This window comes from Nipponia nippon, unplaced genomic scaffold (genome assembly GCF_047370975.1).
Source record: "Nipponia nippon isolate SJK-2023a ecotype South Korea unplaced genomic scaffold, ASM4737097v1 scaffold_10, whole genome shotgun sequence".
Classification (NCBI taxonomy): domain Eukaryota; kingdom Metazoa; phylum Chordata; class Aves; order Pelecaniformes; family Threskiornithidae; genus Nipponia; species Nipponia nippon.
In genome coordinates, this window is record NW_028262291.1 from 17,041,270 (window position 1) to 17,325,204 (window position 283,935).

Here is a 283,935-nt window from a genome sequence, read left to right on the forward strand (position 1 = left end):
GCCTGTTCGTTTCTGCTTTAAGCCTCCAGATGGCACATGATACCACTGTTCTCTGCAGGGAAAGCTTTTCCTGCTAGGCTGCTGGCTTTTTCATTCCTTCCCAGATTCCCATAACCTCCCTCCACCCCACGTGCCCTTTCCCCTTCCTTCTCCCCACGCTGTAGGTGCAAAGCCTGACGCCTCCAGCCCTGCCTAATGTCCCCTCCAGCCCTGGCCCATGTCAGTGGTTAAGCCCAGGCCACCGTGCCTTTGTAAGGCTGCCTGCCGGCTCCACAGAGGCTAGGTACCTCGCGCTCGTCTACAGGGTGTTGTACACCTGATCAGATGTCTTTTTTCAGAAACTCTTGAGTTCAGCAGTAGCCTGACAATGCCAAATAATCCTTTGCTTCCTTGGGAAGTGCTCTTACACTTGAGTCCTGCTGACACCTAGGCATTTTGTGATGGTGCGCATAAAGCAAGGTGTAAGGGCTGTGGCTGGGACCAGCCTGGAGCTGGTTATTCAGCGTTGTTGGCTGTGTGCTCATTTCCCAGCTTATCAGTCTGCTCTGCAGCTGTTCCCAGCAATAACGGATTTATAGGACTGCTGAACACAGTGCAGATACATCAATAAAGATGGCAAACAACGATGTGCTTGCTCATACTGCTCCATATGAATAACAGTTAAAAGGCTATTTCAGTTAATGGATCTGTTTATGTGTGTGTGTGTGTAAGGCTAACCATGATTCTTCCGTACCTTTTTTTACATAGGTCCTTAGGGAGGTTTTAAATGTGCCTTTTAAAGCATCCGGCAACATCTGCTGAGTTACTTTGGCTTCTTCTATCTCTAGCCTGAAATACTGCGAGATTTCAATGCAAAGCTCTAGTGATAGATATATAATTTTTTTACAAGCACAGCTATAATGGAGATGGGTGTGCGAGGGAGCTTCAGCAAATGCTCTAAATCTACTGGAAGACGTATCCAAAACTACCCAGCTGCTCACAAACCCGTCTGCCTTTGAACGAGGAATAAATCAAACCTAGAAATAACGCTTCACATCCAAGCTTCCCACGCTCATATATCACCATTGGTGCCGTGGAAGACGTGCTCCGAGCAGGGTCTGGCCGGGCTGAAAGGCTCCCGGCTGCTGCCCCCCGGCCTGAGGGACACTGCCAGCGCTGACGGTGACAGGACAGGTTGGCAGATGCTGGAGGAAAGCTGAGCTCTGGAGGCCATTTATAGGCCAGTTACCAAAATACTGAGAAAAATAAGGATCAATCAAACCTTTAAAACCATTGTAACTTAATAATATGATATGTCTAAAGCTATTGAACGGTTTTTCTTCTGCATGATGATCTCCTAAAACGTGACTGAGATGCCAGCAAAATAGATTTCATAGTGTTAGTCACAGTGAGACCATCAATATTTTCATTTGTCAAGCTCATTGCCAGCACATTAGTACCAGTCGTGTTATTTCTGCTAAGGCACTTGATGCTGCCACTTGGTATTTTGAAAATGAGCTTTTTAGGCTTTTAGAAAGCATTTCTTTTAAAAAATGCCACCAAAGATTTGAACAGTTCCACAGTACCTGAAAAAAAATCTTTCTTGGGAATTTCTTTCCATTTTACTTTTTCACCATTTGGACATTTTTTTAAAGCAATTTAAAGTAAAGATCACATCGACTGTTTCAATCAGGATTTACGAGTATATTCCATTTTTGTTTCTCTAAAATGTGTTTTGTAGTTAAGGGGACTGAAATACTGAGAAATCCAAAGAAAGCACCCATTTCAGTCACATGTGGAACAGGACCTTATCCCTGCTCCCCTACCCTCGCAAGTCAGACGAGAGGGAACAGAGGCATACCCACAGCAAAGAGCTTGCACAGGGCCTTAGCAAACCAAGCTTACTTTTTTTTTTTTTTTTTTTTTTTTGAGCAAAACTAAGCACCAAGTTAGAAAATGGTGGGACAGAGACTAGGGAATCTGAGGATGTCAATCAGTAATATCCCTTTAAACTCTCTGCAGATGGTAACCTGAGCTATCTAGAACGGAAGACAAATTACTGTAACACCGATAGCTCTCCTACACATAGATTTTGGTATTGAAATAGGTCAATACATATATATTTTTTCCACAGTATTTTCTTATCTGATTTATTGGTTTGAGTTAGGGCCTTTTTCTAAGCAGCTGTGGAAAGTATACGCTTTTTCCTGAAGAGCATTGCTCTGAGCCATCCACCATGTGTATTTAGGTACTCCACTTTCCACTTCACAGACAGAAATTAGAGGGTTCTTTAAAATTTTTTGCATCTAGCCGAGTTAGTCCAATGTGATGTAAGTGTGCATGGCTGGGTAGGCTGAAATTTTACAAGTCAGTCTGAGGAAGGCAAAATGTTACTACCAAACCAGAGCCTCAAGGCTCTCTCAAAGTCACTGGCTTTAAATGATATTAGAAGTACATGGAAGTATTATTCTATAGAATATGGCCAATTGGTTCCAGATGAAATATGACTGTAGTCGCAATTTATTAAAGTGATCAATATGTTGTAAGTGCTTTTACTAGGTAGAGCCAGAATCTATGTGAAAGCACAACCACCAGCACCACTGTCTGCAGAGGCTGCTCTCTCTGCACTCAGAGAAAACACGACACCGCAATTTTTCCCAGGATTGGTCAGCGAACATTTCAACTTTCGAGGACTTTGCTATTTAGTTTGTTTTGGAAAAGGCAGGATGGCTCTGGGGGAGTCAAACTGGCTGCTTTCTGGGCTGGGGACAGAGCTGCTGAGGAGGGAAGGACCATCTGATGAGAGTTCGCAATCAATGATATGACCAGAGGCAGGAGATAAATATAACTAGTGGCTGAGTGAGGCACAAGACAGCGGTGTGATGACCACGGTCACCCTAATAAGCAGCATTTGCAATTGTCCACCATTTTCTGGACTTCTCAGATAGATACAAAATTTTTCGGAGACATTTGAAGGCAGTTTTGCAAAATGTGCACAAGTAGTTCCTTTCAGGAAAACGAATGGAGTGGGAATAAAATCAGAGGGGTTTGTAGGCGATTCAAAGCCTGGACAATGAATGTTGGTATCATTAACAAAGACACACAATCACCTATGAAATACCACAAAAAGGACTGGCAAAATGAATTGACATCTTTGCCAGCAGCTGTGTTGTGGGGCTGAATTGCTTTCCCACACACTGGAGGAAGCAGAATACGTTCTTGCTGTGCCGGAGCTGAGGGGCTGCGGTGGGGAAAACCTGCGTGTTTCACTACAGGGGTACACTGCAAATGTTTGCAGAAGTGAGGCTGTGGTGCCTCTTCTTGTTTCATGCAACAGAGAAGGGGAAAAAATAAAGCATTTCCACATAGTTAAATAATTCCGTTGCAGCCAATATAACATCTTAATAACCTGGGACTGTACCAGAAACCAGCAGGCAAACAGCAGGGTGAGATTAGTGTGGAGTCTCTCATCAGCCTCCACAGGGAAGGCATCATGCTCCAAGCTGACAGTGGCCTTTTAACTTTGCTGGTCTGTAAGGAAAATTCTTACATGCTAATAGTCAAATTATGATTTCCCATGATTGAAAGGCAGGAGCTGCTAAGCATAACAAAGTGAGCTTCCCCTGCTCGCTAGGACATCTGCCAGCGCTGTGATCAAATCACGGCTTTCCTTGGCCCACAGTCAGGAGCAAACTGCATATTCTTGATCAAAAGCGTAGTCTGCTTGGGCGGAAATGGTTTAATTATTGGTGACAAATCTGACAAAAGTCCTCTGAAGTGACAGTCTTGGGATGGCTCAGTATTTGCATATGGGGGAATCAATTGACTAATTACAGCAAAATAACCTCACCAATGAAACTTAAACATAAGGCGGGGGTTGGAGCTGTGCAAAGTCATAGGCAGCAGGCGTGAGGGTGGCCAGGCTAGGGGGACTTGCCAGTGCTAAAGACTGTGGGTGGGGGAAGAGACATTTGGGGTAAATCAGTCATCTGAGGATGTGCCTGGTTTGGTTGATGTGGTTCTTGCTATGCAAAAGCAGCTGAGGGGCCAGCCCAAGAAGTCACAGTGGACAGAGCAGCGTTTCACTGGGGTGCCTTGCCAGCCTTTCAAAGAAGCTGGCAGGTCTCTGCCTCCCTGGCATGGGCTGGTCCCCAAGCAGAGCCACAGCACAGGCAACCAGGAGACACAATAGGGCCGCAACGGATGGGAAAACCCAGAATAACTCATACAGTTAACTGAAATGCCAGCTGCTCCTTGTAACTTCACATGAAAGGCAGAAAGCAAACAGAAAACATGGTGGTGATCAGGGTCTTGCTACACCTGGGCAAGTCCCTCTGCCCTGGAAGCTGACTGGTTTAGTTGCAAGGAGGGGTTTGTGAGCAGCCTGTGTACGCCTGCTGTCTCCAGTCCTCCCTGCTCTGCTGGTAAACCAAAACCGGGCAGGCATTCTGAATGCAGCTGCAGGACTGCTGCCTGCTAACGGGTGTGGGGAGGACTCATTTCAGAGGAGGAAGTCACGGCACCCAGATGGATTCCCCTTTGGCAGCAGATGAAAGCTGTGCGGTTTCAGAACAAAGAGCTTGATTTTTGCATGTAGGAAATTAAGAGATCAGCTGTGTAATATTATGCAAGTTGGAGGGGAAGCCTTAAAAGTTAAAAAAAGCACATTATACTTGATGCATTCACCAGTGATGCTGACTGAGGCATTCTACGCTAACTGAAGTTGCAATACTGTGCAGGTGAGGGCGCTGGGCCAGCAGAACAGCGGTGACAACAGATTTATACCTCTTCTCCACTGCTGCACATCACTGTTACTAAATGGAAGAGAAAGTTGGTTTTTTTTTAACAGGAATCTATTTGTGGCTGTTAGGAAATGGGGGCTGGAATAAAATGCAAGCAATGGTATCTGGTACTTAAATTACAGAAGTCAGTAATAATTTCCTACTTTTCCTCAGTTTAGCTGTGCCTATGGACTTGCATGCTGGGGAGCTGACTCAGAAGGAGTCAAAGGTTTTCTTCTAAGGAAGGCTTCATGGCTCCCATGCACGATCCTGTTGAGCACATATGTGAGTTAAAGCAAGACTCCTGTGGCACTGGCAGTTGAGAACAGCTTTTAAGAAACTGGCTCACAGAAAAAGCTACTGTGCTGTACGTAGTACCTTATTCCATGGGTTTATACATAAGAGCACCCCGAAAACAGCGGACTAAACACAGAGGTGGTACTACTGTGGGAGCAAAGATGTACTTGCCACCCTGAGGGAACGTACCTTGAGGCACAGAGATGTGGAGAAACCCGAGTGCACTGGAGAGAGCGAAACACACAGGAAAATTGTCCATGTTGCCCACAGAAACACGTGCAGCAAACCTAAAGAAGTATAAATAGTGGAGAGACAATCACAAAGCTAACAGGAGAGAAAAGAACAAGTGCAAGGCTTGTAGTTTGATAAATAATAATATGCAGTGGGTTGACCTTGGCCAGCTGGAGACCCCTACCCAGCTGCTCTCTCACTGCCCCCCCCAACAGGACTGGGGAGAAAATAAGATAAAAAAGCTCATGGGCCAAAATAAAGATGGGGAGACTGCCTGTCAATTACCATCATGGGCAAAATGGACTCGGCTTGGGGAAAATCAATGTATTGTGTATTAAAACAGGTTTGGATAGCAAGAAACAAAGACAAAACACACACATACACACACCCTTTTCCTCAGGCTCATCTTTGTTCCTTCATTCCCAGCTCCTCTGCCTGGGGCGGCGCAGGGTGATGGTGAGTGGGGCTGCCACCAGCCATCACGGTCCCTCTCTGCCCTCTTCCCCTCCTCACACCTCCCCGAGCGGTGGGAAGGGGGGTCCTTTCTCTGGCAGCCGAGCTCCCCCCGCCCCTCCTCCCCCTCGGCCTGGCTGCCGGCAGGGCCGTTCCTCACACGTTGTCCCTCGCTCCTCCCTGCCCGTGAGGCGTTCTGCCCTTTCTGGAGAACGTTTTTCCAGCGGTGCCCTCGGCCTGGCTGTCGGGCTCGGTGGTGCCCTGTGGTGCGGCTGTTGAGGAACCGGCTGGAACCGGCTGTGGCCAGCGCAGGGCAGCCCCCGGCCGCCTCTCCTCACAGCGGTCATCCCGCAGCCCTGCTGCTGCCAAAACCCGGGCACCGACACCCGGCATGGACCACCTCCTTGCCACCATGCCGCCATTAGGCCTGGGCTCCTCATCCAACCTGGCCACCATGTCCAATCTGCCCTGCTCCCTCCATTGCTCGGGACAGGACAGGCACGGCCCTGCACCTGCCACCCAGCCCTGAGGCGGCACCCAGCCCTTGTGTCTCCTGGCCGGTAGGTCTACCTTCTTCAGACATTTCCCTCCAAACAGCAATGAAGTGAAAATGTTGCTGAGAGTCCCATCCCAGACAAGAGTGCCCTCAGGGCCTGCTGGGGCTGGCGTCTCCCAGGGGTGGGCGGGAGGGGACGCTGAGGCGGCTCCTCGGGGCCCGCACCACTTTGGGGGCTGAGGGGAGGGTCTTTCGGAACTCACATTGGGATTTCTGGGGCACGCGTTGGTGGCTGCACCACACTTTTTGGGGTACACCAGTCTCTCCCCAACCCACAGCACCTGCTCGGGGGGTAGGAGGGTTGTTAGGGAGCCCACAGGGGAAGCTGAGACTTCCATGTGTAAGCCTCCTGGTCTAACACCGTGCTCTTAAGCCTTCCCAAGGTCTGAACCAAACCAGTCAGTAAGCATGCAGGATTTTGGTTCCTCTGGCAGAAGCTGGCAATGCCCAGAGCTGGTCCAGGCCACAGGCTCACACCTTTGAGAGTGATGAAAGGCTTGAGTTGATGAATTGTGCTGATTGATCCTCGTGCAAGTGGAAGGGGAAAGGGGGCGAGGGTGGAGGGATTAATGAATAATTAAACACTGAGACAGAGCAACATACATAATGCATGATAAATTAGTCCAAGCAGAACAGAGGAAGCATGGGTAAAGTATGTTGTTTCAACAAGCATAAAATGGGATGTGACAAGGTATTTATGCCAGAACAGCTGTTTGCTACAATTTTTCATTTATACGGATTTCCTCCCCCTTGCAGTTAGGGGTTCTGCCTAGGGTGGGACAGAAATCAGCAACTGAGCTGGAAAATAGATTTGCTTCCTGCTGTGTCCCAGTCCAGCACGCTCCCTGCCTGGGACATCTCCCTGCTTGCTTAGTACTAGACTTTCCTATTTGATAATCTGATGCAATATTTCCTGTGCTGAGAGTCGATCCGGTTGTTTGGGCTGCAGTTTGATTGCGGTTAAGACAGGTAGGGTAATGCTCATAACTCCATGGAAACCAAGAGGCCCGTGTTGACTCACTCTAGCCTTTTCTGATCCCAGTTTCCCCAAATGTCTTCTTCCTTCCAAACTGTATTTGCTGTTACAACATAAATTATTTATGTTTTAAGATGTTACATTCATTACAGATGGTAATGAGGCTGCCAACCAGAGGGCATCAACTCTATACTGCTGTGTCAAACTGATTTAAGGGTGTTGTGTGCGTAAATAAAAAGCCAGTCCCTTCCTTTGTTTAAACCTGGCAGGTCTGTTCAAATTCAGTTTTCCTGTAAATAACACTAAAGGCCAAAAGCTGCATTATTAGACTTGCAAAGTTCTGAGCAACATGACTTTTTTTCACCATGAATCACTTAAGGTCTCCTTTCCTGTGTTAATGGATAAGCTAGGTATTTGTCATGATATATCACAGAACAGCATACACAGAAGGTGTTTATTACTGACAGCTGGTACAGCTACTCTGACACACAAAAACCACAGCTTTGACAGAGCTGGCTTCATCCCTTTTGCTCATCATGGGCTGCACCTGGAGTAGGATTGTGTGAAGCCACCAGGAGCTGAGCACTGAGCCTTTCCTACCCCTCCTGCACCCTTCACACGAGGGCTTACTGAAACAGCAGTCCTTCGATCTTGTCTCTCCTTCCAAGCTCTGCCCACTCCAAAGCAGCCTACCCACTTAAAGCAAGGGCCACTGGATGTCATGCCTGCTGACCTGCCTGCTCCAAGAGAGGGTATCCTACTTCTCACAGGTGTAAACAATACACAGGGAAATAATTTTCTGTTACTCTCTGCAGGCTGCATTTTTCTGCTCTTGGACTGATGCATGCTTTCTGGTATGTATTGCAGTTCTTTGCCTAGGATTGCACTTGGATTTCTCCATGTTTCTGGAGGTGACAGAACAGTACCCTCCAGCAGGGACTGCTTAGACATGAGGTGGGGAAAAAATAGCCTGAATTCTTCTGATATTGTTTTACTATTTTTTCCTATACATGCTCTTTCATCATTCCTTGCTAGAAAGGGTAAAACTATGGAAAGTGATGCTCTCCTGCTGTCACTTTGTGTGCAAAGTAGGTGTGAAGGGTTGAGTATAAGACAGCTGTCCCCCCAAAATCAGTATATTCTCTTTAAACATTGAGGTCCTCTATATAATTAAAAATATTATATATTAAAAACCATGCAAACACTGAGCCTATAAAATATGCAAAAACAGGAGGTTGCTGTTAGAAGGCTAAGAGTGCACAACCCCTTCACCGAGGACCCACCGATACGGCTGCATATTCAGGTACTGGAAGAGATGGGGAAGAGGGAAGCAGCTTTTGATCTTGCGTTACGGAGAAGCTTAATGCATTTTTAACAGCCTTAGCTGTAACTACAAAGATATGCCTTCAGTTTCTTGAAGTGTCGTAGGCTTCCTGCACACTGCTGGGTTCTCCCAGTAGTAAGAAATAGTGTAACTTTCCCAGAAGTAACGCCCTACTTCACAAAGCCATCCTAAGGATAAATGCACTAAAGAGTATAAAAATGTGCTGTGGCCAGGCAAAGCACAGCATGCTATGGAAACTCCTCAGTGAGCAGGTGAGCAGAATTCTGCTTTTTTTCTTTTCTTTTTTTTTTTTTTTTCTGTAGGGTTTTTCCCCTTCAGCTGTTGCAGTGACTCACTGATTTGCATGGCCACTCATGTTATGGTTTCTGAAAAGCTTTGAGCACACGATTGTGATGATGAAATGCTCTGTCAGCCATCTCTAATTCAGTTAGATATTTTTCTTTCTCTCCTTTCTCTTCCTAGTGCCTTGATCGAGATGGGCGTTACCACTTTAAAAGTAAAGTGGGACACAGGGATCTGAGAGAGAAAAGGAAAATTTCTGAACTCCCTGCCCTGTTCCAAATTAATTAGAGCCAAACCCACCTCAAATACATGTAGAAAGCAGCTTAGAAAATTCTCTCCATTACTGCATTTAAACACTGAAACTGAAGTTTACCATGAATGATAAACCAAATCCTGTGTTAGCAGCTCTCTGTGCAGTTTGACCACACTCCAAGCACACAGTAGGAAAAAATACAGGTATTTACCGTGTTTCTAGTGCAATGTGCGCAACTTGCAGAATAAATCAACCCAATGCTTGCCAGTGGGACGGGATACCAGCACAGCTGCCTGGCCGACCGATTTTTCTTTTATCAGCTATATGAAAATGACGAGGTTCCTGCAGGCAAGCTGCTGTGGTAACCTGCTTGGCACCCTCTGCTTTCGTATGTCACCGGTATGGGCCCTGGCCTGCTGCTGGCTTTCTGCTTTCCTACTCTGAAAGGTATGGGGGCTCCTCACTTGCTTGTCATGTTTCCCTTAGTTTTCTTAAGACGGCTGCTTCCAATAAGTATATGTCCTTCTCCTCTTTGCCCCCAAGACACTGTTTTCCTAAGCTACTACTTGACAAGCCTCTTTGCACAGCATCAAGACCCCCTTTGAGGGAGCACCCAGCATGTAATTGCCTTCACGGTGGCCTGTGCTCCCTGCCCAGCACTGCCATTGAATGGGCAACATGGCAGTGTACAGTGGCTTCAAATGAAACCCCACATTTTCTAAAGATAGCAGAAGATTCCCAGCTGGAAGAAAAGCCTGTGTGAATTGGCGTGGGTCTATGCCAGTTTACATCAAAGGAAAATCCAGATCATAAATGCTTGCACATGTAGCTTTCCAAGATCAGAGTACGAAGTCCAGGCTGTTGAATTCGGTTAGGCTATGCCTCTATGCTGCCTGATTTTAGCATACTGTGGTTCTTTAGGAGCCTCTTTTCCAGCTCACAGCCTTCAGAGCTCTGGAGGCAGCATCTTTGGTGTGTGGTCCCCCAAAGGGCTGTAGTATCAGCGTGTAAAGAGAGAAGAGGTAGCACTGTCTTGCAGAAATAAGTAAAAATACATCCATATCAAAACAGGAGATTAAAGGCAATGGCACATGAAAGGGGAAAGTGGTTATTGTTAATGACAGTCGTCTGAGCCGATGCTAATATAACCCTTTTTTCCTTACCACTTGCTTTTTTGTTAAGAAACCTCTCCCATTTCAAGATGCTGTGTAGCTTTTACAAAGTCTTAACTTTCCAAGGGTTGTCTGCACTACAGACAGCTTTGTCCTCTAATCCATGTAGGTGGGGATATGTAATGTTACTGGTGAAGACTGGATAGCATTTGCTTTTCACTTGTGTCAGGAGACTGAAATAAATGTTGCTGGAAGCGTGGGCCTTGGCCTGGACTGCCCTCAGATCGGGTGGCAAGTCAGCTTTCCAGATGAAGCACCTTGGTGCAAAACTTCTGTGGAAACAAGTCCAAATAGTTTTTACCTCAGAGAAGTTAGGAGAGGTAAAAGCCAGCAAGGGAGCAAAACAGTGCACAGACACCACCTGTGCTTTTTCTCTATTAGGATTTCATGGCAAAATGGGTCATCTACTGTCAAAATACACATTTTCAGATTGGTGACATACAGGCCTGGTCTTCCTCCTAGTGTTAATTTAGAAGTAAAGATCTCCTAAGGCCTTTCCTGACCTGCTAACATGCATAACTGCAACAAATGCCTTGTCATCTTTAGGATTTACTGTAGGTTAGCAAACACACACTAAGAATGACTTTTTTTTGTTTTTCCTAGTGAAGGCAAGACCTAAGGTTCCCCAGATGTCAGCCAGCTCCAACTGCCACCTCTGTGAAGTTTTCTTGCACGCTGGGATATTTTGCTGCTGCCGTCGGACTGGCAGGGTGAAATCAAGGGCTCTTCTGAATGGCAATGAAGTCCGGGACGAACATGTGTGTCTGAGGACAGGACGGCTTCAGGCAGCCGCTGCAGCAGGTCCAGCTCTGGAAGATAAAATAGAGGTAAGATTTCAGTGGTCTCCACACTGCCCACCACAAACAACAAGTCTGTCCTCAAGTGAATGCTAAGTTGTTTGAGCAGTAATTCCCACCGCCCCCTACAAAGCTAAGTCTGATGTGGTACCCCTGCTAGCAGCGTGAATTCACGGCTCCGGATGTCGCTATATTGCTTCCCAGCACGAGGCACCTGCTTGACTGATTTCTTTACCCTTGTCAGTGTTCAGAATAGCTGTGTATCTATTTTAGCCAAGCAAGTCAAGTGCAAGTTGTTTTTCATGCAGGATGGCTGTGTACAGCAGCACAAGCAGGGGGAAGCTGGATTTTTGGAGAGCAGACCCTTAGTATGGGGCAAAATGCTCGCCCGCACTCTGATGCTGATTTTCTTCTTTATTGGCTGCTCCTGAGTCTGCAGCCGGAGGAACGGTCTCCTGTGGAACCGCAGCTTTAGACAATTTTATTGGCTGATGAATCTGATCTTGCCTGGCCACCTTCCAGAAACACTGACTTGCCCGAGATGAGAGTGAGAGGAAGGTTGCTCTGCCTGAGGCTGTAAAGCAATTGTTTTGAGACCAACGTAACACCCATGCCTTGCTGCACAGTAAGTATATAAAGATAGGTCCGTATACACACATATATATGCGTAAAGTGCTTTATAATAGAATTGCTGACACAATTAAATGTGCAGCTCCTGTGGACTGTGTCTCGTTTGCTGCTTAATTATGTGAAAATGTACTTGGTAAATGGCTTGCTGTCACAAAATGCTCAATTAACTGTTGCAATGATCTAAGTTGAAACACTGCATTTGTCTCCTCCTCTGATTATTTCCTGTGCTGCAAGACATTGATTTAAGCTTTTTGCCACGAGAGAACAAAATACAGCTGCAAGATGTTGATCTTAAAATGTTTTCTTCGGCTTTATTCTTTTGCTAGTGGAAACTCAAAATACCAGAGCTGCTTGCCTATATTTGCTCAAGTCTTCTAAGAATTGCTGATTAATCTTGCCCTTTCTTTTTTAAGGGTAACTTCTGTGAAGTTTGATGCTATGGATTGTTTTCCAAGTTGTGCTTTGCAACAGAGCAAAAATAGGGCAGAGCTAAGGAAGAGAACGTTTTTAATGTAGCCCCCAAAGTGTGTGGTGCTCAAAGTGGCAGGATACTGCATTGCACCTACATCAGTTGCAAACAGCTCTCCAGATGAACATTTCTGGAAGAGCCTCCAAAACTATTGCTACCTCAGGAATTAATGGTTGACTCGCAGCACTAGAACAGATTGAAAAAATGCAGCTTTTTAGACTGCAGCAGCTCTATAATATTTAAAGATGCAGCTAATCCTGAGAGCACAGCATACCTGCTGCTTCAGAAGTGATACGAAATATTTTAAGTTTCACTCTAACCTGCAGTGCCCCTAATAGCCAGAGTGGAGTTGAAAACTGTGACTTTTTGACAGCTTAGGGAAGCAACCTTTTATGACTGCACTTGTTCAAAGTACCTCTTTCTCATATTCCATCGTTCTTTGTTAGGAGAAGTGGGGGAGGAAGTGGGGTGGCAGTGTTTTCTGCAAACAGATCCCCACTGAGCATAGTGCAGGGACAATGTAGCATCCTCAGGGCTAAGGCAAAGTATTGAATTAAATATGAGTAAAGCTATATACAGTCCCCAAACACTTCCTGAGCTAGAACTTTCCGTACACTTGGGCTGTGCTTTGATGGCAATGATGCTTTTCTTCATTCTTCTTCCTGAGGGCAATGGGGGAACCTGAGCAACTTCATGATTTGCCTTGGCTGGAATAGCTTTGCAGTACCATACTGGCCTGGGATGCAATGGGTTCCTTAAGGAGCCAGAAACAGTTGTACTGGCTATAGCCTCTTAAAATCACCTGCACCACAGCTGCCTTTCCAAGCTGTGTTGTTGTTATGTTTTGAGAACTATGGGAAGAGGACAGAGTAGGAGGGCCAGGTTTTGCAGGTGGAGGAGACACGTGCGCATTGATTTGCAGCTGTAGTTGTAAGGAAGAGTTTCCCCATTATGTCCAAGTGGGAAGGAGGGGAGGCCTCACTTGGTGCAATTCCTAGCTGTATTTCAGCTGCAGGAGGAAATAACCTTGTTGAACTGGCTCCCATGACAAATGGAATGGCAGTATAGGAAGTCATGTAGCTCTGTTATCAGCTGCGGTTACGAGAGTGAAATAGGACCTTATCTTAATGAGAAATGATGTGGCAAATGTGTTTTAGTATGACTTTGGTGCAATTGTGCCAGGTTGCATTGACAAACTTTGGTGCTGTGTCTTCTAAACATTCATTTTGTTAGCCCTGTAAATAGTCTAAACTACTTTTTTGCTTGCTCCTGTGTTGCTGCACTACTCCTGCTCCTGTTCTTGCTGGCTAAGGCTTCTAAGGGAGCCATGGGAAGCTGTCATTCATTCTCATTGGACTTCAAACATCCCTTCTAGAAATCGCAGGCACTACCATTATATGGAAGGGGAGGCAGGATCTGCAGAACAGAATTATCTAGTTTTATAGATGTTTGTGATTTCCTGGGATTTTGTTGTGGAATTTCAATTAGGGCTTCTTTCAGGTTAAGATTTAAGTTTAATACATGTGGAAAACGTAGTTATTGACATACCAGCTCGGTACCTGTTCACCCTCCTGGAAAAGTTTTTTGTATTGATGTCAGGCATGCATCTGTGAAGTTGCAAACTGTGGCTGTTGTAGTTGTAATACTTAAAAGGAAGGAAAAGGGGAGGAAACTGTGTATGAAGTTGTGAATTCTGCTAGTCTTAGGTTTAAATGAGAAGCATTTGAAAGCAACCCATGGTAGAAATGGAGCTTTACCCTGTTACTGGTATGCTGCTGGTGTGTTTCTGGAAGACAGCAATTGTGCAAAAGCTAAATACAGGCTGCTGATTTAGTTTTGGAGCATTTGCAATCACTCTAGGTGCCACAATAGTTAAAATGCTGGTGACTTCTGTCACTGTCAGGCCAAAGGTAGAGGTGGCCTCACTTTGGGAACCCGTGGAAGGGATACCCAAGGAGCATTCCTTGTGCCTGCACTGTGCAGGTGGCCTCTGTGAGCAGTCCCCAGGAAGCGAGGGTGGCTTGGGGCCCTGTGGTAGGGCAGGGGAGGAGGACAGGTCACATCGGATGCATCGCCCTTTCCTGGCCTGCCCCACAGCTCATGGGAGTGCGAAGGCCACGACTGCAGCCAGCCTCAAAACAGCATGGCGTATTTTTGTTGTTCCGCTGTCAGTCATTTGGTGCGGTGCTCTGCACCCCAATCGCCTCCCTCAGCCTTGTAAATGTGCCAGGATCCTGATCTCTCATCTGGCTTTTTTAGTAGATAAAAGATAAGGGCATTTCTAGCCCTTTTGCCTTGAGGGGAGAAATGGAGAAAAGTGGAAAAATCTCAGAAGAGGAGGCAACTAAAAATATCGTAAATCTTGTGATCTTTGTTAATGGTTATATTTGATAATTCTGTATAAACCGATCTGAGAGAAAACGGTGGTTCTCAGGCTTTTAAAAAAGCATTTCTTTGGAAATGTTTTGTTTTTAAATTAAGATGTGAGTGAAGAAAGTGGAAATATATAGATTTGTATTTTGACAGCTTAAAATAGCTTTTGTGCAATGCTTTTACAATATGTAAGTTTAGAATGTGGACTTGCAAATTACAGTAGTATTTTAAAGTACTTAAAATTCAGAATGACATGTAAACTGACTGCAGTGATTTTATTTTTATCTTGGTTGGTTTTGTGTTAGTTTGGATGTGAATTTGTATTTCTGTATATGTATATAAACATAATCCTATTAACATGTATGTAAGTAGGAAGCTGGTAGGCAATGTGTTTACATATATATCAGCATATTATTGAGCCATAATATGAAATATTTACTACCAATATCCATTTGTAAACCTGATGTGCTGTGAACTCATGGTAGGAGTAATAAGGCAAGAAACTGTTTATACTCTGTGATACAAATAGCCAGATCAACAATGGGAATGAAAACCGGAATATTGTTTTTCAGTTTTAATTACAGTCTGACAAATGGTGCATTCATTTTTCATTGTTAATAAATGGCCCATATGGCATCCTTTGATCACATGCTCTGCAGCTTCTGCAACAGTAAGGCACTTATTTTCAGGGAATACAGAACATAACATTTAATCTGGGCTTTTTGAGCAGAAGATTGTCTTGAGTAAGAAAATGGACACTACCAGGAGAAGGTACCTTAGGTAGCTTAGAGTTTTCCAGTCTGAAGGCTTCGTGCATGTGGCACACAACTCAGCAGCAGAGTCAGCAACTTCCTCACGTTCCAAATCAAACTGGGTAAAAGCAGGAAGGGTTTTTCCTCTGCAGCAAATTTCATTCTTTCACAGAATGTGTGAGGATGGTTTTTCCATGGTGCACAATCTGGATTCCAGGATGCCTGGCATGCAGGGACAGCTAAAAACTAACCAGAGAAGGGGGCTTCATTTAGAAAGCAAAGCAAAATTAGAATTTCTTTGTGTGTGAGAAATATGCATCACAAAAAACAACCCCAACTCAACCCTCCCTCCCGCCCCTCACCCCGCACACCTCGGAATAAAGACAACCTATTTGCTTTTAATCGCAGTATTTATCATACCTTTTAGAAACAAAACTGAAATCCATAGCCAGGACACCAGCTGGAGACATTCAAGAATATCTCCATGCAAATACCATCTTGGAAAGCAAAGCTTGCTGAAATTTGCTCGTTATTATCTTCAGAGCATTGCTGTCGGGGAGAAAACAGGAGCGAGGCGACAACTAGTGTCCCTGTTTTCTACACCCACTGTCACAGCAGATGGATGTGTGATAGGATCTCTCCAAAGCAGCTCGCGTCCTCCTTTACAGTGTAGCTCTTGTAGCCGCTTTGATCTGAGTGGGCAGCCAGTGTTTGGGACATTCCTGGGATGTTTCTACCAGAAAATGATACTGATCATGCACGACTCATATCTTTAATGTAATCTTATGTGTTTACAAAGCATGTGTCTATGTATGCTTCTGTTTCCCCGAACACAAGAGGTTTCCTCCCTCACAGTTTTCATGTGACCCTTCCAGGGGCAAGGAGATGCAGGGAGGAGAGGAGGGATAGCCTATTGGTCTCGCTTTGGGAAAGCTTCATCAGTAAAATAGCAACCTATGACCACTCATAACCTGCTGCAATACTGTCAGCCCCCCCGGAGTAGTTTGAATTTCTGGTCTGACGGTAGCAAATGACCAAACTGCACAGTCTCACCCATTGCTCCATATAAGCAATCATAGAAACAACATGATAGCTTAAAACCCAAGGCAGATGGTGCGTTTCCGTACCATGCATCATTTCATATGTGTGATGAAACGTGGCTGGCTAAGTGTGTCCAGATGGGCATTGCTCCTTTGATGAAGAAATCATTAAAATGTGGCAATTTGTGGGAATCTAGGCTAAAATAAGCTCTCACATGGAGCATTAGTACAAGGCACAAAGTTGAAAAAATCATTCTCCACATATGTAACTAAATTGGCAGGAAAAAAAATCTTTAAAAGATAGTGTAATCATTTAAGTTACTGCTTCATGGAACTCAAATATAAGGCACTTAAAACACTGTGAAAACAAGGAGTGTTGTGAGCTTTCAGCCAATGCTCTAGTGCTAATATATAAAATGCTTCCCCAACATACCTGATTTCTCCTTTCAGCTGACTTTTTAGGAAGGATTTTTGAGGAAAATGTTCTATCTGATGTTACATGACTATAATTTTCAGGCTAGACTACAGAGGGATTATATACTTGTTATTTCGGTTTCCTTTTAGAGAGTTCTGCAATGTTTCATAAATCCAGATGACCGGTACAGGTTTTAGGGAATACATAATTTGCCACGTGGAATATATACTGGTCACTACCTCTGCTCTTAGAGGAGATGGCAGCTAACAAAAATGATGCCTGACAGGCTGTTTTGAACTGTGTGGAGTGATGTGTCATCTCCTCAGGCTCCTGTAAATTGATGTAGCTCAAGATCGGGGTAAAATGTTTAAAGTTGTCAAAAGTAGCTTTAAAGCCACTGACTTTCTAACTTTTAAAAGTGGTTTAGACAGTAACTTACGCTGTTGAATCCTGTAATCACCTTTGAAATGTTTTTCTAGTCCATCTTCCTTGAATGAATAGAAAGTTCTTTATTTATCAGAAGTAAAAAGTGCCTAACTTTGGCCACACAGCATTGCTGATCATGAACTTGTTGAAATGTTACCTGTGAGGAGTAAAATTTGGAAGTGACTTGCTGAACTGATGAGATTGTCAGGGACAGTAATGTGTAAATGCCGCAACTTTTGTAATATAAATGATTAGGTTTGAAACTAAGCATGGAGGGAAAATGCGCTTGTCTCACGAAAGGAACAGTGAGCACTTGAATGGTTTTTCCTTCTTCCAGAATCCATGCCAGAAACAGAAATTTCCTCAAGCAGTTCTATCACAGCAGATTAGGTTTTTATATTAAATGTTCTTGCCTGAGCTGCAAACCAAACCTCGTTCCTCTTGCTCTTATTTAATATGGTGGACATGAAAGTTTAATATAAAAATATAAAAAAGGAAACGTTTAGTCAACCTCTTACCCCCCTTTTGTGGTACAAGGCTCTGTGTGGGTGGACGGACAAACATCCACCTGATTTGTTTTCAAGTTTATGTCATATATCAGCTCCGATATATAGGCATCACACTTTTCATCAGAGTGTCACAGAAATGTCATGAAGACCCTATATGGGTGGTGATTTCTGCCTGAGAGCGAAGGTAACAAACTTGTCCCAGTCAAGTTTGTGATATATATAGACACCCACTGCAGCAGCTTGCACCAGCACAAGCCCTGAGTGGCAGGTAGGCCACGCGGCTATGTCTCGGCAGTGAGTCCCTACTTCATACGGCAGTTAAGCTGCACTGGCTTCAGGACGTTATTGCATCTGCATCAGGCATTTGCATTGGTGCAGTGGCTGCGTTTCAGGCTTTCCCTGAATGCTGCAGAAATGCACCAGCTGGTCCCAGGAAAAGTCTCATCTGTGCGAAGTTTTGAAAAAAGATGTTTCGATTTCTGAAAAATAAAATGAAAAGGGAAGTAACACTGAGTAATCTGGGAGATGTCTTTCTATCCGGGCTTTATTAACAATCATTTCCTGCTGTGGCTATTTGTGTACATTTACTGAGCCCAGCAGAGCTATTTTCCTTGCTCTCGTTTTGTCTCATAAAATTCCAAAGTATAGAGCTGTCATCACTCGTGCTTGCCAGGGATGAAATGCTGGTGTGATGTAATTTAACTATAGGCAAGGTGGCTTAATTAACACTTATGGTTTGTCTTTAATAGGCGGGTTTAGGATATGCATTTTTGTTTTTTAGTAACTTTCAATTTTTCTTTTACATCTTTCCTTTTCCACTGTAGCAGTGGAAAAAGCTCATGTGCTCTTTAGCTGTCATATGACCATGCAGCTCCACAGAGGGACAGAGAAGGCTCTGTTCAAGAAAAGTCAATGTATTTGGGGCAGGACTTAGCAAATTAACTGGGAGCCTGTTTTGCTAAAGGCTGATTTATGCCAACAGAGAGATCCTCATACAGTGTGAAGCAGCACTGCATGGATCTCAACAGAGCTACTCTGTTTGGTGGGGGTTAAAAATCTGGTCCCAAGTGTGTGTGATTCTCTCCTTATGCTGATGAAATTATCACCACTGCACCTGGGGAAGATTTTGCCTCTGTCTCCTCCTCTCTTTATGGCCTACCAACCCTACAATGCACTGTCTATCCCCTTGTTTTTTTGAAGGTTATCCATGCTCACGTGGCGAGCTGTGCGGCTGGGTGTTGCTGCCGGTGTGAGCTTTGATGCCACAGGCTTGGTGGCAGCGAAAGCACAGCAGCACTGGCTTTGCTGCAGCCTTACTGCCTGCAACGGGGCCCCAGGGCCTGGTTTGTCCAGCTCAGCCCATGCTGCCATCTCACTTACTGCTCACTTGGTTTGCCTCCACATACCAAGAGTGTGCTTTCCTCCCTGCAGCATGGCATATTGAGGAGGCAGGAGTTATTCTGAGATGTATTTCCCTGCCAGCAGTGGCTCATCGTGCTACGTTGAACTCATTTGCTTCTTACATGTGGCAGCAGGAAAAGCCTGTCCCCATACTGCTGCTCCTGCTCAGTTTATCATTTTAAAAGACATGGTCCATTTGACTAGCACTCCTTCTGTGCTTGTAGGTTAGACAGAACTCCCTGTGGGTCAGCTTTACGTCTTCAGCTGTAAATGTAGGTCAGCTGGCTGTCGTGCAGTATGTTCCTTATCCTTAAAAGCACAGGTCCTCACACGCAACTTCACAGTACATTGCACTTGCTTGTTGTGTAAGAAAGCTCATTTTACTAGCGTAGTGAGTGGTTCAGCTGCTCTCGTGACATTAGCGGTCCTGCCAGCGTGGTAGCAAAATGTTTTTCAGTCTAGGTGTTGCAGGCGCATAACGAGAGCATTTTCTGCTGTTTCACTTCAGGGTTTTCCTGACACTATTTTGGTAAGGAGACACTGATCTCAGCCCTGTTAATGAAATTAATTATTATAGGGTGTGACAGTTGGTGCCTATAAATCAAAGCGCGTCCTTCAACTTTTCTGCTGTGCTTAGGCTCTGTTTTTTCTAATGCTAAACATAAGATTTGTTCATTCCTGCATCCTAGGGAGCCCATCAGAAGTTTGAAGTCTCGATGTGAAAGAGGTTCTCACGAGCTTGCGAGGAGCCAGTTGGGTTCAGTTACACTGCTGAAGGACCTGCTGTTTCCTTTATAGCACACATTTGGTTTACATATCCCTGCCTGCAGACTCTAATCTTAGATATGACACTTAATATGCTTTGAATTTTTTTTTAGCCCAGTTTCCTAAGAAGTTGAGGCTTATGCAATCCTTATGCAAAAGGAAAAGCCCCAAAAGCTTCCCAAAAAAGACAGCACAAACCAGCCAATGGGTTCATGAATTGGAAAATGTATTTGGAATTAAGTTTCACACAGAAGAAGGTGGGTGGTGTGGAGCTCCCTTTGTCCATGGCTGCAGGGACCTTCCAGCTGCTCCTGGGACCATGGCAGGGTACAGACTGGGGCTCTGGATGACCTCCAGAGGTCCCTTCCAACCTCAACCATTCTGTGATTCTGTTGTCCGTGCAGTATTAACTTTTCAGCAAAGTTCAGCTCTCAAAGGCAAACAAGTTATATGACAAGTGTCTGCGCTGAGGAGAAGGCTGTAGCATGGATGGGGCAGTTGGATGTCTTGATTAGCACAACTGTGCTTGGACTCACCAAGTGTTCATGATCCCATAGAGCCACTGATGGTTGGTGGATATAGAAAGGAGTAAGGGAATACACTGGAGGGGAGATACATGGAAATACAAGACCTATTAGGGGTCTGTGGGGAGATAAGGAGGTGGTGCATCAATGCACAGGATATTTCTGGACTTCATTACTTCTGCTGGCAGGACAACTTGTCTGCAGTGTTCAGAGAGAAGGAGATGCAGATGTGGCTATGGTAGCTAACCAGGAAAGTAGTGTGGTTCCTTTTGTGTATCTTACATTTGTCTTCAACAAAGCAAATTTGCGGAGACATCATTGGTGTGGCCAGCAAAACAAACATAGTCTATTTGTAATATAGTAAACCCTCTATTCAAATATAAGATAGGGCAGAATTGTCTTTTTAACAAATGGAAATGTCTTAAAAAAAAGAAATTATTTTTTCTCCCAAACTGGAATTTCTTAATAACTGAGACTTGAAATATTACTGTTCTATTGAAATGAATTTATTTGGCTACCAGAAAGAGTAAAACAAATTCAGGAAAAACTAAGAAAAGTTTTTTTTTTTAAAAAATGATTGCATTTTTTTAAGAAAATATCCCTGTATAGTAGATTATTGAGATTATATGAGATGAAGTCAAATCCCATTAAAAATTGCTTGGCTCCCTTGCTTCAAAAGCAGGATACTACTTTATCCTGCTCGTGAATTTTCAATTTACTGCCTTTTTTTTTTTTTTTTAACCTCTGTCTCCTCCTCCTTGAGCACAAAACAGAATGCAATACCCCACATGGGAAACTGAAATCCCAAAATTTTACTGAAAAAAAATCTGCTAAAGTGATGCCAATTTAATAAGTCATTTGCAGGGCCTCTTCTCTTAAAAGAAACTCCTAAGGACATCCTTAAGATCAGACTGACCTGTTACCTCTGAGATGATAGGCTGTCCTTCCTGGAAGACACTCAAAATAAGACAATAGCTAAACCTTTGAAAAAAGCAATCTCAGACTTTGGGGCAGAATTTTGCCTGGCACCATTCGGTGGGGCACTGCCAAAGCCAGACGAGTTCATCACCCAGCAGGTAACCAGCCCCATCGGCAGATAACAGTGGCATTCGTTGATCACTTACAAAGACAACTGCCATTCAAGCTTCATTCAACTGTAAGTAAATACATGGTGCTTGCAGAGAAGTTACCATTTTCCTGCAGCAGAAAATCAGTCAATTTGGAACTTTAACCAATTTTTTTTCACAAAATTACAGGAGAATAAAATAATAGAGCTTCATAATGGAAATGATGTAGCATTAAATATGAATTGTCTGTTGCCTCCCTGTAAGAAACAAAAGACATTTTGTATCTGTCAATATATGTAAAAACCCTGTATTTTTTTCCTCATTTCCCTAACCATAAATGGCAAATCTTCAAGAGTAACTCTATGTATCTTAGCAGCCATTTCCAGCTGGGAAAGCAAGCATTGCTGGTCAGATGTTAGAGCACTGCCCCAAGAAAATGAGGGGGAAAGTCTGATCAAGGGCCAACTGCTGAGAATATATTACCAGTCTGGAGGTGTGACAGGCTGCCCAGCCTGTAGTGGAAAGCAAAGGCAAGCCTGTCCAACTTGGCTCTGGGTCCCCCATCAAAAAACCACTGGCAGGGTATGTTGCAGCTTTCTGCTTTCATGCTCTTTGCTCTGCCAGCCAGGGATTTGCTCTTCCCTCTGCCCCTCATGGTGCAGCAGGATGCAGTTTGCCAAGTTCATCAGCTTCCTCTGGAAAAGGCATTTCTGGCCTGGCCATGGCTGGATGCAGAATAAGGTTTATCTGACTGTTGCCAGAGCGGAAATGACTGGAGACAGGTTTTTATGTCTTCAGGGAGAGTCCCATATACTGACCTTGGCCCAGCCTGCATCAGCTGGATCACATCCCCAAAATCTCTGGGGTGGAGAGGGAAACGGCACCCCTCTGGAGAGAGGCTGACTGGTTTTGCATGCAGAAGCATCAGCCAGGAGCAACACAAAAGAGTTGTGTAGTGGCTGTTCAGATCCTCATGAGCAATGAGATGTCAGGGGGTTCTTCCCTTGAAAGGCTCCGCAGAGAAATATTCCTCTAGAAATGCTTGGCTGGAAAGACACCTGCTATTATCATCTACTAAATAGATGTGAACTAGACTTCATTAGGAGTTTTGATGGGTCTAAGCCAATTCAGGGCAGCAATCAGACTGTGACCTAACCAAATCTGTCTCTGCTTTTCCTCCTCCGGTAACTAGCTGAAGTTCATTTGCTTTCACTATAGGAGTCTGTTTGGGCAGCAGTGAGGATGGGCAGGGAGCAGACATTCAGTGAGCAGCAGAAATGGAGAAGAAAAAGCTTTTTCCAGTGGCTGCTCTAACATCTTGAATGGTGATGGGGAAGATACATGGGCTTTTATTGTTACCGCAAACACCTGCATGTGGCAGGAATTGGGAGGGGGAAGGATCTGCCCGCTTTGCTGTCAGCTGTGGGTCAGGCTGCCAGCAGCAGATGTTAACAGTGGCTGTTTTAAATCAGACTGTATCAAGGTTTTGGAGGTGGAGGGAGTGTGCTGTTAGAGCCAGGGCAGTGGCTGTCTGGCTTGGCTGGAGGTTGGCAGAGGAAGCAAACTCTATGTGTTTCTATGTGGCCACGTCTCTGTGCTATGAATGTTAAGAGGAGGGGGAGGATGGAGTCTCCTCGGGCATTCGAACCAGGCGAGCTGAAGCACAAGGAGGGAAGTCAGGTGCAGCTGGTTTTTGGAGTCTTCTCACCAAAGACTGCAGTTTGGGAAGGACGGTGGTGGGTGGCTTGTGAGCTCTCCATCTTACCTCCTGCCAATGTGCCAGGAGAAGCAACTTTCCCATGCCACCTGACTGCAGCCCATGGATATCAGCAGCATGAGAGGACGCCATGTAGGGACACCCGAACTGCTTCCCTGTGGCTTTTTCTGGGTACCAGAAGCAGCATAACTGCCTTAGCTCAGCCCAAAACCTGGGCTAATTCAGCCTGCCTTGCAACAAGATTAATTCAGTTAGGTGGGGAGCGGTATCTGGAGGCTGTGCTGTTGTTTGCACTTGACTGACTTACCCCGGCTGTCTGCCCAGCACTGCACCCTGCTGTGGGGACCTCTTATCAGAGACGACAGCACATCAGAGGCTCTGCTGTCTGGCAGTCAGCACTGGGAGTGGAGGATGAGCAGATAAACATAATCTTTACATGAAAGAGGTTAATCAATCACTGGAACAGCTTACCAGTGCTTGTTGTGGACTCTTACACCACTTACAACTGCTAAATCAAGATGATGTATGGTTTTTAAAATATAAAATACATATGTATGAGGGAGTTCAGTGACATCTTCTGCCTTGTTCCAAACAAGAAGCCAGACTATGATCACAGTGATCTTTTCTGGCCTTATAAAAATGACTGCATACATAATTTATAGAGTTACAATGAGTATTAGAAGTATATTATTAATTTTCTCTTGAAACGTGTCTACTCTTATGTCTGGATCCTTCTTCTGACACACAAGTACATTTAATAACAAGTTAGTTCTTCATAGCTAGTTAATATGACCTTCATTTATTCTGGCACAAAATAACTAACATTTTTCCAAGTATTTCATAATCTCCTTGTAGAATTATGTATGGGAAGCTGAAGTGAAGTCTCAGAGTCCAGAAATGCTGAAGAACTGAGGACCCAATGTGAAAAAAATTGTCTCCTTAATATTAGCAGAGTTGAGCATGAGAAAGCATGAATTTTAGTAAGATCAGTATTTATGTAAATTAGGAGACTTTGAATATGGAGCCAAAATCCACTGAACAGACTGGACAAGCTTCCCTGGAAAAGGTTTCACCATGTTTCAGGCCCATTAGGTCTCTTGCTTCTTTTCCATACACCTGTTCATTGCTCCCAGCTGTGGCAATCAGCAGAAACAGTTATTTTTAAAGATGATAGGCTGTATTTTGCTAGGATGTATCTATGTGTAGGTTACTAGTGATTTCAAGGAGGTAGCTCGCCGGCGCTGCTCAGAGTAGAGTTGGATCTGGGGTTTCTGGCCCTCTGGTGTGCCCAGCTGCTGCTTTCTCAAATGCCTCAGCAGATGTGGGATTGGGACCAGGCTCCACTTCGCAGGGGACGGACACTGGAAGCAGGGCTGCCTGCGGTACCAGTGCACCCTGAAAAAGGAGCAGGAGGGCCAAAGGCATCAAACTTTGGGACCAGGCAAGGTGCTGCAAGTCGGGAGCACACTTCTGCATGGCCTTGGCTCTGCTGTATTTATAGTCAAGGAAGTTTATAAACACCTTGTTCGTGGTTAAGTGTTGTACTGGTTTCGGCTGGGATAGAGTTAATTTTCTTCCTAGTAGCTGCTATAGTGGTGTGTTTTGGATTTAGCATGAGAATAATGTTGATAGCACACTGATGTTTTAGTTGTTGCTAGGTGGTGTTTACACTAAGTCAATGACTTTTCAGCTTCCCATGCTCTGCCCAGTGCACAAGAAGCTGGGAGGGAGCACAGCCAGGACAGCTGACCCAAACTGGCCAAAGGGCTATTCCATACCATACGATGTCATGCTCAGTATATAAACTGGGGGGAGTTGGCTGGGGGGCAGTGATTACTGCTCAGGGACTGGCTGAGCATCGGTCAGCAGGTGGTGAGCAATTGCATTGTGCATCACTTGTTTTGTATATTCTTTTATCATTATTATTATTATTTTCTCTTCCTTTGCTGTCCTATTAAACTGTCTTTATTTCAACCTGTAGGTTTTACTTCCCCCCCCCCCCCCCCCCCAATTCTCTCCCCCATCCCACCAGGGGCAGGGAGGGAGGGTGAGCGAGCGGCTGTGTGGTGCTTGGTTGCTGACTGGGGTTATACCATGACAGCCCTTTTCGGCACCCAACGTGGGGCACGAAGGGCTGAGATAATGACAGATCTGACCACAGCGTTGTAAGACTAATTTGTTATAAGCATGCATTATATTAGTTTAGTATTTGCTGATCACAATGTTGATTTATTTGCTCTCAAAGTTGTTGTATTTGTTCTCAGAGTTATTATGTAAGACCTTACTTGCCGTATATACTGTTTATTAGTATTTATGTGCTGTTTATCACCTCTGGGGGGTGGATTAAGGTTTTCACTTTGCTGTACTGTGTAACACTGGCTAATGGTATGATAAAATTATTGGTCATGAGATCAATCTGGTATTTGTACTCAGCATTGCTGTCACCTCTGTACTTTGGGAGCCATCTGTTGGAAATTATTAATAATTACATTTTTGACTTTTTCTCCTCGGAGAGCCAGCTTATGGGGGAGACCCCTTCCTCCATCTTCCCCTTCTCCTCTAGGCTAATTACAATAGCTCTTGAGAATTTTGAATGTCCTTGCTATGTTCAAGCCAGCATGTTCCTTCCCCCCAAGGGAAAACTCTGTGGGAGTGTTCCTCCTCTTCCTTGGAGGGAGAGGAAGAATTCTCATAAACCATCGCAACCGTGATCAAAACCATCTCACAAACGAGACGGTAACCACTCAATCTCTATCCCTGAGTGAGCTGTGAGATATGCAAAAGGTTTCAGCCGTCATCCAGGTGAGCACATCGTCACCTGGCTGCTTTGATGCTGGGATAACGAGGCCAGTAGCCTGGAATTAGAGGGTAGGGAAGCCAAACAGCTGGGACCCCTTTCTAGGGAAGGGGACATTGACAAAGTGATTGGAAAAGGGGCACAAGCCCTCAGCCTCTGGAGGTGACTCCTGTCAGGTGTGAAGGAAAGGTATCCCTTCAGGAAAGATGTTATATGTCACCCAGGCAAGTGGACCACCATGGAGAGAGGTATCCAGTACCTGAGGGAGTTAGCCATGCTGGAGGTGATTTATGATGACCCGGACAACAAGCAGTTATCCAAAGATCCAGGTGAAGTCAGGTGCCCACGACCCATGTGGCAGAAGTTTCTATCGAGCGCACCATCATCGTATGCCAACTCATTGGCAGTAATGACCTGGAAAGACGGAGAGGGACGAACGGTGGATGAATTGGCTGGCCAACTCTGGCAATACGAAGAAAGTCTCTCTTCCTCCCAATGGGCCTGCATCTTGGCCGTGGAGAAACTGCCGGACGTGCTAGCCAAGAAACTGTCCTGGGAGCTGCAATGATTCAAAGAGGCTATGTCCTGCTCCTCACCTGTACGAATCAGTATCTCCACTATCAGGAGTAAGTGTTCCTCTGCTCAAGAGAGAGGATACAATGGTATACACCACGGGCCACCCTGTGGTTTTACCTAAGTGACCATGGAGAGGACATGAGGAAGTGGGACGGAAAATCTACCTCAACCCTAGAGGCACAGGTACGTGAGCTGCAAGGAAAAACAATCACACAAGGGGATTCTTCCAGGAAAATTGCTGCTCCAGTTTCCAGTGGGCAGTTCCCCAGACAGAGTAGAAGGGCTGATCTTACTTCTGATCTTAATGAAGGGACTCCTGACTCATATCTACAAGAAGTGAGTAACAAATACTATGACCAGAGGGGCCATGCCTCCAGCCAGGTGAAGGAAAGGAACAACTGGGTTTACTGGACTGTATGGATTTGATGGCCTAGCACATCAGACCCACAGGAGTATAAGGTTCTAGTGGACACGAGTGCACAGTGTACCCTAATGCCATCAAGCTATGAAGGGGCAGAACCCATCTGTATTTCTGGAGTGACAGGGGGATCCCAACAGCTGACTGTATTGGAGGCCGCAGTGAGTCTAACTGGCAATGAGTGGCAAAAGGACCCCATTGTGCCTGGCCCAGAGGCTTTGTGGATCCTTGGCATAGACTGCCTCAGGAGAGGGTATTTCAAAAAGGATACCGGTGGGCTTTTGGTATAGCTGCCTTGGGGAAGGAGGAAATTAAACAACTGTTCACCTTGTCTGGTCTCTCGGAGGATCCTTCTGTTGTGGGATTGCTGAGGGTCAAAGAACAACAAGTGCCAATCGCCACCACAATGGTGCACCTGCAGCAATATCGCACCAACCGAGACTCCCTGATTCCCATCCATAAGCTGTTGTGGTTTAACCCCAGTCAGCAACTAAGCACCACACAGCTGCTCGCTCACCCTCCCTCCCTGCCCCCCGGTGGGATGGGGGAGAGAATTGGAAAACAAAATTAAAACCTGTGGGTTGAGATAAAGACAGTTTAACAGGACAGCAGAGGAAGAGAAAATAATAATAATGATAAAAGAATATACAAAGCAAGTGATGCACAATGCAATTGCTCACCACCTGCTGACCGATGCTCAGCCAGTCCCTGAGCAGTAATCACTGCCCCCCAGCCAACTCCCCCCAGTTTATATACTGAGCATGACATCGTATGGTATGGAATAGCCCTTTGGCCAGTCTGGGTCAGCTGTCCTGGCTGTGCTCCCTCCCAGCTTCTTGTGCACTGGGCAGAGCATGGGAAGCTGAAAAGTCATTGACTTAGTTGTTGCTAAGTAGTGTTTACACTAAAACATCAGTGTGTTATCAACATTATTCTCATGCTAAATCCAAAACACAGCGCTATAGCAGCTACTAAGAAAATTACCTCTATCCCAGCCGAAACCAGGACAAGCGTGTTGTCTTTTTAGTGACTGCCTCATGGAAGAGCGGCCAGTTGTATCCCAAAGTAAAATACCTTTATCAGGAGCTCTGCAAATTAAATTACTACTTTACATTAGACTTTTTTCCAGTGGCTGTCAATTCCATGGAGATGTTTTGCTTTATTAACAAGAGGAGTGTGTGCTCTGCCAGAAGCTTAGAAGAAATAGGTTACCGATTTCCGGAGGATAGGATTACAAAAGCCTTTGCAGCTGCTAAGGTACAGTTTAAATCTTTTCTGCATGGGCTTTGCAGGTGCTGTGCTTGCCAGGTTGGCTCCTGGCCTAAGAATGTCAAACATCAGCTCTCACACACTAATTTTTTCCTTGCGGTTTCCTGGTGCGTCCATAGAGGGAACACACTGCTCTGTTGTGCTCTGATATTGGTCCCAGTAAAGGTCCAAATATGCAAATTCAGGTCTACTGTAACCCTTTTGCAAAAACTCTTATAAACTCACTGAACTGAATTGTCAAGTGCTATGAACGTGAATTATTCTACTGAACTGATTTCCAGTGACTTCAAGATTTATGCCAGACATAGATAAAGCCAGCAACGTAGTGAAGTAAATTCAGAGAAATGGAGTGCAGTTGTTTTTAATTTGGGCAACAGTGCCCTTCTCTTCTATCAAACAAAAGACAATCCACTCTTTAGTTGTTTCTGTACATGTCCAGGAGCACTAATATTTTTGCAGCTTGATTTTTAGGTTTTTTTTCATCTCATATATCCTCTACTTTGAAGAACAATGTACCCTTAGCCTTGACTTTTAAACTTGCAATGCTCTTCTCTGGCCTCACACTAGAATTATTTTTAGTAGATTGTATTTGGCAGTGTCATAGTTTTCAAACTTCATTTTGGTAGACTATGGTCTCAGCCCGAGCGTGACAGCATGTGCTCCATGGCCCTGTGCAGAGTCTATGGAGGGAACGCAAGGACAGCCGGTCCCAATTCATAGCAATCTTGAGATTGCAACTGAGATATTGGCTACTCACAAAAGAGAGGACTCTGCCAAGGAGGTTTTATTGCTGATTGTTCTCGGTGCCTTCCCTTGGTCAGGACTGAAGAGCTGGCTGCGGGGGAAGGTCCTTGAGCAGGTAGGATGGGGAAGAGGGAAAAACTCTACCACGACAACCTTCAGGAATACCTGAGCAGTCCTCATCTCTTCTCAGTTTACTGTTTTAGAGACTGAATTTTGCTGTATATGTGGATCAGCACTGGGGTAAGAATTAATTCCTTTATCTTTTTTTCAGTGTGTTATGGGAAAAGCCAGCTTTATCTCCCTTCTGTGATTGTTTTTAGGATGATGAAGAAGCCTTTGGCATAAGAAAGATGATTTTCCAATGAAATACAAAAGTCAGGTCATATACCTAGCTCCTTCTCAGCTGGCTGTCAGTCTGTGCACCAAGGTGCCAGGCAGTGTTGTCTAGCATCTTAATAGTAAAAAAAAGGCAATCACACTAGTTTCTGAGTGCTCCCCTTTTGAGGAGCTGCTTTAAACCCCTTCAGTTAACCAGGATTTTCTTGTGAAGATGTAAAATCTGATTAACCTCTGCATAAAAGCCTTAATATCCAGGATATAACAGTATCTTTAGTGTGGTTTGTTGCAGACCCAAGTAAATCACTGGAGGAAGCCCAGCTGTCTTTCTGATAGCACTCCCTTAAAGATCATTGATTTTACACTTGAATATAATGAGCATAACATTCTCAACATTTTTGGCATCGATGTGAGTGTTCTCCCACTGAAGCAAACAATGAAATGATCTTCATTCCAATGAAAACAAATCTAGAATGCCATGTCAGAAAAGCCTTCCAGGCAAATTTTAACTCTACAGAAGTTATTTTACCTTGTCAGACTAGCTGAGAGACTTTTTTATCTATCTGGCTTCAGTTAGACTCCTGTTTAGTAGGAATCTCCCAATAGTCAGTGGAGAGTGAGCATTTCCAGAGGGCAAATCATTGTACACATCAGCGATGACCTTTTTAAAACAGGATTAACTACACTGTGAAGGTCTGGGTCACTGTGCACTGACTGGGGCGATTACACCATCGACTAGATGGCTACAGTTGCCTGTAGTTCACTGTAAACATTTATTCTTTAGCATATATATTTAGGTGCTTATAAAAAGGGTCCAACTTAATCAGTCTTTCCCTGTCAAAATGTATGTATATATAGTTGCAGTTCATACTAGCAGTGAATTTAATTTAAAAGAACTCAGATTATCCATTCTTTAAAAGCCTTCACCTTGATCACCTTGATTGTGGCCAATTTTCTAGGCAATGAATGCAAATAATACTGTTATTTCTGTTTACCTTTCCCTTACACATTGCCTTCGTTACTCAGATATTCTCCTCCTCATTTTTGTTTGTTTGCTTTCTCATCTATACTCCCAGAAGTCTGTAAGCTCTTGCAAGGCAGTGCTGGTTTAAAGCTTAGTGAAATCACGTCTCAGACATATTCATCTCAAAGACCTGTACTGCAGCGTTGTGACTTTCCCTGGTGCTAGTGGGAGTTATGCACCTCAAGTCTTGCATGCCGTTTTGAAAATATTGGAGCAGATTTAGTCTTTTAAGGCATATTGTACTTCCTTCATTTCTTGGATGATTTCCATTTCTGAACAATGTGCTAATTTCTGTGCATTTAAACCACTTGCTATGGAGAGGAGCAGAAAGAAGCAATTTCCTGTAGTTCTTCTGTCATTTCCATTCTACTCAGGGCTAGAAGTGGGTGAATCTTGCTCAGCAAAAAATGCAAATTGTAAATCAGCAAAATGCTTTGCAAATTTGTGTTGATTTTGCAGATAATTCAGGGAAGAGAAAAAAAAAATTATCTCAATACACCTCAGATCTTCTTGAATCTTCTACCCTTTCTTATCAGGCCTTAAGTTACCTGTAGACCCGAGTAATTTTCTCTAGTCAGGGACATGTTGTTTTTCAGTCGTCTTGTTTTTTTGTTCATCTTCTATGCATGACCCATTATGACTTTGGTGAAAGCTAAGGCTCTGTCTGCATGATACAGCATTGTGCTCTATAAAGACAGCAAGCCTGTTCTGCACAGGGTACCCTGAGTGCCTGAGAAGTCATATAGCCATGGTGAATGATGCCCGTGTATTCTGTTTTTCAGCTGGGTTGGCAGAAAAGCTGAGCTGCCGGTATATATTGTACTGCAAGACAAATTTGCTGTCTTCTGGCTGAAACGCAGCTCCCTGCCTCAGTATTCCTGTAGCCCTCGTAAAATGGCCCAGATGACTCAGAAAGGCTCCAGCTTCATCCTGGAGTGACTTCCATGAACAGGAAGGCAACCCTCAAGGACACACGCTGGTGTGCACACACCCATAGCTAATTTGGGCACAGTAAATATCGTCCTGACACATCTATTGGCTTTCTCTGCCACTCTTTCTGAAGGATAAGAAGACTGAAGCATAGGTTTAATGGACAGTGTTTCTAACAGGCAAATCAAATGCTTCAACCCTGCAGAAAAACTAATCACATCCACTTCTCAGTACTAAAATTTCTATATAATCCTGACTGAAAACAAAGCTCCATGAAGGTATAGCTCTGGAAATATATCTAGATGTAGGCTGCAAGGGGAAGATTCTTTAAGGTTATTTTTATTCTTATAATCAGATAGCTGAGGAAGGAGGAAAATCTCTCTGCAGGAGTATAAAGTGCTTACCAGCTAATGACATGGAATCAATATCAGGAATGTTAAGTGACTACATTATGTTCTCCATTAATTCGCTTTGTGCTCATTTATCTTGAAGCCTCTTAAAAGAGCTAGTGATTGAAAAGACGTGTCTTTTGAAAGCATGAGGATTTATTCTTGAAAAGTGTCTATTGTTGACAGTCCCATGTGACAACCATCTAATTGTATTGCTGTTAGCACTGGGGTCTCATTTATTTTTTTTTAGTAATTCCAAGGTTTAGTTACATTAGCTTCTATTTGTACTAGTCAGTCTCTTTGGGGCTGGCATAATATTCCCTCTCTAAAAAGCTCTTTCAGGGAGAAAAGGGCCATAGGGAAAATGAGAGCGCGCTGCATTCTGGGGAGACATTTATCTCAGTCCTAAGGCTGGCACAAAGCTTATAAATCTCCTAAACCCTCCCTTTAAGCCTTTCCAACAGGGCCCTGACTCTGAACGCTTCTAGGTGTGGGTTCCCTGTGCAGGGCTGTGTTTCACTGCGTAGGGCTTTTCTAGAAGATGTGCCTATAAGAAAAGTCAGAAGCATTAATGTGCAAAAGTAGCACTTTCCCTGTTTGTTTGCTTGTTTTTTTTAATCTAACCCCCAAAATTTTCTGCAAGTGTCAGGTGTGATATCTTTAAACATGAGACAGCCAAACTCACTATGAAGAAGCTGTCTTAAAGTGAGCTGTGATGGTGACCATGGCAAGCCTGATGCCCAAGGGAAGTGTCTAGTAAAGATAAGAAAGGCACCCAATTTCCCAGGTAGAAGGCAGCATCTTAAACAGAAAGCATTGTTCTCTTTTATTTCCAGCACCTGAGCAGACCCCACACTGGGTGCATATTGGGCCCAGCCCTCAGCTGGCAGCGAATGGATGGGCTTTTTCTTCCACTTTGCTAGGTGAGCACTGAGCTCAGCATGAGCGATAGCCCCCAGAGTGCCTTCTTAGTAAAGATGTCCTCTGGTGCATTGCAGGCTTTGCAGAGCAAAGCTTTGTCCAGACTTTGTGCTAGGCATTTCTGGAGTGTTTCTGATGGCTTGTCTCCTGATTTTTTTAATTCTGTTTCTCTACAGAGCTTTGTACTAGGCTACACAGGATCCAGAAAATGTTAAGCACAGCATTTTTTTCCACTCTTGGGATGGGGAGACAGGCCAGCAGCCTGCAGGCAGCTTTCCTTTACATTTATTGAAACCTTTCAGCTTCAACAGCTCCACATGTGCCTTTGCTGAACCAGAACTGCCAAACTAATTTTTTACAGGTGGATAAATGAGGTGCCTGAGTGTTTGCACATGTGCCCAATTTATCACAACCTGCACTGGAACATATTAGCTTGAGCCATAGATCCTGGTCCCATACAAGAAAGTGAGGTAGAATAAATGAGTGCAAAGCACTGATGTTCCTGAGATAGATGGATTTATTCTCGCTAGCTGGAGATCAAGTAGTGCTGAAGCAGACTTTATGCTGCAGGGCAGTACAAGCCTGTCCAAGACCCTGAATATGTAGGTACTGAGTGATTATTTCAAAGATTTTTCTATGTGAAAGGTTACAGCTCTGGGGAAGAGGCAGGCTTTCCATCTGCTGTCTTAAAGTCCCAGTGCAATGTCATACCTACCATGATTTTTATTCCCTAGAATGAAGGGTGTGACAAAACTAAGGGATATTTTCCCATGTCAGTGGTGTTTTGGAGTGGTTTAGTGCATAAACACATTAGTGGTGACTCCCATTAACCAAGATGGGAGTCTTGAGGTGGGAGTAACCAACACATGCTGAGTTCCATCAAGGCTTAATGACAAATACCATGAGCTAATCACTATCTTGTTTCTGTTCATTGTTAACATTATATTTTCCACTATTACCTGCTTGTGCACACCACCCAGACTCACTAAGGTGTGTGCATTCTCCTCACCCACCCAAGGCTAGCTTCTCCCACCCAAGGCTAGCTTCCCCCACCCACATCTCCCTTTCACTTCTCTTCATCTCACGTGGCCATTTTCCTCCTGTTCTCCAGCTCCTGTGCTTTGGTCCTAGGCCTTCCCATGAACGCCTGCTGTGGATGCATGCAACAGTGGGGAATAGCAGCTTGCTGCTCTGGGTGGTCTTGCCTGTGCATTTGTGCTGGGGTAATTAATATCAAGCAGCTCCATGGTGTTTAGCCTAGTAAAAACAGAGAACAAAAAGGAGCTCCTTCCCAGAGTGTGGGTTTGACAGACAGGGAGATGTGGAAGTGCATGCAAGGAGGTTTGAAGAGACTGTGGTCAACATGGGCCTTCAGCCAGCCTGGCATCAGCTGGATGTGTGAAGCTAGCATCACTTTTAAAATAGGTTAGGCCTGAGGTGCTTATATTAGCCTTCCTTCCTCCCTGAATGGTGCCAAGGGAAGGGAGGCTTTTATTTGGCTTTTAAAAAAGGGGCAGATCCTGGATATGGGAAAAGTTTTGTTGTGTGGTTTGTTTTTTTTTTCCCCCTGTAGAAAATTCAAAGAGGATTTTCTCTTTTGGAAAATCGGAAGTTGACTCTCTTGACTGAAGAATGACAAAGGGAAAACAAGGTGAAAATACGTAACACTGGGTTGCCAAGAAACTTTCTGGCATGCTGATTCTGTAAGCATCCCATTAGAAACTAGCTCTGAAACAAGTTGTGGATCTTTTTATGTTCTTGACTTACAGGGCAATTTAAACATCGAATGATTTATCTATTCTGCTATCCATGATGTTGGTATGAATTAGTGTCCTATTTTTTGTAGCAGATAAAAGCACTGAAATTGTCTTTGTCTTTTTTTTTTTTTTTAATGTGGATTTCTTAGATGTTGCTCCACTTCTTGTAAGTTCCAGAAGTTGGTGTGCTATTCTTCACTGAAATGAGCAATGTTAAGGCATAACCTGCCTCATAAAGGGGTGTTGTCTAATCTCAGCTCCATTTCAATGAGAGTGAAACATATGTTGAAGTATTTTTGTGAATTGCAGTATTTATGATTTAGACATGCAACATCCGTTTTGATGTTTTACAGTAACAAGAGTCTAAGAATATCCGGTCAGTCTGAATAACTCTTAGCAATTACCAGCTGCTGTATTCATCTGTGGAATCAGTTCATGTCATTCATTAAGTATCTTTTAATGTTATGCACAAAGTTTGCTGCATTTTAGCTTTTGTCCCAACAATTTGGGCTGTATTTTGGCCTCTGACTCCTGCAGAGTCATTGTCAGCTGATGGGAACTAGCGTAGGAAATGGCTGAAAAGACAAATTCTCTTTGTCATAACATAGGACAGTGTAATTTCTTAGTAAAAGATAACACTATTTGTTCTAACAGCTCATCGGCAGTAGCAATTTACCTTCCACCCTGGAGTATCAGATTCCTTCATACCAGTGTAGTTTTAAGAGCCTTAGTAGACTTTTGATTTAGGCACAAATGCAGCAATGTGATTAAACACACATTGATTTCAATCAGGATGAAGCCTGTACTTAAAGCTAATTATGTACTTAAATATGCTGCTGAAGATGACTTTTCCACTGATTTATGCAAGGGGAAAATTGAGCCCAAAAATACATATGAAATAAGACTGGTATCTATTTCTTTTGAGATACCATTTCCTATCTCCTCCTCTTTTCCCCATTTCTCTGTACTAAAAGACTATCTGTTTTTGGATTTCCAAAGACTCGATGATGGCATTTTCTGCAGCTATGCTGATGTCCCCAGATTTATGCCAATAAATGTGATCCATATGCTTTCTATCTTTCCTTAGCAGTCTCACTAGACCTACAGTAGCTGTTAAAGCAGTTTTGCTGCTAAAACTGCTATTTAGCTTTTCTTTTTTTGTTGTATCTTTTGGAAAGATTGTTGTCTGCAGAGACTTTTAAGGTTTAAATCTTTGAGTTTCTTCAGCCTCATAATTAGTGATGACAGGGCACTTACTGCTGTCACAGACCTCTGCAGGATATACCAAGCCTGCCTGAGCTCAGCAAACTCTCTGCTTACCCCTTTGCGAGTGCAGCCACCTCCTCTGCTCTGAAGACGTGGAGTAACCAGGGGAGGCCAAAGCCTATGGGCTTTCACAGCACACTCTAGTATTGGAGCACTTTACCTGTTTTCCACTGCTCTGATGTTTTCCAAAGCACGGGGCCTGACCCAGTGTGAGCAGACTGGGAGATCTGCTTAGCCATGGCTAACTGGTGTAAAATTAGATGGTCCTTCTAGCCTGTTCCTGCCTGACAGTGTTTCTAGGATCGCTGTTCTGCAGTCACTGTTGCTGTTAGTGGGAAGAGGCCCTCTTGCTGGCAGTTGCAGTAGAGCACCTGAACAAAGTCCAGGAAACAATTTTTCTGTTCATTTCCGAGTGAAGTGCTTTGCTGAGGATTTATCTGACTTTGTGGCTACTCCAGGCTAGTAAACAATGCCTTACTGTAAGATATGGGAAGTCTTTCCCCCTACCAGGTGAGCTTACAGTCCCTCACAATCTACAATTGTGGAGAAGACAAAGATAACCTTTGCCCAGAAGTCAGCGGCCTGCTGCGATCAGGACAACTCATCCACCCCTTATCTTGAAGTTTATTAAAAGCACACTGCCTTTCGTGTTGACAAGTGATAATCAATGGCAAATATTAACCCAACAGGTATAAATCCATAACGGGCCCTCTGGCACGCTGCTTGATATGTCATGCTGAGTGCGGTTGTAATTCTACCGCAAGCCTTGGTGCTTTGCTGCCATGCCCTTGAGCTACTCGTTAATATCTGTGTAAAGAGTGCCTAAAAGAGGAGCGGACCAGAATATGCGTTGATAGCCAAATGATGTGCGCCAGTAGCACACGCTTCACTGAGCCCAGAGTGAGTGTAGGCAGCTCAGTCTGCTTTGTCTGCTCACACTTTTTGTCTTCCCAAGGCCAATGCATCCCTGCAAGTGGGGCAGAGAGGCACATCGCACCCCAGGCAGCCTCCACAACGTGCACGGGACGGAGGCTGCAACCCCTTTAGTACATTTAGACTTGGGGACAGAGCGTGCTTACTTCCTGCACAGGTATACCAGACAGCAGAAAGGGGAGCCCTTCTAAGCCATTTGCAAAAAGAAGGCATAACCTGGTTTTGAGGGTGGACATACCAAAGTACACGGCAAGGGGCTCTGAGGTTGGAGCGTGGTGGGCTGGGAAGGTGCTCCCCAGCCCTTTCTCTGGACCCATAGCTCTGCAACTTCTGGTGAACCAGTGCTTCCAGGAGGAAGAGGCAGGATGCAGCCTATGGCAAAAGTTGCTAGTAAAAGAGGTCTAAAAAGAAAACGTGCAAAGCTCTTGAGGACAGCTGAGAGCAATTTTTAAAGAGGTCAAATGTGAATCTTAATGTTTTGCCTTAGAAACTTTCTGCTCTCATGAGCTGCTTTCATTCTGTGTCTATATAGAAATAACCCAGCATGTTGGGGCCCCAGTTTGGGTCCAGCTGCCTCAATATCAAGAGTGAAGAATGATCAGAAGATCCTGTCTCTGTAAAGTAGAAAAGCCAGAAAATATTCTTGCTGAGCATTCTTGTTATCACAGAGGTTTACAATTTATGTGGTATTTGTCTTTTAACCCTGGAAAAATGGGTGACAGCAAACTGTTCAGATGTGCAGGTAAGCTCTGATATACTGAAAGAACCCAATACTCAGGAAAAGCTCTCTGTGACTTCCAATATATAATCTTGCCTAAGAAAAAAAATCAGGCTTGTGCCCAGAATATGTATTTGGGGATTTATAGGAGGGAGATAATACTCTGTTTTGAAAAGGAAGCATGGAAGTTTTGAGGGGCAATATTTTCTTCAGTGTCCAAACCAAGAGCCACAACAAGAGGACAACTCCCAGACCTGGCCCCATCTATTTAGCAAGAACTCACCTACTTAGGACCCAAGCACTAATTGACGCTGGTTGTAAATAATCTACTTATGCAGTGATGAACTCACACATCCCTTTGGGACTAGGCACTCAGATCTTCAGGTGGCCAGGAAAGAAGCACATGGAGATCTGTACTCCTCCACTCCCAAGCCACAGGGTGAGCACATACACGCAGGGAGTTGTCTCCTTTATTTTCAACTTTGTGGCAGTGTACTTAGCAGCTCTTAACATCTAGGCAAAGAGCTCAACCTTTGGCCGCTGCGGAGAAGAAATGAATGGAACCAATAGCGCAGTTATTCTTTGGTCCTCTTTTCTTTTTAAGCTATGCATGATTCATGGGTTACACTAGCATCCCTCCAACAGAAGCACATGGATCATTAATGTACCAGTCCAGAGGAGACTTGAGTGACAGCTTTCTGCTTTGATTACAAATCACATTGTTTATGTTGCATACTGCCAAGCTTGTCTGTGGCTCTCGTCAGTGCAGCACTCCCCATTTACAACAAGTAAATTCTCCAGGCTCCAGTATGTCATGCTAGATACACCTCCTTTACAAGGAATCTCTACTGCATCAGTAGACCATACAGAAAGAGTTACGCAGAGTACCTTTACTGGTCGAAACGCTAGAGCAGGGCACACTAATGTAATTGCTAGTGCTGACCCTCTGCCTTTGGGCATGGAGTACCCTATCTGTGTCAGCGTTGCAGTACTGCCAGCTGCCCTGGGTGGCGAGGATGCCCTTCTCCTGGCTCACCTGTTGTTCAGGTCAGATGAAAGCATGCTGTGTGTCAAACTTGAAGAGCATCACAGATTTTAAATCATTTTTTCACCCACTGTGTGTTCTCTTTGCAAAACGGTAGCTGCACAAGAAATGAAGAACTGTTGCCCAGGGTGCCTGTTTTGACATTAAAAAGTTATAGAGTAATAAATGAGTAAACAGGCAAGGGACAGGCAGGCTGAAAATGCCAAAAAGTACCAGATAGATCATTGGTGGAGCACAATGTGATCAAAGGTAAATTTATTTGAGATGGAGTATGTACGTAGGAAATTCAGATGTTTCTACTGTTCTGAGTGGCTATAAATTTGCACAGTATCACCAAAGTCTGGGGTTGTACATGCATGAGTGCTCAAGATCAGACCTCTTTGCTATATGTGCTCTCTTTCTCAGCTAAGCTCCAGCATATTCAGTGAGTTAATACTCTACCTAGCACAGCCTCCTTGTCTTCCCAGCAGGTTCCCCTGAGAGAGAATAAAGAGGTGTCTTTCCCCTTGTGGTTGGGGGAACCTCCCTGTGTGCCCCTGTGCTCTGTGACTGGGGTTGCATGGGAGTGGGCAACTGCAGTCCAGCCCTTTACAGGTCTTCTGCCACAGTGAAATGCAAGTGTTGTGCCCTGGGGTCGCACCACAGCTGCATCTAAAACTTGCCCTCGAGCAAAGATGAGATCGCTCTCACTAAGAATAAAATATTTTAATATAAACTTCCACCTTCATCTTTACTGCTCTTACAGGGAGGATCTAGCTCTTTAAGTGTGACTTTTTCCCCCCAAGTTAGCAATTTCATGAAATCAAAATAAGTGTGGGGAGAAGTGAAAGCTTACAGATTCGTGGCCATCTGGGACTCATCTCCTGCCCAGTCTCCAGAGAGATCACACTTTTCAGGGTGCTGCGTACAGGCAGCTGCAGTGTACTTGGGTAACATTTCTTGTGTGCTCACGATTTCTTGGGAACTAGCTTCCAAATATCTCACTTGACTCCTACACGTAGGTACAAACAGCTGCAGAAAGCCTAAGACTGGCTTGGTCTATTTTTGTCCCAGAAGGTGTCACTGAAGAGCCAGGAACGGTGCAGGTTTAGTAATAGTCTTAGCTGGGGTCTTAACTGCAGCCTCATGAAGTGGAGCCTGGAGAAAGTTAGAAAGAATTTGGAGCCAGAGATCCCTGCGGCTACCTGGGGACTGCAGATCTGGAGATTTTTGCATCAGAGAATGAATACCCTGAAATTTGCAATGCTGTGTTATTCCCCAGCTAAGTCATGGTCTGTAACAAAACTAAATTATTCTTGGGAGGTGGTGGGAAGAGGTTCATGAGTTTGGAAGTGCTTTTTTATAACGTACCTTTAAAGGAATACATTTACCTTCTTGCTCTTCACTTCATACCTGTTGTGTCCACATTACGTTATGAAGCACAACCATCATGCTTTTTTGCAGTCTTTTTTTGCAAAGTCTAGGTCTTTAGGCCTGTTCTTAATGAGGGGAGGAAGAGCTGGGACTTTCTGTCTGATTGCTTTGCTGTGATTTATCATGCATTATCGATACACACAGAACTAGCACAGATTTAGCAATGATGTAAGAGGCCTCAAGGAGCTTGCAATGTGAATTCAACCGAGAACAACAATTTACACGCAGCAAGCCGGGCGTCCCTCCATTTGGAAAAAAGTAGTTTGAGTTACTATTTTAATAGTCTTTTCTTCAATTTTAAGTGTATTATGAGACTTGATCTGATGCATAAAGCAAAGACATTTAGGGTACCTGCCTCCATGATGGGTATTGGAAAGAAATTCATCAGTAATGTAACCAGAGTAGAAAACCCTCACAAAAGGATACTAAATACCTTGCTTTAAGCCAGTCTCTTAACTACTGAAGACCAGGCTGTGATCTTATGTGGGGGTAAGATTATCCTACACCAGCCTACTGCAGGTTGTTATTTCCTTCCCCAGAAACATCTGCTACTGTCTGAGGCAGGATAATGGACTATATTACTGCATCCATGTTGCTGGTCCTGTGCTTTAAAGAGAGTAATTGGAGGGTCTTAAAAAAACCAAAGAGGTTTAGTTGATAACGTCGAGCTATATAGCTGGTACATACCTAGCCAGTTCTCTGCTCTTCAGGGTATTGATGCTGCAGATCTCGTCCTTTTCTCTCAATTTCCAATAGCGTGCCCTCAGCTGAGTCGGTTTATCTTGCCTATAGTTTAACACACTACAGCTTTTTGCTATGTTGTTAGCTCTCTGAGGTAAAGAACAAAGGAAGGAGACTCTCTAAGTTTTTCCCTGACTGACAGAGCTATGCCAGGTTCATTGCTCCAAAGGACTTCCAAGGTCTGAAGGAAGGAATATAAAAAATAGTCCCACATTCTCTAAAAAGTGTGTCGTCTTATTTGATAAAAGCCATTCAAAATTTCATTTAACTGAAAACTGAAATACTTTTCCTAACCTCCTCGGCACCAGTTGAATCATACGGTGGCTACAAGTACATTTAATGGCAGAAATAGCATAAACTCATAGGAATGTATAAGGAAAGCTGTTATTGTTGTTTCAATAAAAAGAAAATAAACTGGAAAAAAAAATGTTAACAACATAATAGAGTCTACACAGTGACATTCTGCTAAAAAGATATGTGGTCACACTGAGGCAGTCCAGCAGAGGAGAGCTGCAGGTCTCAGTGCTGGAATTTTGCCATTTAATCTTTCCTCTGGCAGATTAGCACAGAGATTACGTAGCCTCTGTGCATTGTTATCCACAGAAATAAAACCTATAAGAGTTTGTTCACCCGTACTCCCCACTTTATTTATCCATTTTTCATTTCAGCCACTAATCTGCTAAGGATTTCAGCCTTCAGCTCGGGGTTATCAGAATGGCATTGTGAGTGGATAACATCTGTTTCAGCTTTCATCCATCTAGAACACAAGCATTAATCACTAGAAATGGAGTGTGAAATGGAAAGAAGAGTTAAATGCACATTTGATTCTGAACGCTCTCAGAGAAAATGTCTTTCGGGATCTGACGAGAGGGAGAGCTTTGCTGCGCTATAGCTGGGGTTGCCAGTGCAGCTTGCATGAAAAGCCACTCATTATCTGACAGAAATTCTGCTCCTTTCAGCTTGTTTTAAGGACACAAGAAAACCTTGTCCTGTCTATTTTAAAAGAAATATTAAAAACAACTAACCCCAAAACAGTGCATCTGTTTAGTTCAATTTGGTTGTGGTTATCAGAGTGTGGAGAAAAATAAAGCTTCTTCTTCCAGGCTTTCTGTGCCCTGGTCACTATCTCCAGCCCTGAGCCCTTGCAGCCTCGTGCTGTGGCCAGGCTCTCCTGGGGGGGCAAAGAAAATATAGCAAGGACTAGGAACAATCTTGGACCAAGACACAATGGGCTGACTTAATAGGCCTTTTCCATCCAGAGTTTCTAGATTTTCACAGATCTTGGCAAGATGTAGTGAGGAACTGTGTTGATTTTTTTTTTACTGCTCTGGCATGCCTCATGGTAGCTGGACTCTTAATTTTTAAGTCACTTTAAGAGCAATCACCAGCCCTGCCTTCATGGGAGCAATTAGGCATGAGATACCATGAGACTGCTTAATTTTCTCTCCAAATTCACTTGCTGTTGTACGTTTAAATCTTTTTCAGTGAACTTCATCTGTCTCTACTTTGCCCTTCCAGCGCCCTTTCTCCTTTTGTCTGGTAAAGATTTACCTTCCAAAAAAGCAGCACTGTTGGAAGGAATGTATAGTCAATAAATCAGTGTTTAAGTGATGTCAAACAGCTACTGCAGAGAGACCTCCTGTTTCTTGAAGGAGGTTTGTTAAGGGCCATATGATTTACACTCCTGTAAGCAAATTTTTGCAGAGTTAAGACCCACACTTTGAGTGCTTAGTTGGGCTCATGGCCGACTGTGTGTACTTCTCTGACAGTTGTATGGGGAATTTTTACAGCACCATGGGCTGAATTTGCTCCATTTTGTGAGGATTTATGTGTACCAGGTACCCTCTCTGCACTGGAGAACCTGTTGTGTGTTGTGGTGGCTCTGGAAAGCTGGAGGTGGAAGACAGCTATATTCAGACCTGGTGGTATATGTTTTGCCCTTTTGCAGAAGTGATTTCCAGCTTTGCTTCTTACATCATGAGATGCTCAGAAAACTTGCAGTAGTTATTCTCTGAAACTCTCAGGGAAGGCTTCTCGCAGAATTCCTCCAAAACCACAGAATATAATTCATCCAGAGCAGTCAATACTACCTACTTCTGTCAATTTAAAAACTCTTTTTTCATCAGCAGACACTTAACTGAGTTTGTCAAGGCATAATTTCTGTGCAGTGCAATGAATTCAGCAGACTACCTGTCCCTGTTTCCTTTATCACTCGTCCTTGTCATACTTTGAGATAAACTGTTCTCAGCATCTTAAGCTCTAGAAGTCCCTGGAGAAAGCCATTGCAGCTCATTAAAAACACCCCAACAACCCTTGCCCACCCATCAGGTCAGTGCTGCACCTCGGGGGGGGGCACTGGGAGTGCCCTGGCTGCAAAGCCTACGAGGGGTGTCTCCCTGGGACAAGAGAGAACCGTGTTAACAAGAATATTATTTCTCTAGAATTTGAAAGCTGAGCCCACCTCTAACCTCTTCTAGAAAAATGACTTCATTTGGTGCCCTTCCCCCAACTTCCTTGCAGTTTCACTGTAGGTAGACAAATATATTCGTCTTACGCACACCAGCAGCCAAGCTCTGTATTCTTCAGGATCTATATTCTGGGAAGTGTTTCTGCTGGCCCATGTGCTTTGGTCCTTTGATTTCCTTGTGTGCTTTGTTGAGAAGGGAAATGGTTAATGTTTACTGGCATTACAGCTACAATACTTGTCAGCTAAGTTGGCATCCGTTCAAGTGAAGGCAAATATCATGCAGCAGAGCAATCAGTTCAGTTTCTCTTCAAACTTGGCTTATCAACATGGGATAGTTATAATAGAAAGGGAAAGGGAGAGAGTTTCAACCTCTGTAATTAAACCAGCAGTAGTTCCCAGGAGGACGCTTTGTGTCTAAAATCAAGGCCTGCCCTTTTTACTTTATATTGTCGCATGAATTCTTTAAGCTATCCTGACAAAATCCGGTCTTCACCTAAATCAGAATGTCCACCCTGGTCTAACACAAACCATTTAATTAGACCAGTATAACCAGGGGAAAAAAATGTGCATAGACAAGCTCACAGGTATCTATTTATATTCACTGTGTGTTTTGAAAGGTCCCTTCCCATTTTAACAGAACGGCATTTCCTTTTACAAGTGAGCTGAGAGTCTGCCAAACAACTGCCAGACATCGAATCCTTTGTGGTTTTTGGAGCTGACACCATTTACCTGTGCTTTGGGTAAGAATTGAGAGTCTGCTCCCTCCCCAGACAGCGCTCTCCTACCCTTCCACCCCCAGCCTCCCTCTACCAAGCATACTGCTCCCATACCAAGCAAGCTTTTCTCTCTGTTAAAAAAAGAGAGGAGAGGGGAAGAGAAGTTCTTGCCAGTTCATGGCCTTACGCTTTTAGGGTTATAATGCCTTACGTTATTTAGGGTATATCTTACTGGCTCTCTTATAAAAAAAAAAAGGTGTAGAAAGACCTTTATTAGGGTTTGGTTTGTTTTTTTTTCTAGGCAGGCAACAGCATAAACACAGAAATAGAGACACCTTCTCTGACTGATTTGTCTCTTCTCTAAAGGTAACTTTTCTTCTTTGCGGGTCCTTTTAGTTTTGGAAAATAATATCTTTGATTCTAAAAACTCATTGGTACTTTTAAAAACTCCTTGGGGTTTTTAAAGAAAAATCTAATGAACCCATAGGAAAGCAATAGAGAAGAACAAGTCAGTGACTGTGTTTGCCTCTACAAGGGATAAAGTGCAATACTGAACTGAAATAAAATATTGTTATGTATATCAGAATAGGAGTAATTGCAGTTCTAGACATGGTAGGTAAGACACCTGCTGACATCAAGAATGTAAAACGTAAGTAAAGAAAGTCTGTGGGAAAGGCTGCATCCTGCAGATGAAGAACTGTGAGTGGGTAAAAGGTTTGCACAGAGATATTCAGTAGCAGAGGCTAGGGACCTAGTCTGATGAGGACATTATTTTCCTCACCGGACCCTCCTTTCTTTCCTTTGGGCTCTATGCTTTGTACCAGCTCACAGAATAGGCTTTTTGAAACTACTTAGTATTCATCACAGATGATAAGCTGTAATTTTGTGAAAACTAACATCTGTTCATGGAGAAACTGTGTGTACATGTATAAGCAGGTTTCTAAGACACATATTTGATAGAAGAAGAGAAAACAGTTTTGCTCAAATATCCCTAAAATTTACCAGCCTGTTTGACATAATCCAGTAACCCAACCTCAGAGCAATCTCAGGTAAAGAAAAATAATACATAATGATCTCCAAACCCCCAGCTCACATCAAATGACATTGCTCTGTTACAGATCTAGTCTGTTATGTATATATTTAGTCCGCTGCCTGATAAAAAGAATTTCCCACCACTGGCAAGTGCAATTTTTCAAACCCAATCTATATGCTGGACTTCACTGTGGCTTTGACCAGCAGAGCCTTGTATCCGTGCCGCTGCTGATAGAGGCCTCCTATGAGCTTTCTGACTGAGTCCAGAACTGCTGAATTTCATCTGTTTTCACTGGAAAGTTTGACAGAGTGGCACAGAGTTTTGCTGCAGAACCACAAGTTCGCTGAGATGCTTGGCACAGCTCTGATGAAAATAGGCTGAATTTTAAGGTTTTAATATGACCCCACACCCAGGAAGCTTCATTTGGATTCTGCTCTGCTTAAAAACAACTCTTTTGCCAAGAGTTACTTAAGGTACTTTTGCAGAGTACTACAAAGTTAGCTCTCCATATTCAAATGCAATTATTTGTCTCCCCCTGAGATCAGCTAAAGAGAATATTTTATTTTACTCTTTATTCTGCTCTCTTCTTTGTACCCAAGGTTCTAATGGGAAGCAGGACAAGGATTAATTGCATGTCAAGGAGTCCCAGCGGGTCTCTTGTGCTGGGTAGCAAGAGATCATTGATGGTCTTGAACTCTGATTTCGTTCAAATATGCCTGATCAACATAACTCCTCTAGTCCTGTAGTCATGCAAATATAAATACAAGTAATAACACTTTAAACTAACATGTTTCATGTATTTGTATATTTATTACAGTTTCTCGGTCTATGTAACCACAAATAGCATTTGTTGTTCAAAACTACGGTATGTTTTTCACTGACTGCCTTTTTAAAAAGGCATCTGTTCTTAGAATTTGGTCTTACTTTTAATCCGTGTATCTTTACCATGAGAGTTCAAAGTGGATGGCTGCTACATTTAACATGGTTCATCTTCAAAACAGTAGCGTAAACTCACCATATGACAGCGGCTGACTGAAGAAAGCAGCCTTTGGCCCCACGGTGAGGCTTGCACTCAGTGGAGGCCTGGGTGGAATATGGGGCTGCAGTGCTCCAGCTGCGGGTTCTGCTTCCAGCAGTCCCCGTGTGGGCTAGCTGCCCCACTTGCCACACAGCTGTCTCTCTAGAGGTGAAGTTGGGATGAGTAGCCTGACCCTTGCTGCCAGGTAGTAATCGAGGGAGCGTATGATAGAAAGGCTAAGAAATGTGCTCCAGGGCTTGAACAAATCTAAGGAGCTATTAACAGTCAGTAGATAAGGTGACATGTTATCCTAAAATCTGTCTCTTTGCATTCAGCAGTATTTTTTTCCACCAGTATCTCTTTCTTCAGTCAGCAGCCTGCTCATATCTCAGATGTGTCACTGGGTTTTTTCAGACAGATCAGCAATGTGGTTTTGAGGTAAATCTCCAGATTGTCTTTATTTACTGCTCTTTGATTCATAGCCAGAGCAGTTTCAGAGTACATGCACCTGGATTCCCTTTCAGTGAAACAGCATGGGAAGATGTACTCTAGGAGCATACCTAATTCACTGTAGCTGCTGACGGATGCTGACTTGATGGGACCAGACTAAAGCTAGTCCAAAGCCAGCTCTCTGAAAGGCAAATAATGTGGATGTTGCATCCTCACTACCAGTTTCTTCAACCCACAGATCTGCTGCTGCTTGCTAATGTAGCAATAGCATGAGAAAGCTACACACCACAGCAAGCCTGATTTCTCTGTATGAGGAGATCAGGAGATATAATAAATGGCAGTGAAACAAAACAGCTGGGACATTAATATTTTATTTGCAAAATGGTGGAACAAATATCTACAGTTCTCTGTGGTCACCATCATACTTCCCAAGCCATTATTCCACTATTTCAAGACTCAAATAGGAGCTAAATACAGCCATCCTCTGTGAGACTGCCTTTGTGTTTGGACTTCAATAGTACAGGTCTAATCAGTGACTCTGGGACCAAAACAGGTCCTCTATGGCATAAAAGAGATGGATGTTTTGCTCTGGAACAAACCTTTGTGTGTTGCCCTTTTGGACTGTAAGTCAGAGCATGGTCTTTGATAGTGTTAGATCTGTTCTGGGGAAACAGATTTTTTCTTCCAGGCTTCGCTCTTTTGTGTTTTACTTCCCCAGTTGTAATTTGTGACAGGAACAGGTCTCCCTGTTTGAAGCAAAAGGAGGACAAAAATACTGGCATCCGTCTGTGCAGACAAACCAATAAGCCAGCTGCCCTTCAGCAGTAGCAGAAAATATTGTACTTTCTCCTCCTGATCTCCTTCAAGCCCCTGTGGCAAGTGCAGGTATCCTGTTCCCGGGAGGCACCAGCAATAACAAAGAATCCTTAAAATTAATTGCAACAGTCAAGGAAACTTTTTTGCTTGATCACGGATGGAGACAGAAGATGGATTTCAGAGAGCAGAGCAAGAAAGAAGCTGTGAGACGTTCCATAATTTATCAGAGATGAGCTGGCTGCAAGAGTGAGTCAAGAGTCAGGCAAAATAAACGGGGTCAAGTATGAGAACAAACACATCCTGTAATGTTTGGAAGCAGCTGCAAGCTTGGGAATATGATATAGTGTTAGTACAAAGCTACTAAGAGATCAGATTTGTGACACTGTGGCCTGATTTCCAGATCAATAGCATATGTTGGGTGTCAGGAACTAGATTCAGTCATCTGTAAGTGAAAATGCCCCTCTCTGGAGAGGATGAAGTAATGAACAAAGCAGAACTAAGCTGTGACCCTCTGTCTGCCTAGATCCAGATCTATCTACGGACAGAGTATCAATCAGTCAATAAATAAATAAAGGTGTAGAGAGATTGGTATTGGTCTATACAAAGATCTGTGTGTCTATATCTGTGAGCCTGATAATCAAATCTTTTATGGAGACATGTGTTTATGTTTCTTCTTACTGTTAATGTTTCCTGTTTGACAACAGCACTCAGTCCAGACAGATTAAACTCGTTGGCATGTATTCCAAAGTTTATTTGGGGCAGGAAGAAAAAGAAACTAAAAAAACCTGGCTGTTTATGAAGTTTGACTTTTTATGGACATTTCCCATTAGCTCTTGAGGAAATCTGTGATCATTCAGAAATGTCAGCTATCCATACTGATATGGATGTTCCAACTTTATCTAGCCATGCAAAAAGTTCATTTACATATATATTCGTATGCATGTATGCATATATTTACATATATGTGTATGTTTTAGTTTTATCCTTCAAGGCTTTGTAACAGCTAGCTTGCTTTGCAATTAGCTTGAAATATGACCAAGAACAAGGGCTACTGGAATGTTTTTGAATAGCAAATTGGTTTCATGTCATGTCTTATCAATGGTTTTGAAATCTAGCCCAGATTTCACTGGAAAATTTGTCAGATCCTGGATATCTCGGCTGCTTTCCAGCCTGCTGCTAGCTGCAGAAGGAACCTCGCTCACCAGATCAGTTCAGCATGTTGGGCTGCCCTCTGAGAGGAGACTTGCAGTTCATTACTAACCAAGCCTGCAGGAGCGAATCAGGCTTGCAGTTGGTTGGTTGCAGTTTGGCAACCAAACTCTTTGATCTGTTTGTCACACCAAAGCCATAATGGTAGCATTCAGCTTAATTTGCTATTTTAGACACTTAGAGGAAAATAAAATAGGTTTATGGTGCTTGATGTGAACAGCCTTCAGATGAGCAATAAGAAATGAGGACCTTGGGTAGTCATAACTAAACCTCATTTGACTCCAGCTGTAGCAGGACCAACGTGTGTGGAAGAACAGTTATCTCCCAGCACAGACCTTAATCTCGGACTCCTGAGGGTGAGCCCCCTTGAGATGGAAGTTTATGTTAGTGAGGGTGCAGGGTAGAGAAAGTGAGCTCTGCCCAAGAAGTCTTGTTTAATATAAGATACCTAAGCTCACAAAAGACCTCTCTGGGATGAAGTCTGGACAGAAGTAGATAAGAACATCTGTCATCTTTTATCTTGTTACTCGCAGGTCTTTAAAACCGCCTCCAAAGCCTCTGCTGCAACATATTGCTGGAGACTCTTTCCTGAAAGCTCAAACCCTCTTTTACAGGACCATCAGAGCTGTGAGTGGCACGTGAGCCCTTTGGAGGCTTAGCCCACTGGGTGAAATTCCTAGCCAGACAACCTCTTTGCTGTCACCCAAAGCCCAAATGTCGACATTTGAAAATCTTCTGACCATAGCGTGTGAATAAAGACAGACCCTCAGATTGTTCACTTACTCCATCTTCTCTTGTACTGCTTCAGGCAGGGAGCATGGTGCTAACATGGCCAACATCCATCATTCACACAAAAAGTCTCCTAAGCTGAACTCAAGGCAGTCCACAGTGACTATTGCAGGTAGAAAAGAACACAGCAGAAAAGGAGATGAAATACAGAGCAGCAGGATCTAAACAAGATCTTAGAATTGTGTTATCTACGCATCTCAGCAGCAGACTGACGAGAAGGATGGAAGCTGGCCTGTGTTACTGTACGGTGAATATGTTAGCCAGGAGAAAAGTTCTCGCTAATGAAACAGGAAAAATTACCTCTACTAACGGAGAAAAAAAAACCAGCCAGAAACATCTTCTCAGCAGGGAACACGCACTAATAGACAGGAGCTGCTAAAGTAAACAGAAGCGCAGTCTGCAGTATCAAAACGCAGTGGCATTCTACTCCTTTTGATACTTGCCCACTGCCAGCTGTGAAGTCTTCACGCTGCTGCTTTTATGCTCTGCAATGTGACATGAAACCCTGCAAAGCTGATACTCCCTGTTATCTATTACTCACCGTGCAGCCTCCTGTGTAGAGCCCCAACCTTCAGCAGCCACCAATTGCTGAAAATTTTCCTCTACCTTTTGCCACAAGAGGACTCCAATCTCCAGTGTCTCCCAGGGAGATGTTTGTGGTTTTTTCTAACTTCCCCAGAGACCCGTTCCAGCAAACTCACAATTAGGAACCTGGTTTAGCAGAAGCTCTGTTTTTCAAAATGTAAAACAAGCAAATGTGTTCAGCTGTGGACTTACTTTTTCAGAGCTCTAAACAGAGTACTATTTGTTAACAAGAAGCTCTTACTCTATCCAGCTATGGCATTAAATATTTTTGCTAAGGAGCTTTGCACTGGAAAATGCATGCGGGTAAAAAGTGATCTTTTTCTTATCATTAATTGTATACAGCTGTGTTGAAGCTTATGGCTAATGATAAAGACCCGTGTTTAATAACTTCTTTTTTAACTCATTTGTTTCAAATCTTCCTGCTTCTTGTCTCACTACGTGTTGTCATGAGCTTAAGGGCAATGCTAACAACCATTCACATGATGTCTGATTAATGTGGTTATGGCTGTAGAGACATTGTACTAATTATAATGATAGGAATATGATTGTTCCTCTGAATTTGCATTTTAATAGAGAACAACAAATATATCTGATGGCTTTTATGGTATTTAATAACCTTTCTAGTCATAAATGGGAGCTTGTAGAGATATTGTAGGTATGTTGTGAGATACAGGAAAGCAGAAAATGCAAGCCTTGTGGACATTGCAAAATGAGTATGCATTTGTATTTCACATAGGTGGGGTCTGATCTCTGTTGGGGGGAAGAGGAGATCAGCAGTTAGCAAACGGTGAAGGATTCAAAGAGGAAGATGCAAGGGAAAGTGTTGCAACCATTTCCTAAACGGCAGGCTGCTGACCTGAAAGAACTGAGTGGTCTGTCTGTTGCTGCAGCTCACCTCCCTGTCTCCTTGTATCACAACTTTTAAACAGCACTGATACTGCATTTTGCACATCTCCTAGGGTTGTCGTAAAAAGACATTAGATATTGTTTTCAAGTGCCCTGACTATTAAACTCTCTGAGTTGCATTATTGGATTGTAAGGACTGGAGTAACACAACTGAATCACTCTGATTTCACTCTTGCAGCACTACAATTACAGCTTATTGTGCTTTGCTGTTTGTTACCCTTGCTTATGATAGAGTTCACACCAGTTTACAAGCCCTCTTAGGACAGAGTTATATTGCTGTGGTGAGAAAGGTAAGTGTTGCAAATGCTGGCAAATGCATATCACAGCTGCAGACCCCTAGAAGGAAGGCTGGTTTCTTGCAAAGGAGAATTGAAGCCAGAAGGGACCTCAGCCCTAGCTGCCAGGTACATCCATCAGAGAGCTTTTGTCAAAGGGATATGTCATATCTGGGGGACACTGATGAATTAGCTTTAAGCTAGGGAGCTCAGGTGGTGTTAACACAGAAGCTGATGCACACAGCAAACCTCACCCCACATGCAGGGCTGGGTCAGGAGCTCTGTGCTCCACAGCTACCCCGTTCGGGTTTTACGGGCAGCTCAGGTATATGTGCATGAACTGCAGGCAGCGCGGGCAAGGTAATCATAACCAGCAGATGTGTTGTCTTCTAAATGGCTGTTAACAGAACAGACACTAGAGGGCTGTGGAAAATAGTCTTTAAAAATATTACTGTTTGCATGGTTCAGTTTCCCCAGTTTTCTGTAGGGGATTTGTAAGGGGGAGAATGGGTCCAAGTCCTTTCTTTCACAGACAGGCAGGGAAGTGACAGATTTCGCTCTTCTTGTCTAACCCAGAATCAGAGGACCCATCTGGTGCAAGGTCTGAAGACACAGCAAATCCAATTTCAGGGCTCCCTGGACCACATCAGAAATGCCATGGCTACATGATGCAAAGCATCAGCCTGATGTAAATTTTCTGTGGCAGTCCAGTTGTACTTACAAAATATTGACAGTTTAACTGGCAAGCCTTTTGCTCCGTGTACCCACATCACTAATGTCACGTGCGCTGTCCTAGAACACATAGGAAAACATAAAGTATATTCGTTATGAGGATCTCAAATTGTTTTGACAGGAATGTTTTTGGATGCTTGTTTTTTTATCAAATGAGCTGTGTGTGATGATGTGCCAATGAACAGACAAAATAGTAATAATCATGAAATGATTGCCTGAGAAGCAAATCCTTTACTGGAAAGCTTTAGCCAAAACACTTTTAAGAGCATTTTAATAACTTTTAAAATTTTGAAACAGAAGTCCTTGGGAAGCAGGCTCTGCATTCCACTGTGATTTGCGTAGGGATGCTATAAACCCTAGATCTCCATATCAAAGTAGCTGAGGAGGCACTTCTGTTGCCATGGCTGGACAAAGCCAGTCTGGATGCAGATAGCAGGATCAATGTCAAGCCCACGGTTTCGTGAAAAAGCCATTTGGACCAGGCAAGGTGCTGGCAAACTACGTGGCTGCATTTGAGTGAGCCAACCCTAAAAGCAGAAGGGCGAAGGGAGTGGGAGGCACAGAGAGGAGCCTGGTGTGGCCTGGAGCAGACAGGGCAGGAGGCCGCGAGGAGAGGAGAGAAGAGGCCGTATGAGCTGGGGTAAGCTGCTTCTGCCTCCAGCACGGCAGCTCTGCCTGGCAGTGCCCTGAGCCAGCGTGACGAGAGGCCTTGGCTCATGCTCGTTCTGGCATCTCCGTGCAGTGCCCTGCCCCATTGCACAGTACAGGCTTGCCCTCAGGGTAAAGTTTTGGTGAGTCAAAATCCCAACCGACTTGAAGACAGCTGGAATCATGGTAATTCTCCACACCTTGCAGATGATGGCAGAAATCACTACAAATACAGGTGAATATAATAATTACCTGCCTATGCAAGTGATTTGGAGCTTATTTAATGGGTAGAGAAGAGCTATGGTGACTCTTGAATAGCAGGGATGGCTTAGGCTGTGTGATCTGTTCATAGTCTAGTTTATGATCTATTTATATTCCTGCTTTGTATTAGAACCTCTAGGAAAAAGCAAAAAGAGATGGTGAATTTTCTTGGTAGTACCATGCTGTACTCCTAGCTAGCTATCGGGTGTATTGCTCTATGTCCCACCAAGCTCACTAGGAGAAAATCAGCTGCTGCTACTGGCTAATGTTAGGTACGTGGGTGTAAGTGATGCAGGGTGACACCTTGCAGTCTGTGGATGGGCTGTAGCTGGTGGTAGTAAGTGAGAGAAATTGTGTCCTGGTCTGTATTGAGCTTGCAGCTTTGGATGAATTCAGGATTCTTCTCTTAGATCTGAGAGACCTTTTCAATTAATGAGTTGTTGCTCTTTAGAGTTGGAAGCTGGCTTCCTGAGTAGCATGAGGAACGTCAGAGCTGGTGGGTCTTTGTCTTGGTTTAGAGGCTGCACACACTAAAGAGAAAAAGGATCTAGCTTTTCCTGTGATGGGTGGGGAAGCAGAGCACTTCAGGCATCTGGTTTAACACTTCTGGTTTCAGAAGCGTGAGTCTGAGCTCCACGATGTGTTTGCACCGAGGGCTCAGCTGTACGTGGGTGACTCAGACTCGGTGATGAAAGTCAGACACGCATGTTGGTCACATTATCCCCTCATGTGATTTTGGTTTCAGAAAGTTTGGGTGCCTTTTAATTCTGTTGCTACTCCGAGTCTGGGTGGACTTTGGGCATTACCTTTTCGAATACCGAGGAAGGAGGCGTGAAGTCCCACTTGGCTTCCAGTTCTTGGTCCAGCCTTGAACTGTGGGACCCGCAGAGTGGAGGGGAGAGGAAGCAGCAGTTAAATACGTGTGGCTGGGTCGCTTTCTGCTCGTGGTGTTTTACCAGACATTTACTGCCTGTAAAGTCATGCCTCCCCCGAGGGGCAGGCAGGCTGCGGCCAGGGGAGTGATGATTGGACTGTCCTCCTCGTCTGGAGGAGCTTAGGGGTCTGTGCTTGCCATGGGATTGATTTTTCGCTCTGGATGCACAGGCGAAGCTGGGAGCGTGCCGGGCTGCGTGTCAGGGTTGCATATTGCACGGGCGCCTTTGAGTCACGGCATCGGAGGAGGCATATGGCTGGATGCTGAGACAAAGTGCTCCTGCAGCTGGAGGGCTTCAGCGTGGCGATTTCCCCAGGTTGACTTTTCTCCATTACCTCGTACACGGCGTCAGTGAGCCCCAAGGATGGCTTGTCGCGGGGGGGGGGGGTTTCTGCATGATTTTTGTTTAGGGGTTTGGTTTTTTGTGGTTTTTTTTTGCTTTATTTATTCTGCCTTGGCTTCAGCCTCTCCCTGTGTCGGGGAGAAGAAAGAAACAAACTCCGGGGCGGGGGGAATAACAAACGAAACCGAGCCGAGCCCCAGCCGGGCCGGCGGGGAGAGGCCGGGGCGGCCCCGGGGGTGCTCCCGCGGGCCCCGGCGGCGGCGCGGGCAGCCGAGCACCGCGCCCGCTCCGCGCCGCGCCGATCCCGCCCGGATTTTGCACGTTTCCTTTCTTTTTTTTCCTCCTCCTTTTTTTTTCTCCCCCTTCTATTTTTTCCTCTATTCCCCCCTCTCTTCCCTCCCTCCCTAGCGTGGTTGGATCAGTCTTTTGGTATTTCCTGCCGCCGCCGCCTCCCCCGAGCAGCTGTCCGGCCGCGGCCCGCCGCTCCGCGCTTTCCGTGCCGCGGGGGGGAGAGGCTCCGCGGGGCCCACGCGTGTCCCCTCCACCCCACCCCATCCCATCCCATCCCACGCGTGTCCTGGCGGCGGCGATGCGGGCGGGGCGGCGGCGGCGGCGGGGCGCGGCGTGCTGAAGGCGGCGCCCCGCGGGGGGCTCGGCCGCCCCGAGCAGGTAAGGCGCGCCCGGCTCCCCCCTGCTCCGGCCTCGGGTCGGCTGTCTCCGAGCCCTTTACCCCAAAAGCCACCCTCCCCAAAATACCCTCTAAAATCAAATACCTCCCCCCCAATTACCCCAGTAAATCCTTTCCGCCCCCAAAGCCAGCCCTTCTCCCTGTCCCGCCACGCAGCCAGGCTGCCTATTTTTAAGCATAACGTGGTATCCCGGAGTCGTCTTATGAGCAGGGTGATTTCAGTTAGAGGCTGAGCGTTGGCAGCTCCGGGAAGGTAACCCTGCCGCCTCTGCCCGTGCTGTGAGCCCAGGTTGTGTCCAGCAAGGGTGTTTTGCCATTTCTGTGTGTGCCTGTTGCGGTTTGGGGTTTGGAGGTGGGAGCTGTCGGGTGCCCCCACCCACCCACTGGCATCTCTGCGTGGCAGGGCTGGACGGCCGGTGTGTGGCCAGCATGTCATGAGGGATTGCAGACTCTCAAGGTGACGTCGTTTCTTTAGACGTGTGGGCGTATCTGGTCGGTGGAACCCATTTTTAATGTACCTCTTCTAGGATGGTGAGGAAGATAGGAGACTGTCTGCACTGATACTAATTGGCTACACGTAAGTAAGGATAGTAATTACTTTTCCTATAGGCATTTGTATGGATACCATACTGGAGACCATTTGCATTGCTATCTAAAAACCAGGTAGACCTGAGTTTGGAAATGCTTTTAGCTTGCGCTAAGTGAAGCAAGGCAGCATTCCCAGAGAAATAAATATATAAGCAGATACAACTGTCTGCTGGATCAGAAACCATGTTTTTCGACTGCTACACAAACCTAAAGTGCTGTAGTGTGAAACAATTGTTTAACATAAGTGAGGAGGAAACTTCTTTAAGCTGTGTAGTCAGCTCCTCACTTCATCCAGCTGCAGCAGTATCTTTGTTGTCAAAATATTCCTTCCCTCTCTTTGCACTGATGCACAAGATAATAGTAGCAACGTCTGTACAGCAGAGAGCAGCCGCTGCATTGGATGTGTCCCCAGCTGCCACCTTTCCTCCTTGGCAGCAAATTTCCGAAGAGGTGTGAGTGGGGAGGGTGGGAGATAAGCTTCAAGTCAGGCTCTGCGGCAGCTTCCCCTCTGCGCGTGGTAAGTTTTCTTGCTGAAAGTGAAGAATGGGGGTTCTCTGCAGGGCAGCTCGTGGTGGGGTGATAGGTGACCCTGAGAGTACGCTCACCCCAGCCTGGCGAGGAGGATGATGGCTGAGCTGGGCCAAAAAGGCGTGGGGACCGCAAACGAGTCCGGTTCAGCACCAGGGTTTACTTTGTGCCACAATTGATCAAGGTAGGGATGGCAATTCTCTGATTCAATGGTAAAAATGCAGGCTTTAGTTCTTCCTGCAACCTGTTTTGGTCTAAAGTGGACAATGTGAACCTAGGGAATGGTTTAATCATGGTGTTACATGAATGTAACCGAAAGGCAGATTTACTGCTGTAATCTTTTCATGGTACTTAATTTCCATGTGCTTTATGGCAGCACTGATTCATCAGGTGAGTGGGAGGGAGGCTTGTACAGTACAGGTGGTTCAGTTTCCATTGCTGGGTTAGGTATTTAGCAAGGTGCTTTCTTGGCTACAGTGGGGGAAAATGGCTCTGTGTCCAGGATGGTGCTGTGATTTGGAATCTGGGATATCTCTACGGAAAGGCTGTTCCTGTCATCTGTAAGATTTTGTTTGAAGTCAGTGTGCTGCATTCTGAGCAAAACTCAGACTCGACTAATTCATATTATGTTCATAGATCATAAAAAATTTTAGTTAAGCTGATCTGAATTGGGTTAGACTTGCTTCATGTCCAAGGGACCTTTTATCTGCTGGTGGCAATCGTGAGATGGTCAGTGCTGCCAGTGGCGAAGGTCTCTTAGGGCTAGATTGGGGCTTACAAGGCAAAAATGAGTGCCCTGAAGTGTGTTAGCAGGGTCCTGCTGCTTCTGAGCCATGGAGCACCCTCTGCACAGCACAGATTTGTGCTATTTGATCTCCTGTTTTATTTGGGGAAAAAGCGGCATTTAGTGTTTCTTCTCCTGACCTCCCTGCCTTTGGAGCATTAATAGCACAGTGTTTTCTCAGCCAGAAATGCTGTTCCTCACGCCTCCACTCTTCAACATGAGATGTCTCTGGCAGCACATTGTAGGTGTTTGTGCATGCCTGCTGTGGTTACTAAGGTAAAGGGAACACAAGAAGCAGCTCAGGGAATGCGACCAGACACTCCAAATGCCAAATACATGTGGGTTTGGGCAAGAATGCCAGTGATCGGCTATGCCAGCCCGTCTCAGTGTGGAGCTGGGCTTCCTTACTCCTCGTGCAGGCTCCTGGCTGTCATTGCTGGCATTTGTGCTGTGCTTTCCAGAGCACCAAGCTTCTGAGTCTGAGCAAACTCCTCCCAGGAGCTGCTGTGTGTGGAGCTCACAGCCCTCCTTATGGAGCAGTGTGTTTGTGGTGCATTTAATTGTACAGGGCTGTGTCTTAAACACAGGTTCTGCCATCATCCCAGCCCCTCCCCACCACTGTGGCTCTTTCTGGCCATGGAGTGAAGGAGGAAGGAGACAACCATCCTGAAAAACACCCTTTATAAGATAAGCAAAGGGTGAACCTCTGTGGAGGGCTAAGGAGCAGTGTACATCCTGCCCAGACCTTCCCGCCTGCTGCTTTATTGCTCCAAAGGATGAGCTGCTGAGGACTTCATCCCACATCCCAAGTGGTACTCCTCACACCTGGCTACACGCTGCCATCATTTTGCAATCTCATCTTCCCTTTGTGCCTGCCTGCCTTCATGTCCGTCCCCCGCCCTGCCCCGCCATGGTGATGGGTTACTCTTCAGGAGCGGTTTTCCTGCATGCAAAATTTACTACCCACGTGCTTTTGCTGTGATACTAGTTGGACACAGCACATTTTAGCAGCCTTCAAATAGTAGCAGCTCTGAGACTCCTTGTCGAAACGCTTCTGTCCATTGCTACTCTGGAAGTGGTGGAAGCGAAATTAATTCATGGATGTTCTCTCCCAAGCTTGGAATGTGAAATCAGGTGATCCAGGAAATAGCAAAAACTTCCCAAAATAATGCCTGCTGACCAGGAATATTTTATCACTGAGGGACTCAAAAGCCAAGACTGCTTCAATTTCCACATTTCTGAATTATTGGAATACTGTTTCAAGGTGTAGGGATGTCGTGCATGCATCAGGCTCTAGGTACTGTATATGCATCTGTGTAAAAAAAGATCAAGGGATTAAAGGAGAATATTCTGCAAAATTGGAAGCAGCTGAGAGCAGGCTGGTAAGAGTTACCCTTAAATGGTTTCTGCCCATCACAAAAGGAGTGTGATGTGAAAAGTGGATTTTTTTTTTTTTAGGTTAGAATAGTCCAGCTGCTTGTGTGTTGTTTGGTTGGTTTTGGTTTTCTTTTTGTTTTTTTTTTTCTTGCAACCTGGATAACAAATGTGGGAATACCCCTTGCTCTCTAGTCTCAGATAGTTTTGTTTTGTGTTGTGTTTGTAAAGGTACAGTTGAAGTTGTGCCATTATTTCCCTTGTGCTCCTTTTGGATTGAAGGATTTATAGATGTGTAAATCAAACTCTAGACTGAAAAGGCTCTTTTCTCCTCCTTGTTTAATAAACAGCTAGGTGTACACGTAGGCTTCCTTTTTGAAATGTGTCACCGAGGTCTGTGCTATGGGCCAATATCAATGACCTTGTTATGCTGGCAGCCTTCTTTATAATAGTTTTTGTATGTGTTTTGTTAAACTCCAAGCCAAGGTTTGACTTCTTGGGAATCAGCTGTAGGGCTGTGTGAATTTGGGTGTTCTGGCAACACAGTTACCATTTGTATGATTATGTTATCGGTGTAAAAGTAACCAACTAAAGGCAAGAGGGAAATACACACATCCTTAGTAAACTGGAACATGTGCAGCTGTCCTTGTGGAGGGGGAAAAAAAAAACCACCACCAAGTCTGCCTGCTTCATCCTATCTAATCTGTCAGTGAATCAATCAATGTGAAATTGTACCCCGAAGGAATAATGTAATAGCTATTTTGTGTATATTCCCAAAATGGGATGCTACTGTAGTAGAGTCCAGAAGGGTATGCTGTCTAAATTGATCAGCAGAGGCTAAGATAAAGCAGACTTGCTGCTTATCTTTATAAGATGCGGAAGAGAGGCATTGAGTGATGAAATGTCTAGTTCTGTGTTGAGTGGAAAGCTTGAATGTGCACTTGGTCCTTCTGCATCCCAGCCCAGCACTTTGAGGACAAAAGCAGTGTCCTGCTAGCTCTCCTCAGTTTTCTCACTGCAAAAACATGAGCTTGCTCTAAAAGGTACTTTAATTTCCATGCTAATGCAGTTTGTTCCAGATAACTGTTTGCGTGTTGTCGCTCCTTCCCACCTTCAGTGCTGCAGAGACACTTTGGCTTTTGTTACCTGTGTTCTTTGATGACACGTGAGAGTGCAAAGCCTATGCTAGCATTCAGTTGTTTTGCTCTTTTCTCAGATTATAATGACAGGGAATTCTCTCCTCACAGCGAACAATTGCCATGTCCCAGTGAGGAGGGGAAGGGAGGTCTGCTGCATTGTGTGGTGCAGGTAACTATTATGCACCATAGGTAATCTTGGCAGAATGAAAAGAACAATTTAATTTCCCTTTTTTTTTTTAATCTTTTTGCCTTTTTTCTTTTTGGTATGACTTCCAGCATCAGGAGACAATCACTTTTATGCAGTAGTGGGAGGTGACTGAGGATTTTGACACTTTATCAAACATTGCTCAGTTCACTCAGGGAGCTGCTGCTGGCTCATCTATAAAATCCCTGGAAGGTGAATGTGAAATTGCCACTGGAATTAATGCTGGGCCGGGAAGGTTATTCTGGTAAGCTCCTGGCGTGGATGCAAATAGATGAGATTTCCATTTTATAAGATGAATCTTTCTGCCTTTTCTTGCTGTGTTGCTTTGAAAAGAACCTTGCGCAATGCTGCAAGCCTGACTGTTCCTGATACAGTGAATAATTTTCTTCCCCTTACCTTACTAAGGAAAGAAATATGGATTTGCAGATCTTTTCATGACCTTTTCTTTCATATGTGGGTCAAAGACAGTTCAGGTCTGAGCAATATTTTTTTTTTTTCCCATAAAGTTGTAAATCCTTACTTGGATTATGAAGGCTTTCTGTGAACACTGAACGCACCATGCAAATTACAGCACTAGTGGGCGAGGCAGTAATTTAAGCTGCCTTCCATGGAGTTCTCTTATTGTCAATCTAGAGCAGGACACAGGTGCGTTAGGCATGAAATACACAGTCTTTGTATTTTTGAGTTTGGTTTAAAATAGATTTTCTTCTTTCCATTTTAACATCTGTTAATTTGGCCCAGCCTCCTTGTCTTGCTCTGCCTTTGTAACATTCCTCACTGAAGAGGAGATGTAATTTGATAAGAATGGATATAAATGGATTTTTTTTTTTGTTTTAATTCAGGTTCAGTCGATGCAAACCACGCCCCATATGTTTTTGACTGATGATCCACCCAGGCTTTGGTGCCTGTAATCACTCTGCTGTTACCACCTGAATTTCTCTCTGGACTCCAGGTCATGGGAGGCACATTAGCATACCTGCACTCACTTTTTCATACATCTATGCATTGCAGTAGAGTCAGGGAGCTCTAGTTGTGGACAGGACTGGAGGCTGTGTAAACCAAGCCCAGACTGTCAGGCATCTAACCTAATTTTTTCCAAGCTGGTATTCAAGTTCTGGCTTGTGGAAACTGTCAGCGTAGGTGCTGAAAACTTTCCTTTCCAAGAGGGTGAGGTGTGGTGAGAAGCTAGGAGGATCCCCTAGCCATGAGCGTATCTGAGAAGTGTGGTCTAGGGTCTCCTATTCCTGAGCGCCCCAAGAAGGTACGTGGTGTGCTAATATCAGCTTCCCGTGCCTTTTTCATCTTCTCTTATGTCTGCTTGGATTACATGTTCTTTGGTGTCAAGGTCTATCTTTTATCGTAAGTTCACACAATGTCTAGTGCAATGTGTCCTTGGCTTCTGCTGGCCTGTTTGCTAATATAAATAATAATAATCCCATTGTGTAAGCAAGATACTGAATAACTCTTCTAAATTAGTTAAGAGAGTGGGTGCAACAGTGCCAGTTTTATTCTCTTCTCCAAACAGGTGCATCCTCATGAGGAAATAAAAGGTAGGTAGGGACCAAGTGAGAAACATTGAGCAACAACTGACTGTGACTCAGAAGCAATTTAACCACAATAATCCCCACAGTGCTAAAGACTCCTTTTCCCAGAAATGCACGCTATGCTGTTCTCTGCTATAAAGCTGTCGTCAACTGACATCATTGTGTTAATATAAGCCTCACTGTTATCCACAAGATGCACAGTTAGCAGAGAGTAGTTCTAGTGCTGGCTGCTAATTATTGCTAATGTGCTCCCAATTGTTGAACAACAATATAATAAAGATATTTCCTGCTTAATATTTTATTCCTGATGGCTGGTGTGCTTACCTTGTGTTATAAATAGTGCTTCTAGTATCAGTTCAAGTATTACCAAGCCAGTGTTTGATTTAATATAGAATGACCATTTACCAAGAGCCTCTCTTGAATACCTCTTGTAGATGCTTTGTGGGTTTTTTTTGCTGAGTAGCAGTGTAGAAATTAATTGCTTTTAAACAGACTGACCTTCTAGGAAAGACCCGTGCTTGGGATTTTCACATCCTTCCATGGTACAGATGTGAACAGGCATGAAATCCATGTCTGCACTTTTTCTCTAAATTGCTCTAAATAGGGACTTGTTTGTGTGAGTTAATGTTTGCAGAACTGGATCTTCCAAGCTTTTACCCCTTAGCGCCATGTATTTATTAGCATATAAATGCACATGGTTTCTTACCTGATTTCCTTCTGGCCTCTGTAGTTTGATCTCCTGTGTTGTTTGACATCCTGAGCCTCTTGAAGCCTGTGTGCTTTCCTGTTGACTTCATGGCAGCCAAGCACTTTTTATCCTGTGTGTCTCGGAGAAATCACATTAACAATACATCGCTAGTCGGAGAGAACTTTTGCTAAAAGCACACAAAGGCAATCATTTGCCTTGTTATTTTGTAAAATGCAAATTTTTTCCTCCTTAAAAAAAAGGAAACTTCATCGAGGTGAATGAAAGTAAACAGAAATTTGGTGTTCCAGTACTGTCTATGCAATGCAAAAGGGACATTGTGCTATCATTAATGAGATTCTCCTGTTTTCCCTTGGAGATGTGGTATTGAATTTGGAAACAGAATTTGAACAATTTTCAGCTGAACATCTCACTTTTCTGCTCACTGAATAGATACAAACCCTTATTGTTTAATACCTCGATTCACTTTTAACTGATAGAGGTAAGATAATAACTCTGAAAAAGTAAGACTTCTTTCTAGACACTATTCAATTTGCCATAATTATATTAAGTGCTAAATTGAAAGGGGCTTTTCTAGTTAAGATGAGGATAATGAATAGTTGTGCATTATTACCATAGCCACGACGGGGGAAGAAAGAAGAGATTTAAGTTTTGCTCCAGACGGAAAGAAAATTTGCATCAATGTGGTCCTTAATAATTTAGTTTCCCCTCTCTATTGCTGACTCCCGGGTTTTGCTAGAAGAGCTTTCTGCCCTTTGTACCTCAGGGACAGAGCAGTTTTTAAAAGGAAGCCGCAGGCACTCCAAGTGAAAATGGCTGTAGAAGTAGGGTGAAGAAGCAGATTGCACCTTGAAGCCAAGCCTGGAGCTACGTAAGCAGGGGCGCTGCATGGAAAATGCTATTGCAGGAGTGAGCTCTGAAGACACTGGATTGTAGCATGGCTCCCTGGAGGCTCTGCTCCCTCCGTGCTTCACCCACGCTGCAGAGCAAGGTGTAGTTTGCTGCTGTTTTCTGCTTGTAGCAAGTTGCAACAGCTCAGGTCCGCAGGCTGGCTGGGCTGGTTGAGTGGGTGCACACCAGCTTGCCGTGCCATCCGCCGGCACCTGCCTCTGCTGCTCTTCCCTGGCTGGAGCTGCGGGCAGCTTGTGCGGATAGTCGCTTCTTTCTGGCTCCCTTGCTTGAGCGCCTGAGCAAACCACAAGGTGTGCAGAGCTGTGTACCCTATGTAAAAACTCACCAGCTCTTTGTTTTGGCATGCTTGGTGCAAATGAGAATGGCATCTTTATGTGTTTAATGTGGAACCGCTGTAAGCACACCCTGCCCATCCATGCGGATGGAAGCAATTTATTTGGGACAGGGTTTCACCAGGTCTTCAGAAGTTGAAACTGTCAAGGGGAAACCAAAGCATGTTCCCTCGTTTATTCACCTCTGTACCTTGGGGTCCAAGACACCACTTCTCTGCAGTATTCCCTCCACTGGCTTCTCTTGCTAGGACTGCTGCCAAGCTGATCCACAGGGACTTGTCCCATCTGAGCATTTGTCTTCTGGGAATTATACTTGGGCTCTTCTCTTATCTCTCAAAGTCTATCAAGAGTGTGTGTGATTGTACTTGACACTTGTGATCTGGGCTGGACGAGAACCCCTGGGGAAAGGTAGTGCGTGAATTATTTAATCTCTTGAGCATTACAGTCCCCTGTCTAAAAAGCATCGAGCAATATGGTTTTTTGCTTAATTTAATAGAGGGTTTGTGTCAGCCTCACCTGAACTTCAGAAAGCCAAATATTTTGAGCACTAAAAGTTCATATCCTTGTTCCAAATTCCTTGGACTGCAATATGGGAGACTTACACCAATGTAAGTAGTATCTGCTTCTAGGTGGGTCAGAAATATTCCCAATAAATGTTCTGTTTTCTTCCCTTCCCTCCCTCCTTCCCTCCCCCAGTAATTTGGTACTTCTGGATTCAGACAGGTTGAGGCAATGAAAGTAGGATAATTTTGTGGTTAAGGCCTTTGGCTTTGGATTCAGGAGATCAGTGTTAGTTCCTGCTTTTACCACAGGCCTTGTGTAGCTGTGGGGAGATTGCTTGCACCCCTGCGCCTCTGTCTGCACTGGAGAAGTAATGAACAGAAAGTAAGTTTGGGGTTGGGTTTTTATTTATTTTCCTGTGCTGCTGGCCTACAAGGCTCTGTTATGAGGGTAGGGAGAGGGTCTGGTGTCTTCTCTGGGTTATTTGGCCTTGTCTGCCTGCCCTGTCCCAGCCAGACTATGCCCGTTTACCCTCTGGATAAAGCTAGTGGGAAATCTTCAGGCCCTTTTTTTTTTTTTTTTTTTCACTGCCACTTTTTCGTCATGCTCTTTTCTTCTATTTAATGTCAAAATTAAAGGGTAAGTTAAATAGTGTAGCTCTTAATAATGTTTGAAAATGAGCTGAGCTGCACACATAGACGGTGCCCGCAGGAAGCCTTGAATTATACCATATTATTTTTAATGGGCAATCCTACTGCGTTCTAAGCTGTTGGCTCAGTGAGTCTATCTTAGATGAGCTACAGAAGAGACTCTCAGTACTGTAAATACCTGTACCGTTTAGTTTTGAGTACCAGAAAATGAAACAGCATATGAAATAATAAAAAGGTTTATTTTACTGAAGTCAGTAAAGCAATATTTTCTTCAGGCTGATTTGGAAATGGACCTTAGAAGAATTAAGTGGAGAATAAACGCAGTGTTTAGGGGCTACAAATGTTTAACAAGCAACACAAGCTGCCTGTCGCAGGCTCCCCTGCTGCTTGCTTGTAGCACAGCGAGGTATGGCACTTGGTCAGCCTGGAGAAAGACTCCATAGCACTTGGCATGGCGATCTTGTAAGGTGCTTATCTGGTGAGTAAGTGGGCTCAGGTAGGAAGTCTGGTGTTTGCTTTTTGGCCAATTCAGCTTTTTTTGCATACTGGATTTTAAAGGCAGAAGTTTCAGTCCCATTGATCTCATTTGACTTTGCACGTGCAAGCCACAGCCTTTTAGCCTGGGATTCTTACCTCACATGTAGTAACTTCTGGTTGAATTACAGTGTGTGTCTTAGGCATGCAGTGCATTTTAATTTTTGTTGGTATTCTTTTGTGCTCTTCAGCAATGTGTGCAAAGGGTAATTATCTTTACAATAAAAGATGTGTACTTTCTCTCTAATCTGGCTTTTTTTCTAGCTTTACTTTTCCAGCTTTCTGACATCCTTTTCCTCTAAGTAATTGCAGACTATGATCAGGTGACGCTTTAAGTGTCTTTGACTAGTTAAGTAGGTTGAACACCTTAAATCTCTCATTGCAGTTGATTTAAGACCTGGAGACAGCCTTGTGGTTTTTTGCTGGGCCCTTTCCAATTTTTCATGATGCTGTATTTCAGGTGAAGATAAAGATTGCGTGTGTTATGCCAGCAGTGATCTTGCAGCTGCCACATACAGAAGTAAGGCTGCATTCTGGCTCTTGCTTTTTTTTTGTTCCTTCCCCCCCTTGTTTATGTTTCCAGGAATTGAGCAAGCCCTGTTCACCCATGGTATTGCACTTGGCATTCAGGCTCTGTTGGTTATCTATAATTCTTTATAAATCAGAGCCATTTTGGAAAACTAAGGTACTTCTCTGGACAGAGAGGAGGGGGTGTTTTGGTCTGGTATGTGGCAACACAAGGTTATTTATTATAGATTGTGCTCTCTGCACTTTAATAATATGCTGACATTTTGCCAGTAATAAAAAGGTCAAGGAAAAAAGTTACTTCCTACAAATCATGGCATTTGATTGTTCTTATTATTAAACAGAGCGTGGCTTCCTTGCAACAAAATTTCAGCCATCCACGGCTGTGTAAAAGATGAATTACCAGCTGGTACAAATGTATAAAAATAAAAGTTAGACCAGCTTTCCCAAGCATCCTTTGTATGCCATTGGCCCCTGTTCCAGTGATTCGTCCTTTCCTGAAGCAGGGTATAGGGAAAATGCAAGGAAAAAGTGTGCCTTGAACACTGAATACAGTAGCGAAAAGAAATGATCAGAAGTTGATACTTGGAAAATGAGACATTAAGTTGATTTAAAAGGCTGCTAGAATCATCTGCCTGCTCTCAGGTTCACAAGATCTTATATATTCCTAATTTTTAGCAATGGTTTTCCATGTTACCTATTAAGAATCCTCTGTTATGTCCAAGGTACAGTAATTCAGTGAAATACAACATTGCATCCTTTTTTTTTCTCTTTCCCTCCAAACTTATCTATTGATTTGTGTCTCTGAGATGCCTCAGTTTGAAGCTGCAGTGCTGTTTTTCTTGTAACCTCAAATGGCCCTTACTGATACAGAAATCATACTGTCGGAGGCAAGGCTGTGGCTTAAATATGACGGTAGTGGTTGGGCAGCGGATGAGCGTCGGCAGTCAAGTTGGAAGTGCTATAACACCGGCCATGATCGGGGGCTTGGGTGGGCGCATGGGAGCTCGAAGGGAAAGGTGTTGGCTCCTTGCCGGGTTACTGTTTGTGGGGGCAGCAGGCGCTTGTGGCAGGTTGATGAGTATTAGTGCTGTGAATTTGGGTAGTTTGTTATTTCGCACAAAGAGGCAGCACAGCTGGTGTATTTTGTTAAAGGAAATGAACAAAAGTGTCTTGCAGGGGAGTGCTGGCTTGTTTCTCTTGTAATGGGGCATTTGCTGCTACCCCTCCTTAAAGCATCTCTGTAGATATCTAAGAACGCATGCCTAGAAAGCTGAATTGTAACAATTATAGGGCTACAGGGGACAGAGGAATTGTGTGCTGCAGTTCTTACTGCCAAACCACCCTCAAAATGAATTTGAATGTAAATACTTTCAAAAAAGGGAGTGTTGAATGCTCTGTATTGGGGGAAACGGCATGTGTAGTCTCTGGCTAAGTGAGTCAGGTTGTTTTAGCGTTTTACAGTGTCATTACGTGAAAGTCCAGTGGGCAGAAGCTGCATATTTAGCTGCCCAAGAATTCAGTATTACTATTAATTGGTGTTGGAAAAAAGCCAGATCGCTTGAAATGGATTTATTTTTAAAAGTGCTGTTTTGCCATTTGAATTACTTCAGCCAAAGCACTCTTGGGCGACTCAGTAGGTTTTACTTTTCTACAGACCATTGTATGTGTTGGGACTCTGCACATCTTGGTCCTGGCAGTGGCTGCTGCATTATAAAATGCTGAAATGTGCTGGAGTGAGCTGCTGGCTGTGCGAGGGCTGAAGCAGCATTCCCAGCTTCCTGCAATCCCAAGGGATAAGGGGTGTCGCATTCATGCTTGCTTCTCTAGCCTTTTATATTTAAATGTTTTAAAAGCTTGTGCTTGTGCAGAATAACATGGTGTGTTTCTGTACTTGCTTTCTACCAAACAATCATGTTGTTCTTCACCCAGCAAATGTGTGCAGGGTACCTAAACAGACTTATTGGGAAACCCCTAAGGGTTTACATTTAGCACATGAAGTACAAAAATCTTGAGCTTTACCTTTAAAATATCTTTTTCTTAGGATGACTTACATCTGAAGGTCATTCTTTCCTCTAAGATCCTCTCTACTCTAAGAAAGGATGCAGAAGGTTTCCCTTGTGAAAGCATCCGGCGTTGCTCTGTTTGGGCTTGTGTGCTGGTCCTCCTGCTCTCTGGAGTATGTCTCTCACAAAATACAGTCATTTCCGCTCCTAAGTTCTTTGTTTAGCCAGTCCTGTCTTTAGGCAGGCTGGGAGATAAAGGTGGAAACTTTGCATGAGACTGGAGAAACGGTCCTCATTTCAGGAAGGTCGGAGCTGAACAGGAAGGGAGCAGGTGGGCAGGATGCTCTGGGGCAAACACGTTGTGTAATGCCGGCGCCTGTGTACACATGACAGTGGTATCTTTCTTACAAGCCTGTCTGACTGATGTTACGTTTCTTGTTAATCACATGTCAGTGTTATCTCATCCTGGGAATTTCTGTGGCTTGTCTCCACCCCAGCTTAAAATTGGACTTAATGAGCAGCTTCTGGAAAGTGTGGGGGGGAAAGTATGTCATGGCTCACCACTCTGTTTTCATTCACAGCTGATATACTGGGCCTTTTCTTGATATTTTTCACTAGTTCTTTGTAGACTTTGGATGGATTGTTAACAAAAAAACCCATTTATCAGGCTGTGTTTTTTTATCAATGTAATTCAAGGAAATATCTTCCACTTCTTCTGTTTAAAAAGAAATAATAAATCAGTCAGTTATGCAAATATCGGAGGCTATCTCAGTGGTCACAGAAAAGAAAGATGGAGCCAAGGAAAGGAAGGCAGGGTAATACCACATCATTTGAAATGCTTTTTTGTTTTCATTCAGATATTTTTAGCTAATGGTGATTTTTCCTTTATGTGAGTTGATGTGTTGTGTCAGTGCTAGAAACTGCCAGTGTAGATGTCTGTCCCAGGGGAAAAAATACCAGTTGACATTGAATACATTCCAGGGACTGCTGGATAAAATGATGTTAAGGAAACATAAGGAATGCTTCAGCAGCTCTCCTTATTAGTAGTAATAAAATCCAGATTAAAAATCGCAGCCCCAGTTAAATCAAGGTTTAATTAGACTTGCAGTAGGCCAGAGCCTTTGCTTTATTTCCACAGCTATCTTCCTGCTGTTTCAGACAGTCCACTCAGGTAGACAGATGTGTTACTTCCCTTCATTTGGTACAGTCCTTCCCAGGAGAGGTGGTCTAAATACTTTCAAAGAAAGTGATAAATTTTTTTCAATCTCTCCTTAGGTTGAAATGGATTTTTTGGTTCTAAATATCCACTTAGGCTCTGATCTAAATCCCACTGAAATCACTGGGGGGAGGGAGGACACAAAACAAATGATGGGAACAAGAAGTAAATCAAGCCCATGGGTTGTACTCGTGGCTTGAATATGTAAAGGCATTATCTTCGTACACATTTGGGCTTTCATTGTGGTCTTGTTTTCTCTGAGCCGTGCACGTTTTGTGGACTGACAATGTGATGCAATGGACCTGTAGAACGTCGGGGACCTGCCATGTTTGCAGGTGCAAGCAGGGCATGCCCTTTACTACGCATTTATGAGTTTTCCGATATGCACGACAGCAGCTGCTCTAGAAGTGTAAAATGATGCAAAATGTGTGTAAAAATCAGGGCAGAGAACCTTCCCCTGTCTCCCCCAGGGTGTGCAGAGCTCAGGTACCTTGTGCTGAAAAGGTTTGCTTCCATGAAGTTTTATTTTCCCACTGGGGAACCCTGACTGGTTATGTATTCAGCACTGTCCCTTCTCAGGGCAAGGAAAGCTGGGAGCAGTGATACGTCTTTTTTTCAAAAAGAAATAGCACTAGGCATGCACAAAAATCCCGTTCCTTGCAGGATAAATGAAGGCAGCCCTAAGTGCTATAATTTATACGCTTTCCTTTTTCGCTGCTGTCGCTGGGGAAAATAACAGCATGCCTGCTTGCCGTCCAGAGATCTGCTGTGCCAAAGCAAATAATTGCAGCACGTGGCAAGCAGAGAAGGCACCAACGTGTTTGATGGATGAGCGTTCCTCCCCAAGCAGAGAGGAATATTTGTGAGAAGCTAGTAATATACTGTGGTTGACACGGCCCATTCACTATATAGAATTCCTAATCAAGTTGCCCAGCAGAAACTTGAACAGCTGGTGTAGAAACAGAAATCACTATAGATAAATCAGGCTGGCACCTAAATGATTGAGGGCCCTGATCAGGCCATGTTACCATTTTGTCTTCAGTGGACAAAATCGGGGAGGATTTGATTGTGTGATGGCTAAAATTGTCCCCAGCTCCTTCCCTTCCTCTTACAGCTGCATCAGTTCACCTGAAAGAAGATGCTTGGCACATTATGTTACTGTTGAGATTTGATATTGCAGTAGTGTCCCAAAGTCCTTATCCTTGATCCGGGCAAGATGCTACTCAAACAGGTCCCAGAGAGCTGGTGGTAGAGGACAGTAATAAGCTGGATGGAGAGCTGGTGCATCGATGTGGATGAGCATGGCTGCTGGAGAGCTCTCCAGAAGTGAGAGCAGTTACAGCTAGCTGTGAGGGCAGAGACGGGCTCCTGTGCTGTAGTTACAAAGGCTGGTGTTTTAATTGCTGCTACTTGCTTCAGAGGTGTGCTCGAAATTAAGAAGGTGCTTTACTATAGCAGCATTTAACTTTTGTCATCTGCTTTCTTTTGAATCAGTCTGGGTTGCAATTTATCAAGGAAGGCTTCCTGAGCGCTGTGTAAATCCCTTGAAAGGGTGTGGGCACTGGGTTCCTAACTCTCCTGGAGGTGATTTGATGTTCCCCCTAAGCCAGAGTGATCGGGCTTCTCCACATACCTGCTTGTGCAAGCCCACTGTGTCCCATGTATAAATCCTATGACTACTTGAGCTGATCTGAGGGAAAGCTGGCCCACCTCCTTTCTGCTGCATAAACCAAGGGACATGCCCGGAGGCCACGTGGTTGCTGGATGCAAGGCTGGAGGGAGAGGGGAAAGCCTGTGTTTGTGCAGTTAGGTGAGGCGTTGAACGGCAGCCCTTTGAAAATTGCTGGTGGGAGAGTGGGCAAAACTGTCCTCTTTCAGAACTTCTACCTATTCTTCCAGCTTTTTTCCAGATTTAAATGAGACAGAGACCAATTCAGGGCTGGAGAGACAGATTGCGTATGACTAGATGTGCAAAATTAAAGCTCTAGTGTGCAGGTATAGTCAAAATAGCTGGGACAGTGCTTCTCAAAAAGTACTTGGCTCATCCATTTGTTAGGGATAATATTAAGTATCCAGGACAATGTTGTCAGTCTCGGAGATCCTGAAGTTGTAAGAAATTGTGAAGCTCAGTTTAGGAATAGAAACTTTAGGAAGGAGGGGGGTTAAGGAGCCCTCTTTACTGTTAAATTTTAAAAATTCTAGCTTTCCATGCACACTTCCAAGCCTTTCTCTCCAACCAGAAAAGAGGTGAGGTTTTTTCAGGTTTTACTAACAAACAAACATTTTTTCAAAGCAGTCCCCTGAGGTTTAAAAGGGAAAAAAAAAATACTGTGAAATTGACTATAAAATGGCAAATCATAGCAGCCCTAGTTAAAACACAAATAGAGCCAACATCTCTTTAGTGTCTTCTTTTACACTCCCGAAACCTTTCAAGTTTATGAATAGTAGCTTTAGTGCCAAGGAAGCCATTTGCTCAGTAGGAAAACAAAATATATTGGACTTAACTTCAAGATAATACTATGGATGGGCCAGAGGCCTCTCTGTTGGCATGTAAACTGTGTGGATACATGCAGATAAGCGCGTGAATCTAGGTTTGTCTATAGGAAGTGGTCAGTACCGGCGCACTTACTTGTAGTCTGGAAGTGAGGTAGCCGTGTGTGCCAGGCGGTCCTCCTGGGCTGCCACATCTCCTCTCTCAGGAGGCAGGCAGAGTACGGAGCAATGTGCGCAACTGAGTCTGGTACTTGGAGCAGCGCACTTGCAGGTGTCTTTTATACAGTGCTGTGCCGTGCTTTCGTTCACTTAATATAATGGGCAGTCTTTATTCAGGATAACACTCTTGCCAATTGATGTGGTGGTAATTAAAGTCACTGTTATACGTTATGTTCTCACTATTGTACATTATGCACTCATTGGAGGAAGAAGGAAAAATAGGTGAGGAAATGCTAGCTTTGAAGAAGAGGAGTGGTTGTGCCAATTATCTTGGATGAGTTGTTCAGTGACAGTTAATCTGTGTGAGTGAAAACAAGTCCTCTGTGATGCTGTGCCAAGGTCAGGAATTTGAGCTCTGTTTGGAGAGTGAAAGTTACAGTCTTGCAGATTAAAGCTCCTTAGAAGAAAACATCTCTATTGCATAAATTGAAGCAGAGCTTTTCCAGTTCTGTCATCCATATAATCTTCTCTCCTTGATACCAAGAAAAGGACCATGGCAGAGTAGAGGTAAGACTCACTCATATGAAGTGTTCAGCAGCTCAGGGGTGTAACACAGTGTGTTTGTGAAACTTGTCCTAGTGTGGGTATGCCCATGTGCATGTGTATGCATGCAGGCTGCCGGAGGAGATCAAGCAACGTGTGTATTTGATTTTGTGGGAGAGCAACTACTACAAAAATACATTATCCTTTGCCATCCATGGTGGCAACAGAGCTGTACTGATTTATACCACCTCCTGCTCGGTATGCTGCTACATTTTTACCAGGTGGAAAATGGTCAAGTTCAGAAAGGTGACTGACTTTATTTTGTCCATGTTTTCTCATTTTGCAAATAGGGTTGAGTCAGCACTTGATATGTTGGAGGGTGAGCTACATTTGCAATATAGTTCTCCTAGCAGCCAGTAATTTGGGGTATCTGGTTCATCCATATGAATCACTCTATTGTGCAGAACAAGGTCATTTTCCTTTTTGTCTCTGCCTTCTATCTAACCAGACACCATCTCGTAGACATTTTGTTCAATATCTGTGGAAATAATTTTCAGTTCACTTCATATTTGGGTTATATGTGTCTGTCCATGTCTCCTTGCCTGCCCACTGTTATTGGCAGGTACATTATACAGGCTATCCAGAAATCGTCATTTCGTTTTAGTCTCTGAAAAATAATGCTATAAATTCCATGATAGACTGCAATTTGTAGGATGTGGTCTGTGATGCCAACCATGGAGAGATGCCCCTTTATCTCATTATGTTGGCCTTGCAGATATGTAATCACACACATTTTAGTATGTACTAGTACTGCGTATTTTAATATCCATAGCAGAGTATAAATACAGTACTTTCTGTATATAGCTTTTTTCTTTGATATAGTCATTTTGTATAAATAGTGCTGTTTTCATGCAGAGATTGCTATGTGTTCACTTCCCTATGCAGATGAGCATGTAAGGTCCTGGATGTGGAATCTCATTGACTTCATTATCCACTTACATTGCTGTGCTTGAAGGAATAAGACCTCGGTATATAAAATTCCATCATAGAATTTACACTTGCCTCTCCTGCAAAGAGTGTGTATAGCAGGGAATTGATGGCCTTAAAGATAGTTACCTCTGAGTATTAAGGGCTTTTAATTGCAAAGAACAAGTTGGATAGATTGGTCTTTCAAATATGAAGTGTTGTTGGAGCTCAGCACCATCAGTACTTCTAGTGCAGTGTGAAAGCAAACATTGAGGCCCTGAATTCCTTTGCAAAACAGGATTGCTGTGTTCCAGGCAGCCCCGCCGGCGGGTGCCTCCACCAGCCCCAGGGTCACCCGCCCTTTGCAGCGTGGGTGCTCTGGCTGCCAGCCTCTCCTCTCCTCCGCTCTTCCCTGTGCTCTCCTGTGCAGCCTGATAAATTGTCCTTCCAAGTTAATTTGTTGTGGGGAAATGGCTCCCAGCAGCTTCTTTCCTTATTGCTGATACATCCAGGGAAAGTCACCACCACTTGACTCCATTCTAACGTATCTGTAAGTAATTTTTGTTGTCTCTCAGTCTGGGGGCTTTTTTTCCTTGTATGTTTGGGATGATACCCCCTTCTGTCACTGAGGCACTGTAAGCTTAATTAATATGTACCAAATGCACTGGAAAACTTGAAAGGCTGTATTTGGTAAGGGGCAAAATAGTGCTGTCAAACAGGAGGATTTTTCAAGTGGAAATACCCCACTGCTCACATATAATTGAAACCAGGCTCTTCCAGAGCGTCTCACTTGCGTGGGAATCTGCCAGTGCTGGAGAGCTGCGAGTACAGACACACCCTGTAATTGCATAAATGCAGAATGAATCTAAGGGGGACAACGTCTATTAAAGTTATATTTTGGACGGTAGGATTGTTGTTAGGGTTTTGAGGTTTGGGGCTTTTTTAACTGTTTGTGAACAGAAAAGCTGCTATTGCTCTAAGAAGGCTGTGTGAGCATCCCTGGCAGTGGATGAGCCTGGGCAGTTTTGGGGATGAGGCTCGGGGCTCCCTTTGCTGCTACTGAACATGAGCACTCACACCGCAAGAAGCACCAGTGCCAGGTGGCATGCACCAAAGCCAACTGGGCAGAAGGGTAATGCAAATCAGATAAAGCAAGTTCTTGAACAGATTGAGCTTTATGCTTTACTAAATCAGACCATAAATGTCAAATTCCTTATAAATACCAGGCAGTGTGCAGCTGCATTGAGCTGGCATAGCTGCTCTGGTCTGCTGGGTGGGAGAGCAGGGTCGAGCTGTTCCCCCATGAGAAATATGGTGGTTGTGTTTTCTTGAAAGCAATTATCCACACTTCCCCCCAGCCTGAGTTGATGGGTCACCCCCTTCTTAGTATGGTGAAGAATGTGTCCAGTCAGCGCTGGGGGAAATCCTGGAATAGTCCAGAAGTGCCAAGCATGCAAACACAATACTGGCATTGGCAAATTGGCACGAATAGCTTCAGAGCGCTGTAATGTGGGCTGCAAATTGCAAGGCTGACTCCTTAGAAAGACCACAGATCCATCACTTTGAAATGTCAGGCCTTTGTCACCCAAAATAGGCTTTTGTCTTTTTTTCCATGCGTGATCCATGAAATTTTTTCTTTTTTTCTTTTTTGCTTTGTGTCATACAGTATAATTGGAAAAGAGTCTGGGCAGTTCACACTGAGAAGTTTGGCTAGGAAAAAAAGCTCTTTCCTAGTTGCTCACTGACCAAAGATGCGCAGGCGTAGTTGAGTTGTGGACAAGGCAGGTTACCAAGAGGCAGCTCTAGGGACTCCTGGTAGAGTGTTAGGATGCTCTCCCTTCTTTGCCCACTGCAATGCTGTGTATGTAGGGTCTAGGAGAGCCACTACTGAGCAGTTATGTCTGAAGCCCAAAACCTAAATTCCCCTTTTTGTTGGCTTGACTTGTGGCCCAGGCTGTCACATTTGCATTTTCAATGACTGGATTGGGAGGGTGGGCTCTCTCCCTCCAGCTTACCTGCACGAATCAGGCACATATGGATCCTGTGTGAAAACGTGTTATTAGCAAGAGGGAGCCGTGATCACCCTCAAGATCTCGGCTCTGGTGATTTTCTGACTCTTGATTAGATGAGGTGTGGTCCATGTGTGAGTTACAAGCCTCAGAAAGGAAAGAAAAAACAAGTATCTGTTTTTACACACATGCTTGTACCACCAGGATTATAGCACATACCAAAGTGTAATACATACTTAAGGTCTCATCTGGTTTTGAGCTTGAGAGCTGTGCTGTGCATGCTGCAGTGGGAGGGGATTCGGGGTGTTGCCAGTAGTATTTTTGTTCAGATAAGGATTGTGCTTTGCAGATACAATCTCTGCTTGTGGAGTAGTCTCCACTTCCTGGGCTCTATTTCATGTTGGGGAGCATGGAGTATGCAAACTGGACTACCTTCAGATGAAAGTAAATTGTGGCCCAACTGCTTATGATAACCAGAAGAGACAGTCCGGAGTAAAACCTGTCCTGTAACTTGATTCCCTAATCTGGATTCATCTGCAGTCTCTGTAATTACAGTTCATGAGTTTGGATCTTTGTGTTTGCGAAAGACATCAGCCCATCAGCAGGCTTGGAGAAATCAGGCTGGTGTTAAAGTCATTGGCACATGTGCTGTGTGGGAGCCTGGAGGAGACAGGTTGTCTGAGGGCCTTTCACAAGCGTGCTGGAAGATGAATAGGGTTGAAGTATTGTGGGTTATCACGTTGCTCCTAATTTTGGCCCCAGCAGAGTGGGACACATTTAATGTGGTCACTGATGTTGTTGAGTTCTGACCAACAAATGTCAGACCTTGGTTTCGTTCTCATGGGTATTCTGTGCTGCAGGGCAAACTGGAGGGCTTTTAGCCTTCTGAAAACTAGAGTACAATATTTGTACTTTTTTCCTGTAGCTAACACCTAAACTTGTAGGAGACAGTACTCTTGTGCTGTTTCAGTGTAATTATTACTAGCAAATATCACAGAGGAAACACAGGATACTGAAAATTATCTTGGCAGCAAAGTACATGAAGAACAGACTTTCATTTGTAAATTAATCTCTAAATATTTTCCTTGTTTTTCCTTTTAAATTTGGAATCTTTCCTATATCAATTAATTTCAGGTAAGAAAGGGTGGGTTGACAAGGGTTTAGTTTTTTGGTTTTGTTCTTATCTCACCATTCTTCTACTCTCCTGGGTTAGCTTCCTGTGTACGAGTTGCTTCTGTGGAAGGAGGCGTACAAACCCAACCACCTCTACCCTCTCTACTTTTTTTTTTTTTTTTTTAGGTATGAACATACATGCTTCTTGCCCCTTTACTGGGAGGCAGGGCATGAGCACTGTGTAACTCTCCAAGTGAGTGGCAGAGGGAAGTGGATGTGTCACTGTTAATGGCAGGCTATCCAGTGCTGAAGGGCACACAAGTAGCTTTTTCGGAGTGAGTTTGCAGTGCCCTTCTCAGAAATGTCATGTGAGTCCCCTTTTCGCATGCCAGCATCCCTTTCCAGCAAGTTGAAGAAAACCCAGCAGCTCTTGTTTCCAGGATGAGACGTGAAAGAAAGAGTGTATTTCTGGGAAGATAAGTAAAAGTCTCACATCCAAGCATAACTTTAGGCGAAGAAAAGAGGATTTTTCTCCTCCCTGCCATGTTAATATAGGTTGTAGTTGATTGGTTGTCATGTGTAAAGCTTGAAAAATCTGCTGAGAGTCTCATTAGCTTGATCAGAGTTGAATTTGACCAAGCTATTCATACCATGCTCTTTCCTTATGCACCCTAACTAACATAGTGTCAGAGCCCGTGCCAGTGAAATTAGGCCCTCATTTTCTGGGACATACAAAAACCCAGAGCTCTACCCCTAAGAATTCACATTTGAGGGCCCAGTCTGATATTTCCTCCCCCCACCCCAACACTGTCACTTCACTGGTGCCTTTGCAAAGCCCTGCATAATTCAGCTGTAGGGCTGGAAAGTCTGCTGCCATGTGTCAGACTGTAGGAGAAGGTCAAGGCGTTCTAAGGTATGAGCGAAAATCCCCTGCCAGCCCAAAAGAGAAAATAGTAACCAGAGTGTTAGACTTCTCTTTTGGGGGAAGAGGACCAGCAGCAAGTGTGCAATCACTGCTTCACTGTTGATGCTAATGCCTTAGCATTTTTATCATGTTTTCTGCTTGGCCTTGGGCAGGGAACTGTTTGCCATGTGAAGCATTTGCTCATACCTTTCGAAAGCCAGGAAGTTTTAAAAATCTCACCATGCCAGAGTTTGAGTCGGCTCCGAGCAAGACTCTTAAAACCCTTACTGGACTCTGAAAGAGGGCAAGAGCTCAGTGGCCCATCATCCCATCCCAGGGCTTTCTCTTTCAGGGACACCCTCTGCAAGTGCTTTTCCATCTGCTGAGGCTATTGCCCTCTCTGGTTACACAGAAACTGCACAGTCAGGTCTCTAAGACATGGGGAAGGATGTTAGTGTCCTGTATCTCATAGGAGCTGTGGGATAAGGTTGTGTTGGTTGCAGTGAGGTACAGAAGTGTTAGTGGAACAACTCCAGCTGGCCTCAATCCCAATATCATCTTTTTGTGCTGCAGCTCTCTGCTGATAAAGTCCTTATTGGCATAAAATGTCATATGGACCAGAAGCAGCTCGCAGCTGTTGTCTGAAAAGGTTATGTTTTACCAGCAGCATGAGTTTCCTTATTTTCATAATGTTGGGTGAACCTTTTTTAAATTTCACTGGGACAACCAGGAACACTGATAACCTCAGAGCATCCTGTAGCTGAATCTGCGTGAGCAGATATACAATTAATGAAGTGGCAAGGCTTGTCACCAAACTCCTTAGACGTAATGATGGAGCACCTCTTCATCGCTCTATGTACTGTGCAAACAATATTGCAAGTACTAGGTTGCTGTGAGGAAACACTGTGATCCTTTTTTCTTTAATATGCTCCTTTTTTTTTTTTCTTTTAAATAGTTTTAGTTTGGTGGATTTTTTGTTTTGTTTTTTTAATTTTAGCAGTTAGCAAGTAGAAAGTTGTTCCTGCTGGGCTGGAACAGGCTGGTATAGTCTAAGTTGTTGCTTGTTGACTTATCCTTACACAACTCCCAGGAAAATGTACTGCAGGCTTTGCTCACTCTTGCTAAATGCTCCATCCTCTATGAGGCACAAATTGAATTAAGGAACAAAGCTATTTTCTACAGTGTGGCTGTGCCTACCCAGTCAGACACTGTTAGAAAAAATTTTAAACATGGATCCCAAAGCTGATTTCATGTCAAGTACAAATAGGTGCTGGAAAGTGATACCTTTGCAGCTAAAGGTCGAAAGTGGTGTTGATTTTTCCCATCTTTGGTGCCAGCTTTGGACTATCAACACGGCCTGTGTCCCAGGAAGACTTGCTTGGTAATAAACACTTCCACGTATTATTCAGGTGCCCGAATTGGCAGCAGGATTCTTGGAGACCTTGTCTTACTCTCGAGAATTAAAATGTAGAAAATCATAGTCTGAATTTTGCCAGCATATCTACAAACACTTCCAAGGTAAGTGTGGGATGGGGCTCCTTTAGCTTTGTGAATTCACTCCTTTGTTCTGTATCTCTGGGACTTGCTGGAAAGTAAATCTACTTTTCCTCAATCTGCATTATAAAAGGAAGCTCTTTTGTTATGTGTCTGCATTTCTGTTTTCTCTGGACCCCTCCACACACACAATCTCCAAACTGTAACTACTGTGGAACAAAGGCTCCTCTTCACTTTTGTGTTTTTGACAGCACCAGGTTTTAAGCCCCCTCAGGGTGATATGAGTGTCAGGGTGATATGAGTGTCGCTGAGCAGAGAGACGACGATGCAACTCTGATCTGGTGTCTGGGCTCCTATCTGGGCACTGGCAATAAAGACAGCCTCTCCTAAGCTGTGGGGATGGAAGAGCTTGGGAAACAAAGTGCTCTTTTAGCAGATGTATGAGCTTAAACAAAATAAAGTGAAGCTGTCGGCCCTTTCCCTAGACACACTGGTGACTTGGGGTCGATACTCAGTCTGGACACTACCTCTGGGAGCTCAGGCGTCCAGAGGTATGTCTCAGCTGACCCATTCTGCTTCTCAAGGCTGAGATGAATCTGTTGCAGGTTTATCGGTTAGCTGCCAAGGTGTATACTGTTGTGTCAATGGGGAAAGGTCCTGCATGAAGATGTATGACAAAAATTGAATTCCCTTTCCCCTAAGGTCATGAATTATGAATCTGTCTACCATGCAGCTCTGGGGAAATGATTAATGGGGACCTCGGAAATCTGAAAGCTGCACTGCTGAGCCTGTCGGCTGTACAAGCTGAAAGATCTGACATCCCTACAGTTGCAAGCTAGTAGGAAGAGTGAGATAGCATTGCTGCCTTGGCCTCTCCCCTGTCATCTCCCCCCTCCTTTGCAGCTCAATGCAAACTCAAGATGGATCCAAAATATAGATACAAGCTGGCAAATTTCTGAGTGAACAGTGTTCTTCCCTGCATCCCTCTGTCATATCTGCACCAGCTCTGTTAAATGAGATGTGTTTTGAGGAGCAGAAATGTTTAAATGCATTTAGTAGTGACTTAGCTTCTTTATTTCTTTTCCTCCTCTGTTCTCCTCAGAAATAGGCAGTGAGTGGTTGGATCATGGTGTTGCTATGGTGAGTTTTAAGATACACCTTTGATTGTAGTTGATAGGTGTCAGCCAGCATATTAATTCCAAGCCGTCCATATGGTTCCAGACCAAAATACCTCTCTCTTGCTACTCTTCATTTTGTTGAACGCTTAGCCTGGTAGCTCACAGACTACTGTGTCTTATTGTGCTGCTCTAAGGAAGCCGATCAGGTTTGATATTTCCTTTTCTCATTGGAGCAGCAGCTGGCAGAATTCAAGCTGAGTTTCTTTACATTTGCGAGTAGTGGTCAGGTCACTGTCTTCCTCAGAGCTGACTTTGGCAGCTCTTTAAGACTGGGGGTAAAAAGTCCATTAGGAGATGGGAAGAGAAAGGCTCTATGTGGAAAAACATGAGGTACCACAAGTGTAGGCTTAGTGATTTAAATTGCTTATACCCTTGTCTCTTGCTTTTTCAGTCTTCCTGTTGCACCATTTGCTCATACTGAAGTGCATGTATTTGCAGAAGTGATTTGCCTGAAATCAGGGGGCCCTTTTATGTGAACAAGTGTTTGCTGATGTGAGTAAGCTGCACAGTCAAGCCCTGGTGTTGGTGTTGATCTATTCTGTAGTGGTGGGGAAGCGTTGCACTGCTCAGTACCGATTCCTCTAGCCAGTTCAGCAGCAGAATTAATTGGAAGGAAGAATCCTGTTTGATTTTTCCTTTGGTAGCAGCTGCAAGAAAAGGCCCTACTGATAGACATTGCAGTGCATGCAGATTCATGTCACACTGTGGTGTAACGTTGATGTTGAAGTGTAAGGAGAGAAAGTGAAGGCTTTGGAGGGGTGATAGGAGGAATCAGTGTTCCTTATTAGACTGTGGGAATATGAGTGTTTGCACCCTGAGACCCAGGTGGGACTGGTTTCCAGGAAACAGTGTGTCCAGATAAGCAAGCACTTCATGTATGGTACTTAAAAAAAGCAGCTGGTGACTCTTCAGCAGAAGTGAAGCAGCAGGTAAGTGAGGTCGCCTGGCTTAAGATCAGCCTCTTTTTGGGTGAAGCATCTTAATAAGGGAGTAACTTTAGCTTGATACTGTATCAGTGTTGTCCTTAATGAACATGGAAGGAACCCTTTCTGCTCATGGGCTTCAGGATTGTTACCAGAGGGTTTTGCTGAGGTAGCTGGCTTCAGCCAATCTCCTGTAGGTTTACCTATTTAATGTGAACTTCTGGGTACGTGAAATGAGACACTGAGATTCCTTCCCTGAAAATCAGTAGCAGAACTCCTACTACAGACGAAGGAGACAAGGTCAGATGGTTTTGTCCCAGCAAGCACAATTAAGTCTACAAAATTATTCAGCTCGAAATATGTCGGGAGTGGCAGCTCATCCCATCTGCCTTGTTTATGTTGGCCAAAGAGGAGTCCATAGCTCCAAAGCCTTACTAAACCACTCAGATCTTCTCACTGAATTGAAAGCAAAAGTCCTGCTGAAGTCAGGGGGGTTTGGGCATCACCCAGTTTTAGGCAAATATCTGAAAGTTATTAATGCATTTTATAACTTGCCTGTATTACTTGGAGATGACGTAGGAATGACTGGATTCATGCATAAATGTGGGAGCAAGTGCTGTAATTCGGAAACACTGTCAAAAATATCAGCATTTTCCTTGTTGCTGTTTGGGGGAAGTCTGGCTTGCTGATTTAGCAATGCTGCTCTGCAGCAAGGTTGGCTTGGGTGGTGGTTTTCTGGCCTTCGACTTCACTTGTTCTGTGGTGGTTAAATGCCTCCTACCTATGAAAATATTTTGCTGTCCTGTGTGATTTTATACAAATATAGCTGAAAAGCCAAGTGACAGGGAATGTGGTGCTCAGTTATTTTCTGATGTATGCTCTGGTTTATCCGGCGAGGCAGCCTACGTACCCGAGAGAACAGTCTGAGTATCAGTGTGAGCAGGGATCAGATAGTGGTCTGCCATGGCTTGTTGGGCTGGAGGGCTTAATCAGCTATTAGAAGGAGATAATAGCAAATATGATTTACAAAGAGACTCTGTTCAGAGAGTTTTGAGTCTTCTGTCAGTTCTAATAGAATATTCAAGAGGAAGTTTGCAATTTCAGTTTAATCCTTTTGCTTTTATTTTTCACTTTTGTGTGCTTGTTTTTCTGCCAAGCAATTGCCTGCTGCAACTATTTGCTAGGACTTGCTTATCTAGGCTTCTGTTGTTATCCAGGTTGAATATTGTTATTTACTTGTATGGTAGTACCTAGAGCTTCTGATCTGGGATCAAAGCTCCATTGTGCTAGATATTACACAGTTTATTAAAGATGAGTATTCACTGTCCTAGGAATGTATGGGCTTACCTTGTTCTGGCCCTTCATGATATCATAAGGTAACAGGAAAACATTCACATGCAATACAATAAACAACAGTAAACGCACACCAGCTGCCTTGTTTTGAAATGGCAAAGGTTTGTGCCTGCAAAAAAAAAAAAATTATAATGGTTAGAAAATGTTGTTTTCCCCAGCAAAACAGCAATTATCAAAGTGCTTTCATTTTTGTGGCCTCTGCGAAATATTTGCAGTGCTTTTTCAGTGCAGAATGGTTTTTGGTACTATTTGCAGGACCACAGCCAACCTCACCAATCAGTGAGCACAAGAAGTTTCTTTAAACAGAAATTAGGAAATCCCAGGTGAGAAGTTTGCATGACAAACTTTAGTCAAATGTGTGCTCCTTTGAATTAAAAACTAGCCTGGGCCTCTACTAAGTCGTTGCCTTGGTCCAGATCCTGCAAACTTCTGCATCTTCTGACCACTTCAGCAAAGCAGTTGGCATGGCTCATACTACTCCTACTTGGCATGTCTGCTACAGTTGTGTTACAAGAGGCAGCATCACCAACCTTAAAGGGGTTAAATGGGTATCGTTTTTGGATAAATCTGAGTATTGGTCATACACTGAACTGGATGGTAGCATTAGGTGGGCTGGGAACCAGCTGGTTGATGTGCAGCCCTACCAAGAAGGACCATAGGGTCACTGCAGACACAATGTTAAAGATGAGCTGACATTGTGAACAAGGCAAGCTACATGCTGGGCTGCACTATGAGGAAAATTGCCAGCAGATTGAAGGAGATTAATATTTTCTTCCATCCTTTGGTGCCCTCCCACTTCAAGGGGGTTGTGAAGAAGCTGAGGGGGCCCAAACCTGCTGACCACACTTGGTGTGCGAGAAAAGCAGTAGCAGTGAGTTTGAGACATTTTCAATGTATGACAGAGTGAAAGCTGAATGTGTCCTAGCAAGCACAAAGTCTGGGAATTTCCTCTCCTGTGGGAATGGAGGCTTTAAACGTTATCTGCCTCATCTTAAATGCCTTCTCAGCAAGGCTGCCTGTACCAGTGGGATTTGTCCACCCAAGTCTGGTGGTGTCCTTGGAAAAAAACAGCTTTTGCATAATTAGCCTCAATAGGAGGGTGCCTAAAGCTTGCGGGGTCAGGTTTGTTTTGTTTGTTGTCTTGTTTTGGGATTTATTTTCCTTTTTTTTGGAACAACGGTGTATTTCTTCTGCCAGCAAGGAGGCAAACATCTATTCCACCTTGGAACTGTGCAGCCTGTGCTTCTGGTTTTTTTTTTTTTCTGCTGGCTCCCACACTTGGCTTTCTGTTGTTGCTGCTGCTGGTGAGCTTAATTTCAGAGATGTGCCAGGCTTAGCAGACAGATCCAAATTTAGGTCGCTGCACCTTTAAACAGAACAGAAGGTCTACAGAAGATGTTTTTTTAGGGTAGCTATTCAGAATAGCTAATAACCAAGGCTTATTGGCTGCACATGAGACCGCACAGCATCCCTGGACCAGCCATACTGCATGCTTGGCTTTTTTTTTTTTGCTTTTGTACCTTCATTACTTGCCATGGTGATGGCCCTAGGTGACAGCGGTCCCAGGGAAAAGTTGGGAGCAGAAGCCTCCAGCCAGGCTTGATGTGAGACTAGAGTTACTTTACTTCTCAAGGCTCTGGGCTGCCCAGGCCTGTCTCCTTGCTTAACTTAGGTATTGGTCTCCTGATGCATCTCCTCTCTTCTTCGTATTCCTAGTGAAATGCTGGTGCAGTGAGTTTTATTCCAGCCTCGCAGAGAAAGATGTTTCCTGAGCAGAAGATGGCATAAAAGGGTGGAGCAGAGATAATTTCCCTAATGAGAACTGGATTAGCGTATACCTTTGTAAGGACTGTAGCCAGGAGGGCTGTATTATATAGCTCTTAGACTGCTTTGAATTGCAGAATGACTGGAGATTGGAGCTGGGGCATTTTAAGAATTGGAGAGCTATTTCTGGCTTGTTTGGATGGAGTTGAAAAGCAAGAGGGAAGGGGCTGAAAATGAACAGGCTGGTGAGAAACTTAATGTGGCATGTAACTAATTGCAAGACAAATGCCATCTTGCATGCATGTTAATTATTTTGTTTTAAAATTGGCTGGCACTTAACTACTTATTACTTGAAGTCCTTTGTGTCTTCAGGTTTAACATCTAAACTGTAAGGGAATTCATAGCTCTCCACAGTTGACCAGAAGCACGTTTTAAAAGGTAGCCTGCAAGCTTGCAGTTACTTAACTTTGCCTATGTTCTTTGGTAGTACAGCAATGGTAAATGCATAACTCCAGGAATCTACTTGTAGGTGTGTCTGGTTATTGTATTTCTTTCTTCTTAGATTTTTAAGTAGCTAATATTTGAGTAAGCAAAAGCTGAGCAAAGGTATTGTGTTATCCTTGGTTGCTTTATTTAATACTCAAGCCTCCTTCACTTTTTTCATTAAAGGGATTGGAGCCTGACAGCCTGCTGGGCTGCGTAAGGGCTGTGCCAGATGAGTAGCACCCTGTGCCACAGCTGCCAACTGAATGCCGCACCCACCTTCTCCTTCCAGAATACTCATCTGGCTCTGGAAATGTCTGCATTTGGACCTGGTCTGGGTCTTGTGACAGTTCTTTGCGTGGCCTCTTGAATGCACATGTTCAGCCAGAAAATAATGAAATAAGCTTTGAATCTTGCCTCACATGCTGCGGATCTGTGGGAGGAAGACGGTAGTAGCTACTTGAATGATTTCCAACATTGCATATAAGTCTTGGGTGGAATTAAACTGCTATAAAATGAGTTGCTGTCATGGGAACAATGTAGCAATGATTTCAGGGTGCTCAAGAATGCTTAGTCAGGATTTGGAAGAATAGCCACCCGGACCATTACCTCCTGTGCCTTCGTTTCTTGCTTTTGTATCATGATGTTCCTGCTCATGGCCTTAACGTCAGTGAGTGGGACATGGGAAGGAGCTAAGGATGCTTTTAGGACTCTGAAGCATTTCAGTGTGATGATAAATGGCAGAAATGACTCCTGAACTGCCCTTTGTGAAGAATCTCACCCTTCTGTTTGATACCAGTTTCTCTGTGCTGCTTCTTTCTGTGCTGAAATGATTGCTGTTGAGGATCCTGTTGTGAAAAGGAGCTGGGAGTGTGACTGGCTTGTCTTTATCAGCAACTGCTGTGCTTGAAGGGGGATTGGGGGTAGGTCAGATAAAGGAACAGAGGCCCAGAGTCCTCCCCCTAAACTTCAGGCCCTTCAGTGAGGTGTGAAGGGTATGAGGCTGTTGCTGGTCTCCAGGCATCTCTTGAGGGTAGTCCTTTGCAGCAGTACCTGGAATAAGATTGCATAAATCTGGACCTAAATGTGTCATCTTTAGGCCATTAGCTCTATCCCAAGCCTAATTCAGCAGGGACCAGAGAACCATCTTTTTTCTATTTTAGAGTCAAATAGCTACTTTGCTGGTGTTTCTGTCCTCAGTTCATTAGAGTGAAAACTATTCTGTAAGACCTCAGCCATTCATTACGCTAACAAACCAGTCCTGATTTTAATTTCTGTGGCTGGAATTTAATTTTGCACAAGCCCTGGTGCACAGGAAGCTTATAGACACTTCTGTGATTGCCTTTCAGCGGGCTTGCTGGTACTTATGCCACGCTACTGTTATTACTAGCAGGGGCACAGTAATGCCTTCCTGCTTAAACCTGTCTAGGAATCTATTAATGGGGTGGCCTACTTCCAAATTGCAAAGAGGAGCAAAAGCTCATCAGACAGCGTAAATGGTGATAATTTCAGCAAATGGTTTCTGTGTAAGGAGATTGATGTTTTAAGTGTCTCAGCAAATTGGTAATAATGATCAGCAATTTTCTACCATTCTTCATGGAGGAACAGGTCTTTGATGAAAGAAGCAATTAAGTGTGGCCACCTTCTGGACTGAGCTAATACAGACCTTTCCCGTTGTACTGTAAGTTAACTCTTAGACCTACGAGTCATGTTTAATGAGCTTTCTGCTTCCAGATCAGCAAGGAGTCTGCAATGAAGCTGGGGAAATGTGACCAGCATTTATGGCAAGTGCCTGCTGCATCTTTCAAATTACACTGGACAAAGCTGTGATTTCCTCGTAGTGGAAATAGGATAAACCAGGAGATGAGCAATAATTCTGCAACAGCTGCTGTTCCTGTTGTGCTCTTTGTTCATCTTACAGGTAGCAACTCCAGAATGAACATCAGTTGGTTCCCTAATGCAACATATGGAAAGACTTCAGGTTGGATGTTTGTGTACATCCTGACTCTGTATTCATAGATGTGAGGAAGAGATCTAAGTTGAAGGTAAAAATAAATACAGTCTTATGTAGAAGCTTCAGTGTAGGGCTCCTTTTACTTTGCTATGGGAGACATTATTAGCATGGTCTACGTGTTGCAGTAGCCCCTGAACAGCTTCACCTGCCCAGCTGCAAGATGATCAAGTTTAAAGACCTGATTGAGTAGGGAAACCCAGGAGCAGTTTCCAGATCCAGTGTTCTTTTTAACAGCAAAACTCAGTTTCCCAATTCAGTCTCCTCGTGAGCCTATGTAAACTTCTTGCACCCACAGTGTCCTTTCTCAGGGTGATCCTACTTGTGTGAAGAACAGGGATGCTGTTAGCTTCACTTAGTAGAGTCGAGGTCATGCCTTGGAAAAGACAGCAAGCAATCAGTTGTTATCCACACTGATGCCAGTCATCCTTTTACAGACCTCTGTTTTGTCCCCCTAAGTCAGGTGTTTTCCAGACTAATGAGTCCTAGACTATTCAGTCATTCCTTATACAGAGCAGTACCTTTGATCATTCTTGCTGTCTTTCCATGAGCGTATTCCAGCTTTAATTTATCTTGTCTGAGGTGAGAGGACCAGAACTTCATGTAGTATTCAATGTGTTAATTAGCTATGGATTTATAATGTTGTCTTCCCTACTCCAGTGTCGGCTCCTAATGAAACTTCACTGATGACCTACTTTCACTGAGAACTGAATGCTTACTCCTATCCTATGTTTCCTAACTTCTAAACAATTGTTTTTCTATGCAAGGACTTCCCTTCTTATACTGCAGCTTTCAGGAGCTTTAGATGAAGGTCTTTGTCACAACTCTTCTTGAAATCCAGATTATGCGAGATAAATCGCTTTTATCCACACGGTTGCTGACATATTGCAGGAACTCTAAGAGGCTGGAAAGGCAGGGCTCCCCCTTACAGCAGCTGTGTTGACTCTGCAACAAGCTTGTATTTGTGTGGGTATCTGTTGTTCTTTATTATAGGCTTCACAAAGTTGCTAGATACAAACATTGGTCATGTAGGCCGGTAGTTCCCTAGATCTTTTCTAAAGAAATCTTTTCTAAAGGCTTCACGTTTTCATTTTCCAGTAATCCAGCTGTCTCAACTATGAGTGTTCTTAAAATTCTCAAGTGAACACCATCTAGTCCTAATTTGTTCCTTTTTCCTACTTGTACCAGAAGTCCTCCTGGTGATCATTGAAATTTCAGATAGATCCTGAAAAGCTCCACTGTGAGAACCTCCCCAGTTTCTGTTTCTCTTGCAATTAGATCTACGTAGGTTTTAATGGGTATGGGTCTTGTTAGTTACTTGAAACAGCTTTTAGATTAATTCCTGCTGTAAGGAATATCAAGAGACTAGCTACGTTTCTTTCCCCTATATGTCACACTTTATTTTAACATAGTTTCAGTTCTCTTTAAGAGGAGAAAAAAACCCAGACAAACATCTCACACTTCGGATGTTTTTTCTTGTTCTGGCAAGACAAAGGGATCTTCAAATTTGGAAAATTACATTTATGTCTCTTTACGCTGACAGACAGTGGAAAGCAGTTGCTGCTGTAAATGAGAATTACACCCCATAGTTGTATTCTAGCAAGACAAAGAATACTTTAATACAGATATGTAGTACTTAAAATGTTCATAAAAGTTACTCCATTGCTCTAAATCTAAGTGGTCACCTTTAAAGAAAAATTAAGTGCCGCTGTTTCCACATTCAAGTCAGCTCATCTAGGTGTGATTTATTTCTCTTTTGTGTTTACCCAGTTCCATCTGATAAGACCATCCATCTTTTGATTATGATGGGATTGAACTTTGTGCAGGCAGGCTCACAGCTCACATTGGCACTGTGAGGACAGCTTATGGCTTTTCACATTGATTTCTCTGTGCCATTATAATCTTATCAGCTTGTTTTCATCCCCTGGAGGTATGCAGAAATGCAAATGCTAACCTAACTCTCTAAATTTCTAGAAGTAGCTGAAGCCAATGAGGTTTTTTTTGTTTTTTTTTTTTATGGAACTAAATTTCTTTCCATCTCACCTATTGTAACATGAAGTCTTCAAAACGGTACCCGAATCAGGCAATTAGCAGACAGGTAAATGGCATTTCAGCACACAGGTCAATTTTTTTGCCTCTATTCTGATTTCAAGTTGCAACATTTTGGTTGCGATTTTGCAAGTCCAAGCAGAATAGTAAATACTGAATTGCCGGCTTTAGTAAAAAAGTGTGCTCTAGGCTTCCTCAGCACCTGAGCTGTTTTAACAATCAACTCTTAGTTTGTTGTTGGGGTCTCTTATAAATGTCTTCACTTTTCATGTTTTTGTTATCATGAGAGCTAGAAGCCTATATTTTTTTAAATAAAAGCTGATATTTTTTGTGTCCACATGTCCCCAAGAACACAGACTTGAGGAGATATACTGAATCCCTTTAAATTGGAAATGAAATGGCAAGTTTTCACAACAAAGTAAACAGTACAATACCAACACCTTATTATTATTTTATAACCCCAGTCTCAACTTTTCAATGGGAAAAAAGAAATTTAGGATGTTCAGAGCTGGGTGCCTTGGAGCAGAGATGTCCTTTAGGCACTTATATAAAAGCTGTTTGCTTTCAGAAATGCTGACTCTTGCAATAGCTGCTAGAGTTGGTAAAATCTGTGGCTGCTCAGACCTTTGGAAACCAGGCTGGTTTTGTTCAGGTGAGCAGACGTGGAGTTAGATGCGGACATCTGAGCATCACATTCTGGAATTAGGACTGCAGTATCATCTTTACTCCCCAGGCTGCTTCTCCACCTTGTTTGTGTTCACCTGTAGCTTGGTCCCACATCTGCTGAAGCCACTGACAAAAATCCCCTTTTTTTTCAGTATCGTGTGATTGGGCTTATACTGTTACATCCTTCAGTCTAAGATCCAGTAAGGTAAATAGGAAGACTCTCACTGGAAAGTTTTAGGCCAGATCCTCGCATGATTCTATTTTATAACCTGGGGAAAGTTATATGAAAAAACAATTCCTGGTAACTTTTCTGAAGTCCCCTTTGCTTTTAGAGATCATTCCATTATTGTAATCAGGCCAACACCAAGATAAGTATGATATTGGCTGACAGGTTACTAGCTTTGATGTTTATTAGTGCAGCAGAGGTTACTAGAGTTCTTTTTGGTTATATACCCTGCTGATGCTTTGTGTGTTTAGGTACTCGTGTTTTGCTGAATCAGAATATTTAAGCATGCATTTGAATAGTTTGCTGAACTGCTGCCCTAGGAAGGTGGTATAAGTTGAGTTTATGTAATTTCTAAAACACTGCAATGAATACTTAAGAGAAAGATGCTTCTCTAGATCCTTTTATGCTAGCACTTATGTGGTAGGGTTTTTGGTGCTTTGTTTCTCAAAGTTAGACATTTTGTCACATTATTCTTGTACTGTGTTAATTCTTTTAGTTTTTAATTCAGAGATGTTTTTGGAAACGGTATTCTTCTGTTAAGCGAAATAAAACTTCAATCTATCCTTAGACATCTCAATGACATCTATTTATTTTCAGGTGAGGATGTTTTGTTTTGAACTGTTGGTCTCAAAATTCATTTTCCCATTTCCCTGTCTCCTTTTTGTCAGGTCTAAATGCAGAGTCATGATTGTTCTTCTCAGACACAAGCCTTCAGTGTCCTCTCTTCTTGGTTTCAGTTTGATTACAGCTACATCACGAACACTTCTCTTGAAATCCAGACTTCAAATGTGTGGCTTGCTTTCACAGAGTGAAGTATATTCTCCTGGGAAATCCAATGTGCAAATTGATTTCTGGGCACGAGCTGAAAAGGATTCACAGATGTGAACTGGTCAAGATTTTTCAAATGTCAGTCCTGACTTCAGGCTATGTTAAATCTTTGATACGCCACTAGAAGTGCTGGAGAAGATCCTGGCTTGGAAAATGTGGCTGCTGAGCTCTTTGAAATTAGGGTCTCTTACATTCTCTCCACTTGGATGTCCAAGTTGCTAAGTGCTTTTCACCACTGATATAACAAAAATGGCCTATTCTTTTTTCCTCGAACTGAGGAATATGACTGACACTCTTAAATAACTAGACAGACTTAGCTATATTCAGAGAAGTGTGAGGTCTGTTCCTCTTTCAAATTTGCAGTTTATTTAGAACTAATTATCGAAAGCCCTGAACACTTGTATGTGTCTGTAAGCTGAGGTGTCTGTGGGATCTGTCTTCTCCATATCTAAAGGAGGGGACATTGGTGTATTGCACTGATGGGCGAGAGGCAGACAGAGTTGTTACTCATAGGCAAAGAAATAAAACTGTCTATTATACGTCCATCCCATCTGTGGTGGAGAGATGCCAAATAGTACCAATACTTGAGGTGTAGACTCATACCACGCTCAGCTGATGTGAGGGCCAGCTGCCCCTCCGTTGACCTCCCTTTGCATTACCATTTGCTCTTGTCTCTTTTTTCTGAACTGGTACCCAGGCACATAAAAACAGGTCCTACAAAAACATCTCTTTATTTTGGGATGGTTAAACTACCTGAATCAGCTCACTGTGCCTCTCAATGAAGATGGAAGATCTTGGAGCTGCCTTCCCTGCCAGTGAGGAGCAGACATTACTCCTCTTGGGAGCAGCTTACTGTCGAAGCCGTGCTGTTGTGTGATGAAGCCTTCCTCCCAGGGGCAAAGCCTGTGTCCTGGGTTTGCAGTCCCACCTTGGGGTGCTTTGGGTGGGAGCTCCAGTGGATGGCCAAAAGCCGGGGAGGGTGCACCAGGCTCAGTCTTACTATGTCTGCAGTCAGTTGGGTAGAAGGGAGGATTGCTGCTATGGGGCAGTTCAGAGCAGGGACCGGCAGGCTTTCTGAGCTATCATCTGCAGGAGGTGATTGCTGATTCATGAACAAGGGACCAAGGTGAGTATATTCCCAGACTAAAGCCAGCTTTCATAAGCATGCTCCTAAATCTCAATGTCTGAAACCTTCCACCACAAGCATCTACTCACCAGCCTTCCAGATCATCCTAGCTGTTTTGACATATGATATTTAGAGGCAAACATCCAGCCCAGCCTCTCTTTCACAAAAGTTCAGTAATTGCTGCAAATCATTGTGCATATAGTTTGGAATTGCAGTTTAGATGGTTCTGAAATGAGCCCTTGAAAATGCTATTAAGTAAGTATATGGGCAAGAATGAATCACTTCTGACCCTTTGAACTCCTCTGGGCTGGTTAAAATAGTGGTTGGTGTCTTCTCTTACACAGTCCAGTTATCTTCCTGAGCATTTCACAGAGCTGCATCTTCTGGGTGTTGATGGATGAGCTCTGGACAATCTTGCTACTGCAGTTTTAAAAGGTACTGCTCCCTGCTTCTGTTTCTTTCCTGGGGGTACCGGACCTGTAACGGAAACAGCAGAAGAAAACATACATTAGTAGCTGCAGTAAAAAAATCCAGCATATCAGCCTAAAAACACTTCTTAAGCTGCCCCAAGGAAATTCTTCAAAGCCAGGGTGCAGTTAGTGCCCCTGTTTAAGACAGGGCACAGCTCCTGTGTAAATGTTACGTTCTCAGATATACCATTGTAAAGCTTGATCGATTTTTTCTTAAGCTAGCTTTTTTTTTTGTCTCCTTGTTTTGACAAGGACTGGAGAAAAGCCAAAATGGTACCTGCCCGGGCTTTTGCTCCCTTGGGTGTTTGGGGGCACGGGGTGTGGAGCCTTCTCTTACAATCCACAGTACGATTCCAGCTGATATAAACAGACCAAGAACCAGCCTCACGCTCTTGTCTTGGATGGGTGTCTTGTGAAGTTGTTGCTTTCCTTTTCCTGTCATGTTAGACCTGGGGTAGCTGATATTTTCTTTTGGGCCCTGATTATGGGAACTAGGGGGTTGCCCAGAAATGCAGCCAGTGCTGAAACATCTTCAATATCTTGCATCTCCTACTTTAAAAACAGGAAGGAAATAAAAGAACAGAAAAATTATTATATTTTAAAATCTCACGTGGTTTTTTGTTTGGTGGGGTTTGTTTTGTTTTGTTTTTTTGTTTTTTGTGTTTTGGGTTTTTTTTAGTTAGCCTCGTGAGTTTTATGGTTTGACTCATGAGTATATAGTGCTGTGTCTTGGCAGCAGGAGTCTTTTGGCAACCACGGGGAGTCATGCTGAAGGACAAACACAGCCGCGTAATTATTCTAGTCTTTCTGTACAAGGAAAATGCCTTAGTGTCTGGAACTGCATAGTTTCTAAGCTTCTGTGATGCTCCCCCTCTTGTCTTGTGACATCTCCAGCAGGAACACAGAAAATGGTGTTAGCCAGCCAGCTACATAGCCTGGGCAGATTGCTCTTGCTTAGTGCTGTGCTACTGTGTACCAGGATGTTGTTTTTTTTCTCATGTTGCTACCTGGTCTGCTTGCAGAAGATGATGGCATCTGTTTCCAAAGCACTGTTTACACACGTATCCTTTGTCTTCAGCATGTTGTTGCACTTCAAGGTAGGAGAAACTTCTTTCTAGGAAGAACTTCTACTGGAAACAGGAGCTGCATTTTAGCATAGAAGCTCCAAACAGTCTTGGTCATCTGGAATAGGACGCTTAGGGGTTTTTGACATTTTAAAGAGAGGCTCCATCCTGCAAGCTCTTGTTGCTTCACAAGCAGAGTCATAGCCAAGGATCTCAACGAAGAGCTGTCAAACCTGAGCTTGCTGTGAAGTGATATGGAGTTTCCTGACACAGAGCAGCTTTCCTGCAAAATTTCCACACGCCCTGCACCCCAGGGTGTGAGGCTCCATTTCTTGGCTTGGTTTTGACAAACATTCTCTGTTCTGTGGGTCTTAGCCAGAGCCTATCCCTCTGAAGGCGAAGTCAGTAAAGTCAGTAGCAACACCTATAATCTGTGCTGCTTATTGATTCTGGGATGGAGAGTGGTTTCAGGACTCCATATTAAGAATCCGTTGCAGTATAATGAACCAGGCATCATCTCACCTCTTAAATCAGAGCCCAGGAAAAATTGTCTCACTGCTGGCTCTTCAGGACAATGTTGGCAGATGAGCTGGACACTCTGTGGCCTCTGGAGACTATGACAGCAGCACAAATCATGACCTAGAGGACAGTAATTGCAGCCAAATTATTCCCTTATTGCTTCTATCAGCAGCATTTTTCATGTCACAGACATGGCTTTTGTCCAACACCCGTGCTTACCTTCTATGCTGCTGATAATCCTCCAGTCGCATCTTTTCTTTATACATCTCCTGTGGTATTATTTTTCTGGCTGGAAGCCCCTTTCACATGCCAGCAAGGAGTTTTGCTCTCAGAATATGTATGTAAAAAATAAACTCCATGCAAAGACCAACTTTGCTTTTATAACAGTGTCTATCTGTTAATCCAGACACGAAACAGGTAATGACTTAGGATCTTGCCAGTAAGCCCCGTTCCTTTGCCATGAATAATATGATAATGTGTTGCAAATTAACTCTTTGTCTTACACTGGCAGATCGCAGGAGGAGACTCTCCAAATGTGTTTGTCGAGTTTGTAAAACATGTTAGTGTAGGTCTCTTTCCCTCTCTTTGCAGAGACGCCCATGTTGAGTTGTGGGCTTAGGTTTTATTTCTGAATTAAAATCAGTAACTATGAATAGGAGAGGAGAAGAATTGAGAGCTGGGAGAAGATTTTTCTGGCTGTGATTTGAGAGGGGATAATGGAGCAGATACTTTGGGCCAGATACAACAGACTATTTAGGTTCTTAATTCTTAGTGCAATAAATGGGAAAGCCAATAACATAAAGACCCATTCTAATGAAATGGTAAAATAAGTAATGTAAATAGCTTGTTGAATATGGTCCCTACTGTGGCTTATGAGGAAAACATATGACAAAGTTCTTGCATCAAAACATGTCCTTATTGAAGTAACAAAAATGAAGATTTGAAATGAACCGAGCATATCGGAAGCAAAAAATTCGTTTCTCTTCTCTTTTGAACAAAAGCAAGCAGGATAAAAAGTGTCTTTGGTACTGGAAGTCTCCATGCTAAGTTTCAGCCAGGGAAGAATGCTATTTGCACCAGGTAAAAACATGTTCCATGTTCCAGAAAATGAGTCCTTAGCGTGGAAATGCTGATCCAGTCCTACGTACAGTTTTATAAATAATACATTAATAAAAAGAACAAAACCAAATCTCTTTAAACCAGTCCCAGTGGTCTGCATTAAATGAACTACAACTGGCAGAAGCAGAGATATTAAAGATTTAATCACTTTCACAAAGAGGGGGAGACCTCCAAAGATGTGCAGCTCTCTGAGATTCTGAGCTGCTTTTAGGAAATATTTATTTCAATTTGACTACCAAAGCATTTTTGTTCTTTCTAAATAGTTGTAACCAGGAGAATACTAAAAAGTCTGCTTTTTGTGTAAATAGCTTGTCTCAAAATTTATGCTGATGTGATCTTAGCTGCGACAAACATCTTTCCATATACTTCGAAATACGGTGTGAGCTATGGGAGAGAAGATGAATTTCAGCCAAAGATAAATATAAATAGTGCATTTCAAGCTTTAGCAGAAGATATTTCTGGTCGCAGCCTAATAGGCAGCTGTTTCTTGGTCATTGCAGTATTGCTTTGGCTTCTGACGAATGGGCAAAGATGACGCGCTTTAAATTTTTTTTGCCAATTTTAGAGTCCTCCTACTTTGAGCATCTCTGCATTTACTGAGCAATGCACAGGTATATTCCTGCTCCTTTTGAGGGACCTCTTCATGCAGGTGTTCTGCATTGAGACTATCCATCAGTCTTCGCAGAATGAGTGCATAAATAATTTACAAATTACGAGACTGAGACACTACACAGCGGTACAGATGTGGTATTATATAAAGTTCTGTTAATTGATGTGGCCATTGCAAAAGCATCTACTCAAATGCATTTACTTTGCTCACTGTTCCTGCATTTAATGGACAAAACCTGTCATAGAATAAGTGCAAGTAGTCAGCAAATCAGGTTTTTCATTGTGAGTTCTGCTCATCTGGAATGTAAGCCACCTCTTGGAATGTGGGTAGATAGATCAGGTCCTTGGATGATTGAATTCAGCCTAACTTGTCTGAAATGAGAAATTCAGTGGGAGACATAAGAACCAGACTAAACCGCAGTTGAAAATTATTTGATGTGTCTCTCTGTAAGCTTCTATAAAGTGCTTAAAACTGCTCAACCGGTGTCATTGGCGGGCAGTTCTGTAGGAGCCAGGCATTTTGAGTCAGTACAGATGATGTGAGCTTAAGGTCTAGCTTATTAAAACCCATAGTCACAGGTCCTGAGCATGTGTACTCATAGCTACCTTGAAAACAAACAGATGCTGTGGGACAAAATACCTTTTTAAGCATTAATATGTGATAGTATCTCTCTTCATGTCCTGTTCTATATATATGTGTGTGTATATACATATGTATATGTGTTTATATGTAAGAAAAGGGAAGAGACACAATATACTTCAATTAGCTTATTTCATATTTGCATGTCTTTGAAAGAGTTGTGTGTCAGAGGGGGCAGGAGGAAAGGTTAGAGTTGGGAGCACTGCCTTGGAGCTAGGAGAATTCACAGTTGGTTATTAGATGCAAACAATTTCAGGCTAGTGAAAATTGTCAAATATAATTTTAATACCTCTGGGAAGATCACTGATTTGACTGTCCTCTTATTATGTGCCTTGGGAACAGACTCCGTGAGATGGTGTGTTCTCTTATTAGTTTGCCTTTCTATTGTAGCAAAGCTGAAGGGCTTACAGTATTAGACTTTTTTTTGCAGGGGATGCTGAATGAACATGTAGAAAACAGCAGTCCCAGAATACTGCCAGTTCATTGCTGTTAGCAAGTGGAGAGTTGGTCCCAATGCAGGACCAAAATGAAGTTGCCTTCGGTTCAGCATGAGTCATGTGAAACAAATATTCTGCTATTCAGAGTGAATGACTCCTTCCTTCTGCACTTCATCCAAACCAAATCAAAAAGCTACATCATCAACTGGAAAGAAAATGCTTGCAGTCACAAAGCAAGCAGGGTGCCAAAAGGGGTCTATTGAACCATTTTCATGTGTTGCTAATGGGAAAATACAGAAAGCAAGTCATCTGCAGTAGCAGGCGTTTTTAAGACTTCCACAAGCCGTGTTTTTTTAACGCTTATGTGAATATGACTGCACAGTAATTGGTGTCATAACTTTTACTGGTGACTGTCCTGCAGAGAAATTACAGTCTGTACCTGAAAGATGCAGTCAGAGCTCTTGCCACAGGGAGTTTCATGTCATAGACCAGACCCAATATAACATAGGCAGCAGAAGGTTAACAGGACAGAAAGCAGAAAATGTAATCAGGAGACTTGGGGGGTGACAGTAGGGAGGGAACAATCACATCTTGCAGCTAAATACATCTGAAGAGTCATGCCAGACTGCTGAAGATAACTGGTTCATAAAATCTGTGAGTCACCTGGAGAGCTCCATAGCCAGAGACTATCCTTATAACAGCGGTTGTGATGGAAATGTAAAAATCCTGGACTGAAACTTATATTTGAAGTATAGTGGGAGTTTTGAACATACTACAACTATTTTAGAATGTAACATGTACCACATAGTGCTGCTGACTTCTGGTGTTGCAGATTTGTCTTATCTTGTCTTGTCTTTTTCAGTTCACAGACTAGTTTTCCCAGCTGTGTGGCAGCAAAACCACTCCTAGTCACCAGGTCAGTTGATACTGGGTTTTTGTTAGCAAATAACATTGCTTGCACTCATCCCAGCAGAGATTTTCTTGGTCATTTGAAACACAAAGGCAATCTAATGTTTTGCTCTGTTTGGTAAATCCCCTTAGGCCTGACGCAAGGTACCAAAGGGCACAAGACCTGGGATCTCATTTATCTTACAAAGTACCTATGCAGTACCTACTTCTGAAATTAGTCTGCGTGGTCAGCCGACTTGTGTTCTGGACTGAGCTTCTTGGTTAGGTGTCACTGTGTGCTGCTGCCCTAGAAAAGTGGTTTAGAAAGTCAGAGAAGTCCAATGAAGCTTTTCTTGGCTGGTCCTGCTCAAACTGGCATTTCTATGTGTTAGTCACAGCCCGTGGATATATATCGCCATTTAATTTTGGGGAATGCCTGCTAGTTTGGAGTATTTTTGAATAAATACCTACCTAACAGCTGTTTATGAAAAATGCCTACTTTGCATAATTTTTGCTTTTTTTTTGTCTCACTTGTTTTAAAGGCCAGCTTTCATTATCTGCGTTAAAGGTACAGTTCACATTTGCCAAAGTCCATTAAAGTCTCAGAAAATAGCCTCGTGCTTCACTGTAAGAGGCGTTTCCCTCTGGTCAGTCATGGTGTCTTCTGAAACTGGAGAAGTTCCCCTCATGAAGAAGTGGTGGATTCTGATTTGCTTGTCTTAAAAATAGCGTAATGCAGAGTGTGGTTTTGGTTTTGCAGCTTCCTCTCTGTGTAGTTCCAAGCTGACAAGATGCTTGTTTATGAAACGGAGAGCTTGAATATCTGGCTGTTATCAAAATGCCAGTGCTATAATTGGGAGCATATGCTAAAACAGTTGAAAAATGTAAGAAGGCTTTTTACATGATTAAGTCCATTTCCTTACAAAGATATGACAGATTCCAATAAAGGTTTTTCTCCAGTATTAAAGTGACACTTTCAGCTTTTCAGCTCCTCTTTCAGTTTTTCACATGCTTGCTCACACAATAATTTTTGAATTAGAGAAAACATGATAAAATAAGTGTTTGATCATTTGGGGGTTTTCGAAGTGACCAAATGATGCTTTTCCCCATTTTTGTGTTTAGAAATTTGAGTAATACAGAAAACTTGTCTGTAAAAGTTGACATGGCCTTCAGTAAGGACAGGCACCTGGAACTGTCTGTAGAAAGTTGTTCTAAAGAGGTGAGTTTTAAATGAGAGCTGCATTCCCAGTAGTGCAGCAACAGTCTTGCTCTTCACACATTGGCAATGCTGTTCCAGGTGGCAGAGGTTTGAATCCTGCAGGGTCTGAACGAGAACATGCACGTAGCAGAGTCCAAACACAGCTGTGATTATTTCAGCCCTCACACATTCAAATGCCCCTGGATGTGCTGTTATGTGTATGTGAGAGCTGTCAAACAGACTCACTCATTGGCTTATGCTTTGTAATCAGATGTGTGTGGGAAGCTTACAGTGGCAGGCCCCTCTTTGCAAACGTTTGCACACTTGAGTAATTTCACTGGTGTGAATAGGTCTGTTAGGCAGGAAAGCACTTGAGGCTTTTCATTTTTTTAACTTTGGGGAGTTTTAGTTTGAAAGACTGAGGGGACTCCCTCCTTTGTCTCGGACACAGTCTGAATAAGATTCTTTTCTGTCATTTAATATTATTTCTGTAGGAGCAAAGTGAAAAGAGAGAACTTAATATATGCAGAGACCTGTATACATAAATAATGTGTTAGTTCTATCTACACCTATATCTGAATCTAAGAGGAATGATCATAGAAATGAAGTTACTCATCAGTGTAAAACCAGGAATGAAGAAAAGATTCAGACATTAGTCCAAGTTTAATAAAATCATTGCTGTATGCCCTCTTGAAATGCTGTATCTTTGCTGGACCGCCCCCTAAGGTGCAAACTGTCACACATCACTTCATATAGGCAAGAGAGATGATGGTATCTCCAGGTACTGGGTTTCTGTAGGGGTTCTGCCCTTGCTTATCTTTCTCTCTTTACTTGTATGTTGTTATATTATGGTTAATTACACCATAAGAGATCACAGGGTTTTTTTTTCCAAATCTTATCTATCCCCAAAGCTGCTGCTAGGCCATTTAAGGTTTTATTTGTTTCCCTTTCACTGAGTGACTGCAAATTGAGAACTTCTTCCTAAGTGGTCCCTTTGAAAAATGCTGATGTGATTCATACCCCTTCCCATGCTCCAGCTGTGTAAAGTTCGCTGCTTGCATGGATGGAAAGATTTGGGAAAAGGTAATTAGAGTGGGATTTAACGTGATATATCAGGCATCTGTGAGATTGAGTTTACAGCTGCAGATTGGAGTGTATTATGCCTTCAGCTTGATTGATCTATTAATTTTTACAAACTTTATATCCACAAAGAGAGATACATGACTGCACTCAGGACTGCTGTACTCCATTTATTTGCAGACAGATTACCATGCTCAAAGCAAGGACATATGCTTTTTCACTGCCTTGCCTTGCCAGTGTACCTTATCTTTGAGCTGGAGGGATCACAGGAGAGGTGGAAGAGCAGATTGTGAGTAAAGTACTAGGAACCAGCTTCTACTCCACTGAGATTATTAGGGTGTTTGCCACCGAGCTCAGAGTGAATACCATCAGGTCCTAGACGGTGTTCTTGGAGACTTAGTTCTGGTTGCGTCTTCCCCTGTATCTTGCTCTGTTATCAGTTCTCAGTATACCTCTGGCCTTCAGTGTGCCAAGGCCAGGCTCCTGGTTGATAGCTGGAAAGGCTCAGCATGGAAGATGTGTCCCTTATGTGTTTCTGAGCTGTTTGCGGCTTGTTTTGGATCTGCTGCCGTATGAACTAGGTTCAGGTGCCATTGATTTTTACCATCCTTCACTTGTGAAGTGGCTGCCCCAGCAGTTAACTCCTGAGCCTCTTCAGCGGTGGGATGGAAGGCTGGAATGAAAACACACAGCTTGGCCAAATTTCGGTACTTTTCCATAGAGGCAGTTCTAGGCTGTATTTGTAAGTTACTGCTTCCAAATGGTGGGGGTCAGGGGGGGTTTCAGTACTAAAGTTTTCAAAGGAAAGGTCTCTGGCTAGCATGCAAAATACACCGTATCTCTACTCATTCATAGAAATCACTGAATATCTCTGGTTGAAATATCCTTTAAACCAGCCCTAAGGCAGGTGACTGAGATGCTGAATTTCAACACAAATAGTTGCAATTCAGTTGAGTAGAAGTCCTCTACTGGGACGTCTTGGGTAACTGTAATTATAAGCCATTGTAGTGATGTTAATAAGTTTGTCTACCACTGCCCATGGTACTCTCATTCCCAGTGTAAATAAATGAGTCAGATGAAGCATTAGGAAAAACCATGTAACTGTAGAGATGATGAATTGTTGGAAGAGCCTGTGGAGCCAAAGCTGTGCAGTTTTACTCACTGGAGGTCTTTAAGAGCATCCTGGAGAAATACCTACCTGCGTACACTCAGTCTTGCTTTGGGCAGAGGCATGGGGAAGAAATGCATTACAGGACTGCTTGAGATCTCTTTCAGCCTGGGATGGAAGGATAACCCATCCATGAGTTAATAACTATTTCACATAATTTTCTTATGTGCCTCTCACTTCTACATAATAAATGTTGCCTTAAGTGGTAATTTGCTTTCTCTTGCAGCTCCTTATCAAAAAGGCACCATAACTATAGTTAATTGGCCCTCCCTGCCAGGTGTAGTAGATTAAGGACAACAGTGAGCGATACAGCTTCAGAAAACCCCAAAAATGGGCTGTGCTCTGCTGAGTGTCCTTGTAGCTTTGTGTGGGTATTGGCAGCTGTTGTGGAACAGAGCAGAGATCACCCTGTTTGAAGAAGCGTTTGGGTGGAAAGCGTATCAGCTGGTGTTTGTTGCTGTGTACCTACCAAATGGAAGTCTTCTGGGGCAGCTGCATCTGCATGATGATCTGCTGGTGTTTGGGGTTGGTTTTGGTTGTACTTCTGATGCTAAAGGCAGCAAGCACAGCCAAGTGCTATACAGCCGCAGAGAGACGCGGTGGTAACGCTCTTGGATTGCGTCTTGCATTTATGCTGCACGGCACGTGTCAACAGTCACTGCGGTGGCATTTCTCAAATGTTACAGTCTTGCCTGCTGCTCCAAATTCTGCTCCAGGTCATGAGTTGCAAATCTTGAAAATCTCCAAACGTGGAATTCTCCCCTTCCCCCCGAGTACTTCTATTTGTGCATGAGGCTTCCACATGCAGCTGCAGCCAGTCTTGGGGGAGAGAGTAATGTCGCCTTGACCGAGGTGCATCCCTACAAAGGTACTTCAGTGGTAGAAAGGTACAAGGGTACTTTAAATAGCTGTTTAGGAGCCAAAATTGTGTAGCCAAAAGTAGTGCTCCCTTCCCAAAAGATGATATATGTGAGGGGAATGGCAAGGAGCTTCAGTGCATGTTTTCACTTGCTACCTTTAGGTGTCTGACTCAAATGTCTGCCCTAAGAGTGTAGGGATATGAGTGTCCTGCTAAGAGAGACTGCTGCTTTGAGTCACTCTTGGCAGCAACCTCTCTCCTTCCACTAAAAACAGACTAATTTCCTAATTTAGGAGCCATAATTGGTTACCAGAAGCTGGGCAATGTAAATACCAGCAAGAAGGATCCTCCTGAAAGAGGAGAGCACTGCTACAATACTACTAGATGTAAAGTTCTCCGGAGTTTGCTGCATATGGGGCATGATTTACCGCAACCAGAAAGCTGCTGTAACTACAGTGGGGTTGAATTTGCTATTAGCTATTATCAAAATTAGGCTTCTGTGTTCTGGTGTGTAACTGAGTTTATTCTCAGTGTGTGTGTGTTAGTACTGCATATCTTCCCAGGTCCTAGTCTGCTCCTAGCACATGTCTGCTTTGAAAGCCTGGGTATTGTTTTTGTTGATACTGTGGTCTCCCTGCAGGCTGGAGCAATAGCCTTTTTGTGCTTTATTTCCCCTGCTGCTGGAGTTGCATGTCAGGGATTTGCAGAGCAGAGAGCCAGAGAAGAAAAGCAGGACAGGATTTGGGCTGCTGCTTGTTTTCCATCGGTGGTCTTGTTAATGCTCTTCCTCCAGGTATAAGATGCATTCCGAGTCCACTCTATTCCACTTGCTAGTAGTTTCAACTCTTTCCAGTTTAAGGGTTTTTCTTTTTGCAGTCTGAGATTTATACTTTTATTTGTGAACAGAGCAGCCCAAGAGCTGGGGATGTGTTTTGCTGCCAAGGAGTAGGGTGAGTGTAAAGAAAGGGCTTGTTGGTAATGCCTTATGTTCTGTGGCATGTGACAGTTCCAGGTAGGAGGAAGAAAGCTGGAAAATAAAGAGCTGAGCTGCTGGCACACCTTAGCTTGTATTTGCTTGGAAAGCCCACCACATTTGGAGAAGAATTGCAAGGAATCACTACCTGGCTGGTCGTTTAAGTAGTGAACATATCTTCAAAAAAGATGTTCTTCCAAATTAAAGGCATCTGCACAGGGTTGTCATTTTTGGAAGAACACCCCTTGTGAACAAGTCTGACAGTACATCAAGACTTCTCATGAGGTCAGAAACCCAATGTGTTCACGCATTGCCCAACAGGAAGAGTGAAAGTCCCCACCCTACATATTTGTACAGTTAAACATGGACTAGAAAACAGAAATGCAGAAGGCGTGGGGTTTGGGTTTTTATTTTTAACTTCCAATCCCGTGCTACATCCACAAGACCATCAGATCTGTATGACAAGGTGTTGCATGTGTATGATCACCTGGATATTCAGCATCAGTGCTGAGTGCAACAGCTGACCCTTCCCAAGTGTGGTTACACTTAAAATGTCCTGGAGCAAACAAAGCTGAAGTGCTCAGAATGAAGCTGAGAGAAGCAGAAGTGGGAGAGTTTTTTTCCTTGTATTAGAAAGTTAAAGCAAAGCGTTTGGTTTCATTTTTGACTTCACATTATTTCTGGAAGCATCAGTACTATCATGCCGATAAGAATCTGGGGAGTGTTGCAGGAGTTCATTCAAATCCTTACTTTTGTACTGGATAGTAATAGGTTAGTAATAGATACATTTAGGACAATATGTGCAAAAATGTTACTTTTCTGCAAAGTGATAGTGTTAATCACTTCAGTGCCCTGGAGAAGCCATTGTGGACATTTACGCAGGATACTTGGTCTGCTCTCACACCACTTTAGGGCACTGTGTAGGGGAACGGGTAAGAAGCTGCTTAGGGCAGGACCCCGGCTGTTGTTTGGTGGGAGAACAGCGGGAAGTATCAGCTCCAGGAGGGGTTACTACCATGCCCAATGCCTGTTTTAGGTGTTTGAAACTTCCCGACTCAGTATGTTCATCAGCACACACTTGTGGCAGGCTGTCACACGTTCGATCTACCTGTATGTGTATATCTGTCATTTAATTGTGTAAAGCAGAGGACACAGGAATTGCATTCCCTGCTTACCTAAAGACACTGAATCCATTATAAAAGGTAAAAATCCACTTTTTCCTTTTTTTTGGTGTAACAGTCTTTCTAAAGACAAGACATGCCTAAAACATGAGTCAGTTCCCTACATGCCGTTAGTCTCATATAGGCAATAGTAGAAGCCATCTCTTTGTGATAACCAGAAGGAAACAGATTTTTTTGTCACCTTTGCTCGCTGTGAGTAGTACCTTACTCACCACAACCACCCATTCAGATCAGTCAGGCTATTTGTGGAGTACAGCATTATTCACTGTGTGGGAGATTATCAGAGATTGGTCCCTGTTAAAAAAGATTTCTCTTGCACTAGAATGTTTCCAATGGGATCTCCTCATTTATTCAGGGAACATTTGTAAAAAGGACTCCCTGCTGTAAATGAATTGTGATTTCAATAGAGCAGAATCCAGTTATGGCAGCTTAGGAACCACTGCCCTGCTCTTAGGTGCATGGGCTCGGGCTGTCCTGGAAAAGAAACCTGGGTGGATTTTATAGTGCAATGTGGTTCCAGCTTTCACCAGGGCAGGATCTGAACCCTGGTGCTTTGTGAAAATACTGGTATATTCATCCTGTCATGTTTTTCTGCTTTTGCTGAAATGCTGTACCTACCTTGCATTTGATGAAGGATTAAATAAATGGCACCTGTCAGTGTGGCTCTCTGATACCTGATGTGTCACTCTTTGGAAGAAGGTCCATTTATAATTATTGTTTTATTTGCTTTGATGAAGATGCCTGGGTTTGTTAGCTCCTGCAGTGTTTGATTGAGCTGAGTGGTCTGATCAAGGAAAGTTGCTGTGAAATTTTCTTCTGCTTTGGTAGAAGTCAGCTCAGTGCACGGAGTTGGTGAGATGCCAAGAAGATGTGTTTTTCTGAAGCCGGAGCTCTGTTTTCTGTGAAATTCATGTAAGGACTGTGAGGTGAGTTGAGGGAAGAAGAGGGAAGCCCTTTTCTCATCATGAAAATCCTAGCAGTGAATTCATTTAAGACCAGATACTGCTTTTCAATGCCTTGCCATAGCTCGCTGGTGACTCAGGATCAAAGAGGAGCTTTTGCCAGCTGAGTGACTGGAAGGTTATTGTGCAGTGCTCCCAGACGGAGACCGCAGTATTAACAGCAACCTGCTGTTTGACCCAGCAGAAATTTAGCTATTGTTCTCTTTAGGGAGAATGAACACCTAGTGCTTTTCACACTTCTGATATATTTAGTCTTTCTAATATAATTCCTATGAAATGAATGCAAAAATACTTCGTCTGTAGCCTGTGCAGTGCGATACGGAGCAGTCAGAGTTTGGGGTCAAATCCTCAGTCGTGCTGAGTAGCTTTGTTGGAGTCCTCCTCTGGAAAGGCGCAGGAGACTGCGTGTTCACTTTTGCTTTGCTTCATTTGCGGTGTGCGTGACTGGGTCTGGATGCAGAGCCTCTTACGGGCCACCAGAAGGTGTCTGCAGTTCCTTCATGTCTCAGTAGTGCTTGTCCATCTAGGGGGGTCCATGGTAGGGGAACTTCCTATTTTAGTTTCCTGGAAGAACCTACCAATTGACATTAAACTCTTGTGAAGGATAAATCTTTGCACTCAGGATTGATTTTTCTGATTTGATTCTATCACTTCAGTGTTACTTTTAATGCATGTTCATAAGCTTAACTATGCCTCTCCACACACTGTAAGCTAATCTGTACTATTACCTTGCTGATGAAATTGCAGTGATCTTTTTTGTTTATAAGCAGAAAACTTTGATACGCAAGAGTTGAGAGGCAGTAACTGGAATTTTCTGATGCTTTTTATGCATAGAACTATAGCACTAAACTTTCTTGAGCTTTTTCTTTTGTTATAGGTAATGTATCTACATAGATAATATTTTTTTTTCCTGTGAATGATTTTTTTTAATATAAATTTTCCATTCATTGTCCATTAATACCATTTGGCACAAAGACAGACTAATTGCATGGGCAGGCACAGTGATAGGGATATAAGTCTTTTCCAGTGACAGTGTCTTGAAATAGCAATCAGTTAAGATATCATGCAGCATAATATTGTGGGTAGATTTTGCTGCCTTTCTGTGAGGATGAGTATTGTGTGGAATCCATACATATGTGTATATATACATGTGTGTATTGTGTGTGCAGTTGTGGAGAGCTTGTATTTAATTATACTGGATCATTCTGTCACTGAACCATTAGGGTATGGTGGATGTTATCCCATAGAGATCTAAGCAAAAAACAGTCTCTGCCTACTTTTTTGTCCAACTTCATCCACGTTGTAACACCCCTGTTGTGCTGTCAGTGTCAGCTGTTACCCAGAGTGCTCAGGAGGGAGATGAAGGCCGCAACTGCGAGGAGTGTGATGGTGTGAGCCCAACTGGTCCTACCTGCAGATGTGGGCGGCTTGGGCACAGACGGCACTGAATGCGTTTCAGCCACGTTTGCTGGTGCTTTTTGCAGGTTTGGCTTTCCCCAGGAACCGCCTCAATGACATGGTCCTGCAAAGCAGCGATTGTCATGCTCTGGTCCTAAGCTTGTAATGTGGATGTGGCCCTCCTGGGCCACGTTTAGCTATCCCAGGCCCATTTAACATCCCTGGAAATCCTGAGCTGTCGTTCACCAGCTGTGAACTCAAGATTTGAAGCCAGATTTCAAAGGATTACATGTACACTTGGCTTGTTTTATTTCTTGATTGATTTCCACCAGCAGGCCCTCGGTTAGCCACCTTCTTGCCTGTCCCCACAGGGAAGCACTTTGCTTGCACCGTTTCTCTTGTTGTCAGACCCTAAACTGAATAATGGCAGTCCATGAACTCAGTCCACTTGGAAAAGCTGTAAAATGCCAGACCAGGACCAGGAGGCGTGAGGACTACACAGGTCTTGTCTTCCGCTTGTTGTGGTCACCTGCTGATCAATGCAGGGAGCTGCAGAGAAAGAGCGTTTGTGTTGCCCTTTCTCCACCGCTATGTTCCAGCTACGGGATCACAGCTCACAATCTGTTTTTGTATTCACTGACGTATTCATTCTGTTTAATACAAGAAAAATACTCCAGAAGCCAACCTGGCTCAGATGTAAGTGTCAGTCCTGGTTCCCTGCCCTCTTGAGCTGATCTACCCTTCTTGCCCATGCTGCCACTGGGCCACTGATGGGACAAGTCTGGGGTCTCGGCACCAGGGAATCTCTGAGTCACTGATGGCACAGCTGCAGAAATGGATGTTCTTGGCAGAAAAGATTATAACAGGCGTGGTTTCAGAGAAAAAAATCCTTTGGCAAACACATTATGTTGCCATTTTAAAAATGGCATGTTCTGTCAGCAGCACTTCTTTCAAGCACTCTTGCTTGCTTTAGATTTAGAAATGTGCCCTTTGATGTGGAGAGCAGACTTGGGGTCAGAGGTCCTTCCTTTGGGCGTCCACCCTTTCGAGGGAAAGGCTATTTTCTAAATCACAGGGTTCAATCCCGACTGTCTTCACCGTCAGAGTTAGCTGCCACGTGTTGTACTCCTGAGCCTCCAGCACGTACAGTGCTCTCCTGGCTGGAGCGCAGGCACTGGTGGTTCTCTTGGGTTGCGAGTTGTTCCCTCCTTGCTGTGCAGCTGCTCTGCTTAACCAAGGGAGTAAAGTTTAAAACCAGAAGCCAATGAAGCGTGCGATATCCAGCTATCTGTAGCATGAAACGGTATGTTAGCTCTTCTAAGCAGCCCGGAGCCTCACGGTTGCCCTCTTGAACAGATCCTGCTCTCTGCTAAACATAAAAAGATGACGTGTAAATAGCCTCACTTGCATCAAAGTCAGCTCATGAGCTGTGGATCTGGCTCCACACGTCTGGTATGTTCTTTACCAGCAGAGATAATGGTATTTGAAGTGACCTTTACTGAGGTTTTTGACTCTCTTGTTTCTCACTGCATCTGGCTCCATTATTGGCTTTCTTACCATTCCTGTAACTTCTTTTTGGGAGCTGTTTTAAAAGCAAAACCTGGCAGATCTGAAAGCATTAAAGCAAAGGGGTTCAGGAACAGCGAGCAGAACAGGCTGTTTCTGACTCTGGTTGCTTATAGCTGGATTCAAAAGAAGCTGACACATTGGTCGTCTTGTATGCAGTCCCATGGTTCTGGCTTCATTTTAAGCTACACCACACAACGTTTGTCTGTGTAAAAGGCCATAATGAAAACAAGAGTGTTGGAAGAAATAAGGTTGTTTACTTTTTATGGGTGTTCCGTCCTTCCTAGTTTAATGAAACACTGTATCCACATGTAGCTCCAGACAATAAACTCATCTTTAAGCAGTTACATTAAACTGCTCATTAGGCTTAATTTGCATTAACTGTAAGTGCCCAATACATTCAACTAGTCAGCACTGGCTGTGCTGAAAAAACTGACCATTGAGCTAGTTATTGGCGTAGTCTAAAGTATGTGGTTTTTATTATGTAAAGTAGTATCAAAGTCATGTTAGGAGGCATCAAAATTACTTCAGTGTACAAAGTTCTCTGATACAAAACCACAAGTTTTGAACGTTTTAAAGCTGAATTTCTGAAGGCTTGGATAAATTTGCCTTTTGCTGGAATTTGTTAAATCTGAATAAATCTTACCAACAGCAGCCTTTTTTGTGCCATTTCATCCTCAGTAGCCCTGTTTCTTATCAGAAGTCCTCTGTGGTATGCTACTGTAAAGAAGTACTTAGAACAAAACGTGTTGGCACCAGGCACTGTGTGAACCTGAAAATGGACCAAAGCTGTGGATGCAGTTACAACTTTTGCAAATGAGTGATTGGATTCAGAATAAAACCCTTCCAAAGATAGGGAGACGTGCTGTTTCATGGAAGCAGGCTGACACTGCTGAGAAAGCAAGGTCGTGATTTAATAAACAACAGTTTTTCAGTCTCCCTTCTTAATTGCAGAAGTCAGTTGGAGTTCAGCTCTTGCATGTTAGGCCACGAGGAAAAACAATTTCCTCTTTGTCCCTTTTGCTGACTTTTTCTTACAGTATGTATGAAACTAAGGGGTGATTTTTTCCTACCTGTTGTAGTAACTAAAGTTACAACAAACAATTCAGGATTGCACATAATAGTGATAGTTAATGACGTGCTTAGAAAGTTTACTTTGCCCTGTAGCAGCCCGCGCATGTTTCACCACACAGTTTTTCAATCTAAACCTCCTGTTGTGCTCTATAGCTGTCGGGAGCAGAGGAGGGGGCTTGGGTGGGTGAGCACCACCCTTGTCCTGCCTTTGCTCTGTGCTGGGGAGCAGTGGGCTCCAAAACGGGTCTCAGTAGTCTCTTCCCTGATTTTCAACAGGGCTCAACTGAGTGCCCAGTTTGCTTGGTTTAGTGACCTATTTGCCCATGGCTCACTGAACTCGGCCATGGCCATTTTCCTCTGGTTCTCAACCCGGCAGCTCTTGGGGCTGCCAGTCCTCCTCATCTCTTTTCTGCTGGTGGCAGTTGGGTAGTTGGACTTATGCCCATCTACTTTTCCCCTGTTTGGCCCCAGTGCAGGGCTGATCTTTGTAGGGCAGCGTTGCTCTGGCAGTACAGTCCTGTTCTCGCTGCAAACAAACCGTGCTGCCGTAATTCTTCAAGACCAGGCTGGGTGCTGCAGAGGTTTCTGTGTGCGTGTGAGTCCTTGCAGGGTGTGTCACTGGACTCTCGGTACCTTCCAGCCTGGCTAAAGGGCTTTGCTGGTTTTTGTGGGCATGAAACTGCATCTTGGTTCACAGTTCTATGGTGGCTTTTACTTTTCAAAGACAAACTCTCTCCTATTCTTTTCTTCTCCTCTGCAGATTTGCAGACTGCCTTCAAGAAAAAGACTTCTCCTTGCAGCTTTTGTTTATTAAACTGAGGAAGAAGAACAACCCCCAAAACCAAAGCATTTATTGGCAGCATGGCAGTGATTCAGGCTAACTGGGCGGCAAGCACAAATCCTGTCTCGACTGCATTGTGTCATTTGGGAATACCATTACAATAGTGCACGTTTCACGCAACGGTATTTCCTCAGTGTCCTAGCCCTGGAAAACCTCCTGTTACTGGACACTCACCAAGTTGTTAATGGAGAGTTTGGAAGCAGCTGCCAGATGTGGCAAGATTTATAAACACACATTAGCTATCTTCTTGATTCTTCCTGGATCATGGGACCTAATCACATATTTGGAAAAAGGTTTACATTTTCTCCTAAACTAGGGCCCAAAGGCCCAGACCTAGCGGTACTTTCTAGCAGGCTTATTTCGCAGAGCTGTGTTCCCAGAAACAGCCACAGAGAATGTAAAAAAGGTGTTTCCAAGATTAGCCTGTTAGCCAAACACATCCTGAGAAGAGTAATTTGCCTAGAGGGATGGTGGTGAACATGTTCTTGCTGCTCTTAGTTTTCCTCCATTGCTGCCGTTTGAGGCTTCTCTATTATTTTCTAAAGGCTTTTATTTTCAGATGCTTTTCTGGCTAGCTATTCTTGCATGTCTCTCCAACTCCTGGGATCCTGGTTTCTTTGAACTGCAAGAAATACTGGCTGTAATTCTTTCACTCTTTTTTTTAAAAAAAAAAAAAAAGGGTATCTTCAAGCGTCTGTCTGTGAATCTCCAAAATGGTACCTCTCTAATCTGATCCTTCCGTTGCTGCTAGTGCATAACGCCTTGCATTTTCTCACTTTTCTACCCTGTTACTACAGTATTTTACTGCTTAGGTACAGTGGAGCCCCTGTGAAGGCAGGAAGATACGGCTCTTCTGAAAGTGAGCTCTGTAGCAAAATAGCAAAGCATCACACGCACTGATCGTGGTGGTGGCAGGGAGGTTCCTGTGTGGTGTAATAGACATTAATGCTACAGATCAGCCAGGTTCTGAATTTGTATTCTTTCAGGGGACTGAATTCACAGAAAAGCCCGCAGTCACCTTTTCAGACCTGGTTATGGGATCAGTGCTATTGCTAATTCTATTATGCTTCAGCAATGAGAATGCTGTGATGTAGAAAGATTACTTTCTTTACATGAGCTAAATCAATGACAGCGGCAGCATTGCTGGTGAAAAGCAGCATCCCATCAAAGCTGTACTTTGCATAAAGCAGCAAATGCCTCAGTACTGTCAATAACACCCTTCCTGTGGCCCTATTAATTTGCAGGTCGAAAAGGGTGATATTTAGGCAAAAGACGCTCTTTAGCATGTAGGGCTGTTAGCATAATAAAGGAGGATTGGCATATCTCCAGCCTGCTCCCTCTGACCCAGGGCTTCCTCAAAAGCAAAGCTGTGATGGCTTCGGTGTGAGAGCGCAGACCCTTCCCAGAGAAGCTCCTTCTCCCAGCCGGGGCTCGCGGCAGCCAGGAGCACCTGGCAGCCTGGTGCCGTGCTGCCACTTCTGCACGCTGGTTTCCTTGTCACCAGTGTAAATCAGGAGTGACTTCAGTGAAGCCACAGAGGGAGGCTGTTATCACACACAACTGAGAGAAATAGCACTAAATGAGAGAATTGGGATAAATTATACTTCTTGTGTGAAATGTTGTTACTGCCAAAGTTGTTGTCAGAATTTTATTTGGTTTCTATGGCCTCTGTTTTATACCTGTGGTTGTCTTGATATATCTGAATGTCAAATAAAAACTGCAGCAGCCACTTTAAATATAGAAGAGGCTTGAGATGAGTGGATGGAATTAGTGAAATAGCAAGAGAGAGGCTTGGCTGCTGTATTGATAAAACCACTGGTGCAACCTATAGAATTGTCTTAAACTGTAGCAGTAAAAACATGTATTTTCTGGAAAATTGAAATGTTAGTTTCTCACTTTTTTTTTTTTTTTTTTTGTATGGCATGATTGGGAACTGGTTAAGACTTGGCCCTGTTTACAGAGCATCTTGGAAGCAGTTTAAAAAACCAGATGAATTAATTGTTTTTCTTTAAAAAAAATAGCTTTAGTTTGAAAATAGCGTGAGAATGTGCAGGGTGAAAGATATTGTAAGGCTGTTTGAGAACAGCAATTTAGAACCAGAAGTTTTTCTGTATCAAAATTGTGGATATAAAATGGTTTAATCTGCTGCTTACTAGAAACCAAGGGCTTGCCTGTGTCATTCCAAAATATGAAGTTGTGAAAACATGCAGTTACTGTGAGTCTGGAAGCAGTGAGAAAGTATGGCCAGGTGTACACCAGAAAGCAGTTCTTTCTCCATCTCCTCCTCATCTGGCTTAATGGAAAAGCAGCACTGTAAAGCTGAGCACACTTTTTGTGTCAGTATGTGTGTGTTTGCACTCTGTGACCACAGAAAAATGCAAAGCCCAAATCTCTTTCACCTCAATGATATTCCAAGAGGATTCCAGGTCTAAAATGAGAAAGAAAAGTAAGGTGTTTCTGGTTTGTTTGTTTGCTTTGGTTTGGGTTTTTTTGTTTGTTTGTTTGTTTGGGTTTTTTTTACAGCTAGAAATACACCGTGGAGACTGTACAATCAGGGGAAGGCCTGGAAGGCTCAGTTGTGCTAAGCCATCCTTGCCAGACCAGCTGGAGAAGACCTCACGGCATCTCCGCACTGGGCTCCATTGGGACAGCCGAAGGCTCCTGGGGCTGGAGGGCTGAGCCGGGATGTAGAGTCTTCCCCAGCAATGCCTGCATCCCGCTGCCTGGCCAGATGAGGGTTAAGGGCTGCCCATCCGTTTTGTGATTCAGGAGGATTTGGAGGAAAAAGGTGTGCCTTTCTTTCCAGGAAATCAGAAGACACAAAGGGAGATGCCTTTGGGCCTTTGCTACTTCGGTCATAGGAAAAAGCTATGTTTTATGTTACTTGGCCATTGTCTTTGGCTGAGTAAGCCATGCCCAGAGGAAAAGGGCCAGTGCAGACTTTGAGGTGGGAGCGTGTGAGACTTTCCTAGACAGGTTAACAAGCCCTTCCCAATTCATAGTGTCTTTGAAAGCAGCTTCGCTACCAGACCATGGAGCTGCTGCGTGGGAGCTGAACCTACTTGCATAATCCAGGCGCTAGCTCACTTGTTTTCTAGTTGTAAATTGATCAGGCCATTGATTTATTGCAAGCATCAGAATTTGGAGGGATTTTAAGTGTGGGAGTCTGCTCTAAGATCTGGTTTTACATTATTAATTTAGAAACACAAAGCTGCATGTTCTACTTGGCCTTTTTCTAACAACATTTAATAGTGGTCATTGTGACTGGTGTCTTTTTTTTTTTTTGAAGATCAAGATGTTTTGCCTGCTTTTTAGGAAAGCAAACAGTTCACCCAAACTTATAAAGAAAATCACCTGGTGTAAGCTTGGGGACCCAGTCGTGCTTTTCCAAGTAGAGGAAGGAAGCTGTTGCTTGGCAGAAATGGAGCATAAACAAAGAAAGAAACAGTGGGAATGTGATTACCAGCCACGTGGAAAATGACTTTCAAGCAAGTCTCTTTAAGATCAAGAAGTGTTAAGACTGATCCTGTCTGCACTGACCCCAAGCAAGTCACCACTGACCCAAGTCCAGCCAAGCAGTACGAGCTAGCAAGAGAGCAACCACATACCAGTTTGCAGAAATGAGTTTTGTTATGCCATTAATCCTGAACTAGGCTGTGTAAGGAAGAGGCAGGACATCTCAGAAGGGAGATATAATAGCTTCCTTCTGGGAAGAAATTTGAGGATTTCCTCTTGTTTTGGCATAGCTGAGATGGTGGAGGTTGATGTGCCATTGCTCACAAATGATGCAGCGGCAATTCGCCTCTCTGGATTGTCATGCCTTGCATGGAGCCAGCGACTCTCCCAGCTGCCAAGGGCAGACAACAGTCCAAAACTATTTGTGAGGAGCCTCCAGGTTGCTGTGACATTTAGTGGTTTGATACAGAGAAGGGGTTGCCTAGAGCTGCCTCCGCATCTACCCATTCAAAAATTCCCCACCCTCTCCCAGAGGCGACCAGTTGTGGCACTGTTGGATTTGCTGGCATTGCTGCAAATGCCAAACAGCCCAAGCAAGTGCTGAAAGCCTGACTTATCTTTGTAGCACTGGGCAATGAAAATGGGGGAATTATGAACCAAAGGAAACATAGGGCTGGAAGGGACCTGCAGAGACCATCAAATCTTTTTCTTGGACAAAACTTCCTGGCAGCTCCTTGACTCATGTGCCCTCGAAAATACCCTGTGCCCTTCACAGCCAGCATGGCCTCAGGGTGTCCTTCCCAGCCAGGAGCCTGCCTGCATCCCTTGGCTCGACGGAGAGCTCAGGCCCCTTGCAGTGCAGTGACTTCAAAGTCATCACAATTTTTTCTCTGAGCTCATAATACCCAACCGCAGAGGGCTCCTTTAATAACTGTCTGAAAGTGAGAGAAACACTCTTGTCTGAACACTGGCTCCCAGACCCCAACTGTGCTGGGTGGTTTTACTGTGCCCCCTTCCCAGACCAACTCTGGTACATGCAGTAAAAAAAAGTTACTTTCCACTCTTTGTCATTTGCTGCCAGAATTCACTGCAGGATTTCTCTGCCCTCTTAAACGAGGCTAGGCTTTTTGCTGTGCGCAGTGTGCACCCCACGTGGTTCCACCCCTGCTTGGTTACCCCAAGATGCGTAGGCAGTGTCTCCGGGTGCCCTGGTTCTCCCAGCCCCTCGTGGGAGGGGGGCTGTGGACCCCTGGCCTTGGCATCGCTCCTTGCACGGGGCCTGCGGGGTGTATCACTTCCTCCAAGGCGGCGGCGTTAGGATCCCGGTGGTGTTCGTGCTGCCTGACACATAAGCATTGCCTCCCACGAGGATGTCAACAGTTTCCCGCAGCGGCAGTGTCTCTGATAGCTGAAATTTCTGATCTAATAAAAGATCTTCATGTCTCAGCAGATGCTGCGGCTTCAGCAAACTATGGACTCTCAAGTGTAGAAGGTGGTGTTTATGCATACATTTTAATCCTTGTTTGCACAGTACTATGAAGGTGTAAAATAACCTCGTAAATGCTGGCTTCTTATTGTTACTATTATCACTGTCATCTTAATTTTCCATCATTTTGAATATCAGTTATTCATGAGAAATCAGTGCAACAAGTGGGAGTTCTTCCAAAGCTTTTTCATTGGTATTGTTTTCAGTCACATCATGCCAGATGTCTTGGAGGAATCTGATCTGACACAAACACAGACAAGTCACTGTAAAACTATATACAGAAAGACACAGGCTGATACACTGCAGCTGGTGACACCAGCAGATATAGATGTTATTTGCAAAACTCTTCCTTCACTGTGAGAGCACAAGCGCCAGGGAAGAGCACACGCTGCGGAGAACAGCAGCAACACAAATAGCCTTGGGAGCAAGCTTTGGCCGAGGTGTGTGTTTTGAATTTATTACTTAATTTAGCAATATTGGGAAAACCCACGAAGGAAAAACATGTGGATATTTCCCAGATGCAGAGTGGTGCGGAAAAAAGCCGGGCTGTAATTAAGCATGCCTGCCTGCTGAAATATGTGTACAATCGCTACGGGATACTGTAACTAGCAACATCTATCGGACTATTTTCAAAGCTAAAGCAGTAATACTGTGTTAGTGTGCCTGATGTCTGGGGCTGTGCTTGGCAAACCTGCCTCTGCACATCAGGTTTAGGTTCTGTGAGGCTTAGGAAGCGATGCTTTTACTGTGCTCACCTACATCAGCTGAGAAATCGTTGTCAGACTCGGGTATATCTGAGCCCTGTGCAGAATGCACTGAGTGATTTCCACCACCAGCAGCTCACTGTTGCAAGGATTGACTTTATTCCATACAGATTAATTACAGCAGAGAGTGAACTGTTTTTTTTTTTTTTTTCTTCTGATTGCACAGTGATTCTGTGTGCCAAGAAGCCACTAAAAAGAAGCAGCAAGAGCGTGAGAGATTATGTGTGACAGGAATAGAGTCTGTCACAGAGTTACAGATTATTTATTGCTGGTGCTCTTTGATAAGTTGCTGCAACAGGCTTTAATTTTCTTGGTGCTGCCCAGCTGCTTTGATCAGTAATGAAACTGTTAACAGTGCTGACAATTAAATTATTGTGGATGGACACTGCAGTTTAAACTTCCCCTGACAAACAGTGGCAGATCACACCCATCAGGGCTATTGTTTCAGGCTTTCTTTGGACATATCACTGGGTTGAATCACACTGCGCTTCTTTTCAGGATTTTCTTCCACAGTCACCGTGGTTAGAGTCACTCTGGTTTTCCGAGCGAGAGCTGGGATCGTAGACAGCGTGCTGGCAGCGTGTGGGAGGTGTGTTTCATTGCCATGTGCCCCTGGAGCAGAGGCTTTGCGTGCGGGTGTCTTCTCTGAGTCCTGTGCTGATCTGCAGCTTGGAGGGGTGTAGCATCCAGGAGGGGACCAGAAAACCTCTGAGCACATACTAGGTGGTGAGGATCTGGGGTAGGGACGGTGACTCTGAATGCAGGTGTCGCGTGGGAGAGGACAGTGATTGCCATCTGAGACGGAGCGCTGCGGTGAGTGTCCTTTCCTCCTCCTTCCCTGAGACTGATCCCAGCCTTGCTACTTTCCTATAGCTCTTTAAAATCTCCCTTCGTGTAGGCTTTTTCTTTACTCCTTTCAATCTCTCCTTTTTGACCTGCCCTCCTCTTCCTTCATCTCTCATTCCCCTCCTTTCAGTCTCCCCTTCTTTCTTTGTTTCCGTCCCTGTGCCTCTGAGGCTGGATGCAGTCTCATGCAAATGCAGTGGGTTCTTTGAACATTTGTAGCCTTATGCTTTGGGAACCCTTGACTGGCAGGAATTGTCTATAATGGATTTAGAAGTACCTGAACACCCTATTTGCATTTCTGCCTGTCTGCTCAAAAATGCTGGCACTCGGCTCCCTTGAGGCTGGAATTTTGCTAGAAGCAGCTGTGGCAGTAGCATCCTGTGATTTGCTTCATCAGTTGACATTTTCAGGAATTTGGTGTGATATAACGAGGTTGGCCATTTTACTGCTCTCTGCTGCCAAACAACTTGGGTAACTTCTCACCTGCCTAAAGGGATAGAGTCCCCTAGATATAACTGGCTTTATTAGTGAGAGCCCATGTGAAAGTGTGCCTCCTTCTTATGTTGTTGTTGTTGTTATTATTATTCAGCGGTATTGATTTGTGGTATAATTTATTCAGCTAAAACCCCGATCAGCCCTATTCTGCTCTGCGTCTAGATTGCATGTAGAATTAGGAGTTTTAGTAGTGATTTCAAGATCAGGAGCAAATCCTCTACAAAATTAGGTCTTGCCTATGTAAACAAGTTGCATTACTTTTAACTACCATTCTGTAACATTGATATAACCCTCCCCTAGTGTGAATTCAGGTATGCCAGTATGAACATGCTTATACCAGCGTAGCTTGTTCCCCTGTGGGAAAGGAGAACAAGCCATTCCAGTATAGAGCACTTTTATTTGGCTCTGACTACATCCACACTTCTGTTGTATTGGCAGAAATATATCAGCAAATAATACTTGTAATTTAACTTGGGTGAACTGGTACAAAATCATGCATAGAACAAGTCTTGGTCTGCAGACTGCCTCAGTAACTCCTTGACAAGCAAGTGTTGAATATGCCATGTATTTATAATCTTGTCTTTGTGGCTGGAGGTACAGTGGAAAGACTTAGTGTTACTGTCATTATGTATTCACAATTAAGAAACTAAGGACTGGTCAGTGTGTTGGCTATAGAGTCATGACTGTGAGTCATGTGAGTCATGGCTGTAGTTTATTTTTAAATAAAGTACGTAAGACTTTATTCACTGTTAGACTGGTTGCTGACCTTTGTTTTTATTTGCAGCATTTTGGCAATGTAAGAGGGCTGTGGCAGAGATGCAAATTCCAGCTTACTTGGAAGTGCCATTGAGCTGGCAGGGAAATACAGAGGTGTTCTAGCAATGTTGAAAATCTGAGTCCTGAAAAGCCACTTGTGCCAGTGAAAAGTGGGTGCCTGGTGGCTGTGAAATACTTGGCATTCATATCTGTGGTCATCTGCCTCAGTCATCAGCAGGGCAGGGCAGTCCAGAGATCAACAGGCAACAGGTACAGAGAGAAACTTTAAAAAATTCCCATCAGATACCATAGTCCCAAATGTCATTGTTTATTGATGGATTTTTCCCAGTACTGCTGCTAATCTAGATGATCGGTACGTGCCTTGTACCAAGAACCATGTAGGAAAGACTCTTGGTGTTTGCAGGCAAAGCAGAAATACATTTGGTATGGAAACACTTCATATTCAGAGTAATTGGGGGAAGGCAGTGCCACCAACAGACTAGGGTCTTCTGGAGAGGAAGTCTTAATTGCACATGACTGACAGGTGTCTGGAAACACGGGACCTAACTAAAACTTCTAGGATTTCTTCTACCACAGAGTAAATAAACCCATATGACCCTTTTCTTGTGCACGGTAAGGGGTTATTTTAAGGCAGGTGATGGTGAAGTGAAGGAGTCTGTGGGGAGGAGAAGCTGGTGCCATTAGGGGACTGCAAAGCTTTGCTGGGAGGAACCCTCTTTATTGTGCTGCTTGATGGCACAGTTACCTTGCCAGGCTGTTGAGGGAAACAAATGTTCGCAGAACCTAATAGTTTCCTCCTGTGAGTTAGTGTCACCTCCATCTCATTTAATTCCCACCTTTGCTTATTGTGAGTGCCATTTCAATGCTCCGTTTCTCAACTTCATTACCTCCAGACTGAACGCTGCTTCAGAAACAGCTTTGTGAATTGCAAGTGGCTTGTTTTGCAGGGCAAGGAGGAAAACTTTGCTGTTTTTTCCCCGAGCTCATTGACTGCCTGTGACTCCGACGATGGTGGCAGAGGTGCTCCTGTGAGCGGGCTGGGGCTCTTGCCTGCAGGCTGAGGCTGTGGCTGGGCGGTGCTGGGGCTGTCAGGGTGGCACAGGCAGGCAGCAGTCGGTAAAGCTGGTATATGGTTGTCAAGAGCAAGCAGCTGACCTTGGGCAAATCTGCAGTTGGGTTGTAACCCAGCCTAGCGTCCAGCTCACCCTGGTCTTTGCTGCTTCTTTCTAGGAGGAAAGTGATCTGTGATGGTCCTTTTGCTGGTTTAGATTACTTTTCTCCCTGGGCTGACTCATGGTTTCTGCCTGCTCTGTTTGCTTCGGGTGGGAGCTGCAGGCTGTCAACAGCTGATCTTTCACGTTAAAGAGTCCAGCAATGTCGGCAGCCCTGGAAGAAGAGGCAGAGGCATCAGACAGGTCCTTGTCTGCAGTTCTTGGCAGCGAGGCTTGCAGTTGGGACAGCTTACATGAGATTGACAGACAGACGCAGTATCAGCTCAGCCCTGCTCCCACAGGAGTCCACAGAATCCATTGGTGAGCAGTTTTGAAAAGCTCCTTTTTATTGTCTTGTCGCCTCCGCTTTTAACCAGATATGAAATTGTTCGTTATAAAACACCCAGTCGTCCTTACAGCAATCACATCACTGGTGTCTGCGGTAATGCGTTGTGAGCTGCACAGGAGAGAAGTCATTAATATCCATGTTTATACATTTCCCTAAAGATGAAGAGATGACTGCAGTGGAAGATTAGTTTTGCTGGGAAAGACACTGAATGAGCTGACCTGATCAAGGGGAAGACATTAAAATGTTACGCTCTTTAGTTTTCTCTGCTTCACTCATACATTAGGTGGTGTGGTCTGTTGCTCCTCAGCAAATATGTTTGGGTCCACGTACTGCTTGAGACAGTTAGAAACCCAATACGTTTTTTGAGGCAGGGGCAATTATTTATTATGTGTTTGTACAGCTCCTAGCACTTTCGGTTGCTGTGCCAACTGATTGCTAATGGTTTGGCAATAGTATTTATTGCTGGCAGCTGGTAATAGCAGTCTGTGTTTATGCCCTGTAGGGGAATGTGGTATGTGTGCACAGCCATGGGATGTTGAAGGTTTTGTACCTTTTAGAAGCACCACAAAGTCTGTACAGACCATCTAGCCTTCTGCCATTTTAAGTGCTTCCTTACTTCATTTCAGAGATATTTGTTTATTCCTTCCCTTGTTACCCTCCCAAACCTTTCAAATCTTTTCCATCTGGACTCTTGTGTTTATAAACTCTTCTGCATTCGGAGCTTGTAGGCAGCAACCACTTTGAAGCCTACTTTCGTAATACCGACCAAATAGTTGCCAGAAAGCACCATGGGCTCTCATTCTCCGCCGTTGCCTCCTTATGGCATTGCAGGTCTCTCTGAGATTGCCTCTGTTCCACGTGTTGTATGCCCAGCCCTGTGCTCCCCGCTCTAAGTCAGCATCACCCTGCTAAGGAGGCCACAGAGCTTCCCTGATTCACACAGCCTGGGGATCTGGCGCAGCACAGTTGCTATTGAAATATTTTCATTTGCCTTGGTTTGTTTCTCTTGAAAAGTCATAGTGCTGCAGCTCTAACTCCTGTTTTGTAAGACCCACACAGCTGAAGCCTATCACTTTTTTTCTGGTGTGGAAAAGATGAGCTGGTCAGCCCTGAGCGGGGCTGAAGTCTGGCCTCATAAAAACTGTCTGTCACCTTTTAGCCATTCTCCTTGCTGCTTCCTTTTCGTAGCAGAGATAATGGGAGTGTTTCCTGCAAACTCCTGTCTGTGATAAATTGCTGTGGTCTTTATTGGAAAGCATTGTCTGGCTGCTCTTAGCGCTGCGATAAAGAAAATGCTGTGAATTGGCTGCATTGTGTTTGGCTTCCTTTCAGCCAGGGCCAGTCTGGACGCTGAGGACCTGATCTTCCTTCTGTGCCAGGCCTCAGCTCGCATTTGTGTGGGAGGCAGGGATTTTTGTTTGTTTATTTAAAGCCACCTTTACACTTTCGACATGGAGCTGTTGAAGGTCAGTGTGATCTCTAAATCTATAGACGGGGGTCTGCAGGTGCCCCTTGTTCTCCATATCCTCCTTGGCAGTCTCCTCCCTCCCCTATGGCAATGCTGGAGCTGGCGTAGACATCCTCGTGTTGGAGTCGTGCTGCCTGGTTAGTGCTTTCCTTACCCTCCCCAGCTGGGAACCCCCAGCTCTCCAGGCAGGGGTGCTTTCGACCCCCCTTGTATTTCCAGTTGTCAGTGCTTGTAGCAAGGAGGGTTTGTAGCCAAGCAGTACTATTTTGTTTCAGTTTGGGTTTTTTTCCTGGATCTTTCCATTCGGTGACAAAAAAAGCCAGTGTCAGTACAGGTTAGCTTCAAAGTGCGGAGAAGAGTCCTCTTTCTGAAGTCCACAGCTTTCAGATTTGTTGTCTTTTGTCAAGAGCTGTACTGTCAGGTTTGCTGCCCATGAGATCAGGAGACGGATCCTGCCTCAGCTTACACTGGCATCAGCAAGGAGGAATTTCACTGCCACCATCGGTACTATTTCAGTATAAAAGCAATATGAGGGAAAGGTGACTCAGGTCTTTGGTATCAGGTGTTTCCAACTAATTACCATTGAAATGTATTAGATGCTCTTAAAAAGGAAGCTTGCAATCACTACAAAGCACATTTAAGTCACTTGGGGAACTTCATTTTTCATTGAAATCAATTCAGAGGCAAAATGCACGCTCTGTCGTAACTGCTTTCTTGCTGGGATTCTCCAGGGCTTTAGCTTATGGCTGATAACTCGCACAAAGAGTTTCTGTCTGGCTCATGCCCGACATGCACACGGCTGCATCTGGTAGTGGGATAGTTGTGTGAGTACCAGAGTAGTCACCGGCAAAAATATTGGGATAGTATTATTTGAATAGGTAGGAAGAGATCAGCAAAGACAACTGCATGGTTAAATTTGTATGACGTGGGTGTGCTCATTCACCTGCGTGCCTAAAGCTCCCTCCGGCTGAATCCAAGGAAAGCGCCAGTGCAAAGAGTTTATCCTGTCTCCTTGTTTTCACCGGATAAGTCACGGATAAACTGGGAGAGAAGGAGGGACTGAGGTAGGTGCAGAAAGGTTTTCGGCTTGAGAACTGAGACTGAGAGTGGATTTCATTGTGCATGCTGCATCAGCCTGTGCGCGGTTTGAGTCCTTTGGGCTCATTTAACACAGCATAAATTCCACCCTAAATGCTCTTCGTGGGTTGTCTAGTTTCCTTCCTCCCACAGAGATTTTTAATTAAAAATCTAGGACCAAAATAACTGCAGTGCTGTCTTTTAACTATTGTTGAAGAAAGAGCTTGATGCTCTCATCTCTGAGAAACAGTGAAGTTTATGCAAAAATACACAGTATATTAATTTCCTGTAGAATTTCAGGGAGAGCGGCTGTATCAGAGGAAGTATAGGTGGATGCTAAATTTAAACCACTGTACAGCAGATCTTGGTATAATACAGCGCCCAAAAGTCTGTAAAGCTAAGCAGGGGCATATAAGGATCTTCTCAAAAATAGATGCACTTCCTTAAAATTTATTTAGTCTTGTTTATTCAGCCCTCCTTGTGAAGGCCCCTGAGGTTTACAGAGCCTGTCTGAATCTGACAGGAGAAACAACAAAGTAGAGGAACGGAAAATTCAGAATGATTGGGGCACCATGGGATGTGGTCATTTCTCCGTTGTTCTTCAGAAGCAGATGAGCCAGGTCGGCTATAATTTAGTGGGCTTGGGGTCAGAGCCATTGGGTGGAAATATATTTTGTGCTTATACAGGATGTCAAGGTAGAAGTATACTTCTAATTTAAAATTCTTGGCATTTAGGATTGTCCATTTCATTCTGTGTGAGCGTGTGTTTGGGACAGTGGATGCTCATGACATCAGTAATCTGGAACTGATTCTGGAAAATCTTTGTGAAATTGAACAGCACTTGTTTTCTCTCTTGTAAGATGGTTTGTAAACATCCTTTCCTGCCATTACCTTTGCCTTACTGCCATGTTGAATTTCCCTTTTGAGCCTGAGTCTGAAAATGGCTCAACAGGACTTGAGATAGAAGTCTGATTTTGTTTTACTGTGTTACAAGGGGGCAATATTTCACAAACAAGGGAATAATTTGTGTCAGGAGGACACTATCAAGCATGAAAGCAGGTCTTAAAATTAGCTTGGTATTTCCTAGTAATTGTGTGGTGGGAGTGTAGCCCCAAGGCACAATCTTTCTAGATTTAATTATATAAAGGCAGAGGTGGATATCATAGAAAGCCATCAGTAAGGCTTGCGGTAGTCTGTTTTTTTTTTAAATGTCATTAAAGCTTGAAGTAGGATCCTTCCATTAAAAGGGAATATGATCTCATTATGTGATTTAGATAGAGGTATGAAGCTGTAATGATGCTCTTTCATATGTTCTTTTTAAAGAAAAACATCAAGACAAGAATTGACCTTGAAGATGTGGCCTGCTTGCAAATGATGTAACTGCACGCCTGTCCAAAGCAACGTGTTCTTGTCATGGCTTTAAATCTCCAAGAACTTTAGCTAAAGCAACTAAGTGAATTCTCATTATGTTTCCATGTACCTGATACCATATTTCCCTCACCACCCTGGGCCTATCCCAAATCCTGTCACCCCTGGGGTGACACCCATGGGGCCATAGTCATCAGAGCCCTCCTGCTGGTGGTGGGGATGGCAGGTGCCATGCAGGGCCAGGCTCCCTCTTCCCAAGGCCTGTCACACTGACTGCATCAGGGTGACCCTTATGGTGGCCTGGGGTCTCTAGCCCCTAACGTACCACTAGAAAAGCTGAGTTATTTAAAAGCTGTGCTCTTAGGTAGTCAGCTACAGTTTAAAAGGATTGTATGGGAAGTCATTGGAGGGTATTACTAACAATTAGCATGCATAAAAACTTCAGGGCATGGGGGGCTGTGGGATATTCGTTCCCCAAGTAGCGTGTGTACTAAGTTATGGATAATTACTGGAAAGCTCAATGTGTCAAAGGTGGACGTGGTTTACCATTATGCAACTCCTTAATACTGTTCATGGGACTCAGAGACTTGCTCCCTGAAATGCTCAGGCTTGGAGACATTGTGTTCACAGTATGCCTCAAACAAAAAATGTCACTGGTGGATGGGCTTTCAGTATTAATAACAGCAATAAAAAGGAAGCAGAGCACTTCAAATCTGCTTTTCAGGTGGACATTTTTTGAGTCATATGTCCAATGTTTTCACCTTTTGGCCTAACACTACTTATATTGAAATTCATAAATGAGTGCTTCTTTCCGTAACTAGCATAAAGCTTTTAACACTGTTTTTTAGTGCCTAACCTCGTACCGTGTCATTGTGCCTGAGCCTTGCACCCATGGACGTCAAAGGGAGCGTTGCCTTTTGGCTTGGGCATGCGCTGCAAAATCGCTGCAGGCTGGCCAGGAGCTGTGCCCACACTTCCAGTGCAAGCAGCAGGGATTCAAGGGTCGTCTGTATTGCAAGTGAGGTGTGATGGTGGCTTGTATCTGCTTATCTGAACATTTGGACAAGCTTGCTCAGTAGCAGACATCAGCACGGATTTCAGAATGATCTGGCCATGTGGTGCTCGCCTGATTTCTCAGATATAATTTCTAGCCTGTCTTACATGCCTTACTACTGTAGCCCACGCCATTAGCCCTACTCCAACTAGCTAGCTCAAAGGTAATTTATGTATGTGTGCCCAAGTTGCGTTTATTTTGATGTAAATATGTCTCCAACAGCCTCTTGAGTTCACTGCTGAGAAGCAGCTGTGATAGCCACGTGAATCCTTATTTCATCTATACGAAACTTTAAATTAAAGAAGTATATAAATATTTCTAGATAAACAGAAATTTAGAGGCACAAATCTTGTTTTAAAGTGGATCCTTACTGGAATTTCTTGGCTAGTGTTTTAGGAAAACTGCATCAGGAGATCAACTGTGATCTGTCATGGCACGTTTCTTCCTATATGTTGCGCATGTGCTTGGTTGTACATTATGTTTTGGTAGGGAGTCTTTGCTAATCTGCAATTTTACTTTGTTTTCCTGCTTAAAAGAATGTTGACTAGAGATATCAGTAACAAATAGTGGTAAACTTTAAATAAAAATTCAGTAAGATGGATAAGCATTCAGGTGCTTGATGTATGCTTAACAGCTGTGATTTACCTTTTGGTCGTCTTCAGTTGAATTTATTAGAACATGGGATTAAAGGGCTGAAGAGGATTCAAAGCAAGCACCTTACCTTCCTGCATAGATTGGTGCTCCAAGAAAATACCTTTGCGTGAGCTTTATTCAGTAGAGATGCCTTCAGAAATTGGGGCCTAAAGAAGATTATGTACAGTATGATTTACTGAAAATAAAGTGAGGGACTAAGACAAAGGTCTGCAAGAAAAGTGCTCACTCCTGTTTTTCACTGAATGCTGGGGACTTTCTCATCCTTCTGGTAGTATGAGTAAAACCTTCAATGCTGCACGCACGCGCCGTTACTGGGGAAATAATTAATGTTGATGTACTAGTTGTAATTACAGCAAGTGAGGTACGATCTATGCAGTTAGCAAGGGGAAAGACCAGTGAAATTGCTAAGTCAGGAGAAGCCCCTCAGTGCTAGTGGGAAATTTAATACGCTTTGTTAAATTAATAGCCTTCTGCATAACAATCAATTTACAGTTTAAAGGGCAGATGAGGTGGATGTAAAAATCATTATGGATTCATTTCATTGACCCACTCGATATTCTTAGTTGGAAGAAATCTCTAGCATAATGTTTACAGAGTAAATTGCAAGTGTTTTAAGACAAAAAAACATACGGGGATTGTGTATTTAATACTTACTGCAATGCCCATTTCTAAGCCATAAGGTTGCAGTGATCCCTTTCCCAAACACAACATGGCTTTAGTGATGGCCTGGTGTTTGCTCACAGGAGATGTTTATCCAAACCAGAGGTGATTCTGAAGATGAGGTTTTCCTACACGCCAAATAAAAATGTTTTGCCCTTTGTGACCCTACCTTCAAATTTCTTAGTCCCAAGTTAAATAGGAATCCCCAAAGCGAATGATCAGGGATGTTTTTTTCTCAGTGTAGGCATTCAGTGCCTGGTTTTGCCTGTAGTTATTCTGCTTGTGGTCTTTGTACATAAGGCTCACCTTGGAGAGAGATTAGTTGTGAGAAGATTATGCGTGTAAGTGCTGCTAGCGTGCCTAAAGCTGCAAATGTTCTGCTGTATACAAAGGAAACATTAATCAAGACATCTTACAGAGAATTAAGGGAGGAAATAGTTTTGTCTCCCGATTACTACATAATTTTCACTGCCCAGTGCAGGAAAAGCCAGGCAGAGAAGCAGAAGGTGGTAGAAAGAGGTTGTGCTTCTGTTCTCAGAGAGAGCAAGAGCAGATTGCTGGGGGTGGCTGTGGTAGGCATCTTCCACAAAAACAGCATGCGAGAGGCAGCTTTAAGGACTCTGCAGGGCACGTGAGCTTCGAGCTAGGTTGTAGTGAGGAACTAGTGACACTCCTGAGCTTGCTGAAGAAGCTGAGAGAAATCCTTCCTTCCAATCTTAATAAAGCCCTCTGCAATTTTAGCTTTCAGTAATTTGGTTCCTTCGTTGCAGATGAGTGTCTTCAGCAACCTGCGTTATTTTATTTTCTAGCCTGGGCTGATTGTCAAGCTGAGTGATACGGCATGCAGCAGAGGCTATGGCAGCCCTTAAAATCAGAGCACTCCTGCAATACCATCACTTCAGTGTATGCATCTGGAGCGCATGAAGGATTGAAAGAGCCCCATCAAGCTGCTGGGGCTGGTTTGGGATCCAGTAGAGCAGGACCTGGTCTAGGAGGAACATACTGGAGACCACCACTGGTGAGGAAAGGTCCCCTTGCCAGCACCAGAGAGAGACAGCTGACCCCAATAATTCTGGGGAATAGCTGACACTTATTGTGAAGCTTCATTGCTTCAGGTTCCAGCTAACAGCATGACGGGCCAAAACATTCAGTGTCAGCTGTAATATGTGTCTTTTGCCATATCCCTAACCAAAAAACATGGATTAGGTAGAGAGAAAAATTGCCTGCACAGGGACTTTTCACTGTATCAGGTTTTATGTAACTGTTAGTAGCGGGTTGGGTGTCCAATTACCTATCTTATAAATAGGTATTTTAGGAATAGCTTCCAGAAACAGATTTCACAGACTTTCTGAATTGATTGTAGTTCTTCAGCTGTTGTAAATCACCAGTGCACCAGTGAACTAATAATTTACCCTTGTTGAGGATCTGTGCTGCTGTTTTTCCTGGTGAATACTGTAATCGCTAGAAATGTATCTGCTAACAATTTGCCTTCTCTTTTCATTCATGAAATTTTTACCTCCTCAGGGTTAAGTGAATCAGGAAATGTCAGTACCTTTAGATTTAATTTTCCTTATTGATGCGGATTCTGGAGTGAATGGCTGCTGTGAATACAAAATATAGTTTAATTTGATTTCTGGGAAATATTTAGTGACCAGAAAAAGAAAAGGTTGTTTGAAACAAGCCTTGAATAAATTAAGAGCCCCTCCTAACTAGCACAGCCTTCTTGACTATGCAAAACCCCTAATTAACTATTTATAGAGATGTGCATATTTCCAATCCATTTTAAAATGCTGGAAATGAGAGTAAGCAAACCAACCTACCCACCAGTTTGCAGAGGGTAGGGGCAGCATAATGTCTGCACAGTGTTTAGCTGTGTGGTAATTATATATCAGGAACTTAGAAAATTTGAAGATGGAGCCAGGAAAATTCCATCCCCAAAAGCCTCGGGCCCGATGCTGAAAGCTGCCACTATCTTCCCAGCAAGCACAAAAGGCTCAAAATGCAGAGCAGCCATGTGAAAGGCATCTCTGCACCAATGCTGATCATCTGTAAATGTATTAGTCGCTGCCTTCACCCCAAATGGGTCTGGTGCCAGAAGAGGAGAGCACTGGCAGTTCCCATTTGCTTTAATGGCAGCCACAAGGCTTGCTGATAAAATAATTTTTATTCTTGCCCCATTGCTCTTTCGTTGGCTGTTCCTGAAGCCACCTGGGAGTGAAAGTCCCATTAGGCAATTGCACCCTGTTAAGTTCACCACTTTCATTGTCCTTGTGTTTTGTGGGGGTTTGACGCAGACTTTTCATCTGCTATGGTTTTCATTTTTAAAAGATAAAGTGATCACAAGGACAGGGTTAGCAGGAAGTTTATTTCTTGCTGCTGAATTATTTATTCCTATTTAAGCTCCGGTGAACAGCCCATTACTGCTTAGAGAGCTGTCAACGCAAAAGGGGCAATTCTGAAAAATACTGTGTTTAGTGGCTCTGTCAATACTCTCTGTATTACCTTTCCTTCATTTTTATGATCAAGAGCACAGAATAGAAGGCCAGAAATTACCTGAGCTGCAAACTTCAGGATGCTTTAATCTACCAAGACTAACAACCAGATAAATTCATGGAAGAGCTAGAGTGAAGATTTTTTGCAATGAGGTTAGCTTCCTAAGAGAGCTTATGGATTCTGAATTAGTTGACATTGTCAAATCAAGACGTGATGTCTTTCTTAGACAATTCTCCATCTCAACTGCCGGATTTGGAGGGTACGCAGGAGCAGTGGGTGAAATTTGTTGCCTTGTGTTATGTAAGAGGTTTGGTAACATAATGGCAATTTTTGGCCTTCTGCAATTCTGGCCCAATTTTGATTTTTACCTTCTCTCTATTCCCCGAGCCCCCGCAGAACTGGTTTCCGTGAAGCATCTGCCATATCCTGAAGCAACCTCCAAAACACTGATTTAGAAGTAGATTTGGGTTTCAGAACAACAATGTTGTCCTCAAATCAGCCATGCAAGATTTGAGGCTCAAAAGCACTCATGTCTAGAAGTGTATCTTCTATGGTTGCTTATTTCTTATCAGATACTTCATCACCAGTGAATTTTTGTATGTTTTCTAGATAATCATGGATTAATAGTATAAAAGTAGATTAAGTACAAGGCTATATTCTTGGAACCCTTCACACCCTCCTGTCTCACACAGGTGATTCTGGGCAGAGGCTGGATTATTTAGGTGTCTAAAGAGCCGTGTTATGAAAAACACTGCACATACCTCCCACCTTCCTTTTACATCCCTTTGGAAAATTGCCCCTGGCATCTACTGTTCAGCATCCCCTACAACTCTCACAAACTTTATGTACTTTGAAGCCAGCTTGGGCAGACAGCCCCTTATGGACAGATATACCAAGTAGCTCTCTTGAGTGAGTGAGCTAATGAAGCCTCATTTTCTTGTGCATTTGTGGCTTATGTTGGATTCACTGATTTTCGTAATAGCTGGGTTCATAGTACTGCCCTTCTTTCAGAGGACAACGATACAGTTTCCCTCCTTTCTTTAGCCATTGATTTTCACGTAACTTTTAAGAAGTTAATCTTTTCAAGTTTTCTAATGCCTGTTGGATTTCCTTGACTTTTGCCAATGGTACAAAAGGCATTGGGAGGGAGAGAGGATAAAACAAGAGAGATACAGATGCAGACGCACAGAGAGATATCTTTTGGAAACCAAGCCAAATATAATATAGAATCTTAATAGGGTGAACTATATTTTCTCCCACCAAGGAAAAAAGTGTCTGATGTATAAAAAAATACCCAGAATACAAAAAAAGACCTTTTCTATGATTTTGTGCTGCACTTTGCACTGCATAATGAGGTAAAATCTTGTAGGCTGAGTCTGTCCGTCTCAGCCTTTCTCTGAAAAAATGTCATGGTAATCTAAGATGGTGCAATCTCAGGGAATGAACTGCAGGCCAACAATTCTTCTCTTTTACCCAAAATAAAGGAAAAGTGAGTTGAACTGCACACACATCATATAGCGCACTGAACGAGAGGCTCTGCTGCTGTGAGCTTCTAGCTGGAGTGAAGCCCATGAAAACGTGGATGGCATAAGAGCCTGTCTGGATGAGGGTCAAATGTAGGAAGGATCTGTGTCTGTGAGTTTGAGCAATGCAATGTTAGATGATCTTTGAAAAACAGGCTGGGACGTTGGTGACCTTGATTGCGTGTGTGTGGCTGACAGACAGACACATCACTGCTGCTGCTTCTCAGGGAGCTTCGGTCACTGGAGGTCTTCTGCCAAAAAGGACCCAGTCAAGAGGAACTTACTCAAATTGATCTTTGTGGTCAAAAAGAGATGAGCTGCTGCCACAAGTTTGTATTACGATATGTAAGAGAAGAGCCAGAGCAAATCACGGGCTTGAGAAAAGTCTTTTCCTTTGTTATCACCCAGTGGCTGTTCCCAGTTGAACAAGGCATCCAGATTTCTTGCCATCAAGCCCGTGGCTTAAATAAGTGTGGGAACGAGAGAGTATCAGCACAATAATTCTGTCAATTATCCCGTGGTTGAATAGTATGAATTAATAGGTGAGGGAAACATTAGATCATCCATCTCTGTGTAGTAAATATAACAGCAGGTGAAAGAAATTGTGTTCTGGTATGTCCGACCTGGTATACAGCCTGCTCTTCCTCTGGTGTCTGGAGGGCTTTTGCCACCGACATCAGTGTGAGCTGGCTGGCAGTTCTCCACCGATGTGGTTCACGGTATCGCTGAGACAAAATGATGCTGAATGCAGCCTTTTTGTTACCCTGTCAAGAAGAGTCTCCACCCCAAGAGCAGGGCGTAAGAGCCAGATGGACGCATGTTCTACGTTTGTAACTTGTTCCCCAGCCTGCTTTCCACTGGATGGACCTGGGATTTCCAAACGCCTTCCTGCACGATCGGCTCGGCCTCGCTGGGTCACTGCTTTTTGGGGAGAGTATCCCACGGATCTGCGTTTGCTCCAAGCCGCTTACAAGCAGTTCCAGAGGCAGAGAGTTGAGACAGCCTTTCTGGGAACAGGGGCAGAAAATAGCTCAGTGTTAGCATTCCAAACCCAGCTATTTAGACCTGGATTATTTTTAAATATTTTGCTTTCAGACATGTAACTAGCTGCATTTTCCTCCTCTCTCTCTTTTCTTTTTTTAAAGTTAGCTTTAATTTTGCATCTTCTCCCCACCCAGCTGTATGTAATCAAGAGTATTTATGCAAAAAAGGGTTATTTACATGGCTAAATGTCCTGCTGCTTTGGAAATGCTGTTGGCCTCAGTGGGAACCTGGGGACTTTTTGAGCCGGGACATATGTTTGCAGGGTGGTTTTGCTGGGCCGTTGAATTGACAGGAGGCAGGGCAGCGGTGAGTGGAAAGTGCTGCAGCTGCCTCATTTCACCCGGCTGTCATCACACGTCATCACACGCTCAAATACAAAGCCTTTCACTGAGAGTTGTGTGAAGTGGTTATGGTGAAATGCTGCTGCTGAATCTGTAGTGTCTTACGGCCACTTCACAGGGGAGGACATGGTAACATGTAGGGCTTTTAGGGAACATTGTGTCCTCAGAGCACTGCACAGACCTTAATTCACCCTCCGTGGATGACGCGGGCTGAGCAGGGGACATGCATCCCCTTCAAATTCAGCTGTGTGGCCTGGGGGAGTCACATTTCAGGGCTAGCCCCAGCTGCCAGCCGTTAGCCCCCTTTAGGATGTTACAGACCCTCACGTCTGGTGGCTCACTCATCCCAGCATGGTGAGCTGGGTTCAGAAAGACCTGCTGCTCAAAGTCGTTTTGGTAACCCGTGCTCATTGTTGGAGTCCAGACCGGTTTAGTTTAAATTAAGCTCTTGGGCACCAAGGCCGTCTCTTGCGGTAAAGAAGGAGCAGATTCTCTCTCACCTTGTAAATCACAGCTAGTTTATAAAGTTGATGTAGCCTGCTGTGTAAATAAATTAAAAAAAAATTTGCAAACCCTGAAGCATTGGGACTGCCTTCTACAGGAATTAGCAGGGCAGGTGGAGGGACAGAGCTCACATAAAACACAGGAGGGGAGTTCCTCACACTGGGACACATTCATGGCATTCCCCATGCAGTGTCTCAGCTGTGAAGGCTGAGCTCCAAGAGGCCACTGAGGGTTCCCCATTAAACTGGGGTGTTTGGGCCAGCGCAAGCACCAGGGTGGTACTGGGAGCAGGAAGGGCAGGGGAAGATGTTCTAGCTCTTAATCAGTCCATTTTCCACCTAGTGCCATGCAGGTCACCTTACGGGCATGCTGGTCCTGCCCTCCCGAACTGCACTGCAACTCTGGGCAACATTTTCCCCTTTGCTTTCCCAGTAGCCTAAAAGAGATGGGAACACTTGCAGGCTCTTTTCAGGAAAAGTGTACCATCCTAAAGTGTTTTTCTTACTGCAGTAACTGTCCCCTGGAGAAGCAGCAGACCTTGTGGTCTGTAATGCCCACCCAAGGCTGGGTTAAGGCTTCTTACTGCTAGCAAGAGCCCTGCCTCTGGCTGCACCTGGGGGGAGAATAAAGCTTGTAACTCAGGAAGGAGACAGTCATAATATCTGTTCGTAATGGGTAAGAAAGAACTGCTTGTTGGATGTGTATAAAAGAAACCTTTAATTCCAGCCAGGATAGTCTAACACGTTAGCCAAGTGGTAGTAAAGAGCACAGTACCACCAGGCTCTTGTATTGGGATGCAGGGAGGCTTTTGGAGAGACAAATGCTGTTCTTTACCCACACAGAGCAGCAAGGTTTATCTTATTGATCAAGCTGCAAGGCTGATCTAAATGCCATTTTAAAGGAAACCAAAATTATTTATATGTGCTGTAATTGGAAATAAGGGCAGGAGTGACATTGGCATTATCTCCGCTTGCTGCTCTCTGCAGCCAATGCAGCTGGCCTTCCTCCATGCAGCTCAGATTAAATGTTGATTTTTGCAGAGATGGTATAACGCTGCTGACACCAATGGAGTTACATTTATGAAAGAGACTCCAAAGCCTTAAAAAAAAAAAAAAAAAGTGCATTTTAGCCGCTGTGCACTGGATAGACCCAATAAATATCTGTTATCCTAGAGAGACCCTTGTAGGGGAGGGTGTTACACTGCCTGGATTCACCAAGGAGCAGTGTCCTGCTTCCCTGCAGTTGGCAAATACTGAGAGTCAGCAAATCAGTAATTGTAGCTTCAAACTAATATAACTTTCCTTTTTTTTCTGCATAGCCTTCTGGCACTCTATAAAAAGATCTGGCACACCACATAGGATTAGGCGGCTTTGAAGCAGCAGAGTCACCTGGGTGTGAAACTTTGATTTCCTGTGTCTTGAAATGAACTGTTATTTCTCTCTTTCCTTTTCAGAAAACCCCCACAGCTCATGCCATGAAGGAGGAGAACTTTCTTCGTCGCAGGTTCTCCCTCTGTCCAGCCTCGTCCACCCCCCAGAAGGTCGATCCTCGCAAGCTGACACGCAATCTGTTCTTCGGGGCCGACAATGACATCTACCCACTCAGCCCAGGTTGGTTTCTGGTGCGTCAGTGCAGAAAGTAGCGCGTCTCAGGTGCTTGACTGCAAGTAGATATTTTAGCACGCTGCTAGGAAACAAAGAGAAACAAGTTAATGTGAAAGAGAGAGAAGCTGTTGCAGCACAGGTATTACTGGATCCCAGACAGTGCTGCTGTCATGATGCTATCGTCTTTCATTGCCATGGCATTAAGTGAGAACGGAGGGCATCAGAGTTGGGGTTCATAACTGTTGGAACACTGCATGGCCTCACATTTCAAAAATGAGTAATGTTTTCGGGTGCTTCCACTTTGAGGCACTTGATGTGTTTTACCCTAAGTGTTGGACTCATTTAAGATTTACTGGCCCCATTTGCAGACATTTAATGGCAGGTTTCCCTGTTCAGATTTAAAGCCCAGGATAAATATTATAAGAGCAGACTTTCTCTGGTTAATGTTCTGTAAATATCTACGAGCACTACAAGTACCAGGAATCTTGACAGGTTGCAGTGGATGGCAGACTGGCTTTAAGTGTTCTCTTTATATCTTTTTTGCTTTGAATTTCCTAGCATCCTTTTTGAAGGAAATAGAGCGCATTTTATTGTTTCAGAATTTGTTGCTCACAATAAACATTCAAGTCTTTCCTTGATTGCAGTCTGCAAACAATGCTTCCGTTCCAGTCTATAAACAAGTGCTTCAGGGAACTGTCACAAGTTTGTAGAGCTGTCATTTGCAGCTGCCATGTCAGTGCTAAATAATCAAACCTCACAGCACCTTCGTGAGCTCTCAAAACACTGATATCTAGAGAAAGAACACAGCATCTGTCAAAGGGTTTCAGCGTTCATATAGATGTAACACGCGACAGACTCTCTGGGCTTTGCAGACGTAGAGCAAAACCAGGTCTGTGTTTCCTGAGCTAATTGTCTTTAAGTGCAAAGGTTTCAAGGGCCTCCGATTTTGCAGGTATTTCTGTTTGTGGGTGTCTGCTTCAAGGCAATGGGGAGCCTATTTTCAGCAGGGCTGATTAATCCTGACTGTCACTGAGGTTGCCAGAAGCTTTTGGTAATCAAATTGAAAACAACTTAAAGTGTGACACCTAAAATCTCATACATTTCAAACCTGTAGGGACTTCTGAACAGCCAGCTGCCCATAACTACAAGTCATAAAAATGTGTGGTAAGTAAATAGCTGTTTCACTTCTCCTATGCTTGGGAGCTGAAGGGCTGATTTTTCAGGCTGTAGTCACTTCCCCTTGCTTCGGGGAGATGGAGAGCCATAGCTTAGGGGTTGCCCATTCTTCAGTTCTTACCAGGATTTTCAATGCTAAAAAAGTTACCGACTTCCTCACAGAGGTATTTCAGTGCTGTAATCTTTCAGAAACCTGGGAAACTTGAGGGTTTCAGCATGGAGGAGGTAGCTGGAAGATTTTGTCTCTTCCTCAGCTTCCCCCATCACCTTGTTTCTCCTTGATCCCTGCTGGCAGCTGAACCAAACAGCCTTTGCTGGGCTCAGCAGAACAAGTGCCTTGAGCCACGCTGGAGCTTTTGTTCTGCTGCGCAGTTCTCCCGAGTAACCTCCAGCGCTGGCGTCAGCGAGGGCAGTAGCCCTCTGTATTGCAAAGGAAGGACATAGGCCAGAGAGTTTGTAAAGGAGAGAATATCCCTTTTAAACAAACTGAAGAATGCTGCTACCACCATAGATAAGCCACAGGTCTACATCCATAAGCTGCATCCAATATTTCTCTGTCCCCCATTTTTCTCTGTTGTTTTACATGAACTTTCAGTTCTTGAGGCTTTTCCAGCGATCCGTGTTTTGCTGCCTGTCCCCAGCAGATTTTCTTTATGAGGGCACTGGTGCTGTGGGCAGAAAAGCCCAGTGATTTCCCGCCAGGAATTTGGTGGGTCGTGAGGTGGCTGGAGCTGCAGGTCTCACAGCACCAACACCTAGGATTAGCCCTCCAACAGCGAAGGTGTGCAAGTAAATAATTCAGTGAGAAGGGAGTGACAGACTTTACACCTCAGGCAAGCTACGCTATGAAGATTCAGTTCAGTGAGAGGATTTTTTTTAAAGGAAACATATGGGAAATGCAGAGGGCACTATCTGAAATAACACTTTGGACTTTTTGCCTCTTGCTTGCGTACAGAAATGCTAATGAGGAAGATATTTTCTTTTTATAGGAAGTTCACAAACTAGAGAGACATTAATTCATGTTCCTGGCCCATGTCTGTCTTTCACATAGCAATAAGGAGAGAGAATCTTTCTCTGCTTTCAGAGGGCAGGAAGTTTATTGGGGGAGTAGCTAAAAGAGCTTTTAGAGAATCTCTGGTTTTAACTAGGCTTCGAGATCACACAGTGTCTTTAAATAAAAATTTAGATTAGCTTATCTGCATCTTAAGAGACGCACTTTCATGAATATGGGAATTTTCCTGTGATAGATACATGGAACTAAATTTCAGTCTGGCGTACACATTGGGCCATGTGGCTGATACTTACAGCAGTAACGGGTTTTATTCGTGATAGTTTTGCAATACATCAGAGCCTGTATTTCCTCTTGTAGTTATCCAGATGTTTTATCAGAAAGCCTATAAAATAATAGTTCATGCTGCTAATAATGAATTCCTCAATAACCCAGTAATTTTGCTTCCCGTTGCCATTGATCAGTCACGCTTGCTGTATCATTCTTTATAAAGGGGAAAGGCAAATGCACCTGTAGGATTGGTGCCCAGCAGAAAACCAAACAAAAGGAATAGTTACTGTTCTGGAAAGGATCTAAATATTTATTTTTCCTGTGCATGACAGTAATGGGATAAAAGAAGGTATCAGTAATTCAACTCTGTAACCTCAAGACTGGAGCGTTGGCAGTTTTTTTCACGATGTGGTGAAGGCTGTTTCCATAAGCGCCACTGATTCCCTTCCCAGAATTTTTTTTGTTATTTGGTGCAAAACATTTGGGCTGCTTTGTGGAGGACCCGTCTTTGCACACCCTGCTAGCACTTTAAGTCAGGAGAGATTCAGCTCTATTTCTGTTGTGGGCATTATGTTTTCTTGATCAGGGAGATAAGAACTTCAGCTTCTATAGCCAGTTAATATTTAGCTTCTTTTATGTTTTCATGTGGTTTCCTATTTATTTTCTCGAGGCGACTATGTCTCGTGTGCTCTAGGTGGGACTCTCTTTTGGGCTTTCTGTGCACTTAACTATGTGTGTGCGTTTTTGAGAAACTTGCACATCATTTCAATGAAGTTTGCTTCCAGACAAGGGCTGGCTCTCTCCTTCTGCACGACTGCAGCAAGTCTGCTTGAGATAGACAGCAAAGAGAGCTCTCCTCCGAAAAATAGCCTTTCCTTCACAAGTGCCAATAGGCTTAACGAGTTTGGCGTAAGAAACCAGTATATGCTGCCCCATAAACATATCTTGGGAATCCTTGTAAATGATATGGTAAGAGTGAACAGTTGCATGTTCCCATTTTTCATAATACTCTGTGAGCAGGATAGTCCAGAACCTCAGGAACAGCAAAAATCTCATTTTTCAGGTGCAAACCCTTTTAACTGTATTACTGAGGGAAGGCAGAAATCTCTCACGTCCAGGCTTTTTGTATGGATACCAGCTTGGAGTTAAGCTTTCTTTAAGAAATGAGACATAATAAAGAATGGATGTGACTCCTGTTATGCTAATAGATGCCGTTCCCTTGGAGCAGGCAGCAGCTGATTCCCATTAACTTTGCTTGAACCATATGATACTTTCCCATACATGTGCAGAAAAAGCTCTTAATGGGAAACAAGTGCAGCAGCTACATGGCTTTGTGAGTTTATTCCAGCCTCTTCTGCCTCTGTCGGGGAGAGTGGGGTCTATAGAGAGGAAAGCGCCATCAGAGAAAGAAAAAGTACAGAGATACCAGTCCTAATGCATGCACAGCAGTGCTTATGGCCATCCCACTTGTCATGGTAGCACGAGGTGACTGGCAAATATCCGGGCACTTGGGATTTTCTCCTGCCTGTGGACATTAGGTTTCTGAGTGCATTATCTAGGGCTCGGTGTTTCAAAGGGAGGAGTGACAGTTAAGAAACTAGGTTAAAATGTAGGTTCCCTGTTGTTGCACCACCTTCCTATGTGACTGCGTAGGTCCTTCCTCTGCTTCAGTCCCCCCCGTGAGCAACGCACATGCTGTCCCTCTCCTCCCAGGCTTGGAAGTGTTTGCTTTCTGCATCAGCGTGGCTGTGAGCATGTGGCACAGTGCAGCACTATGCCACAGGATGAGAAATGCATCTGAAACCCCCATCACCCTTAGTCACCCCGTGGAAAGCCGAACACAGCCGACACTTGTCCCACAAAGCCTTTTCTTAAGTTTAAGAGTTGATACACCAAACTGCCTGATAATGCCTGTAAAAGAGGCATGGTTTTTGTCCTGCCTCTTTACTAGTGAAACCCTGTAGCACAGTTGCAGGTCGGGTTATAATGGGACGTGCTTGTTCTCTCACATGTCCCATGATGGAAATTCAGAACATGGCTGTGAGGATAATTATTTTTTTAGTAAGCTTCTGTGGCTGACTTGTCTAATATTGCTTGGCTTCTTAAATGGCTGCTCTGAAAACTCCAGGAGACGTTATGGCTTCTGACACATCTGTGACAACTTCTGCTGACTTCAGGAGAATCGGGATTTTCCCTTGCTGGTTTTGGATTTGGTGGTGTTTCCAAGACTGGCCCACACAATGTTTAAAACCATTTTTAACAGTTCCCATGTTTGCAGTGTGCTACAAATGGATTATGTTTCACTGTCTCTGTGGTTCTTTACTGCGTCCAGTATTCTGAAGCTCTGATTGCTAACAATTTTGAGAAGAAAACTACATTGCAATTGGATAACAATGACTGTCTTGGCACTAAAAAGCTAGTCTCATCAGATGCTATTTTTTGGCTTTTTTAGTAGAAGCTCTATGCTTTCTTCTACTGTAAGGACATGATTACAGTTGGCAAAAAGAAGAGAATTTGTCATTACATTTTATTGCTTGGACTAGGACTACACACACCTCATACTAGTATATAATGTGTATAAGGTACTGCAATTTTAGTATATCTGGGTAGTGGAAATGTTTCTCTACAATGATTGGAATATGTCGTGGTGTTCATGAATACTACTTGTTAACTGAAAATGTTTCTTATTTCAACAAATAACTTGGTCAGAAGACATTGATCTTCTGCAGTTTTTTTTTAATTTTGTTTTACTAATTATGTCTAGATGCTGTTCTGTCTTCTGTAATGTTTTATGATCATGGTTATTATTTGTCAAACAAAGCGTGCCGTCAAGTGCATCTGTGTAGGCACAGATACTGACCAAGGAGGATAACATATTGAATAGCTGCTTATTAACTGAATTCCATTTATTATTTGCATTGAATGAGGCATGACGTATGTAAGAAAAGAACAGACTGTGATAATGTAATTAAAGACTGCATCATAATGCAGACACAGAAGGGAGCTGATTAAGGATGCATAAGCAACCTTATTTCTGTTTTTTTCCAGCCTTCATATGCTGGACATCATGTTGGTTTACCATGGTGTTTTCAGACCTAACTTTTAAGCAGTACTCGTTGCATAGCCCAAGCATGTGCATCCAGGCTATTTCAAAGTCTGCAAGGTCCCTCCCTGTGATCCTGGTGTGCCTGCTCCTGCTCATGAGAGCTTCTCTTGCTTGCTGTTAGCAGTAGCCCTTCTAAGGCCATGAGTAGCCACGGTTTTGCACAGAATTTCTCTGTTTCTGAATCACATTTGTTTGTTGCAGGAAAAGACGTGGAAGGAAACAGCCCGTCAGCGCTGAAGGATGAGACACCACAGACTCCAAACTCCATTAGTAAGGTACGGTGGGATAGGGATTCATCCCTAGTCTTACTTTCGCTTCTTCTCAGGCTGTTATTAATCATTCTTACTCTCTTTTTTTTAAAGTCACAGAGAAAGCCTCTCCCTCTGTTCCTGCAGGAACTGTGTGTGCATGCTCTGAGAGAAAGAAAATGAGTGTTTTTGCATGGTTGGGATGACAGAGAAGGCCCACACTTTCCTCTGACTTGATAGCACCTACCGCAGAAGAACCCTGTTTATTTGGGCCTCAGTTGGCAGTGTAATTAGATATGAATAATTACGGTTGAAAAGTTGATTTTGTCAGCAGAGGTGTCTCCTGCTGTTCCTGATCAGCAAGGCAATCGTAAACCTTAATTGTTTTGGAAGAGAAAGCTGTAATATTTAGTGTAGTGCATAGCATCCAAAACTGTGAGTCGAGATCCTGGGAGAGAGCTCTGGGAATTAGTGTAACAGGAGAGGAACGCAAACTAACCAACATTTCCTGAACACAACGTTTCCATCCAGCCCGTTATGGAGAGGTAAAACTGGATCTAAAGATCTGGGTGTTCAAAACCTGGCTCTGCATCTAGAGTTACTGAGTGCCTGGGTTTGATTTCCTGTAGTGATGGAAACAACCCTATAAATTAGATCTGGCTTTGAGATTCATGTACGGGCTTTTTTGGCTGCAGCTGCCTAACATGTTTCTGGAGGGTAACTAGAAATAGCAGCAAGGCCTGTTAATAAATTTTTAACTAAATTTATTCAACTATGAAGCTATAAAATGCAAATGACACCAGCTGAAATGAAAATATAACATGAAGGAAGCAGCTGCAGACAAGTGATTTCTTATAATACATGAAAATAGGCTCTGCATCTTCAAATACATTTGACTGTGCTTGCCTGGAGCTTGCAGGTTGTTCTGCCACGATGCCCTGGCAGAGGTCAGCACAGGGAGATGGTGATGAGAGGAGCTTTGGAAGTATGCAACAAGGGCTCGTGTACATGTCCTCTGCTATTGCTGGAACCCAGCAAGCTGCAAACCGACCTTGGTTTTGCTTTTTCAGGCAGGTTCCTCCTGGGAACCCAGTGTCCTGGCAGTGGAGAAGCCCAAGGACCAGGTAACTGCATCCAGGGCTTTGTTTTAAAGGTGTTTTGCACGCCTTATGAGGAGTGGTGTTAAATTCCCAATGAGTTAGGAATGTAAAGAAGGACTTTTTCTGGACAGGACAACTCAGAAAACTGAAATGCTGTCCAAAAGGGAGTTTGATTTCTGAGATGCAGGGTGAACGCAAGAGTAGGAATGTATTTATGAGAGGTATCTGGGTGAGAGCATGGCTCAGTTGTGTTTTCCCAGCCTCAGGACCTGTGTTGCTATTTAGTCTCCTACAGGTGTGTTTTTGAAAGGAGAGACACCCTTGGAAGATTTGGGTGCCCACCTAGATTTCTGCCATGCTTTATGTGCACCAGGGAGACATTGGTGGGTCTCTCCTTGACAGTATCAAGGGCAGTTGTTAAGGAGAGATAAGAGAAAATGCACAGCGCAAAAAAACTGCATCAGATTTGTGATTCAAAACAAATGGGGATCTGAACCTGGACACGAGCTTTGCTTTCACCAACCCAAGACTTTGGTTTTACAATAGTCAAAATTGCTCTGAAACACCAATGGACTAAAACCAGACATGAGGACCCCAAAACACCAAACTTCAACTTGCCTACTCGCTTGCAGTGTTGTGGACAATTGCTTGGGCTACTGAATGGGCCAGAGCTAGGTTTTTCTCTCCTGCCTGAATGTTCTGCTTAGACACATGGTGTTCGATTCAGGCTTCCCGCCTCACTGGACCTGTGCTGTAGTGCCTGTCATTCTCACTTCACTCTGCTTTGCCTTGCTGCGTTGTACACTACCTTGTTCTTCTCCAGCCACGTAGCTTTTCTTCACTTGCTTCACAGTGCCAGTGACAATAAGGAGTCCCTACTGTCAAATGTCCTGTACCTTAAAAATTTAGGCAAACTGGTAGTCAGTTTGCTTAATATTTCTTTTTTCTGATCCACTCAGCTCTAAGGCTATAAAATGAAACCTTACTGTCAGGTGTCCAGAACTGTAAGTAAGGATCTGTCACAGTATTTCAGTTTAAAAATAAATAGCGATTCCACCTACTTGAACCAAAGGAAAGAGTGTGTACTAATTGGGTCATGTTTAGATTCCTGATAGCAGGGGGGAAATAATTTTTAGAAATCAAACTGTAGGGTGTGCAGGTTTAATTAATGGATTCAAAAGTAAATGTTCTAGGTAACAGATCTGTGCCATAAATACTTACCCTTCTTTTGGCACAGTGGATATAACAAACCTTGTTGGAAATCAGTGTTCTTTCAGCAGTGCTATTTTGATGTACCACACCACATTGACTCTTTTCACCCAGTAATGAGAAGGAAAGGAAAGCCAGTCAAGTGATTCGGTCCCTGGACTGGGACTTAGGGGACCTTGAATTCCCAGCTCTGACTTGGAGTCCCTACGTTTCCCCAGGCAGATTAATTGCATTTCTGTCTCGCATTTACATCAGTGAGGTGGAAACAGTCCTACATTTTGCTCACTTGGGCCATATCCACGCTGCACGATGGAGCAGGCTGCAGGTTTCCCAGGTTAGCAGACACTGAGCAGAATATCCTGTAAAAACCTATAAACATCTGTGAACTTGTGAGCTGTGAAGCTATTTAATTGCAACCACACTACCCTGTACTTGAGCTCGTAGATGGACTGCTAGTCTATGTCTGAGGTGTGAACACATTCCGATTGTCCTGTCTGTACAAACAGACAGTAAAATATTTGATGCTCTAACATTTGCTTTCAGTGTATTTGTGCAGTTCTTAGCAAGATGCATTTCTCATTTCAGTTGTGGCTTCTCACCCCAAATTTTATTAAAACAAATTTAAGGCATGGTTCAGCTACATATTACATTGCCAACTTTCCTGCAGCGTATTTTCTCCTATTTCATTTTTCAAGTGGAGTGTCTTTCATCTCCTTCTTCAAGGGAAAAAAAAATAAAATTATTAGCTAGCTTATTTCAGATTGTTTCTCGTATTAGTTTTTCGCCTTTTTTTAGAGCGCTTTAGCCTTGTTTTCTGGGACCAGTGCTCATAGTTGGGTGTGAAATTATCACAGAACTGTCTCTAAGCCTCAAGCTCATCTCTGCAGCCAGGTGGTACAGTTAGTATGCGCCTGACAGTGACAGGAGATACCTTTCTCTCATTTTGTGCCTCATTTGGCACTGTTAGCGTCTTTTAAGGCACCTTTTATTGTAGTATGCAGAGTTGCATTTTATCTTTCTTCCCTTCCTATGCTTGCCTATTTATTCTACTGTCTGGAGAGTAGCTGGGATCTCTTCATATGCATGCAGAGCCCACAAAGAATTGAAGTGTATTTTAAGGAATAGTCAGAAAAATCTTGAAGCTGGCACTCAGTGGCACTTCACTCTTTTCAGTCCCCCACTAATGCCACAATGAAGTCTAAAATGATCACATTGTAGGAGCATGGCTGTTGCGTGCACAGTTATATGACATATAGGAAGGCAAAGCTTAGATTGCTTTGTTCATCATGAATGAGTTTTTCCACATGCCTGAATTGTTCAGGTCTTTATTGTGTGATTTGTAATCTGAAATATGAATCTAAGTGGCTGCTAGAAATTCAGTTTAGCTGTGAAGTAGTTTGAAACAGCTCATACCGATCACTTGAGATTTAAGCTACAACTCCCGTGCTGTCTCAGGCTTGTCCTTCTAGATCCATGAATCACGCTCTTAACCTCTGAGTTAATTCCAGCCACGGTTACATTTGGGACTATCATAAAAGATCATTCACAACTCTGGCAGCCTACAAGGGTACCTTTCCCTCGACTCTCCCTTAGCCAGCAAACCAAGAAATCAGTTGTCAGAGAGATCCAGGCATTGCAGGAATCGGCTTGGAGAGGCTCAGGAGTGAAATGTCCCCCGTGTGTGCTAAGTACAGCTTTATAGGAGAACCTGGCCCTTCCAGTTAAGTGGACCCTCGCTGGCTTTTCATTACCGTGATTTATGCTGTTGATGCAATCATTTTGGAGCTAGTTGTCTCTATCAAGACTTACACTCAGTTCCTGTGCCCTGGCCTAGGAACACATTGCTGCTTCAGTTCCATGTGCAACATTTTAGAGTAATCACTATTGTCCACAGAGGGTTTTGCAGCTGATTTCAAGTGAACAGAGATGTAGCCTGGAGTATCCTGGGAAAATCGCATAGAAGAGGGGTGGGATTTTGCACTGAGAGACAGGAAACACGGAGCATCCCTAACTTAAATAGGTGCATACGAGCCCTGAAACTCCCAGGTGCATCACAGAGTGGATACACAGGCAGTAGTAACTGTTCGTTTACAGAAATGAAGTTTCAAAGTTGATAACTTTGGGTAAGCCACAGCAGCCCTATCACGTCACCTTGGGTCACTGGTGATCATAATTCCTTACTCTAGTGTTTTTGATGGGGGAGATGAGGGTAAATGGAGGTACTAAAATTGAAATGATTTATTAAATGATTCAGCAAGGCATATTTTAAGCTGAAAGTCCAATTGTTTTTCATTGCTCGCTTTCTTGGTTTGTTTAAACTCAGCCTAGGAACAAAAGCTGTACCTACAGCTAGGGGGGAAAGCAAAGCTTTGCTTCAGGTTTCTGCTTACTGTTACAACTGTATCAGTCATGTGAAACAGCATCTTTCTCAGTGTGCAACTTCCCATCTCGCCTCAAATGTTCTTTAAATATTCTGAACTTGCAGAATGTTCTTCTCACGAAAGGCACACTTGAATGATCATATAGCAATCCCATGAGACCTGTGACTTTTTCGTTAATTACTACAATCTGACACAATGGAGCAAAGCGTTCCACTAAACAGTACTATAACTTGATATTTGGAGTTGCTTGGATAGCTGAATTTCAGTGATGATTTTCCCTAGATATTGCTGTCATGTCAGCTATTTATTTGTATGGGCTTTTCAATTTGTGCTAATCATTGTGCTATTTCAGTGTTGTAAACACAGTTGCTGTGTCTTTGTAACATCATTGAAATAAGGGGGGGGGGGTGTTTTTTGCAAACTGGAAAGTTTGAGGTGAAAATTATTTGACTTGCTGTAAAGCAGCTTTATTAATTGAAGGCTAATCTTTCCTAATGCAAAGCTTGTTTGTCAGTAAGAATCATTTCACTGACTCTGCTGTGCTTTGGATGAGCTGTTAGTTCACAACAAAATAAAAAAGTTTTTAAAAAAACCTGCTTATAGTAAATTGAAAACAAAATTGTTTAAATGCGGTTGAGATATCTGTGAATATTCACATCAGTAACAAGAAGCTCTTCACTTCTAATGTTAAACCCAGCTTTTCCATAGTGTTTATACTACTTCAGGAACGTTTGTTCATTTCTTTTATTTCTGCAGTGATGCAGATCTGTAGCAATTATATGTGGAAAAGATATGGAAAATTACCTGTGAGCAAGGATGTGTCTCCTCTGTGAGGACTATTTTTGCTTTTGTGAAACATAACTTATGGCCCTGGCTACTTTTATTCTGCCTTCGAATTCCCATCAGATTTCGTCTTTTTCTCACTTGGATGCAAAGAAGAAAAAAGAACAACTTGTAAGCTGTCACTCCTGTTAACATGCAGACCAGCGCTTGAGAATTACTTTATATAAATGTTTCTGACTTGGAATAATTCTGTCTATTTGTCCCTCATGACACACTTTTTGTGTTCATCCCGTGCAGCAAGGCTTGCTTGCGCGAAACAACAGGATATTCCTCCTGCTGTTATCCAAGGCACGGCATGCTGAGGGACTGGCATCCCCCACGCCAGAGTCAATCACAGACTGTTGTTCTATGAAATGATTTGGTTCCTCTTGGAAATGAAGTCACCGAAACGACACTGGATCAGAATAGCACTATTGTGAAGACTTTGTATGCTCTCTTACAAAGCCTAGCAGAAGTGTAAGGGTATTGTGATAACTGCTAACAATCAGCAGTGGATCTCCAGAGCTACATGACTGAGATGAAAGGGAACAGAAACTTAGCAGGGATGAAAAGTATGTCTCTGAGTACAGTACAGCCTGTCGTCAGCCGGCAAGGTCATCACTCGGTCCTGGAAAGGACAGATCTGGTTAGAGAACTGAAGAGGGACAACAGTTTCCTACCTCTGCAAGTGCTGCTGCATGCCCTGGTAAAATGTTTTGGCAGAAACAGTCTTCCCTCCTTATGAGAACCAGTATATGGAAAACATACATATTGCTTTCTTATTAGAATATTCAAGTGGTTTTTTTAATTTTAAAAAGGACACCGGTTCCCTACCCTACCATTGTACAAAGTCTCATCTCTGGTTAATACTGTTCACATGTTGCTGCAGAGACAGGGGTCCAAATTCTGATATCCTGTGCAAGCATTATCCCAGTGTCCTTGAAAGATTTGCTGTGATGACAAATGGCTTCTCTTAGTTTTATGCCAGGCTGAGAAAGGCAGGGCAATTGAAAGAGGTCATTAAATGCACTTGATGTGTCTTAGTGATGGAAGACCCTGCTGTGTCTTAGGGATCTTTAGAGCTGATGGCCTGGATTTACTGAATCTTATATATGCCATGAGGTACAATCAAAACTATTAAGACAGATTCATGTAAAAGCATGAAATCATATACTTCAAGTCACTTAGCAGGTTAAACCTGGCAGAACTGTACATTGCTATCAGCAGCATGGGGGCCTATGGTATGCAGTCCTGGGGCCTTAGATCCCACCTTTCCTGTGAAAGGACAGGAACTTTAAACCCAGAAATGCAATGCTTTTTACTCTGTAGACGTGGAGATCACCTGCAAGCAAACTGCTATTTAGGATCTGTGATGATGCATCCTCATAAGCATAACAAGAAGCAAAGTCGGCAGGGAGAAGCAATCGGTTTGCCTTGTTAAAAAAGTAACTGGGAAACAGTGTCAAGTTTCCAAAAAGAGAAGTCCCAGGTCAGGCACATCTGAAAGCTCATCCATGGCTCCTAGCTAAAACCATGGCTTGGTTTTAGTAAAATTTTCTCTCTTTTCTTAAAACTTGGTCATTTTACAACCATCTCGGGGAGCTGCGCTATTTGTCACGCAGCTGGTACATCACAGTTTTTGGGACATGGCAGCACAGATATTTATTTTCCCATGCCTAGGAATTCTTATGCAGCTGGTGAGGGACTTACGCTACTGCTTCTTTTTCATCCATTCTTAAGCCGGTCTTAGTATGCACCATCCCTGTGGCCGTGTTTCCCTTTACAGGCAAGGTTAGCAAATTCAGCACGTCGGGACGTAGCTCAGACATGGGGGAGGCAGTGCCTGAAGGAAGCAGCACAGTGGTTCAGGAGGCCACCGCAGCAGCCTGCAAGGCTGTTAATCCAGCTGCTTTGACCAAGTGAAAGCCTGGTTTGTAATGATTTCAGACAAGTTTCACTGTATTTATTGAGCTCCTAAAGGCTATGGTGGTGTAAGGGGAGATTATCCCTTCATCCGCTGTTGTGTGCTGCGGCTTTATAATATGCATAGCAGTATCGGCTGGCGTCGGTGTCCTTGGTCATGGAGCTATAAGTCAGCTCTCCTGAAGAGGCAGAATCAATGTCTGTCTGTGTAAATGTCCAGATTTGAAGTCTTGTGGTTGTTTAACTCTATTTTTAGCATGACCCAGAGAGACTCCGAGGAGGAGGCAGGTGTGGCTGGTAGAGCAGTGAAAATGCCTGTCTGTGTTAATGCCGGTTCCCCACGAGCGGGTTTAGGGCTCAGGTTTGCATCGTTTGCGGCAGTGGTTGGAAGCCTTTCTGAATTCATCTTCAAGCAAATTTCCTCGAGCCAAGTGAGCTTAGGGGCCAAAATTTTATTCTTTAAAAAGTGCTAAGATGTAATTGTCTAGACGACAAGTGACTGTAGCTTGTTTTAATTCGTTAAGCAAAAGGCATTCATTATATCCTGATGCTTTGCAGACACCTGAGCAGGATTTCCTAGAATCTCAGGGACGTCAGTGCTTTTTCTGCTTCTCACGCTGGCTAATGAGGAATGGTACACAGTGTTTCTCTCTGTGTCTGATCTCTCGGGCTAGAGGGAGTGAAATTGCCAATAAAGAGTTAGCTCATAGTTGTATCTCAAGGACAGGACATTCTCCTTGCTAATTGAGAGAAAGGGGGAGAATTCTTCTGACCAGTTTCAGAGGACATGCGTCTCGAATCATGAAAGCATAATCTCCTAATAATTCCAAAGGATTCTTGCTTGGAGACATTTAAGCACTTTAGAAATGTTTCCTCATAAAGAAAAGCTTATAGCATATATCCCAAATGTCTACCACTGCCCTTTGAAATGTGACAAAGACCCTGTGGGCACAGTTCCCTGCTCAGATGTCGTATCTGTGCAGCAGTCCCCACCATAAATCTTGTATTTTTACAGTGAAGTCCCATGCACAGAAATATAAAATATGCATCAGAGACTGCATTGCAGGTAGAGGAGGCAGGCTTCGCTTTCTAGTAAAACAAAAATGACAAACATTGAATAGTTTGCAGGAGTTCAGGAGCTGGCATTTTCTTTGAGTGTATCCAATGCCAAGTTGCCTTGTAAACTGGACAGCCAGATCAAGGACTTCACTGGTCTTTATGGGCCATTATAGAGTTTTCATTTCTCTATTTATTCTTAAGTATCATGTGTAGTTTTGTTTTTAGGGAAAGACTACTATAAGGGTATGTGAGAACAAGTAATAGGTTCTACAGTGACCCCGGCTCTGTTGCAAATTGCACCTTCTGCCCCTAATTTCTAATCTTGCATCATCCACAAAGAGTTTTGCTCAGTTGAGCATGCACCCTTATCTCCCATTTTTGCTCCTGCCACAGTCTCCAAAGCATAGTTGATGGCCTGTTTGCTGTGATCTGGTCATGCATTTGCATGTTTTTTATCTAAGTCGTGTGGAAAGGACTGATCTGGCTGTCATTAAATATTTTCCTGCTCACACTGACGCTCAGCATGGTTTGTGGCTATAGTAGCTGGAGAGGTTTCTGTGTCACTGGGAGGGAAGAAGAAAGTGGGTTTCTCAAAACTGAAGGCACTGTAAAATGATTACATCAACTCATGACATAAAGGAGAGAGAGTCTGAGAGCTGAGTGGGTTTGTTTTACATCATAGCAGTGAATTTATAAATGGGAACTATATTGATACATTTTTTCCTTAGTACAGCTCATTTTTGTGTCATACTCATTAAATCAAGGTGGCCAAGGGCTGAGCTTTTATAAAACTGTCATGGCTAAGTAGGAGAGACAGTGCCTGACCCCAAAAGATCACAGTCTGAATGCATCAGACACATGACAGGTTGGAAGGAAAAGGGGTACAGAGAGAGAAAGTAACTTCCCCAAGGTCACATAAAAAGTAGCAGAGTCCAGGCTGCACCCTAATTCTCGTGCCACTAACCCTCCCCAGGTTTTGGACAATTTTCTGACATTACCTATCCAAGTAGGGGTCCTCGTCGTGAGTTGGGGTCCAGAGCGCTATGCTCTCTAAGCTTACATTATTTTGGGAACAATATTGTGACCGTGTCTAATAAATGTAAAGCATTTTTCAGCCCATCAGCACAATCACGAGATCAGTCTGAAGCCTCTGAAAATTAATTTAAACAGCACTGACAGTATCAAGCAAGATTTGAAGTGACTGTATATTTTGTGCCTCGCTTCGCAAGGCCAAGATGATGATGATTTCCTGTATTATCTGTAACATGATTAGGTAATTTCTTGCCTACTCATGTTTCTGGACATTTCAGCTAGGGCAACAGTCATTGGCAATATCAAGTCTAGTTCTGAAAGATCTATACCAGCTTCCCCATAATTTTTATTCCAGTAATTGAAATGCTTTCAGATCTGAAAAGAGATGGGCAGTTTTCAAAGTTACAAATAAGAATAGGGGTTTCATTTTGTTTGTTTTTTTTTTTATTTTGCTAAGATTAATGTCTGCATGGGAGAAATACAAAGAAAATTTGGTGGGGAATTTTCCAACTAACTATGAGTATAAAAAGAAAGTTTGGACTGCACTGCAAATGTGCGTTTTCTGTGCCTGCCTAGTGTTCCGCTGCTGAAGTCTGCAATCGGCTCTTTCATGGATTCCTGGAAGATATAAATGACTCTTCATTACAGCATAACTTGAACATCTTCACATTAACACATTCCTATTTCCTCTCTCCCTCTTTTTTTAGATTGAATATAAGCTTTGCAATGGGTCTGACAAAGAGTGTGTGTCTCCCACAGCCAAATTCACGAAGAAGGAAACACTGAAGGTATGTGCAAAGCAGCCAAGTTGGCATCAGCTGACTTTCTTTTACAAAGCAAGTAGTACCTTCCAAACAAACCATTGGGAACTACTCTGAGTCATTTCCCAAGACCCAGAGAAGCCTCCGCCTCTGCTAGGAGTCATTATAGGCCAAGGGCATTTACAGGCTTTATATACAGCATTAGATTATATACTGCAAACAGAACAAATAGGTGTAATTATTTCACTCTGTTCGCGTGTTCCAGAGCCATTAGGCACCTCAAGAGGATTGTAATCCTTCATTGGTCTTGTTAGGAGGGATATGCCAAGGCAATCTGAGCAAATTATTGCTTGGCCACTTGTTTGTCTACCAAACCACAAGTATAAATAATTTGGTTTGGATTAAATTAGATTTAATCTCTTTAATTTGAGGGGTGGGGAGGACTGGGTATTCAGCCTCTTTCCATTCCCCCCGAAGAAAAGCCAAATTAGATTATGTTTAGTGGAACTTCAGGAGCAAAGAAAACGTCTACTATCTCTTTATGTTTTTGTTCTTCCTTGTGCTCATTTCTGGGGAACCTGTGCTGGGTCAAGTTCTAGCGGTGCTATACATAGCTGTCCTTACTGCATTATGTTCTTTCCTCCCCAAAAGAGGCCATGATTACAGCTGCTATTTTTTCTCTGTTCTCAACCAGGTACAAAAAAAAAATTACAGACAGGAGAAGAAAAGAGCTACCAAACAACTCTTCAGTGCTCTAAAGGATCCCAGTGTAGTGATCACAGCAGACTGGCTGAAGGTATTTAACACAGACCATTGCTTCTGAGGCTCTAGGAAAAAATAAGTGAGAAGTAGTTGATGTGTCTGAGACTTATGCACTAGCACTTTTTTGAGTGAAGGAAGACTGAATAATTTTGAGTTGGAGTTCCTGTAAAGCCGTACTTAAATAGCTGCTATAAAAGTGGAGTTATGGGGAATATTTACTTTCCATCTTAACCTAACTCAATCCATCTATTCCATGTCCTTAAGTAGCAACAAGGTCTCAAAAAGTGCAGAGTACCAATGGAAGCGATGATGTTTCTTTCTTTCTTCCTCTCTGAAAGTCTGCTGGCCTCTGCCCACAGATGCGTTTTTGTGCTGAAGAGGGAATAGACAGAGTAACAGCCTGGCAATGGGCAGATACAGCTTGTTCTATTGACAGTGGGATTTTACGTTGTCACAGCACAGAATGAAACATATTGAACCTGATGACAACTGTAATTTCTCCTTGTGCAAAGACTCAACTAGTGACAGCTTCTCACTGAAGTCCTGAAACTTTGTATGTGGCAAAATAAATTTGGATTGACATTGAGAGATGTTACCTTTGAGCACTGTTTTTCTACTCATTTGGGGCCATTTAGTCTTCTTGACTAATAGTGAATTGGTTGTCCCTTTTATAATGGCAAAACTTAATTTCCAAACATCGACAAATGCAGAACTCTGTTAAAAAAAAACCCACAAGTAACTTAGGGTTTTCATGAAATCACATTTGACCACCATGAAAAACGTCCAACATAGTTCTACGATCAGTATTAGAGGACAGAATAGTGAGATGTGTATGGTTTATTTGAGAAATTAGATTGGCAACAAAATGTTTCCATAGTGTTTAGTGTTGATGAGAGATAAATATTGAGATTTTTTTCAATACCAAATACATGTTGCATGTTTGCTGTGGCTGGAAATTTCTGGTCCAGCAACATATAATGCTGGGCCACAAAAACAGAACACTGACGTAAGACTTGAGGTTTGGCCTATGTACATTGAAGACAAGAAGGCCTCAGGCAAAATCTAACCTGACTGAGAAATTTCCCCATTCTTAAAGCTGTTATCTTCAACGTACGCTACCAGATTTAATGTCTTGTGTACAAGAGAGTGTGCATTGAGCTTAACAAAGAAGTAAACCAGCTGGAGAAGGTGCTTTTAAAAGTGGGGTATTTGACAAAACCCATTAATAGCTCTGTTCTGCAGAACACTATTAAAATGACTTGTAAGTCGAGTTAGACTAGCTATAACATTTTTCTATGCAATGTTCTAATTGGCGTGTCCTCCACGATTATTAACGAATCACTCTCACATGGGCCAGCAGTGCTGGTTGCCTAAAAAATTAAGCAAGCTGATAACACTAAGCCAGTAATAAAAATATGAAGACTAGATTCTGATAGCAAGATATACAGGGTGTGGGATTTTGCTATGAAATCCCAAAGGCTGTTCAGATAATGCGGTGTATTTTACTAAGGAAGTGTATCGTAGTGTGGCCTTGGGAGAAACACATGCTGGAAATAATGTATAAATACTGAATAAATGCTGGCTTTCTTTTAAGGAGCAACATAAATGCAACTTTTCATTCTCTCCCTGTGTCCCTCCAGATTCGTGGGACTCTGAAGAGTTGGACCAAGCTGTGGTGTGTTCTGAAACCAGGAGTGCTGCTGATTTATAAGACACCAAAGATCGGACAGTGGGTTGGGACAATCTTGCTCCATTCTTGTGAGCTGATCGAGAGACCCTCCAAAAAGGATGGCTTCTGTTTTAAACTTTTTCATCCTTTGGATCAGTCAATCTGGGCTGTAAAGGTAACAAACCTGATGAGTCAAACAACCTCTCCTTGGTCACCAAAGTGTCTGAGCACTAGTATTATCTATTATTGATATTATCTAGATTTGCAGTTATTCGGTTGCTGTTAGTGATGGTGCATAAAAAGATTAAAAACACCGAAGCTTGGTTATGATATGACATCAAAGGAACATGGTGCATTGTGATTAGTTATACAGATGTGTCATTCTTGATGTATAGATGCATGCATAGACTGAGGAAAGGGGAAACACGTTACTGCAGGAAAAAAGATCAATACCTAGAAGCTATATCAAGCCATGGCCTACATCTTTAAAAAGAGATGAGGAACAGACACAATTAACTGACTTCCCCAAAACAAGGACACACAAAGCACCAAATGCTTTGCACAACACTGGAAGAGGGCTGGCAAAGTGACAAAAAACAGATTAATAATTTGACTTCTTTTTTCTAATGCCTCTGAGGTTTGGGTTTGTTTGTGATGGACTTGGAATTCAGTGGTCTGCTCAAGCCTTGACTGTTCTGCAAAAGTGTGACTTCAGATAGGTTGTCTTAATTTTCTCTTCTTTGGAATGGAAATAGCAAGGTTTTCTCCCCTTCACTTTGAGTTGTCCTTCAGTCTGTTGTTGCTCACAGGCTGAGACAGTCTCTTCCTGTACACACAGTAGCTCCTGCAGTGGCCTCTGGATCTCCCTGTAACACAAATGATTAATAGTTTCTCACACTTCTTAAAATAAGTCTCTGCAAATTTTAAAGAGCTACATTTCTTTTTCTTCTTTCCTTTAAGAACAGGCAAAAAGAAAAAAATTCTCTAATGCCTATGAGCAAAGATGAAGACTACAGTACCTCATGAGGGGCACTGAGAGCAACATCTGTCGGATACCCTGAAGGCAAAACTTAAACGTTCTTGAACTCTTGTTTCCCCATTAAAAACAGTGACTCAGCAGAGTTATTGCAGACATAAATTCTCTAGGAGACATCACCAGCATAAGCAAGGCATTACAAGCTAGTGACTTGCTGCAAGGTGGTCAGCAGAGTAAATCTACTTGAAAAGACTCATCCAAGAGCGACAAAGGCATTTGTCATTGGCATCAGAAGACCTAACAAAATGGAGGGGAAGCCCTGTGGGAGCAGATCAAGCAGGCTCACTCCTGCTCATCCCTGCAGTTAATTGAACAGTTTTAAACACAGCTATAAAATCGCTATAAAAAGTCTTGCAATTTTTAATAAGGTAGGAGGAGAGAATTAAACTTAATCTCAACAACCAGGGGTAAGAGCTGCTCTTTTCTGACAGTAGCTCAGCGCTGGTCTGTGCGTAGATGCATTGCTTTTGCTTTAAGTCCCAGAGGTTTCATTGCTACCTTGCTTCTTATTCAGTTTTGAGAGTTATGATGCTTTTTTAATTCAGAGCATGCACCCAAGAAGGTTGTCAATCACTTGCTGTCCATCAACAAAAAAATTCCTTGTGACTTGACAGGTCAATTGAATTCTTCTGAAAAGCTCAGTCAGGAGAGGTAGTGAAAAAGTAGAATCAAAAGTGCAGTCTGGTACTGAAAAGTAGTGCTGCTGACAGATCTGAAGTGTTGTGCTAGAATGCCCTTCCCTTGATAGGAATCATGCAAAAGAAAGAGGAGTTTTTATCAATATGGATATGTGTTTGTGCGTGTTTATGTATATCTAATCCTTGTGTCTCTTGAGAAAATATATGACAGAAATAGGAATTAGTATATTAAATATGAAGGGTATATATATCTCTGAAAATGTTTGTGTACTAGAGGAAGTCCCAAGAGATTTGAATTTTAAAGTCAGATTAATATTCTAAGTCACTTGAGACAGATATTTAGAAAGCTACATTTGAGCCGCATAGTAGGATATTTCCTGAAACCTGAGTTCAGCCTGGGTTGTTATGTGTGATAGATGCTTTCAGCCACAAGGTGAGCACCAAAATACACATCAAGAAGAAATTCACGAGTGAACTGCTTGATGTAAAAGAAGCTGTCTGCACTCTGACAACCGTTTAAGGCTGAAACTGCTAAAAATACTGTTTCATTTTATGTCATTTCATGGCCTTCTTTTAAGGCAACTGGAGCAGAATTGACTGATCTAGATTGGTTATGTATAACTGTGCAAAGAAAGCCTGTTTCTCATGAAACATAGATTAGCCCGAGTTTAAGCAAAAAGCCCAAGTTACTGTCCAACACAATAGAAGTAAGATCTGGCTAAACAACTTTCACTTTTGGCTAAAATGGCTTGTGAAATTTTCAAGGATTTTCCAGACTAGGGTTGATGGTCCAGCTTTGACTCACATCAGTGGACTTGCAGGTAACTCAGGGTAATTAATGAGCACCTTTATACATGCTGGCCTGGCTGCTCAGCAGATGTTTGGATGTAACTGTGGGGTTCAGCCCTAGAACAAATGTCTGGTGCACGCACTGCCCTAGGCATTTATAGTTGTGCTAGCCCATTAAATTTGATGTGCAGGCATTTAACTTCAGTTAGAGCAGGATGAAATTTTGGGGCACCTTTCAAATGGTAGGTAGGTAAGATGTAAGACCATTACTTATAGTTGAAAGCTAAATATATGCACCAGGGAACTGTTTTTCCTGTAAAGCTCTCTGCTGTCTAGAGCTGTCTTAGAAGCATATTGCTGAGGGGAGAGTCTCCTTTATTCTGCGCTGCTTCCCTGGCTTTGCGAGAGTTTTAGCCTGAAACTCCCTCACAGTGCAAGTGGATTAGACCTTTGCTCTGCCCAGGCCTTTGTAAACCCAAGGCCAAAATGGCCAAGGTCTCAAAGTCCGTCAGCAGCACAAGCAGCAGTAAGAGAAGCTTCCCCTGCATGCTCCAAATACTGCCGCAGAGGCACTTTGTCCATCATGTGAAGGCAGCGTGATCCCAGGCTGCTTCAGGGAAGAGACTTTTTGCTGAGATGACTGCAGGAGACTGGGGAATGCCAACCTAGTAATTAGTGTGAGGGTGTGGGTGTCTGTCCTCTTGCTTCCCAGAGGGAGTGTAGGGCTATCAGCTGGCAGGGTTTGCCCGGCTGTCCCAGAAAATTGTCCTGGAATTGTTCGTATTTCACTTTGAGCTTGCTCAGAAGCTAGCTGAACGGCGTGGTGTGGGAAGGCTTTTATTGACTGCAGCTTGTTCTGACATTTGTTTAGAGTACTGAATGAGTTGGGGTCAGACCCACTGAATCTGGGGATATATATAATTTGAATTTTGTTGATTTTAAGAACTTTCAGTCATTCCTTTAAAGTTCTAGTAATGGGCTTGTGCTGCTGCTTTTACAGTTGTTTGTTCTACTCCATAATACAGCACGGTTAGTTTCATCTTCATCCTTACAGTTATCCACAGTACTGTTAATGAAAGGGAGGTTTTCCCCTTTTTTAAGCTTTGTTTTATGACTCTCCAAGACTAGATGTCTTGTCATACTATCTAAACCAGTGTGAGTCCACTCCATTTTTCAAAGCCTAATCAGCCCCTGTTTGATAATGCCTTCTGAGTCTCAAATCAAATGTAAAGACAGGAATGATCTGAAGATGATTGTTTCTTAGTTGTACTGTCTAGAGGCTGCAGCTGAGCTCTGGATTCTAGTGTAGCCAGGATAACATTCACTTTTAGTAAGAGATGGTTGTTGTCTTGGAGGTCTTAGACTCTAGACAGGCATGATGCTCAAAGGCTGGGAGGCAGAAAGCATCGTTATCTCTGCCATGCAGATACAGAACCTCATTTACTCTGTGGAGATGTTGACTTTATTTTTATAGCCTCCTCTCTTTTCTTCTTCTCTTCTTCTTTCTGTGGGAAACAGCCCCCTCCATGTATGAGCATGCCTTACTATTGAATACGTTTCCTTGACAGGGTGACCTGGCTGCTCCTTATGTTTATCCACATGCCTAAATGTCTGTTAAAAGCTTGTGTTACCCCCTCCTTTCCTTCTCCCCCCTTTTTTTTTAATAACAGTTCTCTGGATCTGTACTGTTTGGTTGTAGCGTTTTTCCTCCAACAGAACAAATACCAACCTCTGCACTGAAAACACAAGTAATGGTGTTATCAACAGTTCTCCAACACCCTGCTCAGCTGCAAGCTACTGAAAGGAAAAATGCCATCAGGAATGATGCCTAATTGCATTAGTGTTACTAGTAATTTCTTGAGCTGCTCTGCTCTAGTTTACTAATCAAATCTCAACTTTGCCAGTCCTGACTATTAAACCTTTAAACAGGCTTAATTTTGTGAACCTCTTGTGGGAGAGGGAAGGGGAAAAAGAAGTGAGTAACAAGGATCCCAATTTCTTCTGGCAGCAGCAGAACCCCACAGATGTGAAGACAAGAAGCTAGACTGGAGACTGTTGTCTTCTCAGCACTGCATCTTCGTGGCGTAGACTCAGATACAATTTAATGCTTGTCCTACACTTGCACTCTTCATTCTTTCCAAATTTTGGTTTCCTGAGTGGAACTCAAAAAGAAAAATCCAGATAAAACCACCATTTAACTACCAGACACTTGTACACAGGAGCAGTTTTCAGTAGCAGTCACAGTTTCCTTGCTTACAAACTAATGCTAGGGAGAAGTCCTTCTTTCAAGGAGCAGGATGGGATGCTATAAAGGCCCATGTAAGGGAGGAGAGTCAAACTGCAAAAAGTTGCCTACAGATTTTCTTCAGCATTGTGTGGTGTTCTCTAGAAACTCAAGGAAATCTGTATTTGAGCATCCTGGAGAAAACTCCTTGTTCCACCCTGCAGTTGGCATAGTGGTCATGCGAGTATTGGTGATGTTTTCTGCTCTGCATTTATTTCTGACATGATGTCTGTATATTTGAAAAAGGATCTGCTTTCCTGTTGTTTGTTACAAAGTCAGGAACAGAAAGAACTGGAGGAGGTTGGGTCACTTTGGAAATGGAAGGGCGGAGGAGGGACTTCTATTTATTTCATCCAGGTTGTGGCGTAAAGTCCATACTGTTAAGAGTATGAAGCTGTGCTCACCAGGTACAGGAACTGCTTTTTCTTAGCAGCTTCTGGAGCTCAAGAGAGGAGATAACAGGGAGGAGATCAAGGTGGGAGCCTGTGGTTCTGCTCAAGGAAGTGCCTAATCCAAGATGGACTCTGCCTCCCTGGGAATCATTTCTGGAGGGTCATGCTGAAGGGACTGTGGCAGGATGTTTACAAGACACTATAATCTTTTTTGCCACAGCTCCTAAACTAAAGGCAACATAAACAAGCAAAGCCTGTTTTTGTTGAAGCCTGAAGTGGCCGTCACCCCAGGCATGATGGCATAAAGGTTCTCAAAGGGTCTGGATGTAGAGGTGAAGGGCTGCAATCCAGCAGCACATGTCCACACTGGGAGACCTTTGGTCCTCAGCCTGTGGTTTTCCCTGTCTTTCCATCTTCCTTTCCCACAGAGGGGTTTGCAGAATGGGGTTTCCCCTTTGTTTCCTTCCAGAAAAGCCGCCATTGCCTCTCTGCTAGAGGCACTCACAGCACAAGGTGTGGGCTCTGCCACTTTTATGGTGACATATAAAGGGTGTTTCATTGCTAGCGTGTCAGGCTGCAGACAGACTCAACATGCACCGCAGGGAACAGTCCATTAAGGTGTTGCACAAAGATGGCTAATAGCAAATACTTGACTGTTTTTGGCCCAGGTGACAGGAATGAGATTCTTCCATCCCTAAGGATCTGAATAAACAGAGTAGGTTTTTGGCTGAGCATAGGTTAGACCAAGCCTCATTTACGTCAGAGCTTGCTACTGCTTTGGAGCTGCAGCAGCAATATCATGATTACTAATGAGTCTTTCTAAGTTACTCCATCTGCTCCTTCCTTCTTTCCTATCACAAACATACACACGCTGCCCAGGAAGGGTAGAAAGACGTTGAACGGTCCATTGCATCTTCTGTGCCTTAATCTTTTTGTCTATGTGCATTTCCAGGGCCCAAAGGGAGAAAATGTTGGTTCGATCACTCAGCCTCTTCCCAGCAGCTACTTGATTTTCAGAGCAGCCTCCGAATCGGATGGTGAGTTTTGGTCTTTGTTTGCTTTCTCCAGATTGTATACTCTGTACTAGTTAAGAAAATAGATTAATGCAAAAAAAAATCGGTATGTAAAGGAAAAAATGATGGCTCACCCAGCTTGAGATGCCGTTCGTTAGCAATGGTCAGAATAGGTCACGCGGACTACAGGCACATTTCATATTCCTCACCGAACAGCCACCTTTCTGGCCATGTGTATGGAAGAAGGACCTAGGCTTGTAGCTGGGGAAGAAACACGAAGTCAGTATATACTAAAGGATGAAAGGAGTTGATCCCAAAGTTGGGATGAGAGCGGGGCTTAACTGTTTCCTCAGTTCAGCAGAGACTTTAGTGGGTTATCTGCTTACGTCTTACACTAGGTGGGGATCTGTTGGAGGAAAATGACATAGTGATATTGAAGAACTGTTGATAGATGTCTCTCAACCACCAGAATTCTGCTGTAAACTGGCTGTACCATGGTTTACAGTATAGCAGGCCCAGGTGCTGGTGACTCCACACATAAAATACCATTCTGGGAATTCACAAAATTATGGAAGGTAAATTCAGGTCATACAGGCATGCCAGCTTGCTATGTGAAAATCTCTATAAATGACTTAGGCGGACCTAAAATATCAGTGATTTATAAGTAGATAAGAAGATTAAAAACATGTTTTCGTTCCATTTGACCTTCAGACTACTGTAAATTTTTTTTTGCCATAGCAAATTAACCCAGGCTGTTCATTTTACGGATATTTTTCACCTACCTCACCAAGGGTGATCATGTAGCCCATGTGCTCCTTTGGGTCTCATCTAGAGTAACTTTAAGAACACAAGGATTTTTTATGGAGCACAGTGGGCTTTGAAAGCAGCGTCCTTCTGGTTCAGTGATTAAGTTTTACGTATTCCTAAAGGCTGGAAATGGGACAATGCCAAATGCACCTTTGACATGACACTTAGAATAGGAGGAAACCTTCTTTCATTGCAGGCTTGGCGTGCTCTTCTTCCTACTACTGTGCAAAGTGGGCTGTTCCTAGTGAGGGGTACCGTCTCGACACTGAAAGCTGCTGGCAGATGCCGATGTAGTGAAATGATATGGAAATAAGTGGAACTTGTATAGAGCCGTAAAAGCACAGCTGTTTCTTTGAATATTATGCTTTTGTAGCTTATGGAACAGAACAGCTTATTTGTGTAAAGGAATACAGGATTCCAACCCGGCTCCAAATATCACCTGTCTAGAAAGGGCTAGATGATACAACAGTCTCTTGGGGAAAAAAAGTGTTGTTGGGGTAGAGCTGCCAAACTACAGGCATTTCAAACCCCGGTTATACAGACAGCCCGCAGAAGAGGTATGCAGAACAGTCCCACAGAGTTCTTAGGCAACCAAATAGCTTCAACAACTGTCTGTCAATCTGGATTTTCTAAATTATTGTTTTCTTAGAGATCCATGTAACTTGTCTTTCTATTAACTTAACTAGAAAATGCGCAAAGGGACCAATGTGGTCGTTGTATGTGTTCAAGACAAATTGCTGTCTCATAAAGTACTTTTTCTCTGGCATTTCAGCTGTCTTCTAAATGAAAACTTTCATTCTGGTGGAAACCTAATGATTAAACCTTAAAGCCAGCCTGGCAAAGAGGCCTGTGGCTGAACTTCTACTCTCTCTTTTTACAATGACTGCCATAGGCCAGTTATGTGGAGTAGAATAGCTTGAGATTCGTTCTAACTAACCTTACCCATAAAGGCTCCCAAGCTAGCAATAGCTCCCAAGAGATCATCAGAGGTAAAGCTTTTCTAGCTCTGATCTCTCTGTCTGGGTCATACACCATATGCTGAAAAAGCACAAAAGGGACCATATCTGGCACATGAAAATTTTCAGTATTTAAATGCCTGTGGGAAGCTTTCTGCCCAGTGAACTATTACATGTCTCTGGTATCATAAGAGCTTAAAATAGTGAATTACTGGAACGTATTTTTAAAGGCAAGATATTGGCCAAGATTCTTGGGAAGCATGCAGAGGCCAGGCAGATCAAAGTAGAGTTGCTTTAGGATTTAGTATGATTTTCCTTTACTTTGCTGCTTCTCTACAGTAGGGTCTTAAGGTTAGATGGAAAGTTAATGTGATCAAGGGAAGGAGGAGGAACTGAGATACCTCTCAATCAAATATCGTAAACATTTATGTAGAAAATAACTAGGACCTTTGGTTAAGGATGAAATAATATATGCTCTTGAACAGCACTAGCAATGCCCTGCACAGGTTTGGAGCACCCACGTTATGCCTGGTAGGTGCTGAGAGTCAGAGGAGGTAACTGTGACAGCCAACGTGAAGTGAAGCTTTGGGATCTGTCCATTTAGCAGTGGACTTCACAAAAAAACTTGTTATAGTATTGCACTAGAAATTCTAGCATGAAAAATGGTGTAATTTTCAGCTGAATGAGAGTATTTGACTTCACAGCTGAGGTCAGTGAGCTGTGAGAAGTGGCTGTACATTGTGCAGGAAAGGAAGGATATGAATCTGCAGACAAGAGGGAAGAACAGGTCGTACACTCAGGCTAGCCTCCCTCCCGAACACAAGAGCTGTCCTGGCATGGTGACTGTGCTGTGCTCCTTTTGTTTGTTAGTTAGCCTTCGTGGGGGAAGTTTGGGGGTATCTACTCCATTGAGCGGTGTAGATGTGCTGACAAATGGCCAAACACATGGGTGTCACGCTTGGTGATGAGTGACTTGGAAACGGTATTAATGTTGGTAGGTGGTGCATACTGTTACATTTAAAGAAACTTGTATAAACTGCAGCAAATTAAGGCTTGTACTTTGCAATTAATACAATTTGATTTTAAGCCCAGAGAACACTACTGAAATGGTTGTAGACTGTTATGTAGCTTTACGTGTTGTAAAGAGGCATCTCCAAGAGGGCGTACCTGAGTTTGTTCCATTTCTTTAACACACTGGACAGACGTAGAGGGTGCAGTTGTGGTCAAGAGAGACAGGAGATTAAGGTAAAATGAGCTGACACAAATGGGGCAGGTGGAATCTGTTCCCTTGTATGTTAGCATATATTTGTAGTATGTTCACGTCTTCTCTGTAGATGCAATATTGTGTGAATCTGCAGCATCTCTGAGGAGGTGTCCTGACCATGTTCTTCTTCACGCAGTCTCCCATGTTAGTAGTGGAAAATGAACCACAGAGCATTTGGCAAATTTAGCAGTAATTCATGGAGGCCTCTGACTTGCTGGGGAATATTGAGTTGCAGCATATGTTAGATGTACAGTCCTGCTATCCAGGCAACTATATCATGATCAGCAGCTACATGGCCTACTTTTTCTATCAGCATTTCAGAATCCTTTCTTTCCCCTCTGCTGTGCCATCTGTGACAGGCTGTTGGTAGGATTTAAGATCCTGACTTCTGGACAGCCTGCAGAACCACCACCAAGCTACAGCAGATTTCACATTCACAGACTGCAGCAGCAGTCTGCTTTGTGATGTGTTTTAAAGACATCATGTCAGCCTACAGGGCTCGACCTGTACAAACACGGGGTCTTTCTGTCTTACCAGTTTCAGAAAAGAAAATTGCTTTTTCCAAACCAGTGACTGTGTATGCATTTCAGATTTATGCTGATGAGTGGCTTAGAATTAGTAGTTTAAACCTGTCCCAAGCTTCCTGCCCGGACCGTTCTGGGGCTGCCCCTGAGATCTCCAACCGGTGCCCCAGACCTCCTAAGCATTTTGAGTCACCTACTTAAATCTCATAGTGCAGATCTCCACCTTGCCACGGGCACTGCTACCAAAGAGGTTACTAGGGGAATCCAAAGTGGCAGAATACCAAGGGTTAAAGGCTTAACAGTAGAATTGTAAACCACACTTACATTTTGTTCCTTATGTCTGTCCTCTCCTTCAGGCATGCTTTGGGTAGTCTCCATTGCCTGATGTGGATGGAGTTGTGTGGAAATCCTGATGGTCTGGCTTACAGTGGTAGCATATGGCCCTTCCCCCAGAATTGATGCTCTGATCTGGGGAGGAAATTAGATTATTGAAATAAGGGTCACATGCAGAAGCAATGAACCAGGAGGAAGATTGCAATTTGAAACCAAGTTCACAATGAAATATATCACTGGATCCTGGCAGTACTGGAAAAAATAGAAGTTACCTCCTTAGCTGTATGTCTGCCCTTCATATTCCCTAGACCATTCACAGCAGTTTAAAATCCAGGCATTTGCAACCAGACTTCATTTAGCTCAGTGCATAAATTGTACCTGCAGCTAATTGAGAGATCGCATCCCTGCATCTTGACAGCCAAAGTGTAAGAAATCATGCACGCAGGCACCCAAGTGGTACAGCAAAATAAGCAGTCAGCTGAATACGATGACCTTAATGTTCACTGACTGAACCAAATCAGCCTCTTCCTCATCATTCGTGATTTGTGTGCACTTGAGCAAGAATTCATCATTTCCAGGTGACAGTCTACTTCAGGTTGATTTTTAAAAGCATCTATCTTGTAAGTGTGAGGCATGAGGCCAAAAGCTGGATGACTTTAATAATTCAAGAAAATAATATTCCCTTAGTGATGCCTCTCTGGAGGAATGTATCGTTACTAGGTGTGAGGCTTTTGAAGTCTTAATTGGCAAGAGATTCATCCCAGCCATTCTATAGCTACAGGAATGCAATGGGAAAATAGTCCCAGACTGAGATTTTGGTGTGCAACGATGTGATTCCACCTTGAGCAGATTTTTCTTATTGGTGGGTGCTGAGAGAATATTGGCTGCCTCCTCTGTGATCAGCTGTTGCAAAATGTGGCAGATAGACTTGTCATGTCAAATTATCAGTTGTTCTAGGTGAATGATGGTGACTGTAAAGAATTTCAAAGCTGAATAGCTTAGTGTTTTCAATGCTACCCATTGTTGTTTGTTTTTTTTTTCTGTGGGATATTGTTGTAATTTTAAATCTGTTCAAAGACTAGGACAGACTCAAGTTATTCCTTGAACTGAGCCTAGATTAGCAGCAGAAGCAACCTGAGTTTTTTTTTCCAAAGGGGAGAAGAAATGTTTTTTGTCACTTGGTTTTAGTAGTTCCTTTTGACTGTGGAAAACAGAGATGGTGCGAGCGCATGCCTGCTTCTGTTCAGCCTTGCAGCCTCTACGTTTCCACATGGTGCCAGCAGTGCCCTGCGGACCTGGGGAGCAAGGAGCTGTAGTGATTCCCATTTGCACAGCTGTACTGCAGGAGTCATCTCAAAGGACCACAAGGTGCTTTTCCAGCCTGCTGAGCCAAAAGGCCTGGAGAAATCATACGGAATGTTTCAAAATATATGTGGGATGCATATTTGGCTTTGTTTTTGCGAAGTCAAGGCAACACACGTCCTTTATTAGCTTTTTTTCCCCAAACCTTTCAAGAAGGAAGGAACTTTGGAACCCAGGTGTGTTTAACTGATTTTTCAAAGAGTTTCCTTTTTCAAGTTGTCACGGATGACTGTCGTCGTTTTTCTGTAAACACATATAACGGAGAAAAAGGGTTACAGGCCTACTCAGGGGAGACACCTCTGTTTCATCTTTTTTTTTTCAGTGAGCACAGCTGAGTGATGTGCAGATGTGTTCCCCTGATGTCCCGCTTTCCTGGGACATCTGTCACATGCCAAATGCTGTGATCATCATTTGCTAAAGTGGTGTAGGGAACAGATATTGAAACCAATGATCGGTGCAAGGAGAGAGGCTCCTACCAAAGAGAGCAGGAACCCAAGCTAGCGCTAGCCCTCTGGTAGGACACCCACTTTGGGCGCTTTAGTAACAGCCTTGTAAAAGAGTCTCGCTCTTTCCCCATCGTTCCTGGAGGGAGCCAAAGATGACTGGGCAACCCACCCACCTGACCAGGTGCTGAAAGACAGGTGATGTGAAATGTCCTCCTTGTGCTGGCTGCCAGTATGAGTGATCTGGCTGGATTTGACTTTGCACATCAGAGTTGGGGATCTTCTCTGGGTGGGGTGTCATTTCTCCCTGTTGTTATCCTCGCTGAGAACTCTGTTAGCTTGGATGAAAGATTTGTGTTGCTGAGTTTTGTAAACCCTTTTATGTGGCTTGTGACATATATGGGAGCGTTATGTGTAGGTGGACTATTTTATTCTTGCCCTCTTTCATCCTTTCCCCTCTGCAGCCCAGGTGAGAGCCAGAGCTTACTCAGCGGGCTGCCCCTTGGAAGTCAGTGACAAAATACTAAATACAATGAAGAAAGGGTCAAGCTCTGAAATAACATTTGAAAGGGAATACTTAGTTCACAGCTCCCAGGCAGAAGGAGGTAATGCAGGTGTTTTTGAGACAACATGATCTCTGCAGAAATTGTCCAAAACTAATCATTGCGGTGGATAGAGTAATGTATCATTTGATATAAAAAGAGCTTAAAAGCCCGTGGGGAGATTCTGCCATAGGCTGACAATATGCTCTTGGGTTTTCCTTCAGAATTTAAACATATGCTTGTTTTAAGCCACAATTTGTGGAAAATTATAACTGATAATTGATTGCAGTGTTTTACATTGCAGCTTTAAAACCCTCAAACCTTCTAAAAGACTACCATTGTAACTGCTTCGCAGCTCTTTTTTGCTTCCTTTATATGCATCATATTGTGCTGCCATTCCTCGCTGAAGGAACCCACATTTTGCATCCTTCTCTGATCTAGTTACCTTGCATACAAAAAAACCCAAGAGTCAACCCCTCAAAATTAGAAAATGTGAGAATTAAGGTAACCATGAAGCCTTAATGCAGACTGCTGTGACTATAGATGACAGCCTTTAATTATGTGACCACATACTTTTTTCCCCTTCTGCAGTTCTTGAGGGAGTGAGTAGACTTGTCAGGTAAGCAATTAAGTAATCCAAATACTAGCATTTTTGTACCATTTTCACAATAAAGAAGAATATTACTCAATAGCAAGATCACTCAAATGTAAAAATGTTTCATGTAGGCCTTTAGCAAGGAAACAGGTTTATCTCGTGTGCAATCCCTGAAATTGAGAGGGTATAATTTTACGGTGTTATGCTGCAATTAACACACTGTTGACTTGCAGAGAATGTAACCTTTTCATTTGCAGAGGAAATCCTGTATTTTACGTCTGGTTTTGTGGCATATATTTGTTTGGATTCACAGCACCACCTGATGGCTGAAGGCCCATTTCTTAGCTTGGAGATGCTGTGCATCCCTTGAATTCAATTTCTGTTAGAAATGAAAACAAGGGCATACACTGATGCCATTTCTGTGTTCTGCAGGGCACAAGTAATGCTGACTGCTAATGCACAGTAAGTTCCTCTAAAGCTTTGTGTCTGCCTTGGAATATTAAATTTTTTTTTTTTTTTTTTTTTCAATTTAGGCTCCTTGAATAAGGTTTCAAAAAAGATTCAAGTCACTCATAACCCCTTCCAGGGAGTTATCTAAAGAGATAAAAACCCTAGATGTGTTATGTAGAAATTTCCCCTGGTAATGTGGTGGACCCCAAAGGTTTGACTAAGCCTGTAAGCTCATGTTAGTACCAGTGAATGAATAGCTGTGGCAGTGGCGGTGGGGGGGTAAGAGAGCTGCCTGTGGGGTTGGGGCCAGCGTGGCCTGCTCTGCCTACAGCCCCAGGGAGGGGTGGGCTGCAGGGCCGCGGTAAGGGAGATGGCTGAGGGAGACTTTGGGGTCACCCTTGCCGCCCTTGTTAGAAAGCGTGAACGTAGCCAGCGTGTTGCCGTAACCGTCATAAGATAATGTCTGTACGTGAGTGCTGCAGGGTGCTGAGGAGCTGACCTCCGTTACTGCTCCAAAGTGCTCATGCTGCTGCAAATAAGCTACCTATCAAAGCACCTGATTTTACAAGCCCATTGAATATAAAAACACATTGACATATGCAGCATTTCCAAATGTCAAATCATGCAGTCCTTGCTCTGCAGAACTGGAAAAGAAAAGCAAATGTAAAGAGAGAGAAAAGTCAAAGGAGGTGAGCCTAAGCAGGAGTGTGCTCACTTGTATGGAATAGCCTGAAACAGGTTTTCGTCTTGGTGGGTTTGGGGGGGGGGAGGATATGTAGGAGGAAGTGGATTTGTGCTCAGCACAGCCATTAACTCTAATGGGTTATCCATGCAAATCCTCCACATGGCGGGAAGGGAATAAACCTCGGCATGGAAAGCCTTAATGCAAGAATATTTGTTAAATACAAAATAGTGTGAAATCAATTCCAACAGCCTTCAACCTTCCTAATCTTTTATTAAAACCATTATGTGTGATTTTACTATTAAATCATAAGCTGATGCTGAAGGAATTTATGGGATGAAATTAGAATAAATGATGGGGCTCTGTGGTGTTCGTGGCTGAGTGTTCAAGTGCAGTTCTTCAAAGTTTTGGTTTTTTTTTTTCTCTCTTTTGCTGATTGCAGCTTTGTATCAAAGCAAGCGCCGAAAACTACTCAAATTTGTAAACATTTCTTTATATACATATGATCTGGATTTTTTTTAAACTCTTGTTGATCTTCTTATAGAGCCAAATTTTGGTCATATCGACGTTGATGGGAATTCTGTGCAAGAGAACAGCAGGATCCCAGTGAGATTTATGCATATGCTCGATGCTAAATGTGTGATAGAATTGAATGTAATGGAAACATTTCCCAAATGGGACTTAGGAATAAATGTGGTCCAGGGAAAACCTGTTTGTAGCACTTGCCATTGCTAGCGCAAAATCTTTTTGTTTTCTTCACTGCCTCTCAAGCACACTTATAATTATTGCAAAATATATTCTGAGGATGTCATGAAGAGCTCTGTTTTACATGCTTGAAATTAGAGGATAACTCCCTCGATACTTCAGTTGTTGAATGTTCAGCCAATTTGCAGGTGTCCTGGCCTCATTAATGACTGCACTACAGAAGCAGGCTATTTTCAGATGCTTTCAAGAATACAGCAACCGCAGCATTGTGGTGGTTAGGCTTTAACACTAACACACAGCTTTGTAGACTTGTATGGATCATTGCAAAAGGAACCAAGGATCAGTTTGGATTCCCATGCTTTTCATTTGCTGCCTGCCTGTGGGACCTACGCAGACCTTAAGAAAATCCAGTGGGGCTGTGCATAGGAACTGCAGTTTGTCTTGTCTCTGTGCCATGCTTATAGTTTCTGGTATTTGCAAAGTAGACCCTTCAGGTGAAGATTTTTTTGTGACAAGATAAGAAAAACTGATACTCCACTCAGATTGTCTGATGGACTGGGCAGGGAGAAGGAATGGGGAAAAGGGAAAAAAACACAGAGAAACAGGAAAAATAAACACCCTGACAAGCAACTCCCTCTAGTCTTAATCACTCTGGCAAGTATTGATCATCCTGGCTCTTGTTCAGAGTGATTGTTATTGCAGCGCTACACCCTGCGTGGGATGCCTGAGCTGCCTTATAGTTCAGTGATGCCATACCAAGCAGGGGCCTCTCCAGTGCAGCGCAGTCCCTTGACATCTCCCTGCCAGTGGGTGGTGTGTGTGGTGGGGATGCCAAATGCCGAACGTGTTTTTGGAGTGTATTACTTGCAGGCATGAGCTGCTAGGCCATTTGAAAGCACCGTACCTGTGCACATTTCCTGCATCTCGGACAAAATCAGAAATGGGCAAAACGGGATGTGAACAGGTTGTGGGAGATCAGAGGAAGAGACGCTATTAGGGAAGGGGGAGTTGGGGTGAACTTCCCACTGTATGACACGTGCAGATGTATCACTCATGCAGCCACTAAAACACACCATGTCTGGCAAGATAACCTAGGGATTATATATATGAAAAATAGATTATTGTACACAGTGACTTCCTGAATTATAATGAGCAGCTTTACTCCCAGGCAAGAAGCTTTTGAGAAGCAATGCATGAATTGTCTTATTTACTCTCCTGTGCTTAAATAATTCCTTTTGTTTTCACAGGCCGATGCTGGCTGGATGCTTTGGAACTTGCCCTGCGTTGCTCCAGCCTCTTCCGGCTCAGTGCCTCCAAGCAGGGAAAGGATGCAGAAATGAACTGCTCAAGCGATTCTGCGCATGCGGGGCTCAACCACCTCTTGCACACAAGCACTATCTCAGACCAGGAGTTCTTCCAGTAAGATGGGGCTATCACTTCTTAATGCACAGAGAGGTGTTGCATGGCTCACACTTGGTCATTCCTTTAACTTTTGCATAATCTAGCCAGAGTCCACTAAGGAAACCTGTTTAAAAACCAGCCTGTGTGTTCTTCTGCTGCATCCATCACTAATATATGGGTTTGGTGCATATGAGGTTTGTTGTCACCTGATGCTTGAGCACACAGACTGGGGGGGGAGCCTCAGCTGTGTTTGTGTGCACATAAATTTTCTTCTGTCCCCTGTTTGGGCCAAAATGCTGCCTGGAGATGTTGGCGTGAAAAATGGCTTGCCTGAGTAAAGACTGCAGAATCTAGCTACTAGAGTAGACCTGTAGTTACACAGACACAATCACTAACAATGTCTGTCATCTAGCAGACTCTGGGTCTGATCTATTTTTTAATAATGTGTTCTCTTCTCTAATAATACTGTGTCATAGTCAGCAGAGTGCACACACTGCATCCTTAGTTTTATAATTACTTTCTCTCTCTACAGGGGTTTTGAGTGGTTTCCAATTTCTTCCTTGATGCATCAGATAAATTTTTACATAAGGGAAAAAAGTCCCCACAGCCGTCTTTCTATTCATATTCCTAGCATTACTGCAGCATTTTGGAACAACTCACATCAAAGCTCTGTAAGCATTAAAAAACCCCAGGCTTTATCTGTTGCTTTATAGCTAAATAGACAACTTCAGAAATCCCTCTGGTATAGACACTTGGCCCTTGGAGTGGGAACTGGGAGGTGTAGCATCTATTTCTAGTTCTGCTGATATGAATTTGACTCTTAGGGCTCACAGCAATGCACCATTGATTACACAGTTTTTAGGATAGCAATTCTTGCAGTTGGCAAAGATGATGCCTTGCACAATGGGATCTCACCTTTAGGTGGTTTTCTTAGGCTCTGTTATAACAACAGCAGGAATCTGAGTCCTCTTCAGGGTGTCGAGGTATCTCTGGTCCCGTGGGACCAAAAGGATGGCAGCGTTTTGGTCTGCCCTTTGCTCTGAAAGGCTCTGGTATTCCCAGCTTGTGTTCTCCAGTCTTGCTGTTTGGGTTTTTAGCTAGAGTTTGAAGAGCTTTACTGAAGAGCAATGGGAGAAGAAAAGGAAGTCTGATGCGTTACCAGGGCATGTGCCCTAGGACTTGTGCAAATACTTCTATTGTTCTTGGGCTTCTTCCATAATGCTTTACTTTCTAATTTCTTTCTGCCTAAGAAAGAGTCTCTTAGGACTGTGCTCACTGGGATAACAAAACCAGGAATGCAGTGAACTTGTTTTTCAGCTGATGGATGTGTGTAGAGAAGTCCAATATTAAAATGGAGCCTGTGGCACTAAGAACATTCAGGCAGACCCACAGCTACTGTAAGGAAGTGCAGAAGATAGAGTTAAAACTGTATTAAAGTATTTCTTCAAAATACAATGCGTAAGTGATGCTTAAATGATACCTCTCTTTCACCTCTTAGTTGTTCAACATTAAAAGCCCTCTTGAATTACTGGGCTCAGCAGCAGCACACGTCTCAGAGTTTTCAGCAGGACAGAGTACCCACAACTGGATCCAGATTTTTCTGACAGGCTCAGATTTTAGCTGAGTCTGGTTCAAGCTGGGTGTTCAGCATCTGGTCGTCTGGACAATACACTCTCCTTTCTGAGTCCTACCACTGGTTTTAATGTGTACCCAGACTTCTCCCAGTGCTTAAACCCCAGGGGAGTTTGATGGTTGTGGGACAGGGACTGCTGTCGTCCTTGGAGGAATAAAGAACATTTAAACAAGGGAGAATGCAAAACCAAAACTGTGCAAGTGCTGAGCAAAGGCATTTTGGTTTGCCACTGACAGTGGCTTCCTCATAGGGATTCAATCACTCTAATTAAATGCCTTCCCTACAGGGAATCTTACCAATTAAATTGGCACGCTGTTGTTAGGGGGCCAGTTAATTACATTTAACTCTATCTTCAAATTAGCCAAACTACTCTGTCAAGAAAAGAAAAAGAAAAGGGAGATGATGGATATTATAGAGAGAACAAAACCCAAGGGAGTTGGCAAAGGCGAATCTTCCATTGAGCCAAAGTTGCATTTGTCTGCTGGCTGCTTTGCTCCTTTCCTGCTGGGAAAGAAGTCAAATTATACAGTGATTTTAAAATCTGTGTCTTAGTAGCGTGTAAAAATGAGAAGGAGAGAACTGTGCAAGTGAACCAAAGGCTAAAGTACTGTGTAAATCTGTGATTTTAGACAAGAAACCTTTAGGGCACCAGGCAGTCTTCTTTTTAATATGAAGTTGTATTTCTTGTGGCTTCCATGTCTTATCTCCAGCAACCCCAGGAATTTGGCTGGTTTACTTGTTTGACAAGAGCCAAAGGTTTTTTTTGCTTTGTGTAAAAGGGCGGTATCAAACCCAGAGAAGTCCTGGTCACTGACTGAAGTTTCCAGGAATGCCCCTAGAGAATACAGCACTGGTATAAGACAGCTCCAATATGCTGAAACAGTAAATTAGCCGTGAAAAATGCCAAGTTATTCATGTGCATAGTGGAAATCCAGTGTTGACTTTTAACATAGTTATTCACTCCCAGCTTTTGAAGCCTGGTCCAAATCCCATTGGAAGCCCCTGGGAAGTCTTTACATTGATTTTAGTTCAAGCTCATGGTGTGGCTTTTGTTTTTAGCATATCGTATGTATTCAGTGAGGATTCTGTTTGGAGCAATAGAAGAGCCTGGCTCCACTTCAACATCTCAAATTTGTTCCTCAGAATGAGGAGCATCTGTTTTCCCTTTGGTTCCCCAGAGCAGCTCCTTGGCTCTGGATGTGTTAAGTCTTGCCTTATTTGTGGCTGGTGGGTAATCAGTGCAGAGTTGGGTGGGATTTCACGTGAATTTAATTCCCTCTTGGACTAAATCTGAAATCCTTAAAAAATAATGGGAGGGGGAGCAGAGAAAACTAAGAGAACAGTCATTTGCTCTATTGAAACCTCAAATAATTCCCAAATGTGAGGCAGGTGACACTGAAAAACACTTGCTCTTCTTACAAATGTGAAATAGAAACAAGTGCTACTTCTCAGCTATGAACCATAGGCCTTATAATGAACTATACTTTCAAGCATTTTTACCCCATGGAGAACACTTCCACTAGGTAAGGGAGCGTAGCAACCACAGACAAACGCTCACATATTTAGCTGATCATTGAAAAATTAAGAGATAAATTAGGTATTTAAATGATCAGCAACTAATACCTAATAACTTCCTGGACCTACCGTCCAGGAAGTATCTGTGCTGAGGAATCACAGGATAATGTCTCTAGATAGCTCTCTCCTTTCCTTTTTTCTCCTTTATTATCTTAAACTCATGCACGTGCTATACTCTGTGCTTCCAGTGTATTTGGTTATCAGTTATTACACTTGCTGGTTGCTAGCTAAAAAAAAGAAGTAACATCCTGGCACTAGAACGATGAAGAAACGTAATGTCTAATAGCAAATTAGTAGTGCTGGAGTATAGTGGTCGTTGACTCTCTGGTTTATGATCTTAGTTTTATTTTACAGTAAAACTGTAAATTAAAGAACCTTGTAGTTTATATATATATACACACATAGACATATATGCATACATACATATGTATACAAATGGAGTTAAAAGAAAGATTTTCTAAAGGCACAGAAAGCTGTAGACGACACTTTCAAAAGAACTCTAGAAACTGAGCTTCTCTAGAAACTGAGCTGTGACTGTCACAATATGGGTTGCTTGGTGTGTTAAAAATCGTGAGCTTATTTCAGTGCATAGTTAGAAGTTGAGATCTTCTGAAAAGCTGATGCCAGTTCTGTGTTCTGACTCTTCTGTTGTTTTTTTAATCTGGCTCTAACTAGCAATGCCTAATTATCTTTAAATAAAAAAAGAGAGAGAGAACAAGGGATGGGAACTTACAGCATTAATCTATAATCAAAATTGGAACATGCCCAGAATGGCCTGAGAAAAGGCCCATCGTGGAGAGGCTTCAAGCTTGACACAACATGCCCATGTACCGAGAGAAATCTTGCTTTGAGAGGGAGATGGACTACAGGAAGTAACAAAACTCTTCAAGATCCAGGGCCTGTTTAGGTCCTCTGAAACTCCTTGTATAGCTGGAAATCTTTTCTTATTGCTCTATCCAAGAGCAATTTTGCATGAGGAATTGGGTAAGAAATTTTCAGAGCAAGGTCAAGCTGAGAAGGTCAGCACCTGAGAGCTAGACTAGGCCATGAAAGAGGTGATGTGTGTGTGAAGACATGTGTGAACAGGGAATACTGAAGCCCATGCTAAATATCACTTGAAAAAATGGACATTAAGTGAATACTTTTCAGCATCTGACCTCTGGCCCACGTAATCATGTTTGCCATCTGTCGTATGAACTGCATCTGTTTTTTCAAATGGAGATGCTATAGGCTACTTCAGAGAGAATTTTTGGCTTTCTTCTCATTCTCTAAAGCCTGGATCACTGAGCGTGAAGCTGGCTACACCTTCCATGCTTTCCCTTGGATGCTGTTATAATCTGGGTATTCTTCTTACATGTAATTGTCCAGTCCATGCTTTCAACTCAGTTCCTCCGCACAGCATTATCTGGGGGAAGCACATTCCTGAGGTTAGTCTCGGGGGGTGTGGGTGTGGGTGTGTGAAAATACTTGCTTCTATTGATTTTTAAATTTGCCTTTTCTAGTGTAGGGCTGACTTAGGACCACCATCTGTTGAAATAAAGTAGCAATAGTACTGAAAAGGAAATGTATCCCATAATGTCATATTTTTTCCATATGCTACAATCCACTGATTTGCTTCTGTAAAGGGAAAAATCTCTCCTGATTGACACTTCAGTTCTCTAATCAGCAGTGTACAGTTGTTAGTGTGTGCTCTGTATCCCTGCGGTATGTGGGCTCCCATCCGGAGCCAGCGGCAATTCTGCGTAAGGGTGGATACGTGGAGCTATGTGGTGCATTTTGCAAAGTGCAGTTTGGAGGGGAGAATTTTGATGGAAAATATCTCACCGTTTCCATGATAAAAACCCTGCTATTCAAGAAATCAGTGTCTTACACTCTCCTGGGCTGCACACCCTATTTTGAGTCCTGGGGGATGTTTTTACCTTATCTAAAAGGCCTTAAATAATCTGGCTTTGTAAATCAAATTGAAGCAAGTAATGAACGGTGTGTTGCAGTTTGAATGAATCAGCCCTGGAGAACCACCACCATTTGGAAAATGATGCTTTTTCGGACAAATCCGAGAGAGACAACGTAGAAGAGTCAGAGAACGAAACGCATGAGAACAGCCGGAAGACAAATGAAAGCGAGAGCGATCAGTCAGAAATCCATGGAGAAGTCTCTCTGGGAAGGAAAGGGACGACTTATATTGAACAGATCTATGAGGAATTTGGGGAGGTAAAAGAAAAAATTTATTTTAATCACTGCCTGTTTCTGTTAAATACCTCTGTTCATAGTATTTGTCACTCAGCCTTTTAGATGCATGGCAGTTAAGAACCAGCTTTTTGAGTTCCAGTGTTTTACAGATAAAGCAATGCACAGGTTTCTGCTAAATTATGTTGAATTATCATGTGCTCTAATAATTATGCATTATGAACAGCAGCTCTGCTACTGTGCTTTGGCGTGTTTCCAGCATCAGCGATTGCTTTAACCAGTTACTGCATTAAAGAGCCGCATAGAATTGGCACAGTGCTTTGTGGAGCCAGCAGGAGGGGGAATTATTATTCTGGGCATGTGTCCTGGCCAATTAGGATGCTCAGTCCTTGCGTGATACAAAATATGATACTTTCCCTTTTTCATTATGCATGGAACATCCTTTTTGTGTGTCCTAATGGAGCATTTGAACCACTTGATTCCTAAATGACAGTTTCTTGTAGGAAAGCCATTTCTCATGTCATTTAACAGCAGGAGGATGTGTTTCTGTTCCATATAAGAGCCTTTGTTAGCTGGATGTCACTGTGACACCTCTGAGGAAGGCAGTGGTAAAGAGCTGGGGGAGCCAAGTGTCTTGGGTGAGAATCAGTCCGGGCAGGCAGCGGAGGAGCTCTGCTCCAGCGCCACGAGGGCTCTGAGCACTCCCTTGCCTATTGCTTTGAACACGGAAGCTGAAGTCTTGTTGGTGCTTCAAAGAAAACCACTTTGCTAGAAAGCTGTTTCTTTCTTAGAATCGTAGAATCATAGAATCATTAAGGTTGGAAAAGACCCTTAAGATCATCAAGTCCAACCGTTAACCTAGCACTGCCAAGTCCACCACCAAACCATGTCCCTAAGCACCACGTCTACCCGTCTTTTAAATACCTCCAGGGATGGGGACTCAACCACTTCCCTGGGCAGCCTGGTCCAGTGCCTGACTGCCCTTTTGGTGAAGAAATTTTTCCTAATATCCAACCTAAACCTCCCCTGGAGCAACTTGAGGCCATTTCCTCTCGTCCTATCACTTGTTACTTGGGAAAAGAGACTAAGCAACAGCAAAATGAAGGCAAGCTTAATTTCTATCAGCTGCTTATTCTGAAATGACTTTTTGCCACGCGACAAACTTGTCCTAGAAATGTTGTTAGGGCAGGCTGATGCTTTGGTGTTTGAATGAGCCTTACAGGCAGCACTGATGTGTGTATGTGGGTGTGCAAGAGTGGGAGAGATCTCTGCAGTTTTACAGTAAAATAAAAGAAGTGCAGTACAAACCAAATGGAAAGGACTAAATTTCTGCTGCAGAGTGACACTTTGTGTAGCGTAAAATAAGGCTTACCATAGTGTGGCTGCTCAGGCAGAGGCAGTGGGCTTTCAAAAAAGTTGCCATGTAGCCTTGGCGAAGTGTTTTATTAGATTTCTGTTGTTGGCCAAGGGGTGGGGCTGTTGTCACCTGGGACGCACAGATAGGACTGGTTGTTGAGTCTTATCCCACTGGTGACAGTAACATAAGGAAAAGCAGGTTGTATGCAATGACGTAGTTTGCTATCAGCAATGAGCGGAGATGTATCAAGGTAAACACATGCCAAATAATAACATCAACTGTCGTCTGAAACTTGAAACTGCCGCCCCTCAGTCTGTGTGTGCAGTTCAGATTTGGCAGGACAAAAGTCACAGATGCAAATTATCACTCTTAAATTTTCAGCTTGGCTTTGAAAGCTCATTTGAAAGGTGTGCACGTATGTATGTGCATCTGTATGCGTTTGAAAGGTGCGTGCTTGTGCATCTGATGTTCCAGCTTTGCCTTGCTTGCAGTAGGAATGTGAAGGTAGAGACCGGTGTCAGAAGGACTTTGAGGTTGCAAAAGTTGGTCTAGAAAATAAAAAAGACACCTTCTCAGTAGGTAGATTGGTAACTATAAATCTTTTTTTTCCAAGCTTTTAGTTTTAACAAGTTATAAAAAGGGTTGTTGAGGATGATGTATTTTAGGGGAAAGCAAACCAGAAATGACTTGAAGTTGTTCTCATCCTCCTGCACCTTCTTCTCCTTCCCTTTTCATCCATCCCTTTTGCAGCGATTCATTCTGAGTAACACTTTATACAGCAATTTCAGCATGGCATTAATTTATGTTGCCAATACACGCACACTTGAGAACCTGGATAAATAATCAAAGTTCTGACAGACCCATATGTATTGTAAGCCCTAGCTGACGCTATGGTATTACGTTCTTTAGCGGTTTCCATTTCTTCTTGGAGGTTCAAGCTGTTTATTGCATCAGACTGTCACAAGAGGAATGGTATGATAATGGAAAAGCAATGAAATGAAAAGAGCTTTGTTCTTCCTCAATCTGAAATTCCCCTCAGCCTGCAAGCTGGACTTAGTGTTTCTGCATGACTAGTAAAAGGGCTGATTGGGAGCCAAAAAGGTGATACTGGGAATGCTCAGGTGGTGAAAATGAGTGTTCAGTGATTTACACCATCTGCAAATCCTGTTGGGATATGCTGTGTGTCCTCTCCCAAACCAAAGTCCATTCTAGAAATGGATCTGTGCCCTTTTTCTCATAGAAATCTCTTGCCTAAAAACAGTAGAAAGCCCAAGTATTCTCTTTCATTGTTAAATTGTGATGCCTAGGATGCATTAAAATGACATTCATGTTTGAAAATTTAGTTTCATTTTCTTTCTCCAGTGGCTCGTAAGGCCCATTCCCCCATGTTAAACCTCATGTAGCCCCACTGAATGCAGAGGAACTACACAGTTACAGCTGAAATCACAACATAATCCCTGGCTTTTTTACTGTTACCTGCACTTCTGCTGCAAAGGGCGCTGAGCAGCGTTGGGGGGTGCTGTAGTTTTTGTGCACGTTGCCTGGCAGCGAGGCCTTTACCATACCTACACTACCAGTTTGTCTTATTTTGAACTTGGAGGACTACTTCCATTCTTTGTTGATTACTCATTTATCTGCTAAATTTTTCTACACATATAATAGTAAATCTTACAGTCTCATTTGCTAAGAATGGGACTGAGGGGAGCTTCTTGTATGCATCCCACCAGGCTGCAGTGATGCTGTAACAGCCTTGGGCATGTCCACACCTCCCGAGGGACTGCAGTGCAGAGTCCCCTTGGTTAACGTTGGTCCAGGTTGGCCCATCGCAGTCCTGAGGTGTGTGGAGGCAGCGGCTGAGGAAGGAGCACAGCAGAGGTGTGCTCCCTGCCTCGTGCCAGCTCGCGCAGAGGCCCAGGGCTTTCTGTACCACTCACTTTAGCGCTTTGGGGATTCGCTCCTCCTGAGACAGAGCTGATGTCTCTTTGCAGTGGTGTAGCTGAGCATTCACCCTTGTGCCAGGGCCAGGTATGCCTGGGTGAGCTTGGACCCTCCAGGTAAATGTATCCGCAAGAAATGGTTTTCCTGTTTCTGCCCTGAACTTTCCTTTTCCCGTTGTAGACAGGTGAATCGTCTCAAACAGAAACGGTCTCTGAGGAGAACAAGAGCCTGATGTGGATCCTGCTGAAGCAGCTGCGGCCCGGCATGGACCTGTCACGTGTAGTGCTGCCCACCTTCATCCTGGAGCCACGCTCGTTCCTTAACAAACTCTCTGATTACTACTACCATGCTGACCTGCTTTCCCAGTAAGAAACACGCAGAGCGTGCCTGACGTGGGCACTTTTCTTATATTTGTGAAAATTTGTTACAGTGCTAGCTTGGTGCTGGCTGGGGTGCATTTGTATGCTTGAAAGGCTCCCAAATAATACCCAGGTCGCTGAATTCAATGTAAATCAAGCCAGGCGCCAGCTGCAGTGACCTTTTAAAGATGGACTGCTGCCAGTGAGGGGCAAGGAAGCAAGGAAAACAGTTAAACTCCAGACAAAACTACCTTTGCGCATGCACATGTTTGCCAGCGTTGGCTGGAACTGATGGAGATTCAGCGCATGCCTTTGAGCATCTTGCAACAGAGCTGTGCCACCTTCTGGTGTACTCGTGTACAGAGGGGAATAGGGCAGAGAGCAAACAGAATTGTCAAGCACTTCTTCCCCCCAAAGCAATATAATTATGTTGGTTGATAAACAAATAAGAAACATCTTTTAACACCATTGATGAGAGAGACCTGCTGGGAGCAGCAGAGTAGAAAATAGAAAATGTTACGCTTGCAGATAGGACCAGCATTCTCAACAAGATATGCCTGGTGTATTTTAAAACCAGTGTGTGCAATATTCAAATGGCAACACTAGTTACTCATGTTTATTCCACTGCCTCTGGGTAATTTTAGAATCATGGTATTTTCAAGCCTTGTTTGTGGTATTTGTAACATCTGAAGTTAAGGAAATGGTTCTCCTCAGTGCTGAGATCTAAGAAAACTTCAAAAGGTTTGGAGGTTTTGTTAAATAAACCTCTTTGTGGTACGGATGATCCTTCTAAATGGATTTTGCAAGAACTTACCCAAGTTGATTTTCAAATCTGACTAAATGGTTGGAAATACCAGGAACTCTATTGTTTATGTTTACTTTCCACTTCATCTTTGAGCGAGGAGGGGTTGAACGAGGTGACCTTGAGAAGTCCTTTCCAACCTAAATAATTGTATGAAATCTCAAAGTACTGAAAGAGGCCATGTAGCACATCAGCTTTAAAGATCTTCTATGGAAGAGGGAAACAAAGAAAAAGAGAGAAAAATAGGGTTGTCTTTGATTTTGGTGGCGTAAGTATTATTGTTTTTATGACTCACACTGGACTATTAGCTGTAACTAAATGCTAGTGTGAGTGGCAGTCCCACATTAACATACTTGGATGTCCAATCAAACCTGATACACTGCAGAAATTTTCTTAGGCTTTTTGCAGGAATGCAGGGCAAGGGGTGCCGCTTTTTAAGAGTTTATATGTTTGTTGTATGATGTACATTACTAAAAAAGAATTATTTCTGTTGGCAGACACCTTTTTTCACTGGCAGCAGCACAGAAGTTGCTTCTCTTTAGTGCTGGGGAAATACTATTGAAATTAATGTTATTATACTGGTATGAAATGAATGTGATGTGTGAACAATATAAAGAGCATTTTATGTTCTGTCCTGCAGGGCTGTCCTTGAAGATGATCCATACAGTCGAATGAAGCAAGTTTTGAGGTGGTACTTGTCCGGCTTCTATAAGAAGCCAAAGGTAAAAGAATGCATGAAGCTGGGGTTGTAACGGACATTGAAATCTTCTGCTATGGTTGTGTATTTCTTTATTGCGTTTCCTTTGACACTTTACCTCTTCTATAGTTCAGAAGACTTTGACCATTACTTTTAAAACTGAAGTTGAATTTGGTTTCAGAGTAGATATGGAGTGGAAAATAGTGTTGATCAACCTCAGAGCCTTTGGAGTGGACAGTTAGAAGGCAAAATTAGCCATCAACAAGTAACATATCCTCGGATGCAAGATTTTCCCTCTGCTGAAGGCAGGTCTCCTTTCTCTTTTCAGGCCTATTAGTACTATAGAGCCATATTTCCACATCACTATGCACCTGCTGCATATAGTAGCAGAAATAATAAAGTTTGATCATCTTGTAAAGCTTTGATCAGGCAGTATCGAAGATTAAGTTGGTGTGAATAGCAGATGAATCCGTGGCTCAGATTAAAAGATTAGATTAGGAGGATATATGTAACCAGTTCTTCAGTTTTGATTCCTGTGATTGACTTAGCTTACAACATCAGGGAGAAAATTATTATGTTGTTCTGTGGCCATCTCTGTAGAGTTGGATTGCAAATCTTCATTTGTAGCAGGTTTTGATTGCTTTGTTTTTCAGGGAATAAAAAAGCCATACAACCCTATTCTGGGAGAGACGTTTCGCTGCTGTTGGTTTCACCCTCAGACAAACAGTCACACATTTTACATAGCAGAACAGGTGAGTTGCTTTGTTTGGATGCTCAGGTGTTGCAAACGGCAGCCTGCTTGCACCTCTGTGCATAGGAACACGCTGCTCTTCTCACCCTAGGAGAGGAAGTTGGAGTTTTGTGTAAACATCCAGAGTGGGACATGGGGTAAACTAGCTGCTGATCTTTTTTCTTTTTAGATTTACAGAGATTATGTGAGCTTTTGTGGGCACTCAAGACTATAAAAGCAGGTCTTCCAAATATAACATTAGCCTCTTCAATAAAGACCTTTTCCACGGGATTCTGCCCTACTGTTTTCTTATTGTTAATAAAAAGTGGTTTGTGTTGCCTCTGTCAAAAGGGGCATAAAACACATAACGAAATCCTACCTTCCTTTATTTCTAAACTTTCTATACTGATTTTAATAGGAGTAAATTGAGGGCTTATCCCTATGTCTTTGAGGATAAATGAAGGGCAGAGCTCACAAGTCAACTGGCCTGACAAAATTTAGTTTGAGATTTACACTGTTAATAAGGGATCTGAGGACCATGCGGACTCCCTGTTTCACATACATGTTTTTCCTATTTAATCAGAGAATTTTTGTTTTGTTTTATTTTATTTCAGCCACTGCATCCATTTTATGGAGGTTACTCAGATGCTGCCAAAAAGTTCTGCACTGTTATTTATTGTGTTAAAAATCTGACAGTGTTGGCCTAAATTGATCTCAAATGCACAAGAACAAGAAAATACAGGGTGGGGGAGAAAGTTTACATATACAGTGTTCTCATATAGAATGGTCTCACATATAATGTTCCCTCCTTTAACATTGAGGTTAATGGTACATATAGGGCTTACAGGACTCTGCTCAGTCCTGCGGCCTCCGTCTTGCACTTTCCCTACAGCATGTGTGCACCCACTGCTCTGCTTAGCCTGTGAAGGCTGCTGTAAATGACCTGTGCCTGTTTTTCTTCTAGGTCTCCCATCATCCGCCAGTGTCAGCTTTTCATGTCAGCAATAGGAAGGACGGATTCTGCATTACTGGCAGCATTCTAGCTAGGTCCAAATTTTATGGTAAGGCATTAAGCCTAGGCATCTTCCAGGTAACATTGTGGCGTCGGTTTTGGTTTGTTTTTCAATCACTCCTGAGTGTGTTGAGAGTTAAGAACCAAGAAATGCTTAAGAGATGTACCACCAGGACACCCTCATTCCTTGTCTTGGCTCTCCTGGGTTTTCCCCATTTCCACCATTTCAGTGGGAGTTCACGCTGTTATTAAAAAAAAAGGCAGACAGAAAAATTGACAGCTTTAAAAATGTGGTTTTCAGAAACCAAAGGTTCATAAGAGTGTAGGGGCAATTGGTTGTCAGACTACTTTGCATATGCTCACGGATGCATCATTTTATAGCTATCTGATCATCCAACTGACTTTTGCAGAAGTCCCTGTATAAATGTAACCATTTAGTAGCTCCCAGATTTCTGAGAGTTCAACCCTCGAGTTTCAGAATATCCTCAGATCTTTTAATCTCAATGGAGACAGCACAACTGCAGGCTCTGAAACAGTGTTGCTATTTGAAATAGTTTTTTTGTTTAGACAAACACCTCTCAAGTACTGTCCTCTGGTAAATGTATTTGCCGAAACACTTGTAAATAGTCATTGCTGTCCTTCTGGCAATTTTATTTGTTATTTGGGACCATACACAATCAGAAAAGTTGTGAGAACAGGACCTGAAAAACTTCTAAGCATTGGAACTGCTTTCTGCATCCCACTAATGACTTATTTAATCTACTGCCCTTTCTGCAACAGGGGCTAAATGCCAGAGCAAATATGAGCCGTACATCAGAGAGTTTATTAGAACTGCCTGCCTCCAACAGTAAATGATTTGCAGGGTCCTGAATTATTAGCATTTCATATCTCTTCTTTCATTCGTGACCTACATTTAAACGGAAATGTTTTTCTAAAGTAGGATGAGTGACCAAGTATAACATGCGCTTTTTAATATGTATGTATTTGTTCTTTCAAATTCTAGGTAACTCACTTTCTGCACTGTTGGATGGGAACGCAAAGCTTATGTTTCTAAACAGGGGGGAAGATTATATAATTACTATGCCATACGCCCACTGTAAAGGTAAGTTATGACTGTTCAAATAGGAAGCAAACAAAGAGAATAATATAATGATATCTTACTGAATAACTTTGCACTGGCTCTCTTTTTCTCTCTCAAATACTTGGCACCACAGGGACTGGTTAATTCCAGGGAGCAGTTGCTCCACACGTGAGCCATAGCGCTCAGCAGAAGACTGGTAATCCTCACTGAAGTCTTTTTGATTTGTCTGTGCAGAGCTGAGGACAGAATGAGGCCCATCTAAGTTAGTTTTAACACCATGTAGAAACAAAAAAATACTACGTATATGCACTGCAGATAAAGTGAAGGTGGAAAGAATAAGAGTACATTTCTGAGCTTCTGAAGATAAAGAGTTTTTCTTATGTTAACACTGAAATTGTTTAATATATTTTCTGGCTTTCTGAGAATAAAGGAAATTCCTGACTTCTCTTCTGATTTCTTTGTTACTCTAATCGTGATATTCCTCAATGTCTGAGCTGCCTCAGTGAGGCTGATACCTGTTACTGTGTGGCTTTGCTCTCTTGAGCTGAATGTGCACTGAGGCCAGGAGATGGCTGCTGATTCACCGCCGTAACTTTGCATTTCTCCTTAGGATGCTAAGTGTCGGTGGCATTTCAACCACAGTGATAAAATCACTCCTGCAGCAGTTTTATCCAATTTTGGTTTTTGAATATTTTTTATTTTGGCATGTTGACCTCTAAGTTAATATTTATGGAGGGTCTAGCTACCTGAAAACAGTAACTTCTGTAAATCGTGCCCTCTGTGAACTATTCCTGTGCATAAATCTTTTTCTTGCCAATTTTTCTTTTTCTGCAAATGACCTTTTCAGAAAATGGTAAGCATGTGTTAAAAGGAGTCCCCTACGTGACTGCTAGTCTCCCAGATTCTGCTGAATCCCGTTACAGCTCCTCTCTGCCCCATCCACCCTGTGAGAAGCAACTGGGTCTGTTTAAGTACTGGTATAAATGAAGTTGCTGGGCACAACTTTCCTCATTTTTCCTTTCCTGCTTTCAGCTTGCCACAGATGTACTATCAGCACCTGTGAGTCGAGCTGTTTCCTAGCTGGTGTAGTAAATAGGGAATATGGACTGAGGGAAGGATTCTTCATGCTTATAGTAAAGAGCCATTTCCTAGAAACTTTGGTTTCTGTCTTTTCAAAACTTTAAGTCAAGCAGCAAATTTCACAGCGTGTCATCGAGAGCCAGTTTGAGTTGAGAAAGCAGATCGCTTCCATTGAGGCCTCTCTTAAGTCTCTTTTTTCCCTTTCAGGACTTTTATATGGTACCATGACAATGGAGCTTGGAGGGAAAGTTACCATCGACTGTGAGAAAACTAACCATAGGGCAGAACTGGAATTCAAGCTAAAGGTAAGAGACATTGTGGCCCCCATTTTGAATGGGTCTCAGGCTTGCCCCTGCGCTTCAGGCAAGGTTTGACCATACACACCAGATCGTTTATGTACCAGCAATGTATGCATGCGCCACAGGGTGGCCTACCCGGAGAGGAGGCATCATCCTGCAGTCAGTTTTGCCTAGTGCAACTCGATTTGAACCCCGGAAGCCTGAGTTTTACACATGACTTGTTCACTGCCAGCCAGCTGGCCACCGGCCAAACTCTGTTCTGAATGTTGGGCAATGACAGTGTGGCTTCTGTTTAGGACAGTATAGTTATTTTTGCTTGCAAAATGCAGCGAGGTGTACAGACTACTTTGAGGCAAGTTAGGGTGCGGATCTTCAGTATAGCTCTCCAGGAGCCATCACATACATATTCTTACCTTGCAGTTATTATAATGAACTGTACGGTAGGGTAAGAGCCCATTTTCAGGCAGATAATTTTGAGTGGCTATCACACTGTCATTGCTTTGTACTGACTTGTTCATGTAACTATTCCCTCCCCTAGAAAGCCTGGTGATACAAATTTATGGTATGCAGATAAAATGGAGACATGTTTGAGCATTCCTGTAGTTATACGTGTTGAAGTCTGGGAGGGAAAGTGATGACCTGTAACTTTCCTTGGACAGTTAACTTGCTTTTTAAGGAGCATCCATTTCTCTTCTGTTCCAACAAAAAATTTCTTGCCTGGGCATCAAATGAAAGATAGAGAACTGAGAGCCTGCAGGATTTTAGAGTTGCAGCCCTAGCCAACATAAATGTGAGAGATTACTTGAGTTAGGAGAGTCTTTTGCAGAGTGCATTTTTCTGGGGGCAATAATAACTTTCTGTCTTTATTTGCTCTTACAAAGTGAACTGTTGCCCCATGTACTTCCTTGACATTTGCATATACTTGTCTTTAAAGCCTGTTCTTCCTATAGGCCTGACGTACTGTGCTGAGGCCAATGGAGTGTTGCCCTGACTTCGGTCAGTGTCATCTCAAACTTACAAACACTTCAGAGCTTAAAATGCAGACCCTTCTTTTCTGGCTTGAAAACAATACGTATAGTCCAAACATGACTCAGACAGGTCCCTGTGGCTCAATTATGTGCTCTGCTTTGAATATTTCTTAGCCACCTTTTTTAGTAGAATTGTGAGACATTAAAGGTAAACCCCAGAACTTTGTTATTAATTTGTATATGTACCAATTCTCTGCTGGATTGCATACACTGATTCTTGAGATACTTGTGATTTCTTTTTCCATGGGAGTTGTGGGAAACTTGGGTTTATATTGTTATAAAAAAAAAAGTTCCTTTGCACAAACGTTATTGGAAAGTAGCTGCTAAAATGTCTGAAGAAAAGTTGTGTGGTATGAATGGAAGAGCTGGTCACTCTATCATTGCTGTTTCCTGTGTTTGACAGGCAGGAGGTGAGGGGAATTTTCCATTGTTCTGAGAATCTTTTCCTTGACTCTGGAAATACCCTTTTTCTTTTTTTGTTTGCTGCTGATGCGAGCTTCTTCACACTGGAGTGTGCCACACTGCTGTTGCTGTCCCATAAGCAGGAAACGTCACCAACTGCATTAGTGCTGCTCCTTTTCTTTTGACAAGGCTGCAAGTATAAGGGTGCAAACTGTAATGTGATTCTGGACAGTGGGAAGGACTTGCCCCCGTACACTTATCCTGATGTCTAGCTGACAATAAATGTATTTGCAATGAAGGCAAGGCCTTGCACTGCTGGATGTTAATGCACCTGAAGGCTTATCTCCCTTCCTGCAGTTCCTGCAGTGATTTTGGTATTGCAAACAAAAGGAGGAGGGCACAATGCTCGACAGTCAAAATCCGTGTTAGAATTCATTCTGCCTTTCCCCAGAAATAGTGGAAATCAAGCAGGTTGCACCTGCTTTCCCTCCTGCCGCATCACTGTGTTTGGATGCCTTCCAGTTTTTGCTAGACTGATCATATTTTCTATTTCTATTCTCCCCTGACAGCCTTTCTTCGGTGGCAGCGCAAGCATTAATCAAATCTCTGGGAAGATTAAATCAGGAGAAGAAGTGTTAGCAAGTCTCAATGGACACTGGGTAACATACGATAATCGAAGTTGCTGACAGTTAAAGCGCGCATGGCAGCAGGGTGCGTGGGAGGACTGGCAGCCCTTGGCAGGCTCCCTGCCTTGGAGCAGGGGCTGTGGAGGGCCGTGTCCTGCCTCTTCGTGCCATCCCCAGGGAGCGCAGGCGAGCAGAGCTTTCCCGGCTATACCTCTCAAGGTCATTTACGCTTCCGTAGTCCCATCCACCTGCAGTGTGAGTAACACTTGCACTCCCAGAGCCTGGGCCAAAGCTGGGACCGGTGAGGTGTGTTTCCATCGAAGCCAGTGGCTCTGTGTTTAGAGTCCCAGGCTTAGGACAAGCGCTGATGGCAGGGGACGTAGTGTGTCTTATGTGTGATTGTGAAAATCATAAGGCTTCCTTTTGTCTTGTGTTTAATACTTCCCCAGCTATGGCAGTATCAGGGAAGAACTTCATGGGGTTTTAAATTCATTATTTTCACAGCACACCTTTGCGATAGAAGATGGTTATTCCTCTGTTCATGAGATGAAGGACGAAGAGGCAGATTCTGTGAGGGTCTGTCTGTATGGGCAGCTCAGAATAGTCAGCAGAGCAGCTAGCACCTTTGCACACCTAGTATCCACAAGTGAATCACTCGAAGGCATCCTTAGGCCAAAATCCAGCAAGAATAAGGTTGCACGATGAAGGATGTAGACTAGAGTTTTGGTTGGGAACTCCTGGTAACTGAGACAAAAGCTGTGAGCCCTGGCTTTGGGCTGGACACTTAGTTATTATCTCAGCTACAGTTAGACATCTACATCTTCGTTATAGCTGACCTACACTCCCTTTCCAGTCCATAGAAATTTTCATTCCTGAGATAAGATTTGTCTCATCCTAAAAGGAAGTATTTAAAGTAAGTCAGGTGAAATGTGCCTGGATAAAGCCCATTCTATAGTGAGGTCCTAACCACAGCATAGCGTTCCCCTCAGGCAATCCGTCTTTTTACATAAAATGCTAATGACCGTTTTGAAATTGGGATATTTGTCCTTTCTAGGTGTATACAAGGAGATTTGCTCCCTGTGCCTGGGTAGCTTTTCCATTCTGAGCTCCCTTTCCTGCGGGGTGAGCCTTGGCAATTGTGAGTTGTGCTGAACAGTGGAGTACCTTGTCTGCGGTGGGTCCTGTGAACACCATCCACGAGAGCATGTAATCGAGTGGCTCTCCTGGGGCACCGAGCCACATGGTTGCGTGCTGCTCAGCTGCCAGCCTTCTGTGTTTGGGTTTTATCAGCCTGAAAATAATTTATTCCTCCCTTGTTCTTTGTGCTGGTTGTTTGTGGTGCACAAAATTAGAATTATGTATAAAAGAAGTTAAATGGCTTTGAAAGGGTGGCTCCATAAGCCGCTGTTTGCTGTTGCATGCTGTGAATAGAGTAGCTGCTGTGCAGCGGTAGGGACGTTGTTTGTTCTCCTCCCTCCCCGCTGAGAGTATTGGCCTGCTCTCCTGAGCTCTGCAGGCTTTTCTCTGGCACCATCCGGTTTCCTGACAGAAACGCTCGCAGCTGAAAGACTAATTCTCTGCTTCAGGACCTGAAGACCCACCTGAATGAAGAAGGGAAGCAAATCCCAATGCTTCTCAGCCCCAGGATCAAAGCAGCCGCTGAGGGCTTGTATATACGCCCCTTAGAAATGCACGTAGTGATGTTTGATAATGCCTGCCTGCCTCCTCCCATCCACAGCTGGGGGGCTTTTGGGGACCTGAGATCTGGCCTGGAACTGACACCTCAGGACACGGCAGAGGAATTCCTGAGGGAGACTTTGAGGGGGGATGAGAGGCCCTCAGGGCTGAAGGAGTTTCACATCTGAAGATGTGGGAAGTGGACTTGGAGACATGCATCAAGGGACCATGGCAGGGGAAGAAATGCAGCCGCTGGGACGCAAAGAAACTAGGCAGCGACAGGCAAAGCCAATAGCCATGAACTAAATAAGGTTTGCATGATACTCGTACCATGTCCAGGCAGCTGAATGGCACCAGTGCACATGCTGTTGAGCAGCTGTATTCATCTGATTCATTCCACTTGCAGTCAGCGTCGTGCTGTTCACTACATGCTCTGTAAACTACCCCGTCTGGCTCCGTGGCATTGCTGCACCTGTGAGCAAGGCTGGGAAGCAGCTTAGTTAAGCAGGGACACAGCAATATTGTCTAGCCAGCCTCAGATCAGAGAAGTGCTGCTTAATAGTTGGTTGCCAAGTAAATTGACAAGGAATAAGGATGAAAGACCCCTGGCATTTTGAAGTGCTAAATGAAATTCAGGAGCAATAATAGAAAAACCTGTCTAAACTGGAAAAAAAAAAAGTGAAATAGTATCTCAGCTTCGCTCTGCTGTCTAGAGAGGATGGTATTTCAGTAGGCTCTGTGTGAGATTTCAGCATTGAGGAATAGAAGAAAGACTGGAAAGGAAGCTAGGGATCTTGTTTATATGTGCTGGGTGGTACCTGGGAGGAAGAGTGGGGAAAGAAGAGCATCTTAGGGCCCCTGTGGGTACCCTTGCCTGGAGACAAGACTAACAAAGGGGACCGGGTCCCTTTCTAATTCTTCTGTGATTAATTCAGGCAGTGTTTCTGGGAATGCCTCGCCTCATTCATGTTAGAAACTTTCAGGAAGTGTTCAGTGAGATTTAACGGGATAGAGGAGGAAAGAAGCCTTCTAACCAAGCCCTATCCCTGATCATCATCCGGAAGCAGCTTCCATTTGTCAGGATTATTTTCTGCCTTGTGTTTCTGATTGTCATTAACCTTTTCACTTAATTTTCCTTCTCAGGATGGGGAAGTGCATATAAATGAGTTGAAAAACGGGAATGCGGAAATGTTCTGGAACCCGACCAGTGAAGTACGAAGGCAGAGACTGAAGCGCCATATTGTGCTGTTTGAGGAGCAGACGGACTTTGAGTCGGAGAGGTAAGGAGCTCTGGGAACGTCTTGCTGCCGCTTTCCCCGCTGGAAGCAGGGCTCTGATCACAAGACTCCAGTTCCTCCGCACAGTCCTGGAACGGCAGTGACCCGCTTTGCCTGCACATATTACCCAGCCATTTATCTGTTTTTTTCCAGTCTATTAACTCTGGAGTATTTCAGTGAAGTATAGCTCTGAAATAACCAGGGAACTGGGCTGAGAAATAGTGGAGGCTACATTTTATCTGCTAAAATAACAACTCTCCCTGAACTCCAGAGATCATGAACGGAGTCTCTGTAACTGCTGGAACATTTTATGGAAGGGCAAGATGTCAATCTGAGGTTGGATGTCTTGTTAAAAAGGGTTGTTTCAACCACAGGCTCTTAAACTAGATGCAGGAATCATGTGGAAAGTCCTGGCATAGGCAGAGCAGTAGTTTGAACCACATAACAGGATTTTATGAGAGAATGTAATTAAACAGATGTTTAACCCTGCCTCATAATCTCAGCTGAGATCTCCAATGAAGTATGCACCAGGTTTTTTAGGGTAATCTAGATTACCTAAAAATATAGTCCTGGCACATGACTTAGGAAATGGAAGGAATGACTACCTGATGCAATGAGCATCCCCGAGCCAGTTCTTGAGCAAGAACAGCTAGAGCAACATCATGTGGCGCTGGCTCCAAACCAACTACTCCTGCCACCTCACCAATGTGATTAGCCAGTACCAGCTAACACCCCAAACCAGATTCCCCTTTTTTATGGGTAAGGAAGGAGATTGCATGAAAATAAAAACACATGAACGTTTAGTTTGTTCTGGGCAGCAGTGGACATTATGGGCAATAAAGTCTGTATTTGTAACTTACAGTCGTGCAATTGCCATTGTCACAGAGCAGAGCAGACTGCAGCACATTTCTCTATTAATCTTCTGAAGAAGATTCTTTTAAAGGAGAAGAGAAATCTCGGTCTTGCGGACAAAGAATCTCCATTTCTTTGTTTACCAGGGTACTGCCAGAGCTGACTCCCTTTGCTACGTCAGAGATTAATAATGATATATGCATCCAGGGGAAGGAGGCAAAAGGAAAAATTCTAGAGATCCCTAACAGACATTCCACCGAGCTCCAGTTGTATGCTGACAGTTGCATGAATAAATTACCATCTAATCCAGGTTATGTTCTGCCTGAATTGCTTAGTCTTTCCTGCAGTGCTGAAAATCACCTATTTTCACAAATGCTGGAGAGTCTCTGAAGCTTGTGCCATTATGCAGCTCACCATGGAGGGTCTCATTGTCTGACACATGCAGCCCTTGATGGAGTAATTTGCCCTTGTCACACAATTTTGTGCGTGTCCCTCTGAGGTTCTTAGAATTAGAGGACTCGCTCTTTACACCACCGCATTCCTTAGGACTGACTCTTTACGCCACTGCAGTGTTTTCTCTGGCCGTTATTTTCACTCCTCCCTCCCCCACCCCCATCACTTTGAGTTTGAATTGAGTTTCCTTCCTTTGTTTCTGGGAGAAGAGACTCATACACAGGACAATGGGAGTGACGTGTCAAAAAGGACCGGAAAGTGTTCCTCTGCCTTCAGTTAATTACCTAAGAAGCTGCTGTTTTGGAAGCACTGTGTTAACGTATGGTGACAGAAATATACTGAAAGCATCAGTATATCATTCCTTTTAAATTAAGAGCTTCACAGCAAGCTCTAAATTAAGTGCAGTAATATATTCAGCTTCTAAATGGAGGACTGGTGTTTTGTGGAGCTGGGAATACTGGAACAGCCTGGATCTCCAGTGCCTATTCTAACCACTAAACCACTTGGTAATATTTTGGGAGGGCCAGCTGCTAATCTCAGAAGTATTTCCAATCTGAAATGAAGATTAGAGTGCTCCAATTAGAGGAACTGTGCAGAGGCCTATCACAGTTTGGCTATATTAAAAAAAAAAAGGTAATGATTTTTCTCTCGTAAAAGGCAGATCCCCTCCTCTGGGCAGAGGCTCAGTGAGACATCATATAACAGATCATGTATCTTTTGGCAGCTGAAAGCAAGTGCAAATGAAAGCCTGTGTTCGTGCTTGCAGTTTGTGAGCGCAAGGACATGTCTGTTTCTTGCAGATTTAATCAGTTTCCTACAGATCTGGTTGCTAATCCTGTGTAGAAGTACAACATTGCATGTGCAGCTGCAAGCTGTGCACATGAATTCATTTTCCAATGCTTCTAAAGTTTAAATACAAAGCCTTTGTTTCAGGGATAGACATTAACACAAAGGCTCCTAAACATAAATGATTGAAAGGGTGAAGAAGATAACAGATTCTCCATTACACATCAATCACCTCTAAAGAGGCCGCTAACCTCAGTGAACTGAGCATAACTATCTTACAGCTTGCACAGACAGCACTGAAGTTTTTAGTGAATATTGTATGTGATGTTATCTACGGGAAAGTTCCCCTGTTCTTCAGTAAATCATTGTATACAGCATTCAGTGTTGCCATTCTCATAACGTTCCTTTAATATACAAGCCAAAACTGAGGCTGGGCAGTCCTGTTACAGTTCCTCTGGAGTATCAATAGACCAGAAATGTATCTGCTCTGAGGTTCCAGCTGGCAAAATGCATTGTTGGTTTTAAGGTGGTTTAACTTGCTTCCCTGCTTATTTCTAGGCTTTGGCAGCACGTTACCAGTGCAATAAACAAAGGCGATCAACACAAGGCGACGCAGGAAAAATTTGTGCTGGAAGAGGAGCAGAGGAATGCTGCCCGGGAGCGGAGAGAGAACGGCACAGAATGGAAACCGCTGCTCTTCCGGCACGACGCCACAACTAATGAATGGCGCTACAAATACGAGGAGTGAGTGGTGGGGCTGGGGGTTATGAACAGACCTCGCTGCTTGAGTCCCCAGGGATGCAAGCAAGGTTACAGATCTGTAATTCGGGTCCTGCCGTTCCCCCAAATTATGCCCTGGGCTTGCTCTTTCTGAGCTCCGTGTCATTATTAGAATACATACTCCTGATACTTATTGGGAATAGCTGGAAATGAGGGCTTGGCAATGGAAAATCTATGTCATTGGTACAAATCCCTATTGCTGCAATCAAGTGTGGAATCATTTAACAGAGATTTTCTGCACTGTGCGAGCAGAGTTGACAGCTGTGCTCTCCACCCCTGGCAAGAAGGGTGAAGCCTCTGGAGACTGAACCCCCCTCATTTATTGCTAGGAACTGTGAATGTAGAGGGAAGTATCTGTTACCCCTCACACTGCATCCGTGGAAACTCTGGTTACTGTCAGGGATGAATGCCTGCCCTGATGCGTGTGGAATTAGTGTATTGCTCTTAACACACCTGGTGTGGCATTCTTGCTTTTCTGATGTGTTTTCCTTTGGTCTCAAAAGTTTAAGACCTTGGGATCCTTTGAACGACATTGCCCAATTTGAGAAGAATGGGATACTTCAGACCATGGAAAGACACTTATCCACAAGGATGTCAAACCACAAAACAACATGCATAAACAATCAAATGACACGGCACAAGGTAAAAAGCCTGCTTTGGGGAATTTAATATTCATTATGATTGTTTAGATACACAGCCCTTTTCTGCAGCATTTTCATGTAAGCACAGCATAGCCTGGAAGGTTTGTTTTGGGTAAATATAGCTTACGATTCTAGACCTGCAATATTATACCATCATTAACTCCAAATAATTATAATTCTTGGTTGACATATCCTATCCATTTTGGCATTTTTCTTCCGCCCAGTGTTAGTGACAGTGACCCTTTTACTGGGTTTTGCACATGACTGAGCTGAACTTCACTGTTCAGTGTTTCCAAAGCAGAAAACTTCCCATAGTGAGGGTGTGAGCAAGGTTTTGGAGTACACGACTGAGATCCTGCAACTTCAATTTCAGTCTTTGCCATCTGCCTTTATGACTTACTTCCTCTTAGGCAAGACAAGAAACCTCTCTCCATCCTTTCCCTTAAACAGAGATGATACTTTCTTATTTCATTGCATTCATCTTTGGAGTAATATATGTAATTCGTAAAATGCTTTGTAAAGGTAGAACTGCTGAACTAGATAGATATAACCCGTATTACACTGAAGAACTCATATCTTATTATGTACATAGACTTTTCTTTTATAATACCCCAGATCTGAATGTCTCTGAAACAATGGAAAAGTTGAGGTTCATAACTGCTTTTCAGACCCTTCAGTGAGAAGTTTGAATCAATGTGTTTGGTTTACCCATCTGAGAGGTAGGGAGAAACTTTCCAAAGTGCATCAAGAAATTAAGCATAAAAGTTCTGTGATATTCAAATCCTTCAGGCACCTTCTGAAAAGTCTTCCCCAGGAAATTTGATTCTAAATTTTTCTTCTTTTGATCCCTTCTCTTATGTATCTGGTTGCTGGGTACGCAAGTCAGCAAAAGAACTACAAAGTTCATCACTAGTATGTGTCTGTTAAAGCTACAACAAGAATAATTTGGATGAGTGTCTTATGGATGTTACCATTTGAGGAAATGCTTCTGTACGGGGCATGTGTGTAATATCCTTAAGTAGCTGCCAGGAGTCCAACTACTCAGAGTTGCTGAGAAAGCAATCAAACTTTGCAGTCTCACAGATATTCCCCAGCACCCCGAATTATTTTGTTTAAAGGCAAACACAAGAGTCTTCAATTTGACAGTGACCGAGTCTCCTTTAATCCCTGTTTTATCCAGAGGTCTGCCAAAGACTGCAGGCGCCGCAAAACCAGCGATCAGCCGTCCAACCACAGCCAGAATACAGAGAGCAGCTGTTCAACACCAGAGTCGGTGCAGGAGCTCTCAGATGATGATGGCAAGTATTTGGGTATCACTGGGTCAGGCTTTAATGTTCTTCCCTCAGTACCTTATTCCTTCAGCCAGCCCTGGGACATTTCCTGGCCCAGTTAATGCCATGGGTCCATAGCCTACAGGCAAACACAGAGAATGTTCTGCTTTTCTATTCTCCATATGTACTTCTAGCTCTCTATCTGCTTTATGCTATCCATGCTAACAAGGGCTTCCCAACTCCTGGCACAAACATGTTGGAAATATACACTGAAATTCTAATAGGTACAAGCTGGCATGAACATGTTGGAAAAATACACTGACATTCCAGTCGACAGCTAGGAAACGGGCTTCGTTTCTCATTCCCTTTTCTCAGCCTTTTTTGGAAGTGACCTCGAATGTTTCAGAGATGGAGGCAGGTGTGAGCACTCCATTCCCCTCCCCTCAGCCGGGGAGGATGCTGCAAAAATTGTTTCCTGAGAGCCAAGAAGGAGCCCCAGGCCAGTGTCACAGGACCCGTTCCATCGACCTGTGTCTTTGGGGTGGAAGATTATGTCCCCTGTCTCCTTCTCCCCAGGTTTCCTCCTGAGAGTGTCCCCCCAGCAGTGACAATTTGATCACAGCCATCCACTTGCTGGGTGAACCTGGTTTGTGTTTCATCACCACCACCAGAGATGGTGATGCAAAACATAATGTCCTTCAATACTTTGCTGCAGGGTTTGAAAGCCTGTGCGCTCAGTGCGGGAAAGAAATGAATCACCTGAAGGAAATTCATTCAGCCGTCTTATCCCTACAGAGGGCCCAACAGGACATACACAGGTAACCATTTTCTCTCATCAAATCAGTGATCTCAATGGGCTAAAAATAACCTGTGGCATTAACTCCTCCTGCAGCGGCCTTTGGAGCGTCCTTATCAGCTGCAGGGGTGCAGTTAACAACTGTTTCAATAGGTAACCTATTAAAACATTGGAAAGGCAAAGCCACCCCCTACTTGAAACAGTGAGGAAATCTCTTCCTCTTAAGACTCCCTTTATGGGGCAAAAAGTGTCACCTCAGCATGTTAAGCATCTCCTGGCATTCGCAACTGCAAAACAGCTGCAGAAGTTGGGAGGGACTGGGCCAGGTCCTGGCTATAAATAAATCTCTGCTAGGCAAGAAGGCGTGGGATCTCCCTTCTCATCAAGTATGTTATGAATTTTCTCAGTTTGCTGCAGAGATGCAGGCGTGTGGTCTGAAAACTGGGCTCCATGGGTGAAAAGCACTAAATTCCCACTTTTTGTATAGAATGCTAGTTGCTGTCTGAGGTAAGCAGTGAGCACACCTGCTTAACCTACTGCTGGCAAAGGGCTTTGCACTGCAGACTCCTGTGGGGAGGGCAGGGGAGGTATTAGCTGCTACATCTGCTCCAGGGAGCCCTGCTGATTCCCCGTCTGCATGAGGAGTATTATCCAGCCCTCCTGAGGCTTTGATGGGGTGGGATCACGCATGAGGCCCACCATTTCTGGATGCCGGAGCCATCGGTGACATGGCTTTAGCTTTTCTCTGCTGCTCTTGGGGTTGTCCGGGGCCAGTTCTTGTATTTGGGAAGATCAGGGCATAGGTTTGTGAGTGGGTGCTGGATGAAGAGATTTCCTGGGGTTTGTGCCCTTACACCTTGTCATGCCAACCAGCATGCTCTGCCTGATCCAGCAGCAGCCAGAAGTACTCATCTTTCTGTTAAAAAGAGGGGAGGTAAAGTCTGCAGGACACAGTGCTGTATCCGTGAGGGTATCTCTGAAGTACAGTGTGGAAGCTCTGGGTACGGGCATACGTGTGAATGCACGCCTCCCTGCGACACCCAAATAAACATACGGCTTTCTTTTCCAGAAACCTCAGTGCTCTGAACAAAAAGTCCTTCCACAGGAAGGTCTCTTCTGAAAGCTTCCTCCTGGACTCTCGCTGTTGGTTTCTCCTCTGCATCTTTCTTACATGTCAACTATTCATTAATTATGTCTTCAAATAAAATCACTACGTTTGGCAGCAATAATGATTACTGGCTGCAGGAGGGGGCCACTCGCGCAAGGAGCCCAGCGAGGCACCAAAGCACTTTAGAACCAACGCGGCAGAGGTGGAAGAAAGTTGAGAAACGAGGTTAAAAAGGGACCTAGGAACCTGCAAAACTTTGTTCCTGCAGATTATGTCATTTTTGCCTTTTACATGTACATCTTCAAGGACCTCTTAACCTGTATGGGCCTTAATGCTGAAGCCAAATGTAGCTTTAATTGTGCAATTTGTTTTCTATGTCTTGTCATTTTCTGATGCAATTAATAATTACCCGGCAGTATTGGTACCCCCAAAATGGTAAACACCCCAGCATTTTGGAAAGGTCAAGTCAGCCTGGTTCATAGCTCTACAAGTGAGGGAGTGCAGCTGGGGAGCTGTAAAGAACTGATGTCCATGGTGCCTGTCCAGCTGCCTTTAATTATGGGAGGGAGCGCACTTGGTCCAAAAAATCCACCCCCGGGATATTAAGTCATGATCTGTTTTGTCAGCACACGCAGAATGGGACCTCAGGATGTGTTTTATTTTCCATTCCACGGGAACTGTAAATATGCACAACTTCCTAGAGCCTTCCCTTTAGGAAATGGGAAGTATTCAGTGAAAGCTCTTCGTTTGGTTACGGAGCTGACTGGTGTCCTGGACCAGGCCCATCGAGTGTAACGTCAGACATGCCTGTTCGTAAAACCTGGTCACTTATTATTATTGTTATTATTTGCTATATGGCTGTTTTATAATATCACACACTAGCATTGTAGAGAGGAATCCACTGCCCCAGGATAGGTGAGAAGGACGGGAGCGATATAGGTGTACGTGTGTTCGGTTGTAAGCACGTTTATTGTCAAAGGTTAGGAAGGAGGAAGGGTTTTGCCACTGCATTGTTCAACTCTGTTAATAGTCTTCCTATTTTACACCATTTTTTAAAGATTTGCAATATTTTCTGTAGACTGCGGACAATACTAAGCCTTTCTTTTCTGGCCTGAAGTAGTTCCAAGTGGTAAGTACTGCTATATATACAGCCTTAAAATACTTAGTGGTGGTGCCAGTCTGGGCTATCTTTCAATGTAAATGTTTCCAGATTTTTAAGTACATTCCTCGTCATATTCCCCAGTTAGGGGAAACCTGTTTGTGCTTGATATGTTGAAATAAAACTACACACAACTTTCAGTGGCAGTCTATCTGCAAAATTATTTGTGTGTTTGAACTCGGTTTTGTATTTTATAGCATTTTACAAGTAAACAGGTCTCAGGCCATGCTTTTTAGAGGAAAAGCTACAGGAAAAGGCCTTCAAGAATCTCAGACATAGGCTGTAAGTTAGAACAGCAATAGCATTTTGATACCACTCTGGCTCAAATTGTCCATGTCTTCTAATTGTAGCAACTTCCTCAAAATAGAAAGAAAAGATTTTCACTGTTGTACATGTAAATGTACAGACTTGTCTTGGACTTAGAAAGCCTTTATGTTAAGGAGGTAACTTGACAACAGAGAATAGATAGTTCCATGGAGAGAACCACAACTCTCTTGACATGAACAGACAGGATAAGAGCCGGCATCCGGCAGCTGACATTCGAGAAGTAGATCACAAATAATAAAGGGTGAGAGTGATTTCATTATTAGCAAAAGTCTCCAGAAAACCAAAGGATTCTTCATCCTTGAGGAATCATCCTTGAAGAATGTCAACATTATCAATCCAGATCAGGTGCCCTTTTGAAGGAAGTCATCCTGGTCACTCCTTTCTGAGGAAGTCTGACCCGTGCCACATGCAGCGTAAACCTCGGTGCGAGGGGGTCCCCCTGGTCTCTGCCTGTGAAAGAATGTCCAGCCGCTAATAATGCCTGCCTGGCTACGCAAAGTCCCGTATGCACCTTGAAAGCCTTTGCTCCTAATGCTGTGCAGACACGTCTGCTAATTTCCTGCCTAAATCTCCCTTTGAATGCTTCAGCAAGTCAGCACATCTCTGGCCTGTCAGCACAGCTGTCCTCATCGCACACATCCCCCTGTGGGACCACGTTTTTGAATTACTGATAGGAGCCTCTCCTCTTCTGTAGGGATATTTGCATCTCTTGGATACAAACGTATTCTGGGTTTGAGAAATAGTTCCTAAAAAAAAAAAAAAATCCCCCAACCCACCTGAACCAAAGAGAAGCAGTGCTGAACAGAAAGCCTTCAGTAGGTGTAAAGTGAATGCTTGACATTCTTTGGATCATTTCCATTTTACTAAACTACGCACCCACAGGGATTTCACTGGGACTTGTTACTGCAGTTAAACAAAACAAATGCTGTTACCACGAGAGGAGTAGTTCAATGAAAGAAACTATTAACCTACATAAACTAATTACGCATCAGCAGAGGAAGAGTTTCCAACATTTACTGCTGCTGCCACAGGGCATTAAAAAATAGTCCAAAACGGAACAATCTATAAATCTTTGTGCCATTAATTTTAATCCAATTTCAACATCTGGAGGTGAATGTTCCTACATGCCGGTTATGCCCACATGGAGGATGAAAGGTATTCTTGAGGAAAACCGTGGCCAGAAATGTTCTTTCTCTAGGAGGAATAACTGCTGGTGAAAAAGTTAAGAGCCCTTTCAGGGCTTTAGAAAACCCAGTTATGCATCCAGTTTATGCGTTTTTGGAAAAATTCTTCTTCCGTCCTTTGCCCCTCTTTTTCGTGATCAGCGAGTAGCCCTTCAGCAAGGACACGTGAGCTTTGGGTGGAGAGGCACGAATCGGGCCATTTCCTAACATGGTTTCCTCCTGCTGCTAATAGGTGCAAAGCCTGGTACCGGGGCATGTCCTAACTCACGACGTCTTCCTTGCCCGCAGCGGGTGGGCAGCGTGCTATTGCGGCCCACGCTCCCTGCTTGCCGCGCTTCTCCTCCCCGCGGGCTCTGAAGGCCCGGAGCGGCGGGGGCGGGGGGCGGCCGCGGCCCGCCCCGGGGGCGGATAAAGGGGCGGTGGCAGCGCCGCGGAGTTGGGCCGAGGGGAGCGGAGCGTGCAGTGGAGCCGTGCCGGGAGCTGCTATGGCAGCCGGAGCGCTGGCGGGGCTGCTGGTGAGTGCCGGGCCGGGCCGGGCCGGGGCGGGGCGGGGCGGGTGGAATCTCGGGCCGGGGCTCGTCCGCCACCTGCTCGCCGCGACAAATCCCTCCTTTTGGGGGGGGGGGGAACCAAACAACTTCCTTCAAGTCCAGCGTGGAGGAGCCTTGTGGGGTTTTCTACCTTCCTCTTCCTCACGAGACTTTAGTAACTTAACTTAACTTTTACTTAGTGTTGCCTGAAGTTTCGGGAATCCCGAGTTAACGCAGCTCTCCTAAACCTGAAAAGGATAAGGAAGCGCAGCTGCCGTGGGGGTAAACCCAGCGCCAGACTCGGCCCCGGGTTGCGGGGAGCCTCCTGAGCGGGGGGGGGGGGGGGGCAGGTGGCGCTTCGCCCTGGCGCAGCCGCTGCCGCCCTTCCTTCTCTCCTCGGGAAAAAGCAAATTACAAGTCAGGAGTGAGCTCTTTACTAGTCCTCACGTTATCTGATTGTGAAATTGGTGGTTTTCTAAACTGCGCGATTATGGGGAAGACTTTCAGTCCCCCGGGGAGAGAGTTGAAAGAGCGGAGCTGCGGGAGCCGGGGAGCGGGGGCTCTCGGTTTCAGTTTAGAAATTGGCCGCAGATGGCAATTACCGACGGGGCGCTCCGCGGCCGTCCCTTCCCCTCCTCTTGCCTCTGCTTCGCCGCTTTCTCTCGCGTGTGCGCTAAGCGAGGGATGTACGGCGGTGGCCCGGCGCCCGCGGCACGGAAGCTCCCCGCCCCTCTCCTTGCGCAGCACCCGGCCTCCCGCGCCGGGAGGTTGGGCAGCGCCTCCTCGCCGCCGGGCGCCCCGCTCGGGGTGCGCATCCCGCAGGCGGCTTTAAAAGAAAACCCCAAAAAATCCACCACCGGGTTCCTGATGGAAGTACTCCTGTGGCTACAGTAAGTTATTTTTGTTAATGACTCAACTCCTTGCTTTCTGGTAAAGATTACAGAGCCAGCGAGAAATGTTGGATGGGATCTTTGGGGCGTTTCCTCCATTTTGCTGGAGGACGACTAATACTGACCCTCCTGAATTAAAAAGACTGGAGGAGGGAGAAGCGCATCCTTTGCACAAGGCTGAAGCCTCAGCCTCTGAAGTTCAATTGCAGTGAATTAGTAAAAAGAGAATAGAAGTTTAAAATGGAGGTGGGGATGTGGGGCAATGGTTGCCTAAAGCCCATCAGCCGCTACATGGTGCTGCTCTAACCCCAGCCTTGTGAATGTAGTTACCGCTGTGAGCGGCACACTTAGCAGAAATTAGTTTGGGTTTCCTTTGTGGTTTCCCATAAACTTCTGAATGTGTTTTCAAGTCTTTACAGGAACGTCTCCCCGAGATGGTTATCGTGTCCTGGGAGGATGAATCACTCAAACACCTGTTTGTCTCTGCTGTAGGTTATGCTGCTGATAATGGCTGGAACCAGAGCAGAGGACTGCAGGGAGGGAGAATACTTAAATGAAGGTCTCTGCTGCCTGTCTTGTCCAGCAGGTAAGACTTCAGGCAGTTACAGCTGATGATGGCCGTGTTTTTTTTCCCCATGGAGATGACTGCATCACTGTTGGTTTTTTTTACACTTCATCCGGTGAAAGTATAAGCCCAGTTGGAGCTGTGGTGGCTTCTTGGTGCTGTTAAGGCCGGACTCCATTTTGAAGCCCCTTGCGCAATAGGCGATGACTGGGAGATATGCTTGGCAGCAAGCCAGGAAACCTCTGGCCCACGGTTGAGGATGAAGTGTTCGAAGTTGGGTGTTGTGTGTTTGGCTTTGTGTTTTTTTTTTCTTTGTTTTTTTTTAAAAAAAAAAAAGCTAGTTAGCACAAAGACCAGACGTAGGGGAATTCTGATGTTTCTGTATCTGGAGGTAAAACTTTGATTTGACTTTGTTCTCCCCTCCTTGCTCAATGTGTGCATAGTTAACAAGCTTTGTGCCAAGAAGCATCCTGCCCTTAGGTAGAAAGGGAGGGTTATTAGGTGTATTTGAGGATAATTCAGACAAAGGAGAAGAGAGGTTTCTACAAGCAATTCTCCCTGTGCCTGCCATGCTCCTTCAGAGGACTGACTCCACTGTGAGTCATCATCGTCCCCGGTGTGTCCCAGCAGAGGCCTGGCTGGATGCCTCGTTTGCCACCCCTCCCTGCCTGAGTGGCAAGCTGCGAACGTGCCTCCTGATGCAGCTGTGCTGCTCAGTTCATGTGGTGTACCGCTCACTTGCAAGGAGAGGTTGAACTTTCACCAGAAACGGCTTTGCGTTGTAACATCCTGTTATAATCCTCTGCCTGTTAAATGACCCCTTGAGACTGCTGCCGCTGCCGGTTCTCCTCTTCCACAGGTACTTACGTTGCTCAGCACTGCAGCGCTTCGCATTTGAGAGGAAGGTGCATCCCTTGCATCGAAGGAGAGGGTTATACCGCCCATGAGAACGGCTTGGAAGAATGCTTGCCGTGCAGGCAGTGCAAAGAGGGTACCAAGCACAATTTTGATGAAACCTTAACCCTTTTCCCCTTTTTTTAATGCGGAAAGCCTGGTCCTCTGGGTTTTTGCAATTCCAGTCATTGAGAATATTGAACTTATAAATAAGTTTGTGGCCTGAGTATAATTTTTGCGCAGTTAGAGAGTCACAACTTTTATATTTATTTTGTAATTTATATTTTATTTTTAGATCAGATAACTTTGAGACCCTGTACTCTGATGCATGATACTGAATGCCAATGCAAACAAGGGTATTTCTGCCCTGTTGAGGGCTGTGAAATATGTCAGAGATGCAGTACAATGTAAGTTTGATAACGAATATAAGTGACTATTTTCCTTCTAGGGACCATTAGAGCTGTGGCCCAATCTGTGCCAATACCTAACACATGTTATTAAGCTGTAAATAATTGCCCTGAAACCAAATGGCATTATTCATGCATTTAAATTTTAGGTGTCAAAATACGTGAGGCTGAGACCTAGAAAGATACGGATTTCGGTATTGTGCTTGTTGCTTATGGCTGTAAGCTTACACTTTTCTTGTCTTCAGATTAGTACTTCCCCACATACACACTTGAATGAGCTTTGTAGCAGCCAGTCCAAAATTTCGAGAGGTAGAACCACCTGTTGAAGGAAACTACCTGTGCATGAATAATGCATCTACTCGGTGGGTTTTTTTTTTCCCCTGCCACTTAGAGGCTAACATACATGAGCTTTATCTGCTTTGCTTCTATTTAATCTTGTAGTATTATCTTGGGCTGTTGAAAGGTGCACTTCTAACAAAGTTATCTGTTTATGCATGTTCTGTTCATGTCTCTAAGCTCTGCCCGAAAAAAAAAAACAGGCCTGGGCAGAGCTGCATATTGCTCTGGGAATGTTGATACAATCCTGTGTTGCCATCCACTTCAGGTGTCCAGAAGGGAAAGAAATTGTGCAGAATTGCAACGCTACTATGGACCTAGGATGTGGCTTACCTGATCAAGGTCTGGTACACAAATACAAATCAGCTTGGTCTGTGGCTTGAGGCTAATAACACCAGAGCAGCCTGTTAAACAGTGGTTTGAACTACTGTAACGTGTTTCAGAGCTTCTGTATTTTGATCTGGGAATTACTTGCTAGAGACAAGTTCTCAAAGGGCTTGGAGTGACAAACCATCTTAAATTTCACTCAGTGAAAAACTACATGTATTGCCAGGGTTTTCAAAGTTGCAACAGTGATGCTGTTGAAAGTTATGGACAGTGCAAAGATTTCTTTCATGTTTTCTATGTCTGAGGAGCTGCATATGGAGTGGCTTTCTCTTCTGCTGTTAGATAGCTTCTGCCAGACTAGAGAAAGAAGGAACCGACACTACCAACACTACAGCGCCTGAAGCTCGCTGCTATCTTTTGCGTACTTGTTTCCCTGTTCTCTTAAATATCTCTTCAGAAAGCCTTGTAGAAGTTGTATTGCAGCTATGTACGGAATCCCCTGCTGCCTTTGGGATAATGATGTGCAGTGCGAATGAGGACTTGCATGTTCAGGTCAGCTGATAGTCCCAGTGCCTTTTCCAGGACAAGCTAGCTGGGTCATTGTACGACTGCTGAGCTTAGGTTGTTCTCTAGGACAGCAGGGAAGACTTGCACTTCAGAATATCTTGTTTGGGGACTGCTTCAGCACTAATTTTATTCCTTTCTCCTTCACAGGAAGCACGGCTATTGTTTGTGTTATCGTGATTATTTTGGTGGTTGTTGTTGGTGGTTTGGTGCTGTTCTTTGTATGTAGAAAGCTGAAGAGTGACAAAGGTAACTGCTTGATTACTATCCATAAACTTCCCAGAACTAGGCAAAGCATGCACTAAGGCTATCCCTGGTTTTTGTGTTACTTTATAGGCGACCTGTTTAAGCTCTAGCTCGTTTAGTATGTCATTCAATTAAGTAACTTCTGTATAATGGAGACTAGTCTTGTTCAGTAAATAAAATGCATAAACTTTAACTATGAGCTTTCTTCCTTTGCTGACAGATGCCTTTGCTTCAAAGCAAGATTAGTGTAATGTCCTTAAAAGGACTCTTCCTATCTACTTGCATTGTATTGGCAAAGAATGAGGAAAAATCTGTGTGTGAGCTCAGACTTATGGGGCAAGAAGTAGCAACTAACTAGATAATTAACTGCTTTCATTCACTGTGTTTGGCTGTGGAGATTTCTTCTACAAATTGTTTTCCTTTCATCATCTGAGCCTCTTAACACGAATGTTAGGTTATAAGTCCTGTAAGAATTAATTTTATTTTTTTAGTGGAAATTGAGATGTTTTCCTGAGAAACTTTTCTTTCCACTACTGCATATTAAAGTGTTTTGCAACTACTTTAGTTAGAACAATGTTGAAAACTATTCTGAATTTTGAATGTTAACTTTGTTCAAATCATGTCTTACTGATTGTATTGCAGTAAAGACAATTTCTGCCTTTTCTTTGTATTGCAATAGCCCATAAAAGTGCTAAGAAGCATAAGCTAGAGGGGTGGGGGCTGAAAGAGTGGCTTAAAAGCCAAACTGCATCTTGCAGTCTGTATTTTACAAAGTGGGACTCTTCATCCCCTGTATGAAGGCACAGGGTTTGTGCTGTTGCTGGATGCTAAGGGAAGAGCTCTCATGAAATGTATAACAGGTCGAGGAAACTAAATGGCTTGTATTGGAGCTTTCATTTGTGTTACGAATGTGTCTACTGCATATAAATCTTGTGTGAATTCAGCTATGTTTAAGTTGCTGCAATTCCTGAAAGTTTCTTAGACACTTATCTTGTTTTACAGCTGCTTCAACTGACAAAGATGCAGAGAAAGGTCTGGTAAGTATATGATGGATCAAGTGTTTCATCTCAGTTTTGTGCAGCTTAATTGTACCTGATACACAGCTCTCAGTTTTTGTCTCGCTGTAGACCTCTGGTAGGATGCGTTCCTGTGATGCAACAAGTTTGTGATTCATACAGGGCCAGATGTTAGCAAGGGCCTGATGCATTCATTAGCTGCATGTGTCCAATGCAGTTGGCCTTTCCAGTACTTCCTGTGGAAACATTCCAGAGTCTGTGGCCAGCATGTTTTGAAAGTGGAAAAAAATTAGGCTAAGTGCAAGCTTTCACTTCAAACTTTCTCCAAGTGATGCCTTGATCGAATTAGTTCTTTGCCGCTTCATGCATGTATTCCCCAGACAATGTCAGATATTGCTTCCTTACATGGTGGTGGTCTAGCTTTCCTTGCATTTTGACTACAACATTTTCATAAGACTTACTTCTCTTGATCCAGCAAAGTGACTGAGTCTTCCTGCCTTTGGGCTCGTGTCACAACCTACAGACCAGGACCTGGCAGTCTAACGTCTTGGTCCTAGACAGTCCCATAAGACAAGGAGTTCAGGGCTCAGAGCATACCATTTCAGAAGGACATCCCTGAAAAGGGTTTACCAAGCTCAGGCTGGCTGCTGGCATATGTTCCACTTTAAAGCTAGGTTCACCCTGGTCTCCTGTAGTCAAACACTATTTCAGAGCCTTACTGTTTCAGTCTAAAAAGATTGTTGCTAGTCTAGCGTTTTGCAAGATAAATACAAGACTAGCTTGTATTTAGCTAGTCTAGTTTTAACTTCTCTGTTTAGAAGCTACACTCCTAACAACACAGTGAGGCAAAAATGATCTCAGTCTTCACTAGTAGAGTTAATGATGTGTAACACCAAACTGTAAAACAAATGTTTGTCTTGATGAGGATCTAAGAAAAGCATTCAGATTCCTCTCGTAGCATGTGTACAGCACCTTCTTCTCCCTGCTGCCTTTCTTGTCCCCCACCCAATGCATGCATTACTCACATGGTGTGTGAGCTCTTGTCTAATCTTACTATTAGACATTTCAAGTAATTAAATGCGTCTTAATTATGTCACGCATACTTGAAGACTGAAGAAACAGAAGTGAAAGATCTGTTAAAAACATCACCTTAAACTCTTCTCTTTTTTAAGGTCCATAAGTGGCTCAAATATGTGAATCACCCATGGGTTTTTGTTGGGTTGTGTCTCCCCTCACGCCCTGGACAGATTCGCAGCACTTCGTCTATTCGTAGAAGCTGATGAAGAAACATGACAGAGAACCTGGTCAAAATGCTGTAGCATAGGAATAGGCAAATATCTCTTTAGTTTGAATAAAATGGTAGTAGAATAGTGCAATCACAAATTGGCGTGTGGTGACGCTTAGGTCTGATGTAAGAGCTGTCACAGACTTGAGTTGCGATGTCTGCACACGTCAAGTGTTCACACTACTGTAACAAAAACCTTATTTGCTAAGGAGAGTTACACTGATGCGGTCCTGCGACCAGGCGTTTTGGCACCAACATGCTGTCCTTTCCAAAGTACCAGTGAATTTATACTGCTGTAAAAAAAAAAAAAAATACTGCTGATACTTTTATTTCATTCAAAAATAGAGCAGCAGCTATTAGTCAGCCATGCTGTGTACCTTCTGTTGCTCAGCTACCTATTTAAGAACTATTCTGTATAAATAGGATCAACTTGTTTAACCTGTTTGCACCCTTAAACAGAAAGTGGATTCAGTGAGGATGATGTGCAACTATGTGTGTGATGCGTGGGGTGGTCCCCCTCACATCCCTGCTTACAGATGTTGGTCACTTGCTGGTGTCACACATGGGTCACTGACCTTGTGCAAGCAGAAATCGCACTGGCTTACGCTCATGGGGGAACTGTACCTTAACAAACACAAGTCTCATTGGAAAAACAGTTGCTCCTCTCCCTCATTTTCCACCTTAAAAAAAAAAATAAATCCTAAAGCATTCCAGTTTTAGCACTAGCTGATATGCTAGATAGATGCTGGTCTGCTTTGTACTTGTACTGTTCTTGATGAGTTGGAGCTATGCTCCCTGGTATGTGCTTGTTTAATGTATTGACAATGCTAAAAACAACGCAGCCCTCCTCACTTGCTTTTCTCTTTATCCCCTCACAAAAGCTATGCAATGTGCATTGGTGCTCGCTGGCTTCTTTCAGCTGATTCTGGTTTGTGAATCGGCCGGAAAAACTAATCAAGCCAAAAAAAGCCCAAGCTAGCACACTTACATGGAGTTGATAGGCTATTATCAGCTCGGCAAAAGCACTGACAGCATCAGCCTTGATACAAAGATAGGCTTGAGGCCCCTGTTGCTGTTAGGTCAGCTCAGGTGCAGCAAGGCAATTTAATTTCCTCCTGCCTCAGGAGGGGTTGCATACCTTCCATGCCTAGAGACGAGCAAGCAGCAATGCACGCCAGTGAAAGCATTAGGAAAAGTTTCCTGCGTTTGTTGTGGAGGTAGCCTGTGAGCCTTACCCCACAGTCCAGTGAGAGCAGAACAGCCAGCAAAGCGGAGAGTTTACACTCTGAAGCCATTTGAAATCCAAGTCTATAAAGGCTGTAAATTTTACATGTTTGTAACTTTGCCAAATTAGCAGCTCTTCTATTATTTCTCTGACATCTGGTGGCTTCAAGTATTCTATTTTCTTCCTCCAGACTGTCCTTGAAGGCCTACCTATGAAACATCTCTTAAAATATGTTCTTATTCTTTACAGGAGTCTGAGGGCAGTACTGAAAGCCTCATTTTACCAGAAGTGGAGACACCTGCAAATAACGCAGCCAACCCAGAGGGTGAGAACTCCGGTGAGAGCCCAGAGGGCCAAGCACAAACCAGCATTAACTTGGAAGACACATCACCAGAGAAAGAGTGTGTTGCGCTTTCTGAACGGGGCACCGTCCTGTGCAGGGGTTGGAGGCGCCACATGAAAAGGTGCTGGAGGAGGATCGCTGAGTCTTCACTACCAGCAAAAACTGGGCAGAATCATGCTTTTCATCAGAATGCCCCGTCTAGCATACCAAGTGGTAGGATGCCAGCAAATCATATGGTAAGTGTGTGTGTGTGTGAAATTATCATTGCATTTTCTCTGATACACGTGTAATTTCAGTTGAGGTCTTAACTATTCCTTGAGCGATAGATGCTGCTTTCAGGCAGAACAATAGGGAAGAGGAGGCTTTGTCTTAAAGACGTAATAGAAGTATGGGAAGCGATATCTTGGGAAAGCAAACTTCAGTCCCTCATTTAATCTGCTCTGTCTCTCTCATCTCCCTGTTCAATATTTACACAGAAGCTATTCTTTTGCAATAGCAACAAATGTGTTACCTTGTTGCCTCACTTCAGCGCTAGTAGCATGGCTGTTTCAGCCTGCAATTTTCTTTACTCAAATACCTTCAGCTGTACTGTGAAATCTGCCCCCTCCTCCCCCTTGTTGGCCTGTGTGCTGTGGAAGCGAGCTATCAAGTAGCTCAGGAATAATCATGAGTGAAGCACTCTGCTATGTTGGAGTAACAGTCTAATTTTGTATTACAGGTACGAGAACCAAAGTGTCGAATAATTGTTAAAGATCTCTCTCAAAAAGGTAAATATTCCATGAATTGGCAGTACTTGGAGTTTGTTTTTTTCTGATGACTTTAGTCTACTTAAGGAATAGTGTAGAGAGGCTAATGAATGTTGCTTAGAGCTATAAGGCTTTCAGTTTATTGTAAAATATGCTGAAACAGGATTATTACTACATTTGACAGAAGCTGTAATCCCTGTGGCGAACTATTGTACTTTAAAGCATGGCTTTTCTGCACAGGAGTACAGTGCAGTCACACTTTTAAGAGTGGTACAAAATTTTTTTGTATGTTTTAAACAAGTCTGCATTGCAGCAGTGTATGCTGCCTTAATGGGTGAGGTGTAGGTCAGAGCAGGAGATCTTTCTGTCAAATGTCCGCTCAGATGGAAGACCGCATCGCATCCCCATACATCTATCTGTACCCAGCAAGTTGATGTGCTGGATGTCCAAGCAATGATTTTTGCTCATGCTGGTCTTGGCGTGGCAAACCTGTTCCAGTAGCATACTGAAGTGGTTAAAGCCTACTGTTGAGTAGCCCTATAAAGCTTAAGTGAAGACATGCAGGCCAATGAAACCTTCTTCAAAACCACCTTTACTGAATGGTGTCTCATCTTAAGAGACTACTTTTGAGATACATAGACTGATACCTTTAGCTTCTTTCAAGATTACTCAGTAGGAAACCTATTTGTCCTACTGCTTCTGAGGTGCCAATTCTGGTCTTGCTGCTGCTGTTTGGTCTGTGCATGTATTGGCTGAAAATTAATGGGAAAGCATGTGCGTTAGCTATGAAAAAAATCTGTATTTTAAAACCTAAGCTGATGTGTGTTGTGTGGTTTTTTTTCTTTCAGAACTGAGAGATAGCTTTGGGGCCTTTATAAATGAAGTACCACCGAAAAAATGGAAGCGGCTTATGAGAACTCATCTGCAGGAAAATGATATTGTTAAAATTATTTATGACTTTCCTAATGATATAGAAGAGCAATTTTATCAGATGCTTCTCATGTGGAAAAACACACTGGGAGAGAAACAATGTATTATTAAGTTACTGGATGAGTTAAGGTGTCTCGATACCAAGGCTTATGATAACGTATTGAACACTTTAAAAAGTAATAACATTATAAGTAAATTAGAAGCTACAGATTAATGTTTACCATGAACTTCAAAAATGCTCCTGTGTACATATATATGTTTACAAACCTCCTGTAAATGAGGACATCAACAAACTGCTCGTAAAAGTGATGGCATGGACTTGATATCCTCCTCACCTTCACGCGGGGAGCTGGAAGTGATTTAACCCCGTCGGTGTTAACACGGACTCCAGTTGTGATGTTCACTAAGGTCTTTTGAGTTGTATGATATTGAACTCGGGTGCCGGACGCCAGCTGGCGCTTCCCTTCATGTGAGGCAGGACCGTGCTGTTTGAACCTGGGCAGTGGGAATGAAGAGGCTGCTGCTGGTTTTGAGAGGATTGCAGTGCTTTGGTTTCAGAAACGATTGTGTTTTGTTTTGTATTGGTATGATCAGAACCGTTAAGTTTGAAGCACAGCAATAAAAGCCCGGTTGCGCCAGAAGCTGGGGTTGACTCGTGGACTTTCTTGCCCGAGGGTGGGAGGTGATGTCAGGGGAGCCCGTTCCCGGTCAGTTTTTGTAGCCGCCCGGCTGCGGTGAACCCCTGCGACACAACGGCGGCTCCTGAGGAGAGCCCGGCCGCGCGACGACCGCCCAGCGGCCGCCCGCTTGGCGGGAAGGCGGTGTGGGCGGTGCTTCCCCTGTTGCCGTGGTGACGCGGGGAGCCCGTCGGAAATAGCGTAGAGGCGGGCGGGGCGGGGCGGGGCGACGCTTCCGGGCACGCTGTTGCATCAGCTCGCGAGCGAGGGGAGGAGGCAGCAGGATGGCAGCGGCCGCCGCCGAGCAGGGTAGGTCAGCGACCGGCGTCGCGGAGGCCCGGCGAGGCGAGGCGAGGGGTCCTCCGGGCTTGTCACGGCTTGGCGGGGGTTGGTGTCACGGCTCCGCCGCTGTCACGGTGTCAGGTAGGCGCCATGACGTCAGGCGGAGCGGGGAGCGAGGGGGAACCGCCGACCCACTGCCCTGTCACGGCGGCTGAGGCGTCGGGGCGGGAAATGGCGGCTGGGGGGCGTTGGGGCGTCGCCCTGGCGGCCTCCTCAGCGCGTCCTTCGGGGCCTGCGGCGGCGGGGTCCCCCCCCAACGGGGGTGCGTTGGGGGAGACCCCGCCGCCGCAGGCCCCTGAGGTGGGAGGCAGGCAGCCATCACGACGTGGGGGTGCGTGCCCCTGGGGAGGTCACCCGTGTCCCTCGGTGGTGGGTGACACATAAGCAGCTCCTGATGCCACTTCAGGGTGTCAGGAGCGAGGAGTTCGAAGCGTAGCGTGTGCCTGGGTCTGTATGCGTACAGAGCAGTGGGAAGCGTGGATCTATAGGTGCCGGTTGCACCTCTCACACTGGTGCCTATGGATCGGAGGACCTCTGGTGCCTTGCAAGACCATGGGAGGTGATCCACATCGTGCCCTGCCTCTAATGTAAAGGTTAATGATGACACATGGTGATTTGTGGAAAAAACTCGGAGCTTCTCAGTACTGAAGTTTGCAAACAGCTGTTCTCCAGCGTGATGGGTTTGAAGAGATGTTAGGTGGCTGCCAGACCGCTTAGTCAGTTGTGTGCTTATCAATCACCGCATTGTCTGCTGTCTTTCGCCTGCCTCTGTCTCCCTTACCGTCTTTCCTAGTCATCTGTGTTCACTCCTGAACTCATGTCTGAAATTTTGACTTTTCTGGACTTTTTTTTGTGGTCGTGTTTTAATGATGGGTTATACTACGCTCTTCCATATGGAAGGAGGGCCAGGGTAGTCCTATAATTTTTGACACTACTGTAGCAAATGGCAACTTGGAATACCAGTCATACAAGTATGAAATACCATTATGGTATGTAAGGGATTGGAAATTTCTGTCATTCCAGTTAAGGACCTGTAGATCCAAAGATTTCCCCATTTTTCTTTGTTACCGAAAGTTACTTCTTTTCTTTGTTTATCACAAGTAATGTTCCTCTGTCAGGGAGTCCAGAAACATTTATCCTTGTCATGGGACCGTTTTTTTCCGATGTGTTTTCAGTATCTTAGTTAAGTTAGGGGGGGAAACCCCCACCAAAGGCTCAGTTCAGGAGCACTTCAAGAAACTTTTTAGTTAAGTTTATTAATGGGCAAATAGTATTTGCTTTTTACTTAAGTTGTGATTGTTACATTTAGTTTCAGTTCAGGAAAAGTGGAACTCCTAGGGCTAAAGTGAATAGGACTGACAAGTTCTTCCTTGGTGGGATACTCCCATCTTAAAAATCCCTGCTGTGCTAAAAGCCTCTTGATCCTCATGTGTGAGTCTTGAAAAGTCCTTCATCTCTCTGTCTCACTGTGTGTGCTGTGTCTTGCACAGATGAGATAGCTGCATTGGTTCAGTTCTTCTGAAATTTTTATGGAAAAGGATAATTTGTCTTGGCTGAGCACATAGTTGGACTTCTTTCCAAAGCTACTAGAGTGGCTAGCCTGAATGATAAATGGCCAATTTGGAGCCATATTAATAATGAGGCATGTTACACTTATCTTTTATGAGTTGTTTTAAATCTGTGAAAGCCAAGTTGGAAGAGAAATGTCATTTTGAAATATTCAGAAACGTCTAAGATTTCTTCTCAGAGAATGCCTCTGCAGAAATCCCAGAACATTTCAGCTGTCATCTAATTATGACTGACAAGGTTAGCAGGTTCAGGGAAGCCCAGGAAACCTAATTTTTCCCTGAAGCAAAGTAACTCCCTGTTTTTGCGTCAGCTAGCTTACTGCCTACTTTATGGCTTTTCTGTGTTTACTTTTCTGTCAACACCTTCAAGGAGCAGAGGTTTTCATTTTCAAGTTAATAAAAGTGAAATATTTTCATCAAATTTGATAGTGTGTGGATTACACATCTTGATCAAACTTGAAAAGGTATTTTATGTGCAAATAAAATGTAGAAGCAATCTTATGGCTTTGAGTCTGTGTGTTGCTGCAGTCTTGCAGACAAATTCCCAGTGTCCTTAAGTAGTCTCCAAAGCACTCCGTGTATGGAAAGAAGAATGTGTGACAATTATATCACCCAAAGAGATCGTACACCGGCAATTATTGTATAAGAACTGTACAAATGTCTACAGAGGAATTTTTTTGAAACAACTTTTTAATGCAAGGGGAGTGTTACATTATTAACATTCATTCTTATGATTTTTCAAGGTTATTTTGCTACCTTTCCAATACTTGTGCTTCATGCTTATTTTCTGAACGGAGTTGCTCTTGAGTGATGTGATTTGATGTCTACAGATCATTCCATTCACATGAGTTAACATTCAGTGTTATGCAACAGCTCTGTAATACTCCTGCGTTTCTGTTGTCAAGAAGACACTTCGTAATGCAACTGAGTAGTAGCAACTGTAATTCTTGTTTTGGGAGGGGCAAAAAATTGCAGTCAGAGAGAAGGGCTGTTTATTAGCCTGGTTTGCTAAAGCAAAAAAGGTAAAGCAGCTCAGACCTATTTGTGTCCATTGGCCCTTCTCCCTCAATAGTTTTTGAATCCATTGATTGGTATTAATTACATTTGACAGTGGGCTGCCTCTTGCACACATTTGGCAGACTGAGCCAAGATGGGTTGGAGCTGTACGAGAGGATGGGGATACTGAAGCATATGGGGAGAGGGGGTGAAGCACTTAGGAGGTACCAGGAAATATTGTAGTGGGAGTGTGTGATGAATTGAAGGCATTGCGAGACACTGAGTGGGGGGGAACTGAGGATGCAGGATATAAATCACAGAAAAACAAGATTCTGTAGGTTTGCTACTTTTGTTTTTAGTAGTGATAGAAATTAAATTGGAAGAGACTTTTATATAAAGATAGTTTTGACTGATTTCTTTTGCTTGAAAAGAAATGGTCCTCTGGTATACCACCTTCCAAAGGATACAGCGTTGTTATTCTTTCTTCCCAGGAGAGCACCCTGTGCTTCAGGAGAAGAGCTTTTGTTTTGTTAGTTCAGTCCAGTTTGGATCTACTCACAAGAATGCCAGAAGTGAGAATGATTTTGTCCTGTATGTACTGAAGTAGGATGCTCAGAGATGTTTCAGAATTGCACTCATCGCTCAGTACTCTCTCAAACACAGCAAATTGGCTTCTATCTCTGCATCTGACTGCAGCAGAGAGTAGAACACACCTGTGCTAGCTTTAAGCTAGCTATCATGGTTTAGCCATCAGTCTAGAAAAGGAAGTTTGGAGCTCAGCACAGCCTGTGAAACCAATGTGGGAAACTCATATTGGTACAGTGAGTCTGCTGGGAGCTCAAGTCTGCTGTGGCTCAGCTGCTGCTGCTCCCTGAGAAACCCTGTCAACAGCTGCTCAGGTGTGTTCATGCTGTACTGCACTTGCTGTGGTGTGCAGTCGTGGACGTGAGTTTGGGCTGAGTTTGAGTCAGTGATCAGTCTCAGCATAAAGACATCTTCCTGTTAGGTTCCCTGGGCTAACTGGTTTCTTTGATGTATTACACTTTCAAATCTGCTGTTGCTCTTGCACCTAGACATAACGTCAAACTTTATAATTTCGAGTATTAATGTGCGTGCCAAGATTGTTCAAAGTAATTTTGGCTGCTCTGCTTATCAGGGCTGAGCTGGTACCAACATTCACAGGCAGTATTTGCCATCTCTCCTCACCAGAATTAGCTTGTACAAGTTCTGTCATCTTTGTTGTATTTGTGTGTAAGTTTGTGCAACTTCCCTTTTAGATTGGTTTACAGATGTGGTTGGAAAGCATTTATATTGTTTCAGATACACTGACTTGCTTCCCATTAGCAGCCTGGTGTGTGAATAATGGTTATAATAATGCTAATAATGCTTTGCAAATGGAGTGTTGCTTTCCTTGCAATAGATCTCTAAAGATCTTTTCTTTGAGATATAGTTTCATTTCTACACAGATCATTTCTGTAATGCCTTTTTTTTGGCCTTCTTCCTCATGGACACAAGATTCACATTCAGGGAAGACTTATGTCTCGGGTTTCCATAGTTAATGAACATAACTATTTCAAACTATTTTGTGCATATAAACATATGAAGTTCTATGATGATAAACATCAGTAAATATTTAGGAGCCTGAAAAGTTTATAGTAAGTAAAATTAACTATGTGAGTCGAAGCTGAATCCCATTCAGCTGGGTAAGGCAAGCCCATAAGGTCTAGTTATGAACTGTTATTTACTTGTTATTCCTTATTTATACTGAACAATTACATGGATAGCCCTTGAGAAGGATTGAGAGTTTACATGAATCTGGCTTTGCTTTTGTGTATGAATTTTAAATATCTTTTGTGACCTTTGGGTTTTTTTTGTTGGTTGGTTGGTTGTTTTTTTTTTTTAATTACTGACCTTTTTTATTAGTTCTGCTGGTGTGCCACTATATCTCACTTATACTCAGAAGAGTCAAACACAAACGTACGTGGTATCTAGCTGCCATTTCCCTGTCATCTTGAGTTCTTGTAGAATATTTTATATTTCCATATAGGAAATGAGCTGCTGATAAAGTCTTAACTGATGATACTTGGAAAAACTTTTCAATTCTGCAGTTTCTCACATCCTCTCCTAGCCATCACTTACCCATCTACTTTTATCCTTCCCTTTCCAAGAGCATTGGTCTATGAGCACCTCCAATGCTTTGGGAACTCCTTGTGCAGAAGATGTTCATACTACTGTAAGAAGCAACACTTGTGGCAGTGGTCTCTGTCGGTGTTTGGGAGCAGGGACAGGTGTTCTCATACTGCCTCTCTCACTTTACTGCTCTAGGACCTTGACGACATCTTAAATTACCTTCTTGGCTGACTACCTAAGCAGGATATCGGCTTAATATTTATACAGTACTTTGAACTCGAACAGAGTTACAAATGTTGAATCATTGCAGGAAAATATGAATGCTACGTTTACCTAATGTCAGCGCTAGCCCAGATGCCATAACCTTCACAGTGGTTTGTACCCACTGACTTGCACAGGGCTTGCTGTGACTGTGAGCATCCCCACCAAGTCACAGAACCCTTCTGCTGCTTCCTCCCTGTCCCTGCATTTGTAAAGATGAAATATAATTGAACTTGCTTTGCCTGTATACCAACTAAATCATAGAATTAAAAAATTGTGAGGGAGGAGCATGATCTAATATCCTTTCTGTTCGTTTGTGTAAATCTTAGTAATTATAAATATTATTCATATGTCTGAGGAGAGAAAATGGTATAGGAGAAGTATGGAAATATACAGCAACAGCTTAAGTTTTGAGTTGTTAGAGCGAGTAGGAGTAACTGAGCATCATGCTGGGAGCTTGCATGCAGGCACCAGTCCTGCAAAGATTTAAGGATATGCTCAACTTCAGTAGATGTATTCACAGCCTATCCACAGTATATAAAATTAATCATGTTAAATATTTGCAGTACGAGTGTTTTAGCAGCATGGAAAAGAGTGACTGATTAGGTTTGCTGTGTGTGAAGAATTTTCGCCAATTTCAAGTAGATAATATTTCTTCATGAAAAGGACCTGTGCTTTTGTCCTTATTACTCTTTGTAAAGATGTCTCCAAACAACTTGTCACAGCATGAACATAATCCTATCAATAGGAAACATATAGTTATTCAGTAGCTTGTATTAAATATATTTTTCTCAAATTTCTTGTCAGTTGCCAGAGCTAATTTAGAGGGGGAGATGTATAGTATAAGGATATATTTTGGTCATGGGATTTCCTTCTTCTTTTAATGCTGACCAAATGTCCTGTGCCTCTCTTTACAGCTTCCAGCTACAGTTTTATTCTGAGCATTAGTGAAGAGGAAGCCAGGGTGAAGGCTTTGAACGAGTACCTGAGCACTCGTAGTTATATCCAGGGGTTCACATTTTCACATGCAGATGTGGAGGTATTCAGAAAGTTTTCGGGGCCACCTGTGGACCAGTATATCCATGTTGTCCGGTGGTACAGACACATAGAAGCAATCTATGATGGCAGCAGTGAAAAAAATGAGCCTTGTAAACTTCAAACAAGTGAGTAATATGAAACTGGTGGGCAGGTTATAGACTAGCTGACATTGTATTGGTTTTTATTGCTGAGAATTCCTAGAAGTTCCCTTTCATACTCTCTTGCACGCTTTAAAATTTAACGTATCAACTTGTATTCGAAGTCATGAAATTCTTCTTGCATACGGTTACTGCGTAATTGATAGATCCTGACCTATTTGAATGTTAAAGCTCTGTTTCCACATTTCTTTGATTTTAAAATTCCTCAGTGTACAGAATTCGATTATGTGTATTTTCTTGAAAAAACTAGCCGCTGGATTGTAAAAGAATATGTGGGTTTTGGCTTGTTCCCTAAAGTATCAGGATTTGCTCAGTCCACTTTTTTTCCTCTGCAAGGGTAACTAAGTCGTTGTTGTATAATATACAAATTCCTAATAAAGTACTGAATACTGCCTCTTACGATTGTTATTAACTCTGAATTTAAAAAAAGAATGTTTGGGGTTCTTTTTTAGCCCTGGTAATTTAGGCATTGCTGGTGATTTGAGGAAATACTAACTGGTTAATCTAGGTCATTGTGTAAGCATGGGTGCTGGCATTTTTGGGAGCTGCATCACTCTCCTGAGTTGTTTTCCAATGAGCTAGTCTAACTTAATTGCTTTATAGTGAGATCCTTGCTCAGGGAGTCATGAACTAATTAATAATAATAACACAGAGCTGTTGTATAGTGCCTGCAATACCTACAAATGAATGCATAATGTCTGTCATTTTTGCTGATGGTTGTTGACTAATATTACTCCAATGCCATCTTCTCACAACCTCTCATCATATGTGTTCTCAATTCCTAGCAGACCAGCAATTAAAATCAGACTGCTGCGAGTAGATTTTGTATATGTGTGTGTGCCTGCATGCGTTTGTGCTGGTTATTGGTTTCCTTTCAGCAGTGAAGGGATGTCAGCTGTACTGCTGGCTCTGATAGCAGATTTAATGCCACTAACTACAATTTGTCTGCAGACTTTCATGGATCAGGGTGGAGCAATAAGAGAAAAGGTTTCTGTTTTCCTGTCCATGAAATCTTTAATGTTAAGTCTCTCTTTCTGAAGGGTTATGTCTTGTTAACTTCATGATCTGTGCATATGTATCAGAAGTCCTGAAATGGTGTTCTGCAGTGTTCACTATAAAAATGACATGTCAATCTGCCATACTTGTTAGACCTTGGATATTTTATCAGTGTTTTTTCAGGTGTATCGGAGAGCTCCAGGGGTGGATTAGAGCAACTGAACTTCAGTTCAACCAGGGGGAAGACTATAGCTGGCAGAGACATATTTGAACAGATTAAACAGTATGCCTTTTACTTTGCCCTTGGTGTCCCTGCAGTGGATATAACGTGACACCTAACTCATAAACTGAGAACTTTAGGGTGCGGTATCTGGGATTTTTCTTATGTTTAGTGTGGTTGTAAGTAAAGAAAGCTTTACAGATTTATCTTTTATTAGAGTAACCCACACAGGCTTCCTTCCCTGAGGGAAATGTTAGCCGCAATTAGGCATGCCAGCGTAATCTTTGTAAATCAAAGAGTAAACAAATCCATACCTTGGTATATGGTATGTGTTATGGATAGACTGCTCTTGAACTTGAGGTATTCTGTTCAGAAGTACCTCATACAATGAAATGTTTAGAATAAACATATATTTTCATGCATCCATAACCTGGAGATTAAATGAGTCCATTTGTGAGACAGAGTACTACAGTTAATATCTTTTTTTCTTATTTAGGCAGTTATTCGAAAAAGGAAGATGAGGAAGAGATTAAATTTTTTATACCATGGATGTTTACGTTACTTGAAGGTTTTCAGCCAAAATATTCATACAAAGATATCAGGGAAACAGAGTTAATGAAGAGCACCCCGAGACACATGATCAGAAAGGCAATTTTATTGTCAAAACAAATAGTTTGTATAATATTTTAATTGCAGTTAAAATGCATACCATGAGAATTCCTAAAGACAGTGCTGTGCGTATTAAGCTGGCAACCTTGCTGTATTTTTGAATTTCCTGGTTTGCTTTCATTCCTAGTTAATGTGATAATTAGTTTAACATCATTACAGCTGTAAGCAGCCCTGTGCATAGCAAACTGCAGCTCTTCGACAGATGGCATACTCATATTTTTGTTCGAAAAAAACATGAGTTTAACAACTATGTTGCTTCTTAAAAATTTTAAAGAAAACAAATGCAAGAATATTGTCACTAATATTACCCTGAGTTTTATTTATTCTCTTTAATGGCAAAATTTAGCCTCTTGCTGAATTGGAGCGTATTTGTGGTAAATGAGTGTGTTCAAAAATGCCTTGTGTACATAGCAACAAGGTATGATAAAAAGCGGAGGTTCTTTCTAAACCTTTCCGTCTCCCCTCCCTATCACTCTGAGTACACATACTCTGTCAATATTGGCTCTAGAGACTAACCCTGGTCTCTGGAGATTTTTTGCAAATTCTGTATGAGATCTGTGATATGCCGTCACAGTGAAATCAGTGGCGTTGCAGAAAGCCCAGGACTGCCATAACACTTTATTAATAATTTATTAAATTTCAAAGCTCTTGTTAATGCTTTAACTGAATTGCGTGCTCTTACTTTTATACCCCCTTTCTTCCTGTTACCTGGATCAAAAGTTAATAGGAATGGCAAGTCAGAGAGTAGAAAGTAAACTAGATTGAAATAATTTTCTTTGTTTTTCAGTGGCTTTGTAGGAAGCTCTAATAAAAGTAGTTGGATTGGAGCTGCTTTGTCTAATTATATGTTTTTTTCTTTTGAAATAACTTAATGATGCGATAAGGAGAAAAATGTTATACTGCAAATCTGTTTGCGGAAAATGTCTTTTCAGTTCTCTTTAAACTATTTTTTCCCCTAGGTAAAGGTAAGCGTGTGCAGCCCCCCTGGTCTCCCCCTGAAGGGACAAAACATTCTAGGCTCTGCCTCTACAACAGCCTGACTCGCAATAAGGTGACTAAATTAAAGAAAAGTGGAGATTTCCATAGAAACACAAATAGAGAAGTCATCAAATGTTTGTTTCTTCAGTGTTTACCCTATCAGTAGACAGGTTTCTGGGTTGTATTTTGTGGAATGTTAACAAGCATGTGCCAGAGATGTTGTGTCAGTCAAGTGTGTTTGCTGGGCAATTGTTATAATACACAAAATAAATATACAAGTGTGTGTATGTGTGTGTATATTGCATAATATATAGTTCCCAATTGCAAGTTATCATCATGCAAAATAGCCAGGGGTTCAACTGTAATACACGTAAGTATAGGCAATGTGAACAGAATAAAATCACAGTTTCTTTCTTTAGATGTTTTCTGTGTAAAAAAAAAGTCTCGCCAATTATGTTATTGTAATATCAACCGGTAAAACTTCTTATGGTCTTGTTTGGAGGTCCTTTGGGAAAGAGAGGAAATATTAAAAATACTAATGTTATATGGGACATAGTATCCAAGTATGTGTGAAATGATTATACTCTGTAACCTCTTTCAATGCAAAAGAAAGCCTGATCTTCCCTTTTACAAAACAAACTTGAATAATGCTTGAATTATTACTGAATAATAAGCTTGAATAATGCCCTGCCTAGTCCAAATCTTTGTAATCTGATATTTTGATTGATAAGAATGCAGATAACATAAGCAGCCACACCCTGTTATCTCTCTTACATTATACATCTAGTGGTGATCTTTTCTTATGGTAAAACTGGGAATGGAATAACTATTCCTTTTTTTGTAATTATAATTCACGTTTTCATGTTCTAATCTCCAAATGTGGTATTACTGGCCTGAGATCATGTCTTCAATTTCTTCTTATCACTGTACCTTCCCTTTCAATTAAGGAAGTATTTCAGCCTCAGAATGGAAAAAAGGTCTTGTGGTATTGCTGTGGACCGACAGTTTATGATGCTTCTCACATGGGACATGCCAGGTACTGCAGTTCTGTGTTTTGATACAGGTAATAACAGTGCCTATTGGAAGCAAAATATTAATAGAAAAAGGTACTTTATTTAGATGAGTGTATTACTGGAAAATAGTCTTGTTAGACTCAACGCTTGAGATTTAAGATTAAAAGCATGTTACAATATTATGTCATTGTGTGATTAAAAACTTACTAGTAGATGAGGGAAAATTAAAACTGCAGTAACATTATTGACTCTGAGGTTAAAGTAGTTTGTGCATAGAACAGAAATAGGTTTGAGGTGTTCACTAAAAACACCCCTATATCTTTTATGATTTTAGGTCATACATCTCATTTGATATCCTGAGAAGAATCTTGAGGGATTATTTTAAATATGACATTTTCTATTGTATGAATATTACAGATATTGATGATAAGGTAAGGTCTTTTTAAATTGCAATCTAAAATACTGTACTTTGAGCATGGAAGTCAGTCGTATGTAATTGCCGTTTGATAAGCCAAGATAAATCTTAACACTTATTAACTTAGACATACATTTTGTACACAAAGTCATTGATTTTTCTCAGTTTTGTAGCATTCCTATACAACAAAGCCTGTATTCTTGTATGTAAATGAGTGTTGTCATAAATAATGAAGACTAAGCATTTTACAAAGATAACTTATTTATTTGCCTGTTGTTGGGATACCTAATTAACTCTGAGGTAGCTGATTAACTATGTATGGTGTGTTTAATTTGTATTACTGCATATAATTCTTGCAGTTTGTTAAAGTTATAGGGATTCTGAAATGCCTTTGGTACATAATAGATTTTATTTGTATTTTGTATAACTATATGTCGCTTCACAAAGATATATTCATGTTTCTGCTTTGTAGATCATCAAGAGAGCAAGACAAAATTACCTTTTTGAACGGTATAGAGAGAACAAATCAGCACCAGATCAGCTACTTGAAGATGTTAAAACTGCCTCAGAGGTGGGCATGGTATTTAATCCCTGCTAGTGTCTTAGGTTCTTATGCAATAATGTAGCAAAGCATCTAAAAAATGCCTCTGACTTTGCTACCTCCTTAAACTTTCTGCTTGTTTCAGTTATTCTATTGAACTGGTACCACACAAAATGTTACTGGAACTGCACATCACTTTGGTTTTCCATTGTTTTAGAATTGACAAGAACTAGCCGCGTAAAAGGCATGCCTGATTTGTATGTCCATAGAACTTGTTTGTGAGTGTGTGTATATTGTTGTTGGGGTATTGGGGAAAAAGCTCAAAAAGCATTTGGATGTTTGTGTGTTACAACTCAAACTTTAAAAATAACTGTTTAAAATAGTTTTTAAACAGTTGTATGTCCATGTTCTTTTAAAGCTTGTGAGATTTCTCTTCTGTACCATTGATGGCCTTGGAAAGAGCAAAAAGTCTCCAAAGCTTTAGGGATTTAATAAATTGTGTATGCTGGACTGAACGTGGGGGAAGGTGATTCACTGGCCATTTTTAGAATAACAGATCATAAAGAGATTATCAGTCTAATGAATTGAATACAGGCCTGGGAATAGGAGGCCTGGCAATTTTGCCCAACTGTCATTGTCTGACATATTCTCTAAGCATAGCATTTAATCTATGTTTCACATTATAGCTTCTTCTTTTTAGATTTGTGATAATCAACTCTCTAATTAAGGTGATCAACTGCATAGAAAATGAAAATTACTGAACAACAGTAATGATGATGCAGTAACTTATAAAGTCCGTCTGAAAAACTGAATTCGGATGTGAACTAAATTATTTTGACTTCACCTTTATTTCTGATGAGGAGTATGCTTCAGTAGTTTGATATCAAACCTTTTTATGTAGCATAATGTATTGTTCATCACTAGCAAGGTACTATGTGGCTAAGATAATACATTGTGTATGGAACATAGCACCACTGTACTGCAAGTTGCTTTCTAATTTTTTTTTAATTGTAGCTCTTTTCAGTTAAATTAAATGAGACAACAGACCCAGATAAAAAGCAAATGTTGGAAAGAATTCAAAATGCAGTGAAGTCTGCTTTTGACCCTCTACAAGAAGCTGTGGAAGCGAAACTCCCTGCAGAAGAGATCAACAGATGTCACGAGGTCAGTTTGAGCTCCTTTTTAAATTATATTTGGCTTATAATTGTTAGGGGTTTTAAAAATAATATTTAGCTGATAGTAATTCCCGGAAACATTACGGAAATTTTTATTCATGAAAAGAGGAATGGTGTGCATGAGGACTTTTTCGTACTTTGCATTCAGTACAGCAAATTGATCCTTGAATTCAACTATATAGTTTTTGGATGCTGTTTTTATCAATGACTTTTTTTTTTTCCCTCCCACTGTGATAACTACTCAGTTATTTTTACCTTTCCAGCAGAGTTTTTTCTCTGGCATATATTTAGACTTTTTCTTTGGCTTTTTTGTGTTGATGGATTAGTTTCGGTATAAATTACTGAACATGCGTTTATGACATTCCAGTACTGGTGGCAGTTTTCTACACAAGTGTTTCCATCTCTGATCAGAGAAGAAAATACATCCCAAAAATTATGCTCAGGATAATTTTTATCCAAAGACCATTACATTTAGTGACAATAATCCTGCTGACTTTACTGGGCTTTGGTACTGTCCGGGTAACCAAGTCAGTCAATATAGCTACTGTCTTTTAGTAATTGGTTTCCACTTTCATCTTTCAGATTATTTGTGATAATTACTGTAGGAAGCATAGGGTATGTGCTCCTTTCTTGAGAAGACTCTCTTTCTAAATTATCTTTTTAAAAAAAGTCCAGCTATTCTAATATTAAACGCCTTTATAAAAGTGTACACTGACCTAACAATTTTAAAAACAACTAAAATCTAAGCAATCACACCTTTTGGGCTATATCCTATTGTAAAAAAAAGTCATCTTTTAATATAAGACTGAAATGTATCCTTGCTGATGTTCAAATTAGTCTTTCAAACACTTTTTAGCAATGTCCACAGTAAGGCTTCTGTTAGGATTATCCAGTCGTAATGGGGGGAACAGATGATGTGATATAACTGCAAGTCCCATCCAGTGTTTACAGCATAAATTCCACATGCCTATTTAAGTGATTGATATCAAACCAGATATCGCTTATCAGTTTATCTTCCTTCCTCTGTTTATTTCATCCATATTTATGAAGGGCAATATGATAAAAATCTGGTAGAAGCATGGATTACTCTGTATTCATAGCCAAGTGTCTTTTTTCTTCAGCAAACCTTTCTGTTCAGAATAAGGTCTTTCTCCAGAGTTTAAACGGGGCAAGTCTTTGATCAGTTGCACTTACAATTATTGTTTTATAGATACTGTTGGAAGAAGCCAAGGATTTGCTGTCTGACTGGTTGGACACAAAATTTGGCAGTCAGGTGACTGACAATTCCATATTCTCAAAGCTCCCCAAATTCTGGGAAGGGGAATTTCATAAAGATATGGAAGCACTCAATGTAAGTAAACAAACTGTTTTCTGTTCTAAAAGTGTATGCGCTATGCTTCATAATACCCAGAATACAATTCGGCTCCTTAACAGCTTTCAAAACCTTCATATTTCAACCTTATTAATAAAGTATTTCCTTTAACGGGAATAGGTAGCTGTTAAATCAGCACCTGTTCTGTTTCCATCCCAACAATCTTAAATCCATTGTGCATGTTACCAGAGCCAGTTAACTGGTGATCAAGTTTGACGAGTGCACTCCATCCCTTCCCCTTGGTGTAACATGGGCTTCTAAAATGATCCAGAAGTTTGAGATAGAGTCTGTTAGCTGCACAAGAGAGCTCTGCCAGCCTCGGCATTTAGACTGACTACTTAGTCTTCAGCCACTAAGAAATTATGTGATGATAACAATCAAGGACAGATTTGTCTGTTACAGTTGAAATGCCGTGTCATGTGCAATGGTTCAGATCAGTGAAGGTTTATTTATTTACCTGCAAATCAGAGGGACTTACTGCATGTTCTGTCAGAAGTGCAATAAGCAGAAGAGCTGGCATCTCCTGCAGTAGTTTGTTGTTAACACTGCCTTAAGGGCTGAGGAAAAAATGGCCACAGCACATTGTTTCAGGGCAGAAAGCTTGAAATAGGAGTCTTAGATTCTACTGTCACTTGCTTTTGAGCCAATTTTTAACCAACGTATAATATATATATTTGATGCATATTTGCATATGCATAAATATTTCTATATACATATAAAATTCTACTTTTTATCTATAGGTTTTACCTCCAGATGTTTTAACACGGGTTAGCGAATATGTGCCAGAAATTGTGGATTTTGTGAGAAAGATTGTGGATAATGGTTATGGGTAAGTTTACTACTGGATGCTTTTGTTGTGCGCTTATACTGTGTCAGAGCTAGAATGATTGCTTTCAACTTAACTGTGAACTGTTTCTCTGTTTTTATATGCAATAGTAGTCTTTTCCAGAAGTAACGTTTAATCAAATAAAGAAACTTCACATTCATCAAATAGAGAAATTTCAGGTTCCTTTGCAAAAGACCTCTTATTTCTCACCTGATGAAAATGTGCTATTCTATACTTCCTATGATGTCTTACAAAGATAGAAGTTAGACCATTAAATTTACAGGGTGAAATCCTCATTGATTAAAATAAATAGTCCCATTCACTTGAACTGTGTTTGACTCCTGGCCTTCAGCAAGGGGTTTCAAAAGTGGATACTTGAGTAGATGGCTAGAAATCATTGTAAATAACATAAGTTAAAAATAAAAAGTAATCACGAACTGTTTTTCTGCCATTGTCTAATATTCTAATATTGGTGAAAAAGCAAGCTAATACTCTAGAAGTTCCTAAGTATCATAATAGATTCCTATCTGAAATTTTTGAGTTCTCTTTCTGTTAATAGCCTCAATTTTTTGACATGGACATATTTTTATTGTGAAAAAAGCAAACCTGTGGTTCAGACTGCCATAATTTCTCTTGCATGTTCTTTCTTTAAACTTACATTTTAAAATTTTCTCAAAAAGAAAGGGGTGGGGGACAGTTCAAAATTATTTACACTGAATTATCAGCTTTCCTGGTGGTCCTGAAACTTACCTTTGTGTCAGAGTTTTTATTATGGCTGTAGTGGGACAAAATAAGCAAAGTGAAAGAGGACAAAATGCACTGTGAAACAAACATGATTCATATTACATTATTGCAAAATATTGAAAGGGGCCAGAAGTATTGTAGACCTTTCTTCTCTTGGGACTGTTATCTGACATCTCACCTCTTAAGAGTTTAACAAAAGATGTTAGTTGTTTTCCCTTTGATCAATTTTATTCTGACTTTCCATGATTTGTCTTTATTGTAAGGCCTTAAAACTTAGTCATCTTTACAATACTGAGCAGTACCATACTGTATGTGGTTTCACTAGAGAACTGAAGTCTAAGACAGTGATTTTTGGGATAAAATTCAGTTAAGTCTTGGTAGAAAGTCAGCTATATAATGATCTTTAACTTTTCAGGTATGTGTCCAATGGGTCTGTATACTTTGATACCATGAAGTTTGATTCTAGTGAAAAACACTCCTATGCTAAGTTGGTTCCTGAAGCTGTAGGTGATCAAAAAGCTCTTCAAGAGGGTGAAGGTAAGAAGGGGAAATAACATTTGCTTAAGTTGCTGAAGAAACTGATGATGTGTTGATCTCTTCAATTGATTTCACTGACGTTTGGGTCAGAGTTACTGTCAAGAGTTGAATGGTATACCTGCTGTACTTCCTTTACCAATAGATTTCTTTTCCAAAGTTTTGTAGCTTGAGCCAGCACTTTTCTGAAAGTTTTTAATTGGAAAATACCAAGAAATGTTATTCATTCTAGGATGTTTTTGGGTTGGTTTTGTTTGTTTGTTTGGGGGTGTCACAATTGTGAATAGGTCAGTCATTTGACTATAGCCCAGTTATTTAGCTGTTCATCTGGTTCACATTAGGAGGAGCAAAGACTTGGAGCTGGGTCTTCCACATGCCAGGTGAAAGCTTTCCACATCAGGCTGTGGTTATTTCATGACAAATATTTGGATTCCTCTTTCCTACTGAGAGCTCTTCTTACTTTGTAAACCTTGTTGTGTGGAACTAAGTCCAGATATAGATTTTTTTTGAGTCAAGCCATAGCAGAGGAGTAGCTTAAGATGCTCAATAAACCAGACTCACTAGTTATCTGCTCCTAAGGTTGTACAGTTTAGTAGTAAATAATCCACAATGTCTATCAGAAGACTATTAAAAGGTTTTTTGTGTAACACTCATACTAGGTGAGATTAGGGCACTCATACTAGGTGAAACTCGCAATATCTGAGAGATGCAGCTTAAAATTGGTATGATTGTTTTTCTTCTTATTATTTGAAACCCTTATAGCTGAAATCTTCTATGTGAAATAAAAGGTGCTAGCTTAAACTACCATCTTTGTGGTAGCATGAATGTATCATTTCCACCACGTAACCAGTCACTTTTGTTGAATTGTTGCATCCTTTTGCAAATAGGAAACCGATGCTGAGTGATTAATGGAACTAACCAAGAGTATGCATGCGTCAAGTTATTGCTTGTCAGCTTAGCTGCTTTGACTCATTTGTCATGATTGTCCTTACCCTGACAGATAACATCATTTTTACTACTATAGGCAGCAGAAATGCCAAGCTTTGAAAGTTGCAATTAATGTAAATAAAAGCATAATAATTTTATATTTAAAGTGCATAATGTTAAATATTCTAAACAATTGAGATTGCAGGTATCTCAACCTGTACATCAAAATCAATTGACAAGTTTAACCTTGACAATTTTGTCTTTAATCCCTCTTGGACTCTTATGCGGAAGGTGGTATTGTTAACCACTTTTAGTCTTGGACAGTACTGCAGAAATGGTAAATTTCCTGTGTTTTAAAGATGTTACAATGAGAGTACCACCTAAATGTTCATAAGGAGCTAACAGGAAATAATGCATAACACATCTGTCACGGTAGCAAAACAGTAAACATAGCTATTGAACAACTCTAGCCATTCTGCGCAGCAACTGAGATTAGGGGTGGAAGAAACCTGTGATCATGTTGTGTGTGCAGATTAAGACAATCCTAGTCTTAATTTGGATCCTTCTAACTTTAGAGTGAATTGATTCTTCAGTTTTACTTGTCTATGAGTATAGGGGGTTTTGTTTCTGCATGTCTTTTTTGGTAACTGTAATATTGGAATTGTGCCTGAAGAGAGAATGTAGATGAATCTCATGTCAAAACTTAGAAAGCAGTGCAGCTGATACTTGTTGTCAGATTTCCTGTCAACTAATCATTAACCAAAAACCCAAAGGATTATCAAGGTTAATTATGAGGAATTTTGAGGGCTGAGTGCTTTTCTTCTCTTTTTTTTTTTTTTTTTTTTAATTCACTTGATGTGAGGTACAGTGAGGCCAAAAATCAATAATGCTGGTGTTTAAATAAAATGTATATATTTACATTTTCTCTTTTGAAAGGTGACCTGAGCATCTCAGCTGATCGCTTAAGTGAGAAGCATTCTCCAAACGATTTTGCTCTGTGGAAATCCTCCAAGCCAGGCGAGCCCTCATGGGACTCTCCATGGGGAAAGGTAAGGACATTATAATGAGGATTTAGATCTTCTACACCTTAAAATAGCCTGTTACACAAATACTTTGCCTCACCTCATATTAATAATGTATAGTTTATGGAGACCTTGTATTCAATTGTAGATTCTGTTGCCATGTTCATTTAATACTTTAGAATGAGTATCAGTCTGTCTGTCTGTCTGTCTGATACTTTTTAAACAGAAGTCTGCATGCAGGCTGATGATGGCTGTTACTGGTCATTTGTCCTCTATTTATCTACAGGCTTTATCTGCAGTAATTTCTATATCCTTTTTTTTCCCTTCGTGATCAAAACATTAATGTAATTTTAAAAAGAATAATAAGCAGGATAATCAAAGCATCACAGATGCTTTGATCTTTAAATCCAACAGTATACTTTTATGACTCTGAGACTGAGAATCTTTTTTTCTTGGTAACACTGCATCTCCTTTCCTCAGGCGTGTAACTGCTTAGGGGCGGACCAATGAGGCAATGATACATAGGCAGGAGAGGAAGATAATTACCTAGTAGCCAAGGAATGTCTTTTTCTTAACAGGGTCGTCCAGGTTGGCACATTGAATGTTCCGCAATGGCTGGATCCATTCTAGGAGAGTCAATGGATATTCATGGAGGAGGATTTGATCTCCGATTTCCCCACCATGACAATGAACTGGCACAGTCTGAGGTGAATGAACTGGCCTTCAGTTTTTGCAGTGAAAAAGTGACATGCTTTGCTTTGACTGCAACTTACACAAATCCATCAATTAATTTTTAAAACTTTATGTGTGTTTTGTATAAGCATAACTTTTTGTTCTCGGGATTTTATTCTTAAATTATCCTACTTCATGCTATGTATGTAAACAGTGTTGGGTCTTTGGGGTTTTTTGTTTTTGCTGCAGGCATACTTTGAAAATGATCACTGGGTTCGGTATTTTCTGCATACTGGCCACTTAACAATTGCTGGCTGTAAAATGTCCAAATCTTTGAAGAATTTCATTACCATAAAAGATGCACTGAAGAAACATACAGGTAAAAATTACTTTGGAATTTGAATGCTTTTGATGTACTTTGAGTGGTGACTGTGGTAATTCTGTTATTCAGGCACATAATGGAGTTTCCAAAAGCGGCTAACTTCAGGTGTCTGTCTTCTTCACTAGCTTTAAAACGGTTTCCTTGTTCTTCTGTTCCTTGTTGGTATTATCTGTATGGATAATAGTGTTCTTGCTTTTTTGGTAGATAGTAAGAATATGAAAAATTATGTTCTTAGCCACTGCAGTATTGGAGGCCATAAAAATGCTTTAGATTATGATTATTTTCCTTGTTTATTTTGAAACTCCTAATAGCACGACAGTTACGGTTGGCTTTCCTCATGCACTCTTGGAAGGATACACTGGATTATTCAAATAATACCATGGAATCAGCTATTCAGTATGAGAAGTTTATGAATGTAAGTAAGCTTTCCGTTCCTCCTCCAGCTCCTTAAGCTTTGTGTTGTCATATGTGTTTCAAGGAATAGAACCCAAGGATATACAGGCCATATCCACAGACTGAGTTTGCCTTCTGAATTCATCCGGTGGGATGTCACAGTATTTGTTTAGTACCGTTGAACATTCAAGTCATGCACATTCCACAGACAGCCGCATTTCTCTGCAGCTGGGTGCTCTCTCTCCAAGTTTTGACATCTCTGAGCAGCTTGGCACTTACAAGCAAGATTAGTTTCTCAGTTCAGCTTGCTCATAGGACTCAGTCCAACAGACATTCTCATAACGTGTCTACCAGATCAGACTTTACACAAATATAGCCAAAGGGGAAGAGGGAGTATCATTCCTACCTTGTCTCCTCACCACATACATTGAGCATTTGCCTGTGTGTCTTGTGGGCATATGTGAGGGGTCAGGCACAGTTCCTTTCCCTGCTTAGTCTGAAGCTGTGATTTAAACCCACGTTTCCCACAAGGAGGCTGTACAGCATTTTGAGATCATTGATCTTGGTCTCTCCAGCTGAAGCTATTCTGCTTTTTATGTAAAATGTTTGGTTTGGGCCACAGAATAAGTGAAAGTGGCTTTTCACCAAACTGGATGCCCACATAAAATGGGCCCTCACTATAAAGCCATTTTTATTCTTCAGCTTCTGTTGCTAGCAACACACTTAAAAATCTTCCATAAGAACTCTTGCCTAAACGTTTTTAAAATGGTATTGTATTTGAGCAGTTTGGTATCATAGTGTATCATGCAGTGGCAGAGCCAAGAGATGGAGCTGAATTACAGTCCAACTGTGATTTACAGAGTTATGCAAAATGTGTGCGTTTCCTTGTTTTGACAGACATTCAGTAGATCCTGGCTGAAACAGTGTTGAAACCATAAACTTTAGCAGGTTAATTAAGAAATAATGCCCTTTTGTAGTAAATATTGGTTGGGTCTAACTTAAACTGATTTTTAGCTATATTCTTCTTTTATAGGAGTTCTTTTTAAATGTGAAGGATATTCTTCGAGCTCCCACTGATGTGACAGGCCAGTTTCAGAAATGGGAAAATCAGGAAGCAGACCTGAACAAAAAGTGAGTGGAGCATTCCTACTTCTCTGTGAACAGCCATTGTGTACCTACGTGATTAATTTTTTATTTCCATGACTTACTATGTAAATAGTGATATTTTATAAGTCTGTAGCATTTCCACTGAGTACCCCAACTCTATACAAGCTAGTGAATTTAATCTTGCAACAGCTTTATGAAGTATAGATGAAATTGTTCATTTCCTTTTAGTTTATATTAAGTACACTGGCATGCCTCATTGCCCTGTTTAGTGAAGGGAAAGAGAACTTTTTTGTTAGATAGCTGTTATTTTCTTCACTACTTGAAATGCTGTCCTTCTGTCTGAGAAGTGACCAATAATTCAGAGAGGTTACAACTGCAAAAATAGTATTTTACACATTTAAAGTGCAGTGAGCAAACTGAGACAAACAGAAGTTAAATGACCTGACTAAAAGCACAAAAGATCAGAGTGCCAATGTGCCAGTGTTTGAAAATCTGTTATTGAGAGATACAGTGATATCAATATTGCAGTCTCACTTCTATAACAAAATGACATTATTGTTTGTAATACAACAGCTTCCTATATGACTTCTGTTATGAGTGAAATTTAAAATAGAAGCATCTTATGTTGCAGTACTAAAATCATTCCTAGTTCAGTTCATTGTTGTGAACAGAGATGTTGACTACTGAAGGACCAAGTGCAGATGCTTCTGTTTAGTGATGTCCTCTGACAATTTCATCTTCAGTTTGAGGTTGGTAGAGATAACCCCTTTTTTTAAAAAAGGGGGAAGATAGTAAGTAATAGAGAGATCAAAGGGAAGGGACAAAGGAGTGGGAGGAACAGAAGATATGCTTCATGGATATTTGTTTTTGTCTCCTTTCTCTACCACTTCTCATTTTCTTTTCTCTGGAAAAAGTATGTTGTTTGAAACAGTAGTACCCCTTGCATGATTAAATGGTATTAATATACTGTATTACTTCTTATGCCTATTCATGAACATTACAAAGGTTTACATGAATTTATTCCTTGAATCTGCTTGTAACAGCTTCACAACACTGTACTTTGTGGTAAGTTAACTTCCAAATTGGTGCTTCTTGCCGGAAAGATACTAAACAGAGTACTTGGCTGGTACATAGGGCTAAGAGAGCAATGCTGTTAAAAAAAAAAGTAAGCACAAGAAGGTACTAAATAAGCAATTTACACTGCTTTTAAAAACTTGTATGAAAAGGTCAGTTGCTGAAAAAGTGTTAGATGTAATTTGTTTGGATAGTTGTTGCCAATTAGATTATCTTGCCTTTCTTTGTCTGTAGCAGCAAAACAACATTATCGTGATGATGCCTTTTTCTCGCTCGTTTGTTTTTCCTTCAAATATAAACTATGACCAACAAAAGATTATCTCACTTTTAGGTCCCCTTACTCTTCTAACAGAAGTTCTTCAGAGTAGGTTGCAGATACTTTTGACATAAATAGTAAAAAAAAAAAATTTTTTTCTTCTTAGTTTTTACGACAAGAAGGCAGCAATTCATGAAGCACTGTGTGACAATATTGACACTCGCTCTGTCTTAGAAGAAATGCGTTCGTTAGTCAGTCAGAGTAACTCCTATATTGCTGCAAAGAAATCTTCCAGACAAATGCCAAACAGACTTCTTTTAGAAAACATCAGTTCCTATCTCACTCAAATGCTAAAGGTATGTAATAGCAAGTAGTAGTGTTGCTATTGCACTGTGCAATTTTAACTGTTGTATTTTTCAAGTATGTAGGGATCTGTACAGTCTTTGTTTAAATCTTGCAGGAAAACTAGAGATCTTCCACACACACCCCAACCAAAACAACCCCAAACTGTAGTGTGTGCTGCAGCAGGAACAATTTGGAGTCCTTTATGTTACATTATAATTTCAGCTAATGTTTTGTTGAATAGTGGAGAGCCCCTAATACATGCAAGGAAAATCAGACAGTAGAAAAAAATATGAAGTCAGAATGTCAAATCTGACAGCTTTAAAGCTAAAGATGAAAGCCAATGCTTAGTATGCTTTATCAATTAAAACCCCAAACATCATCTTATTAGAGCAGTGAATTGTGGGTTAAATGAGAACTAAGTGGCTTCAAAACCCTAGTACATGTGATTTTGCTTAGTTTTCACATACCTGTGACTTGATGTATACAATCTTTTCTTTTCTTTTTTCTTTTTTTTTTTTTTTTTTTCTTCCCTTGACCAGATTTTTGGTGCCATAGAAAGTGATGACGCAATTGGTTTTCCTGTTGGAGGGAATAGTCAAAACATAAATGTAAGTGAAGGACAAAGTACACTATACAAAATTACTCTGTGTCCTTTGAAAGCTTAGGTTAGATAAAGTGATTACATTACTGATATACAGCCAAATTACATTCTTTCTGCTTTTAACATTTGAATGTGAATTAATTAATTGGCTTAGGAAGCAGGATTTTTCTTTTATGAGAGCTGGGTTTTTTTTATAGGTTTGTTTGGCTTAATGACAGACAAATTGTATAGCAACCAGAAAAAGAATTATCTTGTCTTCTGAATGATGAGTCTGTTTAAGAAACCACATGTTAACTACAGACAGCACATGCTACAGTCTAAAGACTCATTACAAGTATTTGTATGTTAAGTAGTTTCAAAAATATAATTATACTGATTAAACTTCCTTGTGGTACACCAAAAACCAGCCTGGAGGCAGCTGGAGTTTTATCCACATTTCAATCTCTCTTTTTCTGATCTCATTTGTACCCTCAGTTTTTATCTGGCTTTTGAAGGCTGTTTTGCTTTGGTCATCCAGCAGTTCCACTGCGATGCAGAATTTTTCTGGAAATACTCGGGAGATACCTGATGAAAGTGCTGATGGGCTCTGTAATAACAGTAAAATTTCGTGGTGCAGGCAGGAGAAATAACTCCATATGAAAGCTATCAACTTTGCTCTCTTTGTTCATGTGAAAAATTCGACATGGACAAATCAGTGCTGTTTTTCAAGTATGGTCACACCTTTGAATGCAGAAAAATATGTTTTTCTTTTTCTTCTTAGAAGGAATAATTAAAACATTTGTGGTGTAACAAAAAAGCTAAACTTTTTATTCATCAAAGGAAGAGGAAAGCTTGCTTGTGGCTGAAGAATGTGAATGAACACTCATCTGATAATTGCCCATGCAAATACTTACATTACTGTGCTGGGGAAATATCCGGTAATGATATAACAAGGATAATAAGGAAGACGCTCAGTATTCCATACCAAAGCCCAACAATAGTGAATTTTAATTTAGCTCAGAATTATTCTGAATTTCAGGAGAAAGGTAGCACCTTAACACTTACCTTTTGAGGGAAAATGAAAATTAAATTCATATTTAGCATTTCATTCAGGCAGTTTTTACAACAGATATGCTTTATGGAAGGATTGGCAATAGCTTGGAACAAGAAACTAAACCCTTTCACTTCTTTAAGGTAACGTTGCCAAGGGTAGTAGAGTCAGAAGAATCTTGTGCAGAAAGAATCCTGTGCTAACACCTGTTAGCACACTTGTCAGAAGAATCTTGTGCTAACACTTGTTACACACAAGAAACTTCTGGTTTTATCACCTAGGACTTTACTGGTTTTAAGCATTATAACATAAAGATGCATAATATCACAAATGTTTTGGCTGGTTCATTAAATATTATACGCTCTTTCAGTCTTCCATGCAGATACTTATTTTTCTTAGCAAAAATTACCAGGTGAACGTTCAAGGTTGGAAAACTTCTCAACAATTACAGAAGGCTGTGGATTGGGCCTATTATTTCTTTGCCTAAATTGGAGATGAAGGAACCAATAGAATCATTATCTCCAAAAAAGGCATAATCCTCTTCAAAAGCTCTGAAGCGACAACTACCTTAATTACCGTGGTTCAGTAATTTACTTGAAAGGGGATAGAAGAGATTTGAAGTCAGAAAACCTCAGGTTCCATAGTCTCATTTTCCAAATGAATTAGGCATTGCTGTCAAGTTAGTTATTCTGGGGATAAAAGTCTTTCATCATTAAATGACTGATAAAGTAGTGACAGTGCATGCTTTCCTGACACCACTTCATTTGCATGTTGAGCTAGTTTCAGTGTAGAGGGGGTAGTGGAGGTGTGACTGTTGCTCACTTTCCAGAGTCTGTTCTTTCTGCCAGACTTGTCAGCAATGGTTCCAGTTGTGAAGCTGATTGCATAGTATTCACATTTATGAAAAGTTTTAATGGAGCCGCTCAGCTCCTTTCATATGGGCACTTTTTAGAGCATAACAGACTATCTATCTTGTCTGTTAATCGCACAGAAATTTGTCATGGAGATTTAACAGATGGGAAAGACAAGAGGAAACTGTAGGGGAAACAAAGTGGACATTTTTTTCTCTCTCTTCCCCACCCTCCAAAGGAATGAAACTTTTAATTCAAGCAGTCCCTTGGGTGCCTGGCTTCTCCTCTTGGGATTCCAGAGAAGCGTTGGCAGACAGCGCTGATCTGTAGTTGTTTTTGTAATTGTTCAGTGCTGTTCACTAACTGCTTGCTGATGCTGTTCTCTACCATTGTCAGCAGGATTCTGAAGACTTTTACTTTGAGCTTTCATGACCAGTATTTACTTACACCTGAAATAATTCAACAGTAATCTCTCCCCACTTTTTGGGGGGGAGGGACTATTGTGAGGAATACAGACAACTGCACCATATTGGAAAGAAATACAATTAGCATAAGCTAACATCTGAAAATAAGTCCTAACATCAGTTTCACCTGCTATTGTGTCTGACAAGCAGTTGGACCTCAGTAAGACAGCACAGAACACGAAGGGGCAAATTTGTCTGGGTGCTGTTTTTATCCCTGTACTGCATTATAGTTAGCTGGACTGTAGCATAACCCTGTGGAACTGATGTATCTGTAACTGAAAGGAGATGAAAAAGGAATGGGGAGAGGCAGAACTTCACAAGCTGATTTTTGTCTGCACAAAAGGAAAATTGATAGCTAATGCAAATTATCGTTTATCCTTTGACATCAATAGAGCAAGGACAATTTGTATTGATCCAGATCAGCTCCGAGGGCCAAGTTCCATCCAAAAGCACATAAATATGAAGTGGGTAAGGACACGTTCTATATCTAAATGATGATTAGCTAATTGTAGAAATAATTATCCTGCAGATTGAATCTACAGTGATGCCATACCTGCAAGTTCTTTCTGAGTTCAGAGAAGGAGTACGACAGATTGCCAGAGAGAGGAAAGGTGAGTGTTGACTTTTTCCTGTGTTGTTGCACATGAGACTCAGAGGTCGTAAGAATCAAACTGGGGAGTGGGGGTGGGGGGTGAGGCAGCTGATACAGTCTTTCTTTGCTTAGAGGATATAAGTAAGGCATAGAACCATAGAATGGCTTGGTCTGGAAGGGACCTTAAAGATCATCTAACTCTAGCCCCCCTGCCATGGGCAGGGATGCCACCCACTAGACCAGGTTGCTCAGGGCCCCATCCAACCTGGCCTTGAACACTGCCAGGGATGGGGCGACTACAGCCTCTCTGGGCAACCTGTTCCAGTGCCTCACCACCCTTTGAGTAAAGAATTTTTTCCTAACATCTAATCTAAATCTCCCCTCTTTCGGTTTGAAACCGTTCCCCCTTGTCCTATCACTATCTGCCCTTATAAAGAGTCTCTTCCCCTCTTTTATATAAGCCCCCTTTAAGTCTTGGAAGGCCACTATAAGGTCTCCCCCGAATCTTTTCTTCTCCAGGCTGAACAACCCCAACTCCTTCAGCCTGTCTTCATAGCAGAAGTGCTCCCCCCCTCTGATCATCGTAGTGGCCCTCCTCTGGATCTGTTCTAAAAGGTCCACATCTTTCTTGCGCTCCAGAGCTGGATGCAGTGCTCCAGGCAGGGTCTCACGAGGGCAGAGTAGAGGGGGAGAATCACCTCCCTTGACCTGCTGGCCACGCCTCTTCTGATGCAGCCCAGGATACGGTTGGCTTTCTGGGCTGCTAGTGCACATTGCTGGCTCATATCCAGCTTTTCATCCACCAGGACCCCCAAGTTCTTCTCTGTGTGGCTGCTCTCAATGAATTCTTCTCCCAGTTTGTACTCATGTCTGGGATTGCCTCGACCCAGGTGCAGCACCTTACACTTGGACTTGTTGAACCTCATTCGGTTCATATGGGCCCACTTCTCAAGCTTGTCCAAGTCCCCCTGGATGGCATCCTGCCCTTCAGGTGTGTCAACTGCACCACTCAGCTTGGAGTCATCCACAAACTTGCTGAGGGTGCACTCGGTCCCACTGTCTATGTCATTGATAAAGACATTGAAAAGCACCGGTCCCAAGACAGAGCCCTGAGGGACACCACTCATCACCGGTCTCCACCTGGACGTAGAGCCATTGACCACAACTCTCTGGATGCATCCATCCAGCCAATTTCTTATCCATCGAATAGTCCACCCTTCAAATCCGTATCTCTCTAATTTAGAAATAAGGATGTCGGGTCAGTAAATCAGAACTGGTTTGAATATTTGCATCTCTGCTACTTGTCTCTTTAATTTGGGAGTCTTTTACAGGCTGCTAAACTAATTTTCTTTTAATTTCCTAAAGAATCTAAAAGTTCTGGAATGACGAGGACTAGCTGTTGTTTCTCTAGATTAGGGCATTCCCTGCTTTCTAGCTATCAAAGTACCCATGAGCTCTTCCCCCAGGGAGCTTGCATTCTCTTAAAAGTGTAGCTTGCTACACAATGATACTGTCTGTGTTTAAATAGGCTGAGATGTTCGTTCTTATTAGCATAGTTGGAGTTGTAGCTCCTCAATGGTAGTTGAGTGCTCTCTTTGGAGAATTCATCTGGGAGTTTGGTAGAAGTTGTTCTGGGCACATTTTTTCCCCCCCTTCTGAAAAGCTTTGATCATGCTGTGTGTGTTGGCAGCAGAACTATATAGTGTTAAAAAGGTTGTTCCATTAAGCCCTCTTTGATTTTACTGGTTGATTAGTTCCTAATGGAGCTCTTACTATTTTCTGCTGTTCCCTGTGGAATTTGACATGTCTTCAATACGTATTTAGTTCTTGTTTTCTTAAAACTTTTTTACACTGAGATTTGTACTTGAAGGCAAAATAGGGCATTTTTATATATAAAACATATATAAATATCCTATATATTATACAGAAATATAAAATTACTTGTAGTGTCTGGTTGATAACCTATTCAGCTGGCAAAGGATCTGAACCCTAATTCTGCTACTGTTTTGAGTTCTTCTAAGGGCTAATAAGTTTACCTTAAAAGCACAAAACTGTATTTGATAATGTGACTACTCAGCTATTACTGTCAAACTCCTATAGGCCTAATTGATGCTGAGAAATAGGCTTATTAGTTCCAACAGCAAATATTTTCTGTAATTTGAATTAATTCAAGAAGTTTGTGTGTGTATCCTCAACCAAAAATGTGACTTTTCGTCTTTCAATATTTAATGTAAATACTCATTTTATATGAGGCTTTTTTTTCCTTGCTTTCTGAGGGCTGAGTTAAACTGATCCTCACTCTTAACAGTGGTAAGGTTTAAATATCACGGGGCTTCTTGTAGATCATTTTTAGAACACACTTAGCGCTAGACTGCTTACTGGCACTTGAGTTTCTTACTTGGAAGGTATTGATTTTTTGCCCGAAATAAATCGGGCAGTAAGAATACAGCTGGATCTAGTTGCTATTTGGTTGGGGTACAGAGCACTCTGCAGTTTGACCAGGGCGGCACCTTTCATTAAACTATTTGATATATGGAAGCTGAGTGGTGGTTGGCAGGACCTGCACTGACATGCTACTGATTTGGTTCCCTGTACCCATTAAATTCTTGCTTGCAGGAACTGTTCAATTACTGTAAAAGTTGTTCTGATTAATGGCTGGGGATATTGCCTCTACATGGTTGTAAGTGAAGGGAGTTTCCCCATCATAGCCCGATGCTGGCAGGATGGTGTTAAATATTAATTAACATGATCTATATTGCTTTAAGTATTCTTAGAGGTTACATAAAAAGTATGCTGCTTCTGTAAAACCTGCAGAGTAATACAAATGTCCCCATCCATATATATATAACTTTAAAAAGTGTACCTATACTTATAAAACATTTCACAGAATAGCCATTTGTAAAACTTTGTTGTAATACTTTGATTTGTAAGAATCAAAATGTATATACGAAAATTTTGCCATCATCCAGAATCGCTAACATTCAAACATATTAATAAAATTAATTCTCTATTTTATAAGCTTATTAGTACGCAAACTGGAGACATGCACTGATCATTTGCAGTTGAGTCTTGACTTAATTTGTGAACATATCTAGCAATGATGGTAAACAGAAAAAGGAAAACACTGTGCTAGCTGTACAAGGGAAAGAAATACAGAAAACCTCTGCAAAAGACATCAATGATTGGTTGGTCAGAGCATCTCTATATTGCGCATCCTGATGTTTTACTTGAGTACTGACCAACTGCAAAGACCCCATATAGTTGTCTCTGCAAAGATGCCCAGTGGAGCAGAACTGTGCTGTAGTGCAGCCCCCGATCCTTGGGAAGAATTCTCATTAGTAACTTATTGTTATTCAGATGTCCAAAAGGAGCAAGTCTCTTCAGTTGTTGTTGGTTACTTACCTCAGGACATCTGCTTAAATTGACTACCCTGTGGTAAAGGTATCCGTGACTGAACTCTGTATGCTGCTTCTGTAAAACCTGCAAAGGTACCACATGCAAAGAACAGGCACATTTCAGCCCTGAGAATCACGGTGCTGACTCCTCTGGATGACAGAGGATTGATCAGAGGATGTGTCCTTTCATAAATAATACATGTTTTGTTATACATTTCTCATTATTCTCTACTTGATGGATTTCTTCTTCTTACACTTTCAATTATTCATGATTTCAGATAAGTAAATATTTATAACTGAGCAGACACTGTTTTACTGAATAAGCAGTAGGTTTATCTCATACATTCTTGATAGGACACATGTCATTCCTTTGCCTAGGTTAGAGTCAACACCTTTTAGTGCTAACAGCCAGTGAGGTAATCTTATCCCTTGTTTATCTTAATGGCTTCTTTAGAGTTGTATCAAACGTGAATGTGGTTCACTGTGTATAACTGCTCTGGATTAAGAAAAATAACAACTTAGTTCACGGCAGACAAAAGAGCTTCTATAAAATGCAGTGCTTTTCTATACAAAGAGAGAGTCGCAGAACACTACCATGCAATGAAATAGGGTGGCTGTTCCTTTTTATGGGATTAGGATAGTCGGTGCTCTGTTCACTGTTCAGCTCTCTGAGGCTCTGAGAATTATGGACGAGATGAAGGCTCAGGGATGGTACTTGTATCTACTGACGTGTGCAGTGTTCACTATGGTGTCTGGATGGTACTGCCAGAATTACTACCTTTGAATCCCCTATTCTTATGTTTAACCAGCTGAGAGTTGCTGAAAGGGAGAACACTTGCTCATTATAAGCACGTGGTATCATCTAACCCAAGTATCTATCTTGTCATACTTGGTAAGTGTTTCCTCATAAATACAAGACTGTCTATAAAAAATGCCACTGAATTAAGTTCACGACAGCAACATACTGGGTTTTCTGGATGCATTTCATTCCTCTTAACTGTTCTGCTGCTTCTTGGCTGATAAAAGTTCTCATCCAAGTAAATATCTTCTATGAAGATTTCTTTTCCTCTTATGACTTGATAGCATCTATTTCAGATAAATCTTGAGTTCTTAACCCTTTGCTGTCATCAAAGGCTCTTTGATAAGTTTGCAAGGAAAAAAAAAATGTTACTCATAGTGTCCTGATCACCATCCAGAAAGCCAAATCAAAATTCTCTGTTCTGCTGCAACTGGCTTGCTTGAAAAAAAACGGCTTGGTCAGACTAGGTGATAAAGATAACTACAGAGGATGTTTGGATTACAGTTGCTCTGACAAATGTATGTGTAGTTATCAAAACAACAAAATCATAGTCCTTCAAAGGCACTTAGATGTAGCACAGGATATGTTAATTTGTGATTTTTCTAAAAGAGGGTTCTTAGCCCTTCTCATTGGAAATCCTACAGCAACCATTAGGATCTTCCTGAACCATATACCCTTCCACTATACCCTGGCAGAATTGTTGCATTCCTGAATTGCCTTGGATTTTGTTTCTGTTCCCCTTCAGGAACAATGAGAGTATCTTGGGAGAAATTTATGAATTTCAAGTCCCTGCAAAGAAACATGCTTCTTTTCTGTGTAGTTGAATGAAGGTAGAACTTACTTAAAAGGTTTATAACTTTAAAACAAAAGACCTTTCTCTGGCCTGTGTGAGAGAGTGGCAATTTCTTAATTGCATTTAAATAACTATGTAGCAGGACAAATGTATATTTTCATCAAATGTTACTTTACTAAAAGTATTTTTCATGCTCTGTAGTAACTGAAGTGCTGCAGTTGAGTGATGCTCTTCGAGATGACATCCTTCCTGAACTTGGTGTTCGATTTGAAGATCATGAAGGTACCCAATTATATGTCTTGGAACTTTGTAGGTAGCTGTTTTTATAATCTTGCTATTTTCGTAAGAAGTGGGAAAACAACCTGTCAAGACTAATCTGGAATAATCCAACAAACTCAAGGACTGCAAAGCTATAGCATATCATATTTCTGATGTATGAATATATATTATAGAACTGTATGTTGCAGTATTGTATAGAATATAAAAATGTACATTGCAATCTTTTTGATCTTTTTGTATAGCACCTAATTTCTTAGTCACTTTTGAGTAGGTATTCAGTTGTATTTGCATTCAGCTTGCAAAAAGAAAACAGTTATCACAGGGCAAATACATTTATCTTTGACTGACTATTCGAGCATTGGAAACTCATTCATCTGTTTTTGCTTCTTTAGGACTTCCAACTGTGGTTAAATTAGTGGATAAGGACACGTTATTGAAAGAAAGAGAAGAAAAGAAAAAGGTGATTATTTTAAGCATTCTATATTTTTTAAATGTAAAGCACCGTGTAAGCTGTGGATACTTTTACATTTCTTTGATAACTTGTAAGAAAAAACCTTAACAGACGAGCAACAAGGAAAATAACGTAAGAGAATTGATACTAAAATTTGAGTGGTGTTCAGGAAAAGAATTTTTGAAACAGTAGCTTCTTGAAAATTTTGTATGGGACCTAATGAATACCACTAAGGTTTTTGTTTGTTTGCTTTTTAAGATCTTCATATAATTAAGGGATGTTGAGTATTGCATGTGTGCTGTCATATCTCTCGGGAAGAACAATTCCAATGAGAAGCTAATTCGGACTTTTTGTCTGTAGAAAGGAAGTTGACATTTTCCATAGAATTAGACTGTGTTTATCTGATATGTGAGAAGAAAATGCACTGGCTAAATCTTAATTAGTGTAGTGTGGATGAGTGAGATATTGAGGGTGTGGGGGCAAGAATTTACATGTTACTATATAAAGATTGAATCCTAATTCACGTGCACAAGGTCTGCACAGAAACCCTCCTTTTGGCACCTCCTAGCAATAGTATTTGACTTTGTAACATTTGAAAGTAACACTTTATATGTCTTAATGAATAATAAAATTCCATCATGACTAGAAATGTTTGGAAGACTTTACAACATTGCTCCTTCCATGTAGATTTTTTTAGAAGAGGGAGAAGTAAAATGTAGTTTCAGCCAATTCCAGATGTTTTCATCAAAAAGACATTTGAAGGCAGTTTGTATATAGCTGCTGGGTGAAACCTGCAGCTAGAGTACATTTTCCCTGGAAACAGTATTATGTTCAGTACTGGCAGAACCCTTGGAGAACTGATAGGTCTCTCCTAAGCAAGTGCAAGATGAGATTTTTTTTTTTTTTTTTTTTTTTAATTTTTATAAGTTGGCTAAATTTGGGTAGTTGTTTCCCTAGGAACATCAAGGGATACAACTGCTTCTTGAGAAACTGTAATGTCTTCACAGTTTGAGGCAAGAGCTTAAAATATCAGCAAAATATGGTCTTTTTTTAAAGTCATTTGCAAAACCTTTTTCCCCGTGAAACGGCAGGACCATTTCTTTTGCAGGCTTTGTAGGTATTCTTTCATATGTATACACTTTGCATGCAAAAAGCATTCTGAACAGTTACAACTGGTTTAACTGTCAATAAAAGCAAATGAAATCAAAGTCATACAGTGGGAACTATCAGACAATCCTAATTATAAGGCTTGGTGGTTTTGCTGCAGGTCATGCTGCCAGTTCTGTCTGTAATTAGATATCCAGGAGAGCTAGCTGGCTCATATTTTTAGAAAACAACCAAATGAAGTAGTTAGTTACCTTTTACTCATTAACATTGCCTTTCATAGGTTGAAGAAGAGAAAAAAAGGAAGAAAGAAGAAGCAGCCAGGAAAAAACAAGAGCAGGAAGTAAGTGTTCAGATCCTTTTAATCTGGTTTTGAAGAAAAGTGTTAGCAGCAATAGTCACGTGCAGGAAAGATTACATTAGAACACAGGCTCTCTGCCCAGCCTTAACTGGGCCTCCATTTATTTTTTTTTGTCTACAATTTCCTGCTCAGAATGACTTCAGCTTGCAGTTCAGATTTGAATATTCAGCTCCTATTATAGAGAAGCCATCTTTGAAAACACAACTAGAAGCTGCAAGAGCTTCTTAGAAGATCTTGTAGCACATATTTCAGTCTATAGTATTACTTCCTTAATTGCCAAAGTAGTATCTTACATGCCTGTTAGAAAAGATTTTGCTTTTGTCATTTATTATTTTCTTCCCTTTCCAGTGTTGTAGGTATGTGTAAAAACAGGTTGTTTTTTTTTTTCTCTTTAAGAATCCGCCTGTTCCCTGCAATTGAACTCTGAAATGTAGTGTTTTGTAAAAACACATTTCATCTCTACAGCTGGAATGGAGATAGCTCAAAGGTTTTAGGCTTTGGATGAGGAGTAGACAGCCAGAGGAGATGAGATGAGAAGAAAAGATTTTTTTACCATGCTGATGACCCTAACAGTATAGGAAACGTGTCCCTGGGTTAAAAGAGGAAGTAAACTTTTAGAGAGCACCATGTACAGAGAGAAAAACAGACAAATAGCATTTATCATCCACAAATTCCATGTGGCTTTTTGCATTCTTTCAAAAAGGTGATTCCCTTGCATTGGGCATAAACTACTTGGAAAGGATTCTGAGATGTGCTTGTTTACAGATAAGTGAAAGTTCAGTTTATTTTCAGTGCAATTACTTGCATCCTGATCCTGCTGTGACCCGCATAGAAACCTGTGCTTGTCAGCAGGAAAAACATATTTTTTCCTCCCAGACAAGCACAGCTAAGACTTTTTGAGTTGTTCTGCACTGAAAGTTTCTTTTCACATGATAAACAATTGTGAATTAAATGCTCTTTGATTTGCAAATTATAGTCTACTTTTCCTTTTGCCTATGTGACAGGTTGTCAGTAACTCTGATGCTAATGCAGTTAATGCACCTTTTATATTACAGGCAGCAAAGCTGGCGAAAATGAAGATTCCACCGCATGAAATGTTTAAATCAGAACATGACAAATATTCCATGTTTGATGAAAACGTAAGAGACACTTCTTTAGACAGGGAGTGGCTTTCCTTCCCTAGTTGTACATACTCAATTGTATGTGTACACAGCTGATCTTGTTCCAAAACCTCCAGTGCTATTAACTTAACGTAGCAGGAGGAGGGAAGGAGAGAAAGAAAAGGCAATATACTAATTTTATTACACATACATATTGCATTGGGGAGAAATGTTCTCTAACTGTTAGCCATCATTTCAAGGGTATTTTCATTGCACATTAGTCTCCTTTGGCCTCTCTCATCGCAGAGCAAAATTCCCTGTAGATACTGTGGGTAGGAACATGTATGATGTTTGTTCACAGATTTATTACCATGTTGCAAGGCAAGGAATTCACTTGCAAGTACAAACTCCGCAACTCTGCCAGAACTGATGTTTTTAGAGAGGTCTTGTGCTTCCTTTTTGGTTCTGCCCACTGTTCTGCTCTCTCCTGGCAAAGGATCTCTGAAGGGGCTGTACGGGTAACTGTGCTGTTGATTGCTCCCCTTGAGGATAAAAGGTGTTACTTGGAAAACATGAAGCACGTTTCTTCAGTGCTTGAGCCAGGACACTGATCCTGCTTCTGCCTGTCCTCTTCACCCATGCAAATTCAGGTCCTGGGAGCAAGTAAGAATGGAGAGTGTAAATGCTGGAAAATACCCCTGCAAGCCAAGGAGAGCCTCCATAAAGTCTCTGATCATACCTTCTCCATCGAGAACATAAATCTCTTATGCTTTTGCTTTAAGCCTTGGATTCAATATGCTAGTATGATTAAAAGTGGTCTCTTAACCATCTGTTCAGGGATTAGTCATTATTCTCTTAACTATAACCACCTAGAAGTTAGTTGTCTAAGCTTCCCGTACTTAGTACAGGACAGAAAATAAATACGTCCTTTGCCCCTTCATTAACTAGGAAGGGAACATAGACAAATAGTCAAAGTAAGTTGTCAAACTTCTAGGTGATTACAATTAGCCAAGATGCACCCCGTCCTGACAGCTTGTCGTTATGACATTATCCCCCTATCTTATTAAAACACGATTCCATAAGGAGCAAAAGCAGTCCAATAATTTATCTTAAATATTCTCTTTTTTTTTTTTTTTTTTTTTTTTACTATTTCAGGGATTTCCCACCCATGACACAGAAGGCAAAGAACTCAGCAAAGGACAAATTAAGAAGCTAAAGAAACTTTATGAAACCCAAGAAAAGCTATACAAAGAGTATCTACAAATGATTCAGAACGGAAGTGCAAATTGAAAACAACAGGACTTTTTTTTTTAGAAGGCGAGTGCTGGGTCACCATTGAAGAAGTGAGCATATACCAATGCTCAAATTTCTGTTTACACTTTCTACTATGTGCAAAGTAAAAATACTGTTTACGTAGATTAATAATGTCATCTGGAAAGTCAATAAAAATCCATTCTTTAAAAAAGCCAACCTGTAAGAAGTTTCTTCGCAACAACAGTAGCAAGTTGAACGGTTGCCAGTTGGATTTGGGAAGGTGCTGCTCAGTCAGCAAATCCACATAAGGATTCTTGTTTATTATAGCTGTCCAGGCTTTGGTTAATTTGTCCTGCATTCTGATCTCTATCTAAAGCCCACTGTAGCTTGCATTCTGGAATATGTCACAGTCAGCAAAATTTACTACTAAATGGGAGCTGAGTAATTTGTCCCACAGTAAGAACAGTATTTTCCAGATGACTTCAGTATCTTTATATAAGCAGGAAAAACTGGGTAGTTCCACTATGATACTTACTCTAGCTGCTGTTACTAAAAACTCTCGTAAGTCTACCCAGAACACTTTGCGTCGTAGAAGCTCAGTCCCTTCGTTGCAAAAGGGAACAGATCATCACCTTTGCTCAACGTGCAGTTGCAATCAAGAGGGTAAGTACAAGGCAGATGCACCTGCATTGAACAAACAGGTGGGGAAGACATGAAGGGCTAATGGCAGAGGGTGGTGCATTCTTGGAGCTATCCCTCCAAGGAACAGGAGTGCTGCCAAAGTACCTAATTACCTGTTCAGAGCCAAGGGGAATTAACAGAGGGTTTCTTACTGAGATACAGTTTGTGGATTGGTTTGCAATTAGGAAATACAGCTATAAATTACTTGTTATTCAAGATTGATGTTTTTAACATGACAATTTAACCCCAAGTTAATAATCTTTCTGATGTAGTATGGTCACATCATGTCTGCAAGGACAGTTCTCTGTTGCCTAATAATGCATTTCACTGGCAGCAGCTACTTCATGAAATCCTAAAAAAAATCTCACCTACTTCACAACTACATATAACAGCTATATGTAGAACTATATTCATCAAGTATTCTTAAACCACAAGGTGACTTGCAGGTCATACTGTGATACCTCTGTTCTCTCAACTCTTAGGTTCATGCTATAACCATTAGGCTATGTTCCTTTCCTTAATTAAGAGTTAAAACATCTTTGCTTTATCTTTATATTTTTATATTTGTATTCCTCCTTCTGAGGAATGAACATATTTGGAGTAACAGAAAGGTCTAGTAGGTTTTTTTTCTAGTTTGTCTGTGTTTGCCTTTGAAAACATACGTAATGTTAAAGTCGGTAAAGCACATGCATCTTGTATGCAGAAAATAAAATCTGTTGTAAAATACAAGTTGTATGTGACCTTTGTATAGTGGGAAGAATATAGAGCTTATCTTTATTCCACAACCATCTTTTTGAAATGAGGTTTACAGACCTTTTCCTTTAGCTTGCTATTAGTAATTTAATATTAGTAATTTAAAATTTAATTCATTTTGCATTCAGTATTTGATTATTCTGTGAATTTCTAATTAATTGTATAAATGCATGTTTAAACTACACAGCGGTACTTCAAATGGCCAGCCACAGCCATGAGAGCAACTTCTCCATCCTTTGGTCTGTGAACAGAAGAGGATCAGTTGCATTTTTACACCATTCTAGATCCTAACTCCCTTCAACATTATCAGCTCATTGTTTTCTTCCCAGCCTGCTCCCCCAAGACACATCTGCACTCAGGATATCCATGAAGGGATGGGATGTGCCTAGGCTGCAGTGACAAGATGCTGCTTCTCAGCCAGATAAGGTTCTCCAGTTCCAAACTCCCTGTAGTCCTAGACAGATTCCAGGGCTAGTTCTGCAAACTTTACTAGGAATCCTAGGCCCGAATCATTTCTAATCACAGCATAGATTTCACTGCCATAACTACTTTCCTGAACGTGAACTCCTTCTGAAGTTGCTACTTAATGTCAAATAGTGACAGTAATTTGCTTACAGAAATTCTTTTTTGGTGATCCGAGTTAGCACTTGCTTAGAGCTAGTTAGTATATAACTATGGAGAAGACGCTGTTGATCCATTGCTGTCCTGGATTCTAGTTTCTTTATGACATCTCCATGATAACATCCTGGCTTTCCCACACACACACACACTGGTTTTTCTTCTCTGCTGTGTTTTCAGTAGAACCTCATTCAATTCCATGGTTTATCTACTACATCAAGGTAGAAGAATTTTTTTTAAAAAATGCCCTTTTTCCTTCCCAAATGCTTCGTTTTGTTTCTGGGACAACTCTCCTTGCATAGTGCATTTCAGACTCACATTCTCAAAAGGTTATCTTCCGTTTTTTCTGTATGCTTCCCACATGCACGCACTGCTTCCTCACTCAATATTTTTTTTAAATTCATAGTTAGTCATGTCAGATAAGGGCCTCTGCTGCATTTACTGCCCCATTAAGGTCTTATTCTACCTCCAAAATTATTTAGCTCATGCTCACCATTTCTGTGTTTTGTCTGATTGTTTTAAGGATTCTTTCAAATCATCTTAGTTTATCCAAAACATCAGTGCTGCTGAAGTCCTTTCTCCTCTGCTACACCAGAAACAGCATTCCTGTTCTTGAATTCTCTTTGACCACAATCAAAAGTCTCCTAAGGTCAATGGGATTCTTTTCATAGACATCATAAGGATCAGAGCCTTTGAAATCCTCTCCTCTTCAGGCTCACCTTGTGTCTTGGGTGATCATTGTTCTTCCACACAGCTACATAGCCTCCCGTGCTTTTTATAGTGCTTTGCTGTCTAGTTCCTGTGTTTTCGAAGTTACCTTCTTCAAGCAAGCTTGTCACTTGACTTCTCCAGCAATAAAGCCCTCAAAACCTTTCCATACTTGAACTTTTCTTCCCATACTTGAACTGGTCTTCCAATTACAATTTTCTCTTCCTACCTGTTTCAGCTGTCCTTGGAAGTCAGCATTCTCAGCAAGGAAAATGTCTGCTTCATGAAGCATCTGTGAGTTAGTTGACAGGCCCAAGTATTTTCTATTAAAAAAAAAAAAAGCACACAAATTGGCAACTCCTCCTGTAGAGAAGCTGCTAAAATATTTTACCTTGATACACAAACAGGAAGTTATTCATTCTCTCCAAATAAAATCAGAGTAAAATAAATAAAATCACAGTAAAATAAAATCATATTTTGAGTTCCTTTTTTCGAAAAGCAGCAGGATAATAAAAACAATGACCTTGGCAAAGACTCAGAAAAATAGACTTAGTCTCCTAGAATTTGTAACAAAAACAAGCTCCAGAGCTACTACACATCAGTTACTTTTATCCTCTCTGCAGCCACAATTTAGCAAAAAAAATAACAGTATGCATAAAGTCCTGGTGAAGGAAAACTTGCTAGCAAACAAAGAATGCTGCAGCCAGGCTTGGATGCACGCTGTTTAAGACGACTTCTTTGGTGAAGGTGTGCCAATTGATCTGTGCGATCACTGAAATGCACAGCACAATCCCTCTTCCCTGGGAATCCATCAAGGTGGCACTTAAGTGAATTCCACTGCACTTGCCTAGTGAGAGTGACCTGGCAACCAGGAGAAGAGAATGCAACAGCAATGGTCTGCATTCGGTGTCTTAGTCACCTGTCTCTCTCAGCAAGGAAAAGGCAGAGGACAGTCTCCACAGTATTTTAAATTTTTTTTTTATTTTAAAATGTGCACGTATGCATGTACACGCTCAGGGAAGCCAGTCTGGAATGTGATTTTCTAAGCATTATGAAAATGAAAATCCCTATAGCAAAATCTTGGAATTTTTTAGTAGTTTCATTTTCTGGAACACAGACCTCATGTTGGTCTGCACAACATGGAGCTTTTTATTTCCCACCTATCACAGAATTTATTCAGAGATGGCAAGGCAAGATAGAAGTCTGGTGTTTCTGTTTTTCATTGCACCCTTGGCTGAAGGCCAAACTTGGCAGCAGCAAATTTTGTTTGTGTCTCTCGCTCAGAGTGTGCCTTTCAGCCTTTCTAATGTGAATATTCACATTAACATCAAATGTGAATATTGCTCCACTAAAGAGAATAAGTTCCTCCATCACTCAGTTTGTTCAGATACTGGTAGAAAAATCTGTGAATTGTTCAATCTGGTCTTGTTGCCACCAATGTTCTTCAAAGACTTTAAACTAATGAGTGCCTAATTACATTTATGATACTCTCTTTGACCTCTTTATCCTCATGTTTGTATTTGCTGTCTGCTGTTCCAGGAAACTACTGATGCATTTTAAATGTGTAAATAAGCAAATCTCTGCCACATACAGTACATACCTTCAGCTTCTTTTTCTACATTTTAAGCTAACATTTTCAGGTGGTGGTAGTTGTTGGACCAGCTTTAGCTCCCTCTTTAATTACACAACTTCTGCCACACCAATATGGAAAGGAATTTTTACTCCTCTCTGCAATTTCACAGGGAAATTTCTATACAGGACACTGTACCACATGCATAGTACTTAACATGTCTCCTGAGACAGAACAAATTAATTAAGAAGCACATCAGCTATTTAGTACCAAGACTCCACTTAGCGATAACCAAAGTTCTTCCTCCCCCTCCAGAAAAAGTCATTGACGAACTAAGTCTTATCTCTCAAATTAGGCTGTGGATGTCTGGCATCTCACTAAGTGAGAGCAGTTTCCATTAATACCCACCCAAGGGCAGAAGACACAGACATTTTAATGTCAGTTGCAGATCTCAGCCTAAGCTTTCTCTCCAGTGTCTAGTGCATCTGTTCAGCAGCTCTGCCATAATCCCTTCTCTGTTTTGGTTCTCCAAGCTCTCTTGTATGCTAGGCTGGGTGTTTAAATCAAGCCAGGGTGATTCAGCAAATATCTTTTTGCAGCTCTCTGCAGGGTAGGAGCACCTGACAGCAAGATGACTCCACAGATTGTGCCTTATCCACAGTCCTGAAGTCTACCACTGTGCTTACGAGAGGTTAGACAACAGTCAGCAGAAGTCCCTCATTGATCATGGGAGACTAATGCCTTTGGAGAGGGGCACTAAAAATCCAAGGATGTAAGGTAATTTAAATGTATGTTTACTTCGATATACATCAGTGGAGGAAGAGAGCCAAATAGTTCCAGCGCTCTGGCCTGTTTCAAGGCTTTAATAACTGGTCCAGAAGAAACCAAATCTACTTTTACAAGACTATACTAATTTTAATTTAATTCAGGGTTTGCAGCATCTATGAGAACTGCATTAACAAGATAGCAACTAGTGCAGAGGGACAAACTCTAACATGCCACAGAAGATGCAGTAGCGCAACAAATAGTCCGAACAGGGCCACAGTGTATTCCTGCAACAGCAGAAAGGTGCAGCTAGATCACGTACTTAAGCAAAACCTCCTACATCTTTGTAGGAGACAAAGGTTGGAGTTTGTACTCCAAACATCTTCTAGGTAGAAAGGAGAAATAGCTTTTATCAAAATGGAGATTGACAGAAAAACTTTAAAAGAACACTTCACAGCTATGAACCAGCAGCAAGAACAAAAGGTGCAGTAGGAATACCTTCAGATAAATCCTCCTTTCGGAGTTCATTATGCTCTTCTTTGCAAGACTGAGAATTAAGTGTAGCCATTATAATGAATAAAGTTGTCCCAAAATAAGAATTCATGGAAGTATGAGGAGGCTGTTAACCTGGTAATGTTAGAAAAAGGACTGGTTTGCAGAAACAGGGACAGGGAGTTGGAAGCAAAGAAAAGAAGTGGGAGAATCTTCCAGTGAGCATCTCCTCTGGCCCACCAAATCTGCTTATTTGTGCAACTGACTTCACAACATTCCTGCAGTTCTTTAGCTGTTTGAATGTAATTCAAAATTATCTTATTCTTTAATTACAGTATTGGTACCTATTTAACTAACAATTCCTTAGTTATTGCTGTCACTAAATTCCTACAATAACTGAATTAATCCAACATTAATGTATTGATTAGTTGTTAATAAAATATTGGTCTTAACATTTCCAAATTTTAATTTTACCCGTGAAAGGATTGTGATGATAAACCCTAGTCACAAATTACTGAAATCCAAGACTAAGTTGTAGACCTGCAGAAGACCTTTTATAGAACAAAGGAATCCACTGACACAATAAAGGGTTAGAGGTTTTTCCTGTTGAGTGAAAGATTAAGATTCTTAAGTGGCTTCAGATGCTGAAATTGCACTGTTCTAGCACCAAGCTACACAGCATCTGCTGCTTACAAATTGCCATACAAACAGCAGCTGGGCTGTCAAGGTTTTTTGGGGGTGGGGGTGTGGTTGTTGTTTTTTTCTTTTTTATGGACAAGGAAATTATGTCCATATCTAGACTAGGAAACAATGCTGGAAAGGCTGATGTGCATTTTGAAAAAGGTGCTCAGTCTGAAACATCAAAAAGGGCTTTTTTTTTTTTTTTAATAAGAAGCACTCAGCTATTTCATTTACCTTTCAACTTTGACAGCTTAGTCTTATCCATGCAGATGATATACAGAGAGGTTCTTAAAACCATGATCACGTTATTAATCTGGGTAAAATGCAACCCTTCAAACACATGGATGTGTATCTGCTAGGACAGTAAACTTTACAGTGCAGGGGGGTGACTGAGCAGAAGACAGGCAATGCCAACTCTATCTTGGCTGCTAAAGAAACTGGAAAGCAGCACCGCATTTTAACAGCCAGACACAGAACGCCTCAGAAACTCCATTTCCCAGCCCTCAGCAGGGATTATCTCCACGACGAGCCGGAGGCGAGGCAGAGGGACACTGCGTGCAGGTCAGAGATGCGGCAGTCATCCGTCCTCAGCATCCCAAACGCGCGTCCCACCCCTGCCTCCTCCGAGCTGCGACGCACACCGAGCCGGTAGCTCCCGGGCTCGCACCCCCGGCCCTCGGCCCCCCTGCCAGGACAGCGGGGCCCGCTCCCCGCCCGAGGCCCGGCCTCGAGCAAACCGCTCACGCCGCAGGAGCCGCGGCGCCGCCGGAGTGGTTAAAGGACGCCCGGGCGCCGCAGCACGAACAGCGGGAGGCCAGCCCTTCCAGGCGGCCCCGCGGAGGGCCCTTCCCGGCCCGCTTCTGGAGCGCGGCCCACAAGGCCTAACAAGCACCGGGCACCCGCCGCCATGTTCTCGACCACCCCCGCATCGGCCAGCCTCTGCCGCTTTAAGGACGCAGGCACGAGCGGCCTCCCGGCCCCGCCCCTCATCACGCGCTCTCCCCGCGCGCCGCCAGCCCCGTGCGCACATCCCCCAGCGCCCCCCCCCTCCGTCCCGCACCCGCTCTCTGATTGGCTGAGCGCCGCGCCGTCGGATAGTCAACATGGCCCGCGTGCGGCGCGGCGGCTGTGGCACTGCGGGGGCCAATCGGCGGTGTCTTTGCTGAGGGAGGCGCCCGCGCTTCGGCCAATAGCAGGGGGCTTTCTTGGCGGCGGCGCAGCCTGAGTGAGCCTGCGAGGAGTCTAGCGGCTGGCGCTGCTGCCTCTGCGGGCGTGAGGGAACGCGGGGCGCGGGCAGGTGAGGGTGCGGTGGGGCCGCAGCGCTGAGCTCCCGGCCTGCGGGCGGCGGGTGGCCGGTGGGGCTAGCGGAGAGCCTGAGCTGGCCGCCGCGACCGCAGCGCGGGGACGGGGCGCGCGTGCGGCGGCCGTTAGGGCCTGCTCCGGGGTGGAGCTCGGTGGCAGCGGGGGCCGCCTGGAGCCGCCTGGCGGAGAGGGGCGGGCCCGGCCCGGTCAGGCACCATTTTAAGACTGGCTTGAGAAGTTTGGAGAGAGAGGAGGGGGAATCTGCGCTGCGCTGAGTCTGGTGGAGGGGGGACGGAGCGGTTCCGGCCACATGTATGGCCGCTCTCGCCCGCCCTGGGGAGCCTGGCAGCGGGCCCTCCCTTCCCCCGCCCTCCCGGGGGAAGTGGGGGAGGAAGAGGGTGGGAGGGCTGTTGTTTGTGGTGAGCAGTTTGTCAGTCTTTCACCCCGCGGTGCTCGGGTTGAGTCAAGCCCTTAGCCGCTTAGGTCAGGCGCGGTTCTTTCGTTTGACCTTATCCACGGCCTTGTGTTCTCTCAGTGTGGTGTGAGATTTTGGGGGCTCCCGTTTTTCATTTCGAGGTCACCGTCTCCCAAGTGAGGGCCTGTTTAAAATTTTTGCTGCTGCTACGATTGTTTACTGCATGCAATACCAGCGCTTGTAGGATTTGTCTGACTCGGTTCCTGTAACATCTGCCTACGAGGCTTCAAAATAAAAAGGTAGAGAAGAAAATATGTAAGTTATAGGTGAAACCAGAACCACTAGGCAAATTTTTTATGAAGTCATCTCTAAGCAAAATAGCGTTCCCTCAAAAAAACTTCCAAGGTGAGCTTAAGTATTGCTAACATTCCCGGCTTGTGGAACAGGTTAATGAGTTTCTTCCTCTTGACTATTTTTTCATTTCTGCTTCTAACTTTCCTTACAAAAAGCATCAGACTATTATGTTTGTGGCTTCCCACAGGGTTACATCCCAGCAGCTCTAAAACGGAAGTCATAACTTTCCTTCTGATTTGTTGTAGTTACAAAAACAGTAACAGTTGTGGGTAGAAGCCTTCCTGTGAGTTCAGGAGTCCATTCGTTTCCTGCTTCATATTCTAACTGTGTTTAGAAAGTTTGTACAGCAAGACGTAGGCTTTTTTAGCAGAGAAAATTTATTCTGTGTACACTTGTATTTATGAATGTCTTGCAATTCAATGTACAGGCTTTTCCTTTGAAGTTGCATCCTTCAGGATATTACTTGTCCTTATAATGAACTTTTGCTGTCTTAGTGTGCATCGAGTTTACAGTTTGCTGCTGTTTTAAGTGACTAGTGTTGTGTGACATCTGTGCTGGAGAAATTGCAGCAGCCTGCTTTGTGGGACAAGTGGTTGATGTAGTTCCCTCTTTCCCCAAGGCTTCATGTCCGCATTAGTTACTTGAAAACAGTGAACTGTCCAGAAGAAATAAGGTATGAATTTGGCCTCTTATTGGGGGTGGTAGCAACAATAACAGTATCTTACACTATTCTTTTCTTGGAGTTCTGATAGCTTTTTCATGTCTAATTGTCTGAGCTCACCTGCTTCGAAAATAACTAAGGCAATAAATATGAAGGCTCAGTGCTTTGCTACTGTACATTTTCAGCTAGGGGTACGTTTAACTCTGTCTCTCTAAAATCACCTTGCTCTCCCTCACCTGCCTTCACCAGCTTTTACTGAACAGATAGTAACTCTGTGGCAGTTAAGTCATTGGAAAACAACTGTAACACAGCTGGGAATCACAGACTGTTTTGTAAGAAAGCTTCTTCTCATTATTTATTTATATACTTATTTTTACTTTTTAGTTGGCTGAAGGAACAACTTAAAGGAGCGAAACAAGACTTCAAGTATGTATTTGCACCAAGGAATGGTATCTTTTTTTTTTTTCTTCTTTTTTTGTTGTTGTTGTTTCTTGTTTCTTAGGTGAATGGCTTTTGTAAGAACATGCGCAATTCATGTCTGTTCCAGTGGAGATTAATTTAACTGCTATTTAAAAATTATTCAAGTTATGGGAACTTTACTCCATATTTTCCAAACACAAATGAGGATGGAATGAGGATCTTGTCTTCCCTCAGCAGGGTTGAGAAGTAGTTCCCTGCAGGAAAAACAGCACAAACAACTGAGCAGAAGAATTCGTATGTGCAGTGGATTTTTTCCATTAGCTCTGTCACTGGGCCTAGGTTGGAAGACACAAATCTTGGAGGCTAATTTTTAAGTAACGCGAGTCTGCATTTTTAGTTGCTTACTATTGCTTCCTCTAATAGTGACTAGGATCGTATAACTTGTTGGCTGAACTCTGATATTAGGTCAATTTGCTATGTCTTACCTTTTTTTTCCTGCCTTCTGTCTGCTATGGAAGGAAAGACTCATGTATGCTCCTTTATTTCTTCAGCTGTAAGATAGTAAAATTCTTCTCTTATGCTCTAGTGGATGGTTGTTGGCATTGCCACTTTCTCTTTTTATGTTTAAGGCTAGAATAAGCGTTTGCAAATAAATAATATGCCTGCATTGCTGAAACACGCCTAGTCTACAAGAAACCCCTTTTGTTTGTTCCTGGACTTCATCTGTAGGGTGGGCTTGTGCTTTTTTGGTAAATGTTAAGCAGCTTTACTTCCTGTGGAATAATCTAAAGTATACTGTTAGTACTTTTGTAAATGAACAAAGCTTTTCAACTTTATTTAAGTGGTTGTGAAAGTGTTGCTTTTCTAGCTTCCAACAGAAATCGGCAATTTCCAGGTGGGACAGTGCATGTGATCTCTGGGCCCCTTGCTCTGGCTGCCACTCAGGATGTCATTAGCACTTAGGTGATTCTTTGGTAGCCATGTATTGGAAGCTGGGCTAAAGATCAGCCTGCTTGACCTTTATAGAATCTAAGAAATCAGTCCTGTTGACTCTCGTGAATGATGGAAAGTACTTTTTATTCTAAGTTTGACTTGCAGACTAACATCTGTTTTCTTGAAAGTTTGATAGTGGAAAATATCACCTATGATTCTGTCTGGTATGTGGTGATTACCTGGATATGTGATGTTTAGAATGGGGAGGGGGGGGGGAATGCAACCTGTATTACTAAAATAGATGTACAGGCTTGGATATTATGCCCCAGTAAAGAAATAACAGCAAAGGAAGTTAGGCAATCTGGTTTCTCAGGAGAGCTAATTTAGATCTTGGGGGTTGGGGTAGCTGTGCTAAACTTGGTTCCAATCATTGCTAATACCAAGACTTCAACTTCTATGTTTCTCTTTGTTTTATCACTGCTGATAAATAAATTCAAGGCAAATCTTTACATAGGGGATTGTGCCTTCATAGCTGCTGTCAAAAACCCTTCTCTTGGTAAATAATTTTCTTTCCTTCGGTGCTGTGCTTCTCTTTATCTAGCAGCAGTTTTAGGCTGTCATTCAGTATAGTGCAGCAGAAGCAGCTATTCGCAAAAATAGCCCTGATTAGACAGACAAGTGAGGCATATTTTTCTGCTCAGGTGACGTAAGAAAAAAGTCATTCTGAAGTTGTTGTAATTCATTTGAACTTTCATTGTTTTCAGATCAGGCATGGTAGTATAGTATATGCAGAGATTAAAAATTCATTATTTACTGTAATACTGTCAAGGAATTAGAAAATAATGTATTTATATCTTGCTCTCTGGCTTGATTTTTTTTTTTTTTTTAATAGAATGCAGAGCTAGTGTAGGAGACTGTGACACTTGTCTTCAGACTGAAGACTTACGATCTGGTAGAAATGGATCAACATCTGGAATACTTGGCAGAAAAAAATAAGTTTAAAAGGATTAAATGAAAGCACCTAACAGACTGTTTAAAAACTAGGAGCGAGATCCAGTTTGGATTGGGTATTATGGGAGCTATTCACTTTATTGCAAGGGGTTATGCATGATGAGTTTCTTAGCAAAACCAGCTGTTAATTTATTTTGAGGTTTTAAACAACAACCTGTTCTACTTTCATCTTTTGTTGAGATAAATTACCATTAAGCTATTTTGAAACATTGTTTTTCAACTTGCAGGTGGATACAGGCACACAGATGGCAGATAACAGGTATGTTGGACTGTTTTCTTGAAACCTGGTCTTCTGTGGGAGTATTTTTATTACCTATGAACAATGGATTACCAAACTTGGATAAGAATAAAATGGTAATGTTTTCCCTAACTTTACTGTGTTTCCTTACAGCAAGGCCAAAATGCTCATTTGGTACAGGAGAAGCTGAAATTGTAGTGTATTGGATACAGAGTGACTCTGTTCTTAGATTAACATAATTTGTATTGTCTTGATTCAGTTTTCAGTGTTCATATTTAAATGCTCTGAAGACTTGAAGAGAACACTGATCCTCAGTGTTTCTCTGATCTCTACGCTTTAAGCATACAAAAGGCACTGTTTTATTTTCTAGTTTTTATACCATTTTTGGAACAAATAACAGTGTTGTTAAACTGGTGTAAACACGTATGTGATGCTGGTCTTTCAAGGCTTGCAGTGCACCAGGGTAAGCTGGATAAGCTAGTCTATCTGGTAACTGATAATACCCATTGCATATGTGATATCTTTTTTCTTTTTGTGTCCGAGTTAGGGTTAATTTCAGCAATACCCCATCTGTATTTTGCGACCCATAGACTGGCAGGGAGCACAGGGAATGCTTGCTGGCTGTTGACTCATTCTGGGCCCTTTCTTTTTCCAGCATGGGAATTGTGATGGAAGATATTGTGGCAGGGAGACTGGGGATGACAGGGGCATCTCTTTTTAGAGTAGAAGCAAAATGTGTTTACTATTAATCAAAACAACTTGATATAGAAATTGGAAAGAAAGAGCTTTGGTCTTTTGTTTATCTTCCTTTCTTACCTGTATCCTGTCTCATGTTTTTCTTCGTCACTTACACTAAAAGGGTGTCTTGTTTTTGTCACTTGTGACTAATAACATTTTCCTGTCCAGAATGACCCAGTACAGGTGAAAGGCCAGCCATTCACTTAATGAGATGAATTTATCTATTGGTGTCTTTTGTTTTGGCGTTTTTGTGTTTTGTTTTGGGGTTGGGTTTTGGTTTTTCTGCTTTTCCTTTGCATCCTATTCATCTTATGAGAACTAGTTTCATATCCAAACTTTGAAATTTTGAGAAGCTTGAAGACATAAGCTAGTATACCACTAGAAGACATGTATTTATAAAATTGTTGTGTAGTAGCCACTGAAAATTCAGAATGCTTTTCTTTTAAATGTTAACAGTTTTATAAAGGAATGCCTTTTTAATATGTTACATTTTTAATTCTTCTAGTAAAACAGAAGATACTGCTTCGGATTCTGTGGAGGCCGCTAAAAATGCAAGCGACAAAAAAGGTAAGAAATACATAGTAGTAGGTAACATTAAAAAGGTGTAATAAGCCTATTGCCTTGTGTATTGAAGCTTCTTTATCTACAGTTGCAAAACCTTTACAGTCAAAACTACAGATGTGTTCGCTATTGAAAGCAAAGCCATGGTTTCTAGGCTAACTGTTCACTTTCTGATGTTTTCCATGTTTATTGCAGCCAAGAGCAAAATAAAAGGCTATGTTTTTGTGACAGTGAAGTACTTTTGTTGTGACTAGGATGCTTCATTATTGCATGAAATAACCTGCTAGACACTTGCAGTAAGGCCTGTATAGACTAGCTTTTAACACCGTGTAATCTTTATCAGCATAATTATTAAAATGAGCGGTCCTGTATGTATACTAGTTCTTTACTCTCTTGTTTGTAGGAAAATGATGTTTATAATATGTCCTCTTGAGGTTTTTATCCTTCATTTGGAAGGTTTGCAGATAACTGCTGAATAGTGCTTTCCAAATTAATACTTTAATGTGCGGAAAAGCTACAGTTGCATTGTTTTTAACCTGAATGCTGAAATTTTTAAGTTATAATGAAACATGTATCACCTATGTGGTCACTGAATGTTCTTTAGGTCTCTCTCTTTTTTTAAGAAAGCCTCTGTGACCGGCAACTGGAAGTCATACATAAACTGGTAGACACCATTGAATAATTCTTACAGTAAAATTGGATTAAGAAAAACCAACCAAAAAAAAATTCCAAACAAACAACAAAAACAAAACAACACACAAACCCACTGATATAAAAGCTTCATCGAGTCAGTGTGTGCTATGCAACTTATTGTTTTTAATGTCTGGGTAGAAAAGCGTTGAGAAAGAATGGAAGGATTTGAAAAGCAAATGTCTTCCCACTATGACCACCTGTACGGTTATTAGTAAGGATTTTTAACTCCTAACCAGAAGCATTTTAGGTCTGACCTGCTGTAAAAATAGTCTTCTGTGAACTGTTGTGATGGCTGTTTGAGGAGTCTTACAGGTTGTGAAAGTATCTTGATATAAAAAATTAGTAGTTGTCAAGGAAATGGTCATAGTGCTATGCTACTTTGTTTTACAGTACGCAAAGTTTTTGTCAGTTTTTTTCAGGAGTCAGACTAACTGGAAAGCACTTTTACAAATGTCTTGGAGGTATAATTCAGTGGTTCTTCTCTTGCAAACTTATATATGGCTTGTAAGCTACAATTAATATAGAGAGAGGATAGAGAAACTAGTATTTTGCATTTTCTAGCATAAAAGGGAAGATAGGAAATTTGCTTATGTCATCAATGTACTACTTGCTTCTAAAAGCAAAGATATGATACATTTGCAAAGAGAAGGGTGCATTTTCTATCATTATCCAACTTTAATCTTTCTGAAATCTGATCCTGAATTAATTTTGCTGGAGTTATTATTTAACTGTAGTGGTGCTATTTGAGATCTGGAAAATGGGGAGTATTTTTACTGTGACTTCTGTAAGACACACAGTATGACAAAAGAGCTATAAATAGATTCAAATTTGTTTTAAAAGTAGTTTTCTGTCTTCATAGAAAAGCTAGCAGACCAAGTGATGCAAAATCCGCAGGTCCTGGCAGCTCTACAGGAGCGTCTTGACAACACAGCGCTTACTCCTTCAAGTTACATTGAAACGTAAGTACAGGGCATAATAAAATTATTGGAAGACTGAAAGCATAATATAATGTTATTACTGTATAATTAAGGTAAGAAATTAGAACAAATGATTCACTAAGAGAAATGGTTGACTTAAACCATGATTCATAGTGGCCTACTTCTGGAAGGAAGAAATTAGAACAAATGATTCACTAAGAGAAATGATTGACTTAAACCATGATTCATAGTGGCCTACTTCTAGAAGGAAGAGTCAAGATTTAGTTTACTTACACAAAACTGTAAAAAAAATTTTGTCCAGTTCAGTATTTTCCTTGGCTATTATTATTTTGGTTAGAAATAACTCCCCTCCCCCTGCCCTTTGTTTCCTTCTGTGACCCTTATTCTGTCTGGGCATGTGCTGCATTGATCGATGATTTCTATAAGATCGCTGTTCAGGATGTCGTGGAAAGTTCGGGACCTGTAAATCCCTAGTTAGAGGCTTAGTTTTATACTAACTGTAGAGTAGACTTAAACTTTAAAATTTTGCCTTTAGTAGATGCTTGTACTTTTATTTCTTGACTGGGAATAGCTGGTAGACCTCTTTTAAAAAAATGCTATAAAAAGTTCTTTTTACCTGACTATATATAAATATTTAATAATTGAAGTACAGATGGGCAATGTGTACTTTTCCAAGTATGACCCATGAATCCAAATTTTCCCCTGTAGAATGCACAGTTCTTACTTTTCATAGATGGATCAGCACAACTCTAGTCTCAAAGTTTAGGTGTAAAAAGTATTACTTTCAGATTTCTGAACTGCACGGGGAGGGTGGTGGAGGGAATGAAACAGAAGATAACACCTTTGAGAACAACTTGGATAAGAGAAGATTCTTTGAACTTCTTGAAATAGGTTTTGAAGAAACATGTATGTTTGACATAAGCCTTTTATTTAAAAATTGTGTTTAGTTATAAGCAGCCTATTTCACAGAGATATGTTAAACAATACCGAGGCAACTAACTTTTAACCTTAAAGAACTGTTTGGTTTTTAGTTTACCAAAAGCAGTGAAAAGAAGAATTGATGCCTTGAAACAGCTCCAGGTGAAATGTGCCCATATAGAAGCTAAATTCTATGAAGAAGTACATGATTTAGAGAGAAAATATGCAGCACTCTATCAACCGCTTTTTGATAAGGTGGGAAGACTATGTATGTAATCTTTGTCTCCTTCTAGCTGAGGCAGTTCTGTTTGCACGTGTGTAATTTTACATCTTCAATTACATTCTTTATTTTTCTAACACAGAGAAGAGAGTTTATTAATGGGGAAGCTGAACCCACAGATGCAGAGTCAGAATGGCACAGTGAAAATGAGGAAGAAGAAAAACTAGCTGTGAGTACAAGCTGGGTAATGAACTACAGATATGTTGGCTTACTGGAATTAATTCCTGTACAGTGTTTTCCGTTGATAGACTCATCTTTTGGAAATAAAGGTTTTTATCAGTAATGTGCTCTTGTGATGAATACACTGTTATGTCCAGTGAAAGCTTTTAAACTTTTAGTTTAGCCTTTTTTCCAGTTTGTCACTTGAGTGAATTGAAAAGTTGCTTTTGTTTGCACTGTTCGTAACCTGTTAACAGTATCTTTCTGATAATGGGTTCCATTCCAGTGCTACATGATACCCCAAGATAATAGAAGGCTGGCTGTTTGTCTGCCTGTCCCCTTTATTTTGGGGGACATAATCAGCTTTCATTTCCATAAATATAGATTAGACACATGTCACCTAGTCATAACATGGAATTGACCTAATAAAATGTGTGCTGGCTAGTGGATTCCTGCTTGTCTATTGAGTGGGAGCTATCTAGATTTAGGAGCGATAATCTGTAGGCTGCCTTTTACTCTCATCATTTTTGTAGATGTGTACTCATGACTTGCTGCTTTTTCTCAGAGAAGTGGCCTACTTACAATGCTGTGTTTACCATTCTGTCAGGTTTTCTTTTGCATTTTTTCCTTGGCCCATTTTCCTTCTGTTTCCTTTGGACGCTGTTGTGTATACAAAGCTAGTTGTTCTCTTTGTTTTTACTGATCTCATGAGATTTAGCATGACACAGTACTCCATGTGTATAAGCAAAAAAGGTTTGATAGTCTTTGCACAAATACAGCATTGACAGGCCATATTCCATGCAATTATAAGATCAGAAACATGTCTAGATGGCAAGTAAACTGCTGCTTCATATTCTTGGCTAGTCATAATGCAGGTAGGTGCTCTTCAGGAGATCTTGTGTATTTGCTGCTATCTAGTGGTGTAAAAGGAAAGGTGCAACCAATTCAGGCTGTGAATTTCCCGTTTTTTTGGGATGGAGAAATTACTTAGTCGTCATTCTTTTTTATAACATTTGACATCAGTTATGTCTAGGGTATCCTCTATCACAAAAGATTATCCTCTATTACAAAAGGAGACAGCATAATAATGGAAAAAAAAAAGAAAAAAAAAAAAACAAACATGAAAACCAACTTTACCAGTACTCTGCAAAATTGGGAAGCTAAAACAGTATTTCAGAGGGCAAAGTTAGATTTTAAATTTCTAGATTAAACACTGTAAATGGCACGGGAAGCTACAGGAATGAGATTAATAGAAAAATAGAAATGTATTTATATTTTTTCTGTTTGTAGAAAGATAGAAATGTTTTAATTATTTCTGTTTGTCAAGTCAGTGAAACTTACTTGGTCTGTTTAGTCTTTGTATAGAAGAATTCCAAATGAGTTGAAAGTAAATCTGAATTAAATGTCTATATGTTTAGTTGTGTAAATAAACCTTGTGTCTCTTAACTTCATTTACAGAGAAGAAACTGTAAATTTTAAATGTTCCTTAAACACAGCTTCAGAGACGGCAAATGCTTTGTACATCTACCTCTGTTTATTAAATGTATTAAGAAGTCCCAATTTAATTTCTTAAATATTTCTGTATTTGGTTCATAGGGAGACCTGAAAAATGTAGTGGTAATAGAAGAAAAAGCGGAAGCAGAAGAGACAAATGTCAAAGGAATTCCAGACTTCTGGTTTACTATCTTTAGGAACGTAGATATGCTAAGTGAATTAGTACAAGTAAGTTTCTCCTCTGAGAAGAATAACTTCTGTCATGTGTTAAATGGATTGCTACTTTTTCCAATTAATAGTGAGTGCTTGTGGAATGTGTGTGAGGGATCAAATGTTTGAGTCTTCAGAATCCCTAATATTGTTCCTGAAGATGCTTGAAAGGCTAATGATGGACAAGCAGAACAGCTAACCCAAACTGCTAAACACCATGTGGATTTTTTAAGAAATTATCTTGTAACAACCTTTGTAGATGCTAAAATGCAAGTTTATGTGCTGCTTTCAACAGCTGTTCCTCTGTAGTTTTGTTAATTTAGTCCATAAAGGATTATTTTTGCAAGGATGTTACAAGCATACTCATGGATTGGTTGAATTTGCGTTAAATAGCTTAGGTAGTTTTGCCCTCAGTTATATTAATTGCTTTTAATGCTGTTAAGGAAGAATTCCCTGAAAGCTATCTTTCTGTGAATCTCACCAGCAATAAATATCCTGAATGAAGTTATTTTATTTTCAGTAATGTTCATGTAGCCTAGCATGGTAGCAGCTTTATTTACTGAAGATGAGGCCTAATGATTGAGAATTTGGCATGTGGTATTTGCAACTACAATTAAGAAATTCGGATCCAAATCTGAACTTCAGCTTTTTATTGTTGAATAATTAAAAGGTTTGATTCTTTCTTAAGAACAGGTTGAACAAACAAGCTAGGTTAACATTTTGTTCTTCTAAATATTGCCTGCTGAATAGGAAATTTTTTTTTTTTTCCTTCTTAGGAGTATGATGAACCAATCTTGAAACATCTGCAGGATATTAAAGTTAAGTTTTCTGAACCCGGACAGCCTATGGTGAGTTTTATCAGGTTGTTTCTCTCGAAGTTTGTAGTAATGAAATGAGCAGCATTGCAAAATTTTCATTCTGTTCTCTTTGGCTGGAATGTGGAGGGTGGAGTTCTTTCCAGGCTAATATCTTCATGCTTTGCCTTTTAAATATTTATCTTCAGCTTTCCTGACCCTTTGCTCTTTCATCCTTAGCGTGGACATCTATGAGATCATTGTAGTTTCTGGATTAAAATTCTGGTTCAATTCTGTCTAGTTTTTACTTTCTTCTTCTCTCTCAAATTCCAAATTAGCTACTCTTACTTTATTAGTAAGTTACATGGCTGCTTTTGGTTTGAAAATGAATTGTGGAAAAAAATACTGGGTGCTACTTACTATATTGAATATTTTCGTTAAAAAAAGAGATGTGACTTAGTAATATTAATCAAAAACGATGATGGATACTGTGCCTATTGAAAAGGATAGAAAAATATATTAGATCATCTTTTAAAAGTGTACCTAATGAGTAATTTTTAACATACAGCTTTGCCTTTTTTTTTTAAATTGTTTTCTTGTTTAAGTTCAATGTACAGAAACAGATACTGTGTTTGTCGAAAAGAAGTTGTTCTATTGTTTATTTAATTCATGCAGACTATACTTATTCCTTGAACTCATTTTGAGGGGGAGGCCAGGAGAAGGATGGGATTTGAGCCTACACATCCTTTCTTTAAACTTCACCCTTCTAGCTTTTTCCTTATGTTTGGTATTTTTTGTTTTGTCTTATGGAGTTATAGTCTTCTGACAAAGTCTAAAATAAATGCAAGAAATGCTTCATTGAAGATTCACGTAAGAAAGAGAGAAGGACTTTCTCAAAATACCTTTTAAAGGTTAATAACAGCTGAAGAAAAGATTGATTTTTTTTTTTTTTTTTTTTTTTTTTTAGTCCTCGTTGTCTTTCTCTTAATAGTACCAAAACACTTGATCTGATAATAGGCAAGGGAAGCAGTACGGGCAGAGAAAAACAGGGAAGTTTCTAAATATTGCTAGAGCTGAAGGAGAGTGTGTAAGTTTTATGAAGAAAATGAACTGTTCAAGCACAAACTAAGTATTCTAAGAAGCTGGTGGTTTTTATCTTGAAGCATGTCTATCTAGTGGCATTTGGTTGATTTGGGAATAGTTGGTTTTGCCTACAGCATTTTTGTGTTCTCATTCAGCTTTGTTTTACAGTACCTTAAGTTGAAGAACTGCTCTTAAAAGATCAATGGATTTACCTTGTCTCGCACTGTTCGTAACCTCTTGACAGCATACTTCTGTGAATAGGTTCCATTCCAGTGCTACATGAAATCCAGTAATGGAAGGCTGACAAATTCCATGTCCCTTCTGTATTTGGAGACAAAAGGATGCATTCTTAACTGCTTGAGTGAAACCTGTTATCCAGTTGTGTGTGACTGTCTTGTCTGAAATTCTCTGGCTATTGAAAATCAGTGCAGCAGTGGTAGCTTTGTACTGTAAAAAGTTTTATGTAACCACTGTGTAATAAACACACTAATTCTGCTGGGGATTAGGTTTTGCTGCTAACAGAAATACGCGATAGGAATTTTCTGATTTACCATTGACCCAAAGTGATTAACTGTAGTTACAGTCCTCCAAAAGTAGATTTACCTGGCTACAGTAATGGTGCTTCAAAGTTCTGTTTGCTCTAGCCTGTGTACATAAACCTTTATCTGCATGAAGCATAAGCGATTCCCTTAGTATTTTATTTATTTGTAATCATATGAATAAACTTACATATGTTTGTATAAATATAATTTCTACTTATGTATCTATTTGGACATCAGGATCCTTAGCTAGCATATTCAGACCTGGGTGATGCATCTGGGTATAACTTAAGTAGCTTAAAATAAGGAAGTTCTCTTTTCTTGGACTTCATGAGAACATCTCATGTTACAGGGAAAAACTAGAAATATATGCTACAAAGGTAAGCTGATATCAAAAGCAAAGATGTCCAAATAAAGACTACTGGAAAGGTTGTTACAACACATCAAATAGTATATGGAACTTGAAGCTTCTTATTGTCTCCTAATTAGCAGGTATAGAATGAAACACTGAAATGCAGTCTCTGCAGGTATTTTTGTCTTGCCAGTCCTTGGGATCCTGCATGCTAAGTAGTGCCACTGGTTACCTATTTATAAACCCTAGTGATGGTTTGTGGGATTATTTGGGTATGAGTGTTAGTCACTGGTAGTGGATAGGCTAAGTTTGTAACTCTTCCCCTCAGCATGTTTGCCAGAGAGAGATTTGCCTTGGCTGAAGACACCCTCCAAACCATACTAGCTGTCTTGAATTGCTTTAAAATGGAAGTAAGGTTGAAATAGGCCATGTGAAGCCGACACAGATCTTCCAATGTGCATCTGGTTCCAGTGGCTTCCTTTCCTTGAACTGTGAGCATGCGAGTTAGCAAGGCTGCTGTTGCCACCAGTCTCCATCACTCCTTGACCACTATCTTTCCAGATTTCAGTCATGTGAGGAGGTCCATGGGGTCTTAGAAAGACTATGGGGCCTTTGGCAGATGAGTGAGGGATAAATGTCTTCGATGAACATGCTGTTGTCCCAAGTTATCTATCCTGTCTGCACATGGTAGGCCTTCAAAAAGAGAGGATGGCAAGGCAGACTTGGGTGATAACAGACCATTTTCTGAAGTCTGTTTTTGAGTCTGAAGAGTGCCTGGGCAGTATATTCAAGACTAGTGGTTTTGGCAGTTATCTAATCTGTTTTGTATGCGCACTAGGTCTAGTTCTCATGGCATGTTGCTGGGGGACTAAATAAAATATTTAAAGTAACTGTTACGCATGCTGTGCCTGTGTAGTAGGTATGGTGATGTTGGGGGTTTTGACTTTCAACCCTTTGTGTTGTTGAACTGACCTGCAGACTTTTTCCCCCTTCAAGTAACTAAAGCAACGCTGCTGAAAACCTTTATTGTTTCCCCTGTTCCAAGGCAGTTTAAATTTTGTTTTACTTTTTAAATAGTTCATAGTTGATCCTGAGTGCAAAGTGAGCATGTATAGTATTGTGCAAGCAGTTTTTGAAAGCTTTACAGATTTGAAAGTTGATGCATTGTGTGTGCTGCAGTTTTCCATAGCTGGAGCCTTTTATTCTCCATGTAAGAAACTGAATTTCTGCAAATGATTTTCAGGTGCCACAGGAGGCTCAAACAAAAGCAGAAACACCTGCTTCAGGCTGTAACCTGTTAAGACATGTATTATCTTAGGCTTCAGTTTATGAAGTCTGTGTGTTTTTGCGGGATTTTCTATTATCAAATGGAAAAAAAACCTCTGGTTCATGATGGAGTGCACTGTTTAAATACAGACTCCTGCAATCTAAATTTTTTTTAAGTAGAAAAAGTCTGTTTCAGTCTCAAGATCATGACATTGAATGATCAGAGTGGGGGGACTAACAGAACCCGATAGCGTTATTCTGATGTCAAAATTACTTCAGAATAACATCATCATCATCATCCCTAGTCAAAGGATGATGGCTAGGCTTCCGTAGAAAATGACACCAAGACTTTTCTCAAAATACTTATTTCTAAGGTTGCTTTTAAGCCAGCAGTTCTATATGTAAAGGTGAATGAAATGTAGTAATTACCTGATTATAATTTGAATGTTAATACTAGCCAAGGTTGTTCTAGCTTCCTGTGCGTTGAGAATTGGTTGGCATTCTTCATTTCCTGCTTTTGCTGTAGTTTGAAAGATATGTTTGCCATCAGATTCTTATTTTTTTCCTGTATTTAGAGTTTGATAAATGGTAATTCTGCTGATGCACTATTTCAAAGATAAAAGTTATTAGTAGTATGAAATTATAATGGAACTTTCTTCCAGTCTTTCTCATTAGAGTTCTACTTTGGGCCCAATGACTACTTTTCTAATTCAATCCTGACAAAAACATACAAGATGAAGTCGGAGCCAGACAAGACAGATCCCTTTTCATTTGAAGGACCTGAAATAGTTGATTGTGAAGGGTAAGGAAAACTTGAAATTCAAAAAACTTTCTGAAGTAATAGTCTGTATTTTCCAGGTGCTGTTTTCTCTTACTGTGATCATGATTAACAAAGATAAAATAAAGCTTTTGCTGACTTGAAAACTGGGAATCTTTGTAGGGATGATGATGATCTTAGCCTCAGCATGCAGAAGTAACAGATGCGTAGATATAGATATATTTTAACATAGCGTGCATTTTAAATCTTATACCTTTCAAATTTAATAGATTACTAATGAGGTAACAGCCTTTTATTTCCAGATAACTGGGTAAATTCGTTTACACTTAAAATTGACTTAAAGTCATTACACTTCATAGACCGCTATCCTCAGTCTGATAAGTAGCGTTAGATTCTCTGGGACTCTTGCTCATCTCCTCAGCAATTTTTATTCCAGCATTACTTTTGAATCTGGCAGGAATTGGTCATATGCATGACCTGTTCTTTCAGCCTGTTTGAGGCTGGAACATGCAGTTTAGTTCTAGCAGTTGTGGCTAATGCAGCAATTTTTTGGCAAAAAGTGTTCAGAAACTGACTGTGGGATGGTGAATTCTCATCTCTGTTCTGGAAGTCCAGTGAGTTGGGACATCACATTAGAATTTTAGTTTGGGTAGGAGATTGTTCTGTCTAACCTAATGCTTTATCTTGCCATCAGTGATCTCTGCTCTATAACTGATGTTAAGTGCCACACCAGAGCAGAGCTGACACAACTGAAAAATGTTTTTGTACCTTATTTTTCTTAGCTTCCTTGGTGTTTTTTCTGTTTTGTTTTTTCTGTTGTTGTTTTTCCTCCTTGAAGGATGTGTTTTTGGGTTTTGGTGGAAGGTTTGTGTTTGTTTGTTTTTAAACTAACACTTAAGAAATGCCAAGTATTTGCTTTCTTGAAGGCACTCTGACAACCTGAAAAGTTTTTCGGCTTTTATTGCTACATGTTGGCTTTTGAATTGAGTATTCACCCACAGTGAGGCAAAACATCTACTTGCATGTTTAGTGAAAGTTGTGCCTAAGTAAAGAGGCTAGTCCATTTTGAAGAAAACTTTAGTTAATTACAGCAGAATGTTTTCTGTTCAAGTCTTACAGAGGAATCCCTTTCTAAAATTGTTGGTATATCAAAACTTTGATTTCAGTTCATGTTTCCTGATGAAGGTTATAGATACTGGAATGAGTAGAGCAGGAAAACATTTCTGTGACTTTTTATATGGGTTAACTATAAAACTGTTGACTTTGACCATTCATCTATAGCACAAGATATTTTGAGGCACTTAAGGGTTACTGTGACACCATTAGAAGAGAACTAGCTGTGTTTACCACTCATTCTTTGCCATGTGCAGTTTTGGGTAAAACTAGAGGTGGATGGAGAGAGACTTTTAATTGAGATGAAAGTGTCGGTTTGCATAGTAGCAGAAAGGAACTGAAAAGTAAGCTCTTTCTAGCTTGCTGTATTTGACTGCCAAGTCAGTCTGAGCACTGCTCTTTAGACAGCTAAAATGTGCCTCTCCCTGGCCAGTCTTTGTGCATTTATTTTTAGGGTAACTGGACACTGCCTTGGCCTGTAGTGAGAGGACGTAATGTATTGTGTTCTACTGGTCTGACTGTTGGAAGAATAATTCTCAACTGTTGAGATTTTTCTGGAATAGCTTAGTCCTGTCCTTGGTTACAAAACTCCAGTAGCTGGGGCAAAGAGGTATTAAAGTATGGGTGGGGTGGGGGCAGTGATTACTCTGCAAAGACAAACTATTTAGCTGTTTCATTTAGGGAAATATTTAATATGTCTAACATAGCCTGTAGCACTACGATGCATCTACTTGGCATGTTGTCAAGTAGATTCAGTTGCCAGTGTGTGTAAAACTAGCTTTATCTAGAGAACAAGCCATCTTTGCTTTGATATTTGTTGCTCTAATGCTCAGTTCCTTATTTTCACTTATGTCTTGTGTTAAAATACTGTTTCCCACATACTGTTTCTAGGTGTACTATTGACTGGAAGAAAGGAAAAAATGTTACAGTTAAAACAATCAAGAAAAAACAGAAACACAAGGGTCGAGGCACAGTTCGGACAATTACTAAACAAGTACCTAATGATTCTTTTTTTAACTTCTTCAGCCCAATAAAGGGTAAGCTTGGAAACTGAGAATTTAGGATTCTTAAAATATGTTGTGGTTTATTTATATGGATTTGTATTTATACAGCTTGAACCTACAAACTGTTTATGCTGCTGCATTGTACGCTTGCTTCTTATGGGAGGAAGACAGCCAACTGCAGCCCATCCAAACAGATCATTTTGTTCTGACATTATTCTGCAGAATTTGGCCATTAGGTGTGCTGTGTAAACAGCATTCATAGTATGGAAAGAGTCTTGTGTCGAATCCCCTAAAGAAGTTGACTTGTTTTACCACAGGATGGCTCCATGCATCAGTTTGAGGTTTTTAACACGCGAAAGAAATCTCTTCCAGTGTTGTTCACATTCTAGCATAAAGGTTTCATTTAAACCTTTGTGTTAAGTCGTGGAACTTCCTGTGGTTTCTTCTGTAATTGATTAGTGATCCCTAATGCTTCACATGTACTTTCCTGATTTTCCTAGTTATCTCATGTTAGATGTGCACTCACATATTTAAAACAATTTAGATGGATTCCAAAAACATTATTTCTTCTTGATACATCTCCCATTGTACTCTCTTTTTTTTTTTTTTCCAAACATGGATGGAAGAAGCAGTTTACTTTGGACTTCAGAGATGTACTGAACAAAATGGACATTAGTTCTTGATTCAGTCTATTATGAACTACCTGTCTCTTCTAAATATCACTGCAAATCCCTTTGTACATGTGGATAAGAAACAAGTGATAATTTTTTCCAAAGTTGGAGTTTGGTACAGAAATGTCCTTTAACTTAAACTACTTCATTAATTTTTTTGTTACAAGTAGTTGCTGCTTTCAGAAGGGGATGGAGATTTGTTTCCCTCATGATGGTTTTATATTGGGGGTTTTTTTAAAGACTTTAAAGGACATACTCTGGAGGTAGCTGTATAAGAAAGACGAGATTATGACATCTGCTGGCAGTCGATGGTTGCATTTTCAACTTGAGAACAGACTGAGCCAAATTATCACTTTCACAGTAGGATTACAGTACCATGGCACCTGAGTAGAGGAGGGAAATCTGTTGGTTTTTTTTTTTTTTAAGTTTTTTTGTTATTGTGTTTTGGTTGTTTTTTTGTAAACAAACAAAACCTCCCCTGTTCCTTACTGGTTACAGTAACAGGCCTTTTCTCAACAGTGCTTTGTAAATTCATGACAAAATGTTAATCTACTTGGTAGCATCCATGTTTGGGGAGAGGAAAGGGTTTGTAGTGCTCTAGCAAAATAAAGTTATTGTAATTACAGCATTAATATGGAAACAAAATATATTAATAGATATATTAATAGATATAATATATTAATATATATTAATGTATATTAATAGATTATATATTAATATATTAATAGAATAATTTCTCTCTCTTTGAAGGCAGAAATGTGATCTCCATGCCTTCAGAACCCATCTTTACAGAGAAATCATTTCCTGTGCAAAAATCTTTGACATCAAAATGGCAGCTTTGATGCTCTTATTACATTACAGCACATAAAACTCTTGCAAGTGCAATTTCTGTGAGTTTAATTTAGGATAAATCTGAATTGTCTTTAAAGGTTTATTACTTAGCTTCTGAAGACTTTATAAATGCCAATGTTTTCTGGTATGAGAAGGTCTTTATACTGTGCTTTGTCATCTTGAATATTGAGGTGGACTAGACTATACAAACTTTTCTTAAATCTATTGTCTTGTCTTTTTGCAGTATCTGGTGATGGAGAGTCATTGGTAAGTTTACACCTCTGAAATGGCACAATTGCTCTTTGCCATATCTTCTTTGTAAAACATCTCTATAGTGACTATTTGGGTTCTTTTCTGTGTATTTTTATCATTATTTTTGCTTTTGCCAAAGTTGAGCTTCATCTTGATAAAATGAAAGATACTGTTGACTTTTCCAAGTCATCCATTGACATTTTGCTGTTACACATCTTGCTGATCCAGTACATCTATAACAATCACTGTCGAGAAGAGGTCTTTATTTTCTCTAGCCAGTCATCACTACTGCATGGCTGGTATCTGATGTTTTTTAAAAATCAATCTGAAGCAATCTGAACAATTCTGTAACGTCAGGTGTCAGAACCAGCCAAGTCTGTATGAGCCTTTTTAATAGAAAGTGTTTCAGTGGGCCAGTATCCTGTACGTAGCAAGTAGGAGACTTTTAAAATAAATCTCAATTCTGCAAATCTGGGTTTAGACTTGCAATATTTCTTTTATTGTTACAAAGTTAAGTATACTGAAAGTACATGTGACCTGAAGATTGATGTTGATGACAGTGTGATGACCTGTAACTTTGAAATACTTCTGTTCCTTCCTTTCTAGCATGTCACACTTTTAATAGAAAAATCAAACTGACTTGCTTTACAGGATGAAGATTCAGAGTTTACTTTAGCAGCAGATTTTGAAATCGGACACTTCTTCCGTGAAAGGATAGTTCCTCGTGCTGTGCTTTATTTCACTGGGGAAGCTATAGAGGATGATGATAATGTATGTATGCTATCAGCATTTTGTTTATTAGTCACCATGTAGATAGGAACATTCTCTTTCTTTTCTGATTAGACTAGTATGTAGTATTAATTACATGAGAATAACAAAAAACCTGAAGAGATTCCTGTTACTTGGGAATAAGAAAGAATCATTCTACTTGCTATGAGTTGTTAATCTTTGCTTCTGGAAGGGGCTTAGTTTCAGTTACTGTGTTTGAATATGCTAGACCTATTACTGCAGAAGATTTTATGCAAATATTAGCAGAGCTAATAAAACCTTGGGTTTGTTTTTCAGTTTGAAGAAGGTGAAGAAGGTGAAGAGGAGGTGAGATGCATGCTGTATCTTTTATAGATAACTAATTACCTACTTACTACGTTCCAGTTCCAGAAGTAGGCCTATATGGAGCAGAAAATAGTTGTTCATAAATGCTCTTGTGTATGAGACTTCTTTCCAGAAGAGTTCAGCATTCCTGACTTACAAAATCTATGGCTGTTTTTCCTCTTCATGGAAGTACTTTCTCCAAGAACATTTATCCTTTTTTTTTTTTTTTTTCCCCCCTAGTATTTTAAAAGCTGATTTCTGACACGAGTCAAAAATTAAAGATGAGCTTTTTCTTTCTTGAGTGCTGCATGATAAGAACCTTCAGTTTTATTTTTAAATATCTGTTACTTAGGCAGTGGTGGAATTCAGCTGTCAGCTTTTAGTTGTCATAAGCTTGAAGACTCGGCCTTGCTAAATGTAAAGTAAAAAAAGGGAGAGCAAGCAGCTGCTCAGGATAAAGGCTTAATTTAGGCTGGAATTTCTAGTATACCAAGAACTCGGGTCCGTGTACAGTAGTGTTGTATGAATACAAACACAGTGTGAAGGGCTTTGCGCAAAACTACTAAATGATACCACACGTAAATGAACTAATATCCTTTACAGATAATGATATTTTTATTTTACTGCTTTTACTGTGGTGTTCTTGCTAACTGGTTAGAGGTACATACCTGACTGTCATCAAGTTCACCATAGTAGAGTACCTCGGAAGTTATTGAGCTGGTGGTCTGATGTGAGCTGGCAGCCTTTGGAATGCAGTCTCTTTTCTCTCTTTGCAAGTTGCAATACAGACTTCTGGGCTTAGGCTGTTGAGTGACTAAACACTTTCTTAATTTTATTTTTTAAGCTGGGTCTTGATAGAAGTGTACATGTATTTTTAACCTGTCTCCAGTGCCAGGTGTTACTATTTGGATGTAGGTGTGTGTACAACAGAGTATGAAAATACTGCAAAATCTTGTGCAGGAATACATAGCCTGTCCACAGTAATCCAAATAAACAGAGAATCTTTGGAAGGAGGTCAAAACAAAGAGCAAAATTAGACATATATACTTATTACCAGAACTGTAAAATTCTAAATTATAACTCAGGTAGAAGTTAAAAAATTGCTGGGAGATTGCACCAGCTTATGTAGGAAGGTTGCCTAAAGCCATGTTGAATCTTTTAAATCTATGTTTTAAATCTTCTTTTAAAGATTTTACTTTAAGATTTTTGAAGATGCTGAATTCTTTTAAGTCAGCCCAAGTAGTTTTAATGTTAACATATGAAACACTCTGGAATGCAGTGGTAATATCATTTGCTATTTTGTTTTTTCTCCATGACAAAAAGTTGCACTTTTAACCTGTTTTAATTTCTGTTAGTTTATCTCTATTTTGTCATAGGAGTTGGAGGGGGAAGAGGAGGGAGAAGAAGAGGAAGATGCAGAGAGTGATCCTAAGGTAAGGAATTTTGTGTGCATAGTCGTAATGTAGACTATAATCATGAGCAATGTAACTAAGGTTATAACAGCACAGTTTGTGAAAATATTAATAAATTATTAAAAAAGAAAAACCACCCTAGCTTCTGCCTGCAATATTTTCATCTTCTTCAGCACTCAAATTGCTCTTAAAACAATAGTTAATGTTTCCATAAATCGAGAAAATGTAGGTTTTGTCTTCCAACCTGCACCAAGAAAAAGATAATTTCTGAACTGTGTGCCTTTACTTCTTAATGGTATCTCTCTATAATAATGATTATATATATTTCCTTTAGAAAGGTCTTATTTCAGATGTTCTGTGGCTGGACTTCAACATAGAATTAGTCTGACAAGTCTCAACCAGCTTGTTTATTTATTTTCTTTTTCTTAGAATTGTTCTTTTTGGTTGTCCTGATGGCTGCAGGTTAGACTCCACATGTCTGTACTCAGGTAGAAGTCAACAAAAGTTAGTCCCCAACTTTTGAATTTTAAACTTTGAGACCTAGTTTAAAATTCAGCCTAAAGGGTAGGGGTAGTATTCCTTCTGATAGATATTGTTCAGTCCTTCAGTTATGGTGAAGTTAACACTTTCATTTAGTGAAGCTGGGGCAGTGATGACAGACGTGCATTCATTTAGTTCTTAAAACATTAGCTTTTTTTTTTATAAAGGCACAGATGAAAAGGTGAAAGGCATGCAAAACTGCTTGATCTTTGGATGAAAGTCTTAACAGCAGCTTAACAAGTCACTCTTCTGACATAGTTTTATATACATCATCATATCGCTAGTAAATGCTTTTTTTTGTCACTGTATCAAGAATTGAGCTTGTTTTTCTTTAATGAGAAACATTGTGTGCTAAAGAAAGTCTGTCTTGTGGAAGGATTGATCAAACAAGATTAGAGTGGCAGAAATGAGTGTTCTGCAGGATCAGAGTGCAGTGGTGTACCTGTAATGGGAAAAAGTGGGACAGCTGAGAAACAAAATGTTAGTTCTGAGTTGAAGTATATTTGTACAAGCATCAAATATCCTTTTAAAGGATTTGGTATTCTGTAGGAAAAAAGCTTAAGGTATCTTGGAAGGTTATAGTTGTTGCCTCCTGTGTTATTTTGTACATTTCACTTTTCATTCATGCTGACAGTTCCTTTCAATTTTTTCCCATTTAGGTGTAATTTAAGTCTGTTTATCATTCATACATTTCTAGGTAAGGTGGAATTCCATTCATACCTAACTTCCGAGAGTCCCATATGTAGCCATGCAATGTGGTTTGTTTTCTAGGGTTTTCTGTTTTGTTTTGTTTTGTTTTTCTTCCTTGTATGGGGAAAAGAAAATGGGGGAGTGGTGACTTCAGAGTAGGTTTTATTAGTAAAAAAATAAAGAAATGTGTATAGAGAGGAATGCCTTCAAATCATATAATTAAGTTAGATTTTTCAGAATGACCTCTCTGCCTTCCTGGCACAACTTCTGCTTTGCCTTTGTAGCAGTCAAACTGTATTTTATATAGACATGATTAAAGATACTGAGACTTGTCAGACTTGTTTTTCCCTTGTTTCTGATTTCATGTTGCATTTCTTTACTGTTTCTAGTGTACTTGCAAATTATTTCTTAAATATTTCCTCTGCTCTTCTCAAAGTCTTGTAAGTCATCAGCTTGCTTAGTATGTCTTCTCCAACATTATTCTTATTTATGCTGCCTGACAAAGGCAGTTAGTCACTCTTAGAGGCTTTTTCTTGAGCTCATGATTCTGAACAGGTATAGCTCTCCTGCTCATCTGTCTCTTTTTATTTCAAAGAAGGAAAAGAAAAAAAAAAAAAGTTCCTTCTATTGCATACTGTCATCTTTCACCTTTCATCCCGTGCCTCATAGAGAACAATGCCTGCAACAGGCTCCATACTTTTTCCTCTGTATTTTAGGCTTGTATCTCTCTCGCCCCCCCCCCCCCCCCCTTTGGTTACTTAGGAGAAGCTGTAATATTTCCAGCTCATTCCCTCTCTGCATAGGTAATGCTCTTCTTTGCCTGTGTTAAACTCAAAATTGTGTTTTGGTTTTGTTTTATTTTATTTCCAATATGATATGCTTTGAGAAGCCAGCCACCCTTACTTGGCACTATTTATTCACCTGTAATAGTAGAACATTCATTTGTCACAACAGCTTATATGTTGTCCTGCTGCAGTCTGTTACACAGCTGTCTTCCATTCTTACAACTAAAAATTTTCAGCCACTGGCTTCAGTTTTTCAAGTCAGCTTGGAATTCTGTTTTTTGTCTTTTAAGACTCATACCCCTGATCCTGTTTCCATTCCTTCTTCTGTCCATCCTGTTTTCTGGTCCTGTTTCTCCCTGTCTGCTGCCTCTCTTTGCCTTTCAGTTCCCCCCTGCTTTTCTTATATCTAGAATAGTTTTCCTTTTCATATACACAAAAAATAATTGTTCTTTGGTTTGTTTTCCTCAAACCCAATTTCACCTCTTCAGTCATTTCCATATTACCTCCTCCTTTGTCATGCTACATTTGCTACATAAATGTCAACGCTTTGTTAACTTTTCCTCCTTCCTTCCTCTTAGTCCTGTCAGTTTTAAGTACATTTGAGTTGTTCGGTTAGAACCAGGTCATTATCATCTCTTACACAAAGCATTTATGCTATATATGGATTGTTTGTGGGTTTGGAAGACTGAGCAGATGATCGGAAGTAGCTTCAGAAGATACTGCAAAAACAGATAATGTAGCTTGTTTTGTCTAGTATATTTTTCTATGTGCTTGCACGCCCTGTTCCTTTAGCTGCCTTTATTTCACATTACTGATGCTAAGCTTGAAAAGAGAAGTAGCTGACAAGGTAATATAGAAGGCTGTTTTGAATTATGAACTAAAGAGCTGCTGTGGGGAGAGACTGCATGCGCTTCAAGGTGCTTAGTCTGCCTTTTAAGTAACAGCGGCAGAAGGGCCTGTTTGCAGCGAATTCATTTTCAGAACCTTTGAAGGGTTCTGTCCAGTTGTGGAGGAGGCAGTTCAGACCACTTGCTTGCTTAGCTCCAGTTAGCTGAGTTTACTTCCCGTGTATATATTTGATATCCTTGCTTTTTCTCATTCAATAACATAGAGTAGAAAATGAACAGTGATGAAGTTCAGCTTTAGGAGCCCTAACTGGACTGTTTCATGGTAGGACATTTGAAATATTGAAAGGCTTTCTTCCCTCCCTGTTGGAAAGGACATCAGCTTTAGTGCCTGCTGCCTGCATTGATCCCACTGTTGGCAGCAAAGTCTGTTTGGGAGTCAGATGGGCTGCCTGTGCTACTTCTGCGGATGGGAAGCTTCCCAAAAAGGGATTTGTAAAAGTAAGGAGGTGAAGGCTCCATTTGCTCTGAGTCACCCAGTAACATGTCCTGCCTAATCTGTTTAAACATTGAAGATGAGTAGAAATTCAGTGTCTCTTTCAGCAGTAACTTTATGTGAAAAAGATCTGCTTTGAAAGGATTAAATTGCTAAGATAAATGGCATAGATACTTCGGACTTATGCCCCCATCCTCTAGGACACCAGATTAATTGGCTGGGTAGAAGCAGTGAGCTGTGTGTGTATGAAAGTTATGAAAGCAATATTACTTCAGACCTGCTTTTCTTCTCCATTTTAGCCCCATGATCTGCAAATTTTAGGTGAAATTCCCTCTTTAAATTTGATGCGTGTCCTCTATGTCCATAAACAGCTGATGCAGTTTAGCTGATGTAATTGCTGATGTCTGAGCAAGTGGTCTGTACGTAAGCTAATTAGCTCAAGTTTCTTGCGTTGTTCTCCTGGGTAATCAAATGCCAGAAGAAAAATGTTCATGCCTGTTGTAGCAAGAGGTTTTTGGGTTTTTTTTTTTTTTTTTGTATTCTGAACAAGTGATGCAATAAATAAGAGGCAGTGGTAAAGCAGCTTTATACTGATGCTTGTTAGCAAAAGAGAAAAAATAGGTGGGAGTCCCACTTATTTAGCTTGTATGTCTCCATTGGAACAGTGTCTCAAAGTGGAATCAAAGGCCCAGAGTAGTTGAAACTCCTTGCACAGAATAAGTAAATATTATGAAATACTTTAAAGACATAAAAAGAAAAAATCCTACTACTTTTCATATGAACTTAAGTCATTTTTTGTGACTACTGTGGAGAATCTCTTTACAACAAGAAGAATTCTTACTTGTCTCTTGTAGCACTGGTAGTGGACTGCAGTACATATGTTTGCTACTCAATTTATTCTAAAATAAGATGCAATTCCTCCTCTGCCAGGTACAGTCTCTCTGTTTGGTCTTTATTGCCTGGTCACTGCACTTCACCACCATTTCTAAGATATCTTGGGAAGTTAATTTAGGGAAATACCACATGAATGGAAATCTTGCTAGAATGGGGAGAAAATTAGCGCAGGGTGTGCCTAAGGCCAATAAACGGATTGGTAGTGGTTGGCTGACCAAATGTCACCACCAGTCTGGGCACTAGGGGAAGAGCAGGCTCAAGCTTAATAGCCTTGCCTGAGGGAGTATGGGTGTAGTATCAGTTGCAGCTTGGGGTCTGGTCCCTGATCTTACAGGAGCCATTAGAGGCCAAAGATAAGCTTCAGCATGCATGTGCCTGATGAGGCAGCTGTAACTTGAAGAAAACTGTAGTCGTCTACCTGTGCTGTAGTCATCTCAGGATTAGAGATGCTTTATGTGAGGGTAGCTGAAGGCAACAGGGAGCTCACGTGCTGGCTTGATCAGCAAGAGCAGTGCCGTGCTGTTGAAATGGTGGAAGAAAACTGATCATGTTGGAATCTGGATCCGAGATACTGCCTTATTACTTATGCTCTGCTTAAATGTTTTTATATATATGGTCAAGATAGATACACCCTCAGCTGTAAGCTAAAAATAGCATAAACTAGCAGTATTTCTCTCAAAATTCTCCAACAACTGACTCATATCCGAGAACCCCTTAAACTGTTTGATGTTTTTCTTTTTTTGTCTGAGAGCAGTAATCAACAGTAAAAGGTCCTTAAGGAACTTTAATCTCTGTGACTCAGTTTTTACAGGATAGAGATTTATAAACATTTGGATCACATTATTGCATATAGAAATAAAGACAAGTATAAGGAAAAGATAATTATGTTTATTAGAAAATATAATAAGGGTTTTGGTTGATCATTAAAATTCAGCTGGTCAACCGAAGTGGTCAACCTAAGCGTGTCTGATATAAATATAACAGGTAACTAGGAAGGAAGGAGGGAGATGGAAAGATTTTTAAGTACTTTCTAAATAACTGGTTTGTTACTTGATTATGGCTGTTATCCAGAATGCATGGGAAAGGGGATGTGATGCTGTGCACTGCTCTGTGGCCGTGTTTAAAAATGGAGCAATTATAAGAAGAAGATACTTTTGGAAAGCTTTTTAGTAAAAATGTTGCTGTTTTTTGCCTGCCTCCAAATGAAAAGGAATAGCACACAACATATTTACCGGTGGCAGTCAGGTTTTTTTATTAACAGAGAGAAGGCTAATTTTGTGTTATGTGTAAACATATCCCTCTTTTCAAGGGATTTAGTCCTAGATCAGCGGAAATCAATTCACATCGGTTGTATATGGAACCCCAGGCAGTACAGTTGTACTGTACAGACAGTACAAATTTGAAGTTAGCCAGATGTGCTGGGGGAGGAAAACCACAAGGAAAGGTCTTCGGCATATCTGTGCAGAAGAGAGCATTTGGCTTTAATCCAGACTTCCAGTGGGAATGATAGTGACCGCTGTAACCCTAAAGCAGTTTAGGTGAGGAAGAGAAAAATAGTCTGGGTTTAGTGCAGATTATCAAGGGCAAAACTCATGATAAGAAATCTTAGTTGCACCTGTTCTTCCTCGCTACAGGCAAAATGCTTAAGTTGTCTTTGCTCTTTGTCACTTCATGTATAATGAACTCTTGCATGTTTGCTTCTTTTACAACACACAAAGCTCTTCTTTAGGATAGTTACTAAGAAACATTTTATTTTACGGTCAGTGACATTCAAGGTGTCACATTTTATACCCGTATTTTTCTTTACTAGAATTCATCAGGTTTCTAAGACCCCTATTTGTTTATATTAAACTATATTGAGAACGGTGAAGGGAGAATCAAACAGGAAATACACTGAATAAATTCTGCTTTCTAAGAATCTGATTTTACAACAAAAAAGCAGGAAGTGCAGTGTAAAACCTGAAGTTCTTAGCTGTTTGAGTACTTGTTCTCCTTCCCAAATACACTTCTTTTTGCCAAAGGGGAAGTTGTTTTACTACCTAATGAAGGTGTTTCTACTTTTACATATTCAGATTAACATGTGGACTTCTTGCCCAGTGTTAAACTGTTGAATAGTTACCTGCTGGTGATGCAGAACCTAGAAGAAATCAACACATTAATTACATTTTTATCACCTTAGCAGAAAGGGCAAGGCCTCTAAGGAAAAACTCAAACGTGCTGCAGAATAAGCAGCCTGCCTTCCTCCCTTCTCAAGAGTTAGTGAGGAGGTGGCAGTTTACTGTTAAACTGTTTAATAGGAACTGAAAGTCAAATTGAGCCTCTGGGGGGGGGGGGGGGGGGGGGAGTAGAAGGTGTTTTGCTTTCTTGTTTGTTTGAACCTTGGCCTACTGGATGGAGTGTAAAGAATGCAAATATAGATGAAAAATTGTGGGGTACTAAGCAGTTGGCAGGGGGGAAACCCAATAAATATGATGACTGCTGCTCAGACCTTTATTGATAATCTAGCTTGAGTTTACATGTAGTTTTTTTGTACGTGCTAATGATACCTCTAGCTAATTCAAAACTGTATAGCCAATTTTTTTATTTGTTGAAGTATTTTCCTGTATGCCACTTTGATTTTTAACTGTGGGTTTTTTTTTCTTTCTCTTTATACAGAAAGATTCCAGCCAACCTGCTGAATGCAAACAACAGTAATAAGGAAATACCACTTGGAAGTGATATTTGAACAACTTGTAACAAATATTTGGATACCTGGCCTGCAGTTCAGGATACTCCATCGCTGCAGCACAATCTTATTAACAATGCTTAAAATTAATTTGTTTTAAAATGCATGATTTTCACTAACTTTTCTTTATTGCTTAACATGTACAGTGGCAACTTCAATGCATTTGGGAAATAGGAGGTTTAAATAAAGCACACTCTACAGCCGTTGGTACACTGTAGCTAAGTATGTCAATAGGCCTTTGGAGCCTTTTGCCCTATGCATAGGGGAATAGTCCAGACTACCAAGTGAGGATTATCCATTTTCTTGTTAAACATTGAAAATTGTGGAATAGCAATGTGCTGAGAAGCTAAAGTAAATGGATTACATGTACGGTAGCTGAAACAGATAGAGCAATATGACTTTTTTGCTAGTTCCCTCCCCTCTTTTTTAATGTTTCTTGCAACCTACAAATTGAACTAGTGCTTGGGCAGCTTTAAATGTCATATTTATTATCTCAGTAAAAACCAATTGAAGGGGGTGTCATATTTGAGACTTAGTTGTTCATCTTACTATTTATTTATTCATGTTTGTAAGTACTTTGACAGAATTAGTGCTTTTTAATAGTTTTTAATATACTTGAAAATCTTCTTCCTCTTTTGCATACAATATGGGTACTTGTAAAACAGATAATTTGAATTGGTCTCAATGTAGTAGTCTAGACAGAAGAAACGAACTTGCATCAAAATGACAACTCTTCTGGATGAAGATCAAAATGCAAAGGCCAAACTGTTGCTGTTGGTGGAAGTGGGTTGCAGCCAAAGAACCAGAAAATTTCCAGTAGTCTTACTGCTTAGTGTCCAGCATGGAAGGACCTTTCACTATGAACACAAAAATTTATCAAAATTCAATAAATCTGAAGTTTTGGTGTCTTACTTGCAACACTGAAATTATTCCATTCCACAATTTGTTTTATTTAAAGCTCTGAAGTCTTCAAAACTACCTTTTGTTGTTGTGTGGCACTTCAGGTACACGTTTCTAGTTTCAGCATCCATTGCCAACCTCTGGCAGCAGTTGAATAGCAGCTGTATCAACACTGTGACCAGGCATGTAGAGTGCTCCAGCCTTACCTTACACATTTGTAACTTAATACGGTGTTTTCAATTTGTACAGAATAGATAGAATATTCTATTAAAGTTGTGAAACATGATCATTGGTGCCTGTCTGGTCCATAATGCTTCCCAGGTTAAATGAATATCCCTTTGACTTTCGGTAGCGAACGGTGAAGTGTTTAACAAGGGGCACGCCGGCTGTCTGGCCTCGTACAGCTCTCCTGCTGGTTTCCTTTGTTGTCAAAGCCAAAGAAAAGGAGCCCATGTAAATATTGCATTAGAGAGTTCTTTGATGTAAATCAGAACAAACTTGCTCAATTTGCAAGGAAACAGTCTGGAATGTTTTGTAGGATTTGGGTTTGGGGGGGGGGCAATGTCATTATTAAAGATTGCACGTGATCTGCGCAATTTGGTCATGGACTAAATGGGGTGCTGGGGGACGTAAGCTGGTTTATGACGTGTTAAGATATCCCCACATCAATACCTTGCAGTCAGAAAATGCGTAGCACTAATGCTCAGGTGACATGTTACAGTGTCAAGGCAGGAGGCAGGGAAGAAGGCAGGAATAGGTTCTGGACTTTTATTTAAAAAAAAAAAAAACAAAACAGTTTTGTAACTAGTGATTAGACTATAGTGTACTATGGCAGGCACAGAGAAGAGCGTAAAGGCATGTCTGACAAGAGGAGGAATAATGAATGGCTAATAACAATGCCAGTGATGTAGGCACATCAACAGAGGTATGTGATCAGCCTTTTTTTTTTTTAATATCAGAAGAAATTGAATAAAGGTTCCCCCGTCCTAAAAAAGTACTTTCTACTACATGGTTAAATAGGAGTGCTGCTACCTGGAGATAAACATCTGCAAGTTAGCACACCAAGTAATTTATGTGCATGAATCCTGAAAGGCTAACTTTAATTTTGAGAAAACGGGAAATTCCAGAACACAGAGAGCAAATGTGCCAGCATTCAGGGAGCGCAAATGGGATGGGTGGGTAGCGAAGCTGCCTAGCGAGATGTTCGTCCTCGGCAAAGCGATGGGAAAGCTGGGCTGGGATTTGTTAAAGCAGAGTTAACTCCAGTCGGCACAGCCTAACAGAAAACAGATCTTGTCAAAGCCGAGCTGTGCTCTTTGCCATTACAGATCTAGCTGATAATGGTAAAGATGAGAATTTCATAGACTTCTCTGTTTTCAGGCAGTTATTTATAGACTTGTCTACAGGAAAAGTAACTAACAGGTACTTGGACAGTTCAGCTCACTCCTTCAGCAGAAAAGAGTACCAAGAACTGATGGGCTGGTTGGCAAAATGTCACAGCTGGATAAATCCAGGCTGGATGGTAAATACAGGGAGTGTGGGTGTGCGAAAAGGGGATAAGCGTGATCAGCTGTTGGAAAACAAAATTTTTAAAAAATCAGTATTGGTGTTTTCTGAACACTGTCTTAAGACACATAAATTGGGGGCCCTATGCAAAATTAAAGTGGGAAGTTTTAAAAATGGTGAGGTGATACCAAAAGGCTGAGTCTGCGTGCATACATGCCTGATCACCATCACAGCAGCCTGATAAAAGAAACTGTGACGTTTAGTCTGTGGGAACGCGCTCTTTTGATGCAGTCTTCATGTCGGTAGCTTCTCATTTGAGGGGAAAAAAAAAAAAGCTCCATTTCTGGGTCTGAAAGTTGAAGCAGCTGGAAGTGCTCCAAGCGAGATTAATTTGGCGTGTCGCCTACTCGGGCTGCCGCATGATTAATAGCTTCTCAGCACCTCGGTTGTCTAGGAAGAAAGCCTTGGAGGTACTACCCCGCTGCCCTATCTGATACAGAAACAAATGGCAAATATTTTGCTTGCAGCTGAAAATCGGTGACGGGCTGCGGCTTCTCAGGAGCCTCTTGTACAGTGTTAGGGTACCTTCATGGGAGCTTGATATTTGGGATAACCGAGAGCTGTAGGCCTTCAGTCCAATTTCAGTAAGTTCAGTTATCTGGGGTTTGCTATCTGGTTAGGATTTGTGGTAGCTGGAAAAATGAAAATGGTCTCTGCGCGTTTCCACTCTCCTTATTAAACAGGCTTTTCCTGTTTTAAAATAAAGGAGACTCGTAATAAATTCATCCTCAGTTAAATGCTGCCTTGACGGCAGTTCCTCAAGCAAATGAGGTCTCGCCGAGGAAGCCAGCTCAGCACAGTGCAGTCCGGAGGAGGCCCACGCTGGAGAGGAGCGCGTAAGAAGAGGTCAGACTAGTTACGACATGCGGAAATCGCTCGCTCCTTGCGAGCTCGGTGATTCGGGAGGCGCGTTTAAGATGTGAGACATGCCCCAGCTGCCTGATGTTGCACTGAGGCAGCACATAACCTTATGAACCTGCATTTGAAATTTGCATCTTCTTCTGAAGCATCCTAGCTTGAGCCCTTTTGAAAGTGATTATAGCTCAGCCAGAAAATGGAAGAAACATCCTTTCTAGTTGAGCCTATAAGCGCAAGTAGTGGATTCTGCAAGCTTCTCCCACTGCTGGAGCACGCATGATGTGCCCCAAAGCCTTGGCATCGCTAAACTTCACCTGGTCCCATGGCTCTTCACGTCTACCAACATGTGGCTTTTGGAAAAACATGAAGAAGTTTACTTCAGGCTCCTGCAAATCACCTCTCGATAGCCCGTTGTAAATGGCAATATGTAAAAAAAAAAATAAATAAGAAGTGCTGCATTCATGCTTCTTTATCCTCCTCCTCTTCCCATGGATAAATGTCTGTATTATTTCCCAAATAAAGTCTGGGAGGCATTGATTTTGTGTCAATATAGTAGCTGTTCAGGACCCCTGAAGCTGAAGGCCTCACAATTTTTACCTTTGTTGCCCATGTTTTTCACTATATTCAGCGAGCAAACAGCTCTGTCGCCATAGCTGGACCTGTGCATGGACAAACCTTCATCCTGCCTTTCCCAAACAGTTTATAGTCATCACGCTAATAACAGAGCTATTTTTTTTCCGTATGCTCATACTGCTGTCCTAAATACCTCCAGCCTCTCATGGGCCAGGGCTAGGAAGCCCGAACAATAAACGCCATAAGTCACTCAGGTTTGACAAGTATCCAAAAAAAAAACCAACCAAAAAAATTTAAAAAAACAAAAATCCAAGCCTGTGTGCTGTTAATGAAGCATTATGTGAATGAAGGCTGAGCTGTTTGCCAAGTGCCAGCTTTTGTTTCCGGACCGGCTTTCCTCTCTGCTTGTTCACCTCGCCATTACACAAGCAAAAACGCACGCTCCACCCAGCAGCGCGCTCGCCTCTTGCACAAGCCGCCTTACCCTCCGGTTTTTACCGTGGGAATCCGGACACCTTGTGGGGATGCCAAACCAGGTTAACACAACCCAGCGAGCATGTGCTCCAATTGCCGGCGCGGCTCTGCGCAGCCTGCCGGCTCGTACGAGCCTTCCTGGTAACAGTCCCATGCTGCAAAAAAAACCCACCCCTCCTAGCAAATTTCCCTTTCCCAAAGGAGCCGTCATCAGCGATGCAGTGGCTTCTTGTTGACTTGGCCCTGCCTCGCTGCTTGCCCCCAGCATCTGCAAGTTAAACATAACCGATACCAGACCCATCCCAGCTTAAGAAAAGGGCTGAAGAGAAGGGAAACCATACAGAAAGGAATTTACTCATTACGCAATGTGACCCAAAGGGGAAAAAAAAAATACATAAAATAATAATTTGCCCCTCCTTGGGGCAAAAACCAAAGAGCATAGGATGATGCTGGAAAAGAAGGACCGTTGGTCTATCACCAGCGCAAGTAGTCTTTGCACCATGCAAATATTCTTTGTGAGCTGTTAAACTGCTCTTTTTGCAAAGCAAATTCACCCTGGCAGTTGTTGAGTCCACGCTCGTCCACCTTTTAGGGGTAAAGCAGGAATGTGCCTAGGTGTTTTAGCATTAACATCTACTTGGCTAACAGTGATAGGGTCACACTTAGGAGGGGTTTAGGGTTTTTTTTCCTTTTTTTATATTATTTTTTTATTTCACCCAGTTATCTAGTCTTCCTTCTTCCTTTTCACACTCCTGACTTAAGGCACATTTGAAACTCTTTGATTTTCCTGGACAGAAAGAGCATGAGAGAAGGAGGGTTGGGTACAAAATTAGTATCGGAGCCACTACCAAAGCAAACTCCTGAAGTTGGCGATGGGATATAACTTGTTAGGGGAGTTAAAACACTTGCTGGAAAGGTCACGTAGAGCTCCTGCACACAAGTGAATAGTTCAAGGTGGTTTGATGCAGAGAAAAACCAATTAAGATATAACTGCTGCTGACATTCCCCTAAGCCGTTTCATCTCTTACCGCTTCAAAAAAGCAGGGAAAAACAAATTATGTACTTTCAATCTGAGATTTATATAGGATGAATTGTTGCTTAGCCTATGAAAAGATCAAAAAGGAGATCTTTGAAGAAAGATCGCCTACAAAGAATCCTGGACTGTTATTATACCAAAAAAAAAAAAAAGAGGGTAATAAGCATGATTCAGGTCAAAACGTAGGCAAGTGCAGTGTGTGCAACAAAGCATTCGCAAGGGCTGCTTGAACAGGCGTTTTGAAGCCGGGCAGCAAGAGGGTAAATCACTGAGCTGGCATCTCGAGCAGCAGCGCTGCAGCATTGCACATGTATTTAGCTCTGCGCTTGTAGACTTGGTGGAGCTGCTTTGGCTGGAAACTCCTGCGGTCACAGAGATGGCTTGGCTCGTGTCAGGATCTCCTGGCCAAGGAGAAGAGGGGATGGAGTCCTCCCTCCCGCTGCCCCCGGCTTCATCTTATGCCTTCTGGGAACCAAGGGTTTCAGTCCCTTTCCCCCAGTGAGGCCAAAGAGGCAGCAAATTTGTTTCCTTTGGGACTGAACCCCCTGTGAACTTATTACAGTTATGGCTGGGACAGCAAACGAGGAACCCTCTGAATGCACACCCCCACCTCACAGGGCAAGGTCGGTGCAGTTCCTCAAACCAAGCAGGGGTGGGGACAGCCCGTGTGGGCGCTCCTGTCCTGGGTGAAGGGTGAAGAGCCAGCAGCAGCTTTGAAGCATCCCTGAGAGATGGAGAGCAAAAGGCAGAGCTGCAGGCACCTGCCCAGTGAGCCTCCGGCGCAGGGGGGTCCTCAGCCAGGCATGGAAGAGCCTCGTTCTCCATCCCTCATCCCCCAAGCATCCCTCCTCCGCACTTTGGCCCTGTCTGCAGGCACAGGGCAGGAGGAGGAGGAGGAAGAGGAGGGAGCTTGGCTTCCCTTTCCCACTGTGGTGCATGGTGGCCTCTCCCAGCACCCAGCCCAACCAGTATGCAGGGTTTGCTGGGTGCGAGGAACCCGCCAGTGCCGTTTCACTCGGGGTCTGATTTCAAAGCCAGCCCTGATTAAGACGTTGGGTGAAGGCAAAGCAAACAGACACCGTAATTGCGGTGTGCGCTTTCTCATCTCCACGGCGAGTTGCAAAATGTGCCACCTCCTCCCTCGTCAGCCGGGCTTTAATTGGCTTTAATGAAGAGGCAATTATGCGATTTCAATTTTTAATTAAAGGGGGTGGCGGTGCAGGGGAGGGGGGACCAGCCCCCTTTGAGCGTGTCGGTGGCACTACGGGAGATCTCTGGGCATGGTGTGCAGTAGG

The 283,935-nt window shown here is 42.3% G+C and overlaps 4 protein-coding genes, 2 long non-coding RNA genes and 2 other non-coding genes across 28 annotated transcripts; 6 read left to right on the top strand and 2 right to left on the bottom strand.

The window, feature by feature from the left end:
- Positions 1-10,940: 10,940 nt before the first annotated feature.
- On the bottom strand, positions 10,941-15,877 carry LOC148057094 (uncharacterized). Its single transcript, XR_015701850.1, has 3 exons — positions 15,767-15,877; positions 15,370-15,592; positions 10,941-11,134 (listed from the first exon to the last, which is right to left on the bottom strand). It is a non-coding gene; the product is annotated as an uncharacterized LOC148057094 (long non-coding RNA).
- OSBPL5 (oxysterol binding protein like 5) lies at positions 11,571-193,898 on the top strand. 8 transcript variants are annotated; one of them, XM_087745734.1, is made up of 24 exons: positions 54,271-54,338; positions 54,885-54,934; positions 131,259-131,415; positions 137,172-137,245; positions 138,289-138,342; positions 147,452-147,532; positions 148,200-148,301; positions 149,908-150,111; positions 156,028-156,112; positions 165,999-166,170; positions 171,352-171,571; positions 175,023-175,207; positions 176,644-176,725; positions 177,354-177,452; positions 178,395-178,491; positions 179,446-179,544; positions 180,811-180,908; positions 182,902-182,991; positions 185,779-185,915; positions 188,562-188,747; positions 189,287-189,425; positions 190,605-190,722; positions 191,411-191,513; positions 192,561-193,898. In XM_087745734.1, exons 3-24 carry the CDS (start codon positions 131,280-131,282, stop codon positions 192,694-192,696), a joined length of 2,697 nt encoding a protein of 898 aa, XP_087601860.1. In that variant the 5' UTR covers positions 54,271-54,338; positions 54,885-54,934; positions 131,259-131,279; the 3' UTR covers positions 192,697-193,898. The 8 variants fall into 8 exon arrangements, with proteins under 8 accessions (XP_087601858.1, XP_087601856.1, XP_087601857.1 ...); XM_087745732.1 differs by lacking the exons at positions 54,271-54,338; positions 54,885-54,934 and adding an exon at positions 11,571-11,747; XM_087745730.1 differs by lacking the exons at positions 54,271-54,338; positions 54,885-54,934 and adding an exon at positions 53,178-53,642.
- Positions 193,899-195,640: 1,742 nt separating this feature from the next.
- On the top strand, positions 195,641-206,214 carry LOC104010830 (uncharacterized). 2 transcript variants are annotated; one of them, XM_087745739.1, is made up of 10 exons: positions 195,641-195,784; positions 197,182-197,275; positions 198,114-198,245; positions 198,444-198,555; positions 199,160-199,233; positions 199,933-200,031; positions 201,031-201,065; positions 203,804-204,133; positions 204,616-204,664; positions 205,492-206,214. In XM_087745739.1, exons 1-10 carry the CDS (start codon positions 195,755-195,757, stop codon positions 205,785-205,787), a joined length of 1,251 nt encoding a protein of 416 aa, XP_087601865.1. In that variant the 5' UTR covers positions 195,641-195,754; the 3' UTR covers positions 205,788-206,214. The 2 variants fall into 2 exon arrangements, with proteins under 2 accessions (XP_087601865.1, XP_087601866.1); XM_087745740.1 differs by lacking the exon at positions 195,641-195,784 and adding an exon at positions 196,172-196,689.
- A 269-nt stretch (positions 206,215-206,483) lies between these two features.
- CARS1 (cysteinyl-tRNA synthetase 1) lies at positions 206,484-241,694 on the top strand. 4 transcript variants are annotated; one of them, XM_087745741.1, is made up of 23 exons: positions 206,489-206,559; positions 212,465-212,710; positions 215,588-215,679; positions 216,554-216,642; positions 216,954-217,050; positions 217,507-217,605; positions 218,590-218,739; positions 219,961-220,101; positions 220,863-220,951; positions 222,108-222,229; positions 224,090-224,202; positions 224,754-224,882; positions 225,097-225,226; positions 225,541-225,644; positions 226,656-226,753; positions 228,226-228,415; positions 228,944-229,012; positions 231,880-231,961; positions 237,131-237,211; positions 237,601-237,668; positions 239,047-239,106; positions 240,180-240,263; positions 241,380-241,694. In XM_087745741.1, the coding sequence occupies exons 1-23, from the start codon at positions 206,535-206,537 to the stop codon at positions 241,512-241,514; spliced, it is 2,493 nt and encodes an 830-aa protein (XP_087601867.1). In that variant the 5' UTR covers positions 206,489-206,534; the 3' UTR covers positions 241,515-241,694. The 4 variants fall into 4 exon arrangements, with proteins under 4 accessions (XP_087601868.1, XP_087601867.1, XP_087601869.1 ...); XM_087745743.1 differs by having other exon boundaries at positions 206,543-206,673; XM_087745742.1 differs by lacking the exon at positions 212,465-212,710 and having other exon boundaries at positions 206,484-206,559.
- On the bottom strand, positions 240,280-248,877 carry LOC148057095 (uncharacterized). Of its 4 annotated transcripts, XR_015701857.1 has the most exons (4): positions 247,981-248,716; positions 247,072-247,200; positions 244,468-244,561; positions 240,280-240,877 (listed from the first exon to the last, which is right to left on the bottom strand). It is a non-coding gene; the product is annotated as an uncharacterized LOC148057095 (long non-coding RNA). The 4 variants fall into 4 exon arrangements; XR_015701854.1 differs by lacking the exons at positions 247,072-247,200; positions 247,981-248,716 and adding an exon at positions 248,807-248,877; XR_015701856.1 differs by lacking the exon at positions 247,072-247,200.
- A 26-nt stretch (positions 248,878-248,903) lies between these two features.
- On the top strand, positions 248,904-278,419 carry NAP1L4 (nucleosome assembly protein 1 like 4). 7 transcript variants are annotated; one of them, XR_015701852.1, is made up of 17 exons: positions 248,904-249,043; positions 250,863-250,927; positions 253,070-253,101; positions 254,324-254,385; positions 255,932-256,031; positions 257,042-257,183; positions 257,291-257,377; positions 258,964-259,089; positions 259,848-259,919; positions 263,768-263,907; positions 265,888-266,033; positions 267,747-267,769; positions 268,406-268,525; positions 268,820-268,849; positions 270,202-270,279; positions 271,458-271,495; positions 277,164-278,419. XR_015701852.1 is itself a non-coding variant. In XM_087745746.1 (17 exons), exons 2-16 carry the CDS (start codon positions 250,907-250,909, stop codon positions 271,461-271,463), a joined length of 1,164 nt encoding a protein of 387 aa, XP_087601872.1. In that variant the 5' UTR covers positions 248,904-249,043; positions 250,863-250,906; the 3' UTR covers positions 271,464-271,495; positions 277,164-278,419. The 7 variants fall into 7 exon arrangements, 4 of the variants coding, with proteins under 4 accessions (XP_087601872.1, XP_087601871.1, XP_087601873.1 ...); XM_087745746.1 differs by having other exon boundaries at positions 270,223-270,279; XR_015701851.1 differs by lacking the exon at positions 271,458-271,495.
- LOC148057096 (small nucleolar RNA SNORA54) lies at positions 257,599-257,726 on the top strand. The gene has a single exon (XR_015702086.1). It is a non-coding gene; the product is annotated as a small nucleolar RNA SNORA54 (small nucleolar RNA).
- On the top strand, positions 261,167-261,287 carry LOC148057097 (small nucleolar RNA SNORA54). The gene has a single exon (XR_015702085.1). It is a non-coding gene; the product is annotated as a small nucleolar RNA SNORA54 (small nucleolar RNA).
- Positions 278,420-283,935: the final 5,516 nt, after the last annotated feature.

Excerpts from the sequence above, each read along its gene's own strand:
- NAP1L4 (XM_087745745.1), top strand. The coding sequence starts at position 250,907 with ATGTATTTGCACCAAGGAATG. Across the intron at positions 256,032-257,041 it reads CCTTCAAGTTACATTGAAAC|TTTACCAAAAGCAGTGAAAA; the intron begins GTAAGTACAGGG and ends TTTGGTTTTTAG. Across the intron at positions 257,378-258,963 it reads AGGAAGAAGAAAAACTAGCT|GGAGACCTGAAAAATGTAGT; the intron begins GTGAGTACAAGC and ends TTTGGTTCATAG.
- OSBPL5 (XM_087745730.1), top strand. The coding sequence starts at position 53,466 with ATGGGATTGATTTTTCGCTCTGGATGCACAGGCGAAGCTGGGAGCGTG. Across the intron at positions 180,909-182,901 it reads AACTGGAATTCAAGCTAAAG|CCTTTCTTCGGTGGCAGCGC; the intron begins GTAAGAGACATT and ends CTCCCCTGACAG. Across the intron at positions 190,723-191,410 it reads GGAGCTCTCAGATGATGATG|GGTTTGAAAGCCTGTGCGCT; the intron begins GCAAGTATTTGG and ends ACTTTGCTGCAG.
- LOC104010830 (XM_087745739.1), top strand. The coding sequence starts at position 195,755 with ATGGCAGCCGGAGCGCTGGCGGGGCTGCTG. Across the intron at positions 200,032-201,030 it reads AAAGCTGAAGAGTGACAAAG|CTGCTTCAACTGACAAAGAT; the intron begins GTAACTGCTTGA and ends CTTGTTTTACAG. Across the intron at positions 201,066-203,803 it reads AAGATGCAGAGAAAGGTCTG|GAGTCTGAGGGCAGTACTGA; the intron begins GTAAGTATATGA and ends TATTCTTTACAG.
- CARS1 (XM_087745741.1), top strand. The coding sequence starts at position 206,535 with ATGGCAGCGGCCGCCGCCGAGCAGG. Across the intron at positions 206,560-212,464 it reads AGCGGCCGCCGCCGAGCAGG|CTTCCAGCTACAGTTTTATT; the intron begins GTAGGTCAGCGA and ends CTCTCTTTACAG. Across the intron at positions 237,212-237,600 it reads TCGATTTGAAGATCATGAAG|GACTTCCAACTGTGGTTAAA; the intron begins GTACCCAATTAT and ends TTGCTTCTTTAG.